The 282973-nt window shown below is 35.9% G+C and overlaps 39 protein-coding genes, 1 non-coding gene and 5 pseudogenes across 50 annotated transcripts; 21 read left to right on the plus strand and 24 right to left on the minus strand.

Moving 5' to 3' along the window:
- Positions 1–1539: 1539 nt before the first annotated feature.
- LOC125186614 (putative F-box protein At3g16210) lies at positions 1540–3106 on the plus strand. 2 transcript variants are annotated; one of them, XM_048083014.1, is made up of 3 exons: positions 1540–1605; positions 1906–2621; positions 2698–3106. In XM_048083014.1, exons 2-3 carry the CDS (start codon positions 1936–1938, stop codon positions 2735–2737), a joined length of 726 nt encoding a protein of 241 aa, XP_047938971.1. In that variant the 5' UTR covers positions 1540–1605; positions 1906–1935; the 3' UTR covers positions 2738–3106. The 2 variants fall into 2 exon arrangements, with proteins under 2 accessions (XP_047938971.1, XP_047938970.1); XM_048083013.1 differs by having other exon boundaries at positions 1906–3106.
- Positions 3107–3475: 369 nt separating this feature from the next.
- Positions 3476–10654, minus strand: LOC125186612 (annotated as a pseudogene).
- A 1774-nt stretch (positions 10655–12428) lies between these two features.
- LOC125191292 (U-box domain-containing protein 9-like) lies at positions 12429–14056 on the minus strand. Its single transcript, XM_048088806.1, has 2 exons — positions 13703–14056; positions 12429–13489 (listed from the first exon to the last, which is right to left on the minus strand). Exons 1-2 carry the CDS (start codon positions 14045–14047, stop codon positions 12587–12589), a joined length of 1248 nt encoding a protein of 415 aa, XP_047944763.1. The 5' UTR covers positions 14048–14056; the 3' UTR covers positions 12429–12586.
- An 801-nt stretch (positions 14057–14857) lies between these two features.
- LOC125190641 (U-box domain-containing protein 9-like) lies at positions 14858–17457 on the minus strand. The gene is made up of 4 exons (XM_048087992.1): positions 17321–17457; positions 17165–17238; positions 15653–15899; positions 14858–15271 (listed from the first exon to the last, which is right to left on the minus strand). Exons 3-4 carry the CDS (start codon positions 15896–15898, stop codon positions 15116–15118), a joined length of 402 nt encoding a protein of 133 aa, XP_047943949.1. The 5' UTR covers position 15899; positions 17165–17238; positions 17321–17457; the 3' UTR covers positions 14858–15115.
- A 747-nt stretch (positions 17458–18204) lies between these two features.
- Positions 18205–18876, plus strand: LOC125190036. Its single transcript, XM_048087237.1, has 2 exons — positions 18205–18453; positions 18538–18876. Exons 1-2 carry the CDS (start codon positions 18205–18207, stop codon positions 18874–18876), a joined length of 588 nt encoding a protein of 195 aa, XP_047943194.1.
- Positions 18877–19073: 197 nt separating this feature from the next.
- Positions 19074–19529, plus strand: LOC125190037. Its single transcript, XM_048087238.1, has one exon. The coding sequence runs from the start codon at positions 19074–19076 to the stop codon at positions 19527–19529; it is 456 nt and encodes a 151-aa protein (XP_047943195.1).
- Positions 19530–43738: 24209 nt separating this feature from the next.
- On the plus strand, positions 43739–45580 carry LOC125186628. Its single transcript, XM_048083036.1, has 6 exons — positions 43739–43869; positions 43952–44002; positions 44128–44179; positions 44621–44679; positions 44863–44908; positions 45243–45580. The coding sequence occupies exons 1-6, from the start codon at positions 43777–43779 to the stop codon at positions 45329–45331; spliced, it is 390 nt and encodes a 129-aa protein (XP_047938993.1). The 5' UTR covers positions 43739–43776; the 3' UTR covers positions 45332–45580.
- A 502-nt stretch (positions 45581–46082) lies between these two features.
- Positions 46083–48889, plus strand: LOC125186627. Of its 2 annotated transcripts, XR_007170476.1 has the most exons (4): positions 46083–46095; positions 46420–46503; positions 46889–46955; positions 48430–48889. XR_007170476.1 is itself a non-coding variant. In XM_048083035.1 (2 exons), exons 1-2 carry the CDS (start codon positions 46849–46851, stop codon positions 48713–48715), a joined length of 393 nt encoding a protein of 130 aa, XP_047938992.1. In that variant the 5' UTR covers positions 46748–46848; the 3' UTR covers positions 48716–48889. The 2 variants fall into 2 exon arrangements, 1 of the variants encoding a protein (XP_047938992.1); XM_048083035.1 differs by lacking the exons at positions 46083–46095; positions 46420–46503 and having other exon boundaries at positions 46748–46955.
- On the minus strand, positions 47311–48244 carry LOC125186630 (EPIDERMAL PATTERNING FACTOR-like protein 9). The gene is made up of 3 exons (XM_048083037.1): positions 47927–48244; positions 47771–47838; positions 47311–47687 (listed from the first exon to the last, which is right to left on the minus strand). Exons 1-3 carry the CDS (start codon positions 47979–47981, stop codon positions 47529–47531), a joined length of 282 nt encoding a protein of 93 aa, XP_047938994.1. The 5' UTR covers positions 47982–48244; the 3' UTR covers positions 47311–47528.
- Positions 48890–50790: 1901 nt separating the features above from the next.
- On the plus strand, positions 50791–53788 carry LOC125190138 (asparagine--tRNA ligase, cytoplasmic 2-like). 2 transcript variants are annotated; one of them, XM_048087341.1, is made up of 5 exons: positions 50791–51232; positions 51906–52649; positions 52893–53078; positions 53147–53391; positions 53470–53788. In XM_048087341.1, exons 1-5 carry the CDS (start codon positions 50840–50842, stop codon positions 53651–53653), a joined length of 1752 nt encoding a protein of 583 aa, XP_047943298.1. In that variant the 5' UTR covers positions 50791–50839; the 3' UTR covers positions 53654–53788. The 2 variants fall into 2 exon arrangements, with proteins under 2 accessions (XP_047943298.1, XP_047943299.1); XM_048087342.1 differs by having other exon boundaries at positions 53153–53391.
- Positions 53789–54345: 557 nt separating this feature from the next.
- On the minus strand, positions 54346–55432 carry LOC125190038 (putative F-box/kelch-repeat protein At1g12870). The gene is made up of 2 exons (XM_048087239.1): positions 55405–55432; positions 54346–55346 (listed from the first exon to the last, which is right to left on the minus strand). Exons 1-2 carry the CDS (start codon positions 55430–55432, stop codon positions 54346–54348), a joined length of 1029 nt encoding a protein of 342 aa, XP_047943196.1.
- Positions 55433–58718: 3286 nt separating this feature from the next.
- On the minus strand, positions 58719–60679 carry LOC125188630 (F-box/kelch-repeat protein At3g06240-like). Its single transcript, XM_048085596.1, has 2 exons — positions 60457–60679; positions 58719–60049 (listed from the first exon to the last, which is right to left on the minus strand). Exons 1-2 carry the CDS (start codon positions 60548–60550, stop codon positions 58872–58874), a joined length of 1272 nt encoding a protein of 423 aa, XP_047941553.1. The 5' UTR covers positions 60551–60679; the 3' UTR covers positions 58719–58871.
- A 106-nt stretch (positions 60680–60785) lies between these two features.
- LOC125188632 (cysteine-rich repeat secretory protein 55-like) lies at positions 60786–61657 on the minus strand. Its single transcript, XM_048085599.1, has one exon. It carries the CDS (start codon positions 61615–61617, stop codon positions 60844–60846), a length of 774 nt encoding a protein of 257 aa, XP_047941556.1. The 5' UTR covers positions 61618–61657; the 3' UTR covers positions 60786–60843.
- Positions 61658–63374: 1717 nt separating this feature from the next.
- Positions 63375–65804, minus strand: LOC125188631 (4-hydroxy-tetrahydrodipicolinate synthase, chloroplastic-like). 2 transcript variants are annotated; one of them, XM_048085598.1, is made up of 4 exons: positions 65555–65804; positions 65279–65363; positions 63796–64460; positions 63375–63711 (listed from the first exon to the last, which is right to left on the minus strand). In XM_048085598.1, the coding sequence occupies exons 1-4, from the start codon at positions 65598–65600 to the stop codon at positions 63533–63535; spliced, it is 975 nt and encodes a 324-aa protein (XP_047941555.1). In that variant the 5' UTR covers positions 65601–65804; the 3' UTR covers positions 63375–63532. The 2 variants fall into 2 exon arrangements, with proteins under 2 accessions (XP_047941555.1, XP_047941554.1); XM_048085597.1 differs by having other exon boundaries at positions 63375–64460; positions 65555–65803.
- Positions 65805–67402: 1598 nt separating this feature from the next.
- Positions 67403–69970, plus strand: LOC125188633 (ras-related protein RABA5b-like). Its single transcript, XM_048085600.1, has 2 exons — positions 67403–67845; positions 69490–69970. Exons 1-2 carry the CDS (start codon positions 67515–67517, stop codon positions 69807–69809), a joined length of 651 nt encoding a protein of 216 aa, XP_047941557.1. The 5' UTR covers positions 67403–67514; the 3' UTR covers positions 69810–69970.
- Positions 69971–73248: 3278 nt separating this feature from the next.
- Positions 73249–75183, plus strand: LOC125187019 (cytochrome b561 and DOMON domain-containing protein At3g25290-like). Its single transcript, XM_048083525.1, has 3 exons — positions 73249–73921; positions 74278–74532; positions 74702–75183. Exons 1-3 carry the CDS (start codon positions 73295–73297, stop codon positions 75005–75007), a joined length of 1188 nt encoding a protein of 395 aa, XP_047939482.1. The 5' UTR covers positions 73249–73294; the 3' UTR covers positions 75008–75183.
- Positions 75184–81083: 5900 nt separating this feature from the next.
- Positions 81084–81890, minus strand: LOC125187772 (cytochrome b561 and DOMON domain-containing protein At3g25290-like). The gene has a single exon (XM_048084404.1). It carries the CDS (start codon positions 81820–81822, stop codon positions 81118–81120), a length of 705 nt encoding a protein of 234 aa, XP_047940361.1. The 5' UTR covers positions 81823–81890; the 3' UTR covers positions 81084–81117.
- Positions 81891–88955: 7065 nt separating this feature from the next.
- LOC125186918 (serine/threonine-protein kinase OXI1-like) lies at positions 88956–90557 on the minus strand. The gene is made up of 2 exons (XM_048083406.1): positions 90002–90557; positions 88956–89921 (listed from the first exon to the last, which is right to left on the minus strand). Exons 1-2 carry the CDS (start codon positions 90391–90393, stop codon positions 89072–89074), a joined length of 1242 nt encoding a protein of 413 aa, XP_047939363.1. The 5' UTR covers positions 90394–90557; the 3' UTR covers positions 88956–89071.
- Positions 90558–96520: 5963 nt separating this feature from the next.
- LOC125187489 lies at positions 96521–97684 on the plus strand. Its single transcript, XM_048084086.1, has one exon. The coding sequence runs from the start codon at positions 96618–96620 to the stop codon at positions 97473–97475; it is 858 nt and encodes a 285-aa protein (XP_047940043.1). The 5' UTR covers positions 96521–96617; the 3' UTR covers positions 97476–97684.
- Positions 97685–104755: 7071 nt separating this feature from the next.
- On the minus strand, positions 104756–105903 carry LOC125186517. Its single transcript, XM_048082888.1, has 2 exons — positions 104980–105903; positions 104756–104891 (listed from the first exon to the last, which is right to left on the minus strand). The coding sequence occupies exon 1, from the start codon at positions 105724–105726 to the stop codon at positions 105001–105003; it is 726 nt and encodes a 241-aa protein (XP_047938845.1). The 5' UTR covers positions 105727–105903; the 3' UTR covers positions 104756–104891; positions 104980–105000.
- Positions 105904–112347: 6444 nt separating this feature from the next.
- On the minus strand, positions 112348–112447 carry LOC125191490. The gene has a single exon (XR_007171166.1). It is a non-coding gene; the product is annotated as a U6 spliceosomal RNA (small nuclear RNA).
- A 2017-nt stretch (positions 112448–114464) lies between these two features.
- Positions 114465–115882, minus strand: LOC125186576 (U-box domain-containing protein 9-like). Of its 2 annotated transcripts, none has more exons than XM_048082957.1 (2): positions 115746–115882; positions 114465–115471 (listed from the first exon to the last, which is right to left on the minus strand). In XM_048082957.1, exon 2 carries the CDS (start codon positions 115405–115407, stop codon positions 114484–114486), a length of 924 nt encoding a protein of 307 aa, XP_047938914.1. In that variant the 5' UTR covers positions 115408–115471; positions 115746–115882; the 3' UTR covers positions 114465–114483. The 2 variants fall into 2 exon arrangements, with proteins under 2 accessions (XP_047938914.1, XP_047938915.1); XM_048082958.1 differs by having other exon boundaries at positions 114465–115397; positions 115746–115881.
- A 3762-nt stretch (positions 115883–119644) lies between these two features.
- LOC125190039 lies at positions 119645–122095 on the plus strand (annotated as a pseudogene).
- Positions 122096–130715: 8620 nt separating this feature from the next.
- On the plus strand, positions 130716–132719 carry LOC125190714 (transcription factor bHLH62-like). The gene is made up of 8 exons (XM_048088087.1): positions 130716–131183; positions 131334–131501; positions 131570–131635; positions 131718–131786; positions 131897–131968; positions 132052–132201; positions 132279–132341; positions 132441–132719. Exons 1-8 carry the CDS (start codon positions 130755–130757, stop codon positions 132462–132464), a joined length of 1041 nt encoding a protein of 346 aa, XP_047944044.1. The 5' UTR covers positions 130716–130754; the 3' UTR covers positions 132465–132719.
- A 6337-nt stretch (positions 132720–139056) lies between these two features.
- LOC125191289 lies at positions 139057–143505 on the plus strand (annotated as a pseudogene).
- Positions 143506–144242: 737 nt separating this feature from the next.
- Positions 144243–147652, minus strand: LOC125189170 (annotated as a pseudogene).
- A 1425-nt stretch (positions 147653–149077) lies between these two features.
- LOC125190251 lies at positions 149078–151562 on the minus strand (annotated as a pseudogene).
- A 14885-nt stretch (positions 151563–166447) lies between these two features.
- On the minus strand, positions 166448–166900 carry LOC125190040. The gene has a single exon (XM_048087240.1). The coding sequence runs from the start codon at positions 166898–166900 to the stop codon at positions 166448–166450; it is 453 nt and encodes a 150-aa protein (XP_047943197.1).
- Positions 166901–167153: 253 nt separating this feature from the next.
- Positions 167154–167642, minus strand: LOC125190041. The gene has a single exon (XM_048087241.1). It carries the CDS (start codon positions 167640–167642, stop codon positions 167154–167156), a length of 489 nt encoding a protein of 162 aa, XP_047943198.1.
- Positions 167643–168711: 1069 nt separating this feature from the next.
- Positions 168712–171271, plus strand: LOC125190704 (probable glucan endo-1,3-beta-glucosidase A6). The gene is made up of 3 exons (XM_048088073.1): positions 168712–168961; positions 169434–170714; positions 171017–171271. The coding sequence occupies exons 1-3, from the start codon at positions 168904–168906 to the stop codon at positions 171052–171054; spliced, it is 1377 nt and encodes a 458-aa protein (XP_047944030.1). The 5' UTR covers positions 168712–168903; the 3' UTR covers positions 171055–171271.
- Positions 171272–172918: 1647 nt separating this feature from the next.
- On the plus strand, positions 172919–175512 carry LOC125189007 (UV-B-induced protein At3g17800, chloroplastic-like). Of its 2 annotated transcripts, none has more exons than XM_048086171.1 (2): positions 172919–173428; positions 174547–175512. In XM_048086171.1, exons 1-2 carry the CDS (start codon positions 173112–173114, stop codon positions 175346–175348), a joined length of 1119 nt encoding a protein of 372 aa, XP_047942128.1. In that variant the 5' UTR covers positions 172919–173111; the 3' UTR covers positions 175349–175512. The 2 variants fall into 2 exon arrangements, with proteins under 2 accessions (XP_047942128.1, XP_047942129.1); XM_048086172.1 differs by lacking the exon at positions 172919–173428 and adding an exon at positions 174353–174473.
- A 119-nt stretch (positions 175513–175631) lies between these two features.
- LOC125190042 (U-box domain-containing protein 9-like) lies at positions 175632–177089 on the minus strand. Its single transcript, XM_048087242.1, has 2 exons — positions 176814–177089; positions 175632–176703 (listed from the first exon to the last, which is right to left on the minus strand). The coding sequence occupies exons 1-2, from the start codon at positions 177087–177089 to the stop codon at positions 175693–175695; spliced, it is 1287 nt and encodes a 428-aa protein (XP_047943199.1). The 3' UTR covers positions 175632–175692.
- A 2497-nt stretch (positions 177090–179586) lies between these two features.
- Positions 179587–184434, plus strand: LOC125190412 (serine/threonine-protein kinase MHK-like). Its single transcript, XM_048087725.1, has 18 exons — positions 179587–179772; positions 180391–180749; positions 180857–180935; positions 181025–181093; positions 181199–181288; positions 181374–181512; positions 181598–181700; positions 181795–181847; positions 182159–182225; positions 182312–182420; positions 182529–182594; positions 182674–182742; positions 182814–182874; positions 182947–183051; positions 183560–183591; positions 183698–183743; positions 183841–183919; positions 184052–184434. The coding sequence occupies exons 2-18, from the start codon at positions 180742–180744 to the stop codon at positions 184179–184181; spliced, it is 1305 nt and encodes a 434-aa protein (XP_047943682.1). The 5' UTR covers positions 179587–179772; positions 180391–180741; the 3' UTR covers positions 184182–184434.
- Positions 184435–186360: 1926 nt separating this feature from the next.
- Positions 186361–190750, plus strand: LOC125188475 (uncharacterized protein DDB_G0287625-like). Of its 2 annotated transcripts, none has more exons than XM_048085333.1 (5): positions 186361–186657; positions 187098–187154; positions 187278–187465; positions 188030–189524; positions 189700–190750. In XM_048085333.1, exons 3-5 carry the CDS (start codon positions 187361–187363, stop codon positions 190401–190403), a joined length of 2304 nt encoding a protein of 767 aa, XP_047941290.1. In that variant the 5' UTR covers positions 186361–186657; positions 187098–187154; positions 187278–187360; the 3' UTR covers positions 190404–190750. The 2 variants fall into 2 exon arrangements, with proteins under 2 accessions (XP_047941290.1, XP_047941288.1); XM_048085331.1 differs by having other exon boundaries at positions 186362–186657; positions 187244–187465.
- Positions 190751–192501: 1751 nt separating this feature from the next.
- Positions 192502–195372, plus strand: LOC125188528. 2 transcript variants are annotated; one of them, XM_048085436.1, is made up of 9 exons: positions 192502–192643; positions 192736–192784; positions 192878–193036; positions 193836–193993; positions 194065–194239; positions 194318–194526; positions 194603–194728; positions 194803–194912; positions 195036–195372. In XM_048085436.1, exons 1-9 carry the CDS (start codon positions 192604–192606, stop codon positions 195228–195230), a joined length of 1221 nt encoding a protein of 406 aa, XP_047941393.1. In that variant the 5' UTR covers positions 192502–192603; the 3' UTR covers positions 195231–195372. The 2 variants fall into 2 exon arrangements, with proteins under 2 accessions (XP_047941393.1, XP_047941394.1); XM_048085437.1 differs by having other exon boundaries at positions 194330–194526.
- A 114-nt stretch (positions 195373–195486) lies between these two features.
- LOC125188527 (GTP cyclohydrolase 1-like) lies at positions 195487–198395 on the minus strand. The gene is made up of 2 exons (XM_048085435.1): positions 197615–198395; positions 195487–196772 (listed from the first exon to the last, which is right to left on the minus strand). Exons 1-2 carry the CDS (start codon positions 197805–197807, stop codon positions 195631–195633), a joined length of 1335 nt encoding a protein of 444 aa, XP_047941392.1. The 5' UTR covers positions 197808–198395; the 3' UTR covers positions 195487–195630.
- A 1014-nt stretch (positions 198396–199409) lies between these two features.
- Positions 199410–200678, plus strand: LOC125190866 (non-classical arabinogalactan protein 31-like). Its single transcript, XM_048088280.1, has 3 exons — positions 199410–199733; positions 200164–200288; positions 200369–200678. Exons 1-3 carry the CDS (start codon positions 199459–199461, stop codon positions 200398–200400), a joined length of 432 nt encoding a protein of 143 aa, XP_047944237.1. The 5' UTR covers positions 199410–199458; the 3' UTR covers positions 200401–200678.
- A 115-nt stretch (positions 200679–200793) lies between these two features.
- LOC125190865 (cyclin-C1-2-like) lies at positions 200794–203689 on the minus strand. Its single transcript, XM_048088279.1, has 9 exons — positions 203547–203689; positions 203317–203423; positions 203141–203180; positions 202198–202242; positions 201937–202058; positions 201742–201853; positions 201564–201608; positions 201212–201359; positions 200794–201084 (listed from the first exon to the last, which is right to left on the minus strand). Exons 1-9 carry the CDS (start codon positions 203576–203578, stop codon positions 200986–200988), a joined length of 750 nt encoding a protein of 249 aa, XP_047944236.1. The 5' UTR covers positions 203579–203689; the 3' UTR covers positions 200794–200985.
- A 619-nt stretch (positions 203690–204308) lies between these two features.
- Positions 204309–207201, minus strand: LOC125190650 (cyclin-C1-2-like). 2 transcript variants are annotated; one of them, XM_048088001.1, is made up of 9 exons: positions 207111–207201; positions 206853–206959; positions 206613–206652; positions 205631–205675; positions 205386–205507; positions 205202–205307; positions 205055–205099; positions 204747–204894; positions 204309–204643 (listed from the first exon to the last, which is right to left on the minus strand). In XM_048088001.1, exons 1-9 carry the CDS (start codon positions 207140–207142, stop codon positions 204545–204547), a joined length of 744 nt encoding a protein of 247 aa, XP_047943958.1. In that variant the 5' UTR covers positions 207143–207201; the 3' UTR covers positions 204309–204544. The 2 variants fall into 2 exon arrangements, with proteins under 2 accessions (XP_047943958.1, XP_047943957.1); XM_048088000.1 differs by having other exon boundaries at positions 205202–205507.
- A 3364-nt stretch (positions 207202–210565) lies between these two features.
- LOC125190043 (uncharacterized protein OsI_027940-like) lies at positions 210566–211179 on the plus strand. Its single transcript, XM_048087243.1, has 4 exons — positions 210566–210574; positions 210675–210825; positions 210916–210953; positions 211039–211179. The coding sequence occupies exons 1-4, from the start codon at positions 210566–210568 to the stop codon at positions 211117–211119; spliced, it is 279 nt and encodes a 92-aa protein (XP_047943200.1). The 3' UTR covers positions 211120–211179.
- A 3491-nt stretch (positions 211180–214670) lies between these two features.
- On the minus strand, positions 214671–215890 carry LOC125187417 (chaperone protein dnaJ 20, chloroplastic-like). The gene is made up of 2 exons (XM_048084005.1): positions 215394–215890; positions 214671–214946 (listed from the first exon to the last, which is right to left on the minus strand). The coding sequence occupies exons 1-2, from the start codon at positions 215823–215825 to the stop codon at positions 214815–214817; spliced, it is 564 nt and encodes a 187-aa protein (XP_047939962.1). The 5' UTR covers positions 215826–215890; the 3' UTR covers positions 214671–214814.
- A 4971-nt stretch (positions 215891–220861) lies between these two features.
- Positions 220862–221944, minus strand: LOC125190850 (chaperone protein dnaJ 20, chloroplastic-like). Its single transcript, XM_048088258.1, has 2 exons — positions 221496–221944; positions 220862–221096 (listed from the first exon to the last, which is right to left on the minus strand). Exons 1-2 carry the CDS (start codon positions 221922–221924, stop codon positions 220983–220985), a joined length of 543 nt encoding a protein of 180 aa, XP_047944215.1. The 5' UTR covers positions 221925–221944; the 3' UTR covers positions 220862–220982.
- A 50432-nt stretch (positions 221945–272376) lies between these two features.
- LOC125186046 (proliferating cell nuclear antigen-like) lies at positions 272377–273659 on the minus strand. Its single transcript, XM_048082354.1, has 3 exons — positions 273341–273659; positions 272761–272913; positions 272377–272678 (listed from the first exon to the last, which is right to left on the minus strand). Exons 1-3 carry the CDS (start codon positions 273657–273659, stop codon positions 272377–272379), a joined length of 774 nt encoding a protein of 257 aa, XP_047938311.1.
- Positions 273660–274780: 1121 nt separating this feature from the next.
- On the plus strand, positions 274781–276501 carry LOC125186753 (F-box protein At5g49610-like). The gene is made up of 2 exons (XM_048083200.1): positions 274781–274880; positions 275419–276501. The coding sequence occupies exon 2, from the start codon at positions 275434–275436 to the stop codon at positions 276118–276120; it is 687 nt and encodes a 228-aa protein (XP_047939157.1). The 5' UTR covers positions 274781–274880; positions 275419–275433; the 3' UTR covers positions 276121–276501.
- A 1782-nt stretch (positions 276502–278283) lies between these two features.
- LOC125186256 lies at positions 278284–279067 on the plus strand. Of its 2 annotated transcripts, none has more exons than XR_007170394.1 (2): positions 278284–278821; positions 278915–279067. XR_007170394.1 is itself a non-coding variant. In XM_048082608.1 (2 exons), the coding sequence occupies exons 1-2, from the start codon at positions 278349–278351 to the stop codon at positions 279030–279032; spliced, it is 576 nt and encodes a 191-aa protein (XP_047938565.1). In that variant the 5' UTR covers positions 278284–278348; the 3' UTR covers positions 279033–279067. The 2 variants fall into 2 exon arrangements, 1 of the variants encoding a protein (XP_047938565.1); XM_048082608.1 differs by having other exon boundaries at positions 278284–278806.
- The last annotated feature ends 3906 nt before the right edge of the window (positions 279068–282973 follow it).

Below are 282973 nucleotides of genomic sequence, written 5' to 3' on the forward strand. Positions count from 1 at the left end.
GAACCATTTCGGCTGATTGCAATTCCTTAAAAAATGGAAAGTTTAAATAATTTAAATTTTGTTCATGCAATCTGAAAACGTAGATTGTGGGCAAATTAATACTTGTACTAGATTTTAATTGAATAATTTTAATCATTAAATTTTGAATTGTTGTTTGTCTGATAAAAAAAAGTAATAAAATTAATTTTTTTTTCCATATATCTCGATTAGATCTAAGGCAATTTTTCAAATGATTATTTTTCCTCATGCTTTATATTGTGAATATCAAAACAATCCATTTTTTACATCCTTGTGATTTTATTTAAAGTAATAAAGTTGAATTCTTCTGTTCCATAGAATATGACTCACTTTTATTTTTAGTTTGTCCCACTCAAAATGACCTATTATTAAAAATATAAACTTATTTTTCTCTACTTTATTCCATCTCTATTACTTTATTCTCTCCATTTAACACACAAAATAAAACTACATAAAATCTCGTTCAAGATGACCTATTATAAAAATATAAACTCATTTATCTTTACTTTATTCCATTACTATTTTATTCTATCCACATAATACACAAAATAAAACTGCATAAAATCTCGTGTCAGGATCATTTTCCTTAATATGGAGAGAGTAATACCTACAATAACTTTTAGGACAAAAAATAGATCAATAAGGCCCGACAATTTTTGATACGACACGGACCCGCGTGAAGTTAACACACACGAACACGCATGTTTTGGGTTTGGGTCCTTATAGGGTCGACCCAATAAGAACCCAGAGATAACGGGTTGGTTCAGATCGAGTTTGGGTTATACGTTAAAGAAAAAAATTAATTACCTTTATTAATTAAAAAATTATTAAACTTTAATTTTAGTTATTTTTGTTGATTAAAAAATATTATACTTTAATTTTAATTAAATTAAAATATTATACTTTAATTTTAGTCAATTTAAAAATACTACACTTTAATTTTATAAATTAAAAAAATATTAATTATTTTTTTATGAATTTTAAAAAAATGTTATGCTTAGATTTTATTAAAAGTTAATTTCTTAATTATTTAATTTAATTATTTATATTTAATATTACTATACTTTAATATTATTATTTTGATTAAGAAAATAATTATTTTAATTTAATAGTTTTTTATTTTATCGTGCAATATCATGTTTAAATCGTATAATAACATTATGTTTTAGTCGTTATCGTGTCGTGTCAAGCTAATTTAATATCATTAACAGAGGGTTGACTATTTTGGGTACACGATAACACGCACGAATCCAACACGTATCTGTTAGGTTGAGACTCGATAAAAATCTGATGATTTTGGGTTAGGTTGGGTTTAACCTTATTGGATTGGGTTAATAATGGATTGACACGATAACAACTCAACCCGCACGATTTAACAGGTATGGTAATGGACCAAAATGTATTAAATCGTATATTTCGAAGTAAAAAAATAAAGTAATGATAATTATGGGAAATATTTAATAGTCTTACTCGGCCGCTGCTCTATATATATAATATGGAGTATAAAAATTACGGTTTTTCAGAAACCTTGGCCGCCGCTTGCACTCCCTCTCCCTCTCCCAAATTCAACGTTTCTCTCGTTAGAAGGTAATAATCTCCTCTTCTATGTCTACTTTTATTTAATTGAATATCTGATATGGATTAGAGAGTGGCTTAATTGGTAGTATTTGAATTAGGTTTTTGATTTTTTGATATAATCTGTGCTTTTTATTTAATCCGTCAGATGCCATTCTCCCAATATCTGTGATTCGTTGTCTTTCTTAGTTTTTGAGACGAATTAATTCTATATTATGATGAATTAATATCAATTAACTTAATAATAATACAAGATTTTGTCAGTATTTGTAATCTATGCTCATATATTGTTTTTTCTTTATGTGATTATAGGTTAGAAGTTAGCAAGTGTTCTATCCAAAAATGGAGCAAGATTTGTTCAGAAACCTTCCATCTGACACGATCATCCATATCCTATTGAGACTCACTCCCAAAAACATTTCAACTTGCAAATGCGTTTGCAAAACATGGCTCAATCTCATTGAGAGTGACAATTTTCACAAGTCCCATCCCCTCGTAGTTGTTGTCTCGATGCCGGCCAAGGATTCAAATCGGTTCAATGTTTTCAAACTGGAAGACGAGCACAAGGAGGATCTATTCACCAAGTTTAATTTCCCTCGAGCATCAACAATACAAGGTTCGGCCAATGGTTTGCTTCTTTTGAAAGATGACCATAAAGATCTTTATGTATGTAACCCGTTCACCCGTGATTTTGTTGAGCTTCGTGGGCCTCCTACTAGCCCTCTTTGGGGAGATTATTATGGATTTGGAGTCAGCAAAATTACCGGACAACATAAGATTGTCTGTCATAATGTTAAAACCGGTTTTCAAGTATACGCTCTTGAAGCGGGTTCTTTGTGGAGGGGCGTTGAAGCTGCCAACCCCTCGTTTGATCGCTGTTATACCTCCGTTGGTGCATATGTTAGTGGCAATCTCCACTGGTTGGTCTCAAATAGGAGGGGAATTCCTTATGTTTGTTGCTTTGATCTTGAGACAGAACGTTTTAGCACTTTCTCCGTGCCTCCTAAAAGCGTAGGAATCAAGGGGAGGTTGTGTACTTTGGGGGATTACCTGTGTTTTTACAACGATGAAGCATCTTATAATTCGTTCATATGGTTGTTGAAGGAATATGAACAAGCGGAGAAATGTTGGATCAAGGTCATGAGAGTACCTCATCTTGGTATATTTTCCAGTAGGCATACTGATGATGGAGATTACTGCAAAAAATTTGTTCATCCTATCAAAGTTTATAGAAACGGTGACATGTTGTTATTATGGGAAGGGAGGCATTTCTTATACTACTCTGGCAAGAGTAGAAAGGTTAGAAAAGTTGATTCGTTTGGACATATATCTGAAGATTGTTGGTACAGAATCAACTCAATTCATCTAACTCCAAGATTTCTTCCCCTCAAAAGAATTCTGGGCATGGAGAATATAATCTCATTTTGATTTTAGAATTATTCTTTTCTCTTTCTTACTATCATTTTACTTGTATTGATTACTTTTGTTCATTTAGTACCATCGATTTTTAATATTCTTAATTTCTAATACTACCATTCAACTAATTAATGATCATTATATCGATTTTCTAGTGTATTCTTCGTCTTGCTAAAAAAGAAAATAAAATTGAAAAAAATTGGTTTAGAATAGTAAAATAATTAAAACAAAAATTGTTTGCATTCAATTATTTTATTATTAAATAATTCTTAAAATTGTTAATTATAATCTAATACTCCACTTAATAATTTGTCCACGATCTTTTACTTTGTATATTGCATGAACAAAAGTTGAATCATTTAAATAATTTTATTATTATGCCTTCCATTCTCTAAGGAATATAACTGAAATCAGCCGAAAATGGTTATTTCATAATTAAGATTTACCTATTTTTTATTTTCCATAATTCATTATTGTATAGATGGAAAAAATCTGATGACGCAGCTAAGCTCATCATTAGCGTAAATAATACAAATAGTACAAGGATATTATTATCATCCTATCTTCAAATCAAGGAGTGATGAGGCTAGTGTTGATTCATCGATGTGCGTGTTGGACTCAGTTCATGTTGCTGCTCTTATGCGTTCCCTACAGATAGCATCAAAGAGTTATGAGCACATTGCCTGGAGTGGAGAGAGATTATACTACTCGTTCTTCAGCCTTCGTTCGACTCTCCTTGTCTTGATCCATTTCATCACCACTTTGGTCACAGTTTGGAGCTCGGATTCTTCACAATAAGGGTGGTTAGCATGTACATTGCCATTCGTATTGGCTGATAAGAATATGTCGAATCCTCAGCACATCCCAATAACCTAGAACATAACAATAGATCCTTTTCATAACTCTATCGGGACATCTCCTGCTACATGTCCTCCTGATGTGAGCTGCTTTTGTCTGAAACACGTGCTTCATTACCTCCCTCGGCCTAAGTTTCATAAGAGACACAACGAACCCCACCTCATGTCTAGACCTATCTTACTAGCTACACCAACAAAACAAAAAATTCAAAAATAAAGTGTCGCACCTGACTCCACCTTGGAGAGACCAAGGATCGATAATGTTGATCAGCTGGAAAACCAAATCTTCAGAAGACATCAGCTGCATTTGTTCTTTATCGAGGTTAGTGGTTGCAAGAATCTCCGTCATGCTCACAACTCCAGGAGAGGAGACCTTATCTCATGAGACATTGTCGCCAGCATTTGCTTCGTGCGCATTGTCCTCTGCTAGCTACCGAATCAGCTACCATTTTTTTGATATTCAATCTAACTAATCAACTAACTATAAGATGAATAACCTGTAATATGGATCGTCATGTTAAGATCCATCTCCTTAGCTTTCTGCACAGCCATCTCCTCTCTGAGTTTCGCCATCTCCTCCCTTTTCCTGACCGGCATTGGAGCCATTACACAACGCAACGTTGTGAGGCTGGAGGCAACAAGTTTTTTGGATTGAGTTAACGATTCAAGATGTACGTGGATCGATGGAATATAACCTGATCAGTAACTTCCATTCCCATGTAACTCACACAAGTGGTCTCTCCTGCCTTGCTGAAACAGGCTCCACATAGATCAAGAACTTCTGTGAACCAAACAGCTCTGTTTCAAACGTGATCTCCCTCTTGGCAGGCAATCCGCGTTCCAAAACCTCCCTTTTAAATTCTTGGGATTCCTTCACGCCAGTGCCAGTAAAGATTTTCATGTCCGTTTTGCCTATGATATCCTGTAAAATCAGTTAATCCGATGAATTATAGTGGCAGATGCTCCACCAAAATGTCTTTCAGACAAGACAGGATCACATAGCCATACCTGCTCTCCCAAGCTCGGGAAGTGATTGAAGATGAACCTATAACGCATACCCTTATCCTGCAAAACGTTAGAATCCATGTCAGCCTTGAACCAAACCACAATGTGAGTATCCCGGATGAGAAAAAATCTACACCTGAAGGCCTATAACAACAGGGGCATTTTGGAGGACGAAATGCAAGAAGTTATCGGCTTTCTCCAAGAACTGAGACAGATCCTCCACAGAGTCGACTGCCTCTCCAAACTATCTATATTCTCTTGCAGTTTCTCCATCAACACTTGCTCCCTTTGAAGGATAGCTTCCAGAAGCTTCTCAAGATGCATTGCTTGCTGCTTCGTCTATAGCTACAATCTCCCCTTGGGAGTTGGGAGACAACGTCCTCCTTCCTCCTCTTGGGAGCCTCTTGGTACAGATACCTCAGATTCTCGTCAAGAATGGAGATGGGGCGCTTGTCCCCACCATATCCGTCCTTCTGACAACGATGCTCCTCCGATATCTCGAGCTTCTTGAGCTCTACCTCCTGCTGCTGCTTGCTGAGCTGGTCGAGCTCCTCTCTCAAGAGGCGCACGACGTTGGCCTGCTTGAACTCCCAAAGTTTGTGAGCTCCATCATCAGCCTCTGGAAATTGACTATGTTGGGCTCTTCGTTGATGGTGACCTCCTCCAACATGTCTTGATCTGCTCCGAGCCTCTCCACATTAAACTGCCTACTGGCTTCGCTAATGTCCTCCGGCCACATTGAGGTCATCACGACGTCCAAATCCTCAGGCTGATCACTCTCCATCTCACAACCCATTCTTCTCTATGATTCTGTCTCAACAACTAAGTCTTGCCTCAACTAAGACAATGCTGTAGTTCTATCAAGTATCATCTTTTTTATGTCCTCATATCAGCCTTGAGTTACTGTGACTGCACTAGAGGTTTAACAGAGCATAACGGATATTCGATATCAGAAAATTGTTGAAACGAGAGCCATCCTCGTCCCTTTTACGTTTCATTTCACGTATTAATCTTCCCTTTTCCAATTCATGACGCTCTCTTTCACACAGTACAGCTTCCTCCTCCTAAAGATAGTGAATGTGCAAAATTGCAAATTATGAAATTATCAAGAAAAACAAAGGGAAGAACTAAAAAAGGAAACATGCTTACCAGTTTGATGCTGGCTAGGCGAGACTTGATAATTTCATCTTGCATGAGAATATCTTCTTCCTGAACCTTGCCATCTGCATAAGCTACCTCACCCTTGTCAGGACAAGGCAAAACATAAAATAGTTTTCATTATACTAGGGAAAAGAATCAAACAAAACTTTGAGACAATAAGACGAAAAAAAAAGTTTAAAAAAGCTGTTGAGCCGTATATCTGTATGATATATAGGCAAGATTATCAGTAGGTTAATTACAAATTGTACTTGTTCACTCCGGTGCTATAACATCCTTGTAGCACTAAAAGAACAAATACAAAATTTGCTCCATGAAGGAAACCAAGGAATAGCTCAAAAACAGCATAAGAATGTTTGAAGTTCCTTCCCTAAGACCAACAACAAAATGAGGAAGCCGGGAAGTTTCTTACTTTTAAAATACAATTTAGCAGACCACTATCAATATTTTTTCTAACTGCCATCTAAATGGGAAAAACTAGATCCTTCTTCCAACCTAAAGTATCATTACCATCTTTATCATATCAACTTTTGAAATACTTTTAGCAGAGGATATCTATAAAGATCACCTCAAAATCTTGCCAATTACAGAAAGTACACTGAGACAATCAATAAGTAGAGCAGCACAAGATTTGATAAATATTTTTACCAAATTGTCATTTGTACAGAGTTTTTCTGTCTTTCAATTCCCTCCTTCATTTCCAACAAACTCCTCTGCCATAAAAACCCAATTAAACAAAGCAAAAAATTTTTACAGGATGAGTATAACTGTATAAGAAAATAAATTTATGTAAATGGAGCCAAACTTCACTGGAAACACCATGGGAAGAATCAAACGCTCCATAGAGGCAAGGCCACATCTGAGAAATTGAAAATTAAACCAAAAGAACTTTTGGACGTGATGAGCTCATATGGCGTCCAGGAATCATGCAGCATATGACGACAAGTGACATTTATATTTTCATGCTAGTAGATTTTACACAAATAAGAAACAGTAAATATTCAACATATTAGTTAAAGCATAGAAGAGCATACAAGTTGGGCATTGATATCTTTCATGGCTTGTCCATCCTCCCACGCTTCAGATATGATCGTGCCAAAAGTTCATTGAAAAGAAAAGGAGTGGAAATAAATAATTAGATGATACAGATTACCAGTTACAAAATGATAAAAAAAAATAATAAAAAAAATCTAAGGGAGCGCAGCAGCATAGAAATTTATTATTCATCTTGTTAAATAATACTGTGGTGATTCATATGTATTTTCGTTAAAGAAAAAAAAAACAGAAAATAGTAAATCTTTTTTATGGCAATATTAAGTACAAATAAGTCGATCAAAATAAATCAAGAGCTTTTCCTGAATCTAGATAGATTTCTCATTTCTGTTAATCTCCATAATTCATTTCAGGCATTAAAAACATTACGATTTTACAACTGGAAGCAAATATCTTTAGTCTCTACGTAGTCCATTACAACCCTCTGAAAACCCCAGATCTATTTCCAAATACCTGACTACTCCAATGTTGCCAAGTCTGAGGGAATCCTGGTGTACTCTCATCCTTGCCTCTTGTCTTTCAGCTTTTAATACGGACATCAATAAATCAAATATTACTTTCATTCTCTGCATTGGAAGAAACAAAAGAAAATAACTGCTCGACCAGAACATTGATCCAACCTCTTTGAGGAGCTAAATCCAAGTGTCAGGCAAATCAGAATCGCAATCAGACCTTACACGTTAATATACTATTCGGTGAAATTCAATCTCTGACTTTTCAAAATTTAAACATAAAAGGAGACTGCCTTAGAGTAAAATAAGACAGAATATACAATAATTATGAGAATCACAAGCCAAAATCTGTGCAGGTTAGAGAAGGCAAACCTTAGGTTTCATCTGTTCATAATCTCTGATATCCTTAAGCTCCTGTTTGAGTAAAGGAAAAAATGGATGTAAAGAACTTAATACGGGATTCTCCTTTTAAGGTCGAAACTTCACTTACAAGTATAACAATCATAATTTTGACTCAAGTACAAATAAAAAGGAGAAACCGCCAACAACATTTTCAAGTCGTTCACATTTATTCTGGGAACTCCGAGACCTCTTCACATGATTTTTTCAGTTCTTCCTCCATTGCTGAAACCTTTGCTCGTAGTGTAGTTCCTTCATCCTGGAATCTCAAAACTAATGCTAAAAATAAATATCTAAGGAAGTTGTGTTAGTTATACTAAGAACTCTTAGGTTCAGGTTTTAGAATTTTGACAGGGTAAAGATCTAAACACAATTTAAAACCTCTATTGAGGGGTGACCATCATGCCCAAGCTGTTCTTTAACGAGTCCATCCTGCATACCAAAACCAACAAAACACTTATATATTAATTTAATTAAACAACAGAATTAATGAAATCATATGACTATCATGTGATGACAGAAGCTTCGCATAACAAGGATAAAGTAACTAACATAATGGACACACCTTACAAGGGGAGTTTTCGACCTGTCCAATTGACGGAGAAATACGATGATTTCTTGCCTGATCACTAACACGAGAACCCCGTCCCCTGCCAGAAGAGGTAGTAGCCCGACTACGGCTTTCTTTTCTTTTACTTACATCACCACCTAGCTTGTTGTTGTCAATTGGTTCTGTGTTCTTGTGCCGAGCATCAGCTGCTGCTGGGTGTGTACTTCCAGAAAAATTACTGTCCTAAAAGAGACAAACAAACAATAAAATAGTATTATTAGGAAGTTCCAAACATCAAATAAATCAAGGAACAAGAAAAGGAAATAGGCAGTTAAGAATATAAGGGACAAAATACTTGAGCAAATCATGTTACATCAACTAGAACAAAAAATTATACTCCCTCCGTCCCATAAAAGTTGAGTCGTATTCCTTTTTAGTCCGTCCCAACAAAGTTGAGTCATTTCCTTTTTTTTAACTAAAGACAAAACATCTAATCACTCTTACTTTATTCAGTCATTTACTTTACCCTCTCTCATCTTCCCTACTTTTTTCATCTCTCCTATTTATTTAATATAAATTCTTAATCTCCGTGCCCAAAAGTTTTGTCTCAACTTTTATGGGACGGAGGGAGTATGTCACATCAGCTTGTTCAGCAGAAATAGGGCTGCATACTAAATCAATCTTCCGCTGCCTTTGAGTATTTGCTTCTATGTTCCACCGTTCTGCCACATGATATGGACAGGTCAAACTGAGAAAGAAAAGATTAAATGCATACATGACAAAATCAAGATGTAGATAGTAGAGGTAGCAAACTACGAGGCATGGATTTTAGGGCATACCGAAAAGCAAAAAAGGAAAAAAAGAATAGAAAATTCTAAACTAATACTAAGAATCTGCAATAGTTATAAGAAGAAGCACGTTTGTCAAATCGGATTAGTACAAAAGTCGCATCTAACCAGCTTTCATTTCGGCCTACTTTAAAAACCATGAAGAGTCGACCATGTCAAAACAAGAATGGAAGGAAGGAATTCGATATGAATGCCGGCTGCTTGATCAATTCTTAACTTTGTTCATGGTAGATGTAACAACAGTTGGTTGAGTATTCCACTAGCTAGAGTAGAATGTGAAGAAAGATGGAGCGATGTAAATTCCAGACCGTGCGTGTGTATTATAAGCTTCCAGGTATTATGCCTTGAATTATACTTGTGGTTTGCAGTGTGGCCCAGTAGGTAGGGTGGTGCACAGTAGATAAGGATACTTCATGGTTTTGCAACTCGGGTTTCTCATTGGAATGATTTTAACTTTCTATATGCATACATCAATAGGTAAGCTATGGATAAATGTGTTTCTCCAAGAGAACAAGTTCCTAATAAATTAACTTTTGGTGTTTTTGGAGTAAATAATGTTCCACACAAAGGTTCAGAAAGTGCTTTGCAGATATGACATAGAAACAACTAGCTCCAAAATGCCAGTTTATCTGCAATTTACTTTGCGGACTATATGTATATATATATACTATGCTATGAAAATGTGTATGGATGTATGTGCAATTTGAACTAAGTCCATAAAACAATCAAAATATTTGGATTATACAGTTACAGAAGCACTTCAAGCACATACAGCAAAATCATATCCTCAGCATTCAGCATCACACCATATTTCCTGATCTTGCCATTAACGATACAAAAAACAATAAACATCGAATCAGCATCCCCACATTGAGCATCAGTAATCATACATTCTTAACATAAACATGCAAGAACAAAAAACTTGTGAAATTTGAATTTTCTTTGCACCACAGAATGTATCTAGTTGAAGAATTCATATAAGTAAAATCCAAATACTCACATTATAATCAGAATCAGAATCATTGCTATCAACTAAAGACTCAATCAATTGTAGTCAATTGAAGATTAATCCATGATACATTTAACGCTTACATCAAAATTCGGCCTCTCTGTGTATGCTCGTGAAGGTGTGGACCCGGGAGAACGACGGCGAGGATACAGATGAATAGATTCCCTGAAATGGAGAGGATTAAGGTTTCCGAATTTGCTAAAATCTGCAGAGTTGAGCTTGAAGATTGAGTGAATTTGTAGAAACCAGAAAGGGGGAAAAAATGGTGGGCGAAAGGCAATTGATTTTTGTTTTACAAATTAAATCATCAGAGAAGATTAATGTAATTCATTTTGTTGAAGCTATTGATAAGAATAAGACGTTATAAAAATATACTCGAATATCTACTGACTATTATTTAGTTGTAGTTAGCAATTAAGTTATGAGTTAGCAATATAACACTCCCCCTTACACTTGTATATAGTATTAGTTTTAAATGAGATGGGAGATGAATGAATTAGTGGAAGGTGAGACCTTATTACCATTTACGGTAAAAGTGAACCAAGACTTCTATTCGCGGACGGACTAAAATGGAAAAATAAGACTCTTATTCGCGGACGGAGGGAGTAGATGTTATAAAAGCGTATATGTCGAAAAATCATAAATTTGATTAAATTTTACATTTATCTTACTATATGGAATAATTTTTAGTGAAATTATATCTAATAGTATGACAATGGAAATTCATACAGTGCATAAATTTCATTATTATTGAATTAACTAATGTTGTTTATTCATAAAAAAAGTAGTTTCATGTATGTGATTGAAAACATCAACAATTATGTCTTATTTTTAAAATTGCAGGAAATAATTAAATTTGACTAATTGTCATTATTTTCTCTCAACTTGACCTTTATAAAACGATTGAATATTTAATTAGGAGTAATGTTTATTGAATTGAAATTTGTTAGAACTTTGAAACTCTACACAAATTCTACTTCATCGACAGCTATTTTTCTTTCTCATTAATATGCATATTCGACGACAATTAATCGTTGTTTGTTTTAGTAAAATATGAATATTACGGTTGGTTTCATTAATTTCCTTTTTCTTATTTTCTATTTTTCTTTAAATATTGTTTTATTGTATCTGAGCATGCATAATACACGTCATGAGATGAGAACAGGAAGAAATTAATGAAGCGTGACATAATTCATATGACATCTTGAATATTAAAGAGAAAAAATATAGTATATCATATCATATCATATTAATGCACTAATATTGTTGTAGATTTACTAACTTTCTACAGTTACAAGCACCTATTTCATAGCTTTATTTGAATAATTCGATTAACTTCATCTTTTTGGCTTTGTTTTTGGTGTGACGAATATGGTTGAGAAGTATATTTAGTACTTTTTCCACGAAATATCGTTTTATTTTAGTATTATATTGAAATGTCTATAATTTACAATTTCATTTATTTTTTTATTTAAATAAATGAATCTTACACTATGCTAAATCATTATACTCATATTTTATAGTATAAAATTAGAATTTATATTTTATAATTTATTTTATTCTGCTTATTTTATAATATTTCTTAAAATTTGAAGTGTAATACTTTGACCTTCTGATTACATAATGTTATAGTAATATTCTATAACTAAAGGCCCAACCCCGTTACAAATATATAAATGCCTATATATAAATGCCTATGTATTTTTTGGTATACTTATTCATCATAATCAATGACGAATCTATAAAAGTAAAACTATTGAAGTCAGACAAACAACGAAAGAGCTCGTTGTCGGTGTCGATAGGCAGAGGCCTCGGTTTGACGAGTATTGCTAGCAATGAAGTCGAAGTAAATGGAGTTTTCCCCCGTTCATGAGCCAATGGTGGAGTAGAACGATTAATGGGTAGGATATATAGACTCGTCATTCATTAAAAAACGATTCAACTAGTTTTTTTAATCGTCATTGAACTATTATAGCCCAATATGTAAAGAAAGAAATAGTTCTGTTTTACCTAATCTTGGTCTCAAGGTTTATTTTCTACATTCAACTCAATTGTATATTAAACCCAAATAACAAACACCCATAGCCATAAGCACACAAACACAACAATTTTACTTATTGGATATCTGAAGGTAAAAAAAATGCTAAACCATAGCTTCCACAAGTTTCTTCAATGTATATAGGAGAAGATAAACCTGTTCAAACCACAAATTGTAGGTACTAGTAGGAGTACTACTTAAAAGTAACCTAGATTCTGTTAAACATTTCAAGGATGTTAGTGGCATGAGACTTTGACTTGGGAGTTGCTTCCTCTCCGAGGCCAGACAGCCAAGACAGTGTGTGATGCATGTCATCCTCTTCTTTCACGCGTGAAACCAACGCATCCAACGTGCAGCAGATGCTGTCCACAACAGCCACGCAGCTCTCTGTAATGTCCGGAAGGACATTGTCTCTTATTATTTTGAACAGGAGGGGTATAAGATCATACTCTGCCATCTTCTCGGTTGCTGTTTTGTTGGTGGAAAGTTGGAGGACAATTTCCAGCATCTCAGAAAGTAACACCGCATCCTTCATCTTTCTAAGGACCAGTTCAACAAGTCCTCTTTCCTTAGCCACTCTCACCTTGTTCTCTTCGACAGTGCACAATATGCAAATTGCAGTGGCAGCTTGGTACATCGCCACGGCATCTCCTTCTTCCAAGAGTGCCTTGAGTCGAGAAAATGCACCCATCTTCCCGATCTTTTTCTTATTACACTCTAGAGTGGCTATTAAGGTCAAGGCTTCAGCTGCCCTATACCTAACATTCATGTCAGCTCCAGATTCAGCTTCATCCCTGCTTTTACGTTGAGTAGCATAGATGATCGAAGAGACACCAAGGGTAAAATCAGCAAAGGCCTTTTTCATACGGTCGCCGCCACTGTGGAGGAGGCGTGTCATGCTCCGGAGAATTGCCAATTGATGATTCGGAGAAGTGGAGAAGTCTAGGGCAACGCCAAGCTGTTGCTTTGCATTGTTCACACACCATGCCATTATAATACCGTGGATATTGTTGTTGGGTGTGATATCAGTGTTTGGCAGTATTTCACCAGATACGGGACATTTCCTATTCCCGGAATCGAACCAATCCTCCATTGACAAACGATCAAAAGTCTGCAATTCAATTAAATACTAGTAAAACTACATATAAATACACGATTTCAACAATTTCCCCCAAATACCAACATTTCTACTCAAATTTAATAGTAACAGATAAACGATTTCCCAGAATCAGAAAAGCCCTAATTAAACACACATAAATGCACAACCACCAACATGATTAAATAAATAGTAGTGCGAATAATCAATTAAAACAGAAAATCACACCTTTCCGGATGCAATTATAACAGGATCCACCATAACTTGGTTGGAGATGGGGCATAAGAACTCATCCGGCGCCACAATGTAGTCCCAGGGGAGATCACGACGATTCTGAGTGAAATTGCCTTTGAATTGCTGAAGAACAGACAGCAATTGCTTCGCCTTTTGCATATTCGACTTTTTGACGCCGTCCTCCTCCACAAAAGCAATCAATAGCCGCTTAAGCTCATTCTTAAACACGACTGCATCGGTGACCGCGGCAATATCAATGTCGGAGTCGGAATCCGCAACTGGATCGCCATAAAGCAACTCTTCCAAATCGACATCGGATTCCGAAGAACTACTTGCCATTTCTCGGGATTTTTGATTTCTCTCTCGAAAAAGGGGTTTTTTGATTTCTCTCTCGAAAAAGGGGATATTTGATTTGGCGGGAAAGACGGTTCGTTATAAAAGACGAAGAGAGAAGTAATTCAATTCAAATAAATCTTTTCTCTATTACTCTATTAATACTGCATTATTTATAACTCGGAATTTGATTTCTATATCTTTATTTTTAATTTTGTTTTCTCTCTATTTAAAAACTGTGGATGCTCTCACTCTAAGCAATTTAATTTAATCCAACTTGTCGCGAACTGAAAAAATAATTTAATTTATCATAAACATTACACTAAAAGCTGCTACATGAATTTGAGGCTTTAGAGCCGTAAGATATTACCTTACGATACGCCCCTCGTCATCCTTCAACATAAATAACGCGAATTCAAGGCATAAAACGTAGTATTACTATAGGAGATTAAACATATCATAGGGTTAGATACATATATAACTAGGAAGTCAAATATAGCATCGACAAGAACCAATGCCTCTTTCGATTCAATTTACACCATTCTTCAAATGCATGAAAAATGTAATTTATGCCCCCAAAATGCCAATACAATGCATAAATATTTACAACGAAAACACTGAGCTCTTGCTATAGGAAAAGGGCATTCATAAATAAAAGAAGAATGTCAAGGAACTTGCCATTTCCTGTGTCTTTACCAATTAACCACTTTCTTATATCTTGAGACTTAAATTCCGAGAAGAATATTTCAATGACGAGGGAATCCGGATATCAGGACTCCTTCATCACTCACCCCTCAAAAGAATTACTAGTGTATCTTAACTAAACCAACAATTGAATCCATTGAAAATGGAAAAGAAATTCTTACACGCCCTTGCAGACACAGTGACAAAGTATATACTCACAAAAGTCATCCAAAACAAGGCATATACTGACAATTTACGCATGCGCATCCCATAAAATTTGTCTCACACTACTGAAGTTGCCATTGATGATTTATTTACACAGCTATAAGCCAAGATCAGAGGGTGTCTACTGTCTACTATCATATGTGCTCTGGACAAAGCTGCATTTCTCTACTGGTCAGAGGCCTTTTCCTTCTCTTCCTCCTTCCCCTCCTCCACATTGTCTTCTTTCCGTAGCTCAATTCTACGCCAACTTGTAATCATGTTATGGAGCAAGGTGTTGGGGATAACATACATCTCCGGCTGAATAGATGATTTATCAAATGTCTGCACAAATCATTTATTGTAAATTCATCAAAAATATATCCAATCAAAGCTCAAAACATGATAAATGCCATGAAATTCAAGAAAGCAATTACATAATCATAGTTGTTGCGTAAAAAATCTATGCAATAAGGACGCTGCATCAAAAAGTGGTGTCACTATGGTTTACTATATTTGACTGATCACCAGAGTTTGAGGTATCTTTTGGTGCAAAAGTTGACCACACCAACTCAGAAAGCATGGATGGCAAGACTGATGCAATCCGACAATGAGATTAAGTACCAGAAAGGGGCTGATAACACTGCAGCAGATGCTATGTCTAGGCTAAATGAAGGTGAAAATTCTGAACTCTCACTCTATACGTTAATCTCTAATTTATAGTACCTCTCCGGTAGAAATGACCACCGGCTCGCTCATGAGTCTCTTAGAAAGCAAGCAGCGGAACAACTCAGGAACCGCTATCGAGACCCGGCCATCTTGACTAAATTTCAAATTTGCCAACATGGTCAACATTTTCTCCACCGTATGCACATCCTCCATAGTTGACATATCAATGCTGTCTTCAATCTCCGTCAAACACTCACGAACCACTCTCTTGACCTCGAGAGAGTCCACATCCATGCAATCCATTCTGTTTTGAGAAACAAAAGGTGCTTGTGACTAAGAAAATACGATTTAGAGATGACAAAAGGGCTCCGTATTTTTTATTACTATGGAGAAGTCTACACATACATGTAGGCATGTAGTAAGAGGAAGTAAGATAAGAAGAGTTGTCATGTGAGCAGGCAAAATAAAGTAAACAAGACTTTCATCAATTCTTTTTTATTTCAGTTTATGATACAAGGTGATCATAGAGAATATTCATTGAAGACCAAATGATACATGTACTACTATATACAGCAAACAAATAGTACTAGTGGGATGCTTACAAATAGTCCAAGTTGGCTGCTATAATTTCACAGTCCTGATTTTCTGAAGCTATACTTTCTTCACCTATTAATTATCATCATGGTTAGAGAATTCTAAACCATGAATCACATTTTTTAAGTTCACCTATAGAGAAGGAAAAGAAACTCCTTATTTTCAAGGCTACTTGATCTACCTATGCAGTGGATATGCACCACGTGTCACTTATGACTTATGTACTGCAGGACAGAAGGTATACCTACCATTGATATGCAGAAAACAGAGAATAACATAGTACTACGGATACTTAATAAATTCATTTTGCCTTGATAAGTAGCATACTGGCGTGGAGAGATGTTACTCAAATTAAATTGATCTAAGATTATCAAGATTGAACTAGCTCGAGATAGCCTAAGATTAATTTTGTTATAAGAGGATGACTATGATTCATAAGTGGAGACTACTCCAACGTAGCACTATAGTCCCGAGACTTAGTATTGGACCTGACCCGCTCAATCAAAAAAACACTCATAAAACTCCATACAAGAAAAAAAAGTAATGGTTTCCAGGACAATCTTTGGAGCAAAAAGTTTCGACAATATGAAAAGTGGTTGTTGCGAGATACTCCAGAAAATGTATCCCCTCCAAAGTCACAAAGTTTGCCAGTTTTGGTGTTTGGGGGGAGAGAGTAGAGAGGAGAGAATCCCTGAAAATGTATAACCTAATTCATAAGTTATTATGTTGTCGTCTTTTTATCAGTTTGCATTGACTGTATAATGTTGTACTAAATCAATTAGAAGCTCTTTTTCTTGCCAAATCCCAATTATTATACTTATGCAAATTTAATATACACTTGCAAACAATACATAGCATAAAATTAATACACACTTGCAAACAGTATTCATGAATTACAAGAAATTAACAAGTTATTTTGAGAACTTCAATCATAGCATAAAATTGGAGCTAATTTAGATGAAAAGTGAGTAATACCTCAAGCAAAAGTGATGGCGTAACAACTAGGCGGAGCAGATGATGCACACGGCGGCGGATTGCTTTCCGATGTACTAGATGGAGGCAGGAAACGCGGCGAATGAGAAGTGATGGCGTAAAATTAACAAGTTAATTTAGATGAAAAGTGAGTAATACCTCGGATACAAGAGCAAAAGTGATGGCGTAACAAATAGGCGGAGCAGATGATGCGCACGACGGCGGAGAAGATTGGGAAAATTCCGTCGCAGAGGGAGAGGGAGAGGGCTACTAGGGCTAGGGCTAGGGCAGTTGAGAGAAAAGGCGGGAAGGATCTGGTTTTTCGTATTTTTATAGTATGACCCATTTACATATTAGACCCGGAAAGATCCGCCTGATTTTAAATAAAGATCCGCGTGTCAGATCCGCGTGATTTTAAAATTTTGATGGAATTGAATTTGTGGAAGTGAAATAAAGTAAAATTCAGTTCCATCTACATTTAACAATAGTACAAATATTTTTTCTTTATATGCAAATATGAACTAATTATAAATATTTTTTACTTTTGCAAATATAATTTTCTCAATAATATAATATTCCTTTTATTCTAGTACTAGTATATCTTTATGCGTGTTTCATTTTGATCAATTTTTGAGAAATAGAAAAAAAATTACCAGAAAAAAGTCTTGTCCAATCGAAAGAGTAATCATTCCATATCTCGAGAGCATGATTTTGTTGATGTTTTCAATCATGTTTGTGGCTAGATCTTCTATTATTGCTCCAAGTATGATTACGGCATCCGCAATGGTGCGGACGATGCGACGGACGATGCATCGTCCGAGCCCGATACATTGTCCGCGGACGATGCGAGGAGGATACCCCATCGTCCGTCGCATCGTCCGCCACTGTGGACGACGCGGACGATGGGTCGGACGATGCTCACGCGTTTTGTTTTTTTCCAAAAAATTTTCTTATTTAAACACTACAATTCTCTACCATTTCACACACTCCAATTTCACATCCCTTCAATTTCTCTTCAATTATTCTCTCTCATCGTCTCAAAAATGAATCCCGGCGACTACGATTTGAGTACATCGGATGGCTGCAGATGGGCCTTGACTCGAGTCTTGTTCGATGCCGTTAATGAAGCCAAGGCGGAATGCTTGGCACAAATGCAGTGGGAGGAGGCGGCGGCGGTGGCGCGGGTCCCTCGCCCGATACGACGTCGGACGTATGTCCCCCGCGAGCACGACGTAGCGCACAAACGTCTGTTCGCAGATTATTTTTCCGATAATCCAAGGTGGGGCCCAAATGTTTTTCATCGACGTTTTAGAATGGGCCGAGATCTTTTTCTCCGCATTGTGCACACGTTGGAGGGACGTGATGAGTACTTCTAGTTTCGGGAAGACGGGATCGGCGGCAGACCCGGACTTACGCCATTGCACAAGTGCACGGTTGCGATCCGCCGGTTTGCCTACGGCACTTGGCGGATATGTTCGAACGAGTACCTTCACGTCGGGGATACAACTGGCCGCGAATGTCTCAAGAAATTTTGTAAGTTAGTTGTGGAGGCTTTTGGCGACACATATTTGCGATGCCCGACCGCTGATGATTGCCAGAGCCTGATGCGGATGCACGAGACGGTGCACGGCTTCCCTGTGATACTAGGGAGCATCGATTTGTATGCACCGGCAGTGGAAGAACTGCCTGACGGCGTGGAGGGGCCAATTTACTAGCGGCTACAAGGGCAGCCACCCGACGATGATCCTAGAAGTCGTCGCTGACCACCGCCTCTGGATCTGGCATGCCTACTTTGGTGTAGCCGGGTCGAACAACGACATCAACGTCCTCAACTCGTCCACCCTATTCGCCGATCAGTGCGGGGGTCGCGGGCCCGGCCATCCAGTTCACTGCCAACGGCCGCACACATCATATGGGGTACTACTTGGCCGATGACATATACCCAAGGTGGCCTGTTTTTTTGAAGACGATCAGCTGCCCAATTGGTGAGAGGAGAGTCTTGTTTGCGGCAAAGCAGGAGTCCGCGCGGAAGGATGTGGAGCGGGCTTTTGGGGTGCTCCAATCGCGGTGGGCAATCGTGAAAGGTCCGACGCGTTTCTGGTACAAGGAAGTCATCGCCGATGTCATGTATGCGTGCATCATCATGCATAACATTATAGCCGAACAAGAACGTGGACATGTCACCGATTGGGTGGATGATGAAGCCGGATCTAGCTCCAGCACGGCGACCTCGCCTGTCACTCGAGGATTACCGATGGGCTTCGGTGCGGTTCTACAGCGACAGGCCTCAATGCGCAACCAACAAGACCATACTCAACTCATGACCGACATGATTGAAGAAGTTTGGAACCGCAACCGCCGCCGTTGAGAAATTGTAGTTTTTTTATTTCGTATTGTAATGTTTTAATTTTAATGAAATGAAGTTTTTTTTCCAAATTTTGAAGTATTTAAATATTCAAATAATAGATAAAATGCTTAGGGCGTCGCTTAGGACGGGCTATAGTCCGCTCCACTACAGATGGAATGAGAGGAGGATAAAATGCTGACGTGGCGGTGCAGAGGGCGTCGCTTAAGGCGTCCCACCGTAGATGCCCTTAAGACATACTGTATTGATCATCCAATCTCTTTTCCATGATTCAAAATTTTTTAGTAAGTTTAATATATTGATTTACTATTTTAGTGGCCTCTATTTGTAGTAAATGTGTTGTCGTATTTGAATTGTTCAATGGATAATTTCGCAATGGACAACGTAGAATGGTGGTATATAGTAAGTGATTTTTAATCCCACGGAATTCAAGTTCATTTACAGGTTTAGTGCTCGCCAATTTATAACCATACATTGTGGCAATCTTATCACCCGTTTATAGTTGATCAAATTACGATTAGTTTAGAAGCATCGCAAGTATGTTTTGTGTGTATGTGATTAAGAAAATTCGAATAAGAGATGGAGTTGTATTTTGCGGTTTTTATTGAGATCATTTTACTTTATTTTCAAACACGATTATTAATATACCTAATAATTATAGATATTTTCGTCTCACTCTAAATTGGAATAAAGTCATGGAATAATGAAAAAAGTTCTTCCAATAATATTATGGAGTATCAAATGTTAGAATCATGTCGGGACATTTTTTAAAGAATGGGAGTCAGCATTAATATTAATGTATAGTTCAGGACTAAATTTGTAGGGAGTACTAGTTTCCTCTTATTTAAAAAAGTGGAATTCACATTTTATTTTGTTATTACCCTCTTCGTCAAATAGTACTGTATTTCATTTCCGTCCCATCTGTGAATAGTTATTTTATTTACTGCTCAACCTTTTTAGTCTCTCACGGAACAATGTAATTTGTCATTAAACTGAATTTACAAAAGAATATTGAATCTATTAGCATTTTGTCATTAAAATGAATTTACATTCAAATAAATTAATAGGATGGCCACACACAAGATTTGTGTCAAGTATAAGAAAATTTTTATCAATTTCACCTATTCTTTTGTTTGAAAATGAAAATATAATAAAATAAATATTTTTCAAAAATTAAAAATTCCAATGCATTAATAATTTTATAAAAATACTAATTCTTTTGGTTATGTTCATTTTGGTCCATTCACTGTAATTAGTACTATCATTTTTATTTATGGAAATTTGTTCTTAATTTTTTATCTTTCTCTCTCATAATTTATTCATTAAGTTTTGGAACATTACGTTGAATCTCGATAAAAAAAATATAATCACAAGTTTTTTCGTCTATTTAATCGTAGTAATTTCATGGTATAAAGTTAATTTTTTAATAATAAAATAATTTATTATGAATGACTATAAAAATGAGTAAGTTTTTAATACCAATAAAATAAATAGATGTGGATGACTACTAATAAGTCAAATTTTAAAAGTGATTTAGTACTCATAAAATAATTAGATCAAAAGAATTGATTGTTTTGTTTGATAATAATACTAAGAAATTAATATATATGTATATAACTATTTTTATAATTTAGAATTTTAAGAATTATCTAATAATAAAATAATTAGTTGCTATTGATTACTATTAGATGAACAAATTCAATTGAAAAGTTAATTTTTATATTAGTGTTTGAATAAAATAAAATAAAAATTTTCATTTGAAGGTAAACCAATTCAAATCCTTTTATATTATGCAAAATTAAAGAGTGTTATTAATGACTTAATTATAATTCTCCAAAGTTATTGAAAGTTAATAGTTAATGTGCTTTGATTAGACTTTCCTTTTATAATCAAACGGATCTAATTTCCTTTCTTTTGAAATAAGGGTATATTAGTCTATATATAAATTATTCTTATGGTAAAAAAATATAGGAGTATTATGGCATGGAGATATTATGTCTCTAAATCACTACTCAAAGTTATATTAACAGTTAACTGGATTTTTAAACTAACTAGTATCTATCCTGGGGTTGAACAACAGAAAATCTACGTACACAACATTCTTCGAGAGAATCTAATTAAAATTGCAAAATTTATGAAAAACTGATTAAATTCAGGACGATGGATTAAATCAAATAATATGATGATATACTCCATGCGAGAGGATGTTGGATTAAATTAAGGAAATAAATATCATGATTATAGATTTTAAATCTTGCATGAATATAGGACTTTACTTAACTGATGATAAACGATCTTCCATAATAATTACCCTTTTCGTAGTTTTTTATATGGGCGATGATAAATTAACAAAAATTGTATATACAAAATTGGATATTTTAGGTATTTTACATCTATAATTACATTAATGATGATTAATTAGTTTATATATCACATATTTACCCTTTCCTAACTATTTAGGGAAAAATTAAGTTTGTTAACTAAATAACTACAGATTTAGGAAAGTATTAAGTAGTTCTATCTTAAAGCTACATAATTATAGATAGATCAAAACTAAAAAGTTGGATTCATCACATTTTTCATCATACATTTAATAAAATCTGGGGTGAGTAATTAGACTCAACTTTTAAATGCTACAGTATTATACAATAAAATTTAATTGAATAAATTGACATATAAAATTTTAGTCACTAAAAGAACGTCACATAATGTATTTAAATATTTAGGATTATCATTCAACTAATTATAATTTTTTATTTCAATTTTCAGTATTCTTACTAATTAAAGATTATTATTTTGATTTATTTATAATAAAAATAAACTAAAACAATAATAGTTATTCAAAAAACTAACTATTTCTTTGTTAAATGGAATAGTAGCGAAATTATAAATTATAAATATAACTTCTTGTAAATATACTTAATTAACTAATTAAATATCATCACGTCGATTTCACTATACGTTTTGACTCAAAAAATTATGAAATGAATATAACAATAAAAAATAAATTAAAACAAACAATCATTCGATCAAACTATTTTAATAGTATTAAATAATTTTTAAAATTATAAATTATGAACAACCACATAAATGTACACTTAATTTTATAATACTAACATTAAACTAACTGATAATCATTAATTCAATATCTTGATGCAAAATCATGAATAAAAATAAATTTGATATATAATTAATAAAAATAAATTAAAACAATAGTAGGAGCATTAATTATTATTCACATCCAACTATTTTATTATTCAACAATTTTAAATGAGAATTATAAAAATGACCATATATATACTATATATATACTTAATTTCTTAGTACTCTCGTCCAACTAATTGATGATCATTAGTCAGTTTTTTTTTTAATCTACATCTTGACTCAAAAATTACAAAACAAACATAATACAGTGTATAATTGTAAAAAATAGATTAAAATGATAATGATCATTCGCATTCAATTATATTATTGTATAACTGAATGATTAGTTAAGAAATAATGATTAATATTTTATTAATATTAAAATACTTATAGCTAAAAGTAATTAAAATTAAAAAAATTATGTATATGCTTTTGGATATTTAATAACAAACGAACAAGCTAAGGAAAATATGAAAGAAAATAGCGCAAAAATAAAAAGAAAATACAAAATATATTAAATCATTATGACTATAAGTATGTTCACATGTAGTTGACATTTCAGTTATTTAAAAAATTATTTTATTATTTGAATTTATTATTTTTATATATTGAATTATTTCATTGTAACAATATTGATGATTTATATCGCATGACAATTTAAATGAAATATTAACAAAAAAACCCAAAAAAGTTATGAAAAAATAATATGAATGACAAAAAAACACTAGATACTAAACTATAAAATGAACAAATATAAATTTCTTTTAAAAAGTAAATAGTATCGTACTTTATTAAATTATATACTACGGAGTAGTATTTATTTTATAATTAAATATAGTAATTTAATTATGTAGTGTGTTAATCAATATTAACATAAATAGTTTAAAACCTAAATCAATGATATTTTCCTAAACGAGTACAGTTAGAAATATCCAATATTAATTACTAAGGGTAAATTAGTCATAAAATATTATCCTCAAAATAGAATTAAATTAAGGGGTATTTTGTATATACAATTGTTGTTAATTTATCTTTACCCTTTTTATATTTTGAAATATATCCGCTTGGTTTAATTATGTCCATTAAATCTCTGTTTCGCAATTGATTTGTTGAAGCTATTGATTAGAATAAGATGTTATAAAAGTGGCGGTTTGTAAGATTTATCTCTAGATTAAATATGTAGTGTTTTAAATTTATGAGATTGAATCTCACAATTCAATGCTAAATGGATAATTCATAATTATATGATAATTATTAATAGTCAATCCTCTCTAATTAAAATAATTAATTTCATAACTTAAATAGAGGTTTATGTCGTGGGATTGTTTCATGGGAGTAATATTCAGATCTTGGATACATATTTCTATACACTTCTCTAAATTATTACCAAGAATTGCATAATTATCAATTTAACTGGTTAATACTTAATACCCTGACTTTTTCGTATCCTTTTAATTGTTCTTAAAAGGGCGTCAAACATTTAGCCAAATTTTTTTTGCTTTGGTTCCTTTCGTCTATTAAAAGACAACTAGTGGTACATTTTATGGACGATGAAGAGAATCTCAATTTAGCTTTGGTACTTGGAATAACACCATAATTAAATACTGTACGGTTTTTTTTCAATAAAAATAATTAAATCTAAAGAAATATAAACTAGATTTTGAGGCTTTTCAATTATACATTGAGTTAAACAACTTAAATACACGTTACAAATTTTTTTTGGGCCTTCTTGTGAGCCTAATTCGCCCTTCTCCCAAGCAGCTTCTATTACAACCCTATGAGTATATAACATAGGAAGCATAAATAGAAGGAAGCATCAGCCGAGGCTATCTCAAGTCAAGGAAATTAAGCGAACGAGGTTAGTTTTTAATTTAATAGTTACTATGTTAATGTGAGCTTTATGAATTACTATGTTTTAAGTCTTATTTATAAATAAAAGTGATGTTACGTGATGTAAATTTGTGTATCTACGTGTTAGTTATGGGTTCAGAGTTTACCGTTCAGGAAGAATTTTATTTAATGTTAAAACATAATCATTCATTTTTTTTTTTCGAAAAGTATTGCTTCTTGTTATTGTCTTCTCTTCTTGTGAAGGTTCTGCAAAAATTATGAAAACTTAGTAAAATAGTAGTTGTTGTTACATTTATTTTATTGTTTACGGTAACATAATAAAAAATACAATAACCAAAAAAGACAAGAGATGGAAATATGACAAGCATAATAGATGAAATAAAAAAATGAAAAATATAGATAAGATCATAGATCTAGTCGAGAGAACAGCACAGCCTAGAAAATTACTTCACTAAAATAGAACTTTTTGATAAATTGAATTAATATTTATAAAAGATTTGATAGCTTTTGGCATTCTTCTTAATCTAAATAACTTTTAGTGAGCCTAATATTTATTAGTATAAATTAAGTTTATAATAATGCCTCATATTTTTTTGATCCTTCATTGATTTATAATTCTATTAATTAAAAATGCTTTTAATCAATTCGTCATATGATAACTTTTCAGCAACGTTTTCTTAACTATTTTAATTAATGCATATTTAATTCATAATTAATTCTATCAAATAAATTTTACTATTTTAATTAATGCCTCATATAATAATTTTTCAGCAACGTTTTTGTAACGATTTTAATTAATGCAATGCTGAGTAAAAATATTTTATAAAGTTAAGTAACTGCCATATTAATCTAAGTTATTTAAACAAATTCAGTGAGTTCAAAATATTATGATTCATGGCAATTACTAATAGTTAGGAGTACTACAAACATCTAAATTTGTGTTAGAAATCATTCCCAAAATTTTTAAATATTCAAAATTCAGCCCAAAACTCGGCTTTTAGATGATGATAGATAGATATTGAAAATTACAATTTATTTGGCAATATGTTCTGTTTTACATTTATTAAAATTTAAAACAAATTTCCAATACTTCATACTTATATCCATATATAGATATACTACGATAAATAGGTGTAATTGATGTCCATAAATAGGCATAATTTTAAAGCATGTCCATAAATAGGCAAAATTTTAAAGCATGTCCATAATTGTAACCTATGCTTATATTTATATATAGTCTATTCTTTATATGATCATAGGTTAGAAGTTAAGAAAGTGATAATCCATCCTATAATGGATCAAGATTTGTTCACAAACCTTCCATCAGAAATCTTGGTCGATATCCTATTAAGACTCTCTCCCGACACTATTTTAACTTGCAAATGTGTTTGCAAATCATGGCTCGATCTCATTGAGAGTGAACTTCGCATGCCCCTCGCCCTTGTTGTCTCACATCTGTCTTATAAATCAAATCAGTTCCGTATTTTCAAATTGGAAGATAAGCACAAGGGGGATCTAATCACCGAGTTTAATTTCCCTCAAGCATCAAGAATACCAGGGTATGCCAATGGATTGCTTCTTATTCTAAAATTGCTACTAACATATGCACCAATGAAGGTGTGGCAGTAATCAAACGAGGGGTTGGCAGCTTCAACGCCCGTCCACAAAAACCCCGTTTCAAGAGCGTATACTTGAAAATCGATTTTAATACTATGATAGACAATCTTATATTATCCACTTATTTTGCTTATTCCAAGTCCATACTAATCCACACTGGGCAAGTAGGAGGCCCACGAAGCTCAACAAGTATAGTTTTATTAGTGGACCGCACACGTTGTAAATATAAATTGATAAATTATTTTATTTTTTGTTATACTATATGATTATTTTGTGACCATACCATGTTCTGACTTGAAAATTATGAAGCGTGAATTGGGCCAATCATAATTTAGGCCTCGGCCACCATATACCAATCTTATTTTGAATTCGAGCATTTTCAAAGAGAAGTTTTTGATGAACCTCTGTTTTGTCACTTAAATTAAATCTCTTTTGTACGGCATTTAATATAACTGAAAATTTTGCAAATTTCATTGTTTTAAGAAAATTAATAGAGGCAGTAAATTTTATATTTATATACATAAACTACAATAAACTTGTATGCTAGACGTTTAGATGGAAATTAAAAGTAATCTTGCTCTTGCATAGGACTATAGGAGTGAAGTTAAAAATTTACAGAGTTTTCATAAATGGAAATTTAATGTAATTGAATTAAAAACATAGTTCAATGGTACATTAAGAAATTAATTACGTTTAGGCGTAGTTATCATTTTATTGAGAAACTATGAATTTTGATTTCATGGTTGATCGGGCTATACACGTTTGTTTTGTGGTTTCTCACAGGAAAGTTCGCTTAATTATAATTTAGGAGGCAATTCAAGATTTGAATCTAAACTAATTTTTAATGCCATTAATTAGCAAGTGAAATCTATGTTATTAGAACTTTGGATTTTTCCTAATAGTGCCACACACTATTGATTATTTCACAAAAACTGTAATAAAAAAATTGTGAATTTTACTTTTTTTAATATTTCATCGTTCCAATAATAAATATCTCATTTTTTTATATAGAATTTAATAAATTGTTTGACTCTGTAAAAGAAAGTAAGTAGAAAAAATTAGTGGAATATAAACCGGCCTTTTATATATTGAAATAAGTTAATAGAATGTGAAATTCACTTATAAAAATTTTTTAAAAATAAAATAACGTTATTAGTGGACGGAAAAAAAATGAGAAACAATGAGGCATTTAACGCAGAAGGACTGAAGGAGAGAGTACTAGATTATATAATCTATACTTATTGAGTAAATGAGATTATAAACTACTGTATAAAATTGAAAAAGTGAGTTAATACATCGTGGATAAAAAAAATCGACTGAATTGAATTGGGCCTATCAATATTGATATGTAAATAAATTTTGACTGAAGAAGCCCATAATAATTGGGCCTGTTCATTTTAATAATAATTTTATTTAATTTATTAATTTCTACTTTTGATAAATATACCATTTCTCAACTGTATTGAGATTCTGTGCACAGTGACAAAACAATCTGAAAAATAGCAGATTCGAAAAGTTAATGGAATATAATATTTATTTTTTTTATATTGGCTTTATAATAGTATAGGTAAGTGAAGTGAGTTAATGGGCGGAGGGAGTATAATCTATACTTATAAGTATTAGAAAAGAGATCATAAAACTAAATAAAATAAAATAGGCCAACTAAGTTGTGATCAATGTGATCAATCTAGGGTCTTATATGATTGTTCTTCAACTTCATTTTGTTCTTTTCTTTTGGCTCTCTAAAATTGTACACAAGTGCCCAGTGATTGTGTGCATTTACGAGTGTAGACATCCAATTTTGTATGTTGACTATTCTTTAGAATTTGAAAATACTCTATAAAATAAAGAATTTCAAATCCGGGTCAAATACTAAAGGGTAAATTGTCTAAAAAGTCATAAACTTTGGGGAAAGTTTGGTTTTTTCCACAAACTCTAAAAGTTGCAATTAAAGTCATGAACTTTATCATATTGTGCAATTTTCCCAAACTACCTGACCCGGTGGCATATTTCTGTTAAAAACTTATCCCACGTGGCATGCCGAAGGCATGACTTGGCAAAATTTCTGGTTTAACCCTAAACTCAGATAATATAACCTCTTTTTTGCTGATTTCGAAAGCGCAACCCCAATTCAATCGACGGAAAACGTAATTGATAAGAGTGAAATCGTCGACAAACGGTTTAGGGATGAAATCGGCGACGTGTAAAGAAGATTCAATAAAAAAAATAAAACAACGTCGTTTTGTGCCTAGTCAAAAACTTCGCCAGGTCACGCCTCCGCCATACCACGTGGGATAAGTTTTTAACGGAAATATGTCGTCAAGTCGGTAGTTAGGAAAATTTGCACGATCCGATAAAGTTCGTGACTTTAGGCGCAACTTTTATAGTTTGTGGGAAAAACCAAACTTTCTCCAAAGTTTATGACTTTTTAGGCAATTTTCCCGATACTAAAAACGTGGATCCTAGTCAAAACCAAACTTGTCGAAATCTCCCATGAACCCTTTCTCTCCTACTCTATAAATGCGTCATACAATCTCCAGTGAACCCTTTCTCTCTCCATCATCAGGTATTATTCGTTGAAATCCGAATTTCTTACCACTGATGTGCTTGTTTGTTTCAATGTTGCTATTTTTTTGTGTGTATGTATTGATCTGTATTTTTCTGTAATTTTAAGTAGAGGAGAAGTAGAAACTATTTAGATTACATTGGCTAAAATATTTCATGCACAAACTCGTCTAATCGATTTATTGGCAAAAGATAGTTGTCATAATTGCATTGGAATTTATAGAAGGTCTTTGTAGTTTTTGGTATTTTAGTATTCAAATAATGTCGGTTGATTAAATTGAAAGATTAGTAACTGATGTATCATTAGCTTAATTATATAGAGTACTCCATAAATGGGAGAAATAAAGATTATAATAATTTTATGAAATCGTCGATTAGATGAAAATTTATTAACAAAAATAGTTTTAATGAAATTATATTTTTTGTTGTGATTATTTTATGCAAAGCAGATATCGAATATGGATTTTCATGACATCCTAACGAGTGAGGAGCTCACTGTGGATGCGGTTGAACTAACGCAGTTTTGAACCACTTTGGCACCACAATGGAAATCTAATCCCCATCACTGGCTTTAAAATTAGCTAACGCAATCAGCATTTCATTTGCCATTTACATTTTTCGGTTTCTTTTATATCGAAGTCATCCACCTCCAGTAGTATACGCACCACTTTTTGTTACACATAACTTTCTAAGTACTCATTGAAAATAGGATGTGAATTAATTAATGTGGAACCAGCCGCAGAAGTGACTAATGATTAATGACATCAATGTTATCCGATCCAGCTGAAGCATAACACAAACCACCACACAACACACAAGATGAACAAGGATTGAGCTAAGATAATAACCGAATCATAATTATATAACTTACAGTGCTATAAAATACGCATGTGCTCGGTTTTCTTTCATTCAAATGTAAATCAGCAGCCTACGGATTTTTCTGACCATCTCCTTGGCCCTATGAGTGCCTTCGTGCATGAGTTGTCATATTTATCCGCAGTCCATGATCACTATAGAGGATCTGGAGCATGATGGCAACACACTTCTCAATTATCTGGCTCTCCTCTACTATCTTTCTCCCTCCCGGTTTACCATTGAGGATCCGGAGCTCAATAACCATACTTATGATAGTCAACAAGATGGACATTGTTCCACAATCATCCATCTGCTTAATCGTCTTCTCATTAGTTGAAAGCAGTGCCAGAAGAACCAACATCTTTATTAAATTCTTATACATTTGGATGTTATCCTTGATAGCTTCATCATTCAAAACTTTACATGCAACATCAATCACAGCTTTAACTACACCATCAGTCACAACTCTCTCCTTGTTCTCATCCCCTGATTCCAAAGAAATGATGAGGCGCTTCAAGGCGCCACATTCTCCCATCATGGTCTTGTTTCAGTCAGGGAGAGACAATGGTAAAAGGGCCGCAACAGCATTGGCAGCTTCTTCTTTCTGTTTAGGCGATGTGATTGCCGACTTCTCTACCAAAATTTGGAGATTGCAGTATTTCTTCAGATGACCTAGTCTATTAGCTCCAAATGACCTAGATCAATAGGAAAGTCTTAATTCACTAGGAACTAGCAAAGATTTTTCTAGACACAACTTCAAATCAAACCAGTTTTCAAGACAAATATGAGTCAGAAGAATTCAACTTGGAAAATGATGTTAATCATGTTGAAAATGAGATGTGGTGTTAAAAAATGAAGATATCTGAACTGACAGAAAATGTGATTTACTGTATTGACAGAAAATGAAGATAACCACAATAGCAATGCACAGCAAAGGCGATTTACTATACTGTGCGGCATGTCCCACATTGGCATGCTCGACAGTAGGGGGATAAGACCACAGTGAACCATCTGCACAACTGCCTTTCTGATTGTTGAAAGCTGGAAAAGAGTTTCCAGCATCACATCGACAAGCTGATTCCTTCGAATCAGGTTATAACAATCAGTTCAACAAGACCATCTTCTTAGCCGCTAATATCCCATTCGTTTCGATGGTGCATAGATTTCTAATCTCAACGGCGGCAATATCCATTTGATTCTTCACACAGATGTGATGTTCTCATTCCAAGATATTTTCAGTTATAGGCATATGCATTTTAAATCCTTCTGTCAATACTTTCTTAATCCCAATAAATGGATCATACAACCCGATCTTTTCCTTATTTGAATCTGTGGAGGCTGCTAATAAGCGAAGAGCATTTAGGGCATAGGTCTTAATATCCATTTGAATAGCAACTTCAGTTTCCATGTCGACGTCACGTTGTATAGCCGAAACTATCCAAAAGATGCCAATCCATGTACTAACATATGCTTCTTTCATACTTATGCCAGCTTGTTATCATGGTGCGGAGTAAAAGGTTTGGTATAAGACTAAAGTCGTACATACGCTTCAGAGTAATCGGACATGTCTTATTCCCACGTCCAAACCACCGGAGAGTAGAAGAGAGAGAAAAGTTGTAAATGACACGTGTTTTAATGTATAATTGTTAAAGTAAGAGAGAGTGAGGGAAAAGGTAGTGGAATGAGTGTTTGATTGTCAACTTCCGCCGGAGAGGTTGATTGTCAACTTCCGCCGGATTCTTCTCCACTATAAATTATACTCACTCCGTCCAAAAAAATAGACAAAGTTGTAAATGACACGGGTTTTAATGTATAATTTATCCTAATCTAAAGTGCAAGTTTGGTGAAAAGACATTAATGCCCTTTTTGGAGGAAAAATGGAAAGATGAGGTGTTTTCTATCCAAAAATAATTTTTAATGCAAAAACAATTGGACAAATAATAGCCCAATAAAATGCTAATTTCTAGAAGAAGTTTTAAAACACATTTAAATAGTGCACTACCATTAATTTTTTTTTATAATTAAGTTATTAAATTTATATATTAATTAGCCTTATATTTGAGTTAAATTGGAATTGTGTTAAGAAGTTTAGTTTGTCTTCCATTTATTTAGGTTAAAATTGAGATTTAATAATTTATTTCAATACTTTTTTTCCGAATTAATTCACAAGCTAAACGACAACACATATATGTAATGCTTACAATTTTCATCCTATAAATACTCAATTAAAGTTTTTAATTCTTATATTTTAATTCGCCTCTAATTAAACAATACTGCTAAGTTTATAGATCAAACTAAGGAATAAGATGAAATTACACATATTTAAAATTAAATCTAATTTATAAATTTTGTATAACTTCTTAATATAAAGAGTAGTGTAAATTGTCACATTATTCAAAACAAACAAGATGCATAAAATATTATCGTTATTTAAGTGATAGTAGTAATTTACTTTTTATATGCATATGTGGCGGGAAGTAAGAATTTTTTTTTTTCCAATATAAAAAATTCATTTAGTCTTTGGCAATGTATACCAAGTTATGTTATGGTCTGAAATTAAAAGAAAGAAATAAATAGTCCACTAAAATGTGATTATTGGATAATACAAATTTTCTAATTTGACTTCTCAAAGAAGTTTTAAATTTTTATGATTTAAATTATTCATATATTTAATGTGGATATGTTTAATATTCCATATATTTTTTTTAAATTATTTTTTTATAAATTAAGCTATTAAATTTATACATTAATTTTCCTTTTATTTGGATTAATGACTTGCATAGCACTTTCAATAAACATCTTATTTTCTTTATTTGTATATCTTATTCTAATTAATTCGTACTCTTTGATCATTAGTCACACATCTCATTATTGTTTTTACTCCACTTAGATTACAAATAAAAATTGCATAAAGAGCTCTCAGTGATTTTCTCTCTCTAAGAAATTCGCTCTGCCTTCTCTCTAGGAAGTGGGGTTTGAGATTTCTCTCACTAGGAGTTCATCCTAGCACCTCCTTCCATAGCTGTTAACAGTTCTACTATCCTTCTACCCTCAACCCATCTTCTCCGGCAAAGGGACGAGTGGTTGTGCGAGGTGAGAAAAGCCCGGGTTCTCGCGTCAGGTCTGTCCGGCGAGTGGCCATATCTGCGTCGACTGCGCAGCGGAGAGGGGAGTTTCGAGTCCCGCGTCTGGTCTGTCCGGCGGACTTCATCCTTAACATTGTGGTGGCTGAGCGCATCTACTGCATCCGACGCTCAGCAACACCTCGCAAGCTTGCGACTGGTCTGTCCGGCAAGTTAGCTTCGACTGGAGAGGGAACAACACACTCGACGGTCACAACATTGCCTACCCCAGCTCCCCGATGAACGGTACAGCTTTGTGTTTGAACGACGTGTGCCATATGTGCTGCCTAGGGTATGATGGTTATATTGACAATGATGCCAAATGATTGGAATTTACTACTACCACCATTAATGCTCACCCCTTGCAGCCATTAATGCCTTTAAGTAGAATCGTTTTTGCTCCTTTACATGTCATATGAGTTTGTCTTTGCATTAAAGAGCACCTATTGATTCTACAAATTCGAGGATCTCTTTTATCAGTGTGCATTTAAACTTGTTGCATCATAGTTCAGCTTGGCTATGGAGAATACCGGCCTTCTAACGTGAGCAGGCTAGCACACAATGCATGTCATCCGTCGCTTGATTTCAAAAGATTGAATTTACTGGCCATCTCCGGTGAGTCTCTAGCCGGAAACAGCTACAACCAACCCAGACGGATCTTTTGTTGGAACATGGGACCAAGGACCTGGTGCATTCTTCTTTGGGATAGGCAGTCAGCACCTGTTTGACCAGCCTCTCCTTTGTCACTTGCCTATTCTGGGCAGTTTGCAGACCTGCCACTCTTCCCCCAAGGGTCAGCTGTTATATTTGTTTGCACACCAAAATTGGGTAATATTCTCTAAGTACTACAAAAAGGAGTTCTGGTGCATGCCACTCTAGGAGGCGCAGTCAGCATTTTCTTGTTCAGCCTGCCCACCAACAATTTAGAAAGCAATCTTGTCTTTTACTTTTTTGAGGAAATCCAAGTCAACACACGTGTCTCTTGAGGCCATCTTCGACTCGACCTAGTATACTCATTGTTGGGCAATTATGATGAAACAAAAGCCCAAACACAAAGGGCCCCAGCCCAAACCCAACGGACAACAACAGCCACATCATGAAGGCCAAAATGTTGGGCCTATCCAGCAACAAGAGGGTGAGACGAGCAATGCGGAAGAGCTCGAGGTTGTTCCAGAGACTCCAGACCATGACCGACACACTGAAGGCCATCTCAGAGGGGTCAACCCGTGGCTAAGAAGAACAATTGCAACGGACACCGAACTGGAGTTCTCCAAAGAGGACCTTTTGCTGAAGCACTTTCCCAATCTTAACCCAGACACCCCAATCCTATCCCTTGATGAAGCTGACCAAGTTCCCATTCATAAAAATTGGGGGATATGCTTGCTTGGAATCTTTGCAGGGAGGTTCCCGGGCAAGAACGCAGTGTACAACTTGATTCAAAAATGGCCACACAAGGCCAGAGTCTCCTTCCATAGAAGAGAATGGATGGTTTTTCAGTTTCGCAATGAGGCCGAAATGGAGCTAACGAGAAAACAAGGGTCGCATGCAATATTTGGCATTCCATTGGTCCTAAAACCAATGCCTTCTCACTTCAATCGGCCATGGACCCAGAGATCAACATCCCTGTGTGGGTTCGGCTAGTCGATCTTAGGCCTTCTCTTTGGAATGAATCTGCGATTAGTAAAATCGCCTCATGTGTTGGGGAGCCGCTAGCAACTGATCTTCGAACGAAATGATCCCACCGAAGAACCATGCCAACCAACGAGCTGCACAACGCAACATGGGCGGAAACAGAGCTACACACATTCCACCCTTTAAGCCAAACGAGGTTATGACGGCCAACCACAACAACCATAACCAACAGAGGCTTAGTATCAATACTTTTGCCAACCCCAACAGATTTGCTGCCCTTGAGGATTTGGAGGGAACCGACGCACTGAGCACAGAGGCCCCAACACACAAGTCAGGGCCGGCCATGGAAGCAGGGCCGTCGTCAAAAGGGCAATCACATGGGCAGCGAAACGTTAGTAAAGATCCCGAAGTGGATGCTATTGTGGACAGAGCACTAGCGGATGGGACACCTTTTGTCAACAGAAGAACAAGGAGTTCTAGCCGAGGAAGGGAGGCTGCAAAACCAGTTATTGGAGCTTCAGATCCGAATGAAGATACCAACCTTGCGGCTCGGCCTGTTGGGGAACCGACTGCAACTCCTAGGCAAGGAGCTGTTTGGAAACCAAAAGACCCAGAGGAACAACTTCTGGGGTTTGGTGCCCCTTGCACAGCGGAAGACTTGTACAAAATAAATAAATCAGATAAGGATCTATTTGACCGATTATGCGATTAATCTATTCACATGCTAAACGGATAATTGCATGCTAGAACGCAAACAATTCATGCTCATAGAAAATAAATCCTAAAACAGGTATTCTACGGTTTAGGGTTACCGATTTGATTCTCCAAAGAATCGTTAATTGCTCGCGCCTTCTACACATGATGATCTTCAATACTAGACCACGGATCTTCTCTCTGGTTCCCGAACTGTATCTCGATATCAGGGTGGGCTGATCTTATCAAAATACTAGGACTCGAATAAAGAAGACAGAAGAAATCCTTTTGGGAATAGGAGTAGAATTCGAAATTCTCTACAGCTAGAGATTTTCGAAAATTAATATTTATTTTTAATCCATCTAGGATTTGTCTTAATAGAATTAAATCTATTCAAATCCATAGGATAAAAATAAATTAATATTAATATTATTTCTAATCCATCTAGGATTTAATCTTGGAGTAAATCCATATAAATCCATAGAATTAAATAATATTATATTATAATTATTCAAATCTATCCAAGATTTATCTAGGAACAAATCCATATAAATCTATAAGATAAGAATAAAATATTATATAATAAAATAATATTAGTCATTATTTAAATCCAACTAGGATTTATCTAGGGATGAATCCATATTAATCCATAGGATATAAATAAAATTAGATTGTCATTATCCAAATTTAACTAGGATTCATCTAGGAATTAAATCCCTACAAATCCATAAAATAAGGATAAAATCTATAATTAATCCATGATTTAATACAAAATCAAATCTTATATAATATATAAAATCCATAAGATATATTCAAATCTTATTTCCAAATTAATCTCGAACACTTTCCAAAATTAATGCAAGGGTTAGGAAACCCTAATCAAATTTGGAAAGCAAAGTCACGGAACGAGGTAATGCGACGTCAAACTCGAGGCCGGGAAACTGCCCGCGAAGAGCTCCCACTCGAATCACAGCCGCCGTTATGCTTCACGCAAACTGTCAAGCTCGAGAGCTTGGGCTGCCGATGCAGCTTGGCCAGCCTGACTTCTCCGACGCCCGCTGCGCACGAGGGTCGCTGTCTTTCGAGCCCGGGAACTGCCCACGAAGGGCTCCCACTCAGACCGCCATCGCCGCCTGCATCAAGCTAGCCTTCCCTCTCCGTCTCACTCATCCACCAAGCCTGACGTCTCCGACGCTGCTGCGTCGACGTCGCTCCGCTGGAGCTGCTGTCGCGTCTCCGGCGTCAACAGTGCTGCTGCCTCGCGAAACCACCGTTGCTGCTGCTGCGACATCTCCGACGTCGCTGCCGCCGTGTCGCAGCTGCTCCGGTGTTGCTGTTCGCTGTTGCGACGCCTCTGGCGCTGCTGCTGCGTCGTCGCTTGTGCGACGTCGTCTCTGCAGCCGCCGGCGCTGCTCCCACTCATCGCTGGATTACGGCGGAGATTCTGCCGACTACGTTATTCAAATTGAAACACGTACAGCAATGTTTAATATCAATATGATATCCATGTAGTCATTACTTCAATTCAAAGATTACAAAACAAATTGATATACATTCAATTAAGAATTGGAGTCAACGAACTTAAGTAATCATAATGATTACACAAAAGGAGAAGAACCATTAATTCTCCAAAACAGCAGCGCAACGATTACATATATTAAATTCGAATATAACGATTAATATTATCATGTAATCATCATATATATATAAAACACGCAGAAACGCATAAAAACATGCATTCAAGCAATTCATATAACATGAAATTAATTCACATAATCAAAGCCAAAAACTGGCTCTGATACCAATTGCTGGGGTTTGGTGCCCCTTGCACAGCGGAAGACTTGTACAAAACAAATAAATCAGATAAGGATTTATTTGACCGATTATGCGATTAATCTATTCACATGCTAAACGGATAATTGCATGCTAGAACACAAACAATTCATGCTCATACAAAATAAATCCTAAAACAGGTATTCTACGGTTTAGGGTTACCGATTTGATTCTCCAAAGAATCGTTGATTGCTCGCGCCTTCTCCACATGATGATCTTCAATACTAGACCACGGATCTTCTCTCTGGTTCCCGAACTGTATCTCGATATCAGGGTGGGTGGGCTGATCTTATCAAAATACTAGGACTCGAATAAAGAAGACAGAAGAAATCCTTTTGGGAATAGGAGCAGAATTCGAAATTCTCACAGCTAGAGATTTTCGAAATTTTCGAAAATTGCAAGAATGAAAATTGTGTTTATTCTGTCTCCTTTATTCTCCTATTTATATTAAGTTCCTTTTGGGCCCAGACAGGGATCTATGGAAGGTTATAATTGGAATATTACGAGCAGCCACTACAGAAGTAATATTGAACTCTCTCCATCCAAATCCGAAATTACAAGTAATCCGGGTTTCCACTTTTATTATTTATTTCCCGCGCTTAAGATATAAATGTCCATTAATTAATTAATGTCTGCTATGGACTTAATTAATTAATATCTTATTAATTCCAAGAGTGGACTTAGCAAGAAACATTTATTTATTATTCATAGAGTAATAAAACTCCAACTGGCCAGTTTTCCGAATAATAAAACCTTGTTCGAGATCCTCTTGAGGACATTATCAAACGAGACTCTCCTCGTGCACGATTCAACATAATAGCAATCCTAGCACCGCTAGATATTAATCACCACTACCCAATATATCGGGATTATTGGGTTGCGAAAAACCCGCACCATTTGATAAGTCAAAGTAGTGCATAATCAATACCGTATGCTCAATGCTAACATATGTAGATTAAGAAATAGTATTTTATCAAGACCTAGTGTTTCAGTAGATAGCATAAAGACACGTCTTGCTGTTAGATCCGTTCGGTGCTATACCACACCAATGTCATCTTATTTCAGTAAGGCTTAGAAATAATCGGACTGACATTGCAACCTTTCACGATAGGTAGCCAAAGCCTATCTAGGTTGTGAAATTCTTCTTTTTCTTTTGCAAAGCATTGCATAGATCTGACCGTGTTACCTTAAAGTGGACGACGCCCACAACCGGTCTACTAAGCAAAAGACTTAGACTTTGTTTACTTTTTATGCATTTAAATGTTTGTAAAACATCTTATAAATGCACAAGCAAACACAATGTAATAATAATAGTGATTCTATTCGTGCGGAACTGCTCGAATAATACTGAATCGGGTTAAAAGTGGATTGTAGAGTTTTACGTATACAAGCAAGATTTTATTCGCGCGAAACTTGCTCGAAACATGCTTTTCAGTATACCAAACCTAACAACAACAAGACCGTGGCCGTAAGCAAAAGGACAAGGACAAGCACAAGAAGAGGGACAAACCTGGCTTCGCTTCTAGATCAAGATCAAGACCTCCTCCGGACACTTGGGAGGAATGGTTGGGTGATGACACCGATGGTGCGTCATGATTGTTTCATCATGGAATGTAAGGGGCATGCAGCAGCCCAACCGTCATGCTACAATCGTCGACGTTATCAGATCAAATAAAGTCGACGTTATGGGTCTACTTGAGACCAAAATGGAGGCATCTTGCCTAAATTTTTTCTTGGAAAATTACTTTCCTCATTGGAGATCAGCCAACAATTTCCATGCTATACCTGGTGGGCGTATGCTATTAATTTGGAACCCGGAGACAGTGGACGTGGAACCAATTAGCATCGGACAACAAACCATCAACGCCAAAATCAGGTGTTTAATTTCCAATAATTACTTTAACTTTTCGCTTGTTTATGGATTATACAATCCAACTAAGCGTTTGCCAATGTGGGACTCGTTGATTGAGTTCATTGTAGAGGAACAACCGGGGCTGGTCAGCGGGGATCTCAACTGTGTAATGGCTCCGGACGAAAGAGTAGGGGACCGCATTGCGACTGAATATGAGATGAAAGACCCTATCGACACTTGTGCTTTGCTAGGCCTCAAGGATGTCCCGTACACAGGTTGCAAGCTCACATAGACCAATGGGACAAGGTTCAGCAAAATTGATAGAGTCCTTGTAAATGAAGCTTGGCATAGGAACAATTACATCGCTACAACAGTATTTCAGCCAGCACGTTATCATTCAGACCATTCCCCGGCATTTACCTCCCTCTTTGGAGAACGGGTATCCTTTCCAAAGCCTTTTAAGTTCTTCAATTTTTGGACTAAACATGCAGGCTATGACTCCTTGGTCAAGGAAAAATGGGCTGCCAGATTCCATGGAACGGCACAATTTGTTCTAGCCGAAAGGGGAAAGGAGATGAAGAAACATCTCAAGGATTTCAACTTCAAAGAGACAAGCCTTATCTCCCAAAGGGCAACCGAGGCAACAACCACGCTTGAAAGGCTACAACTTCAATTAGATGGGGACACGAGCAACACACAACTTCAAGCACAAGTCAAGGCCCTCAAGATCGATGCTGAAAAATTTTGCCGATGGGAAAGGCAGTTCTTCTCGCAAAAAGCTAAGAATAAGCATATACTCTTGAGTGATCATAACACCTCCTTCTTCCATGGGTTGGTCAAGAGGAACAACGCAAGGAACTACATTGCGTTTCTGTGTAGCGACGATGGATCTATAATAAGAGACCCGGTACAAATCAACCAAAAGTTTGTGGACTATTTCTCAAACCTTCTTGGTACCAGATCCGAGACCCAACCAATCGAGGCGTACATCGTGCAAAATGAGTACACTCTCAATGCTGAGGAGAGTTGGGACATGATCAAGACCGTGACGGACGACGAGATTAAGGAGGCCTTATTTAGCATTGGAGATGACAAGGCACTGGGGCCTGATGGATACACGTCTGCTTTTTACAAGAAATCTTGGGACACGGTGGGTGTCGACGTGACTAAGGCGGTCAAAGAGTTTTTCAGGACCCGGAAACTTCTAAGGCGAATCAACACAACAATAGTGTCCCTCATCCCGAAAACGTCGGCCAACCCAAAAGTAGGAGACTACAGGCCAATCTCTTGCTGCAATGTGATTTATAAAGTGATCACGAAGATCATCTCAAAGAGAATTGGTCCAGTGCTGCCAAAGCTAATAAACCAAGCCCAATCCGCTTTCATCCCGGGGCGCAACATTATGGACAATGTCTACCTTGCACAAGAACTTCTCAAGGGCTACATGGTTAAAAGATCAACTCCACGATGTGCGGCAAAGATAGACCTTAGGAAAGCTTACGACACTATCAACTGGAACTTCCTAAGAACGGTCATGCTCGGACTCAACTTCCATCCTATACTTGTGGACTGGATTATGGAATGTGTCTCAACACCTTCCTTCTCTATTGCTATTAATGGAAGCCCACATGGGTTCTTTCAAGGGAAACGTGGTCTGCGCCAAGGGGATCCAATGTCCCCATACCTTTTCATCTTGTGCATGGAGTACCTCTCAAGGCTACTAGCAACTCGTACGGAGGCTGAGTTTAATTATCATGCCAAGTGTGCTGATCTACGCATAACACACCTTGCTTTCGCAGATGATTTGATGCTTTTTTGTAGGGGCGACGAGGGATCCATCAGAATACTAGCCGACACGATGGATGAATTCGCGGAATGCTCGGGCCTTCAAATTAATGGTGAGAAATCCCAACTCTTTGCCGAAGGAGTTCATGGACGTGAGCTCACTGAGATTGCAAGTATCTTTGGATTTCCATTGGGGGAATTGCCAACAAAATATCTTGGGATCCCTCTAAACTCGACGAGGCTAAAGGCAGCTCATTACTCACCCCTGCTCGACAAGATCACCGCCCTCACGAAGAAATGGACGGGCAAAAATCTCTCTTATGCGGGCCGCACCGAGCTGATTAAATCCGCTCTCCAAGGAGTCGATTGCTACTGGATCCAAGTGTTCCCCCTCCCCGGCACGGTCATTGACCGCATTATTAGAGTGACCCGACAATTCTTGTGGGGGTCAAAGCATAATCCAGTTGCATGGAAGACACTCTGCCTCCCACGAAAGGAAGGTGGTCTTGGTCTGAGGAACCTTAAATCGTGGAACAAAGCATTGTTATCGAGGGTCTTATGGGATATCTTTTGTAAGAAGGACTCCCTATGGATCAAATGGATCCATAACATTTATATTGGGCAACGTTCCTTTTGGGACTGGAGTGCACGGGACCGGGACTCGCAACTGATAAAGACACTGCTTGGCATACGCGACGAAATGTTGCAACACCTGCCGAATACCGAGGTGGAGCTGCTGTGGGGCACTTGGTTCCAATCCAAAGGAACATCAGAGGCATATGAGTGGTTCAGGCCGAAAGGTGAACAAAGATACTGGCCAAAGTTTGTGTGGAAGGGGTATATTCCACCAAAATATTCCTTCACCACATGGCAGGCAATACTCGGGAGATTGCCTACACGTGATCGGCTCAAATTCCTCGACATCAACCGTGTTTGCCCTCTTTGCAACATGGAACACGAATCAGCAAGCCACATCTTTTTCAAGTGCAGAAAGAGTAGAGTAACATGGGGGAAGATCAAGGCTTGGCTTGGAGTTTCAAGACCCCTCACAACAATCCAGAACGCAATCAAGTGGATGGCTCGAGAAAACTTTGGGTCTGCCATCACCAAACGGGCCAAATGGGTAGCACTTGCGGCTACGGTTAGTCTCATCTGGAAGGCCAGAAATTTATTAGTCTTCCATAGTATTGTCTTTGATCCGAACCATCTTGTGTTCGAGATTAAAAGAGTCACATGTATTGTCCTCTATTCCTTGTACCCGGAGGACTCCGTTGTAATGGCTCTTGGTTGCTAAATGTCCTTAATAATAATCGGGCTGGGGCAATTGCCTTGGCAGGGTGCGTCTACCACTGCCATGGGTATATCCCAAGGTAGGATGGCCAATTATGTCTCGTGTGCCGACATTGCCTAACAAATCATTCGAGTTTTACCGTAGTGGTGTTCGAGGGTCTGCAGAAGGGACAAGGTGGTGCGGACTTGAGTTGTCACATGTTATCGAACTACCAAATCATCGTCACGCACCACCGCGTGGCCCACCCCCCCACCACAGTGGGCCACCTTCATATATAAATAATCCCACTTTTCCGAATGTACCAATATGGCGTAATGGTTAGGAACGATAAATTTCAAACAGAGGCCGAGGCAACACATTTTTCTCCGATGGGCCTAACGAAGCACTCGAGCTTCTTACATTGGTGGTGTCCGAGGGTCTGCGCAAGGGACTCGGTGGCGCGACTTGAGTTCCCACCATGTTGGGGAACTACCGAGCATCGTCCGCACCATCGCCTGGCCACTCCCACCAGAGTGGTCCTCCTACATATATATTTGAACCAGGTTTTCCGATCTCACCAGTAAGGCATATATGGTTACGAACGATAAATTTCAATCAGAGGACGGGGCACCAATCACTCAAACAACGGCCATTCCTCCCCCTTCCCCGTCTTCTTAGGGTACTCTTTTTCCTCTTGGGGATTTTTCCCAATGGGTTTTGCCCCGAGAGGTTTTAACGAGGCCCGCCCTCTCCGCTAGAGGGTTCACGTTTGTGGTTTCGGGGGCAGACCCGGACTGCCCCCACACGGGTATGCCTGTGTTCCCCATGTAAATTCTACTTGGCAAGGACGCTTGTCTAAGCCCTAGGCTCTCTAGGTTTAAGACTTTTGTTCCGTTCGCATTGTACATTGGCTTAGTAAAAGCCCTTGGGTATACCCAAGTTTCAACTGTATTGTTTTGATCCCCACCCCGGCTCGCTAGCTTGACTAGTTGGTTGTATCCCTCGGGTATACCCGAGCTCTTATTGTACTTCTTTTTATTTTATTGGATTTATTTACACACCAAAAAAAATTTAAAAAAATTGCATAATGTTTCATTCACTAGGGAGTAGTAAATTCTTCATTTTGAGTGATACAAGATAAGTACATCTGTTTTTTTTTTTTTTAAATCTCCATATTGCTTTCAGTTCTCATTTTCTATATTTATCATTACTTGAAACACTTATGTCTCGTGCATAGCTCGGTTGTTAATACTAGTTGGTAAAGTAAGAGAGAGTGAGGAAAAAGGTAGTAGAATAAATGTTAGTGCATTGTGAGGTCCATATTATGGATGATGTGTAGAATTATTATTTATTTAAAACTTTCCATATTTAGACTTAGTCTAATTTTGATAGCATCCCAAAATGGTAAAACTAATGTATTTTTTGTGGTCATAATTGAGTACTATAATCATGATTTTCTACTTTCAGAATTGTTTTCCACTATAAATACTAACAAGAGTTTCACTCTCCACTATATACTACTCCTATTATATATTTAATTAGGATTGTCAACTTCCACATAAGAGGTTTGTTCTCCATTTTTATATATTTTGAGTGAATGATTTGATAGAATGTGAAGTTCACCGGTCAAAATTTTAAAAAGTGAAATAAGTCATTTATTAGCGGGATGAAAATAAGAGACACTTGAGGCATTTAACGTGGAAGGACTGAAGGAGAGAGTACTTAGATTATAGTATAGTCTACACTTATTGAGTAAATGAGTTTATAAACTACAGTATTAAGAAAAAGAGAGATTATAAACTAGTATATAAAAGTAAAACATGAGTGATGAGTTAAGTTAATACATCGTGGCTATAAAAAAATGACTGAATTGAATTGGGCCTATCAATATTAATATAGTAAATAATTTTTTACTGAAGAAGCCCATAATAATTGGGCCTGTTCATTTTAATAATAATAATTTTATTTATTTATTTATTTCTGTAAATATTTTTCTCAAGCTGTATTGATTCACTAAACTGAGCTGCAGTGATGGCGGAGCAAAATCGCGGCGGCGGAAATGCTAAAGCTGATGATCAATTCACGCGGTGCCCGCACTGCGCCGGCCCTCTCACTAAGGAGATGGTACGCCGCCCAAAAAAAATAAAATTGATTCAGTTTTTATGGCTGTAGTTCGATTTTATTCAGATTTTTTCTACGATTGCAGGAGACTAGCAAGTGGACCGTTTCGCCACTCGTTAGAGAAGGCTTCTCTATGGTGAGAATTAAAACAATCTTCGTGTTTTTGGTTTTTGGGTGAATTTCTGTTTTTTTTTTTTGTTTTTTTTTTCTATTTTCCTTCATAATTTAGTTTTTTTGTGTTGTTGTTGCTCGTGAGTTTAGATAGGAACGGCGGTTGGAGGGATAGCAGGCGCTGTCTACGGCTTCAACCACAGTAAGTTTGTCTTGTTTTGTTTATTTTTGGTAGCTTTATGGTAGACTTTGAATTGTGCACACAATTTGTTTGATGAAATTCCTATTCATAAGGTATTGTTCTATTATTGTATTATCGAAAGAGATAGTCGTGTTGGTTTAAAACAACTCTGCCATCAATCACTAGCTTTAGATTGAACCGTAGTAGGATTGATGAGTGTCGTGCTGCTTGCGACAAGGTTGCCGTTTCTCTTGTTAGTTTTTAATCCAAGTACGAAAGAAATTTGAGGTTCTTCTTGGGTTAAGTGCTATGAAATCACAACTTATTCTTCAGTGCTCCGTTTCTCGATATTAATGTGCTATTGGTAGCGAAGTGTTTAGCGATTTGCTGCAAAATTTTGATTTGCTGGGAAGGGGAGTATGTGATTGCGAAAAATTCACTCTTTCCTTTGTACTGCTGCAGCTATGCCCGTCGTTAGGAGGAGGATTAAAGGGCCTATGTGGCTGCAATTCTTCGTTGGTGTAAGTCTATTGGTGCTGCTTTTTTGTTCTTGAAGACTATAAACATACTCTGTTTTTTAGCCTTGTTTCTCTTATGTTTCATTTAGCTATATGTTACTTATAAAGATGTTTATCTCATAAGATCCCATCTTCCTTTTGCTTTTCCATTGTCGGATTTATCTAAATTCATCTTTCTCGATGCAGGGACCTCCTGTCATTATTTTCTCATCAGGATGTGCCGGGCTAGCAGGTGAGATGGCTGCTCCAATTAACTGCTCATGTCTATTAGCTAAACACACTCTCGATCATAACTTGCTAATCCTACACACTATATATCTGCGTAATTTTGATAGCAACTCTGTCGGCCATGTCTGCTGAAACATCTTTTTCGCAAGAAGCTGTATAGATAGATTAAGAGATCTGGAGCTGGCTTTTGTCTACTTGTTTTCATGCAAACTGTTGATGTAGTTAGCTGTGGTGGGGGTTTGGCAATAGAATTTGTGATTTTTCAACCATTTAGCTATTGTAATATGACGAAAATGCATCATCTTATTTCTTTCCATATGGACTTGATTTACATGCAGGTGGTTCACTTCCGGCTTTGGCTCAACTTGCATCTTCATCTTACCATGCCTTTCTGTCCTCCCCACCATCTCCACCTTCATCCTCGTAGAACTTGGAATCTACTGGTTGTGGGCTCTTCTCTTAATTACCGGTTCCTGTTGATTGGGAGAACATTAATGGAACATTAATGGTTTTGCTAGGGAGGAGGATTGCTAATATGAATGAGGATGGTGAAACGACACTCAAATGTATTTGATACAAATGTATTTGATACATGTAAAAAATAGTAAAAAACTGATTTCTTATGCATTCAAGATGTCAGCTTATATCAGTTAATGCTAGTTCCTTTTTTTTCTCATGCTCGTGTACCTTTGAGCTACTTGTAACTTGTCGAGAAGCAACTGATCTTTCAATAAGAAAAACTGAAAGGGGAACAGTTGTGGTCACCCCTACCTTCTTGAAAAAATAGCTGTAGCAACTTTCTTGGTAATTCCACACAAACATGCCTCTTATGAACAGGCTGCTCTGTATTAGCTAGCTCTTCTTTCCATCACTTTAATGTGATGGTCCAATCCGAGATCACATGATGCTATTCTAAACTTGGATGTCACTTATTAGCTTGTGTCTAGTTTTAAAATTTACTGCTGGAATTAAATTGTGAGATCAATGATTGTCTTTGAGGAGCATGTTGCAAGCCTTAATGTGAATCTTCTGATACCGCATGCTCATGTTTCATCATATAAACGATCTGTTCAGTTTTATCATTGACTGTTTTTCGTTATTCCACACCTTTTAATTGCAAAGAATCATCAATCTCTACCAGTGATGGTTTCTCGGGCAGTCTCAGTAACTAAAGTTCCCTTCTGCCACAAGGTAATTTTCAGTTTAAAGAGTGTTATACATGTCACTTCAATCATTGGTTGTTACTGCAGGTTAAGTAATTTCTAGAGGCATCACTGCAACAAAGTGTCTGATACCGCATGCTCATGTTTCATCATATAAACGATCTGTTCAGACGTATGTATCATTGACTGTTTTTTGTTATTCCACACCTTTTTTTTTACCAGTGATGGTTTCTAGAGCAGTCTCAGTAACTCAAGTTCCCTTCTGCCACAAGGTAGTAATTTATAATTTTCATTTTAAAAGCAATATATTATACATGTTCCTTCAATCATTGGTTGTTACTGTAATTTGTAGAGGCATCTACTGCATCAAAGTGGTGCATGGGAATGTAATAGATTTGATTGCAGAAAGAGGTACCAAAACCAGTTTGTGAAAAAGGTAAAACGGCTTTCTGCATAATAGTGTAGAAGTTGCCATAAAGTCGTTGCGAGAAGCTTCTGTAAGGAAGTGGAAAGGCTGCAACTTTGTCAAAGTACAATAAACTTGTATAGGGATCTTGCTTGTACACTGCAAAAATGGGGCCTTTCTAGTCATATCTTCTCTAAATCAAGAATGCCCATGTGCTCTAGCATCATGCCACCAATTTGGGACCACTTCCATGTGCCACTTGCAGTTAATTGTGATTCTTCTTTTTTCACCATTCTTGCAAATCCCCTACACCCCCACCCCCACCTGTCTTATCACTGTAAATTTTGATATTCTAAGGTTCGTGGGTTGAAAGTGATGCTGCTGCACCTGATGTATTTGTCTGATGAATGTGCAGGTGCATGCGGATGCGCGTTTGATCAATGGATCTGTGTTCTTCATGGATTTGCATCACCATGGTTGAGGTATGTATGATTATAAAGTGGAAAGCATGCATATAAAGGGTACTTTTGTGAGGACCATGCTTTTAGATTTTTAGGATGCATGCCCTCAAAATTTGAATGCATGTTTTATGATGAGACCATCTTGCCATAAGATGGATCAAGATAGAAACCGGAACTCATAGACTCATAGTATTACACATACCAACCGAAAACAAATTTGTCATTGAAATATGCGTTTGGATTCAGATCTTAACCAGTCCTGTGAGAAGACTATCCCATAGGGCTCGGCCTTTAAGGATTATATGTCGATACGATGTTATACCTAGTGTAGGGAAATACAATTGTAGGTTAAACAACATTCAAAAACCATAAACCAGACTCAATAATCTGCTCCTCCACCAACAAAACCGGTTAACAACATTCCAAAACCTTAATAAACAAAAATGGCACAAACACAACCACTCTAGACAAAAGGGATCTATATTTCCTCCTAGTAATAGCAACAGTTATTTATAGTAGTATCAAAAAACATAAGGTAGAGACTGACTCTGACTGTATATTTGGACATAGTAAGTCAAGGAAAAGGCAAAAGAACTATCTGTGGCACACACATTTGTAGTGATAAGCACTATTCATGGGATCATTGCCTTCAACCGGTACTTGCTCCGCTCTACACTTATACCGACAACCTCTGCACTCGTTGTAGGTGCAAGTTGGAGCCACCGAGCCGATTAAGAACCTTCTAGAACCTCCCTGCATTCCCCACAACAAGGAATTCAATCCATGGCTCAGACACTGAGATTTTGATGCTATTGAAAATCTTATAGTTTACTTACTTCTCTCAATTCTGATGGAATATTGTAATCTTTCCAGTTTTTGACATGTCCCTTTTGAACTCTGGACCCTGCATTGCCAAAATCACTAGTCACATGCATGAAACCATGGAGCAATACGAACCGAGAAAAATCAAGTATGGCAGACTTAATTACAACCTTGGACTAGGATTGCTGCACAGAGCAAGGCGAGGAGGAGCACATGCTTCTTCATCGTCTGGCCTTGTTTGTAGTGGTAAAAGTATTTGGAGTAGAAACAGGACTGATTGAGCCCGGAAAGAGAGGATGTGAAGATGGGAAGGAGGGAAAAAAGGGGGTGTGTGGATGTATGAATAGTGGCTAAAATATGTAGTACTAATGCAGAAAGAAACAAAAAGAGACAAAACTACATTTTCAAATAAAATAAAATGCTGCATCATTCCATTTCCTTCCATAGACCTACAAAATCTTATACAGTATCTTTCCAACTTTGCAAATCATTTTATTTTATTTTTTTGTGTATTTTGTTGGCCTCATAGTAGGGGGGAGGGGGGCTGATTGCTATCTTTCATAAAGACATTTTGTCCATGGAATAAATGGCAGAAAAGAATCAAGTTATGTACATTTTGACTGGATGATTTTTTTATTTACTTATACATGTGGTATTATTTTTTTGTATGCAGATATAGATATTACATGGTTAGATCCGAATCACCGGCTCAGCTCGGAACTAGTCAGATGGTTGTGGTTTTTGGACTACCCATCTGGAACCAGAACCGGCGTACCTATTATGCTTCTAAGCTGTTATCAGAGGAAAATGTGAAAAATCCATGGAAATTGGGAAATGTGAAATCCGTTGAGAAACTGAAAAAAACAATAAAAACGATCAAATTTGAAGCAAAATTGAAACCGTCGAGTCGAATCAACCGTATATGCAAGATCGATGATACAACGCAGCTTTGTTGGTAAGAGACTTTTTCTCTACCCAATGGGTCATTGGTTCGAGTCATAATGGAATAAATGTGGAATCATTATTAACCATTTTTAAAAAAAAACATCCTATGCAAGATCCAATCTTAAAATTGCAAGAATTCAACCCTATACCAAACGTTGTAGGCTTGTTTGATTGACAAAAAATCATGAATAGGTTAAAACATCTAATCCATGAAAAAAATCTTGAAAAGTGTAAATATAATAATACACCTAGAAAATTATTTAGAACATTGGATAAAAGTTTTTCTGAGTAACCATGTTTCTTTGTCTGAAAATAGAATTATGCCTCCCTCCACCCAAAAAGCATATAAATTATTTATCAGTTTCTAAAATAATTTAAATAAATTATTCTGTTTCCTTGTAGATGGCCTACCTGTAAAGCTGAATCCAATCACAGATGAATCCAAAAAGAAGTCTCAAATTGACTCAGAAGCTAAGCAATTTCACATTTTATTTGAGAAATAAAATAATTGAGTTACCAAAAATTCACCAAACTAATTATTTGAAGCTATTTCTAGATCTTTTCAGAACTATCCCAATAATTTAACAATATTGTTGTGTGGGACCCATGGAAACCCATGTGAGGGTCGAAGTCAAATTATGTCTGATTTCAGGGAGCGAAATGCAAAATGAAATTCTTCGCCGGCCCATATTTCTAAAAAGATCGGTTATCGACCATACAAAAGCCCATCTTTAACGATCAATAAGCCCAATCAAAGTATATATATAATTAAGGGTTGATCACCGAATTTATTCAGACATTTGATTATTTTATCAGTTTTATTCAATTTCGAAATTTTATCACTTTTTTTTTGTTAGTAGAGGGTGGTGTTCGGTTTTTTAAGATAAAATAATACTAAAATATAATCTAGGATTGAGTTGTAAGATTATTTTAGTTATTAGTGGATCAACTATCATAAATTATCTCATGATTATTCATGTAAGATTGAGTTATCTCATTAACCAAACACACTACATATTTAATCTGTGATACAATCTTGCAAATCGAACAGCCCCAAGGATATTCATCAACAAACCCAATGATTATTCCTCGTACTGATTTGTAGGCATCTCGAGTGGTAAAATAATTGACCCAAGGATTTGCTTCACATTCGTAGGATCAATCTCCTGACCATTTAATTAACGATTAACGAGTCTATTGCCATTCGAATATACCCTCTGGGTTAAAATATTATCCCTTTTACTAATAAATCAATCCCGTCCAATATTTTTTTCCTACTTACAATTTCTATATTCCATCATCATTGAGCCAAGTTCCCATAGTAAAAAACACTCCACAAAACAAACAAAAAAAAAGGATTTTGTTAGCATTGGTAGGTTGAATCTATTAGATATAATTGATACAATTATATACTCCCTCATCCCATTTTAGGAGTCTCGGTTAATCAATTTTGGGCATCCCGCTTTAGGAGTCTCGGTTGAAATAAATTAATAAAAAATGCCTACAAAGTGTTAAAAGTGGGTCTCAACATCCACTATGACATTTATTTATTGGACACTCAATTAAAAGTGGGTCTCAACATCCACTACAATATTTATTTATCACACGCTCGAACAATTTTTTCTTAAAACATGTGTCCGACTCAACCGGGACTCCTAAAGCGGGACGAGGGAGTAATATTAATAAATTTGTTAAATTGTGAAAAAATTGATTAAAACCACTCCAAATCAAAATATCCTATTCGAACCCAACATTAACCCATTACTTAGATCAACATATAAATTATTCCAAAGATTTCCTCAAACTTCAAATTTCTCCCTATAAAAATATACCTAAAAAAGACAAAAAGTAAAAACCAAACAAACCGTAATTTAAAGTTGAAACCTTCCCGCGAAATCCAACCTCTGAAGAATACCAATCCTTGGCCTCCATCTTCTTCTTCCTCCTCATCTCCCTCAATCAATCCCTTTCCTTTCTCTCTCTAACTCTCTCTCTCAACAATCCACCTCAAGCAACGCATCATTTCTCTCTCCACACATACATATACAAATACTATCTCTCCCCTCAACAATTCCCACCATCATTCAAATCAAAACACAAACAAACAAACACTCCCTTAATTTTTCTAGTAAAAAAAAATGACCTCCGAGCAAGCTCCGGTGCAAGCTCCGGTGGAATCCCCACTGCCCCTCGCCAAATACTCGAAAAGGGTCACCGTGGACACGATCTCCGGCCGCCCCGACGGCGGCGCGGGGCTGATCGGGCGGAGGGTGGTCGTGGGAGGGTGGGTGAAGTCCTCCCGCGAGTTCAAGCTGGAGGCGCCGGCGCCGCCTCCGGCCGCCGGAGGCCCAAAGGACATCAGCTGCGTGGAAGTCCTCCAAACAAAGCTCCCCTTTTTCCGGTCGATCATAAAGGTCTTCGGCGGAGAGCAGCGGATCCGGGACAAAATCGACTCTATTATCCCAAAGCCGCCGCAGCCGTCCATCTCGATCTTGGAAATCGGCGACGGATCCTGCGTTTCTAGCCTGCAGGTAATAAAGAGTCGCGTTTATCGTGAACACGTGTTTCGATGAAATTAATAGTAATTGAATAAAATAAAATAAAATAAAAATAAACGACATTCGAAACTAGTACTGCACTCATTCGACAATGAGACATGTACAAATCTTCGTGATCCAGAAGGTGAAAATGGTCTTCGATTCTCGCAATTAAAGTTTCAAATGAGACATTGAATATTGCGAGAATGAATAACTATGTTTAGACCTTCGATCGCAAAGATTTGCAATACCTTTTCGTGGGATTAAATCCTACTACAAGAGACCAAAAAAATTTCAAATTTCTTCCTTTAAGTCAAATTCACATTCTTCCAGAGCACAGTTTTCACCATGACCTATGTCTTGGAGAAATATTATGCTCCCTTTTATGTGAATATCATTGGTGACCAATTAATAACCACCTCTCTAATTTAGTACATGTTACTCTTATTTGTTTTGTTCTATATAATACTCCTATTTATTTTATTTCTAACCCTTCAAAATTTAATATTCACTGATTCTACAAATTACTTAAAAATCAAAACTCAATCTGTTCATTTTCTCTATAATTTCAAATAAGTTAATAAAAACTTCGACGGTAAATTATGAAAAAGTGACATTCACATAAAGTATGTAGCATAACATTTCGTCCTATCCCTATAATTTTTAGGTGGTGGTGGATTCCGCCTTAGCTTGGCCGGCGCAGGTTATGCCGTCCGGGACGTGCATTTTAGTCGAAGGCACATTCCAGAAGCCGTCGCTACCGGACAGGAAGCAGAAGCACACAATTGAGCTCAAAGCCGACAAACTCCTCCACCTCGGCACCGTCGACCACGACCGCTACCCTCTCTCCAAGAAGCGCCTCCCTCTCGAGCTCCTCCGCGACTCCGCCCATTTCCGCCCCCGCACCACCACCGTCGCATCCGTGGTGAGAATCCGAAACGGCCTCACACAGGCCGCCTTCGCGTTCTTCCGCGAAAACGGATTCCTGCACGTGCAGGCGCCTGTGACCACAGTCACACACGCCAGCGGCGGCGGCGCCAGGGAGAGTCTGCTCCACGTGGAGACGACTCTCCCTGATGGCGTCAAGGCGGAGACGATACGGGCTTCGATCAAGGAGAAGAGCAAGAAAATTGAGGAATTGAAGAGGAGTGGAAGCAACAAGGAGGCATTGGCTGCTGCGGTTCAAGATCTTAAGAAAACGACTGAGCTGGCTGAGCTAGTCGAAGGCGAGCAGAGGCGGACCAGGACTTACCTGTCCGCCTCTGGTCGCCTCCATTTGGAGAGCCACGCCTCGGCTCTGGGGAACGTGTGCTCGTTCGGGCCTAGGTTCCGAGCATGCTCTCCAGAGTCGAAGAAGGTGCTGGCCGAGATGTGGATGGTCGAGATCGAAGTGGCCTTCTCCGACCTTGAGGTTTTTGTGCTCTTTTTGGCTAGTCTTTTGGGATAAGTTCTCCTGTTTGGTTCGTAGTATTGGTTGTTTGGTAAAGGAACCAGCCATGACTAACGAGTGTCCCACATTGGTTGCGAATGGCAACTGGTGTGGGTTTGTAGACAAAATGAGTTTTATTTCTTTCCAAATAGACTAATTTTTGGGGATAAGTTCTTCTGTTTGGTCGGTAACAGATTGATAGTTTTGGTTTATGGGCTATTTCAGGACTCTATGCAGTGTGCAATGGACTTCTTGAAGTCCATCTGCAGATGGATAATGCAGAGCTCTGTAGAGGATCTCAAATTTATGGAGAAGCGCGTTGACAAGCACGTCGTGGATCGACTTCAACTGATAGCCGAAGGCCCCTTTGAGAAGATCACATATACAGAAGCAGTCAAGGTCTTGAAACAGGTAAAGATCATCACATGATGTTCCATGTTTTTCATGATATCCCACATTTTGATGGCCTTACAAATCAGGCGAAGAACGAGAGGATTATCGAGTGGGGGGCGCCTCTCTCCGAGGAGCACGAATCCGTCTTGGCAGAGGAGATCTACAAGAAGCCGGTGATCGTGTACAACCACCCTAAGGAGCTGAAGCCGTTCAATGCTCGTAGCAACGATGATGGGGAGACGTGTGCAGCGTTTGATGTGATTGTGCCGAAGGTTGGGACAGTGATCAGAGGAAGCCAGAGTGAGGAGAGGTTCAACATGTTGAGTGGAAGGTAATAATGTGTTCAAAATCTTTAAATAGATCAACCTGGTTAGAAAAATTTTCATAGTTTTGTTACTTTTTTTTGCAGAATCAAGGAATTAGGCCTAGAGAAAAAGGAGTATGAGTGGTATCTTGATCTTCGAAGGCACGGCACTGTCAAGTGCTCCGGTTTCAGCTTCGCGTTCGACACCTTTGTCCTCTATGCCACTGGGCTCAACGATGTCCGCGATGCCACCCCTTTTCCGCGAAGCTCCGGACAACCAAATAACTAGAGCAAGATCAAGAAAATGGCATTCACCAGTCTCATTACCCATTACATTGTGAAAAATTAGGACAAGGGATCAACACGTGTACATTGTACATACATAAGATTCCAAGAATCAAATACTACAAAAACTTGTCACAAAGTCTTATTACATCACATTGTCATGAGAGCATCAAACAAGCACAAATTGCAAACTTCAAAACACCATTCCTCAATTCTTAACAGACATGACTCTCAAATACTGAGATTCTGTATTTTTAAACCTCACATAACTGATAAAATAATTACTAATAAACATTGTTAAAAGCTACCCAAATCCATGGTTAAATTATGATCATTAAATTTTGATTCGAAGCTCGCATAGAACAAGTTCAATACAATGGTGAATTCTTTCGTCAGGAGTCAAATCCAAAGAGCATACATGAGCAGTAAGTTCTGCCACTGCCTTGTCCAAAATATCGACACGCAAGAGTCTGATCCGAAGGAACGTGTTCCAACCATCAGTCACCGCACACCAACTGTTATCAAGTAAAGACAATTGAACACAAAACTAACAAGAATCAAAGCCAAAAAGGAAGACAAGATGTCAAGAACTGCAATTTAACTAAAAGAAATCAATATTCGAAGAGGTCCAAGACAATCCTACAAAAGAGGCCCATGGTTTAACGACTATCACAGTAATCAAACTACAGTCACAACTCAAAATGAGCTAACATTCTCCATCACAAAACTCTTGAGCGAGAGAAAGCTCGAGGCATACATGGTTGTAAGACTTTCACGCCTACGAACCTTTTGAACCACAATGTCATAGTCAATAGTTTTTGACTTGTTGGAGTAGCAGAATAGACCTCCATCAAAAGTTCCCGACGTGTTGGAGTAGTAGAATAGATATCCATCTGCTTCAATGAAGGCATCACCGTTTTCGAAAAGTCTTATTGGCCACACATGAATATATGCATCAAAGGAGTAACCAAATCGGGGGATGATAATTAGTTCCTTTGTGAAACACTGATCATCTTCATTCATCAACCAGATTACAAGTCTCCCATCAAGTGAAAGATCGCTTACACAGAGGCAATCCCTCAAAACACTGAGTGTCTTACCAAAGAGAGCATCTCTAGAGAAATACGGAGGTGAAGGAAAGGCGCTATAAACTTCTGTTTCAAGATCAAAGCATGAAATCCATCTACCAGAGCCATTTGTTGCTTTCTTGACCGTCCAATAAAGTTTCCCACTCAGAAATACCCCTCCAACCCATTTATATAACCAGAGCGAGCTATCAGAGGGGACTTTTCTCCACGATCCGGTTCCCACAGTATATACTTGGCACTCATTTTTGTACTCCTCATGTAGTGGTTTTTCTCCGAAAATCCTAACCACCTTATATTGGCCGGTCAGCTTGCTCACTCCAAATCCAAAAGTCTCCACGTCAATCTGATCTTTAGGGGAAGATTGGCGAGGACAAGGGAGCTTGATATAGTCACGTGTGATTGGATTGCACAGGATAAGATCATCATGATCGTCGCCACATAGAAAGATCAAACCATTAGCTGAACTATGCATTGGCTCATCAAAAGGGAGTTCGAAGTAGAAGTCTACATTCAAACGATGCTCCTTATCAAAGTTGAGGCCAATTTCATCCACAAATTGAATGACGTCGTATGACTTAGTGTGTTTCAACAGCGAGGCCCGGGACTGATCTAGATATATGGGAATTCACAAACTCAGGGGTAGCAAGAAGAACAAGCCATGGCTTACAAACACACTTGCAAGCCATAGCATGCATCTCGAGTGTGGAGTCTTGAGAGGATATTTACTACGATTTCCGATGGTAGATATTCGAAGAAATCTTGTTCCATTTGGAATTATCAGCAGTTTTCCTCTCTCAACTTAATAACACCTCCTTCATCAACACAAAAAAAAAAAATAAACAGAGCATCATCAAAATAAGTCACCATTCTCCAAACCCTAATATTACAAAATTGAATTTAGGCCTAATCCCTAATCCATTCCACAAAAAAAAAATTGGTAAATTTGGTATGCATAACAACAATTTCTGCAAATTACTACAATGCTAAAAATCGGTTTTAGTTTTAGGTTATGTATACACACAAATTTGCAGCAACAAAATATTTACACAAATCCTAGTGATACAATTGAAAATTTGAATTTAAGCCTAAAACCCTAACGCATTCCACAAGATTGAGTTCATGAAATTAATTATGGCCTAAAAACAATACATGAATGCTCTATTCTTACAACAACGCCAGAAAATGAGTAAAATAAACATCAATTTACACCAAAAAGAAGGGCATATTAGCTAGAAAACGAGCTCAATCAGAGATATCGAAAACAATCGAGTGCTGAATAAGAAAGTGCATTCACCTTCCGGGGGTGCTTTCAGAGGAAGAATCGAAGAAAAAAAAAAAAAAACGTGATTCGAGTGTTTTGATTAGCAATAGTAATAAAGAAAACAGTCGAATATATGGTGGAGTAAAAAATTAAAAATACATAAGATTAAAAATCTTAATATTTGCAAAAAAAATAAATTGATATATCTTCCTCGAAAAATCTAAAAAGTAAGAAATACAATTCAATTAATATATTCATTACTAGAGGTTTGAAATTTATTCATTGCTCCATCCGTAGTGCTAATTGAAGAGAGGTAGTGGAAAGTATGACAATTTTGACTTTTTGTATGTAAAAGGTGTTTATTTTGTTTTATTTTTACGAAAATAATAGTATTTGAGTGTAAATTTCATCAACAATGAAATTAAATTTTATATCCAAATATGATAAATTCTACATGAGACTCTTAAACTGGAACGAACGGAAATGACAAAACATGACTTTTAAATGGAACGGAGAGAGTACAATATTTAAAAGGGTTATAGTATTATGAATCTATGATTAACTTAAATGTACATAATATTATATCTAAACTGTTGATTTTAGGCGATTGCAGCAAGAATTAAAACAAGAATCACAACACCGGAATTACGTGGTTCGACGTAAAAAGTCTACATCCACGGAAAAGTACTTCTCACTATATTGATTCTTGTCGGAGGTGAAGATTACAGAAACAAGGAAGGAAAACAGTAATGACACTAGACGAAGAAATTGAGAACTCGAGCTCACAAAACGCAGTGTGAATTGATCAACTCTAACACTCTAATCTCCCCCTGGACTGAGTTGCTGATCTCTCTCTCTTTTTCCCTCTTTTCTTCTCTCTGGTTTTAGTTTTTGGGCAAAAATCGAATCAGCTCATTTTGAGCTGCCCCCAATACTTATATCTGAGATCAACGGACCAGATTATAAGATCTAATCCATCGCATCTAGACCGTCCATTTCCAACAGCCCTCAACCAAGCTCAGCTTTGACACTTCCACAGTCAAATCATTTTGTGATCACTTCCTCAACATAAACAAACGATAAAATGTTAATAATAAGATTCAATATCCATTAGTTTTTATATTTTTGCTATGTATAATTTCATATTTCTTTGAATCACATATGGGTGTAAATAAACACTAATTAATTCATCAATCTATTTGAAGTGTGGAGTGTTGAATAAGAAAGTTCATTCACCTTCTGGTGGAAAATGCGGTGGAGACGGCGGTTGGTGAGAGCGGCGCGCCGCTGCAGTGAAAATGGTTCGTGTTATGAGATTTTAAAAGACGATTTTTTCCGCCACTTTAAATGGAAAAAAAAATGAATTCTTTATAGATAAATGCTTTTTAAATATGACACAAATTTTAATAAGGGATATTGGCATCTAATATCACGAAACTTTCAAAAAGTTGGATTTTTCCCACAAACTTTAAAATTGGCAAATAATATCACCAACTTTACCCATGGTTTGTTTTTTCCCACGAATGAAAAAATTCATGTTATTTTAATAGATTGAAGAACAATTTTGGAGGATGTACTTCAACAAAACTATCTTCAAAGATTGAAAAACTTGAAGCTCTCAAAATTGTTGTCGAGAAATTACGAAAAAAAATCTGTATCATAATATTATTTGTGGAAATTTTTTCATTCGTGGGAAAAAACAAACCAGGAGTAAAGTTGTGATATTATTTGTCAATTTTAAAGTTCGTGGGAAAAACCCAACTTTTTGAAAGTTTCGTGATATTAGATGTCAATATCCATTTTAATATATATGACGCGAGTTTTTCAAATACAGATGCATTTTGGAAGCTGATTACATATGAAGAAAACATAACGATTGACATTATTTTTGTATAATCGATTTAATTCAAAACCTTCAATTTTCATATCACATCCTCAAATTAATTTGTTAATGTTAAAGTTTGTGACAATAAATTACTATTGCTAACACAGATTGAGCAGTTCCCCGTCGACATTTACTAAAAAAAATGTTAATAAGTATCATAGCCTAAATAAGAACTACTTATGATCCTAATGTTTGTTCATCTTTGTTCCACAATATTCACGCTTTAATATAGATAATTTGTAAACATAAAATTGCATATTTGCAATTTATCAAAATAGTGGGTGAAAAATCAATAGAATTGTATTTTGAAATAGAAGAAATTAAAAAGGTGAATAAACTATAAATTGATCTACAGAATAGAAAGATTGTCAAAGCCTAAACATGAATGGAATAACTCATACTACTCCTCATAGGTCATCTTTGTTCCATGATAATATTAGATAATTTGTAAAAAATTATCAAAAGAGATGTTGATATGTTGCACCTATATGTAAAAAATTTACAGTATGAAAAGTGGGTGAAAAGAAAGAGGGAATGACCGAATGAGAAGAAACAAATATTCCACCCAAAAAAAGAGCAAAAGGCTAAAAAAAAATTAGAAATGAAAAGGCAAAAAACTTTCGTATAAATAAAACTGAAGTCTTCTACCCCATTGGAAGGACACAACCTCGCCCTTGTATCTCGCTCGCTCATCCACCTAAGGGTGATTTCACCGGAGGCTCGTATGTCAAGCTACGGGTGATAAATCAGTTACACGTTTATTACGTAATAGATAATGGAAGTAATAAGGCAAGAAAGTTACTCCAATAGATAATAGAACTAATAAGGCAAGAAAAGAAAGCAAGTCCAAATCACATATAAACCCAAGAAAATACTAATGTTATCTTGGCAAAAGAGATACAACCAACATTTCCAATGCATGACACAAGAAGAGATGTCCCTCACCATTCTTGCATTTCATCATCACACATCAAACTACTTTCACAGCTCAAAATGAGCTAACATTCTCCAAGGCAAAATTCTTCAGCGAGAGAAAGCTTGGGGCATACAAGGTCGTACAGATATCATCATTATGATCCTCTCGAGAAAAGAGGTCATGGCAAGATTTAGTCTTGCTGGAGTAGTAGAATAGCTTCTTCTTGTTCCAGTCCATCAAGATATCACCATTTTCAAAAATTTTGATCACGCAAGCATAAAACACCTCATAGAGTTGCCTGAAAACTTCACCGGTGAGAACTTCCCTTGTCCAAGATTTGTCATCTCCATACTCCTTCATCGACCAAATTACAACCACCAGATCATCTGTAACATGGCTCAAACAGAGGCGATCCCTCAAAACAAATGGTGTCATATGACAGTGCGAAGCTATACCAGGAGGACGAGGAGGTATATGAAAGGTGCTAAAAACTTCTGTTTCAAGATCAAGGCAAGAAATCCGTTCAACGAACTCGTTGTTGGCTTTCTCAATTACCCTCCAATGAAGATTTCCATTAAAAAGTAAACCTGCAAGGCTGTGGCCAAACCTCTGCGGGCTGTCAGAGGGAGAGGGAACTTTTCTCCACATTCCGGTGCCAACAGTGTATACTTGGCACTCATTTTTGAACTCATGTTGTGGATTTTCGTACTGCCCATGTAGTGGTTTTTCCAAGAAAATCCTGACCACCTTATATTGGTCGGTAGTTCTGCTTACTCCAAATCCAAAAGTCTCAAATGCAAGCTGATCTCTTGAGGTAGTTTGTCGAGGAGACGGGAGCTTGATATAGTCACGCGTGACTGGATTGCACAGGATGAGATCTCCATGATCGACGCCTCCTTGAAAGATCAAGCCTTTAGCTGAACTATGGATTGGCTCATCAGAGGGGAGTTCGAAGTTGAAGGAGGGCTCCCAATGATACTCCTCGTCAAAGTCTAAGCCAAACTCATCCACAATATCAATGACGTCGTATGACTTTGAGTCCGTTTTAACAGCAAGGCCCGGGATTGCTCTGGAAATATGGGAATTCACAAACTCGGGGGTAGCGAGAAGAGCAAGCCATGGCTTACAAACAAGCTTGCAGGCCATAGCATGTCGAGTGTGGAGCCTTGAGAGGATATCTACTATGATATCCGATGGTAGGGTTCGGAAGAAATCTTCGCCCATTTCGGAATTTAATAACCCCTTGATCACTAACAAAAAAAAAAGAAAACAGAGCAACACCAAATTATTAATCTCATCAAAGTAACACACTTGCAATTGCAATTGACATTTACAACATCAAAATCTAGGTCTCTAAACCCTAATATCACAAATACTGAAACAAACCCTAATATCACAAATACTGAAACAAACCCTAATCCCTAATCCATTCCACAAAATTGAACATGATCCTTGAACCCTAACGCATTCCACAATAATTAATTCACCAAATTTGTAACAGCTAAGACCAAATCTACAACAAGCAGTAGAAAAAAAAGAGTAATTTAAGCATATCAATTTACTGCGAAATCCCGATAACAAAGGCATAAAACGAGCTAAAAACAGAGGGATCGAAAACTGTGGATGTGAAATAAGAAAGCTCAGTGTATAGATTCACCTTCTGATGTGGAGACGGCGGGTGGTGAGAGCGGCGCCGCTGCAGTCGTGTGTGTGCTTGAGCTAAAATGAGTCGAAATGCTATTTTTCGTCATTTGGAAGTAGAAAATGATTTTTTTTAAGTGATTCAAGTAATAATGTGGGTATAAATAACCAAAAAAATTGGTTTTACAAATCAGCACTTGTAGTGTATGTACATTGTATAAGATTCCAAGAATTAAATGCTACAAAACGCGTCACAAAGTCGTATTTAGAGTCAGTTACAAAGTCGTATTTAGAGTTGTTACAAAGTCGTATTTAGAGTTGTCGAGTGGATTGGGCCGAATCAAATAGTACTACAAAAACATGTCACAAAGTCTTATTAATGCAAACTTCAAAGCACCATACATCAATTCTTGACATGAGATATAACTCTCTCATACTTCTCCCCAAGTCTAGAATCCAACGACTCCTGCGAATCGAGAGGGAAGAAGAAGGGATAGAGCTCGTATCGAACGTAGCAGCTGCTGTAGAGCACGCGGCAGCCTCTCCTATCCCCACAGACAGTAGGGAAGTTGCTGACAGCAATGGCCAAACACTGAGCACAGTTGATCTCAGAGAGATCCCTCACACACTGCACCAACGCGTAAAGCCTAACGAAATCCGAGACGTCCCTCTTCCCCCTGCCTAGTCCCCTGCTCGAGGACCTCACCGCCTCCTTGGTGATGTCATCCATCAGCGAGGCCAGCTTCTTGTTGAAGGCCTCGGGATCAGTCACGTTCTGCGTGTTGATCAGGTAGACGCCCGAGACATCAACCTCACCGAAGAATCTATCAGTGCTGTATCGAAGGAAGCAGTAGTCATACCATATCCTTGCATCGGATTGGGTGGGGCAGAGGGATCTGATCTCTTTTGCCGCGGATTGGATGCAGGAGGCGCAGTCGCTGCTGCTGACGTCGCCTCTGCATTGGGCGAGGCCGTGGACCCCGCCGGAGGAGGTGGCAATGAAGCCGTTCTGGATGGTGCCTGAGACTAGCTTTGGGAGTAAGGTGTCAATGTTTCTTGATGTTGTGGTGTTGGCTTTGGTGTTGTCATTGCATGAGCTAGCAGCAGGATCTTGAGATTCTGCTGAGAGGATGTGGAGACAGAGGAGGATTATGAAGAGATTGTGTAAGAGATTCATGGTTGTTTGTTTGGGAGAATCTTGGACTTGGCTTTGGCCTTTTATTGTAGTAGTGTCAAGTGTTTGTGTGTATGCATGCCTATGTGAGCTGATTTTGTTGACTTTTCTCTCAAATCTCATTAAGTGGAGAATGGTATCACTATTCTAGAAAGAGTGGAAGTCAATGCAAACTAATTTATGACAAGCACCTTTCTATTATTGAAAGTTTCCACTTGTATCTTCCAATTGTAGGATTGTGCATGAGCCACAAAAGGTGGGATTTTTATGTAAATGAATTCTTGATTTCTTATGAATAGTTAACATGGTCATGACTGTTTTAATTGGTTTTTGTCATCACACCACATTCTAGTCATTAGCAAACCATCAAGACAAGATTTATGTTATGTTTTGTTTGGTTTAGTGTTTATTTCAGTTTTTCAGATAAAATAAAGGTTCGTATTATGACACGTGGCAGGGGCATTCCATGTGTCTACCAATATGTATATCCTCTTTGCTTGCTTTCATTTTTCTTGTGTCAGAGCATCCGCATCGCGTCTCGATGCGGGCTCTATCTCGTCTCGAAGAGACGGGACCGCATCGAGACGGCGATGCGGCCTCCATCTCGTCTCGACGAGACGGGACATGTCGTCGCGTGTCGCGCGCGGAAGAGACCGGCCTCGAGACAGCTCGCCACGCGCCTTGGCGTCGTGGCGTGCTCCGATTCGTGCGTGACGCCCACTCGCCGGCCTGCGAGTGGGCGTCGTTTATATCCGTTTAAAATGTTTTTTTTTGTTTTTTTTTAAATCAGGAAAATTCGAAAATAAAATAAATTAAAATATTGTAATTTTTATTTTTTGTATTTTTCAATATTGTAATAAAAATAAAAAATTATAAAATTAAAATTAAAATTAAAAATACTCCATAGGATTTCAATTATGTATTTTTCGTATTTTCGGATGTTGTAATTTTTGTGGTTTTTAATTATTTAATGAATTATTAGTATTAATTTAATATTTCAATGAAATATTAATTGAATTTGTTAGAAATAAAAAAAATGAGTAGTTAAGGGATGAGATGGTTAAGAGATGGAGGGATCAGGTGTTGTCTCTTCGTTAAGAGATGAGGTGAAAAGTACAATTGGACTCATGAATAGTGAAGAGATGAGATGATTAAAAGACGAATAAGAGACAGAGATGCGGATGACCTTAAGCTTTTTTCTACCCCTTCAATAGATCCTATTTATTTCTCTAAAGATTTTCCTTTCTTGTGTGTATTATTGAATTTTGGCATTGGCATTGACATAGATTAGATTTAATTGTTGATGTAATGGGTGTGTGCATCATTGCGTAGACCATGACTAAGAAATTATTGGTCCAATTTGTGACAACACTACGACAACATACTGATTCAAGCTTCGAGAAGATCTTTGACGAAAAAAGTGTAGCTATTGAAAAATACTCCCTCCATCCCTCGCTAAGAGTCACACTTTAACCGGACACGAGTTTTAAGAAATATAAAGAAAAATTGATTGAAAAATTAGTGGAATGTGGAACCCACTTTTTTATATTGGTTTTAAAATAAAATGGGAGTGAAGTGAGTTAGTGAAATGTGGGACCTACTTACCATTTATGATAAAAATGAAGTGTGACTCTTAATTGGAGACAGATCGAAATGGAAAAGTGTGACTCTTAATCGGGGACGGAGGGAGTAGCTTATATTTACATTATAATTTATAGGAGTACTTACTTATACTTCATTTTTATCAGCATAAAGTGTCATGCAATAATATAATATTTGTAGCATATATGTGTTTTTAACTTTACCTTGACATACAACAACAAGAGTAAAACTCAAAATCTAAATTATTGTTTAGGACAAAGCAAGCAGATCAAAAGAACAGCGTCGAAAGGAGACCATATTTCACCAAACGTAGCATCTAATACCGACCGATCAAAACAAAGTCTTCATCTTCCAAGACCCGGACGTCTTTCTCTCCAACGAAATTCTCTCTCCCGAGTTCCTTGACTATGTTCACAAACTCGACCCTCTTGGCTAGAGGAAGGGGCACGTAGGGCAACCGGAAAACAGGTCTCACGACCCCGAGCTGTGCTAGGGCTGTGTTCACACCAATTGGGTTCGGCTCACGGAAAAGCCACTGGATAAGAGGCAACAGTTTTGCATTTAAAGTTGGATTCTTACCTCCAAACATGAGTTCTCTCATCAGACGTGGCACCAGATTGCTTGTAACTGAAATTACTCCAGTGGCACTGTAATCCCATCTCGAGTCGTGGCATTCATCGTCGTTCCCACTCCAGACGACTATGCCATTGCTCGTATACTGCTCCACCCGATCATTCCCAACACACTCCTTGATGCCTGCCAAGTTGGTGCTCTGTGCAACGGTGTGAACCACACGTGGTGGAATGTCTTGGCCTGTCCGTGAGGGTACGTTATAGATGATTGTAGGGCCCATGGGAAGCACGCTGTCGAAGTGAGAGACCAAACCCTCCAAGGAGGTTTTTCCGTAGTAAGGATTAATGTGGAGTGCGGCATGCATACCAACAGCAAAGCCTTGTTCAGTGGCGTGGATGGCTTCTCGTGTTGAGTTACTCCCGGTGTTACCAATGACTTTAACGGAACTGCCAAAGCAGTTGACTGTGTGGCCAATGAGCATAATGTGCTCGTCCCAGCTCATCAATTGGCCTTCACCAGTGGTGCCACCAACAATCACCCCCTCGACACCATCTTCGATTTGCATGTGCACCAAGGCATCATATGCCTCCAGGTCGAATCTTCCATCCGGGAGATAAGGTGTCTTGATTGCTGTAATCAATCTGAGCGATTTTATGTCATCGACATTAGTCCTGCAAACAGTAGCTTCACATTACATAAGCTGGTTCCTTTGGATATGGAATAACATATAGGAGCAACATCTTTCCTATGCATACATTCCTTCCACCCTTTGCACCACCAAATTACGAACTTGAACTTTCTAGAGATATTACCAATGATGAATTTTCAAGATTATCATTTCAAATCCATGTCATATTCAACATTATGAAAACATTTTTCTATGACTTCTTATATAAAACCACTTTCTTGTGCTAGTTTCAATTCAATTTTACTGAGATTCTGTATTTTAAACCTCACATCATAGATAGTAGAAGTGGTAAATCAAACTTCCTAATGCCAATAAGCACAAGGACATCACAAGGGTATGAGAAATCCAACAGATGCAAGCTTTTGTTCATACTATTATTAATGATAATGAGAAAACTCAACATTCACCATAACTAATCAAACTCTTTTCCATAGATATTCGAAAAAACATAATCAATGACAAACTGACAGAAAATATATTCAGCAAAACAGGAAACAAAATGCAGACAACAAATGGTTGGAGATAAGTCAGCATCTTTCCCTCACATGCTGTTTTCATGCACATGGACAAGTGAATAAGTGAGCACTATTGTACTATCATCATCATCATCATCACAGCAACTTGAATGGTTTCCATAGCTCACTTTTGCTACCACTAAAACATAATCATCTATCCAACAATTGGTTGAATTATATGCTTTGCTAACATGATACTCTTTTACTGGAACTAGGTTATCAATTGCTAACAGGAAATCAAGAGCAAAAAAATCACTCACTATGATCAAATTGATCGCGCAATTACCTGTTTTTAACTTCGTTGCTGCGCATCGGAAGATGAAAATTGGGAACCACAGCTGCTCTAGGTGATCTCCATTTTGGAAGCACTCCTGCATCATAGCAGCGAAAACTGGCATCAGTCGTTAAATAACTTTGATTTATTAGATCAAGAAGAAAATCAATCATTCCTCAATCAAATTTCCGCCTAATTTATGAACATGAAAGTAAGAGATTCCGAAGAAGAAAATCTAAAACAGCTGAAATTCGAGTCCAATATCTGCAAAAATCAATGGTAATTTACCTCGATGAGTAGATTTGAGAGAGAAACATCCGATCACCGACGCCATGGCACGGGAAATCGACGAATTATAACAGAGATGGCAGAGATGAGCTTGTGGCTGAGCTAAATCACGTAATTCTCCGGCAAAGAGTGATGCTTCGACGGCGGGAGCTCAGACGCATCAGAATATGTTCAGCTCCTGATGACGGAGGTCGAGACCGGAGCGCCGGAGGATGGAAAAATGGAGTAGGGCGGCGGCGGCGATGTGTGGAAGAGGTTTAAAAACCCTCAATTCCACGGCGGAGGTGTTCCACGTTACACGTGTCAAACGCGATATAAAGATTTGGGCTTATTAGTCAAAGCCCAATGAAATGGTGTAAATCTTTGGGCTTATTAGTAAAAGCCCAAAAGGAATAAATAATGAAATTTTGTCCTGATTTATTTTATATTTTGATTTATGAAGTTTTTAACATTCTTAATTGTTTTATGATAAATTTTTGGAGGCGAATCTAATGCCAAATTTGTGTATACATGTAATGTAAATAAATAAAGACAATGTATTAATTTGATGGCGTGAACGACTAAACAACATCGTTTTACTAAGAAACGAAAAATAATAGTAAAAAAATTATCAATTGGGGTGATTGAATTCTTTTTGAAAAATTTGTGATTTATTATTCAAATTTTGAAAACTATGGCACAAGCTCAACAATAACTTATTATTGATTTTTTAAAACAAAACTAAAAATGAAACTTTGTTTTCATAAAAAATTTAAGTGATTTGCATGTACCAAATTTAAGTAGGAGTATCAATTTATTTGTTTTACAACATTGATAAAAATATATAAGAATGATAATAGTTGCTGAAAATGTAGGTGTGAGCAAAAATTTTTTTCTTTTTTTTTTGTGTTCCTTTTATTTCTATTTTTTTTTATAATTTTACTTATGACTTTTGATTTGCAATTGTGATTACGACTTTCAAATTCCAAATATTGTGATGCCTAAACTAAAAATGTGTTAGTATGAACCCAAAATTGAGCACGAAATCATTATTATATGCAACCACTCCAATATTAATTATAGAAATTGTAGAAATTTATTTTTGCCCATGACTTTAGACTTTCTTCAACCGACCTTTTATAATTATTGGAAGCCTTTTTGGGGTTTCATCGATCTAAAATCAAAAGTTACATGTTACCTGTAAAGCAAAAAAAGAATATATCTAGAAAATGATTGAAACCAGAATCTTTGGCGAGTTATTAAATTCAAACTTGAATTTATTTGTCATAATTCATGAAAATGATGAAATGGAAGTTTGAAATTTTGATATGTTCAGCATAATATAAAAGTACATATTCATTATAGAAGGTCAATGATATTGATTATTATAATAATAGCATGTAATCCTTTCTTTTATAGTATGTTCTCGCTCGGTCCCAGATTTAAATCTTATTTTAATCTGATACAGATTTTAAAAAACGTTAATAAAAATTAGGTGGAATACGAGTCACACCTATTCTTTCTCTACACTAGTCTATCGTGCCAAAATAAGTTAATCCTGATCATTTTTTCGGCGAAGCTACAATTTCTAATATTTCAAAGTGCATCCATCACCAGAAACTCGCAACATCTACCCTGAAAGACTTGAAATAAAAAATAAAAATAAAAATAAATCAATCTCTCATCAGTCTTAATTAAAATGACTCTGTTTTTTTATATTTCATTAAAAATTGACACCATTTTAAAACCAAAACATTAGTTACATCTTAACTTATAAGTTTCAAAATTCAAATTTAAAAAATATTTGAAATCAATTTAGGTGGAATTAAATAATTAGAGCCGCGAGTCGCGCGAGGATGTATGCAAAAATTCTACTCTTGTCGACCACTCCTTTCCCTCTCTTCAAAACACACACACACACACTCTCTCTCTCTCTCTCACTTAATAAATCACACACAGTCAAGCGAATCCGGCGGCGGCAATGGCGGAGGAAGGCGGCGGCGAGGAGTACCTCTTCAAGATAGTCGTGATCGGCGATTCAGCCGTGGGGAAATCCAACCTTCTCTCGCGCTTCGCCAGGGACGAGTTCGACCACAACTCCAAAGCCACCATAGGAGTCGAGTTCCAGACGCAGGTGGTCCAGGTCGACGGCAAGGAGGTCAAGGCGCAGGTCTGGGACACCGCCGGCCAGGAGCGCTTCCGCGCCGTCACCTCCGCCTACTACCGCGGCGCCGTCGGCGCGCTCATTGTCTACGATATCACCAGGAAGACCACTTTCGAGAGCACCAAACGCTGGCTCGATGAGCTCAATAGTATGCTCTCTCTCTCTCTCTCTCTTCTCCTTCTTCTTCGCGTTTGTTGACTTCGGATTTGTTAATTTTTTTTATTTGCTGCATATTTCTGATTTTTGGGGGAATTGTGATTTATGGAGCTATTGATTAGGTTTTGATTTTGCTTGTGCAAATTTGAGTTGCTAATGCTCTAATTTTTTCAATTTGTCTCCACATTTCATGTGATTGTGTTATCTCTCTGTTTGTGCGTGTGTTTTCTGTTGCTTTGGGTTAATCTGCGTGTTCTTGGATTCAATGTGCAGATGTAGGTTTGCTAGGGCTGAATTTGTCTCTGCATTTGTCGTTTATGCTTCTCTCTCTCATTTGCTTGATTTTTGTATGTTGTAATTTGATATAATTGATTCAGGTAGATGAGTCTAGGATTGAAAATTGAATGACTGCTTATTTGAATTGCATTTATCTTATTTATGCTTGCAGTAAGTTATGCTTAGGGTTAGATGTATGAATGCAGAAAGGGGGATTTCTCCGAAAATGACTAAAACGCGATCAACAGAATCATTTTTCATGGCATTGCTTTAATTGGCTCAATGATCACAAGGAAATAGTAAGATGGAAGAGAAATTTATTTATCAGAGGAAGTTCTTGCCTGATTTTAGGACAATTTTGATGCATTATGCCTAAGAACGAAATAAATTCCCGATTTAGTAGCAATGGACAGATAATCTTGTTTGCTTGAAGCCAGTGTGTGTGCCTGACTACATTATAGTTGGAACAATATATTCACCTACCTGTCATGATAAATGTTAGTTATGATAGGCGACTTTGATTTGTTTGTAATACCATTAATACAACTGGTTGGTAGATATAAGTTTGTATGGGCTATTAAATCCTTACCTAAAAGCTATAAACGACATTTACGTCTGAGTTTGGTGAAGACACTGACTTGGAAAGCATAACTACAAGGCTTGTAAAGCGGGTAGGGGTTGCATACAAAACATATATAGTGGCTCTGTTTAGTGATTTGGCTTGTAATTTTCATATAAAACGAGTGAAACTGGGTGTATATGGAGGTTGGATTTAAGATCGAGACGTGCTACTCTTTCAACTCATTGCTGGCTTTATACTCTGCTACCTTTAACTGCTTTAAGAATCATATTCTCAAGAAATGCTCCTATAGTTCTGCACTTATGCCAAGTACTTTTTCAATTATCATCAATCAAGCATGTAGTGTTCTGATAGAGACTTGAATCGGAGCATTTTGAGCTTGATTATAACTAGTAACTACTGTCTCAAGAAGGGCATTTGAGATATGAGTGTGTGATGATGATTCGTTGTTGTTTGCAGGCTTAAGGATCGAATATTAGCTTATTAGGGAGCGTTAACATCTGATGATAGGATAGATAGATGAAGTATGAGATTTCGTATTTGAATTATAAGATAGTCAAACAAGTTCAAAATTATTTGATCCGTCAAAGTAAATTCTGGATTAACTTGGATTATTCTCTCACTCAAAGTAATTCCCCCTTCGGAAACTTGATTCGAGATTCTATTGTTATGACAAGGATAGAACCATGCTTGCTTTAAACTTGACCTCCACACTAGTCCCATTTATGCACGGTTGCAATCATTTAGCTGTTTTTTGACCTTTACTACAACGATGTGCAGCTCACTGTGACACTGCGGTGGCAAGGATGCTTGTGGGGAACAAGTGCGATTTGGATGACATCAGGGAGGTGAGTGTGGAGGAGGGGAAGAGCCTCGCTGAAGAAGAAGGCTTGTTCTTCATAGAGACCTCAGCCCTCGACGCCACCAATGTGATGAAGGCGTTTGAGATCGTCATACACGAGATCTATGACAAGGTTAGCCGCAAGATACTCAGCTCAGACTCGTACAAGGCCGACCTCTCGGTTAACCGGGTCAGCCTGGCCAACGGGGTTGACTTGTCAAAGCAGAACAGCGGCGTGATGTCTTGCTGCTCGAGATGAGCTCCAGTATGTTCCTCTTACCCGGATCTCTTTCTTCTTTCTGTCTCCCTCTTGAGCTGCTTCTTGCATTATTATTTTTATTTTCAATTATATGCTGTCGTGAAACATGGAAATGAAGTTTATTTATGTTTATGAAATAATCATATGATGGATTTGTCCTACATTGTTTGGAAGTTAGTTTTCTTACACACACTCTCTCTCTCTCTCCAACCCACAAGTTTTTACTATGAAATGCTCCATTTGTTCATAAAATAATGTCTCATTTTGTAATTCCGGGACATGAGTAATCCAAGGGTTAATGTTAGTATGTTATGGTTTTCGAAATCGGAAGTTAGTTTCAACTTTCAACTACATGAAGAAAAAGTTTCCCTCTGTAGTGATAGTATTTTGCAAGTCAAGTTTTTGTTATGAAAGTCATTATTTGTAATCATACAAAATTTCTTGTTAAAAAAATGAGTTATTTAACTGAGCAAGATAATCAAGTCATATAAATAAATATATATGTAAATATAAAACCAATCATTTTAGCTTGATTAACTGAACATTTAATTATATTCAACTTTACTATTTTGAGTATACTCAACGTTTAGATTCAAATTTACACAGGGTTGAGACACCTTTGACTAGATTGGTAAATAGTAGTACTAGGAATCAAAAGACTATATTGGTAAAATATGCGACCGGCACATTATCATGTATTCAGGTTGCATGTCCAGTCAATGATAAAAATAGAAAAAAAAAAAGAAAGAAAGATATATGCAATAATAGTTAGATATCCATATATACGGGCTATTAATTTTACCTATATTTACAAAGAGTGATTGCTACTTGCTAGGAGTAGTAACAAATTATACTTCCACATCTATTGAAAAGTATAAACAATTGATTCGATATGAATTTTAAAGTTAATTATTAAAATAAGAAAGAAAAGAGAATGAAAGGGTGGTGTAGATATTGTTAGCGGATAATGAGTTCGACATCATTTTGGTTCTGTAGTGTAATAATATAAATTGTAAATAAAATGAGTGTGTTGAATATTCTAAAATTAAAAAGTTTATACTTTTCAAGGACAGTTTAATAAGAAAATAATTCATATTTTTCAGGGACGGAAGATGCATAAAATTCTCTTTAGTAACAACTCTTGGATTCAAATTTGTCCGGGCGTCTATATTTATTCCTCTTGTATAAGACATCCACAACGTTGTTTCTAAATCATCTCTTATCCATCTCTTATCCATCTCATGCCTCAGTATTCATGGGTCCCACAAAACTTTTTATTTCATCTCTTATTTAAGAGACAACTTCTCCAAAATTTCATCTCTTATCCATCTCTTCCATTCACTATTCATGGATCTCGCCCCACTATTTCATTTTCTATTTTAATTTATTTATTATAAAATTTAATAAATTATTTTTTAATTTAATTAAAATATGAGATTCATTAAAAAAATAAAATATTCACAAATAAATTAATTTTAAGTAAAATTTTAAATTTTATTCAAATGAATAATTATGATATTATAGTTTTATTTCTTTTAAAAAATTTATTTGAAAATAGATTTTTTAAAATAAAAATTAATTTCTTTATAATCAAAAACTAATTTTTTATAATTAAAAATTATATTTTTAATAAAATCTATTTTCAAAATAGTTTTTTTAATTGGAAAAAGAAGTCCACTGGGCAGAGGGGGGCGAGTGGGCTTCACCGCTCTTTAGGAATGCGCCCTGTGACATGAAGGAGACTCCACGGGATGAGACATGATAGAATATCTGCAACGCCAACTCGCCGTTGTCTCGTCCTAGTGAGACGAGCTCGAGACAACGATGAGCTACGTTGTGGATGCTTTATAGCCATGACCATGATCGCTTTATGTGATGACGTAGTAGTAATAGTAGTACTCCATTGGTTCAAATACACATTTTGCATGCAGTTTTCATAAATATATGAGCACCCAACTAAAAAATACTCCGAAATAGTAGTAAACAAGTATCGAGAGATAGATCGTTCAAATAAAGATCTATTTGCATTATTGATCATATTTTTACTATTCCATTCGTTCATAACAATTACTATATTTACACTGAATGATTGTGAACTACACATATTTATGTAAACTGAATAATGTTTCAAAAATAGAGAAAAAGAATTAAAATAAAGAGACTCATCTTATTATAGAGATAAATTGATGTAAATACACAAAGATTAATTTTGGTAGTGAATCAAAAAAAAAAACTATTTTTCATAAATGGGAAAATATTACATTTGTCCCATTTTAGTTGAATCGTTTTTTAATATAAGATTTATTAACAATAAAGTAGTAAAGAATATAAAATTACAGATATTAAATGTGTGAAATATTTTTTAACATAAAGGAAATGACTTTTGAACATCACACCTTTTTTGGTATATAAATATAATGTCATATATCTACTTTTAGAAAAAAAGTAAATCATAATTAATATATTTAACTAACTTTCTTTCTTTAGGATAGTATATTTAATTATTTTTGCTTTCTTTATTTAACACTAAACAACACACTGGAGTATATAATAAAAGATCAATTCTAAAAAAATCATTAAATTTGGTCAATTTCTTATTATTTCCATAACTTTTAATAATAACCAATTGTTCGTAAATTCAACACTTTCTCAATTGTTCCATAATGAAAATTCCGACGTTAAAAGTATCTTTTGACGTGGCTATACATGTGTAAAAATTAAAGACGTTGCCGACAAAATGTAACAAACGTGTCACATTTTAATTTATAAAATCAAAGACGTGGATTCGATTCGACAAGGTGTATTTTCCGCCTGCCATATCAAATTTAATTTTTCCAAATCTAAGGTCAAAGGACAATTTTAGAAAATGTCAAATCGGCTAATTTCAAAAATTGTGAAAATGACCAGAAATTGACTGCAATAAATGATTTTTCCCACTAAATTGCACGCATAATATGTCATTATATCTCAGTAATTTCCAACTCAAACATTTTTCACCGTTAAAGTCGCAAATATTTGTTACTGAAAATAAATAACCCCTCCGTCCCAGATTAAGAATCACACTTTGATCGGACACGAGTTTTAAGAAATATAAAGAAAAGTCAGTTGAAAAATATAGTGGAATGTGAGACCCATTTTTTATATTAGTTTTTGTAATAAAATGCGAGTGAACTGAGTTAGTGGAATGTGAGACCCACTTACTATTTATGGTAAAAAATAAAGTGCAACTCTTAGTTGGGGATGGACCGAAATTGAGTAATTACTACTCCTAATAAATATAGTCAAAATCTAGCAAAATCTATGGCTAATTAAAGTAGTCCTTAATTTACCAAAAGCAAAATCATTAACTTAAATACACAGATTCCTAATCATAATCATTAATTAGTATAATTAAATTTTCTCTTTTCACTCTATTTAAATAAAGAATAAAATCACAATCTTTTTCTCTTCAAATCTCTCTCTCTCTGTTTCTGAGCTTCACTAAAATGGCGTCGCCACCTCTGCTCACGGCGCTTCTCCTCCTCTTCACGGCGTCGCTAATTGAGCCCTCCCAATCACAATCCGCCACGTGCACGAAGCAATCCTTCACCAGCAACAAGCGCTACGCCTTCTGCAACGACCTCCCCTCCCTCAACTCCTTCCTCCACTGGGACTTCGATTCCGCCCAATCCACGCTCTCCCTGGCCTTCACCGCGGCGCCTCCGAAGCCCGACGGCTGGGTGTCCTGGGCGCTCAACCCCACCGCCACCGGCATGGCGGGCTCGCAGGCGCTCGTCGCCTTCAAGCAGGCCGACGGCGCGATGGCGGTGAAGACCTACAACATCACCTCCTACGCGCCGCTGAGGGAGTCGAAGGTGTGGTTCGACGTGAAGGACTCCTCCGCGGAGGCCTCGGCTGGAGGCGCGATCACGCTGTTCGCCACCGTGGTGCTGCCGGAGAAGGGGAGGACGGTGCTCAACCACGTCTGGCAGGTCGGGGGATCCGTCGTCGGCGGCGTTCCGGCGAAGCACGAGTTTCAGCCGGCGAATTTGAACGCGAAGGGGAGCCTTGATTTGCTGAAAGGGCACAGCAGCGCTTCCAACGACGGCGATTCCAAATTGAAGAAGAGGAATGTGAGTTCTTTTTCTGGTGAATTTCGTTTGAATCATGAGAAATTGCATTGTGATTTAGTAGAATTAGATGTTCAGGTAGTTTGGCATGTGCTTGATTTTGAAATTTTGAACATCGTTGGTTTCTGGCGATTGAATCGACGAATTAGGTTAAATGTAGGTAGAATTAGGGCTTCATTGATTTGGGGGAAATGCTGGAGATACAGAAGTAGTTTGGTATATGTTTGGTTTTTGGTTTCCAGTGATGGAATTGACAGATTAGGTTGAATGTAGGTAGAATTAGGGATTTATTGATTTGGGGAAATGTTGGAGATGAAGATGACTGACTTAAATTGTGTGTTTGTGACAATGGGATGCAGATTCATGGAGTGCTGAATGTGGTGAGCTGGGGGATTATGTTCCCGACTGGGATCGTCATGGCGCGATACTTGAGGGTGTTTCCGTCGGCTGATCCAGCGTGGTTTTACCTGCACGTCTCGTGCCAGGTCTCTGCCTACGCCATTGGAGTTGCTGGCTGGGGAACTGGCCTTAAACTCGGGAGCGAGTCCAAGTCCATTACCTATTCAGTCCATCGCAACATTGGGATCACGCTCTTCGTATTTGCAACCCTGCAGGTAGTTTCTTATTCAGCAAGAATTTATTGCTATCTCTGTTTTTTTGATTTACGGAATGCATAATTTACGAAGAATGTGTGTGTTTCTGTCACTTTCTGGATGTGTTATGTCGCGTTTGAACTGTATCTTTCGCCATGATGCTGAGTTTTGCTCGTTTGGCGTTATGTAGGTGTTTGCATTGCTTCTGAGGCCCAAGAAGGACCATAAATATCGTGTATACTGGAACGTCTACCATCACGGAGTAGGATATTCAGTTGCGGTTCTGGGCATCATCAACGTGTTCAAAGGCCTCGCCATATTGCAGCCTGACCCCAAGTGGAAGCGCGCATACATTATTGTGATTGCGATTCTTGGAGGCATTGCCTTGTTGTTGGAGGCCATCACTTGGGTCGTCGTGTTGAAGAGGAAAAAGGCCGGAAAATCTTCCAACTCGTACGACGGATACAACAACGGACACTCTAGGCAAGAACCTTGATCATTTTGTGCCATTTTGTTGCCTATCTATATACTACCTATTTATTTCACTTTCTTCATTGAATTTGTGACATTTTCACATGTACAATGTAGTTTTTGTAGTAGTTAGTATGGCATACAACCTATAGATACAAAAGGCTTCATTAATTCAAGTATCTAAGTTGGTGTTTGTTGCAACTATAATATGTGATCCCTCCATTAGAATAATGCTCCATTGATCAACAAACAAGGCATATGATTCTTACTTGCACATGGGTTGCCTTTGATCTTGGGCCCATCTCCTCCCTCGATTCCTTCGTATCGAGCCTTCATAATTTCATACGGAGTATTTTATTTCATCAGTTGATACAAGATTCAAATAAAACACATGATTCTTACATACGAAAACGGATTGGACATGGGAAAGTGGACACCTTGATTGATCTAGGGCTCATTTTCTCCGATTCATCTGTACCTATACTTTTAATCCTATATTTTATTACATCATTGCACACGAGAATAGCTAGCTTTCAATAAAGCAAACGATTCTTGCTTATAACGGGTTACCCACGAACAACCTCGATCTAGTATTCCTTTGCATCCCCGACCCCCATCGGAGGTGTAGCAAGTTTACTTGTATGGGCATACAAGAAGAAAGTTAAAAGATGGTATGATTTGAGGTGTTTGGTCCATATTAATTTTATCATCTTTTAACTTTGGTCACTCACCACTAAATGCTTTCACTTTCACTATTCTCACGCTTGTCTTCATCCTATTTTTGAACTATATTTCAAAAGGACAGTTGTTACATAGTCTTTTCAACATGTTAAACACATTATAGAAATTGTTGCTAGTACATGCTCATTTATCTTGGATTTTTATGTGATACTTCAATTTATTTGATTGACATTTTGAAAATAATTTCGTGTCCATTATGAATATAGTAGTAGTAGTAGTTATAGTAGTGTTACATCAATTGTCATATTCAATAGCTACTAGTAAGTACTAGTAGTAAAAAAAATAATACTCCACTAGTATAGTAAAAAAAATAATACTCCAATAGTATATATAAAAGGGAAAGTGAGTCATATTCAAATGATTTTGATATTGCTAGAAAATTTATTAAATCTTATTAAAGAAATTCTTGTTTGAGTGCTTTAGCCAAAAGGGGATTGAGAATCTCGTGAAATTGAGGTACCATAATATTAAAAATAAACGTGTCCTCTCTTTTAAGTGACAAAGTAATTTAAATTCATTAGATGTCCCCTATGTAGCTTTAAATAAAATTAGTGAGAGAAACATAATTTAAACATTTCAAAAAAAGAAACAGAGGTTCTTTTAGAAAAAAGAGAAAATGAATTAATATCAAACCGTGTCTTTAAATCTTATTTTCAGATAGTATGTTTTTTTGTTTCTTTTTTTGTTAAATTCTTGTAATAGACTATTCCGGTGGGGCTGATGAAATTGATTTGATACTTCTATGGTCGATCTCAAGATTTTTAATGCTAATGACTTTATTGATACAGTACATGAAGATAAATAAGTACATTAAAGATTAATTTTTGAGAACATATTACTCCATGAAACAGTTTCTATCAATGAAAGGGAATTAATTTATATGAAAGTATTAAAATAATAAAATTATTTTTAATTATTATTTAGGAAACAAAAATATAATTGAAGTCCAGGTCGACATAAAATGATGATAATGGAAATCAGAATAATGTATGGATGTAAGGATGATGCAATCGTGACGAAATTTGTGCTCCTATATTGTGATGTACATTGATCCAAAGTCGATTGAGCAAACAAAGTCGATTCGAACTACATTCAAACAAAGTCGATATTAAGATACATTGATCCAAAGTCGATACGAACTTAACTAGACGTTATCGTTTTGTCCAACGTTATCTTCACAACGTGTTTTAATTTATTGATGCGTCAACGCGTAATTTCCCCAAAAAGGAGGAGGGATACTCACCAAAACCTCAAACTTCATGGTTTAATTTTAAGAATTTGAAAATTGTGGAAGAATCACATTTCAACCATTTTTCATAAATTATTTGGCAATTTGCTAAAAAATTAAATTTACTATGGACTATTATTGGATTTTAATGATATTGAACTGGTGATTAACCCTTTATATTCATGCGTAATTTCTAAAGTTAGAAGGAAGTGCTTCTTTATCCGAATATTATAGTACTGCAATATACTCCCTTCGTCCCCGATTAAGAGTCACACTTTGACCTGACACGAGTTTTAAGAAATGTAAAGAAAAGTTGTTACTCCCTCCGTCCCAGATAATTCGTCCTAGTTTTCCATTTCGGTCCGTCCCACATAATTTGTCCCACTTCACTTTTACTATTTTTGGTAGTGGGCCCCATATTCCACTAACTCATTCCTACTCACATCTTATTATAAAACTAATATATAAAGGTAGGACCCGCATTCCACTAACTTTTTCAACCCACTTTTCATTACAATTCTTAAAACTCATGTCCGGTCATCCGGGACGGAGGGAGTATTAAAAATTAGAGGAATATTGGACCCATTTTTTTATATTGGTTTTATGGAGTAATAAAACGTGTGACCTACTTACTATTTACGATAAAAATGGAGTGTGACTCTTAATTGGGGACGGACCGAAATAGAAAAGTGTGACTCTTAATCGGAGACGGAGGGAATATCATTAATAGTTCAACATGCACTCCATAAAATAAAATGAAAAATATTCTTATCCGAATAGTACATGAGATAGTCGCGATGTAATATGGAATATGAATGAAAATTACTTCTAGATGGGATGAAACAAATAGAAATTTGTGAAGAACGCGGTGCATTTGTCTTGATAGGAGGGATGACTGACATCACGAACGAGACATAAGAATCGTCTAATAAGTCGCAGATAGAGTAATTGACGTAATAAACAAGCATAAAAATTCATTTGATAAATCATACAAATTTCTCAATAAATTGAAAACTCTGAAAAAGAAATCAAGAGAGAAAAAGTCATAAAACTCAAAAAAACATTATTCAAATAAAGTCTAAGTTTCTTACATCACAATGAAACCTTTATATAGACTAATATTGCATGAAAGGGGACATATATAAGACTAATTTTTGGGCTCCCAAGGGTATTTCTTCGATCCATCTCGGTATATAGCATCTGTTTTGATGTCGTAAATACATTTACGACCGTTACATGGATAGCTATTTAACATCCAAGTGTTGGTATAAGCATCAAACCCTCTTTTCTTATTACCCCATTCCACGATACAATCGAAGTTTGTCCGAAAAATATTCACACAAAATTTGAAGTTATAGTCTTGACCCGGGACAAGTGTGTGGAATCCGAGATCGTCGTCTCTAGACTTGCAATGCACCACTATATTGTCGGGGGTTCTGTTGATAACGTGAATCTCTTTCTCGTTGTGGCGCAAAAAGCAACCCGCATTGCTCAAAGAGACTAGACACACGACAAAGACTAGAAAGATGAACTGAAGTTTGAACATATTTGTAATTGCATGTACGATCGATGGGATTGATTTGTGTGTTTTATTTTTTTATTGTTTCTACTCCTTTTTATAGCATATATTTGATTGAAATGATTATTGCATTATTGGATTAAAGGAAATTTGTAATTATTTGTTAAAGATTATGACAATTTAATTGAGAAAAGAATTATAGTTATATAAATGAAATGTGATACGACAGAAAGATTTAATTATAATTATAGATCATGTATAGTTGAATATGAACGGCAACATTATAATTTTCAATGACAAAATCAGAAATTTTATTTGAGAAATATATGACTTGCGAAATATTAAAATTTATATTATTCCAGTTTCTTAAAAATATACACTTTGGAAATAGTTTAAGTTTTCATGCGAAATTAAAAAAATACGAGAAAAAAAAATTAGTTAGTGAAAATGTAGGATCCACATGAAATAGTAGTATAATGTGTAGTTAAAAAGTTTCAAATATATCATGTTCACTTTTAATTAACACTCAATATATAATGGCATAACAACGTTAATTTTTCATCGCATTACATTTAAATTGCAGCCTATGTTTGACTAAAATGAATATTGCAATAATAAAATTTAAAAAAAAATTGGAAATTGTACATTTTTGGTAAGAATATGAATAACAATTGAAAATGGATTATAGTCATAAATCAAAATTTGATTCTGGTACAAAGAATGATTGACAAAAGAAATTACACAATACTACAATAGTAATTTATATTCAATTGATTATTTTTGTAAGCGATTCACAATCTTATTGATGGAAACTTGTAGAAATGAATGTTTCTCAATAAAATAAAAATCGTAAAAACTTAAAATTGTAATTATGAATATTAAGATAGGGGCATGTTAGGGTGCCACCACCTCTTAAAATAACACCATACAATCATTCCTAGCCAATCATTTGTACACGTGGACGAATAATAAGCTGCCACGTAGTAAAAAAAAATTTAAAAAAATCTGAAAAAGACGGCCAACAATTTGTTTGTCTTTATCCAGCAATTTTTCTTGTCCAACAATATCCGACACACTATACAGCAATCTATAAATTCTTGTGTAGTGTTTGTAATATTGTTGTGTAGTGTTTGTAATATTCTTTGTGTAGTGTTTGTAATATTACTGTGTAGTGTTTGTAATATTGCTTTGTGTAGCGTTTATAATATTGATGTATAAGTGGTGTCACGGTGTCACTTTAAGAGGGGTTGTCATTTTAACACAAACCTATCAAGATATAACCATAAACTAAACTAAAATAAAATAAAATATAACCATAAACTGAATATCATTTCACTTTAAACAAATTCAAATAATTTTGTTTCAATTCTTTGTCTACTTTTGCTATTAAAAATCAAGAGCACATGGAAATGGGGCAAAACGTGGGATTTAGTTCCTATAGTTGTGGGCTTCGCTCTAATTTTGTAGGACAATTAGGAATATGACAAATCGAGAAGCACTAAAATCTTGAAGAAAATGTCAAAAGTAGAGTAACAAAATTCAATTCTTTTTACTACTAGTTTATTTTAAGTGGCCCAAATTTCCATTACTTCTCTTTATATTTTTCCAATATAGCACCTGAAAACCTTAAGTTAATGATTAAATTATTGTCGATTTATAACCATTTAAAAAAAGTTTAGCCAAAAAAATTTAGCGATCCTTTTGCTAAAGATGGTGTTTTAATAATTCAGTCATATATTCAAGCGTTGAACTATTAGCAATCCATAAAATAAATACGGAGTTATAGTATTAATCAATCAATTTGAGTTTGATATATATTTTTAAACTCTTTCGATCTTTTTCAGTTTAAAAGATTATACTTATTTCATAGGAGTAGTAATTTTTGAAAGATTATACTCGTGATTGAATATGCATTATGTTGGTTCATGAGATATAATCATACAATTTAATATTAAATGGATAATTATATGATAATAAATCACAACAACCAAGTGACACCTTTGAATATATATTATGTTTGGTAGGACATGATATAGAATATCGCAAATTGATCCTAAATAAATAATCATATGGGGATGAGGAGAAAAAATTCAGTGGTCTCAGATATACCACAGTGGAAAGCATATGTGGTATACCCTACCAATAGTATTTTGACAAATAGATATGCATATTGATCTCATCTACAACTAGAATGACACATAGACACACACAATTCTAGAAATTTCTCACGTGCGTATATAGATATTATAGCTCCATATACACACGTATATGCACATTAATTACCATCCAATAAGTTAACGGCAAAAATTTGATTTGATATGAAATTTCACATCTCATATAATTCATAGAACTATATGTTTTGCACCGTGGTATTCCGAGACCATTGAATTTTTTCTTGGGCATGAGACCCCTCCAACTAAAATAATGAGTCATAACAATTCAACGTCGTCACCATAATAAACAAGCTTATTCGTGTTACTATCATTTTCATGAAAATGAAAATTTATACTGCTACTTAGAAAATGAATTTATATTATCGTGTCTTCTATTGTATTCTTTTGCTTTCAAAAAAATTAAAAACTGTCGTTTACAAAAACTATGAAAACCAGGACGTGTAAAAATAATAATATTGTCAAATAATCCAAATTTAAAATCCAAATATGGAAACCCCAATCACCACACAAATTCCACACAATCCAAATCCAAATCCATTCCCCCAATTTCTCACGCCTCCATTAACCTTACCGCCGGGCGACGGCGCAGGCGCGGCGCCATCCAGCCGTAGCGTGCTCTTCGACGCCAGATTATCCGCCGCGAACGCGTGCTTCGCCGGCACGCCGCCGACGACCGCCGATCCGACCTGCCAGATCTGATTCACCGCCGCGCCGCTCCCCTGCGGAATCGCCAGCGTCGCGAATATCGTGATCGCGCCGCCGCTCGACGACGACTCCGCGCTCTTGCTCAGCACGCCGTAGGAGATCGGCGACTCCGAGATCGGGCCGTAGGAGGTGATGTTGTACGTGTTCACCACCGCAGATCCGTTCGCCGCGGCGAAGGCGACCAGCGATTGCGCGCCGACCATGCCGGTGGAGGTCGGATTGAGTCCCCAGGCGATCCAGCCGCGCGGCGACGCAGGCGCGGCGGTGAAGGCGAGGGAGAGCGTCCGCGCGGCGGCGTCGTAGGTGTAGTGGAGAGAGGCGTTGAGCGTGGGGAGATCGGTGCAATTGGCGTATGTGAGGTTGCGGTGAGAGAATTGATGCGATTCGCAGGTGTGCGAGAGCGCTGGGGAGGAGGAGAGAGCCGCGGCGATGAGAAGGAGGAGGAGAGAGGATGAAATTGAAGCGGCTGCCATTGCTGGTTGTGTGGAGCTCTGTGGAGAAGAGAGATATTTATGGAGGGGTTTATATAGAGGTTTGAGACTCCAATATTAATGATTGTATATTTTGTGCACGCGGGAAAGTTTACATAATTGCAATATTTCTATTTTTTTTTTGAAAGGTAATAATTCATTATTAAGGTAAAATACTATTTCATATTGAAACTTACCCTGTATAATCGCGATAATCTAAATTGGAATGAATAACCAATATTCTCATTAAAATGTTAATTTAATGGCATCTGTTCATGCCATGTGGCAATTGATTAATACTCCGAAATCTAATTATATTAATATAATTTTCGATACCTATAATAAATTAATAATAGTACTAAGTATTTTGTATGACATAGACTGACATTGTGTATCTCATTATACTACTCCTATTATATTGATGTATATGTTGTTTGACACGAAAAATCATTATTGATATTGTTTGTGGCATATGTTGAGCTATTTTTCAAATGGTAAGATTAGGTTGTTAAATTATTTAAACTAAAAAAGATAGTTTTGAGTCATTATCATATTATTATTTATTTAGAATCATTGTAAGATTTTATTTAAAAACAAAATATAATATATGTTCGCTCATGAGAATAATCTTTCATATGAGAAATATCTTGATAATATAGGTGCTAATAGTATTGATATTGTGCATGTCATATTTCGATAATACTCAAGTATGTGACATGTAAGAGCATCCACATCGGTAACAAAAAAGCCATCCGTCTGTTCTTGCCAGCGGCAAGGACGAGCTCGTCCGCCAATGCAGCTTGTCCGTCCTTGCCAGCGGCAGGGCGGTGCTCTTAAATAAGAGCACGTCCGTGCCGCTGAGCAGACTGACGTGGCGGCACGCGATTGGCCAACGGCAATTTGTTTTTTTTTTTAAATTCGAATTTAATTTAAAAAATCATTTTTAAAAATATTTTCTCAATAAATTATATCCGTTTTCTACACACTTTTAATTTATTTTTCAATTTTTTTTACCAAAATTCACATTTTAATTATGTATTTTTATTTTTTACGATTTTAATTATGTAATTTTTATTTTTTAGGATTTAATTATGTAATTTTTATATTTTAATGTATTTTTATATTGTAGAAATACTTTTAGTAATCGAAGTATTTAAATTGAATAATAGAATAGTGAGACCCTTGAGCTTGTCCTTGCGGAAGAGCACGGATGTGGGTGTTGTGCTCTTGCCTAAGGACAAGGAGTAAAAGTGGGTCCAGGCCCACCTCCAGCACGGATGGGGATGCTCTAATAGAGTCCCATTATCCACAAATCCACTCTTAAAGACCGAACCACCGAACCCTACCAAATTAGTCCTTTTAGATCTAGTTTTTTATGGATAAGATACAGAAATTTATAAATTATTTTCGCCTTCATCACGAGCCTATTTTAATTCATCCGAAGGTAAATAAGTCATACTAACATGTTACGAACATTTAAAACCGTTCCAGAATATATTACTTCATTCTAGTAGGTTTTTACTTCATTCCAGTAGGTTTTTACTTCATTCCAGTATGTAAATGTGGTTTCGCCGTCGCGTGCCGTTCTTTCTCTCTACAATATCTATCACCACTGCTATGGCGCTAATATGGTTTAATAAACACATGGAATAATGTAATAAATTATTGGAATAAAGTATGTGTAGAAGCATTTGAAGTCCTACTGGAATGAAATAAAAATCTTATCCAATGAAGTAATAACGTTTCTGAATGAAGTAATAAACTCACTTGAATAAATTGCATTTTTAAATGTTAATCAAGCAAAAACTCACGTCAATGAATTTGAATGAATCATATGTTGAATCATTTCAAAACCTACTGAAAGTAAGTAAAAACATGTTGTAGTTTTAAGGTAATACGTACAGAATGAAGTAATAAACCTATACAATGAAGTAAAATGGGCTTGTAATGAAGCAGGAAAAAATTTTCACAGCAGCACATCTCATAAAAAAAAACTAGATCTGATGGTCCAGATTTAGTCTCTAGTTCGGTATTTAAAATTAGCTCGACATTGTCACAACTCTTTCTAATATTAATACATACTGACAAATCTAATATTGTGTCGGGCATACATACTAATAATATATACATGCATATATTGATATTATGATGCTGATATTACGTGTGAAATATATCGATAAAAATAAATAATGATAAAAGCCCAAATAATATTGTGAATGTAACGATTCCCGTATGAATAATCAAGAATATAACATGACTGGCCTAGTTTTTGATATTGTTGATGAAAATCTAAGTGGGAATAGAAAACTATGATGTGGCACTTGATGGTTGGACAACAGGATTACCAAGTTTCTATTGACAAAAATTCTCTTATATTCTGTAAAGGACAAAATTTATAGTCTTAACATAACAATAGATCCTACTATATTAGTACTTATTTTTAACAAATACAGTATATAATTTGAATGTCACTGTAATAGTCTACGTATTTTTAAAGTCATCACTAACATCCTTATTAGTGATACTTAAATCCAAAATATCAGATTTACATAGTATGTGAATATTCAATTTTGTTCGTGACATTTTAGTAAAATGATCTCAACTTTAGAGTAATCACAGAAAGTATTCAATATTCAATTTTCACATAAATGCCCCAACATGAATTTTCGAATGAAATTGCTTCTATATTTTTGGCAAGTTCTTGTGCAAACCGCATAACACAAATTAGTCTCATAAAACAGCCCTATGAGATAATAATTGGGCTAATTCAAAGAAAAGAGAAATACTAATTGGGCTTCAATATATTATTGACATATTAGCATTTTGGGCCAATTTTGTGAATAACAAACATTTGTAAAGTATGGGCCAAACATTTCTAAATTCCAATGTTTAGAATATCAACCCAATGGGTATTGATTTGTGAGTTTTAATTATAGAGTAGTTAGAGTTTAGTACCTTAAATTTTTTAATTTTGAATACACCATAATTAGGAGTGTCAATATAGTTATTTTAAAAGTTTAGATTTGGGCTAGCCTGTCGGACACATTGAGCTTGAATATAGTATACAACTTGAAATTTGAGAACTCATTCGCTTTGGATCAATCCTATCGGGTCCCAAATTATCCAGATTAAGATATTTTTTATTTAAAATTTTCAGTCGTAACTCTAAAATTGTCGGGCTATTGAGTCAGTTCATGAATTTCAGACGGAAGTGACATCCCTAACTATAACACTGTTATTAAAATTTCTATTTGTTCCATAAAAAACAAATGAAATTGGTCCTACTTCTTGGCAATATTTAACTTTGAAGGGAAACAATAGAAATGAAGTTGTACCCAAGTTATTGGTTGGAATATTTTGCGTATGATATATTTGGAGTTAAGGGTTACTCCAAATTGGCAACTATATTTTGGTCAATTCCAACAAGACTTAATGATTAGGTGAATATACACATTCAAAATTCTAATATCTCACATATATAAGTAAACCACGCGTATTATTAATATTTTTATTCGACCAAAGAAAGATTCATTGTGTGACGTCCAAGGAGAATTGTCGACTAAAAGTCCAATGTTTCTGCTAATTTATTTGATTTTATTTTATAATATGAATCTTGATTTCTTCTTCTTTGCAACCTTTCAAGTCTCGGGAAACAACTTTTTTGAAAAGAACTAGTTCTCAATAAGCAATTTTATAATCATCAAATAGAATATACACTTTCAATCATTCATTAATATATATATTCAATGCTTGTGTTATTCTTACATTTTTTTAGTGTTTATAGAATAAAGATATGCTGTGTGGCTGTTCAGGAAAATTCAAAGAAAAAATATAATTAATGACTACTTATATTTAATGTTGAATTTTTTGACATTATTATTTATCCTATATAATTTAAAGAATAAATGAATGGTTATATTTAATGCATGAATCGATTATTATTTAGTAAAACAATTTCGTTAAGTTAGTTAAAGTTGAATAACATATACGGTGATGGTAGTGGTGGCGTATTTATTACTGCATTAAAAATTTTGGTTTAATTAGTAGTACTATTATAATGACTTGTGAGCATAATGGAGGTGAAAAAATGAGTTCAAATAAATTATTTTTTCAATTTGCTGGCAAATTTAATTTTGCTATAATTATAGTGCTTTTTACTATTTGCAATAAAGGGAAGAGAAGTTTCGTACTCATTACATGTGCAAGGTTAGGTTTGTAACATGAAATATAAACTTAGACTTGAAATCGATGTAATTGAACATTCAAAGCACTTTGGACTTTATCATATTTAAAGTAAATAAAGTTGGTACCAAAAAACTTTCTTGAAGTATCATTGCAATTAAGTTTTCCACCATCAAATGACCTAATTAATCCAATTTCTTGATTTGTGCATATTGGCATTGAGAGATATGATATGTTATCATTGCATAATACACTTATATACAACATATTCAGATAATGCCACATAATTAAAAACATAGTAAATCTAATCACATGAAATTTTATATAGCACTAGATTATGATCTTTAGCACATAAAAATGTTGTTTATTTTAAAACACAAATTATAAAAACCTTTTCAATATAAAAAATTCTACATACTTAAGGATTATAATGTGGAATATCGAGTCTAAAAAGAAAACTAAGTCATCCTGACAGCCTAGCTCCTAAATCCCCAATACATTGGACTACGGGAGGGATGTTTACTTAATAAATTAAATCGCAAAAACATACTCCCTCCGTCCCATAAAGATTGTCCCCTTTTTTTCATTTCGGTTCGTCCCACAAAGTTTGTCTCATTGCACTTTTTACCATTTTTGGTAATGGACCTCATATTCCACTAACTCATTTCTACTCACATTTTATTATAAAACTAATATATAAAAGTAGGACTCACATTCCACTAACTTTTTCAACTCACTTTCCATTACATTTCTTAAAACCCTTGCCCGATCAAAGTGGGACAATTTTTGTGGGACGGAGGGAGTACTATGATAGAGCATATGTGGATTTAACTGGTCAAGCAAATTAAATATAGATCAATTCATCTTAATAAATAGTCATAGATATTAAATTATTTTTGGTGAAATGTCATTGCATAAAACAATCTCAACTAAACTGAATACTACATATATGAGGTGATGCAATTGAAGGTGTGAGGCCAATGCATGCGACCTGTTTGGTGGAAATTGTTTTGGTATTTATGAAGCTATATTGTTAACAGTTGCAAAAATAAGAATTTTGTTTGGCCACATGAACTGAGCTGTTTGCCACATTCATACATCATGACGATTTCAACAAACACAATATTATAATCAAATTAAATATATAAAACAAAATAAATATCGATAAACATTGATTAAATGAAACTGAGCTCACATAGTACTTTTTTCGTATCATTGCGATTGAGTTGTATTTCTTTTTGAAAAGTTTCATTTTAGTTAGTCATATTTAGTATGTCTTTTATTCTCTTTTATGTGTATATTTATTATTTTTGCTACTATATTTGCACTCAATTTCTAAATATTTATTCGTTTACTGTATTAGTTATGGATTTCGGAGGGGGTGCAAGAGGGCCGGCCGAACCTAGACACCAACATGGTCTGATTTTTCTATACAGCCGGCTGGAAATGTCATGGTCATTCTCTCGATCTGCAAATTAATAATAAGACCAACTCCATTTTGTTTTTTTCTAAAAAATACATTGCAAAATTATAGTATAATAATATCTAATTAAATAATTCAAAAAGTTCTCTCATATTCATTCATTAAGACTCAAGACTTAAGACTTAAGACTTAGACTGCAAATCATTTTCACTTAATAAATTCTATCAAAAGACTTAAGACTGCAAATCATTTTCACTAAATAAATTCTATCAAATTATGTTCCTCAACTACTTTCAAATCATGGAGCATACATCTACCCATGCTTTCTTGCAATCTCCACGTTGATTAGTATGAAAATATTTAATTCAAAAGAGAGGACTCATTAGTTCAAATTTGGCAGCTATGATGTGATTTGAGTAGTATTTATTGTGTATACATTGCAAATAATATGCAATAGATTGATTAAATTGATACACGTGGTATGGTATATGACACTATGATTAAATTGAATAAGAAATATAAATGTGATCATGTGACAAAAATCATGGAAAAAGAGGTTATGGATGGGATGGATGATCACGATCAAGGCATGATTTCCCAACTGTAATTGTACCTATGTATGATTAAATTATGTGTCACTTCTGTCGACTTAATTTGTTGCCAAAACTCTAATAAATTATAGTAGTATTAAACTATTACTTGGTCTTGTTTTATTCTAGTTAAATAAAGTGAATTAGGACTCCGTCGCATTTGGCCACTCATTTTTAAATTTAAAAGTTACTCCAATTACTTACCAACCAAACTAGGAGTATTAGATAGATAAATATAAACTATTAGAAAATTATGGTTTATGGTCAAATTATTGTTCAATCCCAAACTTTAAAGGCCATCTATAAAAATCATAAATTTTAAGTCATTTTTTCATGAGATCTAATTTAGATGAAATTATGTTTAATATATCATCAGAGAAATTCTACAATGATGTGACCAAATGAAATTTTTTTTAATCATTTTCTTATACATCTAACAGATAAATTAAACATATTATCAATTTGAAACATGCTAAATCGATAAATAAATAAAAAATAAAAAAAAAACTACAAACAGAAAACCATAGTCGTGATAACTAGTGGCGGATCTAGGATCCGGAAACGGAAAAGGCGGAATATATGGAGTAGTATAAGCTTGATTTAGTGTGGACATGGCTATTTTTTTCGTTGTTTGGGGCGACGCCGGAGACAAACGGAAGGGCGAACATGGTAATTTCACGTCCCGATAAGGGGAAAATAGTCGCACGGAGGGGGCGATCCCCCCTAGATCCGCCATTGGTGATAACATCAACAATAACATTAAATTTCATAAATTTTTTACCCAATCTTCAAAATTTCAGCACAAACTAAAATTAAACCAAAATTTTATTATTTTTTTCCCAATAATGTACAATAGTATATCAATTGATGGTAATTAACACAAGTGGTCCTAATAGTAAGCTCAGTCACATTCAAAATCATAAAAACATTCACATGCAATGTCATGAAATATAAGTAATTCACTACACATTAAATCAATTTCTATTTTACAAATAATAAAATAATAATCTGTTAATAATATAATTTCAAAAATCATATATGATGAAGAAAAAAAATATCAAAAAATCAAAAAATTATCATTCTGAATTTGCGTGGGATGATTCTTATTAACCCACGCGTTTTTATTCGTATTATTTTCCACTTTTTCCTCAAACACGCCTTCGACGTATTTCTCCACGTCAATTTCGTCAATCCCGTCCATGTCCCCAACGTCCGTTATCTCCGGAATAAACGGCGGCCGGGGCATTTCCGTAATCACGTCCCAATCAACCGCCTTGAAATAATCGTGGCCCTTGATTTCGGCGACGGAGATCCTCTTCCGCGGATCCTTCTCGAGGAGCCTCCCGATCAAGCCCCTCAACGGCGTCGACTCCCCCGTCAGATCGGGGACGCGCGTCACGATCCGGTAGAACGTCTCCTTCCGGTTCGCGCCGCGGAACGGCGTCGCTCCGTAGAGCATCTCGTACAGCATGACGCCGAGGCACCACCAGTCGACGGCGAAGTCGTGCCCGTCGCCGAGGACGACCTCCGGCGCGACGTACTCCTCCGTGCCGACGAACGAGTTCGACTTCTCGACGGAGTCGGACGCGGTGCTCGCGAGGTCGGAATCGGTTTCGGTTTCGGTTTCCTCCGGCGAGATCCCCGAGTCGCGGCGGCGGCTCCGGAAACTGAACAGCTTCTTCTTCTTCGGTTTCGGTTTCGGTTTCTTCGCTAGCGGATCTGAATCGGAGGAGGAGACTGAGCGGATTTCTGGAGATCTCGGAGCGAGTTTCGTCGACAGATCGAAATCCACCAGCATTAAATGGCCGTTCTCCTGAATCATCACGTTTTCCGGCTTCAGATCTCGGTAAACCACGCCTAAACCGTGCAAATACTCCAGAGCCAGCACCAGCTCCGCCGCGTAAAATCTGAATCGAAAATCAAATGAGAAATCTCAACAACGACGCCGGAAAATTGAAATCGTTAATTCCGAGAGAGATAGATCTACCTGATGATGTCATCGGAGAACATTTTCTCGGTTTGTTTCTTCCTCAAACAATGCAGATCGCGGCCGGAGCAGTAATCGATCGCGTATCCGACGATCTTATCAGTAGCCAAAACTCCGTGCAGCCGCGGCAGCAGAGGATGGTGAAACGACGCCAACACTTCTCGTTCGAAGCAGATCCTCCGGTACTCGCTGCCGTCGCCGGCGCTCGAGATCTTCTTCTTCTTCTCGATGGAGGATCGCAGCATTGCTTTGAGCGCGAGCAGCTCGCCGCGCTCCGTCTGTACGAGGAATACGACGCCTTTGGCGCCCCGGCCGAGCGGCGAGATCACCTTCAGATTCTTCAAATCCAGCGCAGCCGCACCGTCGCCGCCGTGGATATCTCCGTCGTGCATGGCAGAGGCTTCCAAAAACCAGCAATTCTGGCAGAATTCACTCAATTTGATTGCAGTTATTTAAGAGAGAGATAGAGAGAGAAATCGTTAATTCGTCAGGTTGATTTTGTTCTGGGTTAGGATTTTGTATTTGACTAGCTTGAAATAATATATATACACACAGAAACACATAGGCGTGTGTGTATATATATATATATATAAAGGGGATGGTGTCAAACATTCTTGGAGAGGAAGAATACGGGAGTGGTAAAGAAGAAATGCTGAAGTATATGCTTACGCCACGACGTCGTTTGCGAGGAATGGCCGGGCGTATATATATTATTTAATTATAATTTATAATATTTGGTATTCTAGAATCTAGAGGACAAAGTTGACTATATTTTAAGTTTCAAAATTTAAAAATTGTGGAGATAAGTAATTAGATTCTATGTGGGTTAATTTATAAGGTAGTGGACGAACAATAAAAAAATTATACTCCCTCCGCCCCACAAAGATTGTCCCACCTTGATCAGGCACGGATTTTAAGAAATGTAATGAAAAATGAGTTGAAAAAGTTAGTGAAATGTGAGTCCTACTTTTATATATTAGTTTTATAATAAAATGTGAGTAAGAATGAGTTAGTGGAATATAGGGTCCACTACCAAAATGGTAAAAAGTGAAATAGGACAAACTTTATGGGACGTACCGAAATGAAAAAATGAGACAATCTTTGTGGTGCGGAGGGAGTAGAGGACTACCAAATATTGGGACGATTTTATTTTTTATTGTAGGAATTCATAAAAACTAGTATAGTTTAATATATATTCTCCACAACACAAAAAAACTTTACTATACATAAAATGTGTAAATGAGTGTGTGTATGTCATCGTATGTATATGTGTGTGGGGGTAATAAATCGTGGACTAAGTATTTATTACTAATTCTTTCAGTAACTCAGAATAATATCCTATGAAATTTATTTAGGTCATTTTCAATTATTTGTGTAGTTAGACTTTACTGAGTTTGAAAAATATATTTAATATATTTTGCTATATATTTATTGCTCAATTGCAGCGTATCAGATGGAAATAAATACACGAATATGCTGAAAAGCCTAAAATGCACCAATGGTATCTAGTCAAACTTCAATTTACTTATTATTTATTTGATATTTCATTGTCAGTTTATTGTGCATGTCATTTTAGTAATAATATACTAAAATGGATGACATTATGAGTGAGCTATGCACTCGAAATTTAAATAACTGAAATTATTATAATATCTATTAGAGTTGAAAATAAAAATATAACTAAGAATTAGTTTAGGATTTATTAATTGTTATTTTGTGCCTATATATAAGACTTTCCATTGTATTTTGTATTAACACTTTACAAAATGTAGTCTATAAATGTGTTAGAATTGTAGAATTGGATTGTGAGAATTGTCTAATTGGATTGAGATAATGGAGAAATCTCCATTAGAGGAAGAAGAAGAAGAAATTGAAAGTATCGATAGAGAGAGATATGGGAAAACGGGAAAATTCATTTATAGACTACATTTTGTAAAGTGTTGATGCAAAATACAATGGAAAGCCTTATACATAGGCACAAAATAATAACTAATAAATCCTAAACTAATTCTTAGTTATATTTTTATTTTCAATTCTAATAATATCAATTAGGAATAAAGCTTAAATATAGTATATGGGAAAAATAATTTGAGTGCTACTATTTAAGGTTTAAAAGCTTGGCTATCATGATTTTGAGTTAGGTATTGTTCAATTTTGATTAACTATAAGCGCAATCTAATTAGAGTTGAATGAATAAAAACGCAGCGCCTCCTTTTTTGGTATTTTGTTGCTTATAATATACATAATGCAGATTTAGTACGATGCCAATTATTACCCATCTCTTTTAATTAATGCTATCAATTTAATATACATATATGTAGTAAAATAATTAAATCTTAACAACAAAAAAACTTAGCATGGAGATATTTTGAATTGGCATAGAACACCGTGATGGGTGGTCCCAAAAAAAAATATTTCCATTTACGTGAAATTAAATTTTTAAGAGCATTGTTAATGTTATAGTCATAATTTAGTTCTTTAAGATATGGTTGAATATTGGTTTTGACTAAATAAGCAAAGTAGTATAGTGTTAGGATAGGAGTATAGGGCTAGCCCAAAATTAAATTGACTTGATGAATTAAGATGTTTAAATTAATTTGACGCAAATGGTTGGTACAAAGATAGGTGGAGAGATGCATATATTATTTTGTAACACATGTATGTTGTACTCCTATCCTTCCATTTTTAGCTGGGCTTTTTTTTACACTTATTTTAAAAAATATAATAGTAGTTAAAGTGGAGAGAGAATAAAATAAAAAACAGAAATCTCAATCTCAGTCTATAGAGGTTGTAAGTTACTTATATTGATTATTTTTATATATTTAGCTATTATATTAACATTGCTATTCATTAAAAAATAATAGCCAAAAATGAAAATTAGTTATTGCAATTTGTATATATAAACATATAGTTAGCCCTATTTGTTTCGGTGATCCAATTTGGTTGGGCCATCATCTTGAGGCCCAAACTAAGCTAAACCCAAATTTGTGAACTACTCCACTTTATGCTTAAAAAAGATTTTTTTTTCATCCAACTCGTTGAGTTATCTGTGGATGAACGACCTATAATAAATTCGTCACTTTTTTTTTATGCACTATTTGCAGATAAATTTAAATTTGATTGTTTACATGTAAAAGTAGTCAATCTAATCTTTTTTATTGCATTATGGGTGAATATAGTCTAAGACTGATCACTAATCATTAAATCATACTATTGAACACCGTAGTGACTATTATTTTTATCTCACAATTTCAATATGTATATATTACTACTTTAAAAAACAAAATAAAAGTGCCCAAATTCGAGTTACAAAGATTCGACTCTTCAGACAATTTTTTTTATAGATAATAGTAAAACTAATAAAAAAGAAAAAAGATCTCATAGCCAATAAATAATGAACTTATTTATTTTGAAAGGACATTCATCTGGGTAATGTATGTCTTTTATTAAATTCAAAATCATGAGATCCAAGAAACTGTCCACAAAATGCAGAATATAATAGTGGCAAAGGTTAAAACTCTAATTTGATGACAAAATAAAGAATCAAATGGAAAGAGCTACTTTAGCTAAGAAGTGGATTTCCAAAAATTTCCAAAAATGCTATGCAACGTCTTTTTTACCTTACTCGCTCGAACAACTCATGAAATTATACAGAACATAGACACGTGTCTCATATATCAAGGTCGCCCACGCAAGGGCTTCAATCGGACCCCAATTGTGATGCGCGATATATAGCACACAAGGTGACAATACAATAATTTAGCCAACAAGTACATGCTAGTATTTCTTTCTATCAGCTCTCATTACACACTACCTAAACTAATGGTGTTTCCCGGCTCTCGTTGGCCCGCGGTGGGTCAGTCGACCGCATACTGAGTAAGTCACCACATGTAAAGCTATATGACTAAAAAGAAGATTGGAAGAACTACAAACTAGAAAACTCAACAATAGAAAGTTGATAACAAGACATACTAGTATATCACAATAGCTAAGAGTCTAATTCGGATACTTTGAAATGAAATGTTGTCCAATTGAATAACAACTCGCTGCCGAGAAGTAATAAAGAACGTATTCCAATTTCTATGAAGATTGCTCAGAATCACTCATAGATGCAAAAATGTGAGTATCAAGAGTGATGCAAAATTCTAGATAGATTCTAAATTATACACGCTATACTAAAAAGTAATTCAATCATATAAAGTATTCTAAGAATATCGGTAGGAGAATATCAATCAAAGATGTATTATAGATTAAAGTCGTCTATATTCTCACATTGTTTATGCAGATATATCTATATATAGGAATATCAATCTATATTAAGTTTATTCGGATCAGATCACTCGGGATTCACTAATTACCGGAACCTCTTTTATTGCAAATGATCTGAGATGGCTAATCTCAGAGTTACAAGCCAATTACAATGCAATCAATACAAGATTACAAGTAATCTACAAAGCTAACTAACTATCTATTACAGATTGTAAGCCCTAATTGGGATCCTAGTTGATTCTATTGATTCTTGACCAATCTGGAATCCAAGCTCTTGCCAATAGGAACCTGCACACTTAAGATAGAGAGGTTAGAACAACAACACAAGATCCTCTCGGATCTAAGTAACAATAGAAAGACACTAAGGCAAAGCAAGTCAGAGAATGGCTCAGGTCGCAACAACGACTAACTAGGCCATGTGAAAGAAGGAAGAGAGAATCACACTTTTGAGTGAAAGAGAGAGTAAAGAAATTAGAATAGAGAGATGAGGAGTCGGCTCCTCTATTTCTCTCACAAACTAACATAACCACAGATCCAACGATTGTGGCTCGTGATCCGAGTGAGCAAGGACACGTGGCGGCCATCGTTGAGACAAGAGAGTGACGGGCTGGAGTAAGCATTGGGCTGCTTACACATAATTGTTGGGCCTCACATTTATTATAATTGAGTCAGCCCAACATAACTAAATATATCAGTCCACATAAAATTCAACAATAGGAACTTTGTACATCACAATACTATATAACTCCACGCCTTTCTTCTTCTTTTTTTTAATGGAAAGATCTTGAACACGTAAGCGAATGTAATAATCTTATTAATTCCAAAATACAATCCTCTAATTAATATCTAAGATGGTGTCACACCTCCACGAGCAACACGTCTATCTTATTCCAAATTGTCTTTCAAGTTATCTCTCTCTCTCTCTCTCTCTAGTTTCTGCTAACCCTTAGCTTTCACCAAGAGCCATGTTCATCATCTCTCGAAATCGTTATCCTCTATTTTTTATGAAGAAGAATAACTATGATGAGATGGATAATGGGACCAAGATTCAGTCCATATATATTTATTTGCATTATCCAATATCCATGTTTAGTAGTATATCACTATCTCCCATCCAAATCCAGACGTTATGATTAACAAATTAAACAAATTATAAGTAAAAAGTATGTAAGATAAAATCAATGTTAAATTGTCTGAAAATTTTTGATTTTGATCAAATTTTGGTGTGTCTGAGTATAAAATATCAGTAGCATTGATTAGTTCAAATAGCAAAAAAAAAATGAATTTTCCTATTTTTCAGGACTTGAAAAATACAACATCTCTCCACATATAAGACAAATTTCTCATGTCCTATTCCTCGAAGCTAAGTAATTTTATCCATATCCTGTATCAGCAGCGGGCCCCTATTCATGACTTCATTATGTGCTCATCTAATTAGTACACTTATTTACTTTGTACTTTTATTTTAATTTAAACTAACAATGTCATGACTTCATTATGTGCTATTCTAATTAGTACATTTATTTACTTTGAATTTTTATTTTTATTTTTATTTTAACTAGTAACGCATGTGGGAAAAAAGTGGCTTCTGCCTATGACACTGTCGCGAACCTATAGAGATATACAAATGCAAACAAAATAAAATGTTAGTAGTAAGTCATTAAATTAAGTACACATCCTTCTTTTATGTTACTTACTTGTTGTGTTAGACAATGCTATAAACATAGCCAAATTAACCCTACACATGATTAATACTTATCGATATCAATTATCAATGTCACATCAAAACATTTAATTTTTCTTATCCTTATTACCTTGCAACACCTACCCTTTATTAATCATTAATGCCATCACGTAAACTCACTCACTAACTACTCGGTTACAAAACATTCTTTGGACTTTCTTAAAATAAGAAAATGAGCTAGCTCGATTACGTGCATATACATATGTCCAAGATAAATACACATATAATTAAATTATTCTTATAAAAATCGTAAATAATTTACAAAATTTCCATGCAACAAATCAAACACCCATCCCAATTCGCTCCGCCCTCGTGCAAACACGTGGATCGCTCGTGCCAGATAAGTCATGTGGTCGCCACGTGGGCCAATCAGGGCCTGACAACGTGCCGAGGGAGAACAATGAAACGGATATGCTTGATGCTCCAACCACTAAAATTCAGCACGCGAATGGACTCGCATACACCCAGTATATCCTCTTCCACCACCATCAATATAAAACCTCATTTCCTCTCTCCCTATTTTCATGCTTCGAATATTCCCCCCAAATTCCCCTGCTTAATCCCCATTTATTATCCCAAATCCCTAGCTTTCTCCCTTCAAAAATGTACAGTTTGACGAGGATGAAGAGAGTCACTGATCCGTTGGATGAGAAGGTGAAGGCGCGGATCGTCGGATTCAGCAGCGGAAGCGAGCACAGCGCCGCCGCCGACGACGACGGCGACAGCCTCTCCGAGCTCTTCTTCGGCTTCAAATCGTCGCCGGACTGCTGCTGCGGCTCCGATTCGGAGACCGATTTTCCCTCCGAATCGCCGAGCTGCCGGAATTCAGATCCGATCACTCCGATCGCGGTGGATCGGACGGACGAGTTCAGGAACGCGCTCGCTGCTCGCGCGGCGAGTGCGGTTCAGATCTACTCCTGCGGCGCTGGATCGCCGGAGAAGCAGATCCTGCGGAGGAATGTGATGTTGTTTCTGAGGAATTGTGGCTACAATGCGGCGATTTGCAAGACGAAGTGGCCGAGCTGCGGCGGACTCACCGCCGGCAGCTACGAATTCATCGACGTCCTGACAGCGGATCCGTCGCCGGCGCGGTACTTCGTCGATCTGGATTTCGCGGCGGAATTTGAGATCGCGCGGCCGACGATCGCCTACGAGCGGATGCTGCAGCTCCTGCCGAGGGTTTTCGTCGGAAAAATCGACGATCTGAAGCAGATCCTGAGATCGGCGAGCGACGCCGCGAAACGGTCGCTGAAGAGCCGGGGGCTCCACCTGCCGCCGTGGAGGAAGCACCGCTTCATGCAGAGCAAGTGGCTCGGACCGTACCGGCGGACGACCAACGCCGCGACGGCGTCGTTTCCGTCGAAAGCGCTCGCGGTCGACGCAGGTTACGGCGTTAAGTGCCGGGCCGTCGGATTTGACGCCGGACGGTTGATTGCGCCCTCCGCAGCCCGTACGAGATGATTAATTGCAGGGGAATATTAATATAATATAATATTCCTGTATTTTTTGAGAGTATTTTAAAATATTTAATTTTTGTTTTTTAGTTTAGGTGTTGTCGTGTAGTGATGGAGGAGCCCTTGTTTATTTTGTGGAAGCGTTATCCATTTGGTGAAATCGATAACATACGCGGCAAATGCACTTCGTGAGTGTGACGGCGCACATTAGCTTTATCCCACGTGCAATTGTGTGTTTTGGATGGACCGTCAGATAGATACTCTTCCCGTCCACGAAAATTCGTCCCGGTTTCACCGGACGCGGTTTTTAAGAAATGTAATGGAGAGTGAGTGGAAAAAGTTAGTGGATTTGTGGATCCTACTTTTATACTCCCTCCGTCCCATATTTGGAGTCACTTATTGTTATGGCTCGGGTTTTAAGAAAGAGTTGAAGTGTGTAATAAATGAAGTGAGATGGTAGAGTGTGTAATAAATGAAGTGAGATGGTAAAGTTGGTTGAAGGTGGGTCTCTTTTGACTTTTAATTTTTGTTTTGGTTTATTTAAGTATAGATAATGACATTTTGATGTAATTTTGATGAATAATGGGGTAAAATTGAATGATCAAATATGGATAAAACTAAATGTGACTCTTAAACTGGGACGGACTTTTATGGCAAAAAGTGACTCTTAATCTGGGACGGAGGGAGTATATTAGTTTTATACTCCCTCCGTCCCATTTTAGGAGTTCCGGTTTACTACTTTTGGGTGTTCCACTTTAGGAGTCCCGGTTGAAATATTCCATAATTGGTAATAGGCTTCACATTCCACTTACCTTTTTCCACTCACATTTTATTATAAAACTAATATATAAAAGTAGGACCCGCATTCCACTATTTTTTTCACCAACTTTCCTTTGTATTTCTTAAAATCCGTGCCAAACTCAACCGGGACTCCTAAAGTGGGACGGAGGGAGTAATAAAATGTGAATATGAATGAGTTAGTGGAATATGAGATCCACTAACAAAAATGGTAAAAGTGAAATGGGACAAATTTTGGGGGACGGACGGAAATGGAAAAGTGAGACAAATTTTGGTGGACAGAGGTAGTACGACAGAAAATATATTATGAGTTAAATCCAACGGTTCATATTTTTCCAAATTTTTGTTTGTTTTTATGAATTTTCAATTTTTTGTCAACATAGCACATAATATAGAGCATATAGTAATGTCATCAATTTCGAATGCGAGCTGAATTTACAACATATCACAAATGAGCAATAGATAATTAATATGGGAAAAATAATAAATTAACATAAAATTGTAGGACAAAAAAATTTGGCTATGGATTTTTCAGTTATTTGCCCATATTTAAATTCTTAATGTAGAAAATTGCAATGAGATCCTTCCCATTTGTTGGTTTCAAAGAATTTTGATGAAATTTTGATGAAGATGAAATAAAATAAAAAATAGAATAAAATAGAAAATGATATTTGTATTTTAAACACCATAAACTTTGTTTGCTTGATAAATTATTTTTCTAAATCTTAGTATATATATTAAAATTGAGTGATGTGATGGCACTGTGTCTTTAAGTTGTGGAATGTTAAAGTTAGAGTGAAGTATTGGACATAAAGTATAAAATTTAAAAATTCATAAGTTGAGCAAATCTTATCTCCTCCTAACCTAGTTCTTTCTCATAATGTCGGGATAATGTTAGTACAATCAACTTTATTTTTGTCTCGAAATAAAGTACAATTAACTTTGGGTAAAATACTTTTCATTAAAAGAAACACCCACATAATAGTAGTACTTGATTAAATTTTAAAATGTCTGTGATGGATTAAATGGTAGGACAATAAATAGTGCAGATTGATTGATATGAATCATAAGTACCCGGTTTAATAAGGGTTTTTTGATGTGACATATGATAAATATTAGAAGTAATATTTCTGGCTCAATATTTTACGAAGTGGAATATTATATAATTTATATGGAGTTTAAATGTATTAGTAATAAACTGGTACTAATACAATTCTAAAATATTTATTTTTTCAATAATGAAACGAGATCAAGTTTCAAGAACAGATTTAATATTCCGTGGTGTATCTGAAATGTGACGTAGAAAAATTGATTTTGTAATATTATCGAAAATTTGTTTAATGGTGGTATACTAATCTAAACAATAGTTTATTACTATAATTAAACATGATACTATGAATAAAAAATGTGTGTGTGTGTGTGTGTGTGAGTAGGTCCATCGAAGTACAATGGATAATATAAAAAATTTAATGAATGAGATAAAATTGGCTTTATGTGCAATGATATATAGTGTGGCGACAATTTTTAGTTGGCCGTTTATTTAATTTGGTCATTTACACATATTTTAAATGATTGAAGTATGTAGCTGTAATTGAATTAAAATGGATGAGAAAAAAAATTCAATTATATAAAATAAAAATTTAATATTTCTTGATTAAAAAGAAAAAATCAACCCTAAAAAAATGAGGAAGAGTCTGCAAATAAACTCAAAATTAGTAGAAAGTACTAAGAAAATAAACACAATACAGCAATACGAAGAACGAGTTGATTTTAGTTAAAATTATTTTATTAGATTAAAATTTAATATAATTGGATACATTATTTAAAATAATTAAAATTAATTTCTGCAGTTAAAAAGATTGGGCTGGAATATGACTTGTATTCATCCTACGACCTCAAACTAGATAATCAAGACATGATTAAGATTTAAGACAATACTCATGCGATCTCCTGCAAGGTGCTCATGAGTTTTTTGGCGAGCGGACATTTGAACCTCCCTGGCACCTTGAAGGAGATTGTATCTTCACAACATAGCTCCAAATTACTCTTTTTGAGTTTCAAATGCTTCATCGCATGGAGTATTTTCTAGATCATGTCTAGACTATTGAGATTGAGGTGAACACACACACACAGACAATATTTTAAGAATGAAATGCAAAGGAATTTTCCATACTTAGTCATTATTTTTTGGGATATTGATCCTAAAATTACGAACTTTGGCTCAAAATTATGATATTTCAAACTTTAAACATGATTAGAAATATTACAAACTTACATTCTGTGTCTTATTCCATTTGAGAGAATGGTTTTCTATTAGTGTAGCGTGAGCAGTGGCGTATTCAGGGGGTGATTTGGGGGTACAACATAACTTCGTAGTTAATAGTAGTAGTATTAATATTGAGGTATAAGTCACTATAATTGCATGAGATCAGGTGGTAGAGCAACAAAATTTTCATTTGGTAGGCATGTCGAGTCCTACCACTCTCATTTCTAGGTTCAACATGACATCAAGTTCTTTTACTCTATTTGTGGTTTATGTCTATTTTTCTTTTTTATCTCAATTTATACACTTATTTCTTTATCACAATTTTAATTTATACTCCATCCGTCCGCCATTAGGAGTCTCATTCATGGGTGACACGGGTTTTAAAAAATATTAAGAAAAGTGGGTGGAAAAAAGTTAGTGGAATAGGGGTCTCACTTGTATATATTAGTTTTAAATGAAATGTCAGTGGAATGAGTTAGTAGAAGGTGAGACCCTATTACCATTTATGGTAAAAGTGAACTGGGACTCTTATTCGCGGACGGACTAAAATGAAAAAATGAGACTTTTATTCGCCGACGGAGGAAGTATTAATGAATAGTTTGTATTTTTTAATCTAAATTTGTACTCTGTGTTTTGGCTAAATAATTTATAAGACTGAATAAGTTGTCAATCCTTCTTCTTTCTATCCTATTATCTTTTGATATAAATATACAATTCTTTTGATAATTTAGTTTTTATTTAGATAAACAATATAGGATTATATCATATCGAATGATTATTGTAACATATATTGCTAAATAAATTGTATTACACGTAGTATTTATTATAGAATTTTATTTTGAAGATTATTTAAGGAGTACTTTGTTTAGGTAAACAACATATAATTATCTCAATTTATATATTCACATCGAGTGAATTTGTCGTAAATTGTTAGTATAATTGTATTATAAAATAAGTGTTATTTGTATTTTAAAACATGCAATTTAAAAATTGAATAGTCTTTTAAGATGTACAATTATTTAAGAGTTATATAATTATTTATTATATATTTCGCACCCCCGAATTAAATATTCTGGATACGCCACTGCGTATGAGTGTGTATATCTAAAAGCTTCTTCTCATATCTTTGATGATTTGATTTCAGAAAAAAAAAATTAAGGTGGTGATGCCTTGGGCATAGACTGGTTTTTATATAGCCAAAATATTTGTGCTATTGAATTTGTTCTTGACTGAATTGTTTGATTAAATGCCTAATCCCTTTTGGGAATTTATTATTGGCCCAATCCGATGGCCCAATCCGATCCAAAAAATTCCAAATTTTATGAACATGAATGATCCGATCCGAGTTGGCCAAAAATCCAAACTACTATGAAATTTGATCCGAAGAATCCAAAATATCATAAAAATACAATAAAAATCTGAAAATTAAATTGCAAAATTGAGTAAATGTGCCACATTTTTTACATCTCGAAATAAGTCTTATAACTTTGGAGAATATGAAACATGATACACGTTTCCGAAATGCATAGTTAGTAACATATTCTCAAAATGCATAACACGCTTTAGAAAATATAACCACACTAATTCACACAACATATTATGTCTATCCATATGTAATATCATACTAATAAGGAACAAGATACATAATTAGCCCATAAATCTTATAAATATGACATTATCTTTGGTGAGAATAATCAAAATTGGTGGAGAGAAAGAGAGCGGTGGTGTACAATTTTAATCACTGTAAACTTTCGTTATAAATTTGAATTTTATTTCAAACATATCTCTTCTATAATTTTATATGGGGATGTGTTTTGCACCTTGCAAATCACATAACATCAGAGGTTTTGATCGAGCTCACACAAAATGTGCAGAGCTATCGATTGAACTCTTAGCCACAGAGCCCGACCCGAACCAAGGCTTCAATTATGAGGATTCAGTGATGCACACTCGAACTTCATATTAGTATGATATTGTGTCTTCAGTAATATTGTTTTTGGAATGCTTCCTAAAACGTCTCCTATTAGAATGGGAGTAGCACTTATATGTTGGTTGAAGTTAATAATGATAGTACAATTTTTTAAGATTTCTTTAGTGTTCGTAAATCTCTGCTTATATATATTGTTTATTTTTTTTACAGAAAAATAGAGAGTGATCTCTAAAGAAAGACCAAATTCATCCATTAAAATATGAAGCCATACCTACCATTAGAAATCATCACAAATATCCTCTTGAGACTCTCTTTTCGAAGCATTGCCGTTTGCAAATGCATTTGTAAATCATGGCTTAATCTCATTGAGAACGACGTTTTTGTCACGTCTTATTTTTCTAGATTCAGCCCCGCCCTAGCGGTTTCCACTACCAAGCGGGGTTCAAATTGGTTTCATGTTTTCAAATTGGACGACGAGTTCAAGCCATTTTCAAGTAATCTTCTTACTGAGCATGGTCCAATCACCAAGTTTGATTTTCGTCGAGAATCAATAATACAATGTTCTGCCAATGGTCTGCTTCTGCTTCTTGTAAAAAATGCTTTTATGGATGATCATCTTTGCGTGTGTAATCCCATGACCCGTGACTTTGTTGAGCTCCATGGGCGTGTGGTTCGGGAGAGAGATCGTTTTGGATTTGGAGTGAGCAAAATAAGCGGACAACATAAAGTTGTCTATCTTGACCTTGAATCCGGATTTCATGTATACACTCTTAAAGCAGGATCAATGTGGAGAGTCGTTGAAGCCGCTCTCCCCTTGTATGGTGGTTATTGCAACTCCTCCATTTGTGGTGCATTTTTTAGAGGCAATCTCCATTGGTTAGTTGAAAGTCGGACGTGGATTCCTTATGTTTGTTGTTTTGATCTTGAAACAGAACGTGTTAGCACCTTTCCCGCACCTCTTAATAAAATCACATTTACATGTGAAGGGGAAGTGTGTGGTTTGAGTCCAGGTGATGGGAAGTTGTATGGTTTGGGGGATTGCCTGTGTTATCATAGTAATAAACCATATATTAATGAGATATGGTTGCTGAGGGAATATGAACAAATGGAGAAATGTTGGATCAAGGTAAAATTGTTTGAGATGAAGCCTTATTATGAAGAATATGGCATGCATTCTCGTGGTTATAATTATGCTTACAAAATGGGTTGTCAACCTATGAAAATTTATGAAAATGGTGGCATGTTGATGTTATCACATGATAAGCGCTTTTTTTACTATTCCAAGGAGAAGAGAACTGTTAGAGAATTAGTTAATTTATATGGGAAAGTAGATGATGATTGTTCATATTTCAGCTCCATTTTTTTCACTCCCACTTTTCTTTCACTCAAGAGAAATTTGGGTATGGAGAATGCAAGAAATTTGGGTACGAAGAATGAAAAGTCACTCAAAAGAGATTAGGGTATAAGAATGTAATCCCATTTTAGTTTGTTTTATACTCCCTCCGTCCCGGATAATTCGGATCATTTTGACTGGACACGGGTTTTAAGAATTGTAATGAAAAGTGAGTTGAAAAAGTTAGTGGAATGTGGGCCCTACCTTTATATATTAGTTTTATAATAAAACGTGGGTAGGAATGAGTTAGTGGAATATGAGGTCCACTACCAAAAATGGTAAAAGTGAAGTGGGACAAATTATGTGGGACGGACCGAAATGGAAAACTGGGACGAATTATCTGGGATGGAGGGAGTATATTTCATTTTTTCTTATCATAAACCTCCGATTTTAGTCGATCACTTGATGTTGTTTTCTTGTTGGATTAGAGTATAGTGTCTCTGTGCTTGATGTAGAACGTTGGTTAGTTTTGTTTTTGTTGTGTTGTTTTGTTTTTTGTTGGACGTTTTTCTCTCATCGAAAAAAGGGGGTGTAATTTACTTATGTTGATTATTTTTGAACATTTACCTATTTATTGATCCATTTAAATTAACTACCAAAATGTCAAAGGACTTGCTTCTCTATATATGGTTTTGCTATGAATTGGTTGAAGAATAAATATACTACTCCATGTATTAAGACTTAATGACGGTGTAGTAAGAAATTGGATTTTGTATCTAAGTCGTCAATTAGTCCTAATTACTAAAACTAATTAGTAGTATTATATTTATTGGGCCTTTATTTAGACTAAAACAAAGCCAACTAACTCATTATATCTATAGATTTGCCCTGAGCATATACATAGATTGATGATAACCGATGATAAACGCAAAGGAATTGAATAACTAAAGCACCATTGTATTTGGATAGGGACAGAGGAGAAAATGATAAGAAAGTAGCACCAGTACTTAAATAACTAAAACATCAACATTTAGTGTTCAACCAAAATAATTAATTATAACGGGAGCAATGACAACTCTGCCTCTTGTCCATGTAGCTGCCAGTATAAGTGAATCCATTTTCAAGTTTCAAAAGCAATAGGAGTGTTGTTGAATTGAAAATGAAAAGGCTAAGTTAACTAGTACCTTTGTTGAATCGAATCTGGTTCACTCGTCCTGATATATCCTGGCCAGTATGCCATTAGCTTTGAATCTGGAGGTTGGAGAGCCTTTTTCAACGAGGCGAGAGAAGAAACGACCGGGGGGACGGAACAAACAACGATCATCTTCTAGTGATGTCATTTCGTACCACGTGCCAGGACAGATGCAGCAGATCTCATGAAGGATGGTCACGAAATTCTCTTCGTTTTGCGGACTAGAATTTCTCCTCATGAATGTGGACAAGTGGGTGATGGCCTGGCGCTCGGCCATCTCAATAACCGCACTCCTGCAGGTCGAAAACACAGCAAGAATTCGTAGCATATCATCCCCAAACACATTGCTCCTGATGTTTCCCAACAACGTCTCCACCATACCTTTTTCAACGGCATGCTCTATGTTACCCGAGAGGGAACACAGATTCAGTATTGCGCCGATGCTCTCTTCCACTGCCCGAGCATCGCGTGCCTTCAACATTTCATCGAGGTAGTTCATGATTTTGTTACCAGTTTTGGGATGAGAATCGACAAAAAGAACCCACTCCTTAATTTTGTCGAGAGTGGTTGCAGCAGCTATCTGGAGGCTTATATTCATCCTAGTATCCCTCGCTTCAGCTATCCGAAGGCTTAGATCCCTCCTAGTATCCATCGTGGAAGCAATCCGATAGCTTATCTTCAAAGTATCCATCGGGTCAGTAATAGTAAAAATCCTAACTAAATTGTGTGTAACCAGCATCTTGACCGCATCACTGTGGATGGCTACGTTTGTAAAAGTGCCAATCAAACTCTCCCTCAATTCATCCCGTATCACTTGAATTCCTCCGGCACCTCCGCGTCCGGGATCATATCGGATTCTTTCGTGTCATCGGCTTCTTTCATCCCGGTTGTCGTCACAATTCAACTCTTAAGAAAATGGCTGGTTGATGTTGAAATTGTAATTTATAATCCGTGTAATGAAAATGCAATGTTTTTAAGACTACAGCAGATGCACACCATATTTTTGGAATGAATTTCGTTGGCTGTCACTTAATAAGCTACTTTGGTTGTTTTTAACTCTTTAGGTACTATTGGCACATGAACATTCAATTACACTCAATCAGAATTACTAACATTTTTAGTGTGAAATGGTTTTGAACATTTGTAGACTGTAGTTGGTCATGGACCTATGGTTTTCTGAAAAACAATGGGCGGGTATTTACTTAATAAAAACACACACAAAGTAATTTAATTTACTAAACTACCTATTTTCATGAATTGATTAATGAAAATGGAATTATTGCATTAGTACTAGTATAATTCTTTATATATTATATTTTATGAAACTTTAATTTATATCACCTAAAAGGCTAAAACAAACAAACATTATGCTGAATTTGCAGATCGATTTTCCTTTTTTTAATTATTATTTTCATCTAATGTAATGCAACATTCAAATGATAAGAGCATCCGCAACGCGGGCTCGATGCAGGCTCGGTCTCGTCTCGACGAGACGAGACATCTCGTCGCGCGACGCGACCCGGCGAGGCCGGCCTCGAGCCGGCGAGACGACGCACGCGCCCACGTGGCGCGCGCTGGAGCATTGCGTGACGCCCACTCGCCGGCCCACTACTCTCAAATTGTTGAAAAAATGTCCGGCGATGGAAACTCCAGCGGCGGCGGCTCCGGAGGCTCCGGCAGGCGGCGCTCCGTCGGGTTCGACTTGAACTCGTTCGACGATTGGGCGAGCATGTACAACTGTTTGGGTACTCCCGGTTCGTCGCCGGGCACCCAAGGCTCGACCACCCCGCCGGCGTACCAAACACCACATTTTGATGTGGATGCATACTATCGTCCCTCCCCCCCCAGAGGTACGGGCAATCGCCGGGATTATCCCAAATTCCGTAGAATTTTTTGGCGCCTGAACGCAGTTTGCCCGACTGGCCAATTGGTGGAGGCTCCGGCTCTGGCAGGATCGGCCTCGATCTCGGCGTCAATGCCGAGGAGGAAGAGGAGGCAGCGGATACAGAGGTTGTGAGAGACGGCAGCCGTCATGCATACAGCCAAGCCGAGACGTTGGCTTTGTACGACGCTTGGATCAGCGTCTCGTACGATCCTGTCGTCGGGAATCAACAAACCCACAAGTGTTTTTGGCTAAAAGTCACTGAAGTTTACAACGCACGAAGGCCGACAAATACCGTTCTCCACAACGTGAAGATGCTCCGCAGTCATTGGGAGCGAAGCGACAGAGATGTCAAAAAAAATTGCGCGATATACAGGGGAGAAGAGGCGAATTATCAGAGCGGAGCCAGTGGAGCCGACATTCTAAGAGCGGCGTTGCGGGTCTTCAAAGACGACGTCGGCAAAGATTTCAAGCTTGTCGATGTTTGGTCGCAAGTCCACCACCTTGACAGGTGGGCTGGCGGTGTCGAGTCGGGCTCGAAACGCACGAAGCGCACGGCGCGTGGCCACTACTCGTCTAGTGATGGCGGCGAAGGCAACACCTCACGTGAGGGCACGCCAACCGATGATGTAGGGGGGTCTTCTTCCGGTGCACGACGTTGGCCGCAAGGGACTAAGGCGGCGAAGGCGGCTAGAGCCAGGGGGAGAGCGAGAGCGAGAGGGATGGGCCGCGGCGGACCAAGCCAGGCGGGCGAGGGCTCGGGCTCCGGCACGGGCACGGGCACGGGCTCGCACACCCTAATATGTACCTAGTCGCCACGATGGCGGACCTCTCAAAAATGAATCCTGGCCAAGTTGCAGCCCATATGGCCGGAATTGAGTATATGAGAGCTCAACTTGGTATAGCTGCATCGCCGACTTCGGGGGATGATGATTCGCCGGCGGAATAGTTTTTATAGTTTCATTTAGAGTATTTTAATTATGTATTTTTTTTTATTTTTTAGGATTTTAAATTATGTACTTTTTTTATTTTTTAGGATTTTAAATTATGTATTTTTTTCTATTTTTTTCTATTTTTTAGGCTTTTAAGTTGTAATATTTATTTTATTTTAATGAAGTGTGTTTTTATTAATTGAATTTGTTGGAATTAAAAATAAAAAATGAAATTGAATGAATAGTTAAGAGATGGTTAAGAGATGGAGGGTTGCAGGTGTTGTCTCTTAGTTAAGAGGTGAGCTGAAATGTACAGTGAGACCCATGAATAATGAAGAGATGAGACGGTTAAGAGACGGATAAAAGATAGCATTGCGAATGGCCTAAATATCTTCGTTTTTCTGCGTTGACAGGTTTCAATTCACGAGACACGTACCCAACACTTAACTTGGACACATAAGATTTGACTGGCGGAATTTTACTGACTTAACAATAATTCACGAGATATGTACCTAACACTTAACTCCAACTAGATTGATGCATGCCCTAATAGTAATCACTGACGTGGTGATTGCAGTAGAATACTACTCATATTTATGTTCACTTTTAGATTTTAAAAATATACTCCTATATTAGTATTACACTATTGTTTACTGTGTAGCTAGTTTTTGTTGGAAATAGTTTTTGAGAGTCTAAGATCGTGGGAAAGAGTACCTTTGAGGTCTCAAGGGAATATATAGTTATTATGGTAGAGTCTCAAGTTCATAAGTTTCTAGACACATTTACTTCTCTAGTCCTATAAATAGAGATGTACAATGTATCACAATGAACAATTCAAAATCAATCAAAATGTAGTCTTCAAGAGTTCTTGAGTTTTATTTTCCGCATTTTACTTTTCAACATGGTATCAGAGCAGCTAACGATCCTTCGTTAGTTTGTTCAAAACCAAAAAAAAAAAGAAAAAAAAAAGAGAGGTTTGGTTGAATCTGTGTTCAGCCTAAACCGCAAAATCTAAAAAAAAAAAAAAAAAAAAATATATTTGCACCAACAAGTTTCTGCCTACCAAAGAAATCAACTTTTCAGCGCCAAACTAGATAATCTTTTGCCTTCAACCCACGCTACTCAGCTCTACTCCAAAATCACACCATTAGCCAAATCTCCCTCAAACAAGATAGGAGTCGTCCAACCAGAGAGGGGGAGAAAGTACACTCTATTGGACGTTTCCTCTCCAACCACAATAACCGGCCGGAGGAGATGAGAGGAGTGGCAGAACACTGAACACTGTCGCGAAAGGAGGATCAAGGTTACCAGAAAGGGGTCTGAGAAGGCATCACTGTTGTTCACCCAGAGAAGAACAAATGAAGGTAAAGAGATTGGAAAAAGCTACGGATAAAATACCATAGCAAGACCCAACAGGAACGGCGTCACGACGGCAGCGGCAGCAACCGCGTCTGAAGCTGGCGGTGCTGGCGCTTGGCTGAACTGAGACGATGACAGTGAGTTCTCGGCAGTTAAATTTCAAACGGGCATCAATGGCGAAGCCTGACCATGGCGAGGTAACGGCTAGATCGAGCGACAACACCGCCGGAGAAGAAAACAGAGGAGTCCTCGGTTTGTCCGGCCGAGGGGGAGAGGAAGTATCCGACCAAACAATTCCTCCCAAATCTATGTTGGCCAAGAAGGCCAAAGATCTGCCGGTGGGAGAAGAGCTAAAACACACGAGAGAGAGCAGAGAAGACCGATTTGATATCGGAGGAATGGAGGAGCAGCTACTGTCAAACGATTCATCTCTGAATCAAGGAGAGAATTGCTGAGGAAGAGGCAGAGCAGCCAACATCTGCGTGGCGAGGGGGAGAGAGATAGCGTCGCCACACCGTTGTTATGAAGGCCTTGGTGGGAATGAAAACCGGAGAAGATCGATCCGTAGCAGCACGTTGCTACGACTGAGAAGAGTCTTGGAGAAAAGAAAGTATCACTGGCCATAATAGCTGCCGGAAAGGAAGCTGCTGCCGGCAAAGTCAGATAGGCCTGTGAGGGAAAGCAGTGTTGCACTCTGAGCACGACCGGAGAAGGAGAAGCGTCGCATTGTTGCTGATGCAGAATTGAATGGGGAGCTATTGAACCTACATCCATAGCCATTAGCCAATAAAGTAAGCAGCAAAGAATCTTGAGGTGTAACCAAGAAAAGAATATTAGCCGGAGAAGAAGGATCTAAGGAGCAGAGGCCCCGCAGAGTTCGGCATAGGTGGTCGCCTATTTCAGGGTGAAGATTGCCACGGAAAAGACGACGAGTTATCCAGAGGGTGACAAATTGACCCAAGTACTGGACCACTCGTCCTCAAAACAGGAGCACCACCAGTGAAGGGAATCCCACCAGGAATGGAGCCGGAGATAGGCGGAGTCGGATGCAGGAAAGGGAGGGAGCCGTTGTTGGAAGTTCGAGAGAGAAGCGAAAGCAGCCCGTCGCCGTAGAGTATGGGCCGTCAAAAATGGCGATGCTGTTGTGGAGCCGATGTCATTCAGAAAGCTGCGGTCGCCATCTATTGGCAGTATATAGGCCGCTAAGAAGAAGGCAGAGGCCATCGTGAAGAGCTCACGGTGGAAGGTGGTCCGGAGATTCCTAGTGACGGGTTGAAGGTGTGAGATTCAAATCTTTCCATGTTGGGATGCTACAATCCAAAAGCGTAACTCCTCGACATGAGTCAAAACTGACAGAATGGCTCCTAATGGCACGAGCTAAAACTGCCAAGATGGCTCCTAATGGCATGAGCTAAAACTGCCGAAGATGGCTCTAGACACGAGCTAAACTGTCATCAGAAAAATGGAAGAACTCCTAAATATGAGTTTAAACTATTTATCAAAGTGAAGATCGTGCAAGTTAAGTGTCGAAAAACTCGATACTTAACTTGAGGGGGAGTGTTGGAAATAGTTTTTGAGAGTCTCAAGATTGTGGGAAAGAGTACCTTTGAGGTCTCAAGGGAATATATAGTTATTATGGTAGAGTCTCAAGTTCATAAGTTCCTAGACACATTTACTTCTCTAGTCTTATAAATAGAGATGTACAATGTATCACAAAGAACAATTCAAAATCAATCAAAATGTAGCCTTCAAGAGTTCTTGAGTTTTATTTTCCGCATTTTACTTTTCAACAGTTTTGAAATTGTTTGGAAATTATTTTGTTTTTTATATAATCCATTTATTAAATCGATATCATACGACCGTGGTAGCATAAGATTATATGAATTATTTAAATCCAAACGCTCATACTTTAAAAAAAAAAAGAGTGAACTTCAAAAATGGTCCCTGGACTATGGGTTTATCTCGAAAATGGTCCCTGGACTTTAAAAATATCACCAGTAGTCCCTGGACTAAGGGTTAATATCAAAAACGGTATTTTGAGACGAAAATGCCCTTTTGAGGGGTTTTGGGGGTTTGGGCAATTTGGTCTTTTTACACTTTTAACATTTTAAATCTGATATTATTTTAGTTATGTACTAAATCTGATATTATTTTAAAATTATCATTCTTCTTCCCTTTTGTCATCCTTCACTTTGTTTCTTTATTTTAATATTAGATTTAATTTTACAAAATTAAATTTTAAATTTCAGTTTTTAAATATCAATAAATTTTTTTAATTATAAAAATTATTAAATAACAAAAATTATTAGTCATAATCAATATTTGATAGTGTCTAATATTTAATCAATAAGATATAATAACGTCTTAGTTTTAATCAATATTTAATAGCTTTAATCATAAATAGACAATATAACACGATTTATTCTGAAATAAATATGCATCTAATGTAAGACTAATATAATTTTCGTTTATTAATTTGAAAACAATCAATCAAAATGACTAGAAAATTTCAACAAAAATACTCCTATACAAAATTTTTAGTCGACTTCATAATATTCAATCACAAGCAATTATAACAACCGAAGGCTAAATAGAATAGCTCTTATTTTTCCATCACGATTAATATTATTTTTCTGTACTTCTTCAATTCAGCTTAATATTATATTAAATAACAAAAGTTAATAGTTTTAATCAATATTTATAGTGTCCATGAATTAATAGTTTTAATTAAAAATTTTTATTGATATTTAAAAATTGAAATTTAAAATTTAATTTTGTAAAATTAAATCTAATATTGAAATAAAGAAACAAAGTAAAGGATGACAAAAGGGAAGAAGAATGATAATTTTGAAATAATATCAGATTTAGTACATAACTAAAATAATATCAGATTTAAAATGTTAAAAGTGTAAAAAGACCAAATTGCCCAAACCCCCTCAAAACCCCTCAAAAGGGCATTTTCGTCTCAAAATACCGTTTTTGATATTAACCCTTAGTCCAGGGACTACTGGTGATATTTTTAAAGTCCAGGGACCATTTTCGAGATAAACCCATAGTCCAGGGACCATTTTTGAAGTTCACTCAAAAAAAAAATTGCACTCTGGCATGCGATTTTAATGAAATATTAAAATTCAAATTCTTGGTAAATAAGTAAAATCAATGAAGCCAACAAATTGGTTAATCACTAATATCAGTAGTATAATTCTCTATTTATGCATGTCATCTTGTGCACGAGACATGTTAATTTTGTCTGTATCATTCCAATTTTTTAGATTTCTCCGAATGAACTAAAATAGTAATAGTTTAATATCAACATAAGTTTTCAACTAAATCGGGACTACAACATTTAATCTTAATTACATCTAATTTTTTCTTATATTTTTTTATCCACGATGAAAAAAAGATGTTATGAAGTTTAACTTTAAGAATATTACATATTCAAACCTTAATATTTGATGAATAATTATAGAATTCTTTAAATTTGTTAGTAAGTTCTTATACTTGTAGTTAGGCCTGTCAAAATGGATATCGGGTATCCAATACCCGATATCCAAACCCGAAAAAGTCGGATAATTTTATACTCGAAACCCGATTTTTCGGGTATCGGATCGGGATCGGGTAGTGAGAATTTTAGATTATCGGGTATCGGGTTACCCGATATCCAATCGGGTATACCCGAATTATCCGATTTATCCGATTCATTTTCTAAAATTAATAAATTATATTTTTTTATAATTAAATATAATTTAATTTCTTAACTATAATTTAATTAATACTTAATAGTTAGTATATAAGATATATAATTTAATTTTTTAATTACATTTTAATTTCATTGACTTGTGATATTTATAATTTTGAAATGTTTGATGATGTTATTGTTAGATCTTGATTCTTGTGAATTATTGAATTGTGATATTTATAGATGAATTTTTTTATGTTATTGACTTATTGTGGATGGATGAAACATGTTAATATGGAGTATAACTTATGAGTTTTGTATTTTCAAAGTTTGTAGTTATTTTCTTTTAAATTCGAACTACTACAAGAATTTTGTATTTCTAAAAGTTTGTAGTTATTTTCTCTTAAATTCGAGCTACTATTAGAATTTTGTATATCTAAAAGTTTGTAGTTGTTTTAATTTGAATATTAGTACTTCAACTTTGTATTAAATTTAAATTAAATAATATTAAATAAATTCTAAAAGTTTATAGTTAATTTAAAAAAAAAAAATCAAAATCACAATTGGGACTGGATACCCGATTTTTCGGGACTGGATACCCGATTTTTCGGGACTGGGTACCCGAGTCGGGTATCTGGGTACCCGAAATCAAATTCGAGTCGGGTATCGGGTATTGGATTTTGGGAATTTCGGGATCGGGACCCGAAAATTTCAGATCGGGTATCCGCGGGTACCCAATTTGACAGGCCTACTTGTAGTTTTAAAAATATAGCATCGATCAACCTATATGTCATCATCAACTAACAAAACCAACAATATTGGTTATTCCTAGAGGTGCCCACGGTTCAGGAACCGGCGGTTACAATTGGGAACCGCCGGTTCCGGTTTTGGAAATTGTTGAACCGGAACCGAACCGCGAGGGTGTTTTACGGTTACGATTTCGGTTTCGGTTCAGAACCGGCGGTTTTCCGGCAGTTTTTTACGGTTTTTCACGGTTCCGAACCGCCGGTTTTGTTGCGGTTTTTTGCGGTTCTGGCTTGATATCACGGTTTTCCGACGGTTTTTTGCAGTTCCGATTTGGAACCGGCCGTTCCGACACGGTTTTGGTTCAAAAAATTTTGAACCTGAACCGAACCACATTTCAAAAAATCGACGGTTTCGGTTCGGAACCGTAACCGACGGTTACGGTTTCGGTTTTAACCGCCGGTTCGGTAAACCTTGGGCAGGTCTAGTTATTCCTTTAGTTATACACTTACTTTTAAATAGAATGAAAAACAAGAAAAATATTGTTAATATATACAAAGTCAATAAATGGACTTAAACACATTATTTGTGTTTAGATTTAGTTAATGAGGTATAACTACAACTTATGTGTTTTATTTTTGCGTAGGATATCTTTAAAATACAAAAACAAAAAATTTAAACAAAGCCCGGCCCGGGCCCACATGGCAAGTGGGCTCAGGCCGGACTTAGCAAAATTAGAAAAAGCCCGGCCTACTTGACAAGTCTATTTGTGTGGCCAAAGATTAAAAAAATTGTACTACTAATAACAATTCAACCAAATCAATCATGTTCAATGCATCACAATACAATCATGTTCAATGCATCAGAATATGTAGCAAAGAAAGTAGTCTAACACGCCAACTACCTGTTCCTAAAATCATAATAGCACGTATGCTTATTAAAACTGAATACTCGCACATATGGATATTCAGTGTTCAACTTGTTTAGAAGTATGCTAGCCATTGACTGGGCTGCAGGAGTTCCCTGTTCCACGAGGCGTGCCAGCGTACGATACTTGGTTTCCTCGTTGTACATCGCCACCCCCCACGAACTCACGTATTCATCAGCAAATAAGGCCGTGTCCAGGATGGCCACACAATGCTCCTTAGTGAGCGGATTGGCAGTATAATCTATGTTCTGGAACAACCAATGCACTCCATCGAGCTCTTCCATCTTATATCTTGCCGAACTTTCGTGGACAAGTAACTTAAGAACATCAAGTATAATGTCCACAACCACGGGGTACGTGTCCTCAAACACATAATGATCAATAGCACCCATGAGGACTTGGATCAAATCTTCATCTACTGCTCTAACTTTGTTGCTCGGGACGGTACACAGTTTTTGAATCAATTGTGCAGCCTCTGTCGCTTCCGTCTCTTTCTGACTTTGCAATAGATCCGTGAGGTGCCAAAAGACTCCACATCTGACAATGAGCAGCTTGTTCGACTCGAGTGTGGCCAATATGTTGAGCGTTGCAACAGCGAGCATCCTCAACTCCTGACTCCCGGATCCACGCCTTGTGGCATCGACAATCGCATCACTAGCCTCTCCAACACGCTTGTTCACTTTATCATCAACGCATATGTTCTTGAAGATGCCAATAGTGCTCTTACGCACATCTTCGTCTTTGGCTTCTCTTAGAGCGCACACAAGATCTTCCACATAATCTTCTCCTTCGTTGTTGTCATATGTAGTAATTGCCCGATTCCGGCACCAGCTAGATATCATGTCACGAATCACTAGATTTGGGATTAGAGGCGTGACTGCACCCTCTGCATTCATCCCAATCTCTAATTAAGGGACTCTCATTTTTAAGCCAATCTTCGATGAACGGACGATCATATGTCTACCAAAATTAAGTAAATATCCAAATTCAAGAAAATGCAATTATATAAATTTAAGAAAAAAAAAAAACAACAACAACAACAACGATGGCACACATGTCAATTATCCCACATTCAGTAACAGCAAAAAAAAAATTCAAGTACCTCACAAAGAAATGAAGAAACATAGAAATTACTTGCAAAATAGCACAACATTAAAATATCAAAGGGAAATGACAAAATATATTAGGAACAGAACCATAAATATTTAATTCACAGTTGTAATTGAGAACAAACCAGTCCGCTTGGCAGAATGACGGGATCTCTCATAAGTTTTTTGGAGATGGGGCACTTGAATTCCTCCGGCACCTCCTCGTCCCGGATCATATCGGATTCTTTCGTATCATCGGCTTCTTTCATCCCGGTTGTCGTCACAATTCAACTCTTGAGAAAATGGCTGGTTGATGTTGAAATTGTAATTTATAATCCGTGTAATGAAAATGCAATGTTTTTTAGACTACAGCAGATGCACACCATATTTTTGGAATGAATTTCGTTGGCTGTCACTAATAAGCTACTTTGGTTGTTTTTAACTCTTTAGGTACTATTGGCACATGCACATTCATTTACACTCAATCAGAATTACTAACATTTTTAGTGTGAAATGGTTTTGAACATTTGTAGACTGTAGTGGTCATGGACCTATGGTTTTCTGAAAAACAATGGGCGGTGCAAATTGTACTATTTGCTTAATAAAAACACACACAACGTAAATTAATTTACTAAACTACCTATTTCATGAATTGATTAATGAAAATGGAAATTGTACTCTTTGCTTGGAAATTATTTTTGTTTTTTATATAATCCATTTATTAAATCGATATCATATGACCGTGGTAGCACAAGATTATATGAATTAATTAAATCCAAACGCTCATATATATTTTTTAAATGCACTCTGGCCTGCGATTTTAATGGAATATTAAAATTCAAATTCTTGGTAAATAAGTAAAGTCGATGAAGCCAACAAATTGACTAGGTAGGATCGGAGCTTCAAAATATAAAAAGAACAAAGATCCAACAAAAACATACTACTATAAAAGCTGGCCATTAAAAAAGAGGCACAACAAAATCATATATAATTCTTGTGGGTTGAAAATCAAATATAAGTAGGGAGTATATAAGTTACGTAGAAAAACAAAGAAGTGATATAGAATATTTTGTTGTTGTATGCACAACAAATTCAATGACGTATAAAGTGTAACGATTTGAATTTTCACATTTAATTTGTCTGTTAATAGCCAAAATGCCAAATCATCAGTACTCATCAAACAATATTAAAACTAAGGATATCTTGAACTTTTTTACTTAAAGAAGGAACCTGTCACATGTGTAAACTATGATTTTAGAAGGCGGCGATATCACATCTCTTGAATTTTCATTGTAATTTCAAAGTAAGGGTATCCAATTTTCTCTGATTTTTACATAACTACTAATTTATGACTAATACTATACTTCTTATTTCATGGCATTGTATTGTTATTAGAGCATCCCCAATGGTCTAGACTAGTGTCCGGATGACTAGTAGTTGTTAGTTGCCACATCAGCATTTTTTAGTCCGAATGGTCCTCGTGCGGTGGGATTTTTTTAGTCCGGATAATCCTCGTGCAGTGGTTCGGATTAGTGTCCGCCCTATCAATTTTTATTAATTTTTTTAATTTTCACATATTATAGATAGTAAAAAGAAATAAAAGACATACAATTTCAATGACGACTACGTGCCCGAACTTTTTCGACCATGTCGGACATGAGTGCATGATGGACTTGTTGGTTGCGCATGTTCTCCATTTTAATCATCCGTCAATATTTCCGCTAAAAACTAACGGTCAACGAGTTTAATTCGATTTTGACGAATTAGATTTTAATTCTAATTTTTACTCCCTAATCAATTCTCTAATTTGAAGAAACCCAATTAGCAAAATGCACTTTTGGAGAAAACCCAATTAGTCCGCCCTCTTCTCACCGTCGCCAGCGAGCGCAAGCCACCCTCCTTCTCCATCTCACTCTCTTCTTTCTCTCTCGCAGTCTCCGTCACCCACGCAGCTGCCGTCCGCCGTTGCTGCCACTGATTCTCCGTCGCCGCCGAGTTTGGTACGAGCAGCTGCGGTCAGCCACGATCATCCGGCGCTGCCGCTGCTGTGCGGTCGCGATGTAGACTGAAGCCGCCGCTGTCGTCGCGGTCAGCCCCTGCTCCCCTCGCTGCTCGCCCTCGCCGCCACTGCCGGACACGCACAGGCAGCGGCGTCGCCTTCTTGTGTGGTGAAGAATCTGCCTTTGATAATCTGAACTTCTGCCCACTCTCTTGAGGGAATGTGTAACGTGAAAGTAATAGATAATTGCTAGGGTTCGCTGAAACTGATTTGGTTCCTAATTTTCAGGTAGTGCAGATCATGGCCTCAGTGATTTTGTGGAAAGGAAAATCTTGTGTTGGCCGTTTAATTCTCATGGAATAATTGGATTTCTCCAAAAGTGCTATATTTGCTATGATATGTGTGAGGTGATGTTGATAAAAATGTTTTGGTCAGAATCTGAGCAGGAAAATGACGGCGAGGAGGAGTGATTTGGCGGCGGGGCGCTGGGACTTTCTAGTGTGAGAATCTAAGCCGAAAACAGAGGCAAAGATAGAGAAGGAGAGGGTGAGGAAGAATGTGAGGAGAGAGACGAGGAAGGAGAAGGGGAAGATGGAGAAGGAGGGAGGGGAGGTGGGAGGAATGGGAAGATGGAGTAGAGCGAGCGGAGGAGGTGGCGGCAGGGGGTCAAGAAATGGGGCTAATTTAGTAAAATAATTAGAGAATTAATTAGGGAGTAAAAATCAGAATTAAAAATCTAATTTAATTAAAATCAGGATTAAATCCGTTGACCGTTAGTTTTTAACGGAAATGTTGATGGGAGGACCAAAATGATCCAATTCCTATATTCTGCGACCACAAAATTCAAAAGATAATGCTTAAGATAAAACGTAAAATGATCATATGTTAGCCAATTTTGCTCTTTACTCCAAAAAAATACATACCTCCGATATTGGCCAAATGAAATCAACGTGTAAATAAATTAATTTCTTACTAATATATGTCACTCTTTCCTGACGTGAGCATCTCTCTCACTTTACGCATATTTAGTGTTGCATATTTCGATTTAGATATTTAATATTATTTTAATACATTAAAAATTTTAATTTTATAAAAATCAAATTCTATAATTTAAAATAAATTAATATTAGAACAAATTAAATATGCATAAAAAATTTCCTTAGTTGGCAATTTGCGTCGTCTTCTTCACTCAATTTCAGCTGGTAAATCTGCTCAATCCGTATGAATTTGAATTATGCTCACCTCTTCCACTCTACTCTTGTTATTTGAATCAGACTTTTCCTTTTTGAATTAGGCTTTTTCATGTTGCTATAGTTTGAAACAGGGTTTTTATCTTGTTGTAGCATTTGTTTTTTTTTTTTTTTTTGTGATATTGTCTATTGAGGCTGCGACGTTGGAATTAGATGTTGGTAAGGGATTCGAGAAAATACCCGATGATTGCACTCCTTCCGATTGTAGCTATTGTTTGAATATTAATCGAGTTTCACTCCTTCCGATTGTTGGTGTTGCTGTGAATTCAGAAATTTTGAGTTTCACTCCTTTCGATTATTGTTCTAGCTAATTAGATTTAGGAATTTAAAAATTTTGAGTTTCGCTCCTTTCGATTGTTGTTGTTGCTAATTAGAATTTGGAATTCAGAAATTTTGAGTTTCACTCCTTTCAATTCTTGTTGTTGCCAAGTAGAATTTGGAATTCAGAAATTTTGGGGTTTCATTCCTTCCAATTGTTGTTGGTGCTAATTAGAATTTGGAATTGAGAAATTTTGAGTTTCACTCCTTTCAATTTTTGTTGTTGCTAATTAGAATTTGGAATTCAGAAATTTTGGGTTTCACTCCTTTTCAATTGTTGTTGTTGATAATTAGAATTTGGAATTTAGAAATTTTGAGTTTCACTCCTTCCAATTATTGTTGTAGCTAATTAGAATTAGGAAATTAGAAATTTTGAGTTTTACTCCTTTCGATTGTTGTTGTTGCTGATTAGAATTTGGAATTCTGAATTTTTGAGTTTCATCAGCCATGGCGTCTCTCCGGGCCCCACCAACCCTTCCCGCCGTCGTTCAGCCGGCCGAACCATGCCCGATCCCGGATCAGTATCAGCATGAAACCCGACCCGCAGCCGTCAAATGCTGGTGGAAACATGGTCACTACGGCTGAGAGGAGATTGGGGCAAGCCAAGATGAAGGAGGTGGAAAATCGAGAGAGGAAGGAGGAAACCAACAGGAAGATAGCGTCGAAAAAGGCCATTTCGATTATTCTCAGGAGAGAAGCTACGAAAGCGGTGATCGAGAAGAAGAAGGGGGATCCAAGAGGCTGTTGCGAAATCTGTTCTCGATGCCCTTCATGAGAGGATCACTGCTTTGCGTTGGGAGTCTGCTCTCAAGGTCTGTTGTGTGATTTCAGAACTCAACGTTGTTTGATTTCGATTTTGGTTTTGTTGTTTGGCATTAAAGTATCTACCTTTTCGTTTGTTTCATGGTTTTTGAAGATTTATTGGTGAAGAATTAGTGAATTGGAGATAGGAAAGTTTTGAATGTAGTTTTCTTTGGTGTGAAATATGGATTCTGGTGATTCAACAATCGAAGTGATACAAATGGCTAGAGCTTAGCTAGTTTGGATGCAGTTGGTGTGAAACAGAGTGTGATTCAAGAATGTATGTAGTACTATTTCAGTGTGGATGGAAGTGTTTCGCTGGATAGAGTGCCGTTTGCATTGCATTCGGGTTGCCTTTGGTGGGAAATACTGCAATCGTATTATGGATGTTTTTTTCCTGATTTCAGAACTGCCCTTGATTTGATTTCGATTCTAGGCTTGTTCTTTGGCGTAAAGTCTCTACATTTTTGTTTGATTCATGCTGTTGAAGAGTTTTTAGTGAAGAATTGATGAATTGTGCTAACTTGAATGTTATATGGCGGGTGCGATTTGTTTCTTCATTATCTGTTTTGTGGTAGTGTGTGTCAGATATCGAGTGTGGACAATAGGAGATAGAAGAGTTTTCTTGGTGTGAAATATTGATTCCGATGATTCAAGAAATGAGTGATATAAATGGCTTGGCAGGATATGTGTGTCATATTTGAGATATTGTAGTATTTGAGTTTGAAACTGTAGAGATTGAAGTGTTTCAGCTGGATAGAGTGTTGTATGTATTGCATTCGTCGCCTTAGGTGGGAAATACTGCAATCTGATGATGTTTGTTAGTTTGAAGTGTGATTCGAGAATTGAGTGAAGAAGTGAGCTGGGACGGTCTGTGAGGTGTTAAGAGTGATTCATTTACCTCGAGTCATTCATGAATTTGAGGACGAGAAATTTGATTGATCTGACTCTTCGTGATGTTTCAGGTTTTTGAACTCCTGCGCGAGCAAGTCTGGTACAAGCCGTACGCTGGTATATATGTGAAGCTCATCACCATGCTCGGAAAATGTAAGCAACCGAGATAGCTCATACCTTGTTTCAGGCAATGATTGATGAAGGGTGTGTGGCGGCCCGGGAAGCTTACACTGCTCTTATGTCTGCCTACAGCCGGAGTGGCCTTTTCGATAGAGCGTATTCCATTCTCGAGCAGATGAAGAAGATCCCCGACTGTCAACCCGATGTGTAACGTACTCCATCCTCATAAAGTCTTGCCTGCACGCTATGACTTTGACGCAGTTAACTCTCCCCCTCTCGGAAAATGGAAGTACACGGGATCAGACCATCCACGGTCACGTATAATACTCTCATCGATGCGTATGGAAAAGCAAAGAAGTAATTCTTCTTCCCTTCTCTACATTTGGTCTGAGATGTGAAAACATCGTTTCAGTCGTTTGCTACTAACAGGTTCGTGGAGATGGAATCCGTGCTCGTGCAGATGTTCAGGCAGCCCCACTGCAACCCATGTCTGGACCATGAACTCGACGCTCAGGGCTTTCGGGGCAGCGGGCAGATAGATATGATGGAGAAGTGCTACGAAAAGTTCCAGAAAGCCGGAATCGACCCCACCATCAAGACGTTCAACATCCTCCTCGACGCCTACGGCAAAACAGAGAACTACGAGAAGATGAGCCCCGGATGCAGTACATGCAGCGGTACCCACTACACGGGACGCTCACCTACAACATCGCTAAGGATGCGTTCGGAGAGCGGCGACGCAAGCAGATGGAGTTCTTGTTCCGGCTGATGCAGTCCGAGAGAGGATCAAGCCCAACTGCTGACTCTGTGTTCGCTCGTGCGAGCCTATGGGAACGCAGGGAAGCTCGAAAAGATCGGGCTGTTCTGCTTGCCGAGAACTCCACATCACCTCGAATCAGCTTTCTTCAACTGCTTGATCGACGCCACGGCCTGATGGGATGCATCGCAGAGATGAAGTGGTGCCCCAGATGATGAAGAGACGGGGCTGCAGACTCGATAAGGTCACGTGACGAACGATGATCAAGGCGTTCTCGATGAACGGGATGACGGCCATGCCAAGGAGCTTCGAAAGAGCTCCGCGGTAGATGAGCGCTTACTTTGGGTGATAGGATAGATTGATTTCAAAAAGTAGTTAGTACTTCTCCGTCCCACAAAGATAGTCCTACTTTGATCCGCACGAGTTTTAAAAGAATGAAAAATTGAAAATGGTGTAGAGTGGGTCCTACTTTTTTAAAATATTAGTTTTATAATAAAACGGAGTAAGAATGCATTTAATAGAAACCCATTATCAAAAGAAAAGTAAATATGGGGAAAAGTGAAATGGGGCAAATTTTGGATTGAAAAAAAACGGACAATCTTTATGACTGGTTTAGTATCATATTTTGGTGGATTGTATATAAATTGGGCTACATATTTAAATTTTCAATATGGAAAATTATCCCCCCCCTTGACATGTCAAATTGGTCAAATGGTCACTTTTTTTAATAATATTTTTAAAATTTTTGTCAAGATATTGACTAATCATTCATTATCATAGTAAGCTGTTATTTTCCCCAAAATTCTTTAAAAAATCAAATAAAAATTAACCCCAAGTTCAGATTTTGAAGATCCGGCCCAATCTGTGTCACAGAGATCTGACCCAAAAGGAGATCTTGCCCAACCCCGGGTGCAAAGATCCCCCAGTTACTTATTATAAATCGTCTAAATTTAAATTAATTGTTTTAAAAAATTAAATATGTCATTATATGTATTAAACTTTTTTTAAGTAATCAAACATAATTACATATTTAATCTTTGTCTACTACATCAAACATAATTTCCCCAACTCTGAGACGAGGGAAAACCAATTGAAAAAAATGCCAAATTTATACTAATATAATCACAATTAAGTTACGCAATCGACGAAAAAAGAAAAATTTTTTTCCCAAAATTTACCCAAAAAAAGTAATTTTTTTTTGTTTTTTTGGGAAATTTTATTTTTTTCCCACTGCTTTCTGATTTTAGAAATTTCCTCAAAAGAGGGAAAAGAAAAAAAAGTGGGGGAAATTCGTATCCTTTTTTTACGTCTTTGAATTTCTCCATATTTTTTTTGTTTTAGATGATAAGTTAAATTTACATAATACGTAGTATATTATAATAATTCCTACTCATTAAGTTCCCAAAAATACGCAGTAAACTAATTTACTTTATGTTATATATGGAGGGATCGTTAAAATGGCAATTTAAAAATTAAAAAAAACATCTATAATTTTTAGTCAATTTTTGTACCTTAGAAAAAATAGGGGTCATATGGCAATATAAAATTTTTAAAATAACAATTTTTTTATAAATTTTTAGCTTGGGGTTTATAATATTATTATTCTTTATAATATTCTTTTGGGTATGTGGTTCGGTGTCCTTTAACTTTAAGAGGTGTTGTTTGTTTTAGCACCCAAAAACCTTTTGGGAAAATAAATTAATTTTTTTTTTAAACAACGGTTTATACTACACCCCCCCTTTTTTTTAAAACAATACCGAAAACCAATTGATTAAAATTTTTTCAATAATTTCACAAAATATAATAAGAAAAAAAATAATAAATTTTGATAATAATTCTTTTTTTAACAATTATGCTTTTCTTTTTTGCATTAAAATAAACTTTAACTCAGCATTAAGCTAAAAACACCCGATTTTGGGGGGTTTAAATTTCTAATTAGTGTCTAAGATTACCTAATTAAACTAGCTTGCTTTCGTATTAATATAAGATAATTTGTCGGGGAATTTTTAAACAATTTTTTTTTATTATTTTTAATATAATAGTATGATCATGTATATAAAGACACGACATTACACTTATTAATTTAAATGAAACTTGGGCCCCAATTATGTTATTTTTTTTGGTAAAAATTTTTTTTGTCTTCTGTTGTCACGATTATTTCTATTTTTCTATGAAAAATACAAAAGGATTATTTTTATATTTTTTGCCACCACTTTTGGTTTTTCCCATTAAAAATAAATCTGTTTTCTCAATTATAATCTCACCTAATAATTTGCATCCTTTTTCTAATTTATAAATTTTCCTCTCATCTTACTAATTTTATCTTTATTCTTTCAATTTTGAAATTTCACTCCGTCTTAAAATATAGTTTTGTCTTAATGTGACATGGAAAGGGAACATTGATGATTTATTTAAGATTTTCTCCCTCTCAAGTTGACAAACTGCAAAAAAGTTTGGGTTGTTATTTAAGTTTTTTTGTCCATTTATTTATAATAAATTTTTTATAATTAAACCATCTTGTCTTATAAAAAAACATATACCCTAAATATTTTGATTTTATACAAACAATACCGAATTATCATGTAAAATGGTGTCATTTATAGCACTTTTATGGATTTATCGCCCCCATATTGGTAATTGACCTTTTTTGAATTGTTTTAATAATAATCATTTTTAAATTTTTGTAGCAAAATGCCCCCAACGACGTTACTTTGGTACAAAATATAGTAGAAAAGGGTGTTACTAATGTCATGATTTAAAAGATTTTATAAAACACATTAAAAGGAGAATAATTTTATTTAATATTCATTCCGCTTTAGCGTCCATGATTTTTTCGTTTTTTGTAAAATGATAAAAAAAATAGTTATAGTGAAGAAATGACAAAGTAAAAGAGCAAAAAACGTAGATAAGACTTTTCTCTTTATTATTTTCTCTCTTAATTTATAAATTTCTTCTCTTTATTTATTTTTTTATCATTTTTACAAAAGATTAGAAAAGTTAAAAAGCTTCTAAAAAGCGAACGGAGGAATACTTGAAAAATAAAATAAAATTGAATGTGGTGCCCTTATCAGCAATGCAAAGTAGATATATGCACTTAGCTAATTTCAATCACCATTAATACTTATTTGGTTACATTTTGACCAATGGCATCCATATTTAATATACCCATCGAAGCTTTATACATTTTTAAATGATTAAATCCTACATTAAATATCACTTTTCATACACACATGTGTGTACAAATTAATATCTATATTCATATATTGTTATTAAATGCTAAAAAAGTTTATTTATCATTCCCAACTTGTATGATTTTACACAAAACAATCAACACGTCTATATACATTATTTTTCATCAAATATTCATTTTATTTTATTTTTCATCCAATAATACGTATGTATCTATGAAATTATGGGTTAGCTAGGGTTTTTAAAGGGTTTTGATATAGTAGTATAGTCAATAACGCGAAATTCATGATAAATATGGTAATTTAATTCACGAGGTCAGCAATATAATTGTTGATGTATCATAAATCCAAAAGTGCATATGTGTTTAAATAAATATTATTGGATAATACTATAGAGTTTGCACTTTCGAGAGCAATTTAATGCACCATGCCGGGTAGACATGCAAACTCCAATTTTGAGTTTATCTGTCACATTTTATAATTTTATTTATTTTTTCTTCAGTATGTTTATTTTTCAGCCCATAATAACTGAATTACACTGGTGCGTATGGGTATATTAAATATTATAAAATAAAAATTTAGTTAAATGTAATAGAAAAAGTCAATTTTGATCTTAAACAGTATACGAAAATACAAATTTAATCTAAAATATCCATTTTTTGAAAAATAGTTTATAATAAATGTAAATGTACTGAAGTAGTCATTTATTTTACGATCGCATCAAAAGGATCAACCCTAATTAGAGTGGATGTACATGACTTTATGATCAGCAAAAAAGGACCCTCGACAAGTCTTTTATTTGTTATGAGACTGTTTCTAAAAAGTAAATAATTTAGACCAAATTGTAGAACTAAAATTGATCTTTACTCTAAATTTTAATACTCATACTAGTATATACTAACACAATTTTAAAATTAGTTAGGAAAAACTATGAAGTGAAAATTATATACAATTTACACCACAAACTTTGATTTGCATGAAATTATACTCCGATGTGACAGTCAAAATTTGAGAAAGACATGATGTAAATCAAAATATTACATGTAAACGACCTAGTAATATTTTGATGTAATAATTGAACAACTTCATCATTTTCTCAATCGATTTTTAAAGTCATTGACTGAACCAATATTTAGCCAAATTTCTATGACAATTGGCCAACGAAAGAAATTTAGAATTTATCATCACCAAGATTACTTGCAAAATTCATGCATACGAACTTATATAATTATGATACATTATCACTCTTCCATCTTTTATAAAAGAACAATCTTGCATAATAATGATTGGACAAAGAAATAAAAGGCTTGGATCAATAATTTCTCTCTGACTATATATCTTCAATTCACCCTCAAATAAATTGTCATGATTGTATATATGTGGCTAGGGATAATGAATCCGTGACAAATTGGAATATTATTAAACTAGCTACATAACTTATATTTATGTATTCCGAATGTAGTATATGGAGATAAATTAATTATCATGTATCCTTGTCAGTACATTACTTGAAAATCGAAATGTACATTTATGGATTTATAATTAATAGGACACCTACAAAACTACTTGCGGATCTACGATAAAAAAACTAGTAAATGTAGACCGAGAAATTAAATTCGCTAATAACGAGATGTCTAACTAATAACAAATGAATCACAATCTAATATCGATGGTATCTCTAATTATCATATTTAATGAAGTATTTGGCTTTCATGACTTAACGAACCCGACTACCGAACCCGCGATTGCATATAATCCCAAATCAAAGCATATAAGTGGGTTTTTTATTTTCTGTTATTGGTGAAATGGGCCTAACATATTAATGTAGCACCTAAATTAAACTCTACCCACCTACCACCACCCCAACTTATCTAAAATTAGCATATCATATATAATTCACACATTATTTTCTTTTCTTTTCTTTTATATGACTATGAAAAATAACAATGATTCGTAACTGAATAAATTTATTTATGCAATTACTTGCAAGTTACACCAAAATAACCAAAACTAGATTCAATTTATAAAAATATTAAAAACTACTATTGATGAATTTTGATCACCGCACCGACGAAGCCACCGTAGAGTCAACAAGTTTTAGTTTGAATAAATAAAAGCAAGATGTAAATAGTCACACATTTAATATAAAAAATTTTACAAAAGAAAATTAACTAAGTAAATTTGTATTTCCCCTTTTGGCATGGGAATCCGACCAAACCCGATTTAGCCGGATACAGGTTAGAATTTATTACAATCATTGACCTGCACAAACACGTTAACGTTTTCTACTATGCCAAATAGTACTACTATTAAATAAATGTAAACATTTAAAATATTAAACAAGAAGTATGAGGGAGTAAATAAATAATCGGCTAACACACTTTTCAACGATAAATTTATTAGATTATTTTACCGCCACATTAGTCATTAAATGTTTTTATTTTTAAAAGTATATTAATTTAAATGAGAAATAAAAAGTTGTGGTAGTATTTTGAATGAGAAAGTTAATGATCTTTTCTTATGCTCAAATACTATTATGAAAGAGGATGATTTTGACTGAAATGAATTGGTAGCCATACAAATTTGGGACATTTAGCTAATTATATGAAAATTACTATAAAATTTTTGTCAAATTCTAATTTATCTTGCAACTATCGAATCTTAACAAAAATTCATGTAATTAGAAAATTTGTAATTGTCACAATGATTTTTTGAACAAATTTGATGTTGAGTTAGCGCATGCTTATACAATTTTGATGATGTAGATGAATAGCAGCACAACCGTCTATTAATGTGACGATACTAAAAACTAAGCAACATCATTTTAAGCTTATTAAACGACTATTACTCAACTTCATCCCTTCATTTTCTTTCTCTAATCTACACATTCCATCATGTTGATGTCTATATACATTTTTGGGTTTTCAACTTAGCCTCAAGTTTTCCAAATTTAGCTAAACGAGATAACTGAAAATATTTTAATTTTTATTTCGCGTCTAGTTTTTTAACCACCTTTGACTTTAACCTCAAGTGAGACAGCTTCTGTTGACTCCAATCATTGAGAAATATTAAAACAGAAACTGACCAATGAAATTAGTGGGCTGTGGCCGAATCAAAAGCTGCAAAAATTATGTGATTTTTCGAGGCCCAAATTTCTGCAGGCCACCTTCTAATAAATTATAGAAATATCTATAAATTTATTTTAATAAATAAAATCTCGAACTTCGAAATCAAATTATTCTTTTTCTACTTAATTTCAACTTTGATCTTGCCTTTGGCTAAACAAGAATGTACATTAGTATTAAACTAAAAAATGATTCTTGATTTTTAACTACTCTTAATAACGTAAGCATGTCGTCAAACATGATATAATGGAACTTACTATTTGCTACATGTATTATCAAATAAGGTTAATTAAATGCTGCAAAATTTTCATCAATTTGCTAATTTAATTCTATTTGTAATGATCATAATCTTGAATCTTGATACTTGATAATAGTATTTTTTTTTATACGAAAAGGATTGAGCTACTTTTTCCAACAATTCATATAAATGTAAAATTAGGTCATTTTCAAATGACACAATTACATTTCTATATACATATATAAGATTCTACAAAATCCATAAAGTAGAATTTTAATATCATGACAAAAGTCTCACAAACTGTTTGTTTTCTTTTTTTTTCTTTTTTCTAAATTATGTTTACCATCTATTTGCGTTATTAATTTTTGTAAAAAATATTTTATTCAAATTGCAGCTACCTATTTTGACACCCTGCCTCTGCATGATCCCAAACTAGATGGTAGTGTTTTATAATCAACAAAGTTACAAATTTTCCCAAATAGTCAAAAAATTATTTCTCCATCTTTTCCCTTAAAAGTTTTCACTTCATTCTTTAACTTTATTTTGTAATATGACACATCACAAATAAATTTAACCTTTTTCATCAACAAAGTTACAAAAGCAATCTTTGGGAAAGAGACCCTTTTAGAAATAAAATCACTAAAGTGTCAAATGTGCATATTATTTTTAAACCAACAAACTATAATAAAATAAAAGGTAGAAGTAGCACCCACAAATAGTGAAAGTATCAAAACGCAACATTCGTGATCCCTATGCACCAAGTTAGAAGCAATGCGTTTAAGAAAAATAAGATTACCAAAAAATTAATTGAAATCTTTCTCTTAATTTCCAATTAATATGTTCCAAATCATCTTTAAAAAGTGGTAATTTCAAGAAAGTGTGGAAAGTTTGGTGGTTTGACGTTGAAGGCCCGGCATTTAACCTTTCCTAGTTCTTCCACCGCTTTTAACGCCTGCAATGTTCACTCAAATTTCTAAATAAAAATAAACAAACTTATATAGTTTTTGAAAGTTAAGAGTACATATAAAACTTTTCCTAATCCACCTATTTTTCTTACTCCCTAGTGAGTATTCTATTTTAAAAGTTGAGAATATATATAAAACTTTTCCTAATCCACCTACTACTCACTCCATTCCATCTCAAGTGATTGACCGCATTTCGACACATGTGAGGAAATGATAATAAATATTTTAAGTGGAGAAAAAGTAAAGTAAGTCGGGAATAATATAAATACAATTCTCTTTAATATTATTCTCCTTTTACTTTCTTTCTTCCACTTTAATTGTTTCTTAGTATCATCTTCACAAAACAACGGCAAAAAAGAAATCAATTGCTTAAATTGGGACGGAGAGAGTATTATTTTCATGATTTGATAATTTTCGTATGTACGTGTTTGTCATGGTAATGAATAAGGTTGCAAAGCCAAACCATATCAACATTCAGAATAAAATCATTTTCAAAAGACTTTAAGTCTAATTGGGAGTTCGAAAAGAATTGTCACTTCTCATGCCTAAGCACGTGTAGTAGATATCGGTGCTTAGATTTCTCTTTCTCACTAGAAAAGATGAATGATGAGTGAATCTATATAAGAGTTTAAATCGATTATAAGAATCAATGAAGAGACATAATCACACTCGAGCTAGTTGGACCTTGTATGTTTCCCTCTCATCCTCGATGGGTTTGATCTAGTTGTTTTTTGCTTGCTATCTTTGCTTTGTTGATCTTTGATTATCAGTTTCTTGTCCATCTCTGGCTATGAATTTTGATTTCTAACTCATGCAAATCATATGCTTTTATTGTGCCTCTTTCTTTATATATGATGGAGTCAGCGGTTGATTATACGTCGTGTTGTTAGTAGATTGTTGTATTAATTTTTGTTGGATTTTATTCTTGAACTTTATAATTGTCTTTGCTTATTAATCTTTTGGTACGAACGACTTTACTTATTTGTGTACTAAAAATTAGTGATTGTAATTTGATAATTAAAAACACATAAAAATAAGGACAAGTATATGATATGGAGTATATATAAAAGGGAGGGACATAGAGTGAAAATATCTTATATACAACTAGTATCCAAGACTTGACTACTATTCAATCTAATTAATACTATTACTATATATATTCACTCGTATAAATATAAATACATAAAATTCTTTTTATGAGCTTGGTTTGTTTGTGCGTGTGTATATATGTGTTTTTCCATTATAATATAGAAAAGGTCAAAATAAGTATTTTCCATTTCTTCTATATAACTTCATCACCACCCTCCTTTCCCTTCCCTCCCCCTCAACCTTCCTCTTCCTTCCCAATCTCTCTCCCCACATACATAGTCTTTCAACAAGAAGAACATCAAGACTCCACATTCCTAAAGACCAAAAAAACTCAATCTTGGCCACCATTTTTTCCATTTGGGAATCAAAAGATTACATTTTTAATTCTTGGGCTCAAAAAATCTTGAAAAAATGGACAAAGACTACTTGATGAGCTCAGGCATCCCACCACCCCAACCACTCCACTTCGAAACCCCAATGCCAAATCCATGGAGCTCCGATCAATCCTTCTTCAACCCCAATTCCTCCCTAATCCACCAATTCCCTCATTTTGACTCATCTTGGACCTCAATTCCCTCCTCCACCGCCGCCGCCGCCGTCGCCCCGCCGCCCCTCGCCGCCGATCCGGGCTTCGCGGAGCGCGCCGCGAAATTCCCCCGCTTCGGCAGCCGCAGCCTCAACGGCCGCTCCTCGCCGCCGCCGCTGAAAAATTCCGGCGAACTCCCCGGCTCCGGCGGAGAATCCTCCGTCTCCGATCAGATTCCGGCGAAGGTGAATTCCCGGAAAAGAAAGGGGATTTCCAGAGGCAAGAGCAAAGAAGACAGATCGAATTCGGCAAAGGTTCGAATTCAACCCCATTTTATCAATCAATCAATCAAATTCAAAGAATGAAAGACTCAAAGATTCAATTTTTTGCCGAATTCAACTCTCATTTATCAATCAATCAATCAAATTCAAAGAATCAAAGCTTCAAAGATTCAATTTTTGTAGGAAGCCGCCGACGACGGGAGCTCAAAGCGATCGAAGCAATCGGAAAACTGCGAAAACGAGGAAGAATGTAATAAATCCGACCAAAAGCCGCCGGAGCCGCCGAAGGATTACATTCATGTCCGAGCCAGAAGAGGCCAAGCCACTGACAGCCATAGCTTAGCAGAAAGGGTAAAAAAAAACACCTTTTTCTTGTTTTTTTACATGATTTTGAAATTTAACTCAGTCTGATTTATCAGGTTAGGAGAGAGAAAATTAGTGAGAGAATGAAGCTGCTTCAAGATCTGGTACCAGGTTGCAATAAGGTTTGTACAAATTAAATTCAGATTTTGAGAAATTAAAAAAGGTTGATTAAAGATGTCATTTTGTGTAATGGGATTTTTTCAGGTGACCGGAAAAGCACTAATGCTTGATGAAATCATAAATTACGTCCAATCACTTCAGAGACAAGTCGAGGTGAAAAATAAATTGACCTCAAGTTATTACCAATCTTAAAATTGAAAAGCTGTCGGTGTCAGAAGATTAATTCTTGGCTAATTTTGTGTTTCTTTAATGTTTCTCAACAGTTCTTGTCAATGAAGTTGGCATCAGTGAATCCAGACCTCGATTTCAACATGGAAAACCTTCTCTCCAAAGATGTAATTTTTCTCATTTTCTCTCTCTTAATTGAACACCCAATTGTGGGAGAAATGATTTGATGGGTCCAATTTCGATTCCACAGATGTACCAGCATCAACAAATGTACCCTTTGGATTCCTCAATCTACCATAACCAGAATGTACAACACCAACAGCTGCAAGGTACAAGCATCTCAAGCGTGGAGCCTCTCCCTAGCATTGGACTAGATGGATTCTCTGAAAATTTACCCCAGGTAAAAAAGATTCTTCATTTCAAATTTTGGGATTAAAAAAGTTACCACATTTATGAATGTAATTATGTTTGATGCAGTTTCCAGCCTTCACTGAAGATGATCTGCACAGCATTGTCCAAATGGGATTCTCCAGAATTCTGGTAATTAATTAATTGTGGCAGTAAAAAAAATATTTACTATGTTGAAAAATGATGGCAAAAGGCAAAATTTTAATGTAATTTTTTTTACTTATTTTGCAGTTCAAAATCAAACATCAAATATGAAAGTGGAGCTATGACAGCTCACGATTCCAGCAGGAAGAAAAAAGGCTGTGCTGTAGATAAACTGAGATGAATTTTTAATCAATTTTTACAACCAATCCAAGAATCTTTTCTCTTTTTTGAGGGTTTTTGTTATTATTTACAAAATTATGTAATTCTATTTCATTTCCAGAGTAATGATGTAGTAATATATAGGATGTAATTAATTATTAATGATTATAGTTTCCGGGAAAATAAGAAATTCACAGCTCTTGCACTTTTTTCTTTCTCAATTGACTTTTGTTAATTTTATTGTGCTTTGTGTTTCAATCAATCTTGTACTTTTAATTATGTTTTATTGTCAAATTGTGCAGTAATCAAATCAAAAAAAAATTCTGGTGGTTATGATTGTTACTTATGTTGTAACCAGCTGTCAGGAAGGGAACACTTTTATTAATTTATCTATTTATCATATTTCAAAGTCTTAAAATCAATAATAATGGTTCCAATTAATCTTTGGCTGTAATCAGTTATAATAAAATCAGGCACATTTCTAGGAGAGGGCCCTGCAATTTTCTACAGGTTAACCATAAACTTTAGAAGCTTCCCAATCCAACAAATAATTAAATAAATATATTTCCCACAATTATCAATATTTGTTTGTCTAATTTTTAAAAATTTATGTTCAATGAATTTACTTAGTGGAGAGAGAGGAGAGAGAATCCAGGTTGGCAAATGGTGAGATTCTGACTAAACCCAATGAATGAGGCACTAAAAGAAATTTGGATGATGAATAGTAATAAAATAGTGATGTTTACATTAAAAAATGAAGGAAAAGGAGGAAAAGGTTAAGTAGTGGTAGTTCATTTAGAGATTTTTTTAATATGGGGAGGTATGAAAAGATGCTCTTGAGAGATAGATTAATTAATTAATCATTTGATGAGAGGTGGTTAGTGAAAATAAAAAACATTTTTCAAAAAGATTTCTGCTTTGCAGCCTTTAGTTATAATATTAGGTGAGGGTTCCATTATTGATGACAGTGAGTTGATTATGTGAAAGATTCTTATTAAATGATCTCTTTTGCATATAAACGTTATTATACTAATTAATTAGTAGTTTATTAAAGGAGTTTTGGTTGATTATAGAGTTAGACCTGTCTCCTGGAAATAGTAAACAATACACCATCATGCTAGGAAATGTGAAATGGGAGTTAATTAATTTAAATTAGAATATTAGCATTAACTTTTAATATATATGCTTACATGGATTTTAACATTTTAAATATTTTATTGACGTTAGTAATTTTAAATATCACATAGAGAAATTAAAGCTCGGTTTGTTCTTTTATCCATATTCATCATAGTACTATTTTTCGTATAATATGTGGATACATAAAGAATGAGAGTGACTTCATATTTTGAATAGTTGATGAATTAATTGAATTTAAATGCAATAGTTAATGGTAATTAATAGCTTATGAATCCGGTCGTACCAAACCATTAACCTCATTTTAATCATCATTCAATTGCATCATCTAATAAGTTACAAGTTACATAACAATAAAATAAGAAAAAGGTGTATATTTCTCATTATTAAAAAAAGGTATTCTTTCTTTTTAGAGCACACTAATTCTCCAATGAACTATAATTTCGTCCAAAATAATTATAGTAGCAAGTTTAGATTTCAACTTCTAAGGTTGGAGGGCATTTTCAAGTGAAAATTTTAAGGTACACTTTTTAAATTTCTCAAATTACTACGAAAAATAAAATGGTGAAATGGAATTGTCTTCTACTTATAAACGTCCCCACAAATATTTGGTTACCTTTTTCTCTTGATTCAACAATATTTATTAAGCATATAGTACTTGATTTGTGTATCTAACTATAGTTTAGGTTAGATTTTTGCATCTATATATATTTGATATATATGGGTGGACATCATTAGAAATAGAGAGTACAAATATTTTTATTTATAATTAACCATAATGATTATGGAACAGCAAAGGGCTTATCAAATAATGGAGTCTTTTGTCTGATTACTATTTCTACAAACCACTTACACGACAAAATGTCGGCAGATTTTGTTTATAATAGTCATTTGCATTAAGCTGGATTAAAAGGTACTATTATGAATAATTATACTCTCTCGCATACTAAAAATTTAAAAGGTACTATTATGAATAATTATACTCTCTCTGTCGCTAGAAATGATTCGTATGTTTTAACGGGACGTTCCAAGTAAAGTGATGCATCGAACCCTTTTATATTTTCTGTTATTATCTTATCTTTCATACTTTATTCTTTCTTATCTCATATTTTATTCCATCTTATCTAGTTAACTTTTATATTCTCTGTTACTATATCAATTATCCATGCTTATCTCAACATACAATTCATCTTCATTTTTTTTATATAATTTAACATTGTAAATTTCAATAATTTCATATTATATGTTAAAAATTATATATGCATAATCCATCATTGCTTATACAGTTATTTGATAGATACGACCATAAGTTTAGTTAGATTTATACTATTCACGTACCATATCATTTTTAGTTATTTAGCGTGGGTTGAAACACCCACAATCCACTAGGCTGCACATACTCACTACTCAAGGGCCTTGCGAACGGACCGATTCCGGCCCAGAACTCTGCCATGTAAGAGCACCTCGATCCGTGCCGCCCCGTCCGACCCCAAATTCCCCAAAGACATATGAGTATAAATATAGTATGAGACTATGCGTTTATGTGTTAGCATTTTATTATAATCACTCAATGAAGCATTTGTATTACGTTTCCCTTTGTTTTTATCCCTTTCTTTTTCTAAGGGGTTTCTAAAAGCCCAGAAAGAACATAAAAAAAACATGACTTTGTTAAATTGTCTTAATTAATCTAAAATTTTCAGCTAATAAAGTAAAAAACTTCCGAAATCTCACAACAGAATGTACTTTGTTGGGAAAATTACACAAGGAAATTACAAATGAAGACTAGAAATACAATTTAATTGATAAGACGTTTTCTTTCTAACAAATAAATTGATGGTTCGAGTCATCGTTCTCATGACCCACATTGGAAGTATTAATAACTAAAAAACTAATAATTAAGTTATATGTCCTGAAAGTTATATTCAATGACAGGGCAAATTTAGATTTGCAAGGACGTCTTTCGCCCTTTCAACAACCAAATAGAGAGAGGGTCAAAATCTTGACCAAGAAACATGAATATAGAAAAAATTATTCTCATTTGTCAAGTTCGATGTATATATTAGATTAGGGGCAAATACATAATTTAATAAACGTATATCCCCAATAAAAGTCTCATTTTATTATTTTGGTATCTATGCCAATAGAAGTCTCATTCTACCTTTAAAAGAATATCACACATTCCATTAGTTTGATGCACTAATATTTTATTATACTCCCTCCGTCCCCCATTAGAAGTCACCTTTGATCGACAGCTTTTAAGAAATGTAAAGAAAAGGTGATTGAAAAAGTTAGTGGGATGTGTGATCTATTTTTTTATATTAGTTTTATAATAAAATGTGAGTGAATTGAGTTAGTGGAATATGAGACCTACTTACTATTTATAGTAAAAATGATGTGACTCTTAATTGGAGACGGATCGAAATAGAAAAGCGTGGCTCTTAATCGGGACGGAGGGATAATACCTAAAATATAAAAATGAGATTCACAATTCACTATTTTTTTAACAAATATTTCTTCATATTTCTTAACTCATTTCATAGAGGGGGAATATGTGCAAGGTTTGAGTGACATTTCAGCCTTAACGACAACTCGTCTGTTGATTCTTCCACATCAGCCGATTCAAATTTCCACTTAGTTCCATTCAAGCTTCGTCGTAAACATGGATAGATCATCATGGGTAAGATCTAGATAGTGACAATTGTTCTATGAAAGACTCGCTTTCCCTTCCGCTCTGGTGGGCTCCCTTAACCAAGCCACTAGCTACCTATGAGTCGCGGGTCACTTTTCAACGACAAGCAGTCAAAACCCCGACTCCCCCATTGCTTGTGACTCTACGTCTTCATGTCCTATTTCACTCCCCGAAAGCATTCCTTTCACCATTTTCTCACTGTATTATAGCTTCGCTATCGGTCACCTAAAAGTATCTAGTCTTGCAAAGTGGTCTTTGCCGATTCACAAGGGATTCCACATGCCCCAAAATTTCAATCCCTTTTCCTTTGTGGGATCAACATTTGAGATGTCGTTTTCCTTATGACAAAATTCTATGTGTTTGCCCACATTCTGCCTTAATCACAAATTGTGACATTCACTAATTCCTTTTGCAGGTATACAAGATGCATGCACTCATGAAATATCAACCAAAGTAAACATTATTTATCGATCATATTTTTATGTTACATCTCATATTTTATTTCGTTAGTACATGCACATGGTTTTCTGTAGTGACATCTGATCAGGAGCTTCACGAGAAATTTTCTTGTAATAGTCCCCACAAAAAATTGAAGAATAGTGCTATTATTATTGTTGTTGGGCTAATTAATAAGTTTGGTGAAAAATTTCTTAGTTGGATTAGAAAGGAAATGACATAAGTACTTGAGAAGCTTGATTTATATGACCAACTTCAATGAATATGCATCTTTTAACCCATGCCAAACACGAGGAAATTACATTCATGTATTTTTCAAAAACACACAATAGTCCGACCAATGCAACATAAATATTAGTAGATGCTACAACGGTTATGGCATTGACCTTTTTACTGTGTTCAATGTTGAGAGTATGGAGCCTGAAATGAAGTGAATTAGTCTACGCTCATGGCAATCCAATGTTTCTGGGCTTTTGTACATGTTCTTTTAGGCTCAATACGACTTGTTGTTACTAGAATTACGACTAGCTATATTGTCTATTAGTTGTTCTATCTTTGTAAATTGCATCCTAAAAATATAGATTGAAATTTCTGACTTGACATTGCATCTGACACACATCATATCGAACAAAATAAATAATTCATTTCTTTATTTGTTTATGTTCGTAATTACTTGCGCATTAATTTCCTAACATTTGGCTCGAATTGAGCTGAATAAAAGAATTACGACTAGCTAAATCTCTGCCACACAATTGAAACAAGATAATTATTAATATAAAAATATGCATGAAATTTAATATGGATGTGATCGTATCTCAAATGTGATTCACCAAAAATATACCGAAAAAAAATATTTTACAAAAATTACTACTACTAATTATGATGAAGCAAAACCTATAATGTACAAAGATGTCATACCCAAATCCTATTTGAAATGATGTTTCATCTTTGTTTTCTATTTCGATTTTTTTTGCCCTTTTAAAGTTTATATAGATTATTGTTGGTTAATTTTATCCCAATCTTTTTGTTGAAGGAAAATATCTTGTAAGCATAAAAAACTCGCATGTTGGGCCTTCAAATCTGATGTTTGGCCCATTTGAAAGGGTTTTTGTTATGCCCCAGATCGGTGCAGCCCATTGATTTTGGGCCATATATATGCAATAATTATTTTCTATAGAGAGAAACTTCACCAATTATATAAAGTTTATTATGAAGCGTAGATACATCAAATCTGTAATTAATCGTATTTATTACTTTAGTTAGTAAAAAAAAACTTATACTACACATTCGTCGTTAAATGGCTTAACAATCTCTCAATCAGTAATATATAATCTAATATTATCTACTAGTATATGGTACTAGAATAATTCAGCTTCTATTTATGTTATGTACTTTAATGTTTTGTTTTTCAATAATCCTCGTCGGATAATTTGGATGTTTTGGGTGGACGGGTTTTAAATTGTAATAAAAAATGGGTTGAAAAATTAGTGGAGCGTGGAGTCCTCTTTATAGTATATTAGTTTTATAATAAAATGTGAGTAGAAATGAGTTAGTGGAATATGGTTATTCACCAAAAATGTCTCCTCCGTCCCTTTAGAATTCGGTTTCCATTTTAGATTTTCCTTTAAATTGGTTGGAATATTCGTAAATGGTATTAGGCATTATAACTTTTATTCCAATTTTATTATAAAATAATATAAAAAAGAGGGTCCCCATTTAAATCTTTTTGTAAACACTTCTTAAAACGTGTCAACTCAATGGAAATCTAAAGTGGGGCGGATGGAGTAAAAGTGAAATGGGACAAATTATATAAACGGTTTTAAATGGAAAAGCAGACAATTATTTGGACGGAAGGAGTAGATATTACTACTAATTTAGAAGGGTTTCAAACTTTCGTTTATTGAGACAATCTTTATTCAAGATTTTATGCAATATTATTCAACAAACATGTAGATTCGCCCACTCATATATTAGGAAGACAAAATCTTATTAATACATTCACCATTAATCTTTCAATAAATTCCCCTTTTCCTATTTAATAATAGGACTACTACATTTTTCCAAAATACGTATACATTTATATTTAAAAAACAATTTTGATGATTATAACGAAATAAAATAAAATAAAATAAAAATAAAATAGGAAAAGGGAAAAAGATAATTTTTCAACTTCATCCCAAAATTTTAAATCTTTTTTTTCTTCCCTCTCTCTCTCTCTCTCTCTGGATCTCCCACACACACAAACACCACACAGTGCGTCGATGATCCGCCATTGATAAAATCCGAGCTCAGATCCTCACCGCCGACCAATTCGCACACGCAAAAGCGCTCCTATCTATCTATCCACATGTCTCGTCCGCCGAACCACGAGTTCCAGGAATGGTGGAACAAGCAGCGCTCCAAGGAGGCCGCCGACGACTCCGCGGCGCCTTCCTCCGCCGCCGAGAGCCTCCGATTCCTCTCCGTGGACGTCCAGGCGCCCGCATCCCCGCCGCGGCGGCCGAGAAGGACCGCTCGCGCAGCGCGCGCAGCTCTCCTGGATTTACCTCCTCAGCTGCACAAGATCGCGCACTCGTTCGCGTTCCTCACCGGAGGCTGCGTGACGCTCGTGCGCACCGCGAATCGGCGGATCGCCACCGCGCCGGCGGGGAATCGGGCGGAATCGAAGCTCTACAGGGTCATCAAGGTGTTCCTGGCGCTGAGCGTCTTCCTCCTCGCGTGCGAGCTCGTCGCCTACTTCAAAGGATGGCATTTCAGTCCTCCGAGCTTGGAATCGGAAATCGAGGACTCGGTGGAGTATGTCTACGCGAAGTGGTTGAAGATTAGGGCGGATTATTTGGCGCCGCTGCTGCAGAACTTGACGAATGTGTGCATCGTCCTGTTTATGATTCAGTCCGTGGATAGATTCGTTTTGGTGCTCGGTTGTTTATACATTAAGATTAGAGGATTGAGACCTGTAGCAGAGACGGATTATAGCGGAGATGATGAGAAGGAAGACGCGGATTTGGAGAGGTATCCGATGGTATTGGTTCAGATACCAATGTGCAATGAGAGGGAGGTAAGGAGATGTAGGTTTCATATCCCTACTGAGAATTTAGTAGATTTGGATAATTGGTTAATTAATTGAGGAGACTTACTTGAAATTTTATGTTTATACTATCTTATTCCTAAGCAATGCATATGTTAGTTGAAAATGCCTAAATGTTAAGTTTGATTAGGGAGATTACAGATTTTAAAGAGTTAGTTGGGTTTTTGTATTGGGTACTAAGAACTGTTGATGATGATTACTAGATCAATTTAGTAAGTACTATTATATGTTCATGATGCTCTTTTGGTTAGGGGCTTTGAGCTGCATTGTTATCTGTATTTTGGTTACATCTTGACATTATGATGCATGGGCAAATGCAGTAGTTGGACCTGTCATATAAGCATAACCTAAGTAAATATTTGTTTAATTTTAGCTAGGGATAGTAGTTGAGGATATATTTGTACTATCTTAGTATGTAATGAAAGAACGCAACCTTCATTTTGTTGGCAGCATTATCTATGACTAAGTGTAGTTTTTATTCATGGCTCGGTTCTCAGATAGTTTCCAAGGCACATAGTATAAGAAGCATGCCATGTGGGTAATAATACATCATCGGAAGCAACTGCTGTACAATAATTAGTTTGACCTGAGATAACTGACTTAGAAGATATTGTCATTCCATTGATGTTCCACTACCAAATAAGTCTTTCATTCAGCTCCTAAATCGAACTAATAACATGGAGTCGAAGAGGAAAACAAATTCGAATTTGGATTGATTCTCTGGATGGTTACATTTTGGAACATGCATTTCATTTTCAAACACAATTGATGATTGAACACTTCTCCGTCTTTGTTTTCTGATCCTTCTCAGGTATACCAACAATCTATTGGAGCAGTATGTGTCCAAGATTGGCCTAAGGCAAGAATGCTTGTACAGGTATTAGATGATTCTGATGATACAGATGTTCAAAACCTTATTAAGGCGGAAGTACAGAAATGGCAACAGAGAGGCGTGAACATAATTTACAGACATCGTCTCATTCGTACAGGCTACAAAGCAGGGAATCTTAGATCTGCAATGAGTTGTGATTATGTGAAAAATTATGAGTTTGTAGCAATATTTGATGCGGATTTTCAGCCGGGTCCAGATTTTTGAAGAAAACTATTCCATACTTTAAGGTAATCCTGTTGCCTCATGTTTAATAACCTAAGAAATGAATGTAGCTAGGAATATGTTAGAAAAATTTATGTTGTTAAGCTTGTTTTGTATAGCATCATCATGTAACTGCATATTACTCCTATCTTATTAAGAGCTATGTAATGCTTGTACGTTGATCATTAGATATGGGATAATTAAATAGTGGGTTTGTGTGTGGACTAGAATAGAGATGTAAGGTGCTGCCCCTAAATATGAATATACCAGGTAAAGAAGAACATTAAATCCAATTCCATGCATTCAAAAATCTTTGAAATTGAGATATTCTAGGTACCTACTTTTACCCTCGTTTGCAATGTGTTTTGCCCTCTGAAGTACATTTATGTATGCAAGGTAATCAGGCAGCACACACATGATTTAAGTAGTTCAAGAAAGATAATGTTAAGCGAGTACTCATTACTCATGTATTATGAAGGGCAAAGACGACCTTGCGTTGGTGCAAACAAGGTGGGGTTTTGTCAACAAGGATGAGAATTTGCTTACAAGATTACAGCACATAAATTTGGCCTTCCATTTTGAAGTAGAACAGCAGGTCAATGGGTGGTTTATCAACTTTTTTGGCTTTAACGGCACTGCTGGTGTTTGGAGAATCAAAGCCCTAGAAGACTGTGGTGGCTGGTTAGACAGAACAACTGTTGAAGACATGGATATTGCTGTCCGGCCCACTTGTGTGGTTGGAAATTCATTTATCTAAATGATGTTCAGGTTTATTTTGCTTTCACCATAAAAACCCATACTTGTTATTGCACTATCAGCACATCTAATTGTGCATGCTCATATCTCTGCAGTGCCTCTGAACTTCCTGAGTCGTATGAAGCATACAAGAAACAACAGCATCGCTGGCATTCAGGACCCATGCAATTATTCCGTTTGTGTTTCTGGGATGTAGTGCATTCCAAGGTTTGTAATCCTATACAGCCTTGTCTACCATTTAATGTACTGAAACATCCAAATGCTAAACTAATGGGAAATAGGATACGGACTTAAGATAAAAGAAACAGTTGTTTAGAAATTTTAAGATGTGCATATTTCTATATAACAGTTAATAGCATAATTAAACTATTATCCTAAACTTTTGTCCTAAACTCTTTGTCAACAAACTCATTCCTCAAAAGCTAACCGAGTAGTCTTTCGTAATATAATCTTGTAGATAATTTGTTCATTTGTTAGATAAATGCTTCAAGGACTAAAACCACCAATCATACTTGGGGAAGATCCATAAATTTACACAACTCTCTCTTGAAGACTAGTTGCTATTGAAAATTTGTTATCATTTGAATTCTAGAGTTTCTTTCCTCTGTATTTTGAGCTAAATTAGCTTTTTATCTTCTATGTCAATGAACAAATGCTTTCCCTGCTTTCCCTGAACTTGTCGTGGATGTTTGCTTTTGTGATTTATTTATATTTTAAGAAACCAGTTTAATTTAAATCATGCTGTCAAACATTTCAGGTGAGTTTCCTCAAGAAAGTGAACATGATATTTCTCTTCTTCCTCCTCCGGAAGCTTATCCTGCCATTCTACTCGTTCACACTGTTCTGCATTATTCTCCCTCTCACCATGTTCCTGCCTGAAGCTCAGCTCCCAGCCTGGGTTGTCTGTTACATTCCCGGACTGGTCTCGATACTAAACATCCTCCCATCACCGCAATCATTTCCATTCATCGTGCCATACCTTCTGTTCGAGAACACCATGTCTGTCACCAAATTTAACGCCATGATATCAGGCCTCTTTCAGTTAGGTAGCTCTTATGAGTGGATAGTCACCAAGAAATTGGGCAGATCATCAGAAGCAGATCTGCTCTCCATCGTCGAAAATGTGCCCCCCACTGTGCATAGATCCTCCTCCATGCAAAGATCCTCATCTGAATCAGGTCTCGCTGAGCTGAACAAGCTGGAGATGACAAAGAAAGGCGGGAAGATAAAGAGAAATCGTCTGTACCGGAAGGAACTCGCCCGCACTCATCTTACTCACTGCCTCAGTGAGAAGCCTGATGTCTGCCCAAGGAATCCACTTCTATTTCCTCCTGTTTCAAGGATCATTTTTTCTCGCCGTCGGTCTCGACCTGATCGGAGAGCAAGTGAGCTAATCTCACCATAACCCTCTGCGTAAGTGTTGTACGTTGATCTGTGATGTGACGATTGATCTGTCCGGATATTCATCAGAGCCGCATACAGGTTCATTACTATTATGATTCGTTTTAAGATTTTCCGAAACCTGTGTGGATATTTATTGTTTCTGCTATGGTTGAAAATGGGATGTGATGAAGATGTAGATAGTGGCAGAATAGTTTGAGTGATTTATATACTGTTAGTTTGGTGTAATTTATGTTACTCATGTGAGTTACAGCCTACAGGACTACTTTCCCAAGTTAGATATTTTCCCATTCTTTGATGTAGTAATTGACAGATGATGTACGATTATTTTAATGATTCCAACTCAGAAAATGAAGCATTTTCACCTTGATGAACATTTTATCTTTCCTAAGTTGGAGACTCTTAGTTGGATTGATGCCATTCGGTATATGAAAATCCATGTTTTCTCTTATGCCACTCACAACATTGAATACTCTTCATCACATCTTCCTTCCGTCTAATGTTTTAACACTTGTGAGGAGGAAACAAAATAAAAGAAAGAAGAAATGATAAAACGGATTAAAGATGAGTTAGATTTTGCCAAAAGAAGAAATGATAAAAGACACAAAGAGATGTGTTGGATTTTGCCTAAAGGAGAAAGGACTCTCAAAAGTCAAAACAATGTAGATACTACTATCTCCGTCCATCTAAATTTGCCCATTTTTCCATTTCCGTCCATCCCCACAATTTATCTCATTTCACTTTTAAGACTTTTGATAATCGAACCTCATATTCCACTAACTCATTCCTACTCACATTTTATTATAAAACTAATACTTCATTCATCCCAAGATATTATTAAACCCCTTTCTTTTGGACTTGAGGATTTAGATACTATTTTCATGCTGTAAGTGTAGTTGTAATAAAATAAATTTTTACCACATATTAAAATGGCTCAAGTATGTTGAGACACCCCAAAAATAAGATATGATCTAATATCTCTAGATAAAGATACAAAAGTAGACCTACAATCCACTAACTTTTCAACTCACTCTCCATTACATTTCTTAAAATCATTTCTTAAAATGAATGACAGATCAAGATAAAGGAGACAAATTTTAGTGAATTCAAAGGTAGTATGATAAAAGTAGTAATTAGATCATTAATTCGTGGCAGAAGTAACTATTACTATTACACACACAACCAGCGCAGCTTCGTGCACTAAATTATCCAAAGCCTCATTAGATTATGTGTATAAATCAGCAAACAACTAACCACCAAAGGACAAGAAGAGTACACGTGATTGTAACTGGAAAAACACAACCCCTCGATTCATACGAAACAAAGTAGAGTACAAATCAGTGAAAAGTTTAGAGAGTTCAAGCTACAGGTCTTCAAGCCTTGCTGTCGATGCTCATGGGCTCGGCCGCCTCCTTCGCTGCCCCATTCTGCACCAGCATCCATTAGTCACAACACAGAATAATTTAAGAATATGTAAATAGCAGCAAAAATTGGCGAAGAAGCCTTACATTGGCAGTCGTAAGGCTGCGTCTTAGTCAGCTTCGCGAACATGTTGCCGTAGAACTTGGCGTCTTTCTTGTTGAATTCCTTCACCTTCTCCTTGAGAACTTTGTACTCGAGCTTCACATCCCTTTTCAGACGGATGGAACAATTTAGGACACTTTCTGTTGTGATAATGAATGGAATGCTGGAATTGTAAGAGAGAGATCGCACCTGTTGGCTGGGTCGATTTCAAGTGCCTTCTTGATATCAATCTCGGCCAAATCCAGGTCGGCCATGTTCATGTAAGCTTGGGCACGTCTGTACAGTGCTTTCACATTCGTGCTCTCGAGCTCCAGCACCTTGGTGCAGAGCTTCTCGGCTTCCTTGTAGTCCTTCAGTTTCAGCTTGCAAGCAGCATTGTTCAGCTTGCACGATACTTTGAGAGCTTTGGACTGTTTCTTCTCCTCCTCAGTGAAAGAAGTGTCATATTCGATAAACTTGGCAGCCTGCAATTTCAAAATCTTTAAGGTGAGTATCACAGCAAATATAAACTTCACCAATCAGGTTGAAACGAGGAAGCCATTGGTGAAAAATGTAGACCTTCTCGTATCTCTTGAGGCTCTGGCGTATTTCCCGGCCTTAAACAACGTGTTGCCTTCTTCTTTCTTTTTACCAGCAGCTTCGATTTTTCTGGTGTGCTCATGTCCCAAGACTCCTTCTCCTAGAGAAGGTATTTACATGTTAGATTTTGAGTTCCCAAATGTAAAGATGCATTAATGATGTGTTCTTATAGCATTTACCTTGTCAAAGGATACAAGCTCGATCTCATAGCTTAAAGTCGAAGTTGGGAGGAACTGTGGCCAGTTCTTGCTTCGACTCAGTTGCACCGAACCCATACTCCGGGGCAATAGTCAACAATGCTACCTCTCCCTTCTTCATTGTTGTCACAGCCCTGTCCAATCCTCGACAACTTGCTCTGTTTTGAAAACAGCAAGTTAAAACTGTCCCAGATCTTATACACTATACTTTCAAAAGAGGATTGAATATGCATACCTTCATCTGTTTTGAACTCGAAAAGGTCATCTTCATTGTCACCGTGACCTTTCTTAACAAAAACAGTTCCATCCTGAAGCTTTCCAACCAATTTCACTGGATATAACAAGACAAAAACAGTTAGACTGCCTGATTAAGAGACCTTTGAGAGATGATAAACGGCGATAAGATAGCGTCATATTACATCTAACTATAGCTCCTTCGTCTGGCGCTCATATCCCTCCCCTTCTTTCAGTATCTTCTTCACCACTTTCTTGTCATCTGTGACATTGGATACCGTTTTCCAGGAAACCAATTCCAGTTCAATATTCAAGGTGGCTTTGGGGGGGAACAGCTCCCTCATTACCAGAGGCTGACTTCCCTTTCTCACCAAATCCATCTGCAACAGAATAAAATACTCAATAAGTTTATGAGACCACAACTCCCCTACCAAAAAGTCAAATTATAATAGTAAAACAACATCATTACATTGTGGCTTGACAGTAAGAAGAACTTTTTCGCCTTTCTTCATCGTCTTCACAGCCTTGGCAAGAGCAGGACAGAAAAGGCCTTCCTCAACAGTAAATTCCGCCCATCTGCTTTGGATACAACAGTTCCATCTTCCAACTTCGCCACATAATTGACTGATTCACATTAAAACATACATTACAGTTAGCAACTTATTGACGAAAAGTACAAGTTCATCGAACTGAGTTCATCAAGAATTTGTCCAGCATACCAAGCACATCATCAGGATCCTTGGGGTTCTCCCATTTTTCTCCCTCTTTGAGAACTTTCTGAATATGCCCCCATCCTTGCAGATGCCCTTGACACTGACCCAGGATAGTAGCTCAACGTCGAACTGCAAGGTAGCATTTGGCGGGATGGTTGGGGGAGAGCCAGATTCACCATATGCCAACTGTGCGGGTATGGTGAAGATGGCATTCTCACCCTTCTTCATCGTCTTGATACCTAGGTCCCATCCCTTAATTACTTGACCTGTCACCAAAAATTCATGAGCTTGCACATTTCAACTTAAACACCAGCAAAAACAGTACAATTAAATAGACTCGTAATATTCGACAAAATTCACAACGAGACCCATAACAGACCTTATCGAATTAGAGCCGACTGGATGACAGTTTCTAATTCAAATCATAGGATAGACATAATCCCCAGCTTAAGCATCATTTTTAAATTTCTAAAGTTACAAACGTTTGGTGAATTTGCTAAACTAATCAGCCTCTCCAACAAGATAAACGTCACAATCATCTCCAAATCTGAATAGCTACATCATCATCTCACTTTAACAGATAACGAACACTTAGTACTATAAACCATCAGTAACAACTGCATACGCAACGACTCCATTCACAACAATCAAGACCAAAAATCCAAAACGAAAAACAAAAAAATGGAAAATAATAGTAGTAGCATAAACAGCGTGTGCTAACCTTGGCCGAGAGTGAAGCTAAAAGGATCTCCCCTATCGCGGCTAGAATCAAATTTGGTCCCATCCAGCAACGTTCCAGTATAATGCACTGAAAATTTCCACCAAAAATCAATCAAAACTCAAATTACCATAACCACACACACAATCCACCAACACGCACCACGAACTGAAATTTTCCAATCAAACAATCAATTCATCTGCTCAAATCCACCAACAACTATCACGAACCGAAATATTTCAGTCAACAGTCAATTCATCCACATTCAATCACAAAACACACAAACAATCGACCTACAACCGAAATTTTCCAATCAATTCCTTCACACTCAAATCAGCTGAAATTACCGTGAACTTCGTCGCCGTTATCCGGAGTCTCCCAGCCTTCCCCTTCCTTAACAAGCTTCTTCTTCAAACCCTGCGGATCGATCTCCTTCTCCTCTCCGACCTTCATGTAGGTGCCGGCGGCATCCGGCAGATCCATGTCCTCCTCCATCCCTTCCGCCGCCGGCATATCGAAATCGTCCTCCATTAATTCCGAGCTTGGAGTTAATCGCCGATGAAATTGATCACAATCGCCGATGAGAGAGTGGAAATGCGCGTCGAATTGGGGGAGGAGTGAGAGAGGGGAGCTTAATAAGAGGTGGGAGTTCTAGAAAGATCTACGAGGGTTTAGGCGTGCGATTGAGTGTGAAGAAAGGTCAGGATTGTTCCAGAGATTCTATTTTTATATTTACACTCCTTTTTTCTCCCCTTTTTGGTAAACTCCGTTTAACACATAACGTCAATAATCGAGGCTCATTATTTTTAGGGTAAAAATGTTCGTTAAAAAGTGGAAACCGAATATTTTCTCTTTTAATGGAAATTGAAGAAGAAGCACGTGTGGAGAAGCCGGTAACTTCGATGATGTGAGCGTTTCAAAATTATGAATAAAAATCCTTTTAGGATATATAATTGTATTGGAAGGTTAATAAAAGAGTAAATTGAAGGAAAACTATTACTCCCTTCGCCCACAAAGATTGCCCCATTTTTCATTTCGACTGCACCACAAAGTTTGCCTCATTTCACTTTTTACCTTTTTAGTAGTGACCCTAACTCTACTAATTTATTCTACTCACATTTTATTATAAAACTAATATATAAAAGTAGGACTACATCCCACTAACTTTCTCAATTCACTTTTCATTATATTTCTTAATACCTAGCCACAAAGGGAAATCTTTATGGACGGAGGGAGTAATTTTTGTTAGATTCTCGTAAATGTTGCAATTCTAAAGTCAGTAGTAATTTTATTTTTTTTCCTGATTTTTTTATGATGAAATATTATAATTTTTTATACGTATGATGCTAATTTGGCATATATGTATTTCAAATTTATGTTTCAGTTGTACGTCATTTTGTATTGAGAGAAATTATAAAATTCATAGATGATCTATTATAGTGGAGTATTATTTTTACGAATATTATTCAGTATTAAATACACTTTTACCAAATTAGATCGAGTAGGAAAATAGAAAAGTAAATTAAAATACATGAAGTAATTTTATGGCCAATTTTTAAAGCTAAAAGAAAAAAAAAAAGAAGCAAACGACAAATAAACTTTCAACGATTAGTATATCAAAACTTCCAACTTTTAAAATAATCACCAACTCTTAGCAGAGAAAAAAAAGCTAGTATTTCTTTTTCTCATTTAACCAAAAACATGATTTCTTTTAATCACTATAGTATCCCAAAAATAACTACGAATCCGCTGATTGAACAATAATTTGTTATTGCTAGCTGCTTCTCGAATTCTATAGAATACGTGCGTGGATAATATTTTGTTATTATATTCCATTTATCCATTATAAAGACGGAAGCCACTTCAATAATATGATTAGATTCAGAAAACATAAATAAGAAAGTTGATGTCGATGCCCAATATTAAATGGAAGACGAACAATGAAATGAACCCGGTATCCGATAATAAATGGAAGACGAACAATGAAAGTGAACCCAAATACCGAAGGGTGAAACATAAACCCGATAACAGCATATTCCATCAAGATTTTACCGGAAGAGCTTTCTTCTCTATATATAACTAGAAAATAAAAACTAACTACCAATCTTGAAGATTAACTCCAATAAATAGCAGATTCTAAAGCAATTTCCTACGAAGAGGAAAAGTACCTACTCATTCTTGAAACAAACGTGCAGTGTTTTATAATAGAATAAACTCGAACATCGAAACCTACAATCTCGGGATCTACAGTTCGTCAGCGTCGGCATCAGAATCGACCTTCGTGTTCGAGTCTCCACCGCTCAACGTTTTCCATTCACCCCCATCAGCTCAGTATCAAAAATGAGTGTGGCACCACCTGGATGTATCAGAATTGGACGGAACTATGATTAAAGTAAAGAAGCAGCATTTGATACTCCACAAACATGACACAACAAGCTATTAACTTATGATCAAGGTAATTTATTTTATAGTTCTTCATAAGGAGTAATAAAACGGGTGAAACTTAATTTTGTTACCTGGGATGGTAGGTGGGGATCCCTGCTCGCCATAACCGAGTTTGGAAGGAATTTTCAACTTTCTTTCTCACCCAAGCACATCCCCAGTAGCCCTTGATCCCATCCTGCAATCAACGGTTTCAGTTAGATATATAAATTAGGATGACTTAAATCTAGTTAAGAATTTGAGCCCAAAAAAATTGGCAGGAATCATAAATCTTTAAAGTCCAAAGTTGTGTTTTTATTCAAATTAGGTTGTTTGCATCCTTTTCTATATAAGAATCAAACCTTTGATAACTTGGCCACTGCCAAGTTCAATTCAATTGGGTCCCCCTCAAAACTGGAATCGAAACTGTTCCATCAGTCAGCTTTCCCTGCAAATGCCATTACAATCTACATCAGCAGAGCATATAAGATACTACTAGTATAATCTAGTTGGCGAATCATCGAAGCAACCAAATTAATGTACAGTTATATAAAGGAAACGGATTGAACACATAACAAAAAGGATTTATCAAGATCCCACTAAGTAATCAAACAAGTAAAGGGAGGCTGCAATGTGAAGAGGATCCAAAAGCTTATGATGTAATGGATGATCAGCTAGTAAATAGGCATGGCGAATAACCACAACAAACCATTGAAGTATACGAAATCCTCATTGTAAATAATTTTTTGTTACTCATTTAACTTAGTAAGCTGGTACATATATCATCCGTTTTTATTTACCTAGTTCCTACTATGCTGAAGATAACATTAGGAAGTAAGGAGAAAAAGGTCATTGACTAACCCTGTAGTGTACTTTAACACTGTCGCCTTTGTGAGCCTGAACTTCACAAACCTTAGGCTTGTACTGCAGCAATAAGCAAGATAATTGTAACAAAGGTCAGAAGAACTTCAGAGCAACAAAGTGTGATTGACTGAAGACGAAGAAAATCTCAACAAACTTATACAGAAGAAAGCTAAGAATACATAGTCATAACTGTATCAAAGACATAGATTATAAAGCAGACAATCTACAATATCCTACTATGTCTATATCCAAAGCCCTCTGAATTGTTTTCATTGCTTTTTCATGCCAAAACACACCACTACATGGACAGATATATATTAGGGGCAGATAGCTAATCCACTCCCATTAACCAAAACCCCAAACTCCCAGATCATGTTCCAGAATACTTCGCCTACCCCTTATCCGAATTTATGCTCATAATTAAGCTATGATAGCACTGGAAAGTTGAAAATTTAGAAAAAAATTCAGGAATTGTGCCACTATCACTACACTAGAAAGATAGAAATAGTTCATTATGGCTCCTTGTAGCCTCAATTATAACAACCACCAGTTTTAGAGAAGCAATAAGTGATATTAGATCACTACATGATTTAGTTGTTGAATGCTAAAGTACACAGTCTATACTCTATTATACATTGCTACTTGAGAATTAATGCACAAGCTACTAATTTCTCAGATTTTCATGATTTTTACAACTTGATTGTCATCACTCATCAGTTGGACACAACATACCAACAATATTATCAAGCTGAAATACTCATTCGCAGTCTTCAACAGCGATAAATTTACTCTTTTTGCCAAATGTACAACAAAACAATAAAAACGATCAATAATTCTCAGCAATCTCACCTTCACACCGATCTGCAGCTCCGTCACATCCGCAGATTTCTTCGCCGAGCCTACCGACACAGTAACAAAATTCATATCTCGTTAAATTTAAATAAATCAATTTGCTCTTCAAAATAAAGATTAAAATTACAGATCCGAGTACTGATATTAGCACATCGCACTGAACTAAAAGAAGAAAACAAAATATCACGAAACCATTTGTATTAGATCAATTCAGAGTGAATTCCTCTACCTAATGTGAAGAATGCCAAAAACAGTAGGATTGAAGCAGCGCTTAGCGCGGAGCTGAGCTTCATCATCGATGATCTGATTCTCTCTCTGAATCTCTGATATTTTTCAACTGATAATTCTGCCTCTTCACTCTAATTCCAGAATTTGGTGTTATCTTATGTATTGACGTCCATGGTAAGGCAAACGTGGGGATACAACGCATCAATGTCCACGCCACCCAATAGAGATCCGCCACGTCGGAATATGACATGTTGTAGCATCGTTATGCCACGTGTGTCAGATTTTCACACAGTCACAAATAAATTTTAACTCAAAATATGTGTAAAATAATACTCCTCCGTCCTCATTAGAATCAAGTTTGACAGACGTTTTAAGTAAAGTAAAGAAAAGATTTAAAAAGCTTTAATTGAAGCGACCCACTTTTTTATATGGTTTTATAATAAAACGTAGTGAAGTGAGTTATGGAATGTGACCTACTACTATTTATGTAAAAATGGTGCGACTCTTAATTGAACTAGATCGAAATTGGAAAAGTATCTAATGGACTTGAGGAGTATACGATTCATTAGAAAATCGACCTAAAAAGGAAAAGCACCCACATTTGTTTAACAAACCATAAAATAGGAACGGATCAAATAAAAATCTTAGTTGACATTAAAATCTGAAATTTTAATGCAATACAATTTCAACTAGTCAATGATCGATGATGTTTGATATTGTGTTGACATTAAAATCTGAAATTTTACACCGTTTGATATTTATTGAAAACCGTCTAAGTTTAAGGAGTTGAGTTTAGATAATATATAAACTTGCATTTTATCATTACCCCCGAAAAATAAATGTAACTCAAAAATTTTGAGTATACATATTAAAAAATGGTCCAATACAAAAACAATCCAAAATAAAAATGAATAGTAGGAATATTTATTTTAACAAAGAATATATGTCCTTAAAAAATATTTTTAAAAAGAATATTTTCATTAAAAACGGTGTTAAAGAAAGAAAATACATCTAAAGATCACAAAATTATACTCCCTTCATTCCATAGTAATCGGGCGTTTTCCATTTCTTCGTTCCATAATAGTAGCTCATTTTCCTTTTTAGAAAAGTCAACACATTTTTCCAAACCTACTTTATTCTCTTTTACTTTTTCTCTATTTATCTCTCTACCTTTTTCATTTTCCACTTTATTCTCTCTTTACTTAATTCACAAAACACAATTTTTCTTAATCTCCGCCAAAAAGTTTTGCTCATTGCTATAGAATGGAGGAGTATGCAGTTATAAACTATGCCATTTTAAATAGCTACAAGTGAATTTGCATGTATATCTCTTTAATTCGATCGTGACACGTACTCACGAGTACACGTTATAAACATCGTATTTATTTTATATTCAGAATTAATATTTTTTTTAATGATTTTGATTCAAGATAATAGTGAAACAATACAATATTGTCATAGGATGGAGGTTTGATGAACGATATAATGTATTTTTGGCACGATTGAAGAAGAGTCAAGATACATTATCACGAGTTGAGTTTTAGAGAAAAAGACAATCAAACAAGAGATAAGATTAGACGGTCGTTTATTTATTACGTGAGAGGTAGAGTCAGAAGAAATAATATACCCAATCCAAATAAAACATACGCAATTCCCAAACAATCATTCAATAACAAGTTTTGTCACCTATTGATGGCTCATCATGCAAATACAAACATGTAACTTGACTTGATGACTAACTTGTTAAATAATCCGCAACCAATGTAGCATCACGATATGCATGTTTCACTACCCAATACCAATTTGTATCACACATACCCCAAATATTTTGAACAGACTCGAAGCAACTTACATCTCCCGTATTCGAGTTGATCATAAAGACCGCAACTTGGTTGTCACTCTCAACTTTAATATTTCGACTACCTCCGCACCTAAAAATAAAAACTTTCTAAACTTTCTATTTTGATGGTACTCACAGATCCGCCAACACTACTTTCAATGCTTTTTCTCTTCATCTTTCTTACTTTACCTATTTTTCACTCATTTTCTTTTATTTTACTTTATTAATCAGTACATTAAAACTCATATCGCTTAATACTAAGATAGATGTCATTGTCCCAAGTAAGATGTAAGACACAATTTGAGAAACAATGCAAATATAACATGCATAAGACACAATTTGAGAAACAATGCAAATATAACATGCATATCCAACTACACTATGAGCTAAAAATCTATTCTTTTGTTTGGGTAATGGTGGCTGGTGCTATAAGACTATTATCATTCGTGAATGGTTACCCTTTTCCATAATCGCCCAAATATGGAGTAATTAATTTGATAAAAAAATTGAAAATCATCAAAATTGTGTGACCTACAATTTTATACCAAGTGGCAAAATTTAAGTAGTGTACACATAAATAGAGTGAGGCCCAGTGCTAGGGTCCTAGCCCAACTTGGTGACTACACGTTAATAATCAGCTGGCCCAATAGATTGCTGACAAAACTCACATGCAATAGTCCTATTTTATGATTCTATATAGTATAATTAATTTTATATAATACTCTCATTTTATTCACTATGGTCAGTATCTTATTGTATAAGACTTATATAGTATAAATACATATTGAATGAATTAATATTCACGTCAACAGAATAAATATTCATGTCGACGCAATAGTTTAGTTGTTGTTGTGTTCACACATTAATAAAACAAGATTGTATACTTATCGTGATTGTCATGAAAATAATAAAGCTACTACTTTGTTGTTATGTGACATAAGTCCAAAAAAGGAAGAAGAAAACAATTACATAAACTATATTGTTGGAGAAGCAACTGAATATGCATTTGGCTTAATGACGAAGATATAAATGTTTTATTTTGTTTTCTTTTAGTTGTTGAAGATGTAATTGTTAGTACTCAATAAATTTTAAAAATCCAGGATGCTACCTAACTTATTAAAAGAAATAGCAGGTAATTACTCTATTTATACAAAATATCACCATGTTGTTTTATATAAATACAAAAAATATATCGAAGTTTGCATAAATTTGATAACTATTTGATGCATTAATTTTCGCCCAAACTTAAATGGTTTGTAAAATGAGTGAAAAGTGGAAAATAGCATATGAAAAGTGCTGCAAAAGTTAGGACTTCATGAAAATAAAGGGTCTGAAAAAGGATGGAATCATTGTAAAAGAGAAAAAATAGTTAAAGAAAAATCCTTTTAGCATGAATGGAATAAAGGGAAAACTTTCATGTCTTAGCATTTTACCCTTTTCTAAGTTTGAGTTCATTTATTAAAGTTTTTAATCGACATCTAAGGTTATAATTTGTTTCACCTAAGCTTCCATAAGTCTTATTTTCAATCCAAATCTCATTTTAGTCTAGCATGCCGACAAGTCTCACTTAGTCATATCATTTGCAATCAATCTTTTCTTCAACCACTATTTAATTTACTAATACATATCATTTTGAAAATTAGAATTTGAAATCTAATAACATTGTAATTAAAATAAAATAGCATATATTTAAAACACCAATAATAGTAAAACATTACAATGAAAAATAACATAGATTTTAAAACTACTACAGCATAAAAATAATACATCAAAATCTGAAATATGTTAAAGCAACTAGAATGAGTCATGACGCATTTGATCCTCTTCATCGTTATTGTCATACAACATGCGTTAGCATCCAACGACCGCCATCACAACCTGTTCCTAGCCCAGTTGCTAGCTAAATGGCGGCGCTGGTGTGTAACTCGCGACGGCCGACGCATTTGCTTCCTATTGCAAATGGCCTTACAATTCTACCAAATAATTCAACTTCACCATTTAAAGAAAACATAAATAATTTGTTTCTCAAATGGAGACACACACCAAAGCGATTCAGTGCATTTAAGCCAACGGCTAATTGTAAGTTTCACTTTTAACCCCGACAAAAGCAGGTTATTTCATAAAAGGCCCCACCGACGCACCCCACACTGCCTGTTAAAAATATTCTTGCTGATTTGCTTCATCATTTTCTTTCTTTCTTTTTCCGTTTGATGATAAATAAAAGTATTTTTTTCAAAGTAAATGTTAGTCAATCTCAATTTGGCCAATTTCTGCAAGATAATTATTACTATGAAGCAGAATAAATGCATTTATATGTCACTACCTTGTAATAAATTTTCTATTTGAATATAGTACTTTAAAGAAAATGAAAGTCAGTCCCAAATTTGCCCAATTTCTGCAATATATTATTTTATCAAGGAATAAGTGCATTTTTAGGTGGAAATAGTTATCTAGTAAATTTTCTTTGACGCTAGTACTTTTACTTCAAGTTTGAATTTAATACCGAAAAAAAAAATATTTATTGGTTATTATCTAGTAATATAAATTTTATTTGAACTAAATTTAATTTACTATACACTATCGGCTTGCACTGCAGGGAATTCAAATCTTTTCAATATTGTTGGACGAAGAGATTTGGAATGTGATATGTCCTAAGTCTGCTGGCTGCTGCCATTGTTTATCTCAATAATTATATGACCCTATATTATAATTTAGAGCACTCCCAATGGGGAGTGGCGAAAATCGGCGGCATCGCCCGAACATGTGGGTTATCGCCAGGCGTTATGGTGAAATGTCGGCGATAATTAGAAGCGATAATCTTGCAGATTATTTAAGCGTTTTTAAGCGGATTATCGCGACGATGTGTGACCTTTATCAAAGCGGCAGCTCGGCGATGTCGGCGATATTTAAATTTTTTTTTAGGCCCAACGGCTATTTTTTTACATCCACCCCACATAAATATTCCTCCACTTCCTCCATTCATCACCCACAATCTTCATTCTCTCCATTTTCAATCTCTTCTCCAATCTTCAATCTTCATCAATCTTCCAAAAATTATAGGCTTTTGGAAGAAAAATTCCCAGCTCGGGTAAGGGTAAGGAGTAAGGAAAGAGTCGAGTTCACAAATTCCCGAAACACGGATGAAGCAAACGAAGCGTGGATGCACTCGTTGTTGGCGTCTGGGTTCTCCTCACGGCCAACTTCCATACGCGAGTCGTCTCACTGCGAGACTCGACGCGGAGACTTTCTCCGTACTTCAACTCTCGCCGAGCGAGAATGCCCTCTCCAGTAAACTGATGTGTATCGGCCCCGGTTCGGCTTACCCGGATCAACCCCGGGCGACCAAGAATCTCGGGCACGAGCGGCGCGGAGGACTTCGAGTGGAAGAAGCTATTTGAAGAGTTGATTTTACGCTGGCGTATCCTATCAATTTCTAATTACACACTTCCTAGATCCGGTAAATCAACTAGATCACAAGGTGCAGAGACTCTAGAAATTTGGAAGTACGGTCGTTGAGTACGCAAGCAAACCTTCAAAACCCTCAACCACGGATACTAAACTAGCACGGGAAGTAGGGATCGATCCAACGAGAGATGGACTCGTATAGTACATGCATAGAGATTTGGAAACTATTTTTGGGTTAGTTGCTGCTGCATATTTTGGGTTGAGGAATTTAACTAAGTGAATTTGGAAATAAAGTATGCTATGCTAAGCGTTGCTAGATCTAGGCAAAAAATGAATTATGTATAAGAACTAAATCAAATCAACTACTAGATGCAGGACTTCTACGAACATCTCTAGACGAAGGAGATTAAAACAAGTGGGGACCAAACTGCGAAAAAGGTAAGTACGGACGGAATCGAATGCGACCTAACTAACTAAAGCATCAACTGAAAATGACTTCATCTTCTTGACGAACACAAGTAAATGCGAGTCGAGAAAAACAAACTCAGATGTAGATCGGAGGCATAATCTTAACGAGAAAACTAAACAACGACGGAAATTAAGCGCTAGACGAAGCAAACCGGGCGAACAAAATTTCCCATAATTTCATGCAGAAATTCACCTCCCCTGTTCGAGATCCATGCCGCCCGGATGCTAAATCCACTCCGGATCCGACATGGGAACAGACCAACGAAACACAACTCCATAGCCATGATTCTCAAATCTATTAAGATATTAAAGCCCAACAAATTCAAGATAGCATCTCAAATAAACACTCCGAAATAGCAAGCATCATAATAATCAACACGAAATCTAACTTCATCAAAGCAAATCAAATGTAAACGAACGGATAAAGCGGATTCAGCAACAAAACAACAAGCTCGACTTCCAAGCGTGAAGTTCGAAACGGCTAGTACCAAACAGAAATTTTAAAAGAACAATTGTTTCTTCGCCCTCAAGGGACGGTGATGCAGCGATGCGAGACTCACGAAAGCAGAAAACCACCCCCAATTTCCCATATCCCTAGTGTGTGTGCTAAGAGCATTATTGTGGAGTGTAACCGATGTTTGCCATTCTTGTTGCGCACTCCTTTATTTATAAGCTTCGAGGTGGGGCCCAGCGAGGTATTGATTGACTTGATTACTTATACGGCTTTTGGCTTCCTTCCTCTAGCTTTTCCTCGTGATTCCGTTCCTGGCTCGCTAGATATCCTCCTCCGGCATCTCGGATCTGGCCCGGCCCACCACCTTTGCTGGCTTAACAAAACTTGTTAGATCCGACGAAATGTGATGTTTTTCACTACATAACCAATGCATGAAATTAGCCTTATCAAACATTTGCTCACACTTAAACCATACTTGTCCTCAAGTATAAAGACAAGAAGAAAGAAGAATAAGGCGAATTTCGAAGCATGGTTATCCCCCTTGACCGACTGCGGACTACAGGCAAACTCACACTGGAGCACGGCGAAACGAAGCTAGACACTAAAACAAAGAGTACATAATCACATAGGATGAAAACATATAAACACATATGCATGTGGTTTCAACTTTTGAACCTTAGCCTAGTCCCCACGAGATTAAGGTCGATCAAGCCGAGTGCCTCATCCCGAGGCTAGGCCTTTTATAAAAAACACTGCCTGCTTGACTGTCGGCTCGTCAAGATCCTGTTACTTCCCCAATTGTTAGATTCACTCGATCGCTCATTCCTTACCAGGGATGTTAGGACCGATTCTCTCTTAAGTTATTGCCAAACCCTTTGAAGCCTCGGGTTATGAGAATTTCCCTCCTTACATCCTCGTCCTTTATCCTTTTTTTCTTTTTTTTTTTCTTCCGGACTTAAGTCCAGGCTTATACCTCCTTGATTTCCTGGACTTCGTCCAGCTTATACCTCCTTGATTTCTGGACCCCGTCCGGCTCTGTACCTCCTTGATTTTTTTCTCTCTTTTTATTTCCTCCTACGGACTTCGTCCGGCTTATACTCGGATTTTATGATTATATATTTTCTCCTTTCCCCCTTTTTTATTTATATTTTTTTCTTCTCTTTTCCTTCGGCATTCAGTGGCGGACTTTTTTTGACATATGTTAGCTCTAAAGTGTTATCACGAACATAACTTCGCCTCTAGAGTAGGGCTTCACAAACGACGAAGTAAAGGCATTTACTATCGTTCGCTTCATTCGGATTAGTTCGAAACACTGAAATCGAGCTTCTAAGTTGGAATACCTCCTATTTTCAATTGCTCTCCCCTAAGGGAATGCAGCAAGTATTATATCCACTAGTTAGAATGCGACATATTTTAGACCTACGACTCCTCAAGCATAATAACTGCTTGCATTGATTCTACTCCCCTCCCACTTCTCGAGCTTGTCCTCAAGCCATCGTCGTGAAGGGAAAACAGAGAATTCAATGCGAGAATTAAACAACAATTTCACTTCTCACACTTAGACCGAGCAGCGAGGCTAAGTGGGAGAGAATAAACCAAACGGAAAACATAGAACCTCGCTGGCTTGGAGCCGAGCATTGGGCTAAGTGGGAGAAAGGCTAGCATAAAATACTGACAACGCATGGAAATAAAACACGAAAAAGAAACACAAAAACTAAAATTTACTTGGTGGGGAAATTGCTCATTTAAAGTGCAGCTCGCGAAAACCGAGACGGTGGAACTCTTGGGGCGGTTGTTTTCAACTTTCTTGTTGGATTTGTAAATATCTTCACCTTATACACGCTTGATCGAGTCACGGTTTCCTCATTAGCATTTTCGTCCTCGGTGGATTTGGAACTTTCGGGAATAGTCGGGGTGGTCAGTACTGGAATGGCTTGATCGAGGGTGCTTGTGGATGATCTTACGTACTCGCCACTTGGCTTCAGTCGACTTATTTGGAGTCAGAGAGCGTCTGATGCGACCATTTCAACATCCGCGTAGATATCTCCACAGCTTCCGCCACTCTTTCACTTTGTTTGGCACATTTCGTGGCCAAATGCGCTACGTTCTTTGCTCGGAACTTTTACTTCTTCCGAGGCTCCCATTGAGTTCCTTCAGTATTCCCAGTTCCTTCATCATCTCCTTTTTCATCGGTTACATTTCCCTTTTTCATGTCACACCTCCTTCCCTAAGCTCTTCCGCACCTCTTCACTTGGCATGGCCTCCTCGGCTTCCTCACGATAGCCTTGGCTGTCTCGGCGAATAGAAGTAAGTCTTGTTGCCTTGGAGTTTGCAACAGCCCTTGTTGAGGAAGAAGTGATGCACGCTGAAAACCTACGGCGGTCGCACATCACGACCTCGGGAGCAAGCTGTGATCTTCCTCAATGTTTCGTTGCGGAGTGGGCGCCTGATGAGGTGAAGTATACATGTGGCGTGAGGATTGCTCGTCATGCGGTGACGAGGCTGAGCCAACTTGATATCGAAATGTGCACTGATGCCATTGGCCACGTACCAAGTGAAATAGGTCGGTGGTTGTAAGAGCGGCATTTCTTTGTCCCCATCGGTTAGCCCAGCTGATAAAAGTTTGGGCGAAAACGAAGGATGCGGTCTTGGATATGAGAAGGCCTTCGAGTAGCTTGACTTGAATGCACCGCTTGAAGAGTGGTGGCGACTCCCGTCTTGGCCCACGCATTGAAACCAGGTGTGTGCTTTGGTGGCCCAATCATCCTCTCGTTCCACTCCCCTTCATCATCCTCCTGCGGAGTGAGCACCCCCATACGGGTGACCATTCTACGATGCTAATCTCATGTTCATGGGTTGCGAACATCCGGAAGGTAATCGTACGCATCCAAGTCGGTAGTGTTTTTTAAACCGAAGGTGGAGAGAAAAACTCCTGAATCCCACCGGAACCTTTACTCTGCTTTATCTTTGCGCGGCCTCAAAACTGATTGAAATGCAAACACGAATAACCCCGTCGCTTGCAATCTTTACTAGTTCCTTCGGCCGATAGTTGCTTCCCAGACTTCGTCATCTTTCCCGTGCCACACCTTTCCTTGTAAATAGCGGCCCTCTTCGGATCGTCGAACTTCCTCATAGCTTGCAACAATTTTTTCGTTAACAACACCTTCGGGCGTCCAGCGATAGGCTCCTCCCTCCACTTCCCCTCGAGTCAGACTCCGAAGTACATTCGTCTTGATGCTCCGTGGAGGGTTCCTCGACTGCTTGGGTTCACAGTAAAGATGCCGCTATATCGAGTCGAGGAAGCCCAATCTTGTTTGCCGGCCAGCCTCTACAGCATCTGGTCAATGAATGGTAAGGAAAATGATCCTTTTTGGTGGCTTCATTTAGTTTCCTATAGTCGATGCACATCCTCCATCCAGGTGATGATCGGTAGGCACCAACTCGTTCTTGTCCTTCGCCCTTGTATTCAGATTTCTTCGGTACCGTATGTGAACCGGATTGACCACTGTCGGAATGAGTATATGATTCCAAGGAATGATGGTTCGAGAACTTCCTTGAGCACTTCCTCCCTCATGTTTGGATTCGGTTTCTTTGTGGATCACGCCGAGCCTTTGCCCCGCTTCCACTGGTCGATGTGGTGCGTACGAAGATCGGGGCTAATTCAGGAAAGCTAGGTCGAAGAGTGTCCACCACATGGCCTTCTTGTTCCTCCTCTTATTACTTCAGTAGGCGCACTCTCTTGGTCTTCGGTCAAGCGGTGCATTAATTATCAACTGGACAAGTTTCTCCTTCCTCCCGGGTATGCATACTTTAAATTTTCAGGCAAAGTTTTGACTCCTTCGGTGTGATGGCTTCTGAGTAAAGGGTTCTCACTTTTGCCAGCGCCATTTCCTCTAGATTCGCTCCCTCGTGCGGGCTCTTCTCACGAACGAGATGCGATTGGAATGATAGTGGCTGGTGGCGGAAATGCCATGATCGCTTCATTGATCTGATCATCTTGTCCAAGTCCTGTGTGAAAAAAGTTTCACACCCCGTCACATCACCTCGCTTTTCTACGTACGCTCGGCTAGATTGTCGGCTTGTTCACACGTGAATTCGATCTCAAGATATTCTTGGACTAGGGGGTTAATTACATCTACAACATGCAAGTTTTCAACATCCAAGCGGTTTTAAAAGCTTCAATGTTGAAGGTGTATTTCTCCCCATGATAGTCCGGGCGTATGGTTCATCAAACACATCAATAACGATGCTGGCGGTGCGAAGGAAAGGTCTCCCCGAGTAACGCCCCCACTAGACTCGGTAGATTCATTTCCCCTCATTTTTATCATGAAAATCAGTGGGTATAGGAAATCATGCACCTCTAACTATAACATTTTCCAATACTCCCTCGGGAGAGATGCATGTTCTATCGGCCCGAAATTTGAATCGCTACTTTAGTATGACAATACGACTCCACGCCAATTTTTTATATATTGGCGGTAGGACATTTATCGAAGCACCTAGATCACACATGGCATGCTCAATTTTAATATCACCTATAGAAATAGGAAGAGTGAACATACCTGGATGCGTACACTTTGACGGCATCCTCCTCTTTTGTATCACGGCGGATACATTTCTCTATGTGATCTTCCCGTCGGGTTTGGTTTTTCACCTTATAGAATTCCTTGATGAACTTCTTTGAAGGTGGGTATTTTTGAGCTCAAAAGGGTACTGGGACTCGACACTAAATGTTCCACAAGGTCCTCGGTATCATCTTTCTTTTTCTTGGCTTCTCTCGATATGGGAATGGTTTGGGTCGCTTTGCGTTCGTGGAACTCTGTTTGGGGGTACACTTTGTCTCCTTGCTTCCCTCTTTAAGTTCCAACTCAGGTTAAGGATCAAGGGAAAAGTAGGTCCTTAGTCGGGGCATAGATCCCCTTAAATCTCCCTCCTGGAGGTCATCCTGTGTCTAGGAATTTCTCTGATCCGGGATCATCTCCTCGAGACTGATTCCCACTTTTCTCTAGTTCATACGCAGGGTGTCTCCTCGTTTATCCGCTTTGCTTAGGTCCTTCATAGCCTTTCCCGATCTCAAGGTAATTTGACTAATATTTGCTCGGTCTGGTAGTTTGGCCAGTGGCAGGCAATTTCCCTTCATTTCCCAGCATTTCGTTCGGCATTGGCAGGCTTGGGACATACGCTTTGCCCCACGTATGTCCATGGCGGAACCTTACGCTCTATTTGGGCATCTTGAATTTTGTGCACCACGTCATTATTAGCCTGCATGTTATTACGCATGTGTTGTTGGAAATTTGCCAGGTCATGCACCATGTCATCAAGATTCAGCTGTGGTGCGACGAATTAGGCGGGATTAAATCCTTGATTTTGATTGGTTCGACCACACAGTTGTGCGAAAATTTCCACGACCTCCTTGATTATTGTTGTCTTGGGTTGCTGGACCTGGGTGACTGCATTTGGAAATTTTGATTGTTTTCCACAGTGTTCCTCGTGCGGTGGCACATGGGGAACAAACGGGTTGCTCTGGTTCTGTTGTTCGGTTATGCGATCCCCTTGGTTACGGAAATTCCGGTTGTTCAGCCCCTCTTCGCTGGCACCACCGCTTGGAGTTAAATTATCTTGTGGTCCTTCACGATTCGAGTGGGCCATGTCTGCCAGTTCTCCATTGATCTACAGTTGACAACCCCGATCCGGTAGTTATGGCGGATGTTGATTCCTTAACTTGCCACTTCAACTGCACGTTCCTTGACCAAGATGGGTTGCTCCAGATTCCTGACCTTGAGCCCTTGCTCATAAACTGCCAAAAGCGAAATTCAAAAGATTAAAACTATTTACAGTACGCAAGCAAACCTTCAAAACCCTCAACCACAGATACTAAACTAGCACAGGGAAGTAGGGATCGATCCCACAGAGATGGACTCGTATAGTACATGCATAGAGATTTGGAAACTATTTTTGGGTTGGCTGCTGCCACGCATATTTTGGGTTGAGGAATTTAACTAAGTGAATTTGGAAATAAAGTATGCTATGCTAACTGCTAGATCTAGGCAAAAAATGAATTATGTATAAGAACTAAATCAAATCAACTACTAGATCTGGGACTTCTACGAACATCTCTAGACCAAGGAGATTAAAACAAGTGGGGACCAAACTCTGAAAAAGGTAAGTACGGACAGAATCGAATCTGCAGCCTAACTAACTAAAGCATCAACTGAAAATGACTTCATCTTCTTCAACGAACACAAATAAATGCAGAGATCAAGAAAAACAAACTCAGATGTAGATCGGAGGCATAATCTTAACAGAAAACTAAACAACGACGGAAATTAAACTGCTAGACGAAGCAAACCAGGCAGAACAAAATTTCCCATAATTTCATGCAGAAATTCACCTCCCCTGTTCAGATCCATACTTCGGATGCTAAATCCACTCCGGATCCAAGCATCAGAACAACAAACCAACCAAACACAACTCCATAGCCATGATTCTCAAATCTATTAAGATATTCAGCAACAAATTCAAGATAGCATCTCAAATAAACACTCCGAAATAGCAAGCATCATAATAATCAACACGAAATCTAACTTCATCAAAGCAAATCAAATGTAAACAGAACGGATAAACTGATTCAGCAACAAAACAACAAGCTCGACTTCCAAACGTGAAGTTCGAGACTGAACTGAGTACCAAACAGAAATTTTAAAAGAACAATTGTTTCTTCGCCCTCAAGGGACGGTGATGCACTGATACGAGACTCCTGAAAACGAAAACCACCCCAAATTTCCCATATCCCTAGTGTGTGTGCTAAGAGCGTGACTGTGTGTGGAGTGTAACCGATCTGCCATTCTTGTTGCGCACTCCTTTATTTATAAGCTTCGAGGTGGGGCCCAGCGAGGTATTGATTGACTTGATTGCCCTCAGCTTTTGGCTTCCTTCCTCTAGCTTTTCCTCGTGATTCCGTTCCTGCTCCTCGCTAGATATCCTCCTCCAGCATCTCCTGGATCTAGCGCTACACACACACCTGGCTTAACAAAACTTGTTAGATCCAGCAGAAATGTGATGTTTTTCACTACATAACCAATGCATGAAATTAGCCTTATGAAGGACCATGGCAGCGAGGCGATCCGTCGGCATTGGGAGCGCCTCATGAGGGACTGCGGCCACTTCAACGGTATTTATTCTAACTTGTTGGCGAACATGCCCAGTGGCCAGAACGAGCATATGGTCCGAGATGAGGCCATGCAGAGGTATTGTGGCAAGTACTTGTCGAAGGGGTTCAAGTATTGGAACATCTACGATCAGCTGAAGGATCTCCCCAAATTCCGGACGGGGATGCACGTCGCGCTGCACGGGAAATCGGTGCGCTCGCGACTTAGCGTTTCGGAGAGCGAGGGGAGCGCGACCCACATCGACTTGAGTGGGGATGGTCCGCACGAGCGCCCGGAGGGAGCGAAGAAGGCGAAGGGGAGGCGGAAGGGGAAGGGCACAACGTCGGAAGTCGAGTCGGAACCCCACATCGACTTAGAAAAAGCCACTTATTCGAGCAATGTCGCCAATCTGACGCAGATGTACATGCTGTACTTCACCGGCGGCGGGACCCCTGAAGAAAAGGCGGCCCTCTGGAAATGCATCCAAAGCCTGCAGATTACGATGGGCCTCGATCCCGACGCCCCTCCGGCCCCTCCGTCTTAGTTTTTTTTTTAAAAAAATCTTTGTTTATTTGCGTTTTTTATTTGTAGTTTTTTTTTTTCTCGTTGTATTATATTTTCCAATGATTAATACAATGATGAATTGTTCATTATTAGTCTATTTATTAAATACATTTGTAGGGAAAATTAAATAATATAAAAAATAATGATGTAAAAATGAAATGTTGAGTTAGGGAGAAATAAGAGAGAAATAAGGGAGAAACCAATGTAGCAGTTGGCTAAAAACTGGGGATAAAATGTGATGCTGATGTGGCGCTGATGTGGCAGGAGTAAAAGAAAAATAAGGGAGAAATAAGGGAGTGCCATTGGGAGTGCTCTTAATCTCCATGTTATTGTAAGTGAATTAGATTAATGTCATCTTCTTATTATCCAATTACATAAATTCGTATACCTAAAGTTAGACAACCAGATCCACTTTAACTACTTTTTAAGATGAACTAATTGAAAAGGAAAAGTTGGATTCCTTATCTGTTTTGTCAACTCAGGCCATAGATTGATAGATACAACTTATTACAAGTCAATTACAATTACAATGCACACATATTTATAAGCTACCATAACATAAAAATCTTATGTTGAAATCGACTTTCACATTTATTATGACTTTATGTGAAGTTGGTTTGATATATTACTCCTTTGTTTCCTATTAGTTATTCTCTTTTTCTATTTTTATTCTATTTTTTAATAATTATTCACTTTAATTTTTACTATTTAATGGTAAGTAGACTCATATTATACTAACTTTTTCAATATTTTTTTTTTTATATTTCTTAAAACTCATGCATGAATTAAAGTGGATAATTATTAAGGCGTGTTTGATAAGTTAGAAATACCAAGATAAAGAATTATATATGAACATTTCTAATTGTTTCATATCATAGTTAGGGCATCCACAATGGGGCGGAGGATGCGACGCCCTAAGCTCCGTCCTATGCGCTGCCACATCAGCATTTTATCCTCCGCTCCTTCCACCTGCAATGGGGTGGACTATAGCCCGCTCTAAGCATTAAATCTATTATTTGAATATTTAAATACTTCAAAATTTGGGGAAAAAAACTTCATTTCATTAAAATTAAAACATTACACCGCGAAATCAAAAAAACTACAAATTCTCAACGGTGGTTGCGGTTCCAAACTTCTTCAATCATGTCGTTCATGAGCTGAGTATAGTCTTGTTGGTTGCGCATTGAGGTATGTCTCTGTAGAACCTCACCGAAGCCCAGCGGTAATCCTCGAGTGACAGGCGGGGTCGCCGTGCTGGAGCTAGATCCGGCTTCATCATCCACCCAATCGGTGACATGTCCAACTTCTTCTTCGACTATCATGTTATGCATGATGATGCACGCATACATGACGTCGGCGATGACTTCCTTGAACCGGAAACGCGCCGGACCTTTCACGATTGCCCACCGCGATTGGAGCACCCCAAAAGCCCGATCCACATCCTTTCGCGCATACTCCTGCTTTGCCGCAAACAAGACTCTCCTATCACCAATTGGGCAGCTGAGCGTCTTCAAAAAAACAGGCCACCTTGGGTATATGCCATCGGCCAAGTAGTACCCCATATGATGTCTGCGGGCGTTGGCAGTGAACTCGATGGCCGGGCCGCAACCCCTGCACTGATCGGCGAAGATGGTGGACGAGTTGAGGACGTTGATGTCATTGTTCGACCCGGCTACACCGAAGTAGGCATGCCAGATCCAGAGGCGGTGGTCAATGACGGTTTCCAAGATCATCGTCGGGTGGCTGCCTTTGTAGCCATTAGTAAATTGGCCTCTCCACGCCGTCGGGCAGTTCTTCCACCGCAAGTGCATACAGTCAATGCTCCCTAGCATCCCAGTGGAAGCCGTGCACCGTCTCGTGCATCCACATCAGGATCCGGCAATCATCCGCAGTCGGGCGTCTCAAATATGCGTCGCCAAAAGCCTCCACAACTATCTTACAAAAATTCTTTAGACATTCGCGACCAGTTGTCTCCCGACGTGAAGGTACTCGTCGAACATATGCTATAGGCCAACTGCCGGATTGCAACCGTGCACTTCTCCAACGGCGTAAGTCGGGTCTGCCGATGCCGTCTTTCCTATACTGGAAGTACTCATCACGTCCCTCCAACGCGTGCACAATGCAGAGAAAAAGATCTCGGCTCATTCTAAAACGGCGGTGAAAAACATTCGGGCCCCACCGTGGTTGCTCGGCAAAATAATCTGCGAACAGACGTTCGTGAGCTACGTCGTGCTCGCGCGGGACATACTTCCGACGTCGTATCGGCCGAGGGACCCGCGCCGCCGCTGCCGCCTCCCGCTGCATTTGTGCTAAGCATTCCGCCGCGGCTTCATTAACGACATCGAGACAAGACTCGAGTCAAGGCCCGTCTGCAGCCATCCGATGTACTCAAATCATAGTCGTCGGGATTCATTTTTGAGAAGATGAGAGATAATAATTGAAGAGATGTGAAATTGGAGTGTGTGAAATGGTAGAGAATTGTGGTGTTTAAAGAAGAAAAAATTTTAGAAAAAAAAAAGAAAAAGAAAATGCGTGAGCATCATCCGTCGCATCGTTCGCGATGCCACAGTGGCGGACGATGAGCATCGTCCGCGCTTCGTCCGCTGACGATCGATCGGCGGACGATGGTTAACCCATCGTCCGCGACGCCACAGTGGCGAACGATGCGACGGACTCTGCATCGTCCGTCCCACTGTGGATGGCCTTACCCTTAACTCAAAGCCCAATATAAGACAAGACTCTCTCCAATCTTATCAAAATTATAACCTTAACCATGTTTATGTGACACACTAATTTGTTAAGTTAAGCCATGTTATTTAATATACTATACAAATTTAGATAATTTTTTTTTCTATCAAACAACAACGAAAAAAGATCTTATCTGTGTATATCTTGATATGAAGCTCGTATTTCTTATCTTGTTTTAAATATATCGTTTTTTATTCTTATCTATCAATTGGGTCAGGATCGAAGGGAGTAACTAAATTAGATGTTATGAATGCTATAAAATCTCATGGTAACACCATTTATAATTAATATTACGAGTCGTGGTCTTCTTATAACAAAATTAATTTTTAATAATCTAACCCAAATTTGATCAAACAAATTGAATGCAAAACAAGGTTTGTCCATTTGTCTATATCTATTGGTCATTTGATGTAGAGCGTATCAAAACTATAGACTAAAGTCACTAACCAAATATAGATTGTAGGATTATAGGGTGTAGACCAAAGTGGGGGGCCCACTTGCAATGACACGCCAATTTATTTTAGTCTTCCCATAAAAAGTCTTCGAACTCGCAACAAAACCCTCAGTCACGTCCAATCCCCACTGCGCCAGGTACAAGCTTTCTCTCTCTCTCACACACACAATTGTTTTCTTCCAATAATACCCCTGGCATGGCTCCATGACAACACCTTTGTCTTCGTCAGCTCAACGTTACACACACGTTTCTCTCTTTCTTCCTCTCTCTCTCCACAATTGACGCGTATATCTATGCTCATTAGCTTGCACTATCGATAGCAGAAGCGTCATTCGCTGCTTCATCTGGAGATTAGCAGAAACCATGGCGTTCTTCTCCTATACGCCTCTGCTGCTTCTCGCGCTCACAGCTTCTCTCTCATGTAACCGCATTTGCGTTTCGTCGTTTTTTTGTTTTTGTCTAGCTATCGATCTGTGATCTGTCTATCTGCATTGGCTCGCCTCGACGGTGTTGCGATTTTGGAATTGATTTTGCTGAAATTGATTGCGAATTGTTTCATCGCCTGCGACGATTTTGTTTTTTTGTGTTGCTCTGTTTTCTCATTTGCATTTACTGTTTTTGACCAATGCTAATCTCTCTCTCTCTCAGCTAATTTAGCGTCGATTTTGAGTATTTTCTCATCTGCATTTACTGTTTCTGATGTTATTGTGTGAGCTTGAAAATGATTTCTGATTAGATTTTGTTCTCTGTTTTCTCATTTGCAATTACTGCATTTGATGATAACATTGTGTCGATTTGGAGACGATTTTACCGAAATCGATTATGATTATGTGTTTGAGTTTGTTTCTCCAATTTCTCATTTGCATTTACTGTTTTGACTACTCTCTCTCTAGATGGAGCGATGGAGCCGAGAGTCGGCGTCTGCTACGGCGACCTCGGCGACAATCTCCCCAGCCGCGAGAAATCCGTCGAGCTAATCCAAAAACTCAACGCCAAACGCATCAAAATCTACGGCACCAACGCCGCGACGCTCAAAGCGATCCAAAACACCGATCTCCAAATCTCAATCATGCTCCCCAACGGCCTCATCCCCGCCGCCGCCTCCAACCAGTCCTTCGCCGACGATTGGGTCAAATCAAACGTCGCACCGTTCTACCCCAAATCGAAGATCCGCTACCTCCTCGTCGGCAACGAGATCCTCAGCAACCAGCCGAATTCCACCTGGTTCCAGCTCGTCCCCGCCATGCGCCGAATCCGCCACTCCGTCAAAAAATTAGGGCTCAAAAAGGTCAAAATCGGAACTCCGTTAGCCATGGACTGCTTAGAAGCCTCCTACCCGCCCTCGGCCGGCCGGTTCCGGTCCGACGTCGCGGACCGGGTTATTAAACCGATGCTCCGGTTTTTAGACCGGACCAAATCCTTCTTCTTCCTCGACGTCTACACTTACTTCGCTTGGATCTCGGATCCAATCAACATCAACTTGGACTACGCCCTGCTCCAGCCCACCAACATCACGGTTTCGGATCCGGGTTCGGGTCTCAAATACACCAACCTACTCGACCAAATGATTGACGCGGTCCACTTCGCGATGAACCGGTCCGGTTACCCGAACATCCGGTTATTCCTAGCCGAAACCGGCTGGCCCAACGGCGGCGACCCGGACCAGCTCGGCGCTAACGTCTACAACGCCGCGACGTACAACCGCAACGTGGTCCGCAAGTTCTCGGCCAAGCCGCCGCCCGGGACCCCGGCGCGGCCGGGGGCCGTCATCCCGACGATGATCTTCGCGCTGTTCAACGAGAACAGCAAGCCCGGTCCCGGCACGGAGCGGCACTTCGGGCAGCTGTACCCGAACGGGTCGTACGTCTACCCGATCGACTTCTCGGGGAAGACCGAGCACTACCCTCCGCTGCCGAAGCCGTCGAGCAACGGGAGGCTGTGGTGCGTGGTGGGGGACGGGAGGAACGCGACCGCGCTGGCCGGAGCGCTGTCGTACGCGTGTAGCCAGGGGAACGGGACGTGCGACGCGATCCGGCCCGGTGGGAAGTGCTTTAAACCGAACTCGTTGGTTAGGCACGCGAGCTATGCTTTTAGCTCGTATTGGACGCAGTTTCGGGCCGCTGGGGCGACTTGTTCGTTCAATGGATTGGCTACTTTGACCTCGAGAGATCCAAGTAAGTACTCCCTCCCGTCCCACTATAAGTGAGGCGTTTCTTTTATTCTCTTTTACAAATGTTAATTTGACAAAGATTCATGATTTAGTACTATGAGAAGTTGAATTTATTGATACTTGTGGTGAATCTTATGTTGTACTACTATGAAAATAACTAAATAAGTGTAGCTTAAGTGGAAGTTGAAAATTATGCTATATATGTAGATAGTCCAAGAAGAAGAAACTTAGATCCAGCTCGGTTTAAATTGGATTTTACTAAATTTTTATGTTCTTTTCTTGTCGTTGTTCTTTTCTTTTTTGCAGGTTATGGATCTTGCCAGCTGCCAAGTTTTAATCTTTGAGCAAATGGAAGGAACAATATTATTATCATTATTATTTGTTGGAAAAATGAAAAATCAGTTTTAGGGCTATAATTTAATGTATTTGTCCATCCTTCGTTAATAAGCCCTGTTTTGGGCTTCGTGAGGTTTAGTTTTTTGTGGCCCAATTTTTTGTTGTGTATCAATACAATATTTATACTACTACTCCTATTTATTTAGGAAATTAACTTTGGATTAAGAGCATCTCTAATCATTTATATTAAACCCAAACTCATTTTAATGTAAATGTCACACCACATATAATTTTACTCCAATTATTTACACTAAATTCAAACTTAAAAGAATATTCTTTCTATTATGCTCTTTTTACTCACAAAATTTGAAAATTTTTGGATTTGAGTTTAGTGTAAACCTAAAAATAGGTATTTTTTTCTCAAAAACAAAAAATAAGATTAGTTTTTTAATACTATTGGAGTTAAATACCTATCCTATTTTAAGTTTTAGTGTACCATTGGAGATGATGTAAGTAAGTAAATATGTTGCCTAAGTTAGTTACTGATTAATCAATAAAACATATGTTGCCTAAGTTAGTTACTGATTAATTAATAAAACAGCTGAATAATTTGGGCCCACTTGCCTAGTAGTGTTGACTGCATAGATCAAATAAATGCATAAGTGATATAGTATCTTATCAAAAAATAAATGTGCATTAGATAAGTAGATAAGAATATAAGACAAACGGAGAGCTGCACATTATTTTTTTATTTTTTTATTTATGTATTTTAATAAGTGCTTTGGCTAATGATTCCATACATTTATTTATGAATGCATAGTGGAGTGGATATATTATTTCTCCCCCTCTTCGTTTGAGGAATCCAACCAAAAAGTATTATCGAGACAAATATTATTACTATATTTTTAATTATTGCAATTTAAATAATGATCTCATTGCTTTGCTACGTGTCTACTTATGATTAGTGATTTGGATCATTGGATTCAGCTATTAGTTTCTTTCCACGCCTTACAATAGTCAAGTAGCCGTCCCTGTGAAGTTGACACATTATCTTAAGTTTACACAACTACGATGCCAAAATAATTTAGCTGTAATTATTAAAAAATTGGTAGCAATTTTATCGAAATAGGTTTTGTCTTACATATATTGATAGGAAACGTCATATATGAATTATACTCCAACTGAACTTTTAGATATTTTATATCTATTCCTTTGCAATAATTTATAAAAATTTATAAACTTTCAACTCTAATGCATGGACATTTAGATAAGATATAAATATTATCTTTTCTATCAATACCTGGATACAAATCAAACATATTAAAATGATATGCATAAATCTTTCATAGTTATCTTTTTCTATATCTTTTGAGTACATAATAGTTAGCATGTCAATTTACAATTTAAAAGATTATGTATATTTATCTATATTCTTTGTAAATAGAAATAAATAACAATATCACAATATACATTAGCAATCATACGAATTTTAGATATTTATGATACTAGAAAGTACCATTTCCTCTGTCCGCGAATAGGAGTCCCGTTTTCCCATTTTAGTCTGTCCGCGAATAGGAGTCTCGGTTCACTTATGCCATAAATAGTAATAGGGTCTCACCTTCCCCTAACTCATTACAGTCACATTTCATTTAAAACTAATATAAATAAGTGGGACCCATATTCCACTAACTTTTTTCCACCCACTTTTCTTAACATTTTTTAAAATTCGTGTCGTCCATGAATGAGATTGCTAATGATGGAGGAGGGAGTAGTAGAAAACAAAAAGGTTGCAACAAATAAAATAGTAATATGTGTCTTTCATGATAATCCGATTTCTCAATAGTCACTCATTGCCTTATCCACTTTGGTCTTCTACTCGAAAAGCGAATATTCTATACCTATTTTCGTTTTCGTTTCGAGTTAAAAAACAACAGTATACTCTCAGTCTCTCATTGATCTGAATTCGGATTCTCCATCACAACAAACATCCTTCAAATTCAGATTGAAGCAAAGCAACCGATCAATCAATCAATCAATCTGCAGCAATCGGAAACTGATTTGTTGAATGGACTGCTGCTTCTTCTCCTACACCAATCCCCGATTCCCGACTCCGCCCGCCCGCCGTCCGATCTCGCTAGGGCCGCGGCTGATCGTGGTGGCTGGCGCGAGCAGCAGCAGGAGCAGGTGCGACTTCGGCGGACTGCACGCGCCGCTCGAGCCGCGGACGCCGGCGGGGAGGCTTCTCAGCGGCGTCTGCCTGGACGATCGCGCCGGATTTCACGCGGCGGCGAGGGGAGAGCTCGAGCGGCTTGCGGTTGAGAGAGATGAGGCGGCGGCGCGGCTGCAGCTCAGCCTCGGCTCCGATGAAGCTTGCCTCCATAGGTTGGTCGTTTACTTACTATTAATTTGTTGAGATATGATTTAAGTTTCGCATTGGTTGATGGTTTTTTTAGAGGTTTTGATTCCTATTACTATCGATCTTGTAGCGATGTGATTGAATTGGATTTTAACTTTTTAGCATTAAAATGTTGTGATTGATTGATGATTCATCTGTATTGGTTCTCTGATTTTCCTTTTATGAGTTTCTGATTTGCAATTGAACTAAAGTAGGAAAAAGGTGTTGTAAATAATTGTGATTGAATTAGGTAAACTTTGCTAATTGAGATTGGCTCTGTGATGTGCTTGAGCTTATGGAAAAAACTAAGTACAGAAACTGATTCTTTAGTGTAGAACCTTCTTGTTAAGCATGAATAATATGGTTGGATTTGATAAAGGTGTATCTTAACCTGTGGTTTCAGGTTGATGACTAATATAAAATCGAGACGATAAACTTTTGGTAAAGTTTGGTTGTAGTAGTGCTCATGAGCTTTTGCTCACAGGCTCTCATTGTGACAAATAGTTTCTAGTCTGCACATTGTTACAGTATCAGTTTTCTGTTTATCTAGCTTCTGCATGAAGAGGGGAAAAAGAAACTTAATACAATTTGGATTCGAGCTTTTGATGCAAAGAAGGTTTAAGCCTGAGTGATGTGACAATTTGGATTCCATTTCAGTGTGTAATGTATGAGTTATCGCTTACTGTTTTCAATTCTTTTGCATCTATGTCGAGACTTTAGAAATATGCTTGTGTTTTTATTTTACGAACTGGATGGCGCGTTTTAGGATAAATGCAAACTCCTTGAGAATGAATGGCATGAGCCGGCCGAGGGTGTACTAGTGCATCGAGTTCCTCGAGAAATTGGCTGGAGGAGGGTGTACTAGTACTGCTACCGGATATGGTGTTGCCTCATCATCAAGGTACATCAACATGGATTACACCGATGATTTTGCACGTTCAAGGCGTGCATACTGCCAGCAGAGATATATAGGATTGCTTAAATGATGAGTTCTTGAAATAATTAACTGTATGCCAAACCTGAGAAAATGTGGTAATGCTGATTAATTTATGCGGCATTTATGCAATTTCCTACTTTTTGGCTGAGCTTTGATGATGTATTGCAGGAGAATCGCGGAGTTCAGACAACACGAATGCCAAGATGCAGTTGAGGATGTAATGTATATGCTCATATTCTACAAATTCTCTGAAATAGGAGTCAGTTTAGTGCCACGTCTCTCCAAGTGCGCCTATAATGGTAGGCTGGAGATATGGCCTTCGAAGGACTGGGAACTCGAGTCTATCCATAATTCTGAGGTTCTGCAGATGGTGAGGGAACATCTAAGTGCCCTTGTTGGATGCAAGGCGAACTCCAACGTCACAGACAGCTGGGCCACGACAAAGGTACAAAGGTTTCGCCTCTGTGAAATGTATGCTGCTTCCATCTTGTATGGCTACTTCTTGAAGACTGCTTCCTTGAGGTACCAACTCGAACGAGGTCTAGATCTCAGCAGCTCCCACTACGGCCTTGCTGGTCGAGGCAAGCATCCAGTTTCAGAGATGTTTACTGCAGGATCCAGCTACATCGCCCATGGCCGTGTCAGTAGCTCTATATCCACCCCAGCAAGTCCAGTTTCATATTCTCTGGGGAATAATCCGAAGAGCCTGCGACTCTATATGATGGGATTCGACCACGAATCAGTTCAGATGTGTGCAAAGCCCAAGTCCAAGGAGGCGGTGGATCTACTTGAGAGACACACCGCTGCTCTATTCGGTGATGAGGAGACAGGCCTGCTTGAAACAGACGACGCGCTTACTACCTCATTCGCGAGCCTGAAGAGATTTCTGCTCGAAGCTGTTGCCTTTGGCTCCTTCCTCTGGAGTGCGGAGAACTTTGTGAGCGATGTATATATGCTCGAGGATAACTGACTACTACACGATCACTGCAGCGCCTTCTGTGCTCGTTTTTACGCGTAGTTTCTGTAGATGATGGTGTTTTTGTTGCTTTCAGATATTGAGTTGTATATATTATGCTCTGCCTCTGATGGCTGACCTGTATATATATATATTTATATATGATCGTTCTTGCTTTACAACTAGCACCCAACTAAAATTCAAATGTTTCATTTGTAACTCAACATCAAAAATTTGACAAAATGCTCAATTTCAATCCTCAATCAGTACAGTATTTATCCAGGAACAAAACAATATATGCACCAATAAACTTGTTCTCAAAGTGAAAAAAACATGCCCCTGTAATGAATTGATAACACCTAGAAGAAGCCGAGACCCGACCGTTTCAGCTTCGCAAGAATGCAGCCGGCCATAGGAGTGCCTTCTAGCACGAGCTTAGATATCGTTTGGCGCTCTCTTTCCTGTCTTTTGACCTCCTTCCACGAGACCCGATCACTGTAGCTGATTGCGCTCAAGATAGCCACACAATACTCCTTACACCGCGGATTAGGTTTCTCCTTAATGATCTTGAACAGGCAGTGGACTGCACCGAGGTTGTTCATCCGTGTAACTGCCCCGCCATCCGTAGCAAACAAGGCAAGTATCTCCACCATCTCACTAACAAGCACTCCTTCCTTTATGTTCTCCATGACCACTCGAACTCCACCATCTCCGATGGCTCTCTCCTTATTCGAAGGGAGGGTGCAGAGGCTATGAACTGCAGAGGCGGCTTCTTTCATTTCCAACTCCTCCCCATTCTCCAACAGAGAGATGAGGGCCACCAAGCCGCCACATTCCCGTATCAGCGCCTTATTTGAGTCGACGAGAGCCAATGCATGAAGGGCTGCAGCTGCATTAGCCCTAGCCTGCACATTCCCCTTCCACAGCCTCACATGATCGACAAGCAAGTTAATCACGCTAGGCGACTCTGAGACCACGGAGATGATGTCGTTCCGTAAGCCTGGGTGTTCGGCTCGATAGAGGGCAGTCATTAGCCCCGGCACTGCAGTTTCAGGAATCCGGAGAGAAGGATGCTGTTTTGTCAATATACACAGCTTCTTCGCAGCTGCTTTTCGTTCGAGCAGCGGGGACGATGATGACGACACTTGATCCAGTAGTTGTTCTACTAAGGTAAAATCTACTCCTCCATCATCCCCTTCCTCCAAATTCCCTTCAAGTAGCTTGATTCCACGATTTTCACACCAGGTAGTTATTGTGTTGCAGATCAGGGCGTTGGGAGTGAGATCAAAACACGATAGTCTCGTGAGCGATAGAGGCGACGTAACATTCCCCAATCTAATCCACGCCTCAATTGAATTCCGGTCGTAGGTCTGCCCAAATTTGACAACAATCAACATTCACAATCGATTAAATTGGCTACATTAATCTCGAATTGAAGATATTGAGAATCACAATCCAAAAAGAAATGGAAGAAACTGACCTCTCCAGAAGAAAGTAAAATGACAGGGTCTCTCATGAGTTTGTTCGATAAAGGGCATTTGAAGTGATCGGGCACCTTGAAGGAGATAGTGCATCCAGAGGTGGAATCAGCTCCGTTCTTGAGTTCCATTTCCGCCAGCACGGCTATCATTTGGCGTGCCCTAGCCAAATTCTCAGGATTGATAGCTTCGTCATCTCTAAATGCCAGCTCCCGCAGGCTTCTTTTCAGATCGCTGGATTTGACGGTGAATGCCCCATCCTCTTCTTCGCTCGCCATATCACCACGAATTCGCCAATCCAGTTGAACTGTCTCTCTCTCCGGCGACTGCTCTGTTAGATTGGGCGAAAATGGAATCGGAAACTTAGCAGTTGAAATTCAACTCTGTGTTGGTGGAAGCGGTTATGAGCGCGGGTGGGGAATTCGGAAATTTGAATGATGATGGACAAGTATGTAACTACCTCTTTCTTTTCTTTTCTTTTTTCTTTTCTTTTTAATATTTGAATTTTGAAGTAATATTTGTAAGTGAAAATTTCACAAACCTATAAAAATCTAGAGCTGAGGAAATAAGAGGATTTCAGGGATATTTATGGAAATAGCCATTTAAAATAGATATTATGAATTAAAAATAAACAAAATGTGTGATTAAATGTTAATTGGTTATTTAATTTCTATAGTTAGTGGATTAGTGGTATAGTTAGTGGTAATGTTGCACAACAACATATAGCCGAAGAAAAGCAAGACTTGAAAACAAAACCAATTAGTAACTCTTAAACATGTTTCATGCTTTATAATGATGCATGAGTTCAAGATTGGAGGGTTACAATTTATACTCTTCGGTCGTACTCCCAAATACAGTTTTGAGTACTAGAGATGCTAGAGAAAGAACAAATAATTTCGTACTTTGTAGCAGACGGGGTGACCCTCTTTGCTGCGGCTGTGCATGAACACGGCCTTTTCAAATTCTTCTTCGTGTTGCTTATGCTGTTCTCTTTGCAGGTCTTTATGGTGGAAGTGATTTATGTTCTGAAGTGTCGAGCTTAATTGTGTGATTTTTTTTTTTCCTTTTCTTCATGTACTATTGTGAAGTGTCGAATGTATAATTTTTTTATGTAGCGCTCTATATGAATATTAGGTTGGTGGCAGCTCTTATTCATTTTCTTTCCTGACGTGGTATGAGTGGCAGCAGCTACACGGGAAGTAGGTGATGCAGGAATACTATTAGGGTATACAACCGGTATTTTTTTTTTTTCCGGCTAAATGCATGCATATCTGCTGTATATTCCATGCTATTTTGCTGTATTTTTGTTGATGATTTTGATCGATTTGGCTATCTTCTAATATATATTTATATTATTTTTATTGACATGTGTTCGTGATTGATCTTTTGTAGTATAGATCTAAAAGTGATTTAAATGATATGTGATTTGTGTGCAATTTTTAGTTTATAAACTTATTTGGTTATATGAGTTTAGAATTTGAAATAATAATATTGTTTCTCATTCGGTATATGTGTTTTTTTTTTCTTTGTTTGATTTAATATTTTTTTAATAATTATTTTTTATTTTATATATATATGATTTCAGATTTCATACAATGATATTTTTATGAATTTATAAAATAATTTTACAGTATAAAATAAGTTTAAATAAAAGATAATATACAATAAAAATGAAGTGGTTAAATAGCACTCCATTACTATAGAGTCCATTACTATAGAGTTACAAAGGCATATCACCAAATAAATTTAAAAAAAATGATCAAATTATGATATGTCCCACGTTTATTAAAAAATTGAATCATAAATTACAAAATTTGCAATTAGTTCATCCGTCTTGTTTCTGGCAATATATGGGATGTTGTGGCTACCAGTTTTATACATGTAGAGAATATGGCGGTGGAACAAAACAACAACATCCGATTAAGTTAGAAACAACATCACTTTATTCATAATTTGAAGATAAACTAGTGCAAAAATTGGTGCATTTGTTTCCTCTCCCAAATAGCTGTGAGTTTATTCCTCTTGATCTCTATTTGGAGAATATTGAAGTGTCGTAGAAAATTGAAGAAGATTGGACTAGAGCATTACACTATCACTAATGCCATGTTTGGTTGTTTAGTTGTCAGAATTCCGTTTAGAAAAGTATTTATTTTTATGAATCACATTGTTTTTAACATTATTAAAATACGATATTTTGTGTACAGGTGAAACAATTGAGATAACATTAAATGACTTACAATTGAACCCCAAATGTGTTCTCTTTACGAAACCATGGATAAATATGTCGTGGAATTGACGACACCGGTTAGTGGACTTTCTCTATTGACACTCATGGGCTGAAGATAGAGTCGGTCGACCCTTCTTCGATTCCACCCGAATCCGTCTCTGAAAACAAATTGGGCCTTAGCCCATTGTATCTGCTTTCCTCAGCATAAATATTTATTCAACTTATTGGGCTTTTCAGCCCACTGTTTCCAGCCCAGAGAAAGGCCGAATGTGACTAATCTGTTAATATAGCCAAACAGAAGGGCAATCTCGTCATTTACATAAAGCAGGGGACCAATCATCCATTTTCCCCACCACTAGTTATATTTTATTTAAAAACAATTAATTCTCCCCAAAGATAAACTGATTAATTTATTATAATCAATAAAAATTAAAACAAAAAATAACTACAATCTCAATATTATAATAATATTAATAAATAATGTTATAATAATTATTTATTTATTTCATATTTTATGCTTTTCGTTTCTTCCCAACGCTACTTCTGCGGAATTTTCTGTTTATACGTATCTCCAATTCTCTCTCTCTCTCTGCACTCTCTTGTTTTCAACGATTTCCGTCTTGTTTCTGCATTCCTGATCCGACTATCCAAATTCTCTCTGAAAAAGCAATATACATGTATTTTTCTCTCTCTAGATCTTCCTTGGTCATTGGCGTGCAATTGTTTCTAATGAGGTGAGCTCACTTCTCCGCTACGCTTTTGGTTTTAATTGCGACGGTGGTTGGGGAATTTGGCGGCGGCGTTGCTCCAAATTGTGTGATTGTGGTTTTGATTGTTTGTGTACTGCCGCTATTTGAATTCCTTGAATGATTGTTGATAGTAATTCCGTTACTCTTTTTTCTATTTAATTCCTTATTAATTGGTTGATCGAGCTGAGTGTTGTTGTGTTTTTGTTCAACGTGATTGTAATTTTGCTGTTTAGTCCTCACTCTACGGCGGAACAAGTCGTTGGAGTTTTGGATTGTGCCTTTTTTATACCGTATTTTTGAGATGGTGTGATTAGCTACTTTTGTAATTTCGTTTAAGGTGATAATTCATTAATTATTGTAGTTATAATTTTAAATGTACTGCGTGATTCTAAATTTTGTTAATTATACTGTTATGGCAAGAGGATCTGAAATCTCAAATTTAGGGATAGTTTTTGCCTAATGTCTGTATTAACATGTGTTTATTACTGTCTTCAAAATGCTATAGTATTTCTGTTTCTAATTTAGGTTACTGAATCATCTGTTAGCTTTTGTTATAAGATTCTACGATTTTCTGATTGCCGCGCTTTCTTGCTTTTTTGGCAGTTGAACAAGATTTGGGTTCGTGGATAGTTTCTTCGTGTTGATTGTGGATAAATTTGAGCATCGATTGCTGGAAAGGGCGTGCTAGGGCACAGTTGCTGTGCTTTAGATGATAACCGTTGCTTGCAGCTAGTGGAGGCTGCAAACAAGCATGCTGATATCATTTTGGTTGATATTTAATCATTCTTATATTGAAAAGCCAGCTCTTTACTACATATTGTATTTTTTGATGGAGATAAGCACAGAAGTGTGCATACAATCAGTTGAACAACACTGTTTGAACAGTGTAGATACGTTTTTGAAGTGGTTAAAAATCCATTGAGCTCTGCTTTCAGAATTTTGTAAAACAGAATAATGGAAAGGTGAGATCTTGTATGCTGCTCCTTTGAATATGGGTACTCCGACTTTCTTCTGGCACCCCTTTAATCTTGGCATTTATTTTTCTGTGTTCTGTCCATTGTCTTTCCAGATACAAAATATTGGAAGAAATTGGTGATGGAACTGGTGGAAATGTATATAAAGCCGTGAATAATGAAACGTTTGAGATTGTGAGGCTCTGTCTCCTTCGTGTTTATTGTCTCTAGTCCAAACAATTTTTACACAAGTACCTTATTTGAACATCTGGTATCTGTTCCAGGTTGCAGTCAAAAGAATGAAGAGAAAGTTCTATACCTGGGAGGAATGTTTAAATCTACGAGAAGTGAAGGTATGCCAGTCAAATTGATGCTATCACTTGAACCTGACTGGAAGGTTGCAATGGAGTGCTTTAAGTGTATTATAGCTGACAGTTCTTTATTACCCTTCACTGCAGTCGCTCCGCAGATTAAATCATCCTAACATCATCAAGTTGTTGGAGATTGTCAGACAAAATAATGAGCTGTTCTTCATATTTGAGTACATGGTAAAAGTTTGTCGCACATTCTTTTTTTTGGTTACTTGCATGAGAACAATTCGAAACCCTCTTGACTATGGACTTTTATTTCTAGGAATGTAACCTTTACCAAATAATGAAAAATCAACAAAGATCTCTTTCGGAAGAAGAGATTCGAGGCTTAATGTCTCAGGTGCTGCAGGCACTCTCACATGTGCATAAACATGGATATTTTCATCGAGATCTCAAACCTGGTATTCATGCATTTCAAATAATGGGTTGTCATTCTCTGTTTCCTGTTATAGCAATGCTAATTTTCTTAAAACTCTATACTTGCAGAGAATTTACTAGTTACAAATAACACCATAAAGATTGCTGACTTTGGTCTGGCAAGAGAATTATCATCATCACCTCCTTATACTGATTATGTATCTACGCGCTGGTAAGGCATACGCTAACATCAATACAACTTTCCATATCATTTTAACTAGATCCGTCTTTATGATGCTTAATGCATGTTTTTCTTTTTTGGAAAGGTATCGAGCGCCGGAGGTGCTGTTGCAATCTGCATCGTATACTCCTGCCATTGGTATGCATGCCTGTCACTATCTCATGCCATTATATTACATTAACTTTATGAAACTATTAAATTCAGCTGTTTTTCAATTTTTGCTGCACTGCTGGTTCAATTATCTTTATGGGTCCTTTATGGGACTTGTATGAAAGTGCCAAAATCAACCATATTTCAGATAATTTTTTTATATATAATGGCTGCGATATGAATGATAATGGTGCTCTAAGTAGCCACGGATATATTATCTACCCACTTAAGGATTTGTTTTGGAAAATTTGTTTTTCTTCTCCCTTCTAGGCTGACTTCCAAATGCTTGATCCTCACAGATATGTGGGCGGTTGGTGCAATCCTGGCTGAACTTTTCACTTCGTGCCCGATTTTTCCTGGGGAAAGGTAACCTTATGATCTAGTTTCTGAATATATCTGTATCAAACGATTGTATTGGTTTTAATTTGCAAAACTCTTGTATATACGAGCAGTGAAATTGATCAATTATACAAGATATGCTGCGTATTTGGTGCTCCAGAGCGGAATACCTTTCCAGAGGCTAAAAACATTTCTCGATTAGTCGATATCACTTATTCAGCTGTGAGCCTCTTCGAGTTTTTCACTTGATATTATTACGTGCTTAGATTTACTGCTCCATACATTTTAACTGATATTAATGGTAATTTTATTTAATGGCAATTTTATTAGATCCAACCAGCCGATCTTTCTGATATGATTCCGAATGCCAGCCTGGAAGCAATTGACTTGATTAAGGTAGATTGATGTTGATTTACTCTGTCCTATTTTTGGGTTGGTGTAAGCATCCCTGATGCATTACTTCTCTCCTTTGCAGCAACTTTGTTCGTGGGATCCATCAAAGAGGCCAACGGCAGATCAATGCTTGGAGCATCCCTTCTTCCATGTAATTATAATCCTAGTTTGCACAAGGTTGCACAGTTATTCCATTTGTACTAAACTTTTGCCAATTTATAGGTTTCTGAACGGGTGCCTCGTTTACCTGGGGATGCACTTAAACTAAGTTTAGGACCTCTAGGTAATACTAATCAGTCTTATATTGTCAAACATGTATGCATGTCTAAGATTTTCTACTTACTAATATGTGTAGGATCTGAACCTAATCTTGAATTGGACTTGTGGACCTTTGGCACTTCAACTGATGAGTGCTTTCTTGGCTTGTCGTTGGCAGTAAAACCCAGCGCTCCGAACTTGGGTAAGAGTTAATTTTCTTGGTTAATAGTTATTGCCATTTTCATCCTGCCTCGCTTATTACTTTTATTTTCATTCTTTCTATTCACTCACATGGAACTGGAGCATGGAGCAGTCTATTGTAAAACATAACTGATATATTGTAAAACATAGCTCAATGGTTTCTAGAAAGCACACACCAAAACGTAAAAAAGAACAATAATAACGAATCAATCATTTGTAGGAGTACTATACAATGGAAAATATGATGTCAAAGTATGAACAAAAGAATACATGTCCCACAGGTTCAGATCTGTCTGACTTTTTCCTGGCAATTTATATAGTTATATCATTGGGATGCAGAACATGATTGCTTGTAACGGTGTCCATAGCCTTTATTGTTCATTGTTCTTTCACCTGATTCTGTGATGTCGAGTTTCGTCTTTCACCTAAATTCCTTTTGAAGATGTCATTCTTTGTTCACTTTCTAAAAACTCTGCTGTTATCCTTATGAGCAACTTTATTTCTTGTAGAGACGGTCCACACAAATCAAGGCGCCAAAGAAGTATGTTTCTTAACTTTCACATTTTTACTTCCTTCCCTATTCTAATAAAAGAATACTATAGGAAATATAAGAATCCTCGGTTATATAAGTTTGTTTACTCTTGCAGGATATGATGATCTGCCCCAGTTTTGTCGAACATTCACAACAATCAGGTTACCTTCATATCAGTTTCTTCTGAAAGCGTATTTTTGTGTATCTCCTTCCTCAACAGTCAAACGTTAATCGTATGCTGCTTCTGCTTCTTTCCAGTGTTCTGGTCGCTGTTTCCCACTAATCACCACGTAATAACTACATCAGCAGCGGAGCCTTCCCTTTCCCTATCTTTCAGGTATAACCACACCTTCAAATTACTATAAGAAAATCTTTCGTTAAAAGCTTCAGAAGTCGCATTCTGTTATTCCATTTCACGAAGCATAATCGGACTTCCCATATTCATCTCTTGTTGCTTTGATGATTTCAGTCCTGCTTCAACTCCATCGATCGGAGTTTCACAGTCAACAGGGTGCGCAATGTCCCCATTCCAGTCGAGTATTTTGGACCGGCCGTTTCTGGCCACCTCGGCTGGCTTCCAGCAGGGTCATTACCTCTGAGATATACATTCTTACAAGGAATTCTTGCTGTCAATACCAGATATATATATATATATATATATATATATATATACTTGTAAAGAATCACTCTTTCCCCTTTCACAATTATAAGGAATGAATGCATAGATACAGATAGATATAGTATAGATGTAACGCTTGATGTTTATGATCTGTATCTCCTCTTTGAAGGTTGAAATTTTTTGACCCAAATTAAAAATTTTGAGTCTTGACTATTTAAATTATCGTTTATATATTTTTGGGTATTTACTACTAGTATAATCTGTTTGAAACAGCTTATAATTGTAGATTGGAGTGATCTCAATTCTCATGATTAATTAAAATCTTGCAATTATGTTGAGCGCAATTCATTTAAGGAAATGGAAAGTGTGGAATTATTTGCATCAATCTTTTTTATCCACAAAATATTTATTTATTGATACTTTTGCAAATTATAGTATACTCCAAATTAATTGCATTTTATTACAGCATATATTCTCATCAATCTCGGTAGAACTTTAATAGATCATATAAAAAATATATAGTTTGAAGGAGGAATAGAATATTTTTGTCATAATTTCACTGGCATTTTGGTCCACATATTTATTACATCAACAATCTTCAAATTCTTGCAAATTTTTTACTTAATCTAACGGATTAAAATTTCAAAACTCTACATAAAATATATAAATCCAAATAAACAGACATAGTTGAAATGAATATAGAATGATCAATGATTTGACACAAGCTTTTCATTATTGTTGTGATTATATAATGACAAATTGACAATAAAAATGCACATTTATTTCGACACTACATGGATTTTTTAAAGATTAACATGTTAAGCACAATATGCATGAAATGCATAAGTAATCTAATTATTCTAATTGTTACTTATTACTTAATTATGTAATGATAAGAAATACTCATTTATTTCGACAATACATGGATTTCTTAAATATGGACATGTCAATAACAATATGCATGACATTATTGACATATACAAGTAATTTATTATTCTGATTGTTACTATCGATTTATTGATGTCTTACTGATATTTGCACGATCTAATTATGCAACTTGTAATATTAATCCTTTTCTTTTCCGACAACTAATTATGTAAAAGAGAGATGGAATTCTTGTGCGATATTTGCACGATCTAATTATGCAACTTGTAATATTAATCCTTTTCTTTTCCGGTAACAGTGTCTAATTTTTAATATTTTGTGTAGTCATTATGCAGAAGTCTCTATTATCACAACAAAATACTTCCCCGTCTATAACTTATTCTAAAATTTTGGAATGTACCGATTTAAAGACTTAGCTGTTTTATTCAATTTTTGAAGTAAGTACAACTCACGCTTCACCAAATCATTTCACTTGCGTTGTATTATAAAATTAACTTATAAAAGTGAGATACATTCATTAATTTTTCATATCTTTTTCCTTCACAAAGCCGAATAATTTTTAAAACTCGTGGTTGATCTCTAAATCATGAACAAATGAAGTACTGCATAAATTAATTTTATCTTAAAATTTCAATCTAAAAAATTTGAATGTATAAGTCCAATCGAAATAAATATCTAATATCTACCCCCGCAATTGATAATAGAAAATAAGGAAAGTGACAACACAACTCTTGAACGTAAACTCAAAATCTATATTTAATGAAATTTCCAACTTCGTATTAGCCGACAAATAAAATTAGTCGGTCTCGATCCCCGCCGCTCACACTTTACAGCGAAGCCCACATAATTAGCCCCATCTAGTGATCGACAACAACCCGAAAGACTACAAAACTTCCAAACTCACATTAGCTGACAAATAAGATCAATCGGCTCGATCCCCGCCGCTCACACTTTACAGCGAAAACCTCATAATCACTCTCCATCCTAAGTGATCGACAACAACTCGAGAAACTATATTTAATAAAATTTCCAAACTCGCAGAAGCCGACAAATAAGATTAGCCGACATCGATTCCCGCCGCTCACACTTTACCGCGAAACCCACATAATAAGTCCCCATCTTAAGCGATCGACAAAAACTCGACAAACTATGTTTAATAAAATTTCCAAACTTGCATTAGCCGACAAATAAAATTACTCACATCCTGATCCCAACTGAATCCGCCATTGAAGCACTAGATGAATTCAAACCCATATAATCAGTCCCATATTGAGTTTACTAAATTGTTGTTTGCATTTAAACACACGTTTCTCTCTCCTCCATCATTCTCTCTCATCATTCATCCGCTATAAATATAACCCCCATTTTACATCTCTGCTGTTCTTCCTTTGGGGTTTCCTGAGAAGCCGCCTTTCTCAGAAACCAGCGGAAAAAATCCTTTAACAATTGAAGAGAGAATCCTCACCGGATTTGAATTGAGGATCATGAACTGAACACTCTTAGTGGCAGAAACCACAAATTGATTATGCTTATTTGTTTATACACGCGAACAATTTCGCAGAGAACGATAGGTATGGGATGAGAGAGAATTCCTTCCTCAGATTTCTCTTCTTCCTGTTCTTCGTTGATTTTGAAATTAAGCTTAAATCAACTCTCGAAACTAGGTTATTTGATCCTATTTCTTATTTAACCAAAAATCCGGAGCTGTCGTATTTTGTTTTTCAATCGGATTTTCAGTATTTTCAATTATGATTTCATACACACGGATGCTTTGATTTGATGTGATTTTCGTTCCCCAAAATCTCGAGGTTAATGTCAGAGTGGTTGGATTTTGAATCTTTTGATGGCTACGCAGCTCTGTTTTTTTAACATAAAATTAGCTAAAATTGTTGATTGGGATGGGATTCTAGGGCTGGCAGTGTCTAATTTTTCAGTGCTGCAATGTTTTTGTGATTTGTAGCTATTGATAGAGATGTGGTGGTACTTGATTAGAGTTTTGTTCAATGGGCAGGTTGTCTGGTGCATTTATGGTGTGGTATAGTTGGTTGAAGTTTGGGGTTTTATTCAGGTGATCTTCTTATATGAACTGGCATTGTTATTGGAGTTGAGATCACTTGATCATGATGGTTGTTTGTGCTGTCTTGTTTCCTTGTCCAGCAATTTCTGTTGCTGAGTGTTGGAATCTTGACAGTGAGAGGGTGACGGTTAGTGGAAATGAGTGCAAGCGTTTAATCGGTGGAGAGGTCACTGAATCTCATTCGGTTATCACTTGCAATGTCTCGGTGTTTTCCCTTCCCCCCGCCTGGATATGAGTTGGAGGGAAGATCTGATCGATATGAGTTGGAGGGAAGATCTGATGATGTGGATTTGATCACAGAGGTTTGTGTGGGTGATCAGACTGGCTGATATGCTGAACAATATCTTTGCATTTGAAGTTTCGAATGATATTGCATTGCTGATGTGTGGTACTTGATGTTTGTCTTAAAACAAAACAATCATGAGTTTTTGTTACCATTGAATCTAGAGTAAGCAATTCGACATGATTCATGAAAGCTCGAGTATAATAGATTTGATAGCTGAGTGCTTGTATAGTTTGGGGAATTAGGGGTTATATCTATTGTTTGGACTTGGGATGTTTATGGTGAAGCACCTAAAATGGTAAGTTTAGTGAACTAAAAAGTTGATGGTTTTACGAAATTCCCTTCGAACCAAAAGAGCAGAATCTGTTGCACCTTTCTGTAAACTTTCTTCTATTTGTCTTATTCTATGTTTTCTACTGCTCTTCAAACACAAAAGTGTATAGAATGAGCTAGTAAGAAGTCATGGGCTCCTTTTCTTGAAGTTATAAGAAGCACCTTTTGGCTTCAGTTGCTGTTTCATGTAAGCCACTTGCTGTTTTTTTCTCTAAATGCTATCTTGACTTATCGCGTGATATCATCACAGGAGAAACAAAAGCACGAGAAGCACAAGGATAACGAGGAGAAGAAGAAAGAAAAAAAGGAAAGGAAGGAAAAGAAGAAAGAAAAAAAGGAAAGAAAGGAAAAGGAAAGGGGTGAAGTGAAACACAAAGGCAAAAAGGATAAGAAACGGAAGCGGGAGAAACACAGAGACAAGAAGGATAAGAGTAAAGATGAGGAGAAAAGTGTAGGGTCATTGGAGAACCAAAATGATCAGAGCCTTGTTCCAGAGAGAACTGGCGTTGAATTGGGAAATAGAGTTAAAAATGACGGAGCAATGGGCAGCCAAATGGTTCAGAAAATTACAATTTTGGAGAAGTCAAAGGCCAGCTTGCTGGGTGGGGTGCAAGCGAATGGTAATGGCAGGTTGGTTGTTAACGATCCGAGAGATCACAGCGGGATGCCTAATGGTCAAAGTCTCCAGGTTGATTCGAGGAGTTTGGGAAATGGTAGGAACAGTTTTGGAGAGAACCAAATTAAGGCTGAGGAGGGGAAAGAAAGGAATGGATATGGATACATGGTTGGCGCAGGCGGAAGGGATGCTAGCAAGAATGCAGATCAAAATCAGAATACAAAAGCAGAGTGTTATAAAGGCAAGGAGAAGAAAATGGAGTTAACAGGGATAAGGAAAGATGAGGTTAAACAAGAAAAAAGTAATGGTGCTTTTCTAGATTTTCACTCTAACATTCCCTCAGATCTTGTAAAGGAGAACAATAACTGGCAGAGAAAGCTTCCAAAACTGAAGGAGTTAAATGGCTTCTTACATGGTGAGAACAAAAACAGTGGAGTTCGACCCAATGATACGCTTAGGCATACCACTGTGTCTTCTCAAGCTGGAGGTGGTGTTCATCCTTGTAAAAATACTAATAACATAGGGGTGGTGGGGAAAAGAAATGTTATTACAGATGAGAAGGTGAATGGCAAGCATTCATTCCCTCATTCGGTGATTGATAAGGTAAAGAATACTGGACCTTGCCAAATTGCAGCAGATAACACAAAAACAGAGAATGGTAGGGTTCACATTGTCCGTATTCAAAGAAAAATGGAACCACGCCAAACTAGCAACAGCGTTGCAATGGAAAAGCATATAGCCAACAGCAGTTTTGACAGAAAAGTTCCACCCTCTCATCCACTAGTGGAGAATGGAGGGAAAATGGCCGTAAAAACGCCAGAAACAGATGAGTCGGGAAGAAGGGTTGATGAGGGGAAAGAAAGGAACGGACATGGATGCATGATTGGTACAGGCGGAGGGGATCCTAGCAAAAATGCATTTCAACATAAGAATATGAAAGCAGAGGACAAAACAGGGAAGAGGGAGAAGAAAAGGGAGTTAACAGGGTCTAGGAAAAATGAGATTAAACAAGAAACAAGTAATGGTAACTCTCTAGACTTCCAATCCAACATTCCCTCAGATCTTCTGAAGGAGAACAATGACTGCCTTGGAAAGCTTCCAAAACAGGAGTTAAATGGCTTCTTACATAGTGAGTTCTTTCCTTTTTTTGGACATGCTTTTGTCTCTTTATTGTAATTTTGCAGTGATTGATAGGTACATGAATAACTTTCCTGATTGCTTTTCAGTGATATTCTTATGTGTGTGAGTTTAGTTCTATGGGATGTTTATCTTACTTTTAGCTAATGTATTTTATGCTCTTTTAGCTAAAGACAGTGGAGTTCGACCCAATAATATATCCAGACATACCATCGTGTCGCCTCAAGGTGGTCAAACTGGAAATCGTGTCCGTCCTTGTCAAAATACGATTAACATAGGGGTGGTGGAGAAGAGCAATGTTATAACAGAGGAGAAGGTGAATGGGAAGCTTTCATCCCCTCAATCGGTGATTGATGATGTAAGGAACACTGGATCTTGCCAGAATGGTCGGGTTCAAATTAATGCTCGCTTGGTTAGTAATGGCGTCATCTCCCCCCACATTGTCTGTATTCAAAGAAAGATGGAACCGTCCCAAACTAGCAATGGCATTGCAATTGCAAAGCAGATGGCCAGCAGCAGTTTTGACAGAAAAGTTCCACCGTCTCATCCACTTGGGCAGAATGGAGGGAAAATGACCGTGCAAACGCCAGATACAAATGAGTCGAGGAAACACTCTTCATCAAGAAAGGAGAAGGTCGCCAAGACCCCCACGAAGGCTCCTCATCCAGATATGCAGTACTTGAGCCTGATACTCACTGTTCCTGAAGTAGAATGGCCACAGACTGATGATCAAGAATGGCTGTTTGACCGCCATGATTCAGAAACAAAGCGGCCCAGATTGGCCTCCCCGGATGTGAAACACGTCTGGTCAGAAGCCGTACATTTGAAGTGTGCAGACGTGACCGCATTGCCATATGTCATCCCTTACTAGAAGAGATCAAGAAGTTTGCTTCATTTGGTCACCTCAAATCGGCCGAGAGTGTGAGAGCGTCTGCTCTACACCGGTTTTTCTGCTGTGTTGTTAACTGCTGCTGATGTTAGGCGAAGACGGGGCCTGAAACTAGCGAGGATTCGACGAGATTTACTGTTCTGTATGCTACATTTACAAAGTGCAACATCCCAAAAAAGGCTTTGAAGGGATTTACTATCTGATATGCTACATTTGCATAGTACTATCTGATATGCTACATTTGCATAGTGTAACATTCCAAAAATAGGCTTTGAAGGGATTTACTATTCTGATTATAAAACGGATAATTTAGGATTTTTGACGATCAATTCGATATAGTAATAATATGTTGTAATTAATAATTTAGAATAACTGTTCCAATTTTGTTTAGTGGTTTAGTATTAATCTAGACAAGAAAATAAATAAGTTTTGGATTAGTAAAGTTAATTATAGAATAATCTAGAGTTTTATTGAACTTGTATTTATATTATTATGCCACATTTATAAAAAAGCTTCCCTAATCTTCTTGAACATAGTGTTATACAATTAAATACAGTACATTTTGTTCCCGAACAAGTATTAAAAATCTTTTGGAAAGATGGAAAATTAAAGATAAATCTTGAAAATAGTAGAAATATTTATAATATTATGGATAGTGGATAAAATAATCAAGTATTCCTGTTTATCTTAAATTCATTAATTATGGTTTTTTTTTAAAAATTTATTTCACTCCTAATATAAAAGGATTTTTTCAACCATTAATAAATATTTTAGTTGACGAAAGTGGTGATATTAATATAACTTGAAAAATGCTACTACCAAATATGTTTTCATCAAATTAAATTATAACAATGGTCCTAATTTTATGTTCCAGAATTAAATTGGACTTAATTAAGCCACGGTGACGATTTATATTTCGCGTGTATTTAAAGGTTTTTTCAAACGTAATTAATTACTAATAAATTGGAATAAACAATAATTGGATTGAATATTTCATAAATTCAGATGACTATCATTGTTGTACTCCCTCCGTCCCCCATTAAGAGTCATATTTTTCCATTTCGGTCCGTCCCCAATTAAGAGTCACACTTTATTTTTACCATAAATAGTAAGTAGGTCCCACATTCCACTAACTCAATTCACTCACATTTTATTATAAAACCAATATAAAAAAATGGGTCTCACATTCCACTAACTTTTTCAACCAATTTTTCTTTACATTTCAAACTTTTTCAACTAACTTTTCTTTACATTTCTTAAAACCCGTGCCCGGTCAAAGAGTGACTCCTAATAGGGGACGGAGGGAGTACAAGATAGTGACATATTAACCCACAATTTTAAATCAAAACACGTTACGAATAGTTTATCTTAAAATTCCTAAAAACTAAAACTGCCAAATAAATCATGAATTACAGTTAAATTCTGATTTATCTCAAATTAAACTATAAATTATGAATTTTGTTATGTTTGTAATTCACATAGTTATACTAATATTTTATCATGCTTTAAATCGTCTACTTGCGTAATTTGCTGAAAATAAGCGATCCTAATGAAGATTTAAAATTAAGAAAATAATAGTCGATCGTATCAATCCATAAGATAAACACAAATATTTAATAGTTCTAAACTGCCACGTCACTCAGAGGAGATATCCAATTCAGCAGTTCCAAGGCTTATATAAATACTCCGTCGTCCCGCTTTAGGAGTCCCTTGGACACATGTTTTAAGAAAAAAATGTTTGAATGTGTAATAAATAAATATTGTAGTGGATGTTGGGACTCACTTTTAATTGAGTGTCTAATAAATAAATGTTATAGTGGATGTTGGGACCCACTTTTAACATTTTTTTATTAGTTGTAGTGAATGTTGGTGACCCACTTTTAACACTTTGTAGGTATTTTTTATTAATTTATCTCAACAGAGACTCCTAAAGTGGGACGCCCAAAATTGATCGGAACTCTTAAAGCGGCGGGATGGAGGGAGTAATAAACTGATTTTTCGCAACTCGTGTCACATATTTTCTCAATTCCGATTTTTAATTAAATAAACTGATTTTTCGCATTTTATTTCGCATATTTTATTTTATTTTATTTACTCTCTTTTTTCTCCGTTTCAATTTCAATTTCAATTCCACCGAAAACAGTAATCATCTCTCTCTGTAGAAGAGTAAGCTAGAGCGATCATGGGTGGCGGTAGTAACTGCTCCTCTCCTTCTTCAACTGGTAAATAATTTTGACTTCTCTCACTTTGCAACTCTGTATGTGTGTGTATTTAGATATATTAGTAATTAAATATTTGAAATTTCTGTTTGCAGAGGATGTATCACCATCTAGCCAAGGTTTCCCGCACGATTCTGTTTCAAGGTGCTTCATTTAATGTGTGATATTAAATGTTTAAGTTTCCTTATAATTGATTCTCATAATTGTGTTTTTTTGTGGTGTAATTATTGTGATCAGTCGAGATGATGAGTGCCTGAGTCATAAATTAGTGAATAGTCCAATTGAGGAGGCTGCTGAGAGGCAGAGATTGAAGGTTTACGCACAGGTTTTGAGGAGTTATGAGGATTTGCAGCCTAAGATTGACAGATTGGAGGAGGCTAAAAGTAGAATTTTGAGGTATGGTTGGTGTTGATTTGGTGTATCTGTAGCTCTTGATTTATTTGAGTTGGGAGTGTTTTGGTTGGATAGTTGGTTTGTTTTTTGTGGTGAAATGCAAATTGGGGGTTTGTTAAGTTGATTTTTGTTGAATGCTTTTGTGTTTATTTACAAGTTGTTTTCTTAATTGGAAGTCGTTTGCTTTCTTTATTGGGAGTCATATGCACATATGTTTGTATGTATTGTTGCTAAAAGTAAACTTTTGAGGTATAATTGGTGTGTGTTTGATGCATCTGTAACTCTTGATTCTTCATTTTTGAAGTTTGAATCCAAACGCTCTTGGTAAGTGAAAGTGTTTCGATGGTTGGTTTGTTTTTGTGGTGAAATGCAATTTTGGGGGTTTGTGTTGATTTGCAAGTTGTGATGTTGTTTTCTTCATTGGAATTCATACATACAAGATATGCATGGTATGCTACTATTGATCTTCAAGTAAGAAGCCTCTTTTGTGTTAGTATTATCTTTAGTTTCGGATGAAAGATTGTTATTCCATTATCTTGATTCTTCACTTTGAATCCAATGTTGTTGGCCAATGGAAGCGGTTGTTTATTGGATTGTTGGTTTGGTTTTTGTGGTGAAATGCAAATCTGGGGCTTCTTAATATTGAAGCCTTTTTGTGCTGTTACTATATTTACCTCGTGACTCGAGAGTGAGCTTCTGGTGAAAGATTATTCTTCGATCCATCACTGTGTTTGTGTGTTTAGGATGGCATTGCTTTGTAGCTTAGCTTTGATATACATATGTAACGGTGTTCTCGTTTCAGCTATACTCCCCCCATTGACTTCAGAAAGTCTGATGTGCCACATCCCACCCCACTCTTAGTGATTGGCCCCAAGGGTTCCGGGAAGAGCAGTCTCATTAACAAAATATCTCGGGTTTTTGAGGATGACGTGTTCCAGCCTGCAAGAGCCCAAGTGTCGAGTATACATTCATATCCCCTCCCCTCCTCCATGTTACCTGCGCTAATTACTTTTTGTTTCCATCTTAAACAGGTAACTCGTCTCCTGAAGACGGGACCTATTTCATCCACGAGTACAGGATTCCAATAAATTCAGTTTGTTTCAGTTTGTTTGACACCCGCGGCTTGTCTGATGACTCGTCCGAAAACCTTAATATGATCGAGCCTTGGATGACAGAAGGCGTCCGCAATAGGAAGATGGCCGTAAGGTCTGTTTCAATTGTTCCTGTCTTCATGCATGTGGATACATGTTTTCATTTTTTTATGCTTGATTTCATTTTTACCAGAGAATCCGACAGTGAGACTTTTAAAGCTCGGTTGGAGTGTATGGATTGGGAGGAGAGCTCTTCGGGTCAGGCAACCCCAATTGCCTTTGTCATCTTAGTCGTGAACGGGCTATCTGTGTTGGAGTCAATGGACAGCACTGATGAAACGAAGAAAGGGTACTCTGAAATAATCAAAACAACTTTCAAGAATCCGTTGTTGTCATTTAGAGGTACCGGTTATGAATCTTTCGTCCTCACCTCCTAAAGCCGATTCGTTCCTACTGTGCTGATTTTGTTTTTTCTCAGATGACAAACCTGCTGTCGTAGTCACGCACGGAGACTTACTGTCCCTCTCTGATCGCGTGAGAGTACGTGTTTATCTTGGAGAACTGCTGGGTGTCCCTCCAACTGACCAAATCTTTGACATCCCAGGTACGAGATGCTCATGCGCTTCGCTCTCGATAGTAACATAGGTGGAAAAAAAACACTGATTCTCGTTCTTGCAGAGAATGATGATCCTGCCACCACATCAGCAATATTTAATTTGTTGTTTTTCTCCCTCGACCGAGCTGACCGGTGTCTTCCCCTCATAGACGAAGACCTGTTCACGTACAAGGTTCGGTTTCCTCTCTCCCGGGCTTGACATTGTTCTAATACAAGAATAAATTACATAATTCTGTCTGCCATGGCTATAAGCTTGAGTTGCTTGTTGGGACGTTAATGGTGAACGTGTTTGCAGGTGAATGTCATAGTAAAATTTCTCATCATGATGATCATTACAGCAATATTCATCTTCTGGATGGTTGCCGGCCTCCACCCTTGTCGGCCAGGAGCACCGCCATCCGCCAATGATTCCCTCCAACATGGTCCGCCACAAGCACCACTGTTCAACGTGGATTGGCATAAGATTCGACATATGTGGTTGGAGGAGTAGCTCCGTTCGACATTGGCACACACACAGAGCCACCGAGGCGCTTAAGCTCCTACCGCGCTAAAAAATTGCTTTTTTGTTCATATAGCATCGTCGGATTTTTAATATTTTGCGTGAATTGCAGTAATTTTAGTATTTTATGTGAGTCGTTGTGCAAAAGCCATGTCTTATATTATTATTCAGAACCACTGGCATTGCTACTATAATATTGTTCTTACACATGAAATATGTTAATCTAATTTGCTATGGTTTAACACCATTTTAATGTAATGATTCCAATGATCACATATTCTTATTGAATTTCAAAACATTATAGCCTCTGCCAATTCTTGCCAAGGGTAAAGAGATACATGTTGCTGAGAGAGAGATTATATATGAATGACTAAAAACTGTTTCCTAATAATCAAGCTGAGCTCGGAATTATCTGCAAAAATTTGGCCCTTGCTGTGGGATCAGTGGAGAATCGACCAAGCACAGCAATGGTGGCAGTGCTGCTTCCCATCTTCTCAATCCCTCGAGAAATCATACAGGTATGGCTAGCTTCGACGACGACGATCACGTCTTCGCCTAAGATCGAAGAAGCTGCCTCAGCCACCTGTCTGGTCAGCCTCTCCTGAACCTGCAGTTTGAACCCGTAGAACTGCACCACTGACTGCAGCAGTGATTTCCCGACGCTGCTGATGGCGCGGCCCGAGCTGTAGTAGCCCACGTGCACGACGCCGTGGAAGGGAAGCAGATGGTGCTCGCACTGCGACCAGAACGGCAGGTTCAGCTCGGAGCAGATGTGGCTGGGTGGCATCGTCAACGATGATTCCCTCATGCTGCTTCGTACGAACCCGTTGAGCTTTGTGTCCGCGTTCGAGTTCTTGAAGTTCATCAGCCAGTTGACGAATCGGGCGGGGGTCTCGACGAGATCCTCCCTCAGCGGATCCTCGCCCAGAGCGTATAGGATGGAGGAAACTGCTGCAAGGAGAGACGGGTCTGATGATGCAGCCGTCTTGCAGATGGTTCGAGAAGGGCACCAAGATTTGTCGAGCGAGCGGGTGGCATCATCAGTTAGGCCTCGGAATCTGAGAAGGCCGAGGAAATCGGTCCAGATACCAGCCTTCTCATCGTCAAAAGCTCCTGATCCCGACATAACTGATAGCCTCACGCATCCTTGGTGATTATTCGGGTCGAACTGGGAGTTCGGGAAACAGATATGGGAACACTGGAGGACGACAGCGACGCCCGTTGGTTTGATGCTGTGCTGTAGAGCCGCACAGATTTCATCGGCCAGTCGCTGTGGATCTTGAAGGCGCTTGGCAAAGACTTCAGCAACGCGGGAGAGCTTACTCAGCCCCACGACGCGCTGGCCGGATGGGACATAACCAACGTGACACTTGACCTGGAACGGGAGCAAGCAAGACTCACAGTACGAGAAGAGATCAAGGTCGCGGACAATGACAAGGCCGCCTGCTCCGCCAGCAGAACCTACACTGCTTTCCAACCCGGACTCGGGAAATAAAGCACCACTAACAATGTCCTTCACGTTCTGATGATAGCCTGGACATGAAGCACAATGTCAAGAATTTGTTACAAACAAACCATACATAATTGGTCGTTTTTGAATCCAATAACAACAGAACAAGTTTAACATATGTGCATCAAACACAGCAATCTTATCCTCCGCAAACAACGGTGCACAGCAATTCGATATATGGGGAATCTTAGATCAATTGATTTAGAAGGTAACTTAATTTCATGCATCAAAGATTAGATCAGCTGGAACAACGAGGCGGGGCAATAGCATATGAATGGAACATAAGATCAACCAGTAATGGAATAAGGAGGAAATCCAATCCTTTGCAGTTCAAAACCTCAGTTTGATTCCCAATTGATTTAGAAAGCAACTTAACTTCATGGATCACATCCAAGCCAACATATGACCAAAGATCTATTAGTATTTGCTACACATTATTATACTTAAATCAAGTTCAGTTTAAATTCCATCCTCGAATCAATAATCTTACAATCCCTATACAAAATTGACACCAGCAAGTAACCTAGATTCTAAACAGTAAGTCACTACATTACTCAAATACAAGTAACAAACACATTATTCACTACACATCATTATACTTCAATCACATTTAGTTTGAATTTCATCCTAGAATCAATAATCTTAATATAATCTCCTACTATATTATAATCCCTATACAGAGTTAACACCATCAAGTAACCTACAACACTAAGTGACTCCATTACTCAAAAGTTTTGCTTTCACCAACACCTTTTACAAGTCATGCTGCTAACTACAGGTAAAACACCTTCAAAATTCATCCATTTCTAGAATTAAGGAACAGTTACAAAGCTGATAGAAAACAAGAGTTGCAATCAAGATTCACCTCGAGTCCCATCCCGGAGCGCCTCGGCCACACGGAGAGGCGTCTTAAGAAGACCTTCCCGGTTAATATCCTCACCCAAACCAAGCAACAACACTCTCACAGCATCCTCAATAGCCCCCCTCTCTCCACCCACCTCAACACTCACTCCATTCTCAACCCCCACATGGTAATGGCATTCATCCAAAACGCCCATTGACAGTTAACAACAAATACAGCTACAAATATCCCAAACCCACCACAAACAAGATCCAAGAAACTTACAACCTCACTGCAGATTTAGCACAGAGATGCTGCTTTCAAGCACCAAGATTCAAACTTTATCACACCCCAGATCAGAAGAGTGACCAAAACAGAAAAGGGCCGCCACAAATCAAGCAAATCCGACAAAGGGTAGAGAGAATTACAAAAAGAAGAGGTGGTGGTGGTGAGAGATCTCAGGGATTTGTATGTATGTATGTATATAAATCGAAAAAAATATAATACTAAAAAATTGTAGGGTTGCGGTTGGGCGTTGGAATGTGTAGGAAAAGGAGAGCCCAGTTTTGCCCTTTTCTATGCAAAAGAAAAGGTTTTTGCGGGCTCACCAGAAAACTGGGGACACAGATTCGATGATGGTGACGTAGCTTCGTAGCACCGCCGTTGGATTTGGGGGTTGGTGGAAGTGGCGCTTTCACTCCACCGTGTTTGCTTCTGCAATTAAGCTCTCCCAATTTAGTATGGTGGCGCAATCAAACAGGAATTCGTTTGCTGTCATTGCAAGAGGATCTATCGTATTGATGGATTTTCTAATTTTCTTTCACACATTTACTGATAAAATATCTCATTTTTTTTATAATAGATTTTACAAATGATACGACGTGGTTTTATTAATGGAAATTTTTTGATTACTAAAAAGTAAAAATGAGGTTATATTTTAGAGTGTTGAGGATTACAAAGGTATTGATTGTGATGTTGTATTTATGATTATTTTTTTGGAAATACTATGGAGCGGTTAATTTGAAGAGGATTACGCTCTTCTACACCATTTATAACATTAAACCAATCATAACATAAAATATAAACTCATAGAAATATAAAAATGAAAGTCCAAGTTTGGCATGGATGCACCTACCATGATATGAGAATCCAACACTAGATCCGATTCAAAACGCAATAAATGAATTTTAAATTAAAAAGAGTCAAATAAAGGATTAATTTTCTTTGAAGTTAAGTTTTGGCATTTCCATTTTTCATTTTCTTCAACCTTTTCTTTTGTGTGCGTTGATATGTTAGAAATTTTATGTTAAATTATGTAGAGATGTGATTTCTAATTTATAGGGATCATAACTTTATTTACTATACTATGATGGAATTGAAGAGTCAACCAACCATTTCATTAAGTCACAAAACTTATATCATCCGTTTTTGAAGAGTTTAGAAATAAAGAGATTAATCGATACGAGGGTGACATCAGAAATGTCGTCTATCCCAAGTTCATAGCTTGACCGGAGGTGGCAATCGTTGTCTCATCAAGCTAGATATTAGGCAGAATGAGGATTAAACAAAATGAGGAAATAAACTCTCTCTAAACTAGCCCTAGATTAACTTTTTCAATTGGATTATGTCGAACACATAATACCCATATTAATAACTCAAAATGTGACCAAGCATTTCCCAAACCACCATCATCTTGCTACTAAATAGTACTTAGTTAGTAATTACAAATATTATGCGTCTACACATTTATTCCAGTAATATAGTGCTATGATATTGATATGTGTTAAAAATAAAATACACTTGATTTATGTTAAAAAAAGTGAAGAAGTCAAAGATGTTGACTTAAATCGGAGAAGAAATCCAAACAAATGTCGACTTCATCAACCGCCATGGCCTCCAACGACAACGCCGGCAAAATCCCATCGCTACACCCTATTCACCCCCACCACTGCGGCGGCCACCACCACCACCACCACCACCATTACTTTTACGTATCGCCTCACTGCCCACTCCACCGCCCTATTCTGCAACCAATCAACCACGCTCCCTCGTGCTCTCTCTCCACCCCAGCAGCCCCCATCGCTTCAATTCCGATCAATCCCCATCTCACTACGCATCCCGATCAGATATCCGATGATGCACCGTAAGCTTTTGATCCATAATAAACCTCCAATTGTATCATCACTTGATTCTATTTTTCCTTGATTGTAAATAAATTGCGGTTTTTTAGGGCTTGGTGATTTCCCCCCTTTTTCTGATGCTTGCTAACTGGAACCCTCGTAATTAGGCTTTCTGCTCACTGATTTATATCGATTTAGTGTTGATTACTTGATGATTTTCACAAATTTTTACAGTAGCTTGAATCAAGCTTAAAAAAAATAGTATCTTTACATTTCACTTGCTTATTATCATATTCATGATCATAAATCATATTGTGATGATTTTCAAAATTTTACAGTAGCTTGAATCAAAGCTAAAAAAGATGTATCCTTAGTACATTTCACTTTGCTGTCATCATATTCATAATCTTATGGTGGTTTCCTAACACTGTGTGTTGCATCTATGGATGCAAGGATTATTGATAATGAAATAGAGAATCTTGAAGATGAGAATGAGGAGGAAGAAGAAGATCCCATTTTCGTTCTAACCGATGAATGGAGGGAATTCTTTGCTAAATCTGAGGCCAAAAGGAAACTAGGTCTGTCACTATTACCTTTTTTTCACAATTTAGTGTTACTTGATCCTTAAATCTTGCATCTTTCCATCAAAATCTTGCAGCGAAGAAGCAAGCTAAGAAGGGGAAGAAGTAGAAACTCAGTGCATTTTTGGAAAGCAACAAAGTTTTTGAAGCTCAATTAACAGAGATGATGATGAGGAGGAGTTCAGAATCAAGATTTCATCTTCAATCTTGCTACATCAAGTGATTACATGTCTTTCTGAGTTTCTATTCATGTTTCAACTGGGATTTTTAGTCTCTCTTCTACCTTAATGGAGAATTACTACACAAGCATGAAAAAAACATTACAAAAGTTATGCCTTTTTAGATCAGAAAACTACAGAATGTCAGCCGATACATGCGGTTATTGAACTTCTGCATCCCTTGTGGGAGTGTTTCGCTATCGCATTCTGGTGTTTACCACAGAAACGTAGTAATCTCAGACTATACTTTCGATATATTTGCAAAATATGTGTAAAGAACAAAATGTAAGAAATGAATACTTGAATTATGTAGTGAACACAACAAAAGTCCTCCTTGGGGCCACGGTCCAACCGTTTACAACTTGATTCAAAACCTACTCCATTCAAACCTCAAGGAGTACTTACCAAGAAAAGGAAATGAATCTAGAAATTCTATCCAAACTTAAAAAGGGAAAGTTGATGATATCACATAGTGATCATGGTAGCTTGTTCATTGCTGCACTGATCCTGTTGTCATCTGACATCAGTTTGTAGCTGTCGTAGAAATCTAAGATCTCCATTGCAATGTTTTTCACCTGCCAAATATAGAAATCAAGAGACAAATCAGCACTTTGTATGAGTTGCTGTATACTGGAAATGGCAAAGAACAGATTTTGGTTGATATATAGTTAGTTTAAATCCAACACAGATTGGTTGGCTTACCACGTTCATGTCAACACGAAGCTCTTCAAACCAAGCCGTGTTTTCTTTATCCTTCTGGACGCTTGCAATATACATGCAGGCTAACGCAATCAAGTGGGGAGGATGAACAAGAATCAGATCCATCTTGTATGTGTCGTTAACGAGACCCCTGCAAAACGACAGCCAAAGAGGGACCATCAGCATTTGCTGGTACAAGCTTTCATTTCCTAAAACTACTGTATCATAAACTGATTAAGTTCTGTCACCGTGAGGGCTTCCAATCCACAAGGTATACAAACAAATTAAATGTAGTTGAACATCTTCGAATGACTTAAAGTTAGGGGATAAAGAGATGGAGAAAGGTAGTGATTACCAAGTTTGTTGTGTCGAATCACTCATGCCAGCATCTTGGAGTAACCTGAATAATGCAAAGGTTACTATTAGGATACAACAGAACATGAGACGTTTCAAAAATGATTCAGTGGTTCTCTCAAAAAAATTGGTTCCCAAAAAAATAAACATAATTATCATACTTGGATGTGTAAACTTACTGAGTCAGTGATCGGTAAGGATGGAATACAACTAAATAATAGTTGAGAGCTTCCAAGATTTTCATTTCCATCTCTAGTATCTCTTTAATCTCACATCTGTACTTCTCATCACCTGAAAAAACACAGGTTGCTCTGGCTGGTTATCACGCGAGCATAACAGCATCGAAAGGGAAATCTAAATCGGAAAATGTTTACTTTGAACTTTCTTGATGTAAAAAGCAAGAAGTCTGGCCTGCACTGTGCTTTCTTCAGCTTTAGCTGCCAAGTACAAGCAGGTCGGAGCAACCAGACGTGGATTATATTCCGTCATACTTCTCCTGAAACCAAAAGAGTTTTGTTTGCTCCTCCTCACACATGAAATGATATCATATCCAATTTGCTTAAGTTCTATCATAGAAAAGTGAGAATATCAAGCAACATATTTTTGCCAGATATCACTGCATAGAGACATCGTACCTGGCATAGACACGTCTCATGTATGTAATGGCCGTAGCAACCACCCTGAGAAATGGATGGAAGTGGGGGAAAATGAGCAATGATAATCAGAAGCACTTTAATGAATAATTTTGAGGAATGTAGATGCATCAGTGTTCTAAAATGGAGAATACAGATAGCCTCGGCTACAGACAAAATGTTACTTCCCATTAGACCAATATAGAAGCTAGACGTACAGGGATTCCTAAAGCAAGTAAAAGGCACCAAATTGTACAAAGAGATATCGGTGAGGCTGTGACGAATACTAACTAGGAATCCCGTTAAAGCTCACTCTAAACACCAATAAGAATTATATAAGCTCTAAGAAAACTGAGGTCAGGGTATAAACATGTGCCCTACACATGATGCTTCCTCAAATTTGGATGCCCCGGACAAAGAAACACACTATTTGACCTAACAATCAATAACTGCAGATCCCAATCAACATAATCCAGATGGTTTACCACTTCTTATTCTATAACATTTCAGTTTTTCCACTAACACACATATATATATTTTCTATGTCCATAGAAAGCAAAACAAGTGATGCACCAAAGGGCTTAATGGCTATGATATATCACACACGAATTGGAGATAAGGGTATAGACATTTTCTCTACACATAATAATTTCTTGCTGCGGACAGACGAAACACATTATTTGACCTAACAACCAATAACCACAGACCTCAATCAACATAAGCCAGAAGGTTCAAACTTCCTATGCCATACTACCATTTTTTTTTTCAAAGAAAACACAAGAAGTGATGTGCCAAAGGGCTCAATCGATTCCTATGATACATCACACACAAACCGGAGGATGCGAAGGATTACGTTTATTCATCATCATGATCCTACTAATGAACAGTATCTTATCGAATTTTCAAGCTTAAACATAAGTAACAACTTCAAATTTAATAAACACACCTCTGCCGCACTTTGATATACTGTGCCAATTTCACAATATCTGTCAAAAAAAAAAACATTTTAATAACACACATTAAAATTGCGATAACACACAGCAAATAGGTCATAACAAAAAAGGGAAATCCGCACAATTCATGATGATCGCAACAAATTTCAACCCTAAGAAGAAACATTACAGTTGGAAATATGGAATTTGATGAGCTTGTAATCTTCAGCAGTAATGCCCCTTTCCTTGTCCAACGGGTGGACCACATTCAGCTCTTCCGGGTCAAGTAGCTGCTTGCTTTTGTTCCATGATCAAATCCAGAAATTAATAATAGGTAAAAAATTGGATGAATTAATTGTAACGGAAAAAAAGGGGAAAACAACGAAAAAAGGAAATCGGAAAACAACGAACTAGACTTACAACTGAGACGAAGTCCAGAAATCGGCAGCCATGGATTTGCAGTTGGATTTATCTTCTCCACGATCGCTTTGAGTAGAATATGGAGTACAATTGTCAAGCTAAATAAAAATTGAGGGAAATTCCTGACTTTTTATAAAGTATTTTATGTGATTTTGATATTTTTTCTATTTTGCACTTTATTTTTTATTGGAATTAAACCTTGAAGGAATTAATTGATTTATTTTTTATTGGAATTAAACCTTGTTTTTTTAACTTCACGCCTAAATCACGAAGAATAACTTTCTTAGGATGTAAACATTGTCCTTTAGTGTTCATGTCGTCACATTAATAATTTGTCACTATTCATCGGCATCATCACATTAATAACTTGTCACTATTCATCGGTATCATTAAAATTTTACATGTACGCACATATTTAGTGCTATATTTGTATAGAATAAATCATCGTGACAGAATCAATATCTCTGAAATTTTTAAAAAATATGAGATAAATTTCATAATTTGATAAAACTTCATAATTTTATGCATAATTATAAAACTACAAGTTACAGCATGATATGTACAAAATACAAGGCTATTTAGAATTTCCATTTCACCTTTTATTCTACTTTTGTGTATGTTTTGAATTATAGTTTCGATTACTTAAAATTGATTACATGAAAGATAAAAACAATTATACGAGTGTACCATATTGGCATATTTGAATCTTGATTTATGAAACTTTAAAAAATTTATATTAAACCCGTTATTTTGAATAGCAACAAAGTTTTTGAAGGTCAGTTAACAGAGAAAAGTTGAGAATCAAGATTCCTCCTCAATTTTGCTACCTCAACAAGATTACTATACCACTTTTCAACTTTTGTCTAAATACAAACATGTAAAAGTGATGCCTATTTACATCAGAAAATGAAATGTTACCATCCTGCTTTAAGGCTCTGATTTTGCTATCGTTCTATCTGCTATCGTGTTTCTGCTGTTAACTACGAAAACATAGTTGATCATCGTAGCTTGTCCATTACTGCTCTAGTCCTGGGTTTTTCTGACATCACTTTGTAGCTCTCGTAGAAATCTATAATCTCCATTGCAATGCTTCGCACCTGCAAAATATAGCAAGGCAGAGGGACAAAACAGAACTTTGTAAGAAGAAAAAAAAAATTGGTTGATTTTGATTTTGCAAGTAGCTCAGATTGGATGGCTTACCACGTTCATGTCAACACGAAGCTCCTCAAACCAAGCCGTGATTTTTTTATCATTCTGGAAGCTTGCAATGAATATGCAGGCTAATGCGATCAAGTGAGGAGGATGAACAAGAACCAGATCCATCTTGTATGTGTCGTTAATGATCCCCCTGCAAAACACGACAGTCAAAAGGCACCATCACATCCCGATTCACATTGGAATGCACGAGCAACCGGACAATCATTGGTACAAGAAGGTTTGATCAAGCTCTCTGGCGGCTTCCAATCCACAAGGTGTAAACACGAGTTAAATGGGAAGGTAGCGATTACGTAGTTTGTTCTGCCAAATTACTCACGCCAGCATCCTGAAGAAACCTGAAAATCGCAAGGTGTCTATTAGATTGCAGAACATGAAAAGTTTTAGAAATGATTTAGTAGTTCTCATGTGAAAATTGGTTCCCAGGAATATGAACTTACTGAGTCATTGATCGATAAGGATGGAATACAAGTAAATAATAGTTGAGGGCTTCCAAGATTTTCATTTCCATCTTGTGTATCTCTTTAGAGTAGTACTTTACTTCACCTGCAAAAGCTTGCTCTAGCCCGTTATCACTCAAAACAAAGAACATAACTTGGGAAATCTTCATCGGAATATGTTTACTTGGATCTTCCGTGATTTGAAAAGCAACAAGTTTGGCATGCACTGCGGTTTCTTCGGATTTAGCTGCCAAGTACAAGCAGGTCGCAGCAACCAGGCACGGATTATATTCCGTCATACTTTTCCTGAAACCAAAACAGTTTTGTTCGCTCCTCCCACGTGAAATGATACAATATCCAATTTGCTTAAGTTCTACCATAGAAAAGTGAGATAAAAGCAAAAATCGATTATCACCCATAGAGATGTACCTGGTATAGAGACGTCTCATGTATGTAATGGCCGTAGCCGCAACCCTGCAAAGTTAAATTAACATGAACTATCTATCAAAGGGATGGAAGCGCAAAAAAATGCAGCAATGTAATCATGCAGAAGCATCTAAACAGAGAGGTTATGAGGAACACAGGTGCAACAGTGTTCTAAAATGGAGAATATAAAGAGGCCCAGTTACAAACAGAACATTACTTCCCATTGGAACAATATAGAAGCTAGCCCTAAAGGGATGCGAGTAAAAGCTAAGGGTACAGAACTTGTTATATATGCTATACCGTTCCAGTTTTTCCATTAACATAAATAAATAATTTCTATGTCCATAGAAAGAAAAAGTAGTGTACCAAAGGGCTCAATGCCTATGATAATACGATAATATCACACACAAATTGGAGCTATATAAGGTTCGCAAACCCCCGGAGAGAAGAAACACACTATTTAACCAAACAATCAAGAACCTCAAACCTCAAAACTAAGCCATTTCAGCTTTTCCACAGCTGATAGAAAGCAAAAGAGGAGATGTACCAAAAGGCTCAATGACTATGATAACACGATATGTATCACACACAAATTGGAGCTAAGAGCATAAGCATTTGGCTTACACATCTATCTGTGAAGAACCGCAAACCTAGCCATTTCGTGATTCTATTAACACAAAGTCCATAGAAAGCAAAAGAGGTGATGTACCAAATGGCTCAATGGCTATGATAATAAGATAATCAAGAATCGTGAACCTCAAACATAAGCCATTTCTGTTTTTCCATTAACACAAAGTCCATAGAAATTAAAAGAAGTTGAGCAATGCACGAATTTAAGGGCGCGAAGGATTAAGCATCTTCATTACGAACAGTATCTTATCCAGTTTTCAAGATAAAGTTACAGCTATAAATATCAGCATCAACTGAAGTTAATTAAGCCAAGAAGCCAAACAAAAAAACATAGTAGGACACAAGAAAAACACACCTCTGCTGCAATTTGACACCGTCTGCCAGCTCCACAATACCTGTCATCATAAAGGGAGGATAAAAACACACATTCAAATTGTAAAAACACACAGCAAGATCAAACCAATATAAAGAAAATGAGCCAAGAATAACACAACACGTGATAAGCAAATTTCTAGAAATCCAAATCGAAATTGTTCTAACTGCCACACACACAGAAATGAAATCAGCGCCGTAACCCTAAGAAGAGAAAATTTACAGCGGGAAGTGTGAAATTTGATGAGCTTGCAATCTTCAGCAGTAATGCCCCTTTCCTTGTCCAATTGGTGCACCACATTCACCTCTTCCGCGTCGATAAGCTGCTTGCTGTTATTCCACGATCAAATCCAGAAAATAATTGGGGCGAAATCAGACAATTGAATTGAACGAAAAAAGAGGGCCAAAAACGAAAAATAAAAAGAAAGAGGAAAATGAAAATGAAAATGAAAATGAAAAGAAACGCAGGTTGAAGACTTACTAGTGAGAGGAAGTCCAGAAATTGGCATCCATGGAATTGCAGTTGGATTCCTCCCTCCACGATCGTTTTCAGAGTGTCAAGCTACAGAAAAAATGAGGGAAACCGTTTGCGATTTTGAAATCCTACGCCTTTATTCTCCAATGAAAATGATATATGGAGAGATATTATACCTTCTTTTATTTTGAAAATGTATCTTTATTTCTTTTTGGTATAAAGGATAAAATGTTAGTTATTTTTATTTACCTTTTTAATTTACCTTCTTTTCTGCGAATACATTACTTTTTAAGAAGAGTATAATTACCTTTTTTGAGAAGATAAATGAGAAATATACCTTCTCAATTTCCTTTAGAAACCAAATAAAATTAATATATTCAACAGATTGTCTCGCAAATACTATGAAAAAGTTATGGATATTATTATATTCGAAGCCTAAGTTGTGCTCGCATAATCGTGTTTAAATCGAGTCCAAAAAATTGAAAACGACCTATCAAATTCTATAGGTTAGTGATTGGAATTATTGGATAATTTTAAGTGGTTTTATCAATTTTTTCACAGTTTTTGAAAAATGATTGAATTTATACTCGATTATATTCCAAATCTCTTGATTTATCATATTGATATTTATCAATTTTATCAAACATATTTCCCTCTGATGGTGGAATCGTGACATAACATGTTAGAGAATGACCTCTGATTTTTTCAAAATTAAGTTGTATACACGTATATAGATATTTAAAAAAGTTTTTTTACATAAAAATAGTGATTGAACTAATTCATCTCATGGCTTAGGACAACATTGATAAGTAACGTGGATACAATTGATAAAAATTAAAGGTCAAATTTTATATTATCATTAATCTAATCTATACAATCTATACAATCTATACATATATAAAAGCCGAGTTTTGGCTTCATTTTGAATATTTATTAGTTTTGGGCATGAATTTTAATAATTATAAATTTTGGGCCAATTTGGATATTTATAATAACTAATGAATATTTATGTATAATAAAGGCCATGAAATAATTTAGGCTATAAACGGCATAAGTAATTAATTTAGACTATAAATAGCAATTGCAAATATTTGTGCGTTTTGGAGTGTTTAGAAAGTGACGTTTCCTTAATCATCATATTAATTAGCCACAATATATCTCTCTATACAGATATATATTTCATAAATTAACATAACATCTATATATAATTAATTGTATGACTAATATATCTAATAGACTAATAGTATATTACTAATATGAAAATGGATATATATATATATATATATATAATATTTTTATATATTAGCATTAAATTAATTAGCCATTCAAATTTGGTCGACTAATATGGTAAATGGGCATATATATTGCAATCAATTTGGTAGTGACTTTACTATAATCAAATCATGTAATTTTGATTTAATTAATCATCATAACCGATTTATGAATTATATTTTTCCTATAAATCTGATCAAATTAGTGTACAATTGTAATTTCTAATTTAACCGTTAGAATTTAAGTGAATCAATTCCTATATAGGATTCTAATTAAATCGGTCAACTACTTTTAATAAAAGAAACACTCCTATTAAATATTTTAAATAACCATTTTAATGGAAATAGACTAAAATTTGTCATGTTTCTGCCCATAAATATTAAGTTCATCAAGTCATACACATTACTCCTTGGAATTGAAAACATGAAAATGAAGGAACGAGAGAGAAACAATTCCTTAGAATTGGAGTAGCACCACTAGAGTTCAAGGAAGCTTTCTTCTCCTTCCCTAATCGCTTTCGGTATAGAAGTTTTCGATCCTATTATATTTTATGATTAATTATGTTAAATATATGTAGTTCCAAGATCTTACATTATCTATATTCAATTATATTTTTAAGGAATACATTTATAATCAATAGTTTCATAAATCTATAAGTGTGACAGAATGGTTTTGATTAACCCTCATTGTTTACATAATTGCAGGAATTATATACACTATGTGAATTGTGGCATTAGAGGCAATTGTTTACGTATAAAAGTAAAGTTATTTCATGTAAGTATGAGATTTGTAGTTTATTTCGAGAACTGATATTGAGTTGTCAATATTTCCTTCTTTTAATTTATATATCTAAAAGTTAAAAATATGCATTCTGAGATAATGAAATTTGATGTCTGACCACCAGTTAATTGAGAATAAGGATGAACATGGGTTGATTGCAGGAGAAATAGAAGAAGAAGATGTGACATTGTGTTTTTGTTTTTGTTTGGTTAAGATTTCTTTTGTTTATTTAATCTATAAGTACATTTAAGTTTGTGCTTAGAGTTTTGAGTGTTGGGTTTGGTTTGAAAATAAATTTTTAAGCATAATTGTGCAAGCAATATAGTTTTTTTCCTAAATAGGAGAGACATTGTGTGAATATTTTGAAATTTGTAATTTGTATCTACATGCTTAATGATACAGATGGTTTGAATATTAACTATTAATATTGTTTACAAAATGCAGTATACATAAATAAAGTAGTTATCGGAAGCTTTTAATTATTTTATAAACACTGCAACTTTCGTACAATTATCTTAAATATGTTTAGCACTTGATTGATTTCTAAATTTATTTAATTTTATGTTCTGGGATTACACATTTAAATTGTTTTATATATTTAAATTGTTTTATATGTATGTGATTTTTAATCCTTAGTTGTATTTGATTTTAAGTAATTAATTTAAAATGTTGTATACATAAATAAAGTAGTTATCGGAAGCTTTTAATTATTTTATAAATACTGCAACTTTCGTACAATTATCTTAAATATGTTTAGCACTTGATTGATTTCTAAATTTATTTAATTTTATGTTTTGGGATTACACATTTAAATTGTTTTATATGTTTGTGAGTTTTAATCCTTAGTCGTATTTGGTTTTAAGTAATTAATTTAAAATATAAATCTAAAGTGATAAAATTAAACTGATTCGTGCACCGCACGAGGGTAGACACTAGTATAAATAAAAGGAGAGTTTTGAGGTTATTTAGGGAAATAAGGGGAATTTTGGGAGTATTTAGGGAAGTGTCCTTTTAAAATAGATATTATTATTTAAATATAAATATGAATGTTGAATATACATAAAAGGAGAGTTTTGAGGTTATTTAGGGAAATAAGGGGAATTTTGGGAGTATTTAGGGAAATGTCCTTTTAAAATAGATATTATTATTTAAATATAAATATGAATGTTGAAGACAACGTGTTTTGATAGAGACAATTATTTAGTTTCATAATTAGTGGATAAGAGTTCGTTATTTAGTTTCCATAGTTAGTGGATTAGTGGTATAGTTAGTGGCATAATCGTTGTCCATTACTTTGACTCGATTTCACACACTTTGGTAGTTTAAGTTTACTTTAAAATTAATTATAGCACTACAATGGCTCTTTAGTCAAGTTAGTACTAATATGATAGTGTAATCCCTTTGCTAGAATGGGATCGGTTTTAGTAGTTTGGTTTTCTCTGTTATCTGCTGTGATCAGCAATTATGATAATCTATTTGTATTTTTCTTTTTTCTAAGAAGTTGGTTTATATTTTCAGGAGAGCAAAATAAACATTGGTCTGAGGAGTATTTTTTGTGTTTTGGAGAAAGCTGAACAGAAATGGTGGAAGAAACTATTACGTGGAGATGAAAAGATACATTATGTCAATGTAGACTGGGATAAATGGGTGGATGAAGATGATGTGGATGGTATGATTGTCTTCTTTTGCTTGTGTGTTTTACCAGTTTGGTTTGTTTAATAAGATAGTGATGTGATCGTGTTTCTTGCAACTTTATCAGGACCTGACAATCTTAATTTGGATGGAATGGATTTCTCGGTTAGGATTCATCAAGTTTTTTAGTTTTATTTCGTGTTTATCATTGGAAGCTCTAATGTACATTAATTTTGGTTTTGTTGTGCAGAAATTTGGCGATATGGGTCTTGATGATGATGCCACAGGGGATGACCTTGAGGAGAGTGACGATGAAGGTGCGGTGAATTAAGTATTGGTTTATGCATGAAATTGGTAAAGACTTTATTTTGGGCATAGGACTTTAAATGGGACATGTTTCATCACCAATTGTTATTTAGATCGTTATTTTCCTTAAGTAATAAATAACGGATTGTATATTGCTCTCTACAAATATTTGTAATCCTTTGGCATTAATGATTACACTTAACAATTCATAATGTTTGTGAGATATGATCTGAATTTACTCTGATGGTATGTCACCTTATGCGACTGACTTCATTATATTTCAGGTTTCTTATGTTGGATGACTCATTCTTGCTTGAGAATCGGTTGACTTTAAGAGTCATGTATGTGTGCAGTTTTAAGTTCTTAGCTTTATGAATTTAGATTTGGAATGAGTTGGATTTAGTTTCTTTTGTTTATTTCCATGCTTTGAGTATCTTATACAAGTTAGAGTTTGATGTCCTATTAATCTACTATTAACATATGTGACCGAACAGATCTCCTTGAATTTTTCCTTACTGCACAATTGGTGTATGCATTTCTTATAGTACAATTTTAGTGTGAGAAGTGAAAATCAATAATAATTCACTATACTATTTTTATTATGGTTAGATTTATTAATGTTTATACACTGACTCTCGATTATCATAATTCATAATATAATTAATTGCAAGCGGATGAATATGCAAGATTGATTATGGAAGAATTGGACCCTAAGTACGTGAGTAAGTGGGAGGTTTAGGTTTTATAATTTATAATGATGAGATTGATTTTAATTTTAAAGTTAATGTAGCGTATAAAGAAGTTTTAAAAATAATGAGTAATTATTCATTGTGTTTAATTCTTTATTGTAATAGATTTTTATCTCCCTACTCCATGATTTAATGTTTAAACATTATATTATGTGATTTGTTTTAAATTTATTATACTTCAATTTCTATAGATTTTTTATTATAACTAAAATTGTTACATTCATTGTTAATATTTATTCTAATTTTTTTAATTAATTTAAAATTTAAAATTAATATTTTAAAAATATATTAATCTGTACATGGCACAGATGTGATACCACGCCTAGTTTTTATTTAAAGCATGACTATTCTCAACTCAATTGGTGAACACTAGTTTTTATTTAAAGTATGACTATTCTCAACTCAATTGGTGAACACAAAAGGCCAAAATATGATGAGTGAGCCATGTTTTTTGGTACTATAAGATTGCTATCAAATTGAAAAGAGTAATGATAAACAATCAAATTTTGTACAACCAAAATAAGGTAATATTAATATTTAATGTATTAATTATATATTAAAATCATAAATATAGTAAGTGGATAAGTTAAAAAGACTTATTAGCATTTAACCTCATTTTTATTTTTATATTTGAATTTTCTTTTTATTATTTTTAAATTTTAAAATAAAGTATGCACTAAATAAAATTAATGGTTCCAAAAAATTAAAAAAAATATACATAAATTATAAATATATGACCATAATATTATACACTTTCCATGTACTATATATGCATCCATATATTTTAATAAAATGCATAAATAAACCTATTTTTATACAAATAAACTAGTTTTTGGTTGTACAAAATTTGATCATATAGATTTGTTGAATCGAAAACACCCTTGAATAATTTGAAGATACAAAAAAACACCAGTACTACTTGCCTTCGCCTATTTTTGCCTCTTTTTCATTAAAAGTGACCAGGCAATGGTACTTTTGGCATTTTTGTTGTTTTAGTGTCATTCATTGAATTATATTACTTTCTCCGTCTCGCTTTAGCAGTCCCAATTATTTTTCTATACTCGTTTTTAAAAATGATAATAAATAATAATTAAAGTGGAGAAATGGTAAAATAAGAGAAAGAATAATGAAGACTCTTCTCTATATTATTCTTTCTCTCACTTTACAATTTCTCCAACTTTAACTATTTATTAGTAGTATCATTTTTAAAAATGAGTGGACAAAGTAACCGGACCTGCTAAAGCGGGACAGAGGGAGTAATACTTTCTTCCTTAAAAACTGAAAATATTTCTATTTTAGTCATTTTTTAAAAATAAAAACTTTTTAAACTTTATATTTTAGGAAGTAAACCCTACAATCCACTAACACTATTTCGACTATTTTTTTCTTTTTCTCTCTTTTACTTCATCCATTTTTCTATCCCTCTCTTTTATTTTATCCATTATTTTCTCTTCTTTAACTACTTATATATTAAAATTTGTGATTTTAAAAGTTTATATTTTTCAAATATGGAGATAGTATCTATGGAACGTGTTTTCTGTGGAGACATCTAAAAAATAATTTTATCGTTAATTTTGATGTCATAGCTCTATACTTTTGGGAAATAAAGATACATGAGGAGTATGGTATTATGTTAATCAAAATAGACACTAAAAAAAGAGGATTGGTGCCCAAAAAAAGTGCTAGCATAGCTCAATATTGAACACTAGTAATTTTTCTTATAAGAGTATCAATTATGATTCCTTATTTATCTCCTTTGTGATTTAAACCCTAATCCATTTGGTAGAAGAAGAGTCTTATCAACTAATGTATTTTAATTGCTTAAAAGCCAATAGGTTGTCCTAATTAACATTCTCTAACATAGTTTAGATCGTAATAAATTAATAATCAAACAAGTGAAAAACTAAAGTAACTTCTTATACTAATACTAACTATATGTATATTTAAATATGCAAGCATTCATTATGTAGGACCACGTATGTCCATAGTCGTTTCAATTTTGCTTTTCTTTGTTATAAATTATCAATAGATATGTCTACATTTTCTTGTTAGGGGTTTTATGAACTTTTGACTAAAAGATAAATTCGACTTTAATTGATATTTCTTGAATAAATTTGTTATACAAAATTTTAATCTACAGTGAACACGTGAATTTGAAATCATCACGACAAAATAAAATTCACAATATGTCTTCAAATTTTATAATTAGTTAGTTTGACTCCTATTTTTTTTTTTTTTTTTTTTTTTTTTTTTTTTTTTTTTATCTTATTCTCTGATTTCCCTTTTAGAGTTTCTCGAATATGTTTCCTTAATTCAACAACCCATGTACCCACCAAAACCTAAACAAGTCTTAATTCTTTTTTTTCAACACTTTGAAATTAATTCTTGCACACGAAGTCACAAATAGTCTCTTAGCTTCTGGAAATCACAGGGGAGATAAATTCTGACACTCGAATCCTACGTACTCCCTCCGTCCTGGCTAAGATGACACATTGCTTAGCCGACACAGGATATTAGGAGTTATTGGTTAAAGTGTTTAATTGGAGAGAGAAGGTGGATGTAAGTATTAAAGTAGAGAGATAAAGAAAGATAGATATTTTAATAGGAGTGAGAAAAGTGGTTGAGAGTATTAATTAGAGAGAGAAAATTACCAAAAAATGAGATGTGTCATCTTAGTTGGGACAAACTAAAAAGGAAAATGTGTCATCTTAAGCGAGACAGAAGGAGTACTGAGGGAGTACTAAATAAATGTTTTAATTATTACTACTATCCAACTAACTACAAGAAAAATCACACTAGTTTCAAATTAAGCAGAGTCCATGTTGTATACGCTAAAATTAACTATCATATCGTATTCATTTATTTTTGCCATAATATACATATATAAACTCACTACATGATGATTTAGCATATATTTACATCTAATAATCACATCCATCTAAAAAAGGAGTAGTAAGTAAAAATGTAAAATTTATAGTATATGACTACGCATTCGTTCACCCCATGACATTCTCTCTCTTCTAGAAATATCATTACTTCTTCTCCTCAATTCATCTAATTGAGACTGCCACCTCATTTTCCACTCCTCATTTTCTTCAATTTCCTGCAAAAATCATTAAAAAAATTAAAACAAGATCCACTTTTCAATATAACCATAGACCCATTTTGACATTTTTTGTCTTCCACCATCTATCATCTCATTCTATTTTGAATAATTATATCCCCACAAAATTCAATCAATTATAAACCCAAAATTAAATCCCTCAAAACTCAGATCATTATAATTATAATCCCTCAGTGTTAGTACCTTTAATTTAATCATATTAGTATTCTTACTCGATAAAAATTGAGTCTTTATTCTACCACTACACCTTAAAATAAATTAACCAATTTAAAATACAATAAAATTGGGTAGGTATGCCTTCTATTCACACAATAGATTCAATCAATATATTAAAATCTATGTTGAATTAATCAACATCAAAGTAATTAAATATATTAACAGAAAAATTCAATCCAAATTAATTGAAAAAAAATGAAAAAAATATACCTGGGCATGGCCGCCGGCGAGATTCCGATCATAGAGAGCTCTCTTCCTCGGATTGGACAAAATCTCATAAGCCTCTTTCACCATTATAAACCTCCTCGTGTTCTCGTCCACTCTCTCCGGTGGCGAAACGTCCGGATGGTACTTTCTCGCCATTTTCTTGTACGCTTTCTTAATGTCGGAAACCGAACTCACGCTCTCTCCAATTCCCAGCACTTCGTAAAGCGACTCTGCGGTTCCTGCAGTTACAGCCTCGATCCGGGCCGGGTTTCGGGCCCTCCGCGGCCCGAACGGGCTCTTTACCGCGATTCTAGAACTTGACACGTGTGAGGCGAAGGAAATCGATTGCGGGATGCGGGCTTCGGTCGATTGATCGGGCTTTGAGATTGTGCAAACGGCTGATTTCGGGCCGGATTGTAGGATTTTGGAGTTCATTTTTTCTTCGATTTTGTGTGTGTGTGTGTGTGTGTTTGAGAATGAAGTGTGTGTTTATGCTTGTGTGGGCTTTTGGTATTTATTGAGTTGTGAATTTAATGTGGATTGAGATGTCATATGTGACGTTTGATAATTGTATTTATTTGGCGACGAGTTAGAAGTTTCTACTAATACCATTCAATGGGTGGTATCTTAATCAACGTGTGACAGTCTACTTGCTTGTTTTTATCTTTCTTTCTAGAAATTGGCTCCTCGAGAAGTTTTAATTTTCTAGTAGCAAAAGAAAGCAAAAATAATATTCCCTCCGTCCATCAAAGTAGGGTCTAACTTTGATTGATCACGGAGTGGAAAGATTTCGTGTAATGTGAGTTAAGTTTTTATAAATTAGTTTGAGTGAACTAAAGTCAGTGGAATGCGAGTTCATTATCAAAAGTAGTGAAAAAACAAATGAATTTATTGATGAACGAATGAAAATGATAATATATAAGTGCTGAATAATTCTATATATCATTAATGGGATTAATTGCAATCACGAATTGAGATGGCGTTTTGGCGTCGGGTGTTCGGTCGTATCGAACCAAGATTCTGTTGGAATCATGTTCATTCATCGCGTATCGAAAATAATACACTAGTACTAATAAAAGTTCTAATTTTATAAAACTAAACAGTATAAAATTGATTTGCGTTTAGAATAGATGATCATGAGTTTTTTTTTTCTAAACTAATTAATGAAAGTTTAATTGTAAGGTTGATTATAAGATCATGTTAGTTAGTACTAGTAATTTTTTATTGGATAATTTTAATAGATCATGGTTATTGTCTGACGTTTGTCTGGTTGTGTAAGTAATTTTTTATTTATATCCAATTGGATAATTATTTATTTAATTTGGTGACAATTTAGAAGTTTCTACTATTCTATGGGTGTGATTGTAATAAATATGACAGCCTTGTTTTCCTAATCTCTTTCTAGAAATCGGCTTCTAGACGACCTTGAATTTTCTTCAACCAAAAGTAATAAAAAATGATGTAATTAATAACTATATAAACCTAATGGGAGTACACGTGTACGATTATGCATTGCTAATTTCTCACCCATATCTATATTACGTGGATAATAAGGGCATCATTATTCTGTCTGAAAAAATTGCAACAATAAACCACAACTTAATTAATACACCATTATTACATTCATTTATTAATTAGAAGTTCGAGTCATCACGAGTTGGATGAAAAAATTATTATTAATATTCTTTGAAAAAGACATCAAGACGAAAAAAAATGGTTCGACTAGACGCCATGATGAGAACTGCATTAGATGCAACAATCCCACAATTTTCATAAGTGATGGCTACTACATAATTTTGCATTATTTTGCATTTTAGTCTACAGCGCAAAATAAACTGTATTTAACGCAACATAAATAGTCTTTTGTGTAAGGTGCGAAAATCCGTCAATGTCATTCATTAATTTTGTTATTTAATAACGTTATTTTGTTGCTTATAAGTGTCACATATTAACATATAATTGGAAAGATATTGTGATACTAATGGTGAAAAAATACTAGTACTCCCCTACTTATGTATTGTGAAAAATGACACTATGTGCTATCGTTAAATAGGGAGTATAATGCTTTGTGAATGTCTTAAATTCGGTCAAAATTTGAAACATGTGGCGCAAGGATAAAACAAAATCATAGTAGGAGTGAATTTAAAATTGGTTAAAAAGTAGTACTAAATTATGTTTATTTAGTTATTTACTAATGTTTAATAAACAAACAATGTTAAGGGAAATAACACTGTTAATGCTACGAGTAATTGTAGTGACAAGACCAGGAAAAAGAATTCAATAATTTTCAAATTTCCGTGGTAACGACTAACGACTAAGTGTAAGAAAATTTGAAAATAACACTGAAACTGCTCTACAAGGGCATTAGCAATAAAGGCTCCTCCGTGACCAAAAATTATGGGTGAAATTAAATATTTCTAATGAGAAAAATTGTGAAGTAAAGCACGTGGGTGTGTGAAATGAAGAGATTGAGGTATTTATATAGGAGAAGAAAATTAAAAAATTAATTAAAAAAAAAAAGGAAAATCGGCTCCACCATCGGCCCGAGCCTCCGCAATTGAGGCCTATCGCGGGCCGATGCGGAGCCGATAGGGGCATCGGCTTGGCCGATTTATCGGCGGAAGGGCGGAGGCGAAGGGGAAGGGAGATGGGCTCCCTCCCCACAATAGTGACCCATGGAAGGCGATGGGGGGCCGATCTATCGGCTCTGGGGATCGGCCCCCATTAGCAATGCGCTAAGGTCCATCGTCGCTTCAATTATTTGTGTAAGAAAATTCGATAAATAAAATATACTCCCTCTGTCCACTAGAAATGCAATGTTTTTCTTTTTGGATTGTCCCATTAAAAATAAAACGTTTCTTAAAATAGAAATAACTTTATCTCTACTTTTCCATCTCTTTTACTTTACTCTCTCTTCTTTAACTTACAAAATAACATCACATAAAATCATGTGCTGAAAAATAAACGTTTCATATTTATTGGGACGGAGGGAGTACTTAATAACACTTGGCTCCTCTTGATACTATATATTAATGAATACGTATAAAAAAATTACAATAACTAATCATAAAATTAAAATATGATATGGTTGCCATTTGGCAACGTATAGATTTAGAGTTAGAATTTCACCAAGAGTTTGCATTGGTAGATGAGAATTTAATTGATTCTGATGTCGACTTACTGTATAATTGACCACGTCAATTGAATTGTAACTAGCTAGTGTATATTTTTCTAGAAGAATTTAAGTTTAAAAAATAATTGATGTAATATTTCACTGTTGTTAGTCTTCCCTCTATTTAACGACGTGTACAAGTATAATTATTTATATTACTATACCAATTTAGACAATTTTAATTATAATTAATCTTGTTATGACGTGGACAGATGATAATATGCATTAGCAGCCACGCTGATAATGACGCGATATGCAAAATTACTTTATTAGCCCAAATTAGATTGCTAATTACTTTCGTATCCCAGTTTAGTTGTATTTAACAAATTTACTTTTTAACTTTATTGAATTTGTACTATTTCATCCAACACTAATTCTATTATGGGGGTACTTATTATATTCACTTAAAAATTAAATATTTTGTTAAACATACACTAATAATTTCGATGGAAATGCCTAACTCAGAAAACTCTTTTTGGTTATTATTCTTCAACTTCGGATTTGGTATTGCTGTTAATTATGGAGCCTAAAATATCTCCGATAATATTTAGGATTTGTTTCCTAGAAGTATATTTACTTGTGATAGATTTATTTCATAGAAGATATTTCCTTATGGAATATGTTTCCTAGTTTTACTAAAATTAGGGCTCTCTATTGTGCTTATAAATAGAGGTGCTCCCTCATTATAAAATCATTCTGAAATTATATAGTGAAATCTCTGGCTTGGCATCGCCCCCAGACGTAGATACACTTTGTGTCGAACTGGGTAAACAATCATTGTGTTCATTCTCCTTTTATATTCGTGATTGCCTGTGTTTATTTCCCAACCATTTTAGTTGCCGTAATTGCCATCGAGTATAAAATAACAACACACTTCATTTTTTTTATTTTTAATGTGTTATGTTTAGCTTATGTGGTTGAGTCTTGAGAGTTGTCTATTTGGCAACCTTTCATTTCATTACAAAATCAATTTATTAATTAAAGGAGTATGTATGATGTGTCTTGATTTGGTACTCTAATTTAAATATTTTTTTTATCATCATGTCATATACGATGTGATTCACAACATACTAAATTATATATGTTCGGCTTCAAAAAATCGTTAAACTGACTACTTACAAGTCAACCGGGAATTATTAATTCTTTACGAAACAATTAAAATTAGTATCCTTGTACAGTGAAATGATAATCAAATTGCATCACTTTACTATGTTTATATTATCGACAATCAGTATATATTGTCACCCACTAAATTATTAGAAATAAGCACCATACAAGTAAAAAAATTAATGAAAATTGAGGGACAATGAAAAATGATCTTTTTTCCCGAAAGCAACACCAATAGCTAATAATAAGTAGTACTAGTAGTATAATAGTAGCTAATTTGTTAAACATAAACTAATAATTTGATGGAAAAGCCTCCTAACTTTCTTTGTTAGGAGGCTTTTTGGTTATTCGTCTTCGGAGGACTTAGTCTCTCGATTGCTGTAATTACCATCGACTATTGATGCAACTTGTTGGCATGATCATACACGTAGAATTTTAACTAAAAAAAACAACACACCACATTTATTTGTTTTTTTATGCTTAGCTTCTTTGGTGCTCACTCAAAGTTGGTTCATTCCCGAAAGTTTATCTGTGTCAAACAAGTTTGAATGTTTATACGCATTAGAAAGAAATTCTGTATACGTTTATAGATAAACGTATACACATGAGCACTAGTCGAATCATATTTTAATTTGCGAGAAGAGCGTGTTTCTCTTTTCTACTCATGAACTTGTATATCATTCCGGTTTCATCATTGGTTTCCATTTCACATTTTTAGTTTCACTTTTTCTGTGTTTGGATTAATTTAATTAGTAAAGAGTTGTCTGTATCACAATTGGAGTATATACCATTTCAGTTGTTATGTTAGTATATATGTGCAAAAGAATTTCCTTTCATTACAAAATCAATTTCAGAATTAAAGAAGTGCTATGTATGAATATGATGTAAATCTTGATTTGTTACTCAAATTTAATGTAGTACTAATTTTTTTTATCACCATATATCACATACGATGTGACTAAATCATATGTCGGCTTCAAAAAATTATTAAACTGATCGACGACTTACGAGTCAACCGGGCATGATCCTATACGAAACAATTAAAATAAATATCCTTGTACTCAAATTACAATCAAATTGCATCACTTTATTTTTTAAAAATTGATCGACAATTATTATATATTATCCCGGAGACTTGTCACCCATTAAATTATTAGAAATAAGCACAGTAAAAGTAAATAATTAATGCAAATTGAAGAAAAAATTAGATGACCTTTTCTCCCCCTTCAAGCAACACAAACAGCTAATATAAATTCACAGCTTGTTAATACATACTAATTATTTAATTAATATAGCTAATTTTCATTTTACAATTAGTTGTTCCGCATTTGTTCACCCCACGACGGTCTCTCCCTACGGTTGCGTCGCTGCAGTTCGTCCAATTGTGACTCCCACCTGTTTCTCCAACACTTCTTTTCCTCCATTCCCTAAAATTAAAAAAAAAGCACACACACACACGATCAAATTCAGTCCAAATTTAGTATTTTGAAGACTATTAATAAAATAGTGTCAACATAATTATGAATTATGAAAAATCACACAAAAGATTTAAGTATTTTCGACAGTACACTACTACGAAAAAGGCAATGGTCCACAAGCGTTACTCAATCATATAATCAATCAATTTGTACACTCTTAATATAATTTTCAAACATTATCTTTGGATGGGACCATTCATTGGCTAAGAAATCATCAATCACTTTAGTATTAAATTCAGTGACAACTAGAACTTATACATTTATAATAAGTAGTATAATTTTTAATAGTATCTTTACTAATAATACGTCAATCACTTTTATCAAAATCAGTGTCAGCGCTCGTTATACCTGATATTTCTCGGGGGAATACGAGAAACCGGCACGGAAAGCCAAGTCTCTGTCGTAGAGTTCTCGGGATCGAGGATCAGAGAGTGTTTCGTAGGCGTCATGCACCATAATAAACCTCTTCTCGTACTCGGCCACTCGGTCCGGTGGGGCAACGTCGGGATGGTACTTTCTCGCCATCTGTTTGTACGCTTTTTTGATGTCGGAAAAGCTGCTCACGCCCTCTCCAATTCCCAGCAGTTCGTACAGTGTCTCCTTGGTTTGGGCGGGAGGGGAGAAGGCATGTATTTGGGCCGTGGAGCAGGCCCTCGGGCCTCTGAACGGGCTTCGGGCTTGGATTCTTGAATTGAAGGAGATGCGTTTGGGAGATTTTCTTTGATTTGAGTGGATTTGGAGTGTTGGAATGGTGCTTGAGATTAATTTCGAACTCATTTGCTTTTTCCTTTTTTATGATTGGTTTGGGATATTTTGTGTGAAATTTATAGGAAGATAGTTACATGTAGTTAAGGACTGGGCCCTCACCAATAATGAAATGATAAAAATATATCTTTAATTGAAATAATTCAATCGAATCAAATCAAAATATTAAATCTAGTTAGTAAGAATGTGTTAGTGGAACGTGGGGTTCACTAAAAAAATGATAAATTTGAAATGTGACAAATCTTTTGAGACAAATGAAAAAAGAAAGTGATAAATTTTCAGGGATGGAGGGGTATTATAAATCATCGTAAAGGCTTTAATTGAATATAATTTGGTTGACACACATTCTATCGACGAGTTTGTATTTAAGTATCTCAATATTTGTATATTTTTATTTAAATTTTGTGGATAAGTTTTTTAAACTTGTTGGTTGCTTTCATGTAGGCTAGCAGCAATTAAGGTTTTTTCATTTTGCTTTTGCTGTCGACAATTTCGTTGTCGGGTTAATATCATATCAATAGTGTTTAAGAGGGTAGACTAATGTCTTTTTCTATTCTTCTATAGTTAATAATGTCAATTAATTATGACATGACTTGCTTTGAAAGTTCCATCTATTTATTTTTGGGTAAAGGGTTGAGAAAAGTGGATCGAACTTTAAAACAAATCAACTTGATGAATTGTTAAATTGAAATTGAAAAAGTATGGAAAAGTATTTGAATATAATAATTATAATGATAAAGTTATTATCTATTACTTTGATTATTTATTAAAATATTTTTAGGATAACCTTTTTAAGACGCCTTTCAGATAATATGTTTGTGGTAAGTGTGGATTTATTAACTTTTAATTAGGATTTAGGAGTATTTGTCTCTAATTTGGTTATGACTAATGTTGGATTTCAATTGAAATGGCAATAAAACCGGTTTAAATAGGAACCCCTACGAAATTCAATAATATAGATCTGATTATATATTTTGAAGGGATATTGACTTAGTTGAATCAAAGTTGCTGACTTGATTTAATTAGTCTTTTAGTGTATTGGACCTACTCGTTTTGTTTAAACCTTCGTATAAAGTCTGCTTAGAAAAAATCAAAATAAAAAAGTCAGTTCGACCTAAAGATTAAAAAAAATCTGGATAATAATAATAAAAGACCAAATTAATATCGGTTGGAAATATTTACTTTCTGCACGACCTATAAAGGTTTTCATGGTAAATAAATAAATTCCAGGCTTCGAGAACTTTTATTTTTTTTAATCGATTATTAATGATATCCTTGAATGATAAAATTCACAAATATTAGTGGGCTTATATCTTTCTTGGGCTCTAAAAGTAGAAACTAGAAATATTAGTGCATTAATAAGCTCGTGATATTTACTCGCTCCCTCCATTCAATAGTAATAGAGTCATTTCACTTTTTAGTAGTTAACACATTTTTCCACAACTATTTTACTCTCTCTTACTTTTCCACTTTACTCTCCCTTTACTTAACTCACCTAACACAATTTTTCTTAGTCTCCGTGCCGAAAAGAAACACCTCCATTACTATGGAACGGAGGGAGTAGTTGCGTGCAGCCTTATTGCACGTGAGGAAATTTTCTAGCGGCCCCGAAATCAGTCGTACTACTTCCGTCCGCGAATAAGAGTCTTGTTTTTCTATTTTGGTCCGCCCACAAATAGGAGTTCCGGTTCATAATTACAATAAATGGTAAAATGACCTTATATTCCACTAACTCCACTAACATATCATTTAAAATTAATATATAGAAGTGGACCCTATATTCCACTAACTTTCTTCAACCAACTTTTTTTAACATTTTTTAAAATCCGTGCCGGAGAGAAATGAGACTTCCATTCGTGGACGTATCACGTAATAGTTTGGATGAATGAGACTATGTCATGCATGTAACAAGCCAATTAAATGCAATAAAATCCATGTTTCAAATTCGTATTCACATTATCAAACCAAATCCACGTTATTTATATTCTCTGTTATCAAACCAAATCTTCGTAATTCACAATCTACATAATTGTTATTCGTATATATTTACTACTTTTTATGATGCAAAACTTATTGCTACGATATAATATGTATGTGTTCATTATTATACAAAATATTGTGAAATTAATAAAATATACGTATTATTTTTTATAATCATTATCTGATTTCTCATTGTGAATCATAGAAAGGCTTATTATTTGAATTAGGCTTTTATTTTTTTGACAAAGTATTACTCCTATTTAGGATCTGTATTTTTTAGATTATCTATTGTTTACTCTTTATGTGATTATAGGTTGGAAGTTAGACCATCAGAAATCTTCACACACATCTTATTGAGACTCTCTCTTCAAAATATTGCAATTTGCAAATGTGTTTGCAAACCATGGCTCGGTCTCATTGAGAGTGAAGTTTTTCTCAAGTCTCATCTTTTGAAATCCAACCCCGCCTTACTTGTCTCGATGCCAGCTACAAATTCAAATTGGTTCAATCTTTTCAAATTGGACGAACATGTTTTTGAATATGAGAAAAAGCAAGATCCAATCACCAAGTTTGATTTCCCTCAGGCATCAACAATACAGGGTTCTATCAATGGTTTGCTTCTTCTGAAAAATCCTTTTAGTGATCATCTTTACGTATGTAATCCAATCACCCGTGAATTTGTTGAGCTCCGCGGATCTCTTACTCATCGTAGGGGAGATTGTTATGGATTTGGAGTGAGCAAAATAGCAGACAACATAAGGTTGTCTATTTTAATCCTAAATATGGATGTCATGTATACACTCTTGAAACGGGATCTTTGTGGAGACGCGTTGAAGTTGCTACCCCCTCATTTTATCGTTGTTTCGGTTCCGGGGGTGCATTTGTTAGTGGCAACCTTCATTGGTTAGTTTCAAATCGGTTGGATCATCCTTTTGTTTGTTGCTTTGATCTTGAAATAGAACGTTTTAGCACCTTTTCCGCGCCTCCTCATGAAAGAATAGGATTCCAGGGGAAGTTGTATACTTTGTGGGATTCCCTGTGTTTTTATGATGATTATCCATATATTAGAAATAATGCCATCTTGTTGTTGACGAAATATGAACAAGCTGAGAAATGTTGGAGTGAGATGCAACTCATTCTAAAAGAACCTTTTTTTGGTTTCTTTGTATATAATGATAATTTTTATAATGATGAACATGCGTGGAAACATCTTCAATATCTCAAAGTTTACGGAAATGGTTACATGCTAATGTTATGGTATGAGAAGCGCTTTTTTTACTACTCCAAAGAAACGAGTAATGTTACAGAAATTGGTTTATTTGGGAAAATGGATGATGATTGTTACTATATCAACGCCATTCTTCTCACTCCAAGTTTCCTTTCACTCAAAAGAAATTTAGGATTTGGAAAATGTAATCTCGTTTTGATTTGTACATTTCTTTTCTTTCTTATCAAAAGGGGTTGAGCCATATGGCCCCCTTTTTATAATTTTGCCGTTGAATGAGGGTGAGAGAAATTGCATTCTATGTTTTGTTTACAAGAAGTCATCAATTTCTTATTCAAAATCGTAGCGTCCATTTACATGACTATTTTTCATTAACAAAGAGAGTATAATTCTAGGCGGCCTTTTTATTTAATCGATACACTCTACAAAAAATCATCTTAAGGGCTATAGTTGAATATAATTTGATTGATACGGTGACACACATTCTATCAATAAGTTTATATAAAGTTAGCCATCTCAAATTTAGTGGATTAGTTCTTTTTAAGTTTTGATTGCTTTCTTGTAGGCACGCATCAATATAGGTGGGTTCATTGAATGCTTTTGCTGTCGGATTAATGTAATAAAAGTAATTAAGAGATAACTTGTTTTGAAAGTTCTCTTTGATTTTTCTGGGTAAGAAATAGCAAAGCTAAAAAAACGATTCATACTATGTAAAACTTCCTATCTAGAGTTAGTCTTAAAGGATTAAATTGAAGCTCGTAAACTTGGCCTATGCAGGAATTGTCCCTGAATACAATAATTGCAAATTTGCAATATCAATAAATCAAAAGTAATGTTAAATATTGCATAGTACCTAAATGTAGAAAAAACATTGAATTATATAGTACAGTACTATAGAACTAAGCTAAATTGGCAAAATGAATCACAACTTTGGAATATTTAATAGTTTTGTTAGCAAAACTGGGCCTCGATCTTATTAATAGGCTACTTCAACTAGAAATATAATAACCCTTTTTTGTGGGTTTTTCACTGATTCAAGCTATTTAGAATCCCACATAACTCTGATTTCTGTATTTTTACTTTCCGAAGTAATTCATGTTGGGCAAATACACTCTCTCCCTCCCAATTTAGTTGATGTATTTTCAAGGGTGGTTTAAGAAGATGATGATTAATGAATTAAATGAAAAAGGAATAAAACAAAAAAAAAGGAATAAACTAGATAAATCAAGATGAAATAAAATGAGAAGAATTATGATTCAACTAACTATAGTATACCATATAAAGTAATAATTTAATATCTGAAGGTCCATTACAATTAAAAAATAAATAAATTTCGGAAGCATAGTAGTATTAAAATTGGGATGTTGAAAACATGAGATTACCAGAGCAAAGTTGCCTTGGTCGGTTCAAATTAGATATTACTCGGTTTATTAACTTTTGAGTATTTATCACTACTTCAATATTATATTTATACGAACTATTTCATTATATACTTAAATAACTTATTTATAAAAATAAAAATAGAAGTCAGTACTATAAATTACTTCTATAATGATAAATTTATTAATCTTTTAGGAGTATTTGTCTCTAATTTAATTGGTTGTAACTTGTAACTAACGTTGGATTTCAATTGAAATGGCAATAAATTCGTTTTAAATAGGAATCCATACGAAATTCAATAATGTAGATCTGATTATATATTTATAAGGGATATTGACTTAGTTTAATCAAAGTGGTTGACTTGATTTACTTAGGACTCGTTTGATAAAAAAGATGGAATATGAGAAGATATGTAAAACAAGATAAGAAATACGGGCTTTATGTCAAGATATGCAAAGATATGATTTTTTTCCGTTGTTGTTTGATAGAAAAGAAATTATCTAAATTTGTATTGTATATTAAATAACATGGCTTAACTTGACAAACTGATGAGATACATAAACAAGGTTAATGTTATAATTTTGGTAAGATTAGATAGGGTCTTATCTTATATTGGACTTTGAGTTAAGCTTAACTATGATATCAAACAATTAAAAATTTCCATATATAATTCTCTATTTTAGTATTACTAACTTATCAAACATGTCCTTAGTTTTTAGGTGCCGTTCGGTTGGAGGGATAGCCCAAGACTTTTTCTGTCCATACCCACTAATCTAGCGTTCGGTTTGCTTTACCCCCACAACTCGGCCCATGACAAAAGTATCTCGGCCCGCCTCCACAGTGATGGTTCTGAGTATTATCCCATGACTAGCCATTCGGGGCTTATCCCTCCGACAAATTAGTCGCGCCTATGTCTTTTTCTTTCTCCCCCACTCACTTCCTCACATTCTTGGCGCCGCCGCTGAGTAAAAGACTTTCTGTGCGTAGAGGAGAGAGAAATTTAAACTTTTCAGTAGAATCCACATCTTTCTCTCACTATATAGTCATACATATATTTCTCTCTATTTTGGTTTGTCGTGGAGAGATGGTACAAATGGTTTTATATGCATATTTTTGGTCTAGTGGGGTTTAGTGGAATGCTCAATTATTTATTTCTTTACAATAATTTAAAATTATAATTAATATTTAATTTTATTAAATACTAGTAATAAATATATAATTAGTTAATCAATTAATTAAACTTACTATTTTTATAATTTGTAAACTAAATTAATAGGAATCTCATTAAGCAAACACATTCCAAAAAAGAGTCTTAGATATAATCTTAGCAACCAAACAACAAGATAAAATCCATACTAGTTTAGTCTTAGACAAGGCCCATATTATTATATCTCATATTGTATCTCACTACTATTTAATCTGTCAAACCGAACGTGACCTTAGTTTATTGGACCTAACTCGTTTTATGTAAACCTTCATGTAAAGTCAGCTTAGAAAAAAAAAAAGTCAGTTCGACCTAAAGATTAAAAAAAATCTCGGTGATAGTAATAATAAACCAAATTAATATCTGTCGGAAATAGGAGTATTTACTTCCTGCACGACCTATAAAGGTTTTCATGGCAAACAAATTAATTCCAGGTTTCTAGAACAGAATTTATTTTATTTTTTTTTATCGATTTTTAATGATGTTCGGGCCTTGAATGATAAAATTCACAAATATTATTAGTGGGCTTTTCATATTTCTTGGACTCTAAAGGTAGCTATAAAGTGGAGTATCTTGCATTAGGATAGTGATAAACGTATATAATTGTACATTAATAAGCTCGCGAAATGTGGTTGTAGCCTTTGCCCCCGATATCAGTCATATCCTACACCGATGGCCGCATTTTCCGCCTAAAAATGCGACCTTAATGCATTTCAGATTTTTTTACTTAATTTTAATACTTATTTTGTCTATAATAATAATACGGAGTATACTCTTTTCGCTTTCCTTAATACTCAATTTTTTTTTCTTGACTCACTTAATCTATTAACTCCTCCTACAGTCATCTATAACTCCTACAATCACGTGCAACTTAAGAATGTTAACATCTTAAATAGAACGAAGAGAGTGTATATTTTAAAAAATAAAGTAATATAGTATAGAAATATTATGTCAAAATATCATTTTTTCCAAACTATAAATATGACATACACCAACTCCATAGGAGATTCGAAAATTGTTGAAGGTGTGAATTAATACGATGATTTGCGAATCGAATAACAAGAATAAACGGCAAGATTATTGAGGAGAGTAGTTGAGCTAAGAGAGGAATTATTATTGAACTCAAACTCAAGAGAGAATTACACAACTAAATCGGAATGAGAATTAACAAGCCTAACAAACTCAACTAATTGAAAAACAAACTAACGGCTAGTTTCTAATCTGACGGCTCAGATTCAATCTAACACACTAATCATGATTCAACGGTTCCTGAAGCTCCTGAGCTTAAGTCGAGCTCTAAGCTTCATCTTGATGAAGTAAAATAGTTGGTTGATCCATTGGTGATTGAGCTATCATAAGCTAACAAACTCCACCTTTGATTGCTCAACCACCATCGCCTTTGAACCTGCACAAGTTCACCAAACTCATGCACAAATGAAACTTCTCATTCGGCAAAGGTTTGGTCAGTATATCCGCTGGGTTCTTCGAAGTATGCACCTTGAACACCTCCACCTTTCCCTTCTCAATCTCTTCTCTGATAAAATGCAAACACACATCTATGTGCTTGCTCTTTTCATGATAGACTTGATGCTTTGCAAGACTGATGCTCTTTTTGAGCAAACACACATTCCCCTCATCTTTAGACTTGATAAAGCCCTCTGGTTGAGACAAATAGATGGTCTCTTCTAGAGTTCCATGTAGAAAATCAGTTTTAACATCAAGCTGCTCTAACTCCCAATCATTCTTTGCCACTAATGCTAGCAACATTATGATAGAAGCATGTTTAACAACCGGGGAAAACACCTCTATAAAATCAATCCCCTCTTCTTGTGTGAAACCTCTAGCCACCAATCTTGCTTTGAATCTGATCAAGTCCTCTGCAGATGACTCAATCTTTTTCTTGAATATCCACTTGCAGCTGATGACCTTTCTTCCATCGGGTTTCTCCACAAGAATCCAAGTACCATTTTTAATAAGAGACTCTATTTCTTCTATCATAGCCTGCATCCAACTCTCTCATTCTTTGCTATTCATAGCCTCTCTGTAGCTGGCTGGCTCAGAATACTCCACCTCCTCAGCCACACAGAGAGCATAGAACAACATCTCAGAATCAGCAAACTTTGCAGGCACCTTTTTAATTCGTTTTGCTCTATCTTTTGCTAGCATCCAATCTTGCAGATCATTTGGGCCTTCTTGAGGTGGCCTATTTGTACCAACACCTTCTGCATCAACATCTGAACCATCAGACTCCACCTCAGATTCACTAGCCTCAGGTTCTTGATTGCTTGACCTCAGATCAATTGATACTCTTGAACTCTGCATAAGAGGCATCTCATCCTCAGAGAATACAACATCTCGGCTGATAAAGATCTTTCCATCTCCTTGCTCTATTGACCAGAGTCTATACCCTTTCACCCCGGTTTGGTACCCCAACATGATACACCTCACTGCCCTTGCATCAAGCTTCCCTTGCTTTAAGTGAGCAAAGGCTTTGCAGCCAAAAGTCCTAAGCTGACTGTATTCTCCATGTCTGACATACCACTTCATGTCTGGAATCTCACCATTTATGCTAGAAGAGGGACACATATTCAACAATTTCACAGGAGTTGAGGCTGCCTCAAACCAAAATTTCTTCTCCACACCAGAAGCTAACATCATGCACCTAACTCTCTCTAATATAGTTCTATTAGCTCTTTCAGCAACACCATTTTGTTGTGGGTTCAAGGGCACGGTTTTGTGCCTCTTGATCCCTTTCAGCTTGCAGTAATGATCAAACTCCTTGGATAAGAATTCGAGACCATTATCTGTCCTAAGGCACTTAAGAGTGGTGCCCTTTTCCGTTTCAACCTCAGTGCACCATTGAGTGAAAAACTTAAAAGCCTCAGATTTCTCTTTCAGGATATATATCCAACACTTTCTTGAGAAATCATCTATAATACTCATGTAATATCTACCACCCCCAATAGAATTCACAGATGCTAGCCCCATAAATCACTATGAGCATATTCTAGAGGAGCCAAGGAGGTGTGTTTACCTGGTGGATAAGGCAGTTTCTTGAACTTGCCAAGAATACATTCATCACATGAAGTGCTGGTGTTGTCTTCTGGAGCATAGATTTTCCCTTTCTTGATCAGCCCCCTCACACTTCCCTCCGTAGGATGACCAAGCCTTCTATGCCAGAGGCTCACACTCTCAGACTTTACAATATTCACCTCTCAATCAGAGAGCTTAAGAACAGAAGCTGTCAAGTAGTATAGGCTGCCTCTCCTCTCAGCAACCATCATCACCTTGTTGCCTCTCTTTATTGTCATGTTTCCATCTGCAGATGAGAAGGTGCAACCCTTTCTCTCAAGCAAACCAAGAGACACCAAATTCCTTTTGACTTCTGGGATATATCTCACTTCATGCAACACCTTGACCGATCCATTTTGCATTCTCAATCTGATAGATCCAATTCCCTCAACATGGCAGACCACATTGTTTCCAAGAACCACAGTACCAGTGCTTTCATGGATCCTCTCGAACCAATTCAGATTGGATGTGATATGAAACGAGCATCCAGAGTCCATAATCCAAGAACATCCATCCTTCACCTCCATGATATAGAGTGCATCTGGAGCCTCATTTTCTTCAACACAATCTGTGGTATTCACAGACTTTCCACCAACGCTTGCTTGCTTCTTCTTCCAAGCATAGCAATCTTTCTTTAAATGTCCCGGTTTTTTACACCAATGACATAAGCGAGTCTCCTTTTGATCAGAGGAGGAGGCTTTCGAAGTCTCTGCCTCCCTTTTACCAAACTTCTTCCCCTTATATTTCTTGATATTTAGACTTTCTGGAACTACTGCCTCTTGGATCTTTGCACCATTCTTGTGCAAATCTTTAGCCCTCAAAGCAGACTGCACTTCCAATAACGTGATTGTCTTCTCACCGCCCATACATCATCGCATCACGAAGTTGATCACAGGACTTAGGCAATTCGTTGAGAAGCAGAATGGCCTTATCTTCATCTCCAATCGAAACATCAATGTTTTCCAAATCATCTGCCGCTTTGTTGAAGTCCTCCAGCTGCTCCAAAACATTCTTCTCCTCCAAGAAACGATAGGAATAAAGTCGCTGCTTCATATAAAGGCGATTGGCAAGGGATTTGGTCATATAGAGATCCTCCAACTTTGAAAGTATACCAGCCGCGGTGGTCTCCTTCGACACTTCTCGGAGCACCTTATCGCCTAATCTCAGAACAACAGCACTGTGCGCCTTCGCTTCAATTTTGGCCTTCTTCGCGGCCGCTTTTTCATCAAGATCAACCTTCGGCTTGTCCTTGCTCTCAACTTCCAATGCCGATGAGAGCCCTTGTTGAATTAGCAATGCCTTCATCTTTACACGCCAAAGACCGAAGTCGTTCTTGCCAATGAATTTCTCAGCTTCAAATCTAGAAGCCATCTCCGATTCCGCAGATCAACAACAGAGAATACTGATCCCAGCCTTAAAGCTTCAATTCCCGCAGTGACAGCGCCAATTGTGAATTAACACGATGATTTGCGAATCGAATAACAAGAATAAACGACAAGATTATTGAGGAGAGTAGTTGATCTAAGAGAGGAATTATTATTGAACTCAAACTCAAGAGAGAATTACACAACTAAATCGGAATAAGAATTAACAAGCCTAACAAACTTAACTAATTGAAAAACAAAGCTAACGGCTAGTTTCTAATCTGACGGCTCAGATTCAATCTAACACACTGAAAGTCGGGTTTTTTGCACGTGTGTCGTGTGCACGTATCCCTCCTTTCAACAAGATTTATAATTTTCCCACTTTTGCAACTAATATTACGAAGTATAGCGGCAAGAGCGGGGTCGAACCACAGAGACCATGGACCTACTCGAGATTGTTTCAACGACACAAGCGGAAAAGGGGTCGGCTGCTGCCACGCATTTATTGAGATAAATTAAATCTACTTGACCTGGCGGAATTAAACTGGACTTTATCTACCTGACCTAGGGGATGGGAAAAGTACGGACACTTGCAACTTGTAAACTGGAGTTAAACTGACTAGAACACCTGTAACGAAGGAACATGCTGGAACTTTCCTAAAATAGACAGACAAAGTGTAAAAGTATAGTGGGAACCATTTTTCCTAAACAGGTTAGGGCTGGCAGAAAGCTGTGAAAAGCAAAAAGCAAAAGCAAAAAACAGATCTGATTCTCTAACTAACTCCTACTTCATCATCTCCAAACAACCAAGTAAAAATAGAGCACAGAACAGAGCTTCAACGCCATTGACGAAATAAAACTGATCATGCTTCAAAAAAAGACAAAAATGCGAAATTCAAGCTAGAACTACCAGATCTACGCTACAGGGTCAAGCAGAAAACAAAATGAACACAATTGCATGCATCACCTAAACTATCGGATCTCAGAAATCGAGCACGTGAACAACTAAATTTCAACCTCTAAACTACTGGAAATCATGTAAACAGCATGGATCTAAACATCTAAGCCACCAATCGCGAAAAGCATCCAACAAACATAAGTAAATAGCATCAATAACATGAAAATAAACACCAAAGCTTCATAAAACTGAAAATAAGTCGAGATCCAATGACGGAGTCGTCAATTCCTCTAATGGAACTCAAGATCTAACTACATTGTCTCAAAAGGCGGTAAAGAAAACAAGAATCCAACGTTGGAGTCGTCAATTCCCCCGTCGAAACCATTGAACTAAGATAAGAAAGTAGTGGCGTTAAGCGCCTATGAGAGCTTCCTACCTAAACTACGATAGCGTTAAGCGCTGCTTCTTCATTGTGGAAAGCTTCTATTTATAGAGTGGCTTTAACTTCAAACCTAAGACAACTTCTTGTCGGTATTTGACCATTTTACCCTTGCAATAATTGAGGATCTTCATGTCAGCACGTCATTCTGTCTCCTTGACCAGGTAGATGACTTTTTCTGGGCTTCAGCTCCATTCCGCCATTCTGTCTCCTTGACCAGCTAGATGACTTTTTATGCGCTTTTGCTCCATTTCTACTCTTGTCGTCAACTTCCTGATTCTCCTAGGTCCGATCGACGACTTCTGGTATTTTACTTCAAAATCAGCTCTTTTGCATCAGCCAGGTCAATTAGCACAAACTCTTGGGTCCAGCAGATTTCTGCACACTTAAGCTCAAAATTTGTGCATTATCTCCCCCATAAGCATATAATATCACCCAAAACCAATGCATGAAACGAGTCTTATCAATGAATAATTCGCCTTTATTCAATAAAACTCGGGAGAGTTGAGATTCTGAGTGGGATCATTAATCTAATCGATCTATTGAGAGTTAGGTCTAAGAATTAGAAGGGGACTTCAATTGTTACACTTAATCTGCGGATTTCTCACCTTGGGAAAGGGTTAAATTCATATTTGAGATTGATTCAACGATTCTAGAGACTTTAAATGGTAATTTAAGTTCAATTGGGCTAGGCTATGAGTTGTGCATCAGATCCTTGAAAATTCTGCATATTCTTCATCTTTGTCTGCAACTTGCTTCTTTGTTTCTTTGTTTAAGTGTTTCTCATTAATCTCTGATTTTATATGCTTTTAGTAGTTGTTAGTTTAAAACCAAAATTCTCGATCGTCTGGATAGTAGTTGAAATTTGTTCGTGGTACTTAGATTTACACTAAATTGTGTCTGTGGGATACGATATACTCTTGCTTGCTGTTTGCTACGATAACCTCGTACACTAAATAAAGTTGAGTCAATACACAATAAACCTGATTTTTGTAAATTAAAGATAATTTATAATAAAAATACTAGAAATAAATAGAATATACTAGTATAAGACAAAAGTAGAGAATTCTAGAAGGAAAAAAAAAATGAAAATGTAGAATAAATACATATGGGTCTATATATATACATACCTATTGAAACTTTGTAGATGTTAAGTTTTGCGAGCTTAGTTTTTTTTTTTATTTATTTATTTAATTAAATTATGATAAATAATGGTATAAGTGTTAATAATAATGGTATAAGTTGTAAATGAAATGATGTGTAGTAGGGGGTAGTGTTGTTTGATTTTTTTTTTAAATTAGAAAGTTCATACTCTTTAGGAACGGACGGAAAAAGAAATAGTTCATACTCTTTGGGGACGGATGGAGTATATTAAATTAGTTTTCGTAAAATTAATTGAACGGCTAGTTTTCGTGGGGCCTACTGCTTGACTCGCCAGCCTTCAATTTCGGCGGCGCGAGGCGGCATGGAGAAGGGTGACGTTGAGGGCGACACGCCGCCGCGGCGTTCTGTTCCGACGACCTCTGCCTCCTCATCGAAAAACACAGACATGAGAATTCTCACGATTGAATTCTTTGGATTCGATTCAGATTGGATTGAATTTTTGGATTGGCGAATGAATTGAATTTCTCACTGATACTCAATTTCTTGAATGCAATGCAACGGCTAATGCGACGACTAGTTAAATTAAAATTAAAATTAAAATTAAAATTACTCCGCTTTTTATTTGCCTGCATGAGTACAATGTATAGCTATTTTTAATATTTTTAACACTGAATTGAACAATAGTGTTGCTTCTAATCACATTAATGATAGTAGTACTCTTTGTATTCAATGGTATATGTCATATTTTTATTTTTAAATTTGTTCCTTTAAAAATATTATAGTACCCCACATTTTCTTATGCAAAAAATCTCTCATATTATTATCATACAAAAATATAGTTTTTTTCTATTAATATATAAAAGTAATATCTTATAAAATCTTGTGTCATCTCTAAAAATATAACATCTATTTTAGAATGTACAAAGTAAAATCACTTTTGATTATTTATGCTTTCTTTTGTCTGAAGAAATTTAAAAGCCTCGAGAAACCAATTTCGATTAAAAGTAATAAGAAAAAACAAGCGGGCTGAATACAAAAAATATAAAAACACACTTCTTTAAAAAAACGAAGAAGAAAATGAACTCCAAAATTTTAGTAGAACTCCAAAATTTTAGTACAATCTAGCACGAAATCAGCCTTTTACACAATCGCCAAAGCCTAATCAATCGAGCCCTATGATCCCAGCCCAAATCGAGGCAGGAACCAAGGGCGGAGCCAGCATGTATGGAGCAGGGTCAAATGCCCCCCCTCATGCCTTCAACATTATTGCATTTTAACATATAAATTCACAATTATATTAACAAAATATACTAAATGCCCCTCTAAAATGCATAAAATTTTTCTTTATAATACTTCCCCCGTCCGTAAAAAATAGTTTCATTTATAGACGGCACGGGTTTTAATGAGAAATTGGTAAAGTAATAGAGAGAGAGAAAAAAAGTAGGTAATATAAGAGAGAGATTGAGAAAAAGTGAGTAAAGTATGAGAGATGAAAGAAAAAGTGGAAAAAGTATGAGAGGGAAACTTTCAATTTTTAGAACTGAGACTATTTTTTGAGGACATCCCAAAATGCAAAATGAGTCTATTTTTCGTGGACGGAGGGAGTATATTTTTGCCCATTCACAAGAGAGATCCTAGCTCCGCCCCTGGCAAGAACCGCTCACTGTATGAATTGCTGGGAATTGGAGGGAGCGTTTCTACATTAAGAAAGCGTCAAGAAAATGACGAGAAAGTACAATCCTGACGTTTCACCACCGGAGAGAGTGGACGAGTGCACGAGGATATTTATTGTAGTAGTACTTCTACTAATTTAAATTGGTTAATTTTGATTTAATGTATAATGGTTAACAAATTGGGATTTCAAAGGACATCAAATATAAGAATACGTCCGTGCCGCTGAGCAGCCTTACATGGTGCCATGCGATTGGCCAACGGCATAGCCGTTGGCAAATTTGATTTTTTCTTTTTTTAAAAAAAAAATATCGAAATTAATTAAAAAAATCATTTTTAAATAAAAAAATATTTTCGCACTTCCCAATAAATTATATCTGTTTTCTACACACTTTTAATTTATTTTTCAAATTTTTTCCCCCAAAATTCACATTTTCATCTATAAATATCCTCACTTCAACACAAAAAAATTTCCACCACACTACACAATTCTCATCTATTCTATCATCTAAATTCTCTCATCTATTTTCTTATTTATTCTCTCATCTTTTAGTCTCCCACGAGTATATTTTTTAATCTTTAATTATGTAAATTTTAATTTGTAGGATTTTAGTTATGTATTTTTTTTATTTTCTAGGATTTTAATTATGTATTTTTAATTTTTAGGATTTGAATTATGTAATTTTTTATATTTTAATGTATTTTTATATTGTAGAAATGTTTTTAGTAATTGAAGTATTTAAATTGAATAATAGAATGGTGGGACCTTTGAGTTTGTCTTTGCGGAAGAATATAGATATGGATGTTGTGCTTTTGCCTAAGTAAAAAAATAAAAATGGGTCCAGACCTACTTCCATATTCTTATTTAAAAGCACGGACGTGGATGTGGATGCCACTAGGAAAATACACTACTACTAATTGCCAGCAAATACCAAAAAGAAAAAGATAATCATAATCCTAGGCCTAATAATATCATCACTCCTGTTAATGAGTCGGCGCCCCTCATCATGCAGCAAATCCACTGCAACACTTTCAATTCATTGGTTGGTGCTTGTCTGCTTGAATATAAATTAAGTACGTACTCCCCGCGTCTAAAAAAAAATGTCACATTTTCCTTTTTAGTTTGTCCCAAAAAAGATATCACATTTTCCTTTTTTAGAAAAAGTTCTCTCTCACATGAATATAAAAATTATATTTTCTCTCTCCATTTAACACACAAAACAAAACCTCCTAAAATCCCGTGCCGTCCCACAAGTGTGACATCTTTTGTGGGACAGAGGGAGTACCTAGTTACTAGTTACTACACATTGATCTTTATTTCGCTGTCGATTTGTGCCAGTAAGAGCATCTCAAATAGCTTTAGGCCAGCCATAGGCTGGTAATAGTCCAGGTAAAAACTCCTTCTATCACATTATCACGACAAGAAATTCCTCATGTCACATCATCAGAACAAGAAACTGGATAAGTAATAGCCTAGCTATAGGCCAACAAAATTATAAAAAACAAATAAATTACAATCACGCAAAATACGGAATTAAATTTACGACACAGATACGGGAAAATGCGATAATTTTATTTAAATTTCAAAAAAAGTACATCCTAAAAAAATTACATAATTAAAAAAAATCTATCTCCTTGCAGTCTTCCGCGCCCACAACTATTTAATTAAATCCTTTTGGAGTTGAATATGAGCATCCACTTGGCGCATGTCGGCATGTGCCTTGAGACGGTCGGCTTCATCGTGAGGTACCCCATGTCGTATGTTGGGGGTAGCCACGCCGTGGCTTGGACCGGCTGCATCAGCATCGTCATTGGCCAACTAGTCAGTTGTACACCTTCATCTTCGACTATCATGTTGTGAATGATAATACATGCGTACATTATATCAACAATGCAGTCGACATGCAATGCAGTCGACATGCCACAAACGTGTTGGATCCCTAACTGCCGTCCATCGAGACTGGAGCACACCAAATGCCCGCTCCACGTCCTTGCGCGCCGACTCCTGCCGTTCCGCAAAGTAGGCCTTCCTTTCATCAGCTGCGCATCTTATCGTCTTCATAAGGACGGGCCACCTAGGGTATATCTCATCCGCCAAGTAGTAGTGCATATTATGCTGGTTGTTGTTGGCGAAAAAACTGATGGTCGGACCGACGCCCTGGCAGTGCTCGTTGAAAAGGGGCGACGAGCTGAGGACGTTGTGGTCGTTGTTCGACCCGGCTACCCCAAAATACGCATGCAAAATCCACAGCCGGTAATCAGCTACGACCTCGAGGATCATTGTGGGATTCTTTCCCTTATAGCCGGTCGTGTAGAACCCTTTCCTGGGGACAGTTCTTTTACTCCCAATGCATACAGTCTATGCTGCCCAACATCCCCGGGAACCCATGCTTCTCCCCGTGCATCTGCATCAGATCCTGGCAGTCTTCGGGGGCAGGTCTTCGAAGATACTCATCACGGAATATTTCAATGACGTCTTGACAGAAATACTTCAGACAATCCAGGACAGTCGTCTCACCGATGTAGAGGTACTCATCCTACATGTCTGCCGTGCCTCCGTAGGCCAACTGCCTGATTGCCGCAGTGCACTTTTGTATAGGTGTGTGACCGTGTCTGCCAACCGCATCGTACCTGAACCGAAAACACCTTTATCGACGCTCTAAAGCTTCAACGATACGCATAAATAGTGGTCTACTCATCCTAAAACGTCGCCTGAAAAAGTTGGTCCCAAATCGCGGCTCCGGAGCGAAGTAGTCATCATATAGCCGCTGATGTGCAGTGATGTGATCCCGATCAACCACAGCTCGGCGGTGGACAATGGGTCGAGGTGCCGCCTGCTGCTGCGGCTGCAAGGCCCTTTTGTATCAGCCTATTTATCTCGCGGGACATATACGAATCCAACTCTTCGTTCAATCGCCGTTCATTTCGTGATATTGCTCTTGTACAGAAATTAAGATAGAGAGAAACTCATTAACACAAGTGGTGCGAATGAAAATGACGTTAAAACTGCGTATATATAGAGTTTCGAACATTAAAAAATGGGCTAGCCGGTCGCTAGCCGATCGGGACGCTACAATGGCGACCAGCGGATCGGTGTGGACTAGCCGATTTCGCGCTCGCCAGTCCCAATGGTCGGCTAGCGGACCGGCCAGTGCGCACAGAACGGCTAGCCGGTCCACTAGCCATCATTGGAGATGCTCTAAAATACTTGAATCCAAACAATATTTGTTGTTTTATCAATTGGCAATTTGTTGTAGATTATAATTATTGCAAAGCCAAAGGTTCTGAGATACTTAATTCAATCGTCACAACTCATATTAGAAAATTATTAAACCTTTTCAAGTTACATTCTTATTTAAAATGTCAATATATGTGCTACTTCATTCAAGATGTCCATCTTATCTTTTTTAATTCATCTCATTAAAATTGTCCATTTTTTATATTTGGAAATAAATTCATCTCTTATTTATTTTCATTAAAATGTTTTTCATACTCATTCCGTCCCCGATTAATTGTCATTTTTTTCCATTTCGGTCAGTACCTCAATAATTGTCACACTTCATTTTTACCATAAATGGTAAGTAGGTCCCATATTTTACTAACTCACTTCACTCACATTTTATTATAAAACCAATATAAAAAGTGGGTCTCACATTCCACTAACTTTTTCAACCAACTTTTCTTTACATTTCTTAAAATCCATGCCCGGTCAAAGAGTGATAATTAATCGGGGAACGGAGGAAGTATTTTTCAACACAATTTAATAGTACTATGATTGCGACCCAAATCGTATATGATAAAATTTGAGTCACAAATTAAGATACTCTGTCCACAAGTCCCATTTTTCCATTTTAGTCCGTCCATGAATAGGAGTCCCAGATCATTTTTACTATAAATGGTAATAGGGTATAACCTTCCACTAACTCATTTCACTCACATTTTATTTAAAACTAATACTCCCTCCGTCCGCCATTGGAAGTCCCATTTCTTGACGGCACATGTTTTAAGAAATGTTAAGAAAAGTAGGTGGAAAAAAGTTAGTGGAATAGGGGTCCCACTTATATATACTCCCTCCGTCCGCGAATAGGAGTCTCGTTTGTTGGACATTATTTATCATCATATGTTCAAAATTACATAATTGAATATAAATAAAGCAAGATCTTCGAACAACATGTCCAACAAACGGGACTCCTATTCACGACGGAGGGAGTAGAAGAAAATTAATCGCCTCGAGAACCAATTTCTAAAAAAAAAAAAAAATGCAAACAAGCCCTGCTGTCGTAGCCAAATAAAAACAATTATCACCTATGGCTAGGGGTGGCGAAGCGGGTTACCCGTGGGTACCCGCACCCGACAAGTCGGGTACCCGTATCCGATTGTAGCAAAATTTATTGTCCCAATACCCGCCCCGCGACATACCGGGATTACCCGATACCCGTGTCGGGTATCCCGTACTCGACATTGCGGGTACCGTACCCGACCCGAAATCCTAATAAAAAATTTGAAAACCATAATAACAGTCAATGGTCCCTAATTTACTTTATTGATATCGATGGTAAACGTTGAATAGACTGAGAATAAAAGTGAAGGGATACTCTATAGCTAGTTCCTGTTAGTTTTCAATTGTATGTTCGTTGGAATATGAAAATATTTTAAAAGAACTCTTAGATTATACTATGAAGTATAAAGTACTTCCACTACTCCGCCTTAATAAAGACATTTAATTTTCTTCACTAATTTTGGAAATATAATAATATAAATATTCCTCTCCACATTATTATTTCTCTTACTTTATTTTTGCTCCATTCTAAATATTTATTTTTAATTTTTCAAAATGAGTGCGTATATGGCTATTATTATTTAACTATTTACTTTTTTTCATCCACTTTAACTATTTGAAACACCTCTGTTAATATGAAAAGGATGGAGTATTAAAAGTGGAATATGGCTAATACTAATAATAACGGTTATTATCGGGACTAACGGGTATACCCACGCGGGTAGCGGATATACCCGCTATCCGCAAAATTCTAAAACACACTACCCGATCCCGCCCCGTTTCCCGTTATCATCAGGTAGCGGGTACTCAATACCCGGCGGGTAGCGGGTCGAGATGGAAATTACCTATTACCCGCTACCCATTTGCCACCCCTACCTATGGCGTGTCAAATCATACGAACTCAACATAAAAATGAAAATTGAAAGTTGAAACACAGTTTGTTCTCATAGTACTAAAAAAAATCGAAAAAAATGATCTCCAAAATTTACAATCCGGCCCGAAATCAGCCGTTTACACAATCCCAAAGCCCGCAATAATTTGTCGCCTCACACGTGTCAAATTCCAGAATCAGGATCCTACGTCATGTATATAAGCCATATTTCATGCATGCCACGGTTCCACATGTTGATAAATTGATACTATTGTTATGATAAATCAAGTTACTTGGAATATAATTGATACGGAGTTACTATAAATTTAATCATTTTTTAAAAACTATGAAAACTTGATAAAAAACCAATAACCTATAGAATTTAATACTCCATGTTAGTAGGCCGTTTTCAATTTCTTGGACGACTCGATTTAAACAGAATTATATGAGCATAACTTAAAGATTCTACTCCCTCCGTCCCAGATTAAGAGTCACTTTTTGCCATAAAAGTCCGTCCCAGTTTAAGAGTCACTTTTAGAATTTTCCATATTTGGTCATACAATTTTACCCCATTTTTCATCAAAATTACATAAAAATGCCATTATCTACATTAAAATAAATCAAAACAAAAATCAAAAGTCAAAAGGGACCCACCTTCAACCAACTTCACCATCTCACTTCATTTATTACACACTCTACCATCTCAATTCATTTATTACACACTCCAACATCTCACTTCATTTATTACACACTTCAACTCTTTCTTAAAATCCGAGCCATAACAATAAGTGACTCCAAATGTGGGACGGAGGGAGTACTTAATATATTACTAACTCGGTCCCTCAAATTTTGACACACTTTGACCCGACACGAGTTTTAAAAAATTTAATGAAAAGGAGTTGAAAAAGTGGGTGGGATGTGAGTCCTACTTTAAAAGTACTCCATCCGTCCCGTTTTTAGCAGTCCCATTGACTTTTTTTGCACTCGTTTTGTAAAAATGATAATAAATAGTTAAAGTAGAGAAATAATAAAGTAAAAAAGACAATAATATAGAGAAGAGTCTTATCTATATTATTCTTTTTTTTACTTTATTATTTTTCCACTTTAACTATTTATTATCATTTTTATAAAACGAGTGCAGAAAAGTCAACGGGACTGCTAAAGCGGGACGGAGGGAGTATTAGTTTATAATAAAATGTGAGTAGGAATGAGTTAGTGGAATATGTGGTCCACTACGAAAAATGGTAAAAAATGAAGTATGTCAAATTTTCAGGGACGGACCAAAATAGTAAAATGTGTCAAAATTTGGGAGACGGAGGTAGTAATATTCATAATTTTTGTGCCCAAATATTTATGAAAACGATTTCCGGGCTAAACCTACGTATGAATTGTTTAGAGCATCCATTATAGGGGCGGCGCGCCGGCCGCCCCGTTCGCGGCTTAGCCGCGGCGGGCTATAGCGGATGAGGCGTCCGCCCCGGGGGCGGACGAATTTGATGGGGCGGACGGACATTCACCGCGATTGCGGCGAGGACGGGCCGGAGGAGAGAGAATCGCGGCGGCCACCGCGCCTATCTATTGTGCGGTGGTTTCGCCGCGACGGTCGCCGTTTCTGCCCTTTTTTTTTTTTTTAATTCGAGTAATTATTTTTTTTGGCTTATTTAAATACCCCACCCATTTGTTTTTCACTCCACACCCATTTTAAGATAATTGAATAAAATATACAAAGCATAAAATAAAATGTGGCTAACAAAAGTGTCCACTATTGCTACGGACACTTTTTATTGTGGCCGTGGATAAATAAAAAGTGGCTATAGAAAAAAAAAATTGTCCACCAAATAGTGTCCACCTATGGTGGATGCTCTTGGCCTCTAAAAACTTACTTATTTTAACATTTAGCCCAAAATAAACTACATATGGGCACATTACCAAAAAACTACATATGGGCAAAATCATAATAAGCTTTATGAGTCTACGACTAATAAGCCAGATTTTTAAAAGTGTAGAACAAATCAAATTTTAATTATTTTTTATAATTTATTTGGCAATTTACCCTAATTTGAACTATAATTCACGACATAAAGTGATATCACTTGAATTCAGTTGGTTCCATCCGACAATTTAACTATGAGTTACTCCAAACAATAAATGCAAATATATTCTTATTTTTGATATATAGTAAAAACATTTATACTTTTTAAATTAAGATATCTCTCGCCCATTACACTATTTTGTTCAATTTATACTTTCAATTTTTGTACTTCGTCTCACTAGTAAGCTGCGTTTCTTTTCCTCTTTCTTTTGATTTTTCGTTTTATCCCCCTTTTTTCATTTAAATAATTTGTCTAAATTCTTACCAATTATTTTCTAGATTTGATTATGGAGGTGAATGTGGTGCACCAATTGGACAAGGAAAGGGGCATGCATTACTGCTGAAGATTCCGAGCCCATCACACAAAAAAAATAGTTTCGAGCTCATTACTGTTGTTCACTTTGTAATGACACGTGAATGCATCAGATTTTTGGGGACGGACGGAAATGATAAATGAAATATGAGGTCCACTAAAAAACATGATAAGTGAAAGGTGACAAATTTTTGGAACGGACAAAAAAAAAATTAAGTGACAAATTTTTAGGGACGGGGGATTGTAACATTTATAAGCGAGTACTATTATTTATTTCTAGTTTAATAATAAACTGCTTTTGAAAACCGTGCTTAATCGTTATTTAAGCAATTTTATTTTTAAAAAAACGTTCTATTTAGTTACCAAAAATTATTTTCATCATTTTATACTTTTCTTAACTTATTAACTTTGTACTATATAGTTTTACTCATACTACTATTAATTAATTCCATCCATGATTTCTAAGAATTTTGCCCTTAGTTGATAAATTGCATGTCGAGAAAAATGATTTATGACTAGGCACTATTTTGGGATGTTATAGCGTGTTAAAATTCTAATATCTTGTCCCACATCGGCTTGGTGATGATCCTAGCTTCTCTATATAAGTGTGGATAACCCTCCCCCTTATGAGGCCTTTTAAGGGGTGAGTGGCCCATTTATAATACAGTGAGTAACATTTACCCACAAAATTTGGAAATTGATTATAGACTATGGAGTGGCGCATAGTTAACACAAAAAACCTTGAGTAGCTAGACTTGAAAAAAAAATAAAAAAATAATAGTAGTGGTAATAATTGCCTCATTTAATTTATCTCCCTAAATCACAGCATCATCCATTAATTGATACTACTCCATATATATATTATGGAATTATTTTACTCCTACTACTTAATTCTCATTTTAAAATGTGTATTTTCGTTAGAAACCAAGCTAAATATACTACTCCATCAAAATATTTTACTAATATTAATATTAGTCCATTACAAATAGACTCCCGAGCCAAGATAGTAGAGTAAATATCACCAAGATACTTAGTTGTTGTTTTATAATGGAAAAATACAATTATATTTGAACTCTTAAATCCATAGGTTCTAATTTATCAAAACCACATTATATGTATCAAACCATCATCATGTTACTATTGTAGTATAAAGAGATACTCCTCAATAGTCAACGAGGCATATTGATATGTTATTTAACACTTAAACGCCATAATTAAGGTCATGGACATTATAAATTGATAGCTTAAATATTAGAAATATGCTTTCAATTTTTTTTCTTGTATACATTAGCGTTTGTTTAATCCATATATACGCGATTTTAAAAAGTGTAGAACAAATCAAAATTTTATTATTTTTTTATATAATTTATCTGGCAATTTACCATAATTTGAACTATAATAAATCAATCAAACAAAACTACTCCATAATTCACGACGTAAAGTGATATTATCGCTTGAATTCAGTTGGTTCCTTTCAACCATTTACCGTGTGAATATAAACTCTAACTCTGAGCTACTAAAAAGCCAATATATTCTCATTTTCGATATAATTTTTTTACTTTCAATTTATACACTATTTCGTTCAATTTATACTTTCAATTTTATATTTCGTCTCACTAGTAAGCTGCGTTTCTTTTCCTCTTTCTTTCTATTTTTCATTTTTAGCGCCCTTTCTCCGTTCAATTTATTTGTCCAATTTCTTCCACTATGGAATGGTAGTATCACAAATTCACAATTAATTTTTTTTTTTTTTTAAATACAGAAATCTGAGTTCTGTAGGACTCTAAATGGGCTTGACCAGTGTGAGGCCCACGAAAAAGGGTTATTATATTTATAGTTGAAGTAGCCCATTAATATGATTGAGGCCCATTTTTACTAACAAAGCTAATAGACATATCATTTAAATTTTTTCATTCGCCAAAGTTTTGTGATACATTTTGACATTTTAGTTATTTAGGTGTATATAATATTTAACGTTACTTTTGATTTATCGATATTGCAATCATTCCATTCAGGGACGATTTCTACGTAGGGCAAGTCGCCGCTCCAGCGTGGGTTTGGTGCCGCATTCCAACCGACCTCACCTAGTACTAGTCTTCTCGTACATGGCATAAACGTTCTATTATTCGACAAGTTGATAGAAATTTAAATTCAGAATCAAACTTCGTAATTGGCATAGTAGGGGACGTTCTATTTATCAACAAGTTAATAGAAATTTAAATGCCGAATTAGCGGGGGACTTTAGGTTTCATACAGATAGGGTGAGAAGAAAGTGATGGCAAAGTATTAGGGCTTGAATAGTTATTTAGGATGAACTTTTCATGAAATAAGTGATATTAGCTCATTTTACTAGCTTCAATTCTTTCCTTTAAGACTAACCCTTGAGAGGAAATTTTATATAGTATGAATCGTTTTAGCTTTGCTATTTCTTATCTTGGAAAATCAGGAAAACTTTCGAAACATTTTTAAAAATGTTTAAACGTGATTATGTTTATTTTCAAACAAAATATTTAGGTGCCACGCTTGTTGTGTGTGTATGTTAAGTTACTCTCATCTATAACAAGATGATAATGTATTAATTAACCTTCCTACCCACACAAAGGAAATTAATAACATGCAATTTAAGTCTAAAAATACTTATGTATATATGAGAGCTACGTACTAGCTTGATAAAGTAAAAACCGAGTAATATCTATCTATTGCTAGTTAAGGTATGGACTCTATTTGGAACCCATGAACACAACTATTTTTATGGTAAGTACATGTTTTCAACATCCAACCTTTAATGGTTTCAAATTTAATTTATTTTAATATAATGTAGTACTCCCTCCGTCCCATCAAAGTTGAGTCGTATTCCTTTTTAGTCCGTCCCAACAAAGTTGAGTCATTTCCTTTTTTAACTAAAGACAAAACATCTAATCACTCTTATTTTATTCCATCATTTACTTTACTCTCTCTTATCTTTCCTACTTTTTTCATCTCTCCTGTTTATTTAATATAAATTCTTAATCTCCGTGCCCAAAAGTTTTCTCTCAACTTTTATGGGACAGAGGGAGTACATAATAGTATAGGGGCATGTTAATGGTTTCAAATTTAATTTATTTTAATATAATGTAGTACATAATAGTATAGGGGCATGTTAGGGTGCCTATCATCCCTTAAAATAACACCATACCACTATTTCTAGCCAATCATTTGTACACGTGCACGAATAATAAGCTGCCACGTGGCAAAAAAAAAAAACCTCAAAAAAGACGGGCAGCAATTTTGTAGCCTTTAAACAACAATTATTCTTGAACAGCAATATCCAACACGTTAGACAGCAATCTTGCTGTCTAACGTGTTGGATATTGCTGTGTAGCGTTTATAATGTTGCTGTATAAGCGTTGTCACGTTATCATTTTAAGAGGGGTTGTCATTTTAACACAAACCTTATATCTTCAAATATTAAATGATTACTGTGGAAGAAAAAGGGATGATTAACTACTACGTATATCACTATCAGCCCATGGAGCCCAAAATCGCAGAAAAATGGAATGTAAATTTCTAAACAAATAAATATAGGTATGAACATGATTAGTCAACAGTTAACTGTCATGATCAATACATCAAAATATGAAATAGCCAAAACGAGATGAAAGCTTACTTTTACTGTTTTACTACCATTTACTACAATCATAAGAGTAATACTTACATTCGAGTATGAACTAAAATATCGACCACTACTAAAACAATCAACAACCAATATATGCATCATAATATTTACATAAAGTCTTTGTATCCATAGTATGCATCATAATTATATTATTACTCCCTCCGTTCCACTTTAGCAGTCCCATTGACGGAGGGAGTAGTATTTACATAAATCCATAGTGCTATATGCATCATAATTGTTACTAGTATTTACATAAATCCACAGTGCTATATGCAATGCATGCTTCACACGAAATGTCGAAAGAAGACGGGCATTTCGAACCTGTCACGGCCGGGCCCACGCCATAGCTCGACGAAGTCGCAGTCCACGGGCCTCCCTGGGATCAGCTCGGTCCATGCACCCTCGAGGACCACGAACTTGCCCTTCCACAGCCGCGTGCCGCTTCTGATTGCCCCCGGCCTCGTCGGCGTCGTACACCACCGCCGGCAGTCCCTGCGCAGCTTTCTCCTCCGGCTTCACCCCTTTTAAGAAGAAGTAGGTACTCGAGTCATTGAGGAACAGCGAGCCCGGGCCGGAAATCGTGCTGTGCGTCAGAAATCGGCAATGCATCGTCTCCTTCAACTTGTGTCGGAGCCGATCAACTCGGGCACCGAGATCACACTCCAGCCGTGGTCGTGGCGGATCCGGCCTCCTTTCTTCCTCCGCAACAGCCTCTTTGCCCTTCTTTGATCTCCTCGGACGATCGCTTCCCTCTCCCTCTTTCTTCACCGCCCTTTTCCGACTACTTCCGCCCGCTCGAGCTTCGATGTCGAACAACTTCTCTACTTCCCTTCTCTCCATTTTTGTTTGCAAGAATGAACTCCGATTCATCAAACACCAGCCCTATTTATAGACCCTCTCGCACGCACAAAAACATGGTAGAACTGCTAACACTGCTTTTACATATGACAGCGACGTAGTAGTTGTTAAAACTGCATACCACAACATATTTCATTTTCAAACTAATCTCTAGTAAGTATATACCACTATTACTACTATTTTTTTTAGTAATTAGTTTAAGGTTTCATTATACGGAGTGCGGTACTTAAGGATAAAGTAAAATTGTAATTATATAAATATTTCTTTTAACCATAACTAAGTAAGTATATAATGAAATAGTGCGTATAAAATAAACATGAGCAATATGGAAGTAGTGATAAAAACACAAAGATGTAATACCTATCAATTTCTAGCTAAGGAAGAACATGGACTATTTGAACCCACCAAGGCAACTATTGTTCTGGTAATCTCTATGTTTTCAACATCCCAATTTTAATACTACCATGCTTCCGAAATTTATTTATTTTTTAATTGTAATGTACATACAATGTATCTTCATGAGATATTAAATTATTACTACTTTATATGGTATACTATGTAGTTGGTTGAATCATATTTTCCTTTTTAGCTATCCCATTACAAATAATTTATTTATTTCACGTTAATTCTTCTCATTTTATTTCATCTTGATTTATCTATTTTATTCCTTTTCTTGTTTTATTCTTTTTCCATTTAATTCACTAATCATCATCTTCGTAAACCACCCTTAAAAATACATTAACTATTTGACCAAGAGAAATTATTTGGCAAGTAAAAATACAGAAATCGGAGTTATGTGGGGATTCTAAATGGGCTTGATCAGTGAAAAGCCCACAAAAAAGGGTTATTATATTTCTAGTAGAAGTAGCCCATTAATAAGATCGAGGCCCTTTTTTACTAAAAAAAACTAGTACTATTGCTCCAAAGTTGTGATTCATTTTGCCATTGTAGCTAATTCTATAGTTCTATAATTTAATGTTTTTTCAGTTTTTCTACATTTAGGTACTATGCAATATAAACATTACTTTTGATTTATTGATATTGCAATTATTGTATTCAGGGACAATTCCTACATAGGCCAATTTTACTAGCTTCAATTTAATCCTTTAAGACTAACTCTAGATAGGAAGTTTTATGTAGTATGAATCGTTTTAGATTTGCTATTTCTTACCTTAAAAAATTTACCCTCGAGTATTATACTCCCTTCGCTCATGAAAAGTAATTGCAGGTGGAAGTAGAGTTGTCAACTTGGGCGGCCCAGGCCCAGCCCACTAGTGAAACAAAGCGGGCCTGGACTGGACGCATTAGTTGAGATGGGCTTCAATTGGACCATTTTATAAACTTAGGCCCAGGATCAGCCCAGGCCCGGGCCCATCAGAGGCACACCTTCTATTATTAGTTTTTTTTTGTCTTTTTTATATTGTAATTAGGTGATTAATCAATAATAATAGTATATTTCTCTATTTACGCATGTCATGTTGTGAATGAGACATGTTAAATTTGTCTATATCATTTCAATTTTTTTGATGTCCCGAATGGACTCAAACAGTGATAGTTTAATATCAACAAAAATTTCCAACTAAATCATGAATGCAACATTCAAATTTGACTACATCTAATTTATTTTCTTATTTTTTTTTATCCAGGATGTAAAAAAGATGATTCTGAAATAACTTTAATATTACGTATTCAAACCTTAATATTTGATGAATAATTATAGAGTTCTTTATATTTTTTAGTTATTTCATATACTTGTAGTTTTAAAAATACAATATCAACTCTTATGTCACCATCTACTAACGTAACTAACAATATTAGTTATTCCTTTAGTTATACAACATAAAAATATTGGTAATACAAAATGATAAATGAACTTAAATACATTATTTAAATTTAGATTTGATTAATGAGATGAAAATACAAGTTATAAATTTTATTTTTACATCTAATACAATTTAAATATCTTTAAAATTCATAAACAAAAAATTCAAACAAAGCCCAACTTGGATCCACATGGCAAATGGGCCTGGGCTGACCTAGACCTCAATATAGGCCGGCCTGGGTGGCCTGGGCCGGCCCGGCCCACTTGACAACTCTAGATGGACGACACAATTTTGAATAAGAAATAGGTGACTTTTTTTGTAAACAAAACATTGAATGCAACTCCCACCCTCGTTCAATGACAAAATTATCAAAAGGGGGCCATTATAGCTCAACATAAGCCATTAGGTAGATTTTTTTTGACGTTACAAAAGAGGGTAACATGCAAGAGCATTTCGCGTCTTTGGAAACACACATGAGAAACACGTCATTAGAAAAAACAAAAATTGAAGTAGCACAACTGGTTGTAGGTTCAATCATCACACCCTCTGAGTTATTTTTTTTATTCAATTTTAGGAGATTCCTTTCAACCCTTGTTGATAAGGAAAAAAAAAAATGTACAAATCAAAACGAGATTACATTTTCCAATCCTAAATTTCTTTTGAGTGAAAGGAAACTTGGAGTGAGAAGAATGGCGTTGATATAGTAACAATCATTATCCATTTTCCCAAATAAACCAATTTCTGCAACATTACTCGTTTCTTTGGAGTAGTAAAAAAAGCGTTTCTCATACCATAACATTAGCATGTCACCATTTCTGTAAACTTTGAGATATTGAAGATGTTTCCACGCATGTGCATCATCATAAAAATTATCATTATAGACAAAGAAACCAAAAAAAGGTTCTTTTAGAATGAGTTGCATCTCACTCCAACATTTCTCAGCCTGTTCATATTTCGTCAACAACCAGATGACATTATTACTGATATATGGATAATCATCGCAAAAACACAGGCAATCCCCCAAAGTATACAACTTCCCCTGGAATCCTATTCTTTCATGAGGAGGCGCGGAGAAGGTGCTAAAACGTTCTGTTTCAAGATCAAAGCAACAAACAAAAGGATGATCCAACCGATTTGAAACTAACCAATGAAGGTTGCCACTAACAAATGCACCCCCGGAACCGAAACAACGATAAAACGAGGGGGTAGCAACTTCAACGCGTCTCCACAAAGATCCCGTTTCAAGAGTGTATACATGACATCCATATTTAGGATTAAAATAGACAACCTTATGTTGTCCGCTTATTTTGCTCACTCCAAATCCATAACAATCTCCCCTACGGTGAGTAAGAGATCCACGGAGCTCAACAAATTCCCGGGTGATTGGATTGCATACGTAAAGATGATCACTAAAAGGATTTTTTAGAAGAAGCAAACCATTGATAGAACCCTGTATTGTTGATGCATGAGGGAAATCAAACTTGGTGATTGGATCTTGCTTTTTCTCATATTCAAAAACATCTTCTTCCAATTTGAAAAGATTGAACCAATTTGAATTTGTAGCGGGCATCGAGACAAGTAGGGCGGGGTTGGATTTCAAAAGATGAGCCTTGAGAAAAACTTCACTCTCAATGAGACTGAGCCATGGTTTACTAACGCATTTGCAAATTGCAATATTTTGAAGAGAGAGTCTTAATAGGATCTCAGTGAAGATTTCTGGTGGGAGGCATTTGAACAAATCTTTCTTCATTTTTGGATTGATCGTTTTCTAACTTTAACCTCTAATCACAAAAAGAGTAAACAATATATATGAGCATAGATTGCGAATTCTTGAGAGATAATCTAAAAAAACACAGATCCCAAATAGTAGTAATACTTTATAAAAAAAAAAAGCCTAGTCAAAACAATAAGCCTTTCAATGCGAAATCCGATATTCAAGCGTATAATTGTGCGAACTCAATATTGTAGACAATGATCCAAACGTGTGGAAATAAATACTACTCCATGATTATATTTATGAGGATATAATGAATTAAAAATAGAATATTTTTTTTATTTCATAATATTTTGTATAATAATGCACACAGACACATTATATCGTAATAATAAGTTTTGCCTCATAAGTGAATATATACGAATTACAATTATGTAAATTGTGAATTACAAAGATTTGGTTAAATAACATAGAATATAAATAACGTGGATTTGGTTTGATAACATGAATATGAATTTGAAACATGGATTTAAATCCATTTAATTGGCTACTTCATTTTTTTTGTTTTTCTCTTATGCGTGTTTTCTAGTTTTATCGGTCAGAATCATACTGCTCCAATTGTGAGCCACAATTAAGCTATATATCAATTTTTTTTATGTATCAATTAAGCTTTGAGGCTGGGATCGGTATTCTCTGTTGTTGATTTGCGGAATCGGAGATGGCTTCTAGATTTGAAGCTGAGAAATTCACGGGCAAGAACGACTTCGGTCTTTGGCGTGTAGAGATGAAGGCATTGCTGATCAACAAGGGCTCTCATCGGCGTTGGAAGTTGAGAGCAAGGACAAGCCGAAGGTCGATCTTGATGAAAAAGCGGCCGCGAAGAAGGCCGAAATTGAAGCGAAGGCGCACAGTGCTGTTGTTCTGAGTTTAGGCGATAAGGTGCTCCGAGAAGTGTCGAAGGAGACCACCGCGACTGGTATACTTTCAAAGTTGGAGGATCTCTATATGACCAAATCCCTTGCCAATCGCCTTTATATGAAGCAACGACTTTATTCCTATCGTTTCTTGGAGGAGAAGAATGCTTTGGAGCAACTGGAGGACTTCAACAAAGCTCCAAAGCGGTATTTCGATTGGAGATGAAGATCCATTCTGCTTCTCAACGCATTGCCTAAGTCCTATGATCAACTTTGTGATGCGATGATGTATGGGCGTGAGAAGAAAATCACGCTATTGGAAGTGCAGTCTGCTTTGAGGGCTAAAGATTTGCACAAGAATGGTGCAAAGATCCAAGAGGTAGTGGTTCCAGAGAGTCTAAATATCAAGAAATATAAGGGGAAAAAGTTTGTTAAAAGGGAGGCAAAGACTTCGAAGGCCTCCTCCTCTGATCAAAAGGAGACTCGCTCATGTCATTGGTGTAAAAGTTCGGGACATTTAAAGAAAGATTGCTATCCTTGGAAGAAGAAGCAAGCAAGTGTTGGTGGAAAGTCTGTGAATACCACAGATTGTGTTGAAGAAAATGAGGCTCCAGATGCACTCAATATCATGGAGGTGAAGGATGGATGTTCTTGGATTATGGACTCTTGATGCTCGTTTCATATCATATCCAATCTGAATTGGTTCGAGAGGATCCATGAAAACACTGATATTGTGGTTCTTGGCAACAATGTGGTCTGCCATGTTGAGGGAATTGGATCTATCAGATTGAGAATGCAAGATGGATCGGTCAAGGTGTTGCGTGAAGTGAGATATATCCCAGAAGTCAAAAGAAATTTGGTGTCTCTTGGTTTGCTTGATAAAGGGTTGCACACTTTCTCATCTGCAGATGGAAAAATGACAATAAAGAGTGGCAACAAGGTGATGATGGTTGTTGAGAGGAGAGGCAGCCTATACCACTTGACAGCTTCTGTTCTTAAGCTCTCTGATGGAGAGTGTGAGCCTCTGGCATAGAAGGCTTGGTCATCCTGCGGAGGGAAGTGTGAGGGAGCTGATCAAGAAAGGGATAATCTATGCTCCAGAAGACAACACCAGCACTTCATGTGATGAATGTATTCTTGGCAAGTCCAAGAAGCTGCCTTATCCACCAGGTAAACACACCTCCTTGGCTCCTCTAGAATATGCTCATAGTGATTTATGGGGGCCAGCATCTGTGAATTCTATTGGGGGTGGTAGACATTACATGAGTATTATAGATGATTTCTCAAGAAAGTGTTGGATATATATCCTGAAAGAGAAATCTGAGGCTTTTAAGTGTTTCACTCAATGGTGCACTGAGGTTGAAAGGGAAAAGGGCACCACTCTTAAGTGCCTTAGGACAGATAATGGTCTAGAATTCTTATCCAAGGAGTTTGATAATCCTTAGGACTTTTGGCTGCAAAGACTTTGCTCACTTAAAGCAAGGGAAGCTTGATGCAAGGGCAGTGAGGTGTATCATGTTGGGGTACCAAACCGGGGTGAAAGGGTATAGACTTTGGTCAATAGAGCAAGGAGATAGAAAGATCTTTATCAGTCGAGATGTGTTCTCTGAGGATGAGATGCCTCTTATGCAGAGTTCAAGAGTATCAATTGATCCTCTTCAAGAGTATCAATTGATCAGAGGTCAAGCAATCAAGAACCTGAGGCTAGTGAATCTGAGGTGAAGTCTGGTGGTTCAGATGTTGATACAGAAGGTGTTGGTACAGATAGGCCACCTCAAGAAGGCCCTAATGATATGCAAGATTGGATGCTAGCAAGAGATATAGCAAAACGAATTAAAAGGTGCCTGCAAAGTTTGCTGATTCTGAGATGTTGTTCTATGCTCTCTGTGTGGCTGAGGAGGTGGAGTATTCTGAGCCAGCCAGCTACAGAGAGGCTATGAATAACAAGGAATGGGAGAGGTGGATGCAGGCTATGATAGAAGAAATAGAGTCTCTTATTAAGTCATCTGCAGATGACTTGTTCAGATTCAAAGCAAGATTGGTGGCTAGAGGTTTCGCACAAAAAGAGGGGATTGATTTTACAGAGGTGTTTTCCCCAGTTGTTAAACATGCTTCTATTAGAATGTTGCTAGCATTAGTGGCAAGGAATGATTGGGAGTTAAAGCAGATTAATGTTAAGAATGCTTTTCTACATGGAACTCTAGAAGAGACCATCTATATGTCTCAACCAGAGGGCTTTATCAAGCCTGGAGATGAGGGGGAGGTGTGTTTGCTCAAAAAGAGCATCTATGGCCTTAAGCAGGCCAGTAGGCAATGGCACAAGACTTTTGATGCACATGTGCTTAAAAATGGCTTTGTAAGATCCAAATATAATGGATGTGTTTACATCAAGAAGAAGGAGTTCTTGTGGCTTATCTTCTACTTTATGTTGATGATATGTTAGTGGCTAGAAAGAATATGATAGATGTGCAGGAGGTGAAGGATGATCTGAGGTCTGCATTAGAAATGAAGGATCTTGGTCCAGCTAAAAGAATACTGGGCATGAATATTATGAGGAACAGAAGGGTTAGGCAACTTTGGTTGACTCAATCTGACTATATCTCCAGAATCCTAAAAAGGTTTAAAGCGGAGACCATCAGAGAGGTTTCAACTCCATTTGCTATCCACTCCAAACTATCTGCTGATCAAAGACCACAAAATGAAGCTAAGGCTCAAGAAATGAAAAGGATTCCATATGCTAACATTGTTGGAAGCATAATGTATGTTATGATAAGCACACGGCCAGATATCTCACAGGCTATGTGTGTGACTTCAAGATATATGTCAGATCATGGCAAGGAACATTGGGCAGCTTTGAAGTGGCTGCTAATATACTTGAAAGGTGCAAATGATTATGGGATTTTGTTCAGTGGTGCTGGCAATCATGAAGGAGATGTATTGATGGGCTTTTGTGACTCAAACTTTGCTGGTAGCATTGATACAAGAAGGTCTCAAACAGGCTACATATTCACCATGTATGACTCTGCAGTAAGTTGGATGTCGAACTTGCAGAGTGTGGTGGCTTTATCTACCACAGAGGCTGAGTTTATAGCTCTTACTTCAGCTGTAAAAGAGAGCTTTTGGCTCAAGGGTATGCTGGGAGACTTTAGTGTGAGGCAGGAGGCAGTAAGCATTGGGTGTGATAATCAGAGTGCATTGAGTCTTGCAAAGCATCAAGTCTACCATGAAAAGAGCAAATACATAGATGTGCTGCATTTTATCAGAGAAGAGATTGAGAAGGGAAAGGTGAAGGTGTTCAAGGTGCATACTTCGAAGAACCCAGCGGATATGCTGACCAAACCTTTGCCAAAGGAGAAGTTTCATTTGTGCATGAGTTTGGTGAACTTGTGCAGGTTCAAAGGCCATGGTGGTTGAGCAATCAAGGTGGAGTTTGTTAGCTTATGATAGCTCAATCACCAATGGAACAACAAACTATTTTACTTCATCAAGATGAAGCTGAGAGCTCGACTTAAGCTCAGGAGCTTTAGGAACCGTTAGATCAGCCGTTAGCTTTGTTTTCAATTAGTTGAGTTTGTTAGGCTTGTTAATTCTCGTTCCGATTCAGTTGTGTAATTCTCTCTTGAGTTTGAGTTCAATAATAATTCCTCTCTTAGCTCAACTACTCTCCTCAATAATCTTGCCGTTTATTCTTGTTATTCGATTCGCAAATCATCGTGTTAATTCACACCTTCAACAATTTTTGAATCTCCTATGGAGTTGGTGTATGTCATATTTATAGTTTGGAAAAAATGATATTTTGACATAATATTTCTATACTATATTACTTTATTTTTTAAAATATATACTCTCTTCGTTCCATTTAAGATGTTCATATTCTTAAGTTGCACGAGATTGTAGGAGGAGTTATAGATTAAGTGAGTCAAGAAAAAAAAATTGAGTATTAAGGAAAGCGAGGAGAGTATACTCCGTGTTATTATGATAGACAAAATAAGTATTAAAATTAAGTAAAAAAATCTGAAATGCATTAAGGTCGCATTTTTAGGCGGAAAATGCGGCCATCGGTGTAGGATACGACTGATATCGGGGGCAAAGGCTACAACCACATTTCGCGAGCTTATTAATGTACAATTATATACGTTTATCACTGCCTAATGCAAGATACTCCACTTTCTAGCTACTTTTAGAGTCCAAGAAATATGAAAAGCGCACTAGTAATATTTGTGAATTTTATCATTCAAGGCCCAAACATCATTAAAAATCGATAAAATAAAAATAAAATAAATTCTATTCTAGAAACCTGGAATTAATCTGTTTACCACATGAAAACCTTTATAGGTCGTGCAGGAAGTAAATACTCCTATTTCCGACAGATATTAATTTGTTTATTATTACTATCACCAAGATTTTTTTTAATCTTCAGGTCGAACTGACTTTTTTATTTTTATTTTTTCTAAGCTGACTTTATACGAAGGTTTAAATAAAACGAGTTAGGTCCAATAAACTAAAAGACTAAATAAATTTATATGAAGGTTTAAATAAAACGAGTTAGGTCCAATAAACTAAAGGACTAATTTAATAAGTCAACCACTTTGATTAAACTAAGTCAATATCCCTTATAAATGTATATTCAGATCTATATTATTGAATTTCGTATGGATTCCTATTTAAAACGAATTTATTGCCATTTCAATTGAAATCTGACATTAGTTACAACCAAATTAGAGACAAATACTTCTAAAAGATAATAAATTTATCATTATTGGAGTAATTTATAGTACTGACTTCTATTTTTATTTTTATAAATAAGTTATATAAGTAGTTGATAATGAAATACATGAGCAATATTTAAGTAGTGATGAAGACACTAAGTTAAAAAAAACGAGTAATATCTATCTATTTCTAGTTAAGGAAGAACAAGGACTATTTGAACCCACCAAGGCAACTATTGTTCTGGTAAACTCGTGTTTTCAACATCCCAATTTTAATAATACTATGCTTCCGAAATTTATTTGTTTTTTAATTGTAATGGACCTTCAGATATTAAATTATTAGTACTTTATATGGTATACTATAGTTGGTTGAATCATAATTCTTCTCATTTTATTTCATCTTGATTTATCTAGTTTATTCCTTTTTTTAAATTCTTTTTTCATTTAATTCACTGATCATCGTCTTCTTAAACCACCCTTAAAAATACATTTATTAAAGAGGGAACATCTTTTTTAGTCTACGAACTTTGCCAAAGTATCATTTTAGGTCCGTGAACTTTGAAAATATCATTTCAGGTCCATCAACTATGGATTAATATCATTTGAAGTACTTTTTTACTACTTCCAAGTTTTATAGGACGAAAATACCCTCGATAACTTAAAGGGTATATATTTTTAATAAACTTATCATATACTCATATTTTTTATAAATATCTTTACAATATATTTTTGACGAATTTTCTAAATATAATTTGACCTTCAATATTATCATTTAATTATGCTTTTCTTCAATTTTTTATATTAAAGAATTTTAAAATTAAATAAAAACTTTTCTATAATAATAAAAAATTGAATAAGGATCTTATTAGGGCTGACAATTTTTGACACGACACGAATCGGCACGAAATTAATGGGTTTGGGTCAGAGCTTATCGTGTTCGTGTCCTTATCGGGTCAACCCATTAAGGACACGAAAATTTCGTGTCGTGTTCGTGTCGGGTTCGTGTTATCCGTTAACAATGCGTGTTCGTGGCGTGTTCGTGTTATCCGTTAACAAATAATATTTTAATATTATTATTCTTATTAACACATAATATTTTAATATTATTATTCTTATTATTTTCATTTTTCAATACTTATTTTCTTGTCATTAATGGGTTCGTGTCGTGTTGACCTGAAACAATTCGTGTCGTTAATGGGTTCGTGTCGTGTTCGTGTCGTGTTCGTGTCTGAGGGTAGCGGGTCGTGTTCGTGTTCGTGTTTGAGGTTTTCATAACGGGTCGTGTTCGTGTTTGTTGTTATCGTGTTCGTGTCGTTATCGTGTCGACACGATAACAACCCGACACGCACGATTTGCCACCCCTAGATCTTATCTTGCATGTCACAAAATTAAGTGATAATATTGAAGGTCAAATTATATTTAGAAAATTCATCAAAAATATATAGTAAAGATATTTATAAAAAAATATGAGTATATGATAAGTTTATTAAAAATATATACCCTTTAAGGTATCAAGGGTATTTTTGTCCCAAAAAACTTGAAATAGTAAAAAAGTAATTCAATGATATTAACTCATATTTGATGGACCTGAAATGATATTTTCAAAGTTCACGGGACCTAAAATGATACTTTGGCAAAGTTCGTGGACCAAAAAAGATGTTCCCTCTTTTTATAAATATAATTTGACCTTCAATATTATCACTTAATTTTGTGACATGCAAGTAAAATTGCTTCTTCAATTTTTTATATTAAAGAATTTTAAAATTGAATAAAGAACTTTTCTTTAATAATAAAAAATTGAATAAGGATATTTTCTTGCGTGTCACAAAATTAAGTGATAATATTGAAAGTTGAATAAAGAATTTTTCTTTAATAATAAAAAATTGAATAAGGATATTTTCTTGCATGTCTCAAAATTAAGTGATAATATTGAAGGTTGAATAAAAAACTTTTCTTTAATAATAAAAAATTGAATAAGGATATTTTCTTGCATGTCACAAAATTAAATGATAATATTGAAGGTCAAATTATATTTAGAAAATTCATAAAAAATATATAGTAAAGATATTTATAAAAAAATATGAGTATATGATAAGTTTATTAAAAATATATACCCTTAAAGATATTGAGGGTATTTTCGTCCAGAAAAATTTGAAAATAGTGAAAAAGGACTTCAAATGATATTATCCTATAATTGATGGATCTCAAATGATATTTTTAAAATTTATGGACCTAAAACAATACTTGGCAAAGTTCATGGACCACAAAAGACGTTCCTTCTTTATTAAATTGGACGGAGAGAGTGTTTGACCAACAGGAATTACTTCGGAAAGTAAAAATACAGAAATCGGAGTTATGTGGGGATTCTAAATGGGCTTGAATCAGTGAAAAAGCCCACAAAGAGGGTTATTATATTTCTAGTTGAAGTAGCATATTAATAAGATCGAGGCCCATTTTTACTAACAAAACTATTAAATACTCCAAAGTTGTGATTCATTTTGCTAGCTAGTTCTAATTTAATGTTTTTTCTGCATTTAGGTACTATGCAATATTTAACATTACTTTTGATTTATTGATGTTGCAATTTTTGTATTCAATGACAATTCCTACATAGGCCAAGTTTACTTTAACTAGGACTTCCCACAAAAATTTTATGTCACGTCTTCACTAGCACTTTCCATTTTACTGCCACATTACTAGAACTTCCCATTAGGACATCCACTAGGACATCCACTAGGACTTCCCGCAATAAAATTAAAATTCACAATTATTCTATTTACGAAATTAAAATTTCAATGAGCCCTATTTATAGTTTTTTTTTTTTTTTTTTGAATATTAAAACTCGGACGTCCGACCGGGACGTCCGACCCTCGCCACAGTGGCGGACGTCCTCCCACCCGTGGGTCGGACGTCCGAGCCCATCCGACGGACATATGGGACGGGCGTGTCCGCCCTTCGTCTTCACTACGGCGGGCGTCTGCGACGTCCTACCGCAACGTCCGCCATTGGAGATACTCTTAACATTTCTTAAAATCCGTGCCGTCAAGAAATGAGACTCCTAATGGCGGATAGAGGGAATATTAGTTTTAAATGAAATGTGAGTGGAATAAGTTAGTGGAAGGTTATACCCTATTACCATTTATAATAAAAATGATCTGGGACTCCTATTTATGGACGGACTAAAATGGAAAAATGGGACTCATGGACGGAGTATCTTAATTTGTGACTCAAATTTAAATAATATATGTCACCATATCATATACGATTTGGGTCGCAATCATAGTACTATTAAATTGTGGACTTCAAAAAATAATTGAGCTTTACGACTTGCGATTCAACGGGCATGGTCCTTTACGAAATAATTAAAATAAACAATTAAACATCCTTGTAGTGAAATTACATTAACCATATTGCATCACTTAAAAATTGTTTTTATATTAATCGCAGTTATGCGTATATGTTATCCCAGCTACTTGTCACCCACTAGAAAGTGGAGTAAATGAGCCTGTATGTTTTAGATTATTCAAGAAAAAACGTGTATACAATTTAGTTATATCTGGAAATGAGTAAGACCGAACCTGCTCTCTCTACCCTCAAATAAAAAATAATAATACTTAATTATCTGCTATACAAATATATGTATCGACAGAGTTAACAGATTTACTTATTTATATTTTATAAGTATTTCATTGATCCAAACTAAGTTTAGTCAAAATTTTGGATATGAAAATTAAAAAATTGTGTTGAAAAATACTTCATCCGTTCTCCGATTAATTATCACTCTTTGATCGGGCACAGATTTTAAAAAATATAAAGAAAAATTGTTGAAAAAGTTAGTGAAATGTGAGACCCACTTTTTATATTAATTTTATAATAAAATGTGAGTGAAGTGAATTGGTGGAATGTGGGACCTACTTACCATTTATGGTAAAAATAAAGTGTGACAATTATTGAGGTATTGACTGAAATGGAAAAAAGTGACAATTAATCGTGGACGGAGTGAGTATGAAAAACATTTTAATGAAAAGAAATAAGAGATGAATTTATTTCCAAATATAAAAAATGAACAATTTTAATGAGATGAATTAAAAAAGATAGGATGGTCATCTTGAATGAAGTAGCACCTATATTGACATTTTAAATAAGAATGTAACTTGAAAAGGTTTAATAATTTTCTAATATGAGTTGTGACAATTGAATTAAGTATCACAGAACCCTTGGCTTTGCATTAATTATAATCTACAACAAATTGTCAATTGATAAAACAACCAATATTGTTTGGATTCAAGTATTTTAGAGCATTTCCAATTACGGCTAGCGGACCGGCTAGCCGCTTCGCGCGCGCTGGCCGGTCCACTAGCTGACCATTGGGACCGGTGAGCGTGAAATCGGCGAGCGAATCGGCTAGCCCACGCCGATCCGCTGGCCGCCATTGTAGCGTCCCGATCGGCTAGCGACCGGCTAGCCCATTTTTTAATGTTCGAAACTCTATATATACGCAATTTTAACGTCATTTTTATTCGCACCACTTGTGTTAACGAGTTTCTCTCTATCTTAATTTCTATACAAGAGCAATATTGCGAAATTAGCAGTGGTAGTAGTGATGAGGATGCTGAGGAGTTCAAACGACGATTGAACGAAGAGTTGGATGCGTATACGTCCTGCGAGTTAATTCGGCTGATACAAAGGGCCTTGCAGCTGCAGCAGCAGGCGGTACCTCGACCCATTGTCCACCGCCGAGCTGTGATTGATCGGGATCACGTCGCTGCACATCAGCGGCTATATGAAGACTACTTCGCTCCGGAGCCGCGGTTTGGGACCAACTTTTTGATGCGACGTTTTAGGATGAGTAGACCACTATTTATGCGTATCGTTGAAGCTTTAGAGCGTCGATATAGGTGGTTCCGGTTCAGGTACGATGCGGCTGGCACACACCTATACAAAAGTGCACTGCGGCAATCAGGCAGTTGGCCTACGGAGGCGCGACGGACATGTGGGACGAGTACCTCCACATCGGTGAGATGATTGCCCTGGATTGTCTGAAGTATTTCTGTCAGGGCGTCATTGAAATATTCCGTGATCAGTATCTTTGAATCCCTACCCCCGAAGACTGTCAGGATCTGATGCAGATGCACGGGGAGAAGCATGGGTTACCGGGGATGTTGGGCAGCATAGACTGTATGCATTGGGAGTGGAAGAATTGTCTCGCCGCCTGGAAAGGGTTCTACACGACCGGCTATAAGGGAAAGAATCCCACGATGATCCTCGAGGTCGTAGCTGATTATCGGCTGTGGATTTGGCATGCGTATTTTGGGGTAGCCGGGTCGAACAACGACCGCAACGTCCTCAACTCGTCGCCCCTTTTCAACGAGCGGTGCCGGGCGTCGGTCCGGCCATAAGTTTTTTCGCCAACAACAACCAGCATAATATGGGCTACTACTTGGCGGATGAGATATACCCTAGGTGGCCCGTCCTTGTGAAGTGGGGATATTTATAGACGACAATTTGAATTTTGGGGGAAAAAACTTGAAAAATAAATTAAAAGTGTGTAGAAAACGGATATAATTTATTGGGAAGTGGGAAAATATATTTTTTATTTAAAAACGATTTTTTTAATTAATTTCGATATTTTTTTTAAAAAAAGAAAAAATCAAATTTGCCAACGGCTATGCCGTTGGCCAATCGCGTGGCGCCACGTAAGGCTGCTCAGCGGCACTGATGTGCTCTTATATTTGATGTCCTTTGAAATCCCAATTTGTTAACCATTATACATTAAATCAAAATTAACCAATTTAAATTAGTAGAAGTACTACTACAATAAATATCCTCGTGCACTCGTCCACTCTCTCCGGTGGTGAAACGTCAGGATTGTACTTTCTCGTCATTTTCTTGACGCTTTCTTAATGTCGAAACGCTCCCTCCAATTCCCAGCAATTCATACAATGAACGGTTCCTGCTAGGAGCGGAGCTAGGATTTCACTTGTGAAGGGGCAAAAATATACTCCCTCCGTCCACGAAAAAGACTCATTTTGCCATTTTGGTATGTCCACAAAAAATAGTCTTAGTTCTAAAAATTGAAAGTTTCTTTCTCATACTTTACTCACTTTTTCTCAATATCTCTCTTACTTTACCTACTTTTTCTCCTCCTCTCTCTTACTTTACCAATTTCTCATTAAAACCCGTGCCGTCTATAAATGAGACTATTTATTGTGGACGGTGGGATTATTATGAAGAAAAAATTTATGCATTTTAGAGGGGCATTTAGTATATTTTGTTAATATAATTGTGAATTTATATGTAAAAATGCAATAATGTTGAAGGCATGAGGGGGTGCATTTGACCCTGCTCCATACATGCTGGCTCCGCCCTTGGTTCCCGCCTCGATTTGGGCTGGGATCATAGGGCTCGATTGATTAGGCTTTGGCGATTGTGTAAAAGGCTGATTTCGTGCCAGATTGTACTAAAATTTTGGAGTTTATTTTCTTCTTCGTTTTTTTAAAGAAGTGTGTTTTTATATTTTTTGTATTCAGCGCGCTTGTTTTTTCTTATTACTTTTAATCGAAATTGGTTTCTTGAGGCTTTTAAATTTCTTCAGACAAAAGAAAGCATAAATAATCAAAAGTGATTTTACTTTGTACATTCTAAAATAGATGTTATATTTTTAGAGATGACACAAGATTATATAAGATATTATTTTTATATATTAATAGAAAAAAATATACATTTTTGTATGATAATAATATGAGAGATTTTTTGCATATTTAAAAATAAAAATATGACATATACCATTGAATACAAAGAGTACTACTATCATTAATGTGATTAGAAGCAACACTATTGTTCAATTGAGTGTTAAAAATATTAAAAATAGCTATACATTGTACTCATGCAGGCAAATAAAAAGCGGAGCAATTTTAATTTTAATTTTAATTGTAATCTAACTAGCCGTTGCATTAGTCGTTGCATTGCATTCAAGAAATTGAGTATCAGTGAGAAATTCAATTCATTCGCCAATCCAAAAATTCAATCCAATCTGAATCGAATCCAAAGAATTCAATCGTGAGAATTCTCATGTCTGTGTTTTTCGACGAGGAGGCAGAGGTCGTCGGAACAGAACGCCGCGGCAGCATGTCGCCCTCAACGTCACCCTTCTCCATGCCGCCTCGCGCCGCCGAAATTGAAGGCTGGCGAGTCAAGCAGTAGGCCCCACGAAAACTAGCCGTTCAATTAATTTTACGAAAACTAATTTAATATACTCCATCCATCCCAAAAAAGTATGAACTATTTCTTTTTTCGTCCGTTCCTAAAGAGTATGAACTTTCTAATTTAAAAAAAAAATTCAAACAACACTACCCCTACTACACATCATTTTATTTACAACTTATACCATTATTATTAACACTTAAACCATTATTTATCATAATTTAAATTAAAAAACTAAAAAAAACTAAGCTCGCAAAACTTAACATCTACAAAGTTACAATAGGTATGTATATATATAGACCCATATGTATTTGTTCTACATTTTCATTTTTCTTTTCCTTCTAGAATTCTCTACTTTTGTCTTATACTAGTATATTCTATTTATTTCTAGTATTTTTATTATAAATTATCTTTAATTTACAAAAATCAGGTTTATTGTTTATTGACTCAACTTTATTTTACCAAAATAATACCCGCAAGTGTACGGGATTATCGTAGCAAACAGCAAGCAAGAGTATATCGTATCCCACAGAGACAATTTAGTGTAAACCTAAGTACCACGAACAAATTTCAACTACTATCCAGACGATCGAGAATTTTGGTTTTAAACTAAAAACTACTAAAAACATATAAAATCAGAGATTAAAGAGAAACGCTTAAACAAAGAAACAAAGAAGCAAGTTGCAGACAGAGATGAAGAAATATGCAGAATTCAAGGATCCGATGCACAACTCATAGCCTAGCCCAATTGAACTTAAATTACCATTTAAAGTCTCTAGAATCGTTGAATCAATCACAAATATGAATTTAACCATTTCCCAAAGTGAGAAATTCGCAGATTAAGTGTAACAATTGAAGTCCCCTTCTAATTCTTAGACCTAAGTCCCAATAGATCGATTAGATTAATGATCCCACTCAGAATCTCAACTCTCCCGAGTTTTATTGAATAAAGGTGTGAATTATTCCTCTTTCAAGATTAATTATTTCACCTCCCGATTACTCTAAGAAACCCTAACACTACCAATTGGTGATCAAGCAATTGACAGGAAAAAGCACATGAATCAACCAAACAATTACAAGAGCTAGATAAAAACGAAGTCATTGGATTAAAACTATGAATCAATGCATCTTCACCAAGAATTCTACATAAAAGATGTTTAGCTACTCATGATCATAGAAGAAAACAAGTCTAAACTAAGGAAAACAATGGAAAACATGATACGGAGTACAATTGGCGGAGGAATTGAAGCTTGAATCTCCAATCTTCTTCCAAGAGTATTTCAGAGAGAGAGAATGTGTGTTAGGCGGCGGTGGTGAATGAGTAGAGTTGCCCTAAATCTTCTTTCTTATCCTCATCTTCCAAAAATCGCGTTTCCAATAAGAAAATCGCCAAAATTACGTACCCGGCCGGGTGGAATTATTGTACATGAAATTCACCCGGCCGGGTACAATTATTGTACTGGAAAAATCACCTGGTCAGGTGGGTCTTCTCTTGAAATCTCTGTCCACTTTACAGCTTCTAAATGCCACCCGGGCGGGTGGATTTTCTGCACAAAACCTCACCCGGTCGGGTGGGACCCTGTTTCGCCCAATTTCCGCCTATTTTTGCCTAAAACACTCAACAAACACGTGAACTCCAAAACATATAGGAATTGGCTGGAAATAACCATTTTGAAAAAAAAAAATCAACAATTAAACATATCAACATACCAATCACGACACTAAAATACAAGTTTGTCATTTATTTGAATATATTTCATACAAAGAACATATTAAAATAAGAAGACTAGAAGAGCAACTTAGTTTATAAAACATTTTTTATGTGTGGAAATAATCCCCCCACGCTCAAAGTGAGATTCCATTTGAAGGTGTCCTAATTTTTAATTTGGCCCAAAATAATTTTTTATCTTACTTTATTCTTCTATAATAGAAATAAATAACAACAAATACCATAACTAAATATAAAAGACAAACAAAACTTGCATCATTAAAAAAAATTAAATAATTTATAGAAGAACATATAATTTCACATAATAATATAAATATAAAATAGGTTGTAGTTATTAAAGAAAGCCCGAAACATATAACACGCCTTATTAAAATTTTTGAAATACTTAGACTTTACAAATTAAACCGACAAATCATAATTATATAATAATAGCAACAAAAATTAATTTTAGTTCAATCTAACTATTAACTATAATATATAATTAAAAATCTAAAATATGTAAAACAATATTATAATCATATATTCCAATATTCCGTGTAGCAATATTTGTAGAATTTCATTATGAATATTTATTGATTATAATTTTTATGCCTCATGCACTCCATTTTTAATAAATCATAATTAAAAATTTAAAATATCATACTTTTCAGAAGGAGCACACATCTATGTGTAATAAATCGAAATCGAATAAGTATTATATAAAATAATAATATATCTAATTTAAATTACAGAGCTTACTTAGGGCTGGGTAAATATACCGAAAAAACGGTATATCGATCGTATCGTATTGAAAAATATCGAAAAATATCGAATTTTCGGTATACCAAAACTTTCGGTACGATACAATACCGTATCGAAAGTTTTCGATATGATAACGATATGAATTTTTTTATACCGCGATATATCATTTTATATCGAATATACGATATTATCGGTATACCGAAATATATCGAAAATCAATACATATCGAATTATCGATACATATCGTTTATACCGATGATGATGATGATGATAATAATAATAATAATAATAATAATAATAATGATAATAATAATAATAATAATAATAATAATAAATTATATTAATTTTGGTTTTATTTCTCAGTTTTGAAATTATACTTGTTGGTATACAGGCATTCGAAATGGTATAAAATTTCGGTATATCGTACGAAATATCGATATACCGTTCAGAACGGTATACCGAAGTTCGTTACGATATACCAAAGTTTTGAAACGATAATGGTATAGTATTTTTCCATACCGAAATTTCGGTATACCGAAACTTTCGAAACAATAACGATATGAAATTCTTTCATATCGATATTTTCGGTATGATAACGAAACAAAATTTTTGATACGGTATATCGTATCGGCCCAGCCCTAAGCTTACTTAATTAGATTGTCATTTATTAATTTTTTTGAAAAATAGGGACACGAAATGATACTTAATTGAATTTTTAACCGTGAGATGTGATCATTTTCGATCTCAATAATTTTACGCAATAGAAAGACACGATAATTTTATTGTACTATCGATTAGTATAATATTCAATAATTCATATACAAATAATTTTTAGTAATTAAAATAAATTATTTATAAACTGAACTTGATTAATTTACTAAGGAGTAATTAATTTAGCATAATAACTTAAATTTAGTTATGATAAGCAGAGATATATAATTTGAACTTTAATAACAAAATCATTCAAAACATACTAACATAAATAAGAGCATGAAAAAAAGATTTTTTTTATTTCTTTTATACATTCTAAATTCACAAACCACAGCAACATTACTACTACTTGCATAAAATTTGAATCTCAAATTATTAAATTAACAAGAAGCATAGTCATAAACATCTATACAATATATAAAAGGGCGGTTTTGGAGAAATTTACAAGATTGCCATTTAATTTTAAAAATTATATTAAATTAAAAATATATTATTAAAGCCTAAAAACATGTGATTAAGTGGAGTGAGTGGGAGGTTAGGAGTATATCACTACGATGGAAGTTTTTTTAATTTCATCAATCCATTTCACTCTGCATACCAAATTAAACTGCTATAATCTCTCGATATGGCAGGTCATAGATGAATTCAACCAGCACGTCCATTTGGTCGAGATTGACATCGAGGAAGATCCAGAAATAGCTGAGGCTGCAGGAATCATGAGCACATCTTGTTATAATAAACCATCAAATAATAACACGTATTTAAATTTCTATAGGTCAAACCATAAGCAATAACAAAAAAAAAATGCGTAAATCATTAATGAGCTATAACGATTCAACATTGGATCTATTGACAACATTACGAGTTTAAAAAATAATCTCTCCATTTTAAAAAAAATAGAAATTATTTTTATGTTTGGTATGTGTCCTAAAAATAGAAAGTTTTTATTTTTAAAAATGAACCTATAATCCACTAACATTAGTTCACTATTTTGATTTTCTTTCACAATTTTTTCTCTTTCTCTTTCTCTTTCTTACTTTACCAATTTTATAATAAAACCATGCTGTTGTTTGAAGTTTTTGTTTTTAGGAAACGGGTGGAGTTATGACAAGACTATAACAATATTACACGCTGGTTTTCATTAATTTTCAATTTTGTCTTATATCTTACTTGTAATTTTTGTTACATACATTTTTTTTTTTGTAATTAGACAAAAAATAGCATAAATGGGTACATCTTTTACATAAGAGGAAATACGGTATGTGATTATCAATAAAGCACAAGATTGGTAAAAAATCTGTGATTTGGGAAATACTACCATCTTTTTTCATCGAGGAATCATGTGGTGTATTGTGTTTTTGTTGCATAATCTGTCAATTTTTATTATATAGCAAAATACTCCTCTTATTTTAATTTTGTTGATATGTAAATTATTAGTTGAGTGTAATACAGAGCATGCCTATGTTCTTCATAAACATATATAGCCACATTCATTAGATTAGTACTACACCTTGTGAACCAGTTTGTTTTTGTGGTTGCAATTTAACAAAAGGAGAAGCAATAAATTAAAAATTAAATAAAAAAATAAAAATACTCACTTGGGATGTTTCCTAATTTTGATGCAAAAAGCATTAGTTGTTTTTGGGAATGTTGTTTTCCAAATTCAAGCTCTCTCTCGCCCAAGGTAATCTCTCCTCTAGTTTATTACCATATCTAGCCTACACTTATTTCCAATATCCAATTTTTATGACAATGACTTTTAGTTTTGAACTATACAAAAGCTTAATTGTACTTCTATTTAAATTAGGTAGTATAAGATTTTTTAGTCACCCCACTCCCAATTTAATTTTTTGTGACCAAAATTAACTCTATAATAAAATCGCGATTAGGAATCTCTCATAAATCCTATTTACATCAGTAATAGGACACCAATTCCATAGGAGAACCCAAATTCGAGTTGGTGTGAATTGGATGTGGAGAACAAACCAGCCAGTCGAAATTTGCTGCAGAGAAGAAAGAGAGAGTTGGTGTGAATTTGCAATTTAATCACGGTAATGTTTCATATAGAAAGAAACAATTTCATGTGTTGTCTTTTACAACTATAATTCATGGAAAAGTAAACTGTATGCTTTTATGTTTTTGGTGCGTAATTTATCTGTATAGTCTCTGATTTTTTAATACTTGTTACTACCTTCGTCCCCCAAATTTTGACACACTTTGATCCGGCACGGGTTTTAAGAAATATAATGGAAAGTGAGTTGAAAAAGTTGGTGGGAATAGGTCCTAATTTTAAAGTACTAGTTTTATAATAAAATGTGAGTAGGAATGAGTTAGTGGAATATGTGGTCCACTACCAAAAATAGTAAAAGTGAAGTGTGTCAAATTTTAAGGGACGGACCGAAATGGTAAACTGTGTCAAAATTTGAGGGACGGAGGTAATAGTATTTTGTAATCTAGGCGGCTTATGTATAGTTTATTGTTTAGGTTCAAAGGGTCAATTCATCGAAGAATGAAGCAAGATTTCTTCAAATATCTACCATCAGAGATCCTCACCGATATCCTATTGAGACTTTCTCTTGATGACATTGCAACTTGCAAATGTGTTTGCAAACCGTGGCTCAATCTCATCGAGACGGACTATTTTAACAAGTCCCATCTTTCTAAATCCTCCCCTGCCCTAGTGGTCTCAATGCTGACTACAAATTCAAATTGGTTCAATGTTTTCAAATTGAAAGAGAAGCTTACACACAAGCACAAGCAATTTTCAATCAACATGTTTGATTTCCCCCAAGCAACAAAAATACAGGGTTCTGCCAACGGTCTACTTCTTCTAAAAAATCCATTTCGTAATCATCTTTATGTATGTAATCCTATCACCCGTGAATTTGTTGGGCTTAGTGGCCGTCTTACTCGCCCTAGAGAAGATTGTTATGGAATTGGAGTGAGCAGAATAAGTGGGCAGCATAAGGTTGTCTATTTTAACTCTAAATACGGCGAATGTCATGTATACACTCTTGAATCTGAGTCCATGTGGGGGTGTTAAAGCTGCCATCCCCTCCTCTGATCGTTGTTTGAGCTCTGTTGGTGCATTTGCTAGTGGCAATCTCTATTGGTTGGTTTCAAATGGGTGGAAGAAGTTTCCTTATGTTTGTTGCTTTGATCTTGAAACAGAATGTTTTAGCACATTTCCTGTACCCCTTAAATTCATCGCGGATGAATTTAATCCCAAGGGAATGTTATATACTTGGGGGATTGTCTGTGTTTTTGCGACGACGAACTAGCAGATGAGCTTGAGTACGATAATGTGATATGGTTGTTGAAGGACTATGAAGAAGTCGAGAAAGGTTGGTGCGAGGTACGTGCCAACATCAGGCGAGGACCTTATATAAGTGTCTTCAGACATCATCGTTACGATGGTCATGGTTACCACAAACGTCTTCAGCCTATCAAAGTTTATTGTAATGGGGACATGTTGATGTTATATAACAAGCAGCACTTTTTATACTACTCCAAACAGAAGAGAAGTCTTAAAGAAATTGGTTTGTTTGGTGAAATGGACGATGATTGTTTGTACATCAATTCTATTCTTCTCACTCCAAGTTTTCTCTCACTCAAAAGAGGCTTTGGTATGCAAAATGTAACTTCATTTTAATTTGTATAGTACTTATGTTGACTATTTTTATTTATTTAACTATTATTAATTGATTGTTTATTGTTTAGCAATGTCGAAATCTTATGAAGATTCCATTTATGTTGATACCTTCCGTTTTCACGTTGAAAACAATTTCTATAAATTGGAGTGATTCTTGAAATGTAAGTTATGTAACATATCAATTCAATACCAATGAAAAGCTTGATAAACATAATTGTCTTCATTTATCCTATTTAACTTTAACTAGTATTTAAGGCTATAACTCAGTTGAAACATTTACTAAACCAAAGTTAGGTCTTAGGAGAGCCTCTGGTTATAAGTAATAAGTAAAGTAAATATAGTTTGATCAAGGTAAGACTCTTTAGATCACCAACAAAGATATAAAAACAAGATCATGAACATTTTTGCACATGTTCATGCAACCTTAAATTTTGCAATCACCTTAATAATTCTGATATAGAGATGGATAAACAATGATGATTTTCCTACAAAATGTTGTATCTTTTCCTTGCGGAATCTGTCCTAATAGGGGCGCTTATATACCAAGAACCGAATAAAATCTTTAGCCTTAAGCCAAAATATATGTATATATATAAGAAAAAGAAGAAAAAGAAGAAAAAAGAGTGGCCAAGCTTTTATTGCTGATTTTACTTTCCCTGGATGTTGGCTTTGTCGTCTAGTACTTAAAGGCAATTCTGCAATTCTACATCAAATAGAAATGAGAATAAAGTAAAAAATGAATAAAATAGATGGAACAAAATAAGAAAGAGAAAAAAGTTACTACTATATATGAAAATGACTCGAGAACTTGTCAAAATGAAAAAATGAGTAAACTATAAAGGAACGGGAACGGATCATACTCCTCAATCTTCGTCAATCTTGGGAGGCAAGTAGAAGCGTATGTAGCCCATCTCTGCAATCTTATACTCGACCACCAATGGGAGCTCCGAGGACAAACTTAAAGTGACAGTGGTAGACAATGGGGAGGCCTTAGTGAAGGAGTTGAGATACCTAAGAGCAAATCTGAGAGATACTGGCTCATTCATCTCAACATTCACCTCGCCGTCAACAGTGGTGTTGTGCTTATATACACTATTTGCAGTTACAATATCACCCGTGGATGAGAACTCCACACCTTCGTTTTCGTTTGTAACAGAGATGACAACTGCAAGAAACAACCAGAGGTAGTAGGAATGAGTGTTGTAGCAGTAAGTCACCATATCTTACTTAACACACACTTGATTCACCTGTGTCACCAATGCTACTAAGATGTTTGCAAATCCAAGAGAACTCAACAGATGGCATGCGAACAATAGCATGGTACTCGGCTTCTGGCATTCCTAGATGCTCACTCTCAATGTCCATCAGCTTCATCTCAAATTTTGAGCTCTTATCTTGTCCTGTAAAACATCACAATTTTATTATACATATCAAATCCATACTAAATTTTAATACATGTGCCAATTCATATATGCAAATCTAAGTGATAGTGTAAATCATCAATCAACTAAATCACATCAATAATAAATAGGTAGAAAGAGATGTGATAAGATTCAATATCTGTCAAAAATCAAAGCAAATATCAGTCATTGGATCTTGTGATCTAACTGTTAGATGAATGCCACGTGTCATCTAATAATATAAGATGTGTAGTCTAATAATGTAGCTCGCCTAATAATATAACAGATTGTGTAGTCTAATAATGTAATGCTTTTAGTTTAATAATATAGCTCGGATATTATTATCACTACCATACCATCCAATCTAATGATCCAAAATTTTCTTTGATTTTTGACATGATTTCACTTATCATAAAACGAAACGTACTGGGGCTTTCGAACATGAAAGTGACAGAGTCGCTGGCGTCGTCGGCCTTCAGAGTGATGATATCGTCATGTCCGGCGAACTTGAGCATTTTAGCCACGGTGTCGAGGTTCATCCCCATGGAGATGTTTCGGTCGCAGCGGTAGTGGTGGAATCCCTCCGAACGGAGCAGCAGCGACACCAGCGCCAAGTGGCTGGAATCGAAAGCCTGCAGTGAGAAACCGGTGGGGGAGCAGTCGAACTTGGCATCGGTTACAAGCTCCTTGATCGATTCCACAACCTTCTTCAACAGACTCCCCTGTACCAACCGTAGCTCCAACATCTTGATTTCAGAGAGGAGGTAATGTTGGAATTAACCTTGATTTTTATACACACTAAAAGAATTTTAAAATATTAATTTTTAGAATACAAGTTAATTAAATAAAATTATAATCAATATCTTTATGTGAAAATTGTTAACAAAAAAATGTACTAATATATAGATTGACAATAAATATTATGAAACAATTAATTTCAAACTAGTATAATATTCCAATATTAAATTATAGGAGATATCTTAATAAAGATCTTATTGAAGAAAATAATCTACAACTAATATTATCTACAAATCTATATTGTAGATTTGAGATCAATAAGAGTGGCTCGATGTTGGATATTTTCCATATATATTAATTTATCAGTTTTAAATATACGTGGAGTATAACTAATCCATAATCTATCTATCTATCTATACAATATATAAAGGGGAGTTTTGGGATATTTAGGAAAATTCTCTTTTAAAATAGATATTATTATTTAAATTTAAATATAAACATGAATATTGAAGACAATGTGTTTTAGTTTATAGAGTCAGATAGTTTCCACGTGGATTAGTGGTATATTTAGTGGCATAATGTTGCACGTTTCTCATCAATTAGTTATTGCATATTGTTCTCTATAGTAATCCTTTGGCATTAAGCAGAGAAAAATAGAAAAGTATATTTCCATTTTCATTAGTTTATCAAATCATTTTCTTTAGTTTATCAAGTTTTTATAGGCTCTAAATCTAGCTATACATGGAAAATATATTCTAATTATGCTAATATCCTTTTTATTTGATTTTTCATAATCTTTAATTGATTTCCTTCTTTATTCTTGCCATAACTTCCTTCCTTGCCTTCTTGTTCTCCAATTAATTAATTTTCTTATTTTAATACATACTTTTTTTTTTTTTTTTTGGTAATTAGACAAAAAAAATAGCAAAAATGGGTACATCTTTTACATAAGAGGATATACGGTATGTGATTGTCAATAAAGCACAAGGTTGGTAAAAAAATCTGTGATTTGGGAAATACTACCATCTTTGTTTGCTGGGATGAGACTTGTTGCCCTTAATCCTACAGCTTTGGATTATTTGATTTCTACAACTCTTTTGCCTTTAATGTAAACATAAATATAATCTCGGAAAATACTTGTTTCACAATCTATTTTTTGGCACTATCACTCCCAAATTCAAGTTTAGTTCTGTCTCCCAAATTCAAGCTCTCTCTCTTGCCCGCCCAAGGTAATCTCCTCTCGTTTATTACCTTATATGGCCTACACTTATTTCCAAGATCCAATTTTTATGATAATCACTTCTGGTTTTGAATTATAGAAAAGCTTAATTGTTACTTTTGTGTAAGGTTTTTTACTCAATAAATTTTTTGTGAGCAATATTAATTAATGGTTATATTGGGCGATTAGGAATCTCTTTGTGAAATCATAAATCCTATTTATATATAAGGCAATTCATAACTCCTATTTACATGAGTATGAGTATAAGGCAAGTCATAAATCTTATAAATAGGACACCCCAATTCCATAGGAGAGTCCAAATTCGAGGTAGTGTGAAATTGGTGTAGAGAATAATTTGACAGTCGAAATTTCATATGTGTAGTGTTACAACTATAATTCATGGAAAAGTAAACTATATGCTTTTATTTTTTTTGGTGTGTAATCTATGGCATGCTTATCTGTTTAATCTCTGATTTTTTTTCATACTACTTGCAAGAATGTGTTAGTTTATAGTAAACTAGGCGGCTTATGTATAGTTTATTCTTTAGGTTTAAAGTTAGAATATGATCTCCAAAGGCTCAATTCATCGAAGAATGAAGCATAATTTCTTCAAATATCTACCATTAGAGATCCTCACCGATATCCTATTGAGACTTCCTCTTGAAGACATTGCAACTTGCAAATGTGTTTGCAAACCGTGGCTCAATCTCATTGAGACTGACTATTTTTCTAAGTCACATCTTTCTAAATCCGGCCCCGTCCTTGTGGTCTCGATACCGTCTACAAATTCAAATTGGTTCAATGTTTTCAAATTGGAAGAGAAGCCCAAACGCAAGCCGATTCCAATCACCAAGTTTGATTTCCCCCAAGCATCAACAATACAAGGTTCTTCCAACGGTTTGCTTCTTCTGAAAAATCCTTTTCGCGATCATCTTTATGTATGTAATCCTATCACCCGTGAATTTGTTGAACTCTGTGGCCGTCTTACTCGCCCTCGAGAAGATTGTTATGGAATTGGAGTGAGCAGAATAAGCGGACAACATAAGGTTGTCTATCTCAACCCTACCTACGACGGATGTCATGTATACACTCTTGAATCAGGTTCTTCATGGAGACGCGTTGAAGGTGTTATCCCCTCGTTTGATTGTTGTCACAGCTCCGTTGCTGCATTTGTTAGTGGCAATCTCTATTGGTTTGTTTCTAAATTTAGGAAGCCCCCTTTCATTTGCTGCTTTGATCTTGAGACATAATGTTTTAGCACTTTCTCTCCACCAATTGAATGTCTCAAGAGAAACAACGTTAACAAGGGAATGTTGTGTACTTTAGGAGATTGTCTGTGTTTTTGTGATGACGAACCAGAATTTAAAGGTGACTATTATCACGTGATCTGGTTGCTGAAGGAATATGAATTAGTTGAGAAAAGTTGGTGCAAGGTATGTGTCAAAATCAGGCAAGGACCTCAATTAGATGTCCTCATCAAACATCCTCATTATGGTCATGGTTTACACAAACGTCTTCTGCCTATCAATGTGTACCAGAATGGAGACATGTTGATGTTATGGAATGAGGAACACTTTCTATACTACTCTAAAGAGAGGAGAAGTCTTAAAAATATTGGTTTGTTTGGTAAAATGGATGATGATTCTTTGAATATTAATTCCATTCTCCTCACTCCAAGTTTTCTCTCACTCAAAAGACACTTTGGTATGAAGAATGTAATATCATTTTAGTTTGTACTTTTTGTATCCTCATCACAGACTTGTAATTTACCTATGCGGACTGTTTTTATTTATTTAACTATTTTAAATTCATTGTTTAGTTAAATAAGCAGTTTTTCTTTATTTAGTGTATATAGGGGTTGTAATGTGTTTATATATTTATTCTTCTACATTCTCACTTTAGTTTATACATTTCTAATCTTTGTTGTAAATCTTTATTTACAATTAGAATGCCTTCATCAAAAACTTTCTATTGATATCAATTTTAAAATTATTTACACATCATTCTTTATTTCATGTTCCTTTCATTTTCTCCATTTATAATTCCGTTACTAGTTCAAAATTGCACGTGTTTTACAAAATGCAAAGGAATATGGGTGAAAAAAGTTGCCATGTAAATCTTACTTTTAGTGTTCAATTGTATCGTTATTTTCTTATGAACATTTACATATGACCTTTGAAATCCCAATATAATACTTCCTCCATCCCACTTAAAATGCAACATTTGGGAATCGGCACGGGATTTTATGTAGTGTTGTTTTGTGAGTTAATGAAGAGAGAGTAAAGTAAGAGAGATGGAAAAGTAGAGATAGAGTTGTTTCCATTTTGTTCGAGAATCATGGGAACTTGGAAGTGCATGGGTTCACTGATGCAGATTGGGCTGGAAACACAAATGATCGGAAGTCGACTGCAGGATATTTCACCTTTGTGGGGGGAAATCTTGTAACTTGGCGGAGTAAGAAACAAAAGGTGGTAGCTCTATCAAGTGCCGAAGCGGAGTTTCGTGGAATTAAGAGTGGGTTGACTGAAATCCTCTGGCTGAAGAGGTTGATGACAGAACTTGGATTGATGTCTAAGGAACCGTGCAAACTCTTTTGTGACAACAAGACAGCGATCAGTATATCTGAAAATCCAGTGCAACACGATCGAACAAAGCATGTTGTAGTAGACCGCCACTTCATCAAGGAAAACATAGAAGCAAAAGTGATAGATCTTCCCTTTGAAGTAGATCTCTCTTTATCTCTCTACCTTTTTCATTTTTCACTTTATTCTCTCTTTATTTAACTCACCTAACACAATTTTTCTTAATCTCCATGCTGAAAAGAAACACTTTCATTACTATGGAACGGAGAAAGTATAATTTAAATGCAGGTAAAATATAAAAACTTTAATGACGTCATGTATCGGTTATTAATGCTTTTGGGCCCTGCTAGTGTATTACTCCGTATTTTACAAAGATATTTCTCAATATTGCCATTGGCCCATTGGGATAGAAGATTTTGAATGATGAATGGAATTTATATTATAAAGTGACAAAAGAAAATTAATGCGACAAGAAATTTCAACGCGGAGTTATAAATTTTGATGGATAGGTTTGTTCATTTGTCTGCAATCATCTATCACAATGCATTGACTCATTGACTTTAACTACTACTACTATAAAAGACTATGATCATCATTGACTTAGTCTGTCCAAGTTAATGGTTCCTGCTAACTCAGATCTCCTTCACCGTATGATTGGATTTCATCTCATAATTAATTAACTAATTAATGATAAAGTATACATTCCATAAGATTTAAATAGCAGTTTTAATTATCTTTTTACAACAATAATATACACTTTCTTTATAGTATTATTTATTGTAATTTTATAGTATTATTTATTGTAATGAATTTCATATTCTACTAATCTATTCTGGTCTACATCTTTCCATGTTCCTATTTCAAAAAATTTGCCATTCTCATCTCTCCAAGCTGCAATGTCCACAACTCTCCTCCTCCTCTTATTCATCCTTGCAACACTAGCTCATTTCTCTTATGCTAATCCTCTCTGCACTCCTTCTTCGTGTGGTGTTATTCGTAACATCAGCTACCCTTTCCGCCTCAATGGCGATCCCAGCCACTGCGGCCATCTCATATTAACATGCCAACACAACCTCACCTATATCTCTCTCCACTTTCATAACTACTCTGTGAAAGCCATCGACTACCAAAACTCCAGCATCAGAGTGGCTGATGCTTCCCTCAACAATCACAACATCTGCTCTTTCCCCATCTCTTCTGCTTATGAACAAGATGAGTACTTTAGAGATGATTCTGGTAACTATTACGACACCCCATATTCAATCTATCTACATCGCGGAATGGGAAGATACACTACACGTCTGCATGGCCCGAAAGATCGCCTCTGTTACAGATTTAATGTTCCACATCGATTGTAAGAGCAACTGATGTAGGGTTTATAGACTAAATGGACTCTCTTTCATAACAAACTAGTCATTTGAAATGAGTTATCTTGTTTGATATGTAACATTTTTATTGATAGCTCAAACGACTCGAAATGGTGGTGGCGAGCAAAGAACTCACCATCAACAAAAATTCGGAGGATTGGTGGCCTACATGGACGAAACCAGAAATGCAAATTAGCCGGTGCTGAAATTTAATAAATTAATAATAATAATATTATTATTATTTAATATATGTGTATATTATATTTATTTAGTTCAATTTGTTATTCCGATAAATTTGTAATAGATCAAACCAAGCAAAAAATTAATACTCCTATTTTGTTTGAAATATGAAAACAAGCTATCATAAATGTTGAGAAATCAAAAATTAAGTTCAATAAGGTATTAGATCAAAATACATTTATAAAAAGAGGTATTAGAATAAAAACTAATTTAATTATTGTAATTTTGTTATTTGGTTTTTAATTTGATGTTGTGTGTTTTAAATAGCAAGTTATTCGAATAACTTTTTTTAATTTGATGTTATGTGTACACTAATTAGATGAATTCAATTAAATATAATAAGGCATTAATTAAATAAAGTCATTAAATTATTTTAATAAAATAAATAATTAATCTCAAAACCAAACTCGTACATTAACTTTTCAAATAGTAATGAGTTAATAAACCAAATCATTTAGTCCATTTAAATTGGGTCATTTAACCAAATTAATCAAAAGTCAGAACCCATTTAAAAAGGGCCCAATTGAATAAAAGCTAAAAACGGTGTCGTATCTTCTTCTTCCTCCCATCTGTAATTTTTCCCTTTCTTCTTCGACGATGCAGTTTTGTTCTCTCTCTCAGACCATCTCCAACCATTTACACCAAACTCCAACTCATTTTTGAGCATACGCCACACTAAAAAGTAAATTTACTGCAATTATTTACACCAAATTCAAAATTTATGCCATTTTTGGGTTTTTGTCTCACAAAATTTTTGCAGTAACACCATATTTGGTGTTGTTTCACAAAAAAAATACCAAAAATGAGTTTGAGTTTGATGTATGGCTGGAGAAGATTTTTATACCAAAACTCATCTATGGAGTATGGTTGGAGATGGTTTAATCTCAAAATACAACAAAAATATTGGCAAAATACATTATTAGGTCCTTATACTTTAATCAAAATGTTCATTAGGTCCTTATACAATTTTTTTGTTTTAATAGGTCCTTATACTTTTCATAATATTTTTATCAGGTCCTTATACAATTTTTCGTTTTAGTAGGTCCTTATACTTTTATCATAACTATCATTAGGTCCTTGTACAATCTTTTATTTTAGGGAATTTTTTACATTTATCTTGGATAATAATCTAAATTTAATTAAACTTAATGAACTTTTTAATATTCCATTATTTAACTTAGTATAGTCTATAAAGATAATATCATCTTGTTATCCAATAATCTCAATAAGTTGTCGAGAATAATAAAAAGATCAACCGTGATTATTGAAGATTAAAATCGAAGTTTTTTTTAAGAATAACTATCCGAATGTTCAATTGATCATTTATATTTATATTGAAAGATACGTTTCCCTGAATATTTATAATCATAAGAAAAGTTAAATAATAAAATTAAAAGATTCATTAATTTTAATTAAATATAAATTATTATCTAAGATAAAAGTAAAAGAATATCTTAAAATAAAAAAGTGTATAAGGACCTAATAAAAGTTATAATCAAAGTATAAGGACCTACTAAAACGAAAAAATTGTACGAGGATGTGATGAAATTTATGAGAAAGGTATAAGGACCTATTAAAACTAAAAAAATTACGAGGACCTAATGAACATTTTGATTAAAGTATAAAGACCTAAGAATGTGTTTTGCCAAAATATTAAGTCTTAAATTGGGTCCGGCGTCGGCCAAGCTCCCGCTGGAGCGGTGGCTTGGCCAACGCTGTCTCCGTCCTAGTGGCCTAGCAAAGAACCAGACGTGACCAACAAAAACATCGATCTATTTAGTCTCTCTCCTAAAAGACTAGTCTCTTGGAATAAGCATTCACTTTTTAACCTCTAGATCTAACCAATGAGTTTCTTGAAGTGGTAAATAATTTGGTTTGGTCTTAGTTAAATGTATGCAAAATATCCGTCAATTTATTCATTTTTGGATAGAAGTTTATGAAAAAGATGTAGACTTTATATTTTCAAGCGACAAAGAAAATTAATCCTACAGAAATTTCAAAGCGGAGTTATATATTGTGATGGATTAGTTTGTAGATTTCTCTCATTGACTCATTGACATCATTAAAATTGCAATATACTCATAGATTCATAGTTAATTAAGTCAGTCCAAAATGAATAATTCCAGCTAAATCAAATCTCCTTCAGTTCGCATATACTCTCTCCATTCCATAGTAGTGGAAACGTTTCTTTTCGACACGAGATTTAAGAAAAATTGTGTTTAGTAGATTAAATAAAGAAAGAATATAGTAGAAAATGTAAAAACAGTAGATAGATGAAGAGAGAGTAAAGTAAGTGAGAAAAAATGTGTTGTCTTTTACTGAAAAGGATAATTACTCCACTACTATGGAAAGTACTAAAATAACAAAATGACTCTACTGAAAAAATTAACGAATGGGTTTGCATACTCACATTTGATACTGTTTGTTTCTGGATTTACAAGAGATAAACTAGTCGGGCATAATAAAACCCAAGAAGAAATACAAATGGAAACTGAAATTACAACTTGAAAAAAGATCGAAACAAATAGACCGTGAAGGAATTAGCCGAGTCGAGAAGGCTTCTTTCTGCAAGACGAGATACGCCCCGGTAGTGCTCTTCGGATTGGCGTTTCGTCCCCAAAGATAAAACGGCTACGTCTCTGGTGAAGCAGCACTGCTATTAGGAGAGCTCCGGCGAACTGGATGGAGGAGAGGGCAGAGCTTTCGAGAGAAAAACAACGCAGAGAGAGAAGAGAATGTATGATGCAAATTCTAGTTTTCAGTGTGTAGAATGCTAGAATGACTAGCCTATTTATAGGCTCAGTCCACTGTAAGGGTCAACGCAACCTTGATGGCTGTCATCAATGCCAGACCGTAACGGTCGTCGGTTACGAGGCGTTACAAGCTGTAACGGTCGGGCATTACGAGTCGTTACAAGCTCAGAGCTAGAGAGGTTGAATCTAGACGCTTCTAGATTCGATCATGACGTGGACTATCACGTGCCAGCCACGTTGGCTTCCCGCGTCATACTGACGAGGTGTCATCCCTCTTGGCTCGCTGACGTGGAAGCGGTGGTGGTCTAAAAAGAATTAGACCCACTAGCCTTGGGTCGAGCCCAAGCACCAAGCCCATGACCAGGCTCAAAGAACAGCCCAAAGACCCCCCAAAGACCAATTGCCAAGATCCAAGTCCAAGTCCAAGGGCAAGGGCACGGGCATGGGCGCGGGCTCGGGCTCGGGCTGGGGGCTCGGGCTCGAGGCTCGCGGCTCGCGGCGGGACGGGCGGCGCGCCCATGTGGGCTCTTACAGCCCATCTTAGTCCACTATAATTATTACATGTAATACTCCGTCTTATTAGGAGTACTAGTTTAATAAGGTTGTAACTTCCAATGTGAGATAATTAACTCTCTTAATTATTCCCTAAGCTTCTCTCATAGCTCATTAAGTTTGCAATTTTGCACAACTTTAATCCATTATTTCTCACTCACCACGAATCGGATTTGAGAAAATGAATATACCACGGTTATCTACTCCGAACGTAGATCGACGCTGTGTCATTTAATTTCACAAAATTAAATGTCTCGTTGAAATTATAATTGGTCAAAGTCCATTGACTGGCATAGATTCCAATATATACTAATAGGAAAATTTAGGTACCAAAAATTATCACTCACTCTTAATATCCAAGCTATGATTTAGTATATAAATAGAGGTTGTGTCTTCTTGTGAGAGGGTGTGAGCTTACGGTTATTATTTTTCCTTTTTGGTAGGTGAATTACATTATCCACAGCTATATCACAACTCAGAAGCTCATCATATACAAATTCCTAATATTCCAACATATGTTGTAGGAAATGAACAAGAAAGTTGGGCTAAGATCCAAATGCGTCCATATCATTATTGCGTGATGACTATGGTAGTAGCATTATTGAGATT

The sequence above is a fragment of the Salvia hispanica genome, chromosome 5, assembly GCF_023119035.1.
Source record: "Salvia hispanica cultivar TCC Black 2014 chromosome 5, UniMelb_Shisp_WGS_1.0, whole genome shotgun sequence".
Taxonomy (NCBI): Eukaryota; Viridiplantae; Streptophyta; class Magnoliopsida; order Lamiales; family Lamiaceae; genus Salvia; species Salvia hispanica.

Bases quoted from the DNA above. Each gene is read 5' to 3' on its own strand.
- LOC125186614 (XM_048083013.1), top strand. From the start codon at position 1,936: ATGGAGCAAGATTTGTTCAGAAACCTTCCATCTGACACGATCATCCAT.
- LOC125191292 (XM_048088806.1), bottom strand. From the start codon at position 14,047: ATGGCAAGTAGTTCTTCGGAATCCGATGTCGATTTGGAAGAGTTGCTT. The intron at 13,490-13,702 runs GTGTGATTTTCT...ATTGAATTGCAG, and splicing joins TTATAATTGCATCCGGAAAG to ACTTTTGATCGTTTGTCAAT.
- LOC125190641 (XM_048087992.1), bottom strand. From the start codon at position 15,898: ATGGATTGCATGGATGTGGACTCTCTCGAGGTCAAGAGAGTGGTTCGT. The intron at 15,272-15,652 runs GTACTATAAATT...TGATTTGTGCAG, and splicing joins TGGTCATTTCTACCGGAGAG to ACATTTGATAAATCATCTAT.
- LOC125190036 (XM_048087237.1), top strand. From the start codon at position 18,205: ATGAATCCCGGCGACTACGATTTGAGTACATCGGATGGCTGCAGATGG. The intron at 18,454-18,537 runs GTTTTTCATCGA...GAGTACTTCTAG, and splicing joins ATCCAAGGTGGGGCCCAAAT to TTTCGGGAAGACGGGATCGG.
- LOC125190037 (XM_048087238.1), top strand. From the start codon at position 19,074: ATGGGGTACTACTTGGCCGATGACATATACCCAAGGTGGCCTGTTTTT.
- LOC125186628 (XM_048083036.1), top strand. From the start codon at position 43,777: ATGGCGGAGCAAAATCGCGGCGGCGGAAATGCTAAAGCTGATGATCAA. The intron at 43,870-43,951 runs GTACGCCGCCCA...CTACGATTGCAG, and splicing joins GCCCTCTCACTAAGGAGATG to GAGACTAGCAAGTGGACCGT. The intron at 44,680-44,862 runs GTAAGTCTATTG...TTCTCGATGCAG, and splicing joins GGCTGCAATTCTTCGTTGGT to GGACCTCCTGTCATTATTTT.
- LOC125186627 (XM_048083035.1), top strand. From the start codon at position 46,849: ATGCTGCTGCACCTGATGTATTTGTCTGATGAATGTGCAGGTGCATGC. The intron at 46,956-48,429 runs GTATGTATGATT...TTTTGTATGCAG, and splicing joins TTTGCATCACCATGGTTGAG to ATATAGATATTACATGGTTA.
- LOC125186630 (XM_048083037.1), bottom strand. From the start codon at position 47,981: ATGAAGAAGCATGTGCTCCTCCTCGCCTTGCTCTGTGCAGCAATCCTA. The intron at 47,839-47,926 runs GTTGTAATTAAG...TTGGCAATGCAG, and splicing joins TGCAGCAATCCTAGTCCAAG to GGTCCAGAGTTCAAAAGGGA. The intron at 47,688-47,770 runs GTAAGTAAACTA...TGGGGAATGCAG, and splicing joins TTCCATCAGAATTGAGAGAA to GGAGGTTCTAGAAGGTTCTT.
- LOC125190138 (XM_048087341.1), top strand. From the start codon at position 50,840: ATGACCTCCGAGCAAGCTCCGGTGCAAGCTCCGGTGGAATCCCCACTG. The intron at 51,233-51,905 runs GTAATAAAGAGT...TATAATTTTTAG, and splicing joins CCTGCGTTTCTAGCCTGCAG to GTGGTGGTGGATTCCGCCTT. The intron at 53,392-53,469 runs GTAATAATGTGT...TTTTTTTTGCAG, and splicing joins TTCAACATGTTGAGTGGAAG to AATCAAGGAATTAGGCCTAG.
- LOC125190038 (XM_048087239.1), bottom strand. From the start codon at position 55,432: ATGCATGCTATGGCTTGCAAGTGTGTTT. The intron at 55,347-55,404 runs GTAAGCCATGGC...CCATATATCTAG, and splicing joins TATGGCTTGCAAGTGTGTTT to ATCAGTCCCGGGCCTCGCTG.
- LOC125188630 (XM_048085596.1), bottom strand. From the start codon at position 60,550: ATGACGAAAAATAGCATTTCGACTCATTTTAGCTCAAGCACACACACG. The intron at 60,050-60,456 runs GTGAATCTATAC...TTTTTTTGTTAG, and splicing joins CGCCGTCTCCACATCAGAAG to TGATCAAGGGGTTATTAAAT.
- LOC125188632 (XM_048085599.1), bottom strand. From the start codon at position 61,617: ATGAATCTCTTACACAATCTCTTCATAATCCTCCTCTGTCTCCACATC.
- LOC125188631 (XM_048085597.1), bottom strand. From the start codon at position 65,600: ATGGCGTCGGTGATCGGATGTTTCTCTCTCAAATCTACTCATCGAG. The intron at 65,364-65,554 runs GTAAATTACCAT...GCTATGATGCAG, and splicing joins TCTCAAATCTACTCATCGAG to GAGTGCTTCCAAAATGGAGA. The intron at 64,461-65,278 runs GTAATTGCGCGA...TACTGTTTGCAG, and splicing joins AGCAACGAAGTTAAAAACAG to GACTAATGTCGATGACATAA.
- LOC125188633 (XM_048085600.1), top strand. From the start codon at position 67,515: ATGGCGGAGGAAGGCGGCGGCGAGGAGTACCTCTTCAAGATAGTCGTG. The intron at 67,846-69,489 runs GTATGCTCTCTC...AACGATGTGCAG, and splicing joins CTGGCTCGATGAGCTCAATA to CTCACTGTGACACTGCGGTG.
- LOC125187019 (XM_048083525.1), top strand. From the start codon at position 73,295: ATGGCGTCGCCACCTCTGCTCACGGCGCTTCTCCTCCTCTTCACGGCG. The intron at 73,922-74,277 runs GTGAGTTCTTTT...AATGGGATGCAG, and splicing joins CCAAATTGAAGAAGAGGAAT to ATTCATGGAGTGCTGAATGT. The intron at 74,533-74,701 runs GTAGTTTCTTAT...GGCGTTATGTAG, and splicing joins TCGTATTTGCAACCCTGCAG to GTGTTTGCATTGCTTCTGAG.
- LOC125187772 (XM_048084404.1), bottom strand. From the start codon at position 81,822: ATGGCAGCCGCTTCAATTTCATCCTCTCTCCTCCTCCTTCTCATCGCC.
- LOC125186918 (XM_048083406.1), bottom strand. From the start codon at position 90,393: ATGCACGACGGAGATATCCACGGCGGCGACGGTGCGGCTGCGCTGGAT. The intron at 89,922-90,001 runs GTAGATCTATCT...TTTTCGATTCAG, and splicing joins TTCTCCGATGACATCATCAG to ATTTTACGCGGCGGAGCTGG.
- LOC125187489 (XM_048084086.1), top strand. From the start codon at position 96,618: ATGTACAGTTTGACGAGGATGAAGAGAGTCACTGATCCGTTGGATGAG.
- LOC125186517 (XM_048082888.1), bottom strand. From the start codon at position 105,726: ATGCTGGTTACACACAATTTAGTTAGGATTTTTACTATTACTGACCCG.
- LOC125186576 (XM_048082957.1), bottom strand. From the start codon at position 115,407: ATGAATGCAGAGGGTGCAGTCACGCCTCTAATCCCAAATCTAGTGATT.
- LOC125190714 (XM_048088087.1), top strand. From the start codon at position 130,755: ATGGACAAAGACTACTTGATGAGCTCAGGCATCCCACCACCCCAACCA. The intron at 131,636-131,717 runs GTTTGTACAAAT...GGATTTTTTCAG, and splicing joins TGGTACCAGGTTGCAATAAG to GTGACCGGAAAAGCACTAAT. The intron at 132,342-132,440 runs GTAATTAATTAA...CTTATTTTGCAG, and splicing joins TGGGATTCTCCAGAATTCTG to TTCAAAATCAAACATCAAAT.
- LOC125190040 (XM_048087240.1), bottom strand. From the start codon at position 166,900: ATGGGGTACTACTTGGCCGATGGCATATACCCAAGGTGGCCTGTTTTT.
- LOC125190041 (XM_048087241.1), bottom strand. From the start codon at position 167,642: ATGCAGCGGGAGGCGGCAGCGGCGGCGCGGGTCCCTCGGCCGATACGA.
- LOC125190704 (XM_048088073.1), top strand. From the start codon at position 168,904: ATGGCGTTCTTCTCCTATACGCCTCTGCTGCTTCTCGCGCTCACAGCT. The intron at 168,962-169,433 runs GTAACCGCATTT...CTCTCTCTCTAG, and splicing joins GCTCACAGCTTCTCTCTCAT to ATGGAGCGATGGAGCCGAGA. The intron at 170,715-171,016 runs GTAAGTACTCCC...TCTTTTTTGCAG, and splicing joins TTTGACCTCGAGAGATCCAA to GTTATGGATCTTGCCAGCTG.
- LOC125189007 (XM_048086171.1), top strand. From the start codon at position 173,112: ATGGACTGCTGCTTCTTCTCCTACACCAATCCCCGATTCCCGACTCCG. The intron at 173,429-174,546 runs GTTGGTCGTTTA...GATGTATTGCAG, and splicing joins GATGAAGCTTGCCTCCATAG to GAGAATCGCGGAGTTCAGAC.
- LOC125190042 (XM_048087242.1), bottom strand. From the start codon at position 177,089: ATGGCGAGCGAAGAAGAGGATGGGGCATTCACCGTCAAATCCAGCGAT. The intron at 176,704-176,813 runs GTCAGTTTCTTC...AAATTTGGGCAG, and splicing joins TTTTACTTTCTTCTGGAGAG to ACCTACGACCGGAATTCAAT.
- LOC125190412 (XM_048087725.1), top strand. The intron at 180,936-181,024 runs GTGAGGCTCTGT...TATCTGTTCCAG, and splicing joins ATAATGAAACGTTTGAGATT to GTTGCAGTCAAAAGAATGAA. The intron at 182,743-182,813 runs GTAATTATAATC...GCCAATTTATAG, and splicing joins TGGAGCATCCCTTCTTCCAT to GTTTCTGAACGGGTGCCTCG.
- LOC125188475 (XM_048085333.1), top strand. From the start codon at position 187,361: ATGTCTCGGTGTTTTCCCTTCCCCCCGCCTGGATATGAGTTGGAGGGA. The intron at 187,466-188,029 runs GTTTGTGTGGGT...ATATCATCACAG, and splicing joins ATGTGGATTTGATCACAGAG to GAGAAACAAAAGCACGAGAA. The intron at 189,525-189,699 runs GTGAGTTCTTTC...ATGCTCTTTTAG, and splicing joins GTTAAATGGCTTCTTACATA to CTAAAGACAGTGGAGTTCGA.
- LOC125188528 (XM_048085436.1), top strand. From the start codon at position 192,604: ATGGGTGGCGGTAGTAACTGCTCCTCTCCTTCTTCAACTG. The intron at 192,644-192,735 runs GTAAATAATTTT...TTCTGTTTGCAG, and splicing joins CTCCTCTCCTTCTTCAACTG to AGGATGTATCACCATCTAGC. The intron at 193,994-194,064 runs GTATACATTCAT...CATCTTAAACAG, and splicing joins TGCAAGAGCCCAAGTGTCGA to GTAACTCGTCTCCTGAAGAC.
- LOC125188527 (XM_048085435.1), bottom strand. From the start codon at position 197,807: ATGGGCGTTTTGGATGAATGCCATTACCATGTGGGGGTTGAGAATGGA. The intron at 196,773-197,614 runs GTGAATCTTGAT...CTTCATGTCCAG, and splicing joins GCTCCGGGATGGGACTCGAG to GCTATCATCAGAACGTGAAG.
- LOC125190866 (XM_048088280.1), top strand. From the start codon at position 199,459: ATGTCGACTTCATCAACCGCCATGGCCTCCAACGACAACGCCGGCAAA. The intron at 199,734-200,163 runs GTAAGCTTTTGA...TATGGATGCAAG, and splicing joins CAGATATCCGATGATGCACC to GATTATTGATAATGAAATAG. The intron at 200,289-200,368 runs GTCTGTCACTAT...AAAATCTTGCAG, and splicing joins TGAGGCCAAAAGGAAACTAG to CGAAGAAGCAAGCTAAGAAG.
- LOC125190865 (XM_048088279.1), bottom strand. From the start codon at position 203,578: ATGGCTGCCGATTTCTGGACTTCGTCTCAGTT. The intron at 201,854-201,936 runs GTAAACATTTTC...GTGTTTTTTCAG, and splicing joins TTACATCAAGAAAGTTCAAA to GTGATGAGAAGTACAGATGT. The intron at 201,360-201,563 runs GTAATCACTACC...GTCGTTTTGCAG, and splicing joins GATTCGACACAACAAACTTG to GGGTCTCGTTAACGACACAT.
- LOC125190650 (XM_048088000.1), bottom strand. From the start codon at position 207,142: ATGGATGCCAATTTCTGGACTTCCTCTCACTA. The intron at 206,653-206,852 runs GTAAATTTTCTC...TTATGATGACAG, and splicing joins CAAATTTCACACTTCCCGCT to GTATTGTGGAGCTGGCAGAC. The intron at 205,100-205,201 runs GTAAGTTCATAT...TGCGATTTTCAG, and splicing joins CCTTATCGATCAATGACTCA to GTTTCTTCAGGATGCTGGCG.
- LOC125190043 (XM_048087243.1), top strand. The intron at 210,826-210,915 runs GTATGATTGTCT...CAACTTTATCAG, and splicing joins GGATGAAGATGATGTGGATG to GACCTGACAATCTTAATTTG. The intron at 210,954-211,038 runs GTTAGGATTCAT...TTTGTTGTGCAG, and splicing joins TGGATGGAATGGATTTCTCG to AAATTTGGCGATATGGGTCT.
- LOC125187417 (XM_048084005.1), bottom strand. From the start codon at position 215,825: ATGAACTCCAAAATCCTACAATCCGGCCCGAAATCAGCCGTTTGCACA. The intron at 214,947-215,393 runs GTATATTTTTTT...TGATTTTTGCAG, and splicing joins TCGCCGGCGGCCATGCCCAG to GAAATTGAAGAAAATGAGGA.
- LOC125190850 (XM_048088258.1), bottom strand. From the start codon at position 221,924: ATGAGTTCGAAATTAATCTCAAGCACCATTCCAACACTCCAAATCCAC. The intron at 221,097-221,495 runs GTATAACGAGCG...TTTTAATTTTAG, and splicing joins ATTCCCCCGAGAAATATCAG to GGAATGGAGGAAAAGAAGTG.
- LOC125186046 (XM_048082354.1), bottom strand. From the start codon at position 273,659: ATGTTGGAGCTACGGTTGGTACAGGGGAGTCTGTTGAAGAAGGTTGTG. The intron at 272,914-273,340 runs GTACGTTTCGTT...GATGTTTTACAG, and splicing joins TTTCATGTTCGAAAGCCCCA to GACAAGATAAGAGCTCAAAA. The intron at 272,679-272,760 runs GTGAATCAAGTG...TGTTTCTTGCAG, and splicing joins TAGTAGCATTGGTGACACAG to TTGTCATCTCTGTTACAAAC.
- LOC125186753 (XM_048083200.1), top strand. From the start codon at position 275,434: ATGATCTCCAAAGGCTCAATTCATCGAAGAATGAAGCATAATTTCTTC.
- LOC125186256 (XM_048082608.1), top strand. From the start codon at position 278,349: ATGTCCACAACTCTCCTCCTCCTCTTATTCATCCTTGCAACACTAGCT. The intron at 278,807-278,914 runs GTAAGAGCAACT...TTTTATTGATAG, and splicing joins TTTAATGTTCCACATCGATT to CTCAAACGACTCGAAATGGT.